Below are 288,358 nucleotides of genomic sequence, written 5' to 3' on the forward strand. Positions count from 1 at the left end.
TGCAAAGGCGTTCTTTTTCCCTTGTCACTGTCTGCAAGCATACTTTTACCCTATGGAAGTAAAAATTGCATTTGGCAACTTCCTTGATTTCCTTCCAACTCAACCAACATCTTGTTTTGGCCGCAGATGCCTCCCAGTATGGCCCTGGGGCCATTCTTGCACACAAGTACATGGACAATTCCACACACTTGACTGCATATGCTTCCAAAACTCTTAATCAGATGCAACAGTGCTACTCACAGATAGCAAAAGAAGCCCTTACAATGGTGTATGCATTCAAAAAAGTTCTCGTTTTCCTTTATGGTTTTAAATTTCATTTTATTACAAATCATAAAAATTTGGTTTCTCTTTTTCACTATTTTGCATCTTTACTGGACAAATTAGGTCCACCTACTGCAATGCTGAGCTCAATTTTTGTCATGCTATGAGATTCATTTCTGACTCGAGCACAACACACTGTTGCAGATGCTCTTTTGCAATTGCCAATTGGCCCCAATATGGCACTTGATCAGGATGAAATGTTGTGTTTCCATTTAGATGTTGAAGCCCAAAACACTGAGGATGGTTTTCCTGTTACCAATTCTTGGATTTCAGCAGCTGTCATGGATAATCCTGTTTTGCATTAGGTTGATCACTTTGTCCAATGCAGCTGGTCAGATGAACTACTGGGCATCAGATCTCTTATGTAATTTTGTGCTCTTTGCCATGACTTCTCTGCTCTTGCTGATATATTACTGTTGGCTACTGAAGAGTCGACCCCAGGGTTGTGTACATGTCTGCATTGTGATGAGACATCAAGTGCCTTCTCCACCTGGATCATTGGAATGTTTCTCATACAAAAGTGGCCAGCCCCCCATGGTGTGTTTTGGCTGGGTATTGACAATGAGATCACACACATTGTGTCGGCCTGCCCACAGTATGGCACCCATCAAGCAGCACCATGGGCCTCCATTTCAACATGGCCCACCCTTAGTGCCTCTAGGAGCATATTTGTGCTGATTTTGTGGATCCCTTCTTTAGCTCCTTTCAGGTTGTGGCAGCGACGCTTTCTCAAAATTTTCTTATGTGATTTGTTGCCAATCCACATCGACAGGAGCTATGGTCAAGGCCCTCTCCAAAATCTTTTCCTTGGAAGGATTACTGTATACACTAAGGACGGACAATAGTTCACAATTTTTCTATTACGATTTTAAAAATTTTTGTACGGCCCCTCTGTTTCATCCACAGTCAAATGGTGAAGTGGAGCAGCTGATCTGTACTTTGAAAACATGGATAAAAAAATACATCACACAGTCTTCTCCATAGGAAGCCCTCGATAGGTTCTTGACCTCAGGTAGGTTCACTCCCGTTGGTGACCAAAGCCTGGCAAAGCAGCTTCACAGCCGCCAGCCCTGTACACTGCATCACCTGCTCTGGCTGACACCCCACCTGGTTCTGCTGTTTGGGTCCATGGGCTAGGCCAGCGCCCTAAGTGGATACCTGTTGTTATCCATCACTTTTGAGGCCACAATCTCTGTGTTATGCACACCTCCAATGGCCTGGTGCCACAACAGTACAAACAGCTCCACCCTTGCATGACCAACCTTGCACCAGAGACTCTGCTGCCCCTGGTGTTGCCCCTGCCATCTGCACCAGCCCCTGCAGTGCAGTCTATGGCCCTTTTGACTTCTGCACTCTCTTCATTCTGGATGCTGCCACCTCCAGGTGGGGTGGTTAGTGCCAGGCGACCTCCATCTCTAGCCCTTGTTACTGCCACCATTGCTGCTGCCACCACCATCCCCTTTGTTGTCTCATCTGACTCTGTCGTTGAGTGCCTGACCGCAATGTACACTCATGCTCATAAATTAAGGATAATGCTGATACATGGTGAAAAAATGCTCTGGTGGGCAGTCTGCGGGTTTAAATCACCTTGGCGTATGACCATGTGGTGCATTTGACATTCGGTCGTCGCATGGTGGCGCTGGCAGTGGTCCACATACTCAGAGATGTGTTGGTGCATGTCAGAGTATGGTGCAGCGAGTAAGTGTGCAGATGTTTTCAGACGTGCTAATGGTGACTGTTCATTGAACATGACTAAAAGAACACATATTGATGATGTAGTGGGGGGTAGAATACTAGGATGACTAGAGGCTGGTCAAACATAGCAGGTCGTAGCACGGGCCCTCCGTGTGCCACGAAGTGTGATCTCAAGATTATGGTAACGATTCCAGCAGACAGGAAATGTGTCCAGGCTCTACAGTACAGGACGTCCACAGTGTACAACACCACAAGATGACCGATATCTCACCATCAGTGCCCGCAGAGGGCCACAGAGTACTGCAGGTACCCTTGCTTGGGACCTTAATGCAGCCACTGGAACAGTTTTCTCCAGACACACAGTCCACAGACAACTGAACAAACATGGTTTATTAGCTCAGAGACCTGCAAGATGCATTACACTCACCCCTGGTCACACAAGAGAACCCATAAAACCTGGTGTCAAGAACACAGTACATGGTCATTGGAACAGTGGTCCCAGGTTATGTTCACAGATGAGTTCAGGTATAGTCTGAACAGTGATTCTTACCAGGTTTTCATCTGGCATGAACCAGGAACCAGATACCAACTCCTTAATGTCCTTGAAAGGGACCTGTATGGAGGTTGTGGTTTGATGGTGTGGGGTAGGATTATGATTGGTGCACATACACCACTGCATGTCTTTGACAGAGGAACTGTAACAGGCCACGTGTATCGGGATGTCATTTTGCACCAGTATGTCTGCCTTTTCAGGGGTGCAGTAGGTCCCACCTTCCTACTGATGGATGATAATGCACGACCCCACCAAGCTGCCATTGTGGAGGAGCACCTTGAAACAGAAGATATCAAGCAAATGGAGTGGCCTGCCTGTTCTCCAGACCTAAGCCCGATCAAGCACATCTGGCAATGCTCTTGGCCAACATATCACTGCACGTCTTCAAACCCCTACAACATTTCAGGAGCTCTGACAGGCACTGGTGCAAGAATGGGAGGCTATACCCCAGCAGCTGCTCAACCACCTGATCCAGAGTATGCCAACCCATTGTGCAGCCTGTGTACATGTGCATGGTGATCAAATCCCATATTGATGTCAGTTTACATGCTCAGGAAATAGTGGAATTTTGTATCACATGTGTTTCGGGACGGTTATCTCAACTTATCACCAATACTGTGGACTTACAGATCTGTGTCATGTGTGTTCCCTACGTGCCTATGCTATTAGCACCAGTCTTGTGTAGTGCCAGTTTGTGTGGCACCACATTCTGCAATTATACTTAATTTATGAGAATGAGTGTTCGTGGACATGATACTTGGTTATGATCTCTCATGAGGGAGTGGGTGCCACATCTATACATGCTTGCACCATTTCAGATTGTATTTTCTGGTAAAGGCACACCTGATCCAGCAGTTGTCCCCTTCTGATGATTAAACAGACATCTCTGCGGTGAACAATTTTCCCCAAGGGGGAAGGAGTGTAGTAAGCCTACACAGTGAGTGCACACAATTTCTGGCTTATCATTTTCCCTAAGGTCAAATGTCATGGTGAACCACCAGCTAAATGTAAGATACAAACAATATACTCCACCTTTGACAAAAAGAAAAAAGGAACCATGCACCCTGGTCAATGCTGCCAGTATGCAACAAAAGGTAAAGTTAAGATATAATTTGTATTTTACAAGTGGCTAAGTGGTTAAGTGTCTTACTATCAAGCTAAAGCTCTGGAGTTCAATTCCCAGTTGATTCAAATATTTTTTGTTATTTTTCTTTCACATTTGGTAATGTGAAAAATACCAAATGCATCATGCTGCATAGTTCACACTAAACTGTAGGTCCCCCTACAACTAGCATAGTAAGTTACTTCAAAGTTGGTGAGAAGGCAAGGGTGGAACAGCTCCAATAGGACTATACCTAGTGAAGTAATGTGGTGTTCAAACCAACCTTGAATTCAAGGAAAGCTTTACCTCACTTTCCCACATCCTTCACATCTATATTGCATAACACTGAGAGTAAAACAATATTTTGATTGAAAGGCGAATTATTTTATTTTAATGAACTTAGTTACTGACAAATTAATGTCAATTTGTAGTCCTTACACTTTTCTCTGTGTTAGTTCATTATACACACATTCATTATACATACAACACAATACATAAATTGTTTGTCTTATATTTGTGCCTTTAACTTCAATTTCTCAACTGTGTAACTACTGCAACCAGAAATATACAGGAGTTTTAACATTATTTACTTGTGCAGTTGCCTTTATTACTTTGAAAAACAAAAGTTTTGTTCAGAAAAGTAATATATAGTCCCTGTTAATGACAACATTATTTTCAGTCAGAAAATGGAAAGCATTGACTTGTTCAGCAATAAACTACATGTAACCTAAGTATTGTTTAATTTTTATATCACTGTGTCTCAATAAAAATACATCCCCAACATATTAAAGAGCAGCTTTACAATTTAGATCTGCTTAAATCTTGCTAATATCATCTAATATTTAAATATTATCAGAGTATACAAAACATGTCTAGCAGTTGTTTGAAAAATCCAAAGTTCTATCTTTGCAACAATAAGTAAGCAAAAATCAGCAAAATTATAATTTTGAACATTTGCGACAAGTTAAAACTTTTCCTTGAAAAGGAAAAGTACCCATAGATGCTAACATACACCATAACATGTGTCCCCGAGTGGGATTTGAACCTAGATCCACACCCTTCATGGGCTGTAAGTGACTGACTGTGCTACTTGAGCACTCCTTTTGGACTGGCTAAAAGTTTCAACTTGCCACTAGTTTCTGTCCTCCATAATTTTCATTCACAAAGTGGAATGTTGCACTTTCAGATTGCATACCATTACTTTTGGATGTAGGGCGAGGGGGCTGGGAGAAACACCGTGTGTGCTGTGGGGTACTAACAGCAGAGTATAGATAACTATATAAAATCATGCCAAATTGTGCTCTCTTTCAGGATAAACAACTGGCCATAAAATATATGCACAGAACATAGAAGAGATAGTTTAATCATGGTCCAAATTCTGCAAAGTGCTTGCACCAATATATAGGTAGCCTCTAAGTAGTACATGAGGTTAAATAACCATAATTTCTAATAAAAGTGCATTTTATGACAGAACATGTAGCAGAAGTGTCATATTGCAGTACTCTGAAAAACTGTTTTCTCAAAAGCTACAGATTGATATCCTGACTATCCTGCATGTTACAAGGAAAACTTTCCAGAAAATGCTCTTTCACTAGACTTTATGATGATGAATGCCCCCCCCCCCCCCCCAACTCCCTCTGTATTATATCTACTATCAAGTACACAGATGATCTTACTCCTGCAGAGAAAAAATACATACTGCTGCTTAATTTTGTCTCTGTGTGCCAGATATTTTATTTTTAGCTAGTGAGTCACTACATTAGTACCATAATAATACATTCATTTTACAATGTGTATTCATGCCAAATGGAAGAAAAATGAAGGATTTTCTTTGGTTAGGGTAGCCTGCATCTGGTATTGCGATTTATTTATGTATAAGAGACTGCCATCCTGCCGGCAGACCACTATACAAGTGCAGTAAGAATACTATGCAAGTACTAATAGTTGTAGAAGAACTGTTTTTAAATATCAAATCTTCGGTATATATAATGCAGTTGGCATTCATAAACTTACTCCGTTTGTGTTAAACATATCAATGCATCACATAAAGTAGAAAAATGTTCTTTATTTTATTTACTTTCAAACATTAATGGCTTTGAACAGTGCAGTCCATTATGGATATAACAAAACCGAGGTTAATGTATCCACAGTGGATCAAACAGTGCACCAGCTGAAAACATGTCACTAGACATAACATGTTTTATACTTGTTTTTCATATTTAATGGATCATTCATAAAGAGGAAATTCATTTATTAATAATTGTAAGTTAACATATCATTGTAAGAAACAGCTTTTATTTCATAAAAAACAGCAATTATGACTACCAATGCGATATTCAAGCAATCAATATGTAGTTTTATTGTAACATCATATAAAACTGTTTTGCTAAAATGCTTCAGTTGGGAAGCATGTAAATAAATGAATCAATTACAATTTATCCATCAATTAACTGGTTCTAATACTCTTTTAATGACTGATGTATTTCAGCTAGGAAAAAAAAAAAAACAAATATGCAGGTTCATAGGACAGTCTAAACACATGCCACATATAGGAATTCTCTAACATCACTTTTGCTAATTACTACAAATAAACACTGGCATAAAAATATGAAATAAAGGATAGTACAAAATGACTCTTTAATGTGTGCTACTTCAAGGGAAATTTCTGCATTATGAACTATCTATCAATAATCCAAAGGCAGCACATTTTTAAATTTAAATCAGTTACCTACAGCTTGGGAACAATGCACAGATTGCAGTATTTTTAATTACTACAATAATATTCCAAACATACATAAAACAAGTAAGTTCATGAATTATATGTAGGATGAATTGTGGAATCTATGTTTCATGGTATTTTCTTTTTTCATAAGTTTTCCTCAGTTTTGTTACAAACACACATTCCAGCAATACTGCACACACAGCTGCATGTGCAGGTGTGAAGACTTGCTTGCTCATTACTTCTCATATCTTACTGGCGGTTGCGTCGGCCTCCTGTGGAGAAACACATTTTAGTGAAACAGTTTCACCTAATTTATTCGTCATGTGAAATTTGTCAACTGGTGCATTAAATAAAAGTAATAACAAAGACAAATACTTCATGCGAAAAACTCTTCTAATTTGCCTAAGGTACCATATGTTTTGACACTCCACCAACAGATATCTATTGGAAGTGCTTTTTCTCCCAATATTTTATAGTGGAAATGATGTCTTTAACATTAGTAGATATTGTTCATATCTTTATTCTGTCTCTTGCATATTTACATGTTAACAGAATGACTACTCATCCCTGTTTTAATAATAGTCCACAAGTATGTTACCTGACTCCTCATATTTATGATAGCTTCCACTGGTCTTTTTAACTACAATTTCAGCTGCTTTTACAGTTCTCCTTTTGCAACTAATTCTGAATGATTGCCTATATCTTTCACTTAGCCACTTATTCCATTAAATGTGTTCCTGTCAGCCTGCCCCTCTACAAGACCTTGCAGGTACCTAATACTGATTCACCTCTCTCCACAAAAAATCTTATTCTTCATTTTACAGACAAAATTCGTTACAAACTGTACCAAAGCTGAAATCAAATTTCATTGTTATATGTAACAGAGTGTATGTGTTTTTGATGTGAAAAATAACACCATATACATTTTGCTGTTACACATGCATGTAAAATGTAATGTTTTAATCAAAGCCAATGAAAATATAATCATAAGATATTATTAATGGATATATTATATACTAGCCTTTTAAACTATGGCTTTGCCTGCTGATGGAAACGGGACATATAGTCCATAACTCTCCTCCTCCTTCTCTCTCTTTCTCTCTGTCCATCTCCTTCTCCCTTTCTCTCTGCCCATCTCCCCCTACTCTCAATATCCATCTACTACCCCTCTCTCTGTCTATCCCTGACTTCCCCCCCTCTGTCTGTAGATCGGCTTCTCCCCTCACTCCATTCCATATTCCTTGTTCATATCTTCCTTTCCCTCTCTCTGTCCATCTCCTTCCCCCACTTATCTCTATCTGCCCATCTCCTTTTCCCATCTCTCTGTATTCATCCCCTTCTCTCCCACTTCTCTCTGACCATCTCATCCTCCCTCTTGCTCTGTCCATCTCCTCCTCTCCCTCTTCCTTCTCCCCCTCTATGTCCTCATTCTCCTCACTGTCTGTTCACTTCCTCCTCCCCTCTCACTCTATCCATCTCCTACACCCACATCTACCTGTCCATCTCATCCTTCTCTCTTTCTCTGTCCTCCTCATTCTCATAACAAACTTGTCATGCAGGGCAGCCTAGATGTCATGGGGTTACCAGACCTATTCACACCCACTCACATCTCAGTGGGAGGTAGATGGTTCTTATCAGGGCAGTACTTCTTCCCATGCAGTAATTACAGGATGTTCCTCTCAAAAGAGGCCCCACAAACATGTTTAGCAATTCTGCTGGAACTGCACCATGTTATTTGTGATGTCTGATGTGACAACACTGCACTCTTGGAACATCATTCGATGCAACAGTGTGTTTCTGTGCATAGCTGTAGCTGGAGCTCAGTGCTTAGTGTTTAGTGGCAATTGCAATTGCTATTGTGTCGAAGAGCGCATGTTTCTCATAAAACAATATTGAATTATTGGTTCCATTAAGACATGTCAGTAATGTCTGTTGAATTGTTTGGTGATTAGCATATACTGTGTAAATGCTCTATGCAGAAGTTATTGAACAAGATGGAGAGCACTAGAACGGTGCTGGATCTTCACGGATGGGGGACAGCTGCCATTATCAGACGGAAAAGTGACTGACGTGAAATGATTACTGGTGTCTCATGCATAGTCCGATCAATGTTTATCTTAGGAATGTGTAATGTGATGGAGCACATGTCACAGAGCTGTGAAGAAAGCTGGCATGTATCCATACAGGTTTACAGTTGTTCAGAAACTGAATATCAATGGCAAAGAAAGAGACACATTACATTTTGCCATTGATTTCAGCAATTTATTGCTCATAGGCCAAGAATATTGCAGTACACATGGTTGAGTGATGAGATGTGGTTTCACCTCTCTGGCTATGTAAACTCTCAAATACACATTTGTAATTTAATGAAAATCCACATGCACTGGTCCACCAATCTCTGCATTCACAAAAGATTGACATGTTCTGTTTAGTATCACAATGTGGCATCACCTTACCTGTTCTTTTTCTTTTTTTTTTTTAGTCTACAAATGCAGTTTACATCAGAATGTTTTGGGAATTTATGAACCAGTTGGATAATGAAGAACTTAGCCTCGGCTGGTAACAACAGGATGGTGACACATGCCACACGTCTCAGGTGACCATGGCTGAGATTTTTCCCCAGCAGAGTGTTTTTGAAAGGACTGTAGCCCCCCAAGCTCACCTTAATTAACACCACCTGACTTTTTCCTCTGGCAATGTATACAGGAACAACCCACACAACTTAGAAGATTACAAGAGATCCTCATCTGTGAAATCCAGGCAGTAGCTCAAAGGGCCTGGCAGTGACATTCGAGAAACTACAGCGTTGTGTTCAACAGTGCTTACAAGTTGACGGTGGTCGCTTCCAGAACCTTTTGTGATTCATTTCTATTTCCCCATGAACACAGTACAATGTGTTAATTTCATTTCGTTTCCTTGTTTTTTATGCAAAACCTTTAAGTGTAATTTAACGAAATTTTGTTTGTGGGGCTTCTTTTGAGTGCGACACCCTGTAGTATGAGTAACACGTTTAACAGAAATTGATGCAGTGGTTTAGGAGGAGACATGGAACACACATAGCATTGGTGATTAGCATATACTGTGTAAATGCTCTATGCAGAAGTTATTGAACAAGATGGAGAGCACTAGAACGGTGCTGGATCTTCACGGATTGACAGGTTTGTCAATATAAATAAATGTGCAGTTAACTGTATCTTCCAGCATGCATTACAGTGTTCCACTTTATGAATCACAGGCTGTAAATACACAATTGTAGCCAATTATATTGTAACAGATAACATTTCCTACAGCTGACTGATACTCTGGGTAACACGTCAGTATGAACAACTTTTCTGGGAGAACCTTCAACTAGCTAAACCTTCAGCAATTGCAGTTATGGAGGCATTACAGCCAAACTAGTTGAAATTGTACACAGAGAGCAATTCTGGTCTGTAGAAAATCCAACCATCTATTAGAATTTTAGAGATATGATAAGACTGCCAGGATAAACTGACATTTAGTCATATAATTTATCATTTTTCAAATTAAAACATTATTCTAATGAATAATTGCCATATTAATGAGTAATGGTTCTTAATATGTGTCTAACTACTATAATAATTCCATCTTTCGACATTTCACAAAAGTGAGAAGAAGAGAAGCTGTGAGGGGGGGCACTGCCAGCATAAGATCAAGTTATGGGTTTGAGCTCCAGTGGGACACATAATTTTAAACTACCCGATAGTTTTTAAGTCATTCTGTTACTGGCATAGTGTTTTTATACTTAGTATATAATTTCTGCTTTGTCCACAGTATCTCATTCGGAATCAACAGATTTCACTATCATTCACTTCCACATGCGAATGTAGTGTTCCTATGTCATATCATTAGAGCTATTCACTTACTATATTTTACTAGTGAATAGATCTGAATGTCTTCACTGAATTCATTCATTACTTACTCATGATTCTGACAAAGGTTTTTGAATTATGAATCTGAGTCATAAATGAACATCTGAACTGAAACTTATTGCCCTACTTAGGAGCATCCACAAGCTACTACTTGAGCAACAACAATTGTTTAAAATTTTCAGGCAGATTGAAGCAACCACACAGTTTTAATTTATCAAGAAGTTTCACCACAGTGCACACACTGCTGCAGAGTGAAATATTCACTCTGCAAATAATGTGTTAGGCTGTGGTTAAGCCAGTTCTCTGCAATATCCTTTAGTCTGGGAGTTCACACTCCATGAGATAACTACTGTGAAGTTTGTAAAGTAGGGGAGAGGTACTGCCAGGAGAAAAGCTCTGAAGGTGGGTCATAGTCATGCCTAAATAGCTCAGCTAGTAAGAACACTGCCCACATAAGGCAGGTTGCAGGTTTAAGTCCCGGTCTGGCACACAGTTTCAATCTGGATGAAAATTTCATAAAAGCGAATGCCCCACTGCAGAATGAAAGATTCATTCTGGAAACAGTTATTTACTTTCAGATGAGCATTACTCTGAGATAAAACAACTTTGTTTTTAAAAACATCACAATTGTTTCCTTACAACATGCACTGGCATCAAGAAAATCAAAGCATTCCAGGGTATGCTATTAAGATAAAAGGAAACATTTCAATTTTTATTCAAGCTATGTGCACATGCATTCCATGCAAAACATATGTAAGTACTAAGTCTAAAATAACTAAATTATCTTTATTTTAATATTTTGAAGAGCATTAAATTGGGAAGCAATTCCTTCAGTCTTCAACAATTCTCTCTCTCTCTCTCTCTCTCTCTCTCTCTCTCTCTCTCTCTCTCTCTCTCACACACACACACACACACACACACACACACACACAAGAGAGAGAGAGAGAGAGAGAGAGAGAGAGAGAGAGAGAGAGAGAGAGAGAGAGAGAGGGAGAGAGAGAGCTAGCTGGAGTGCATTAGTAATTATAAAATACTATCATGCTACTTATCCCTATTTCCTATTTGTGTTTGTATGGGTACCTATTTATTCAACTATCACAATCACTGTTATTGGAGTTATTCCTAGTTGTAGCAAACTGCTTTTTTCCATTACTTTGCCTCCAAGACTTCTAAAATCTGTGTTTTGTTGTTGCACATATTGTTGAGTAAAGATGTAGTGATTACTTGCACAGACTGTTCTTAAGATTAACTGTATTAACCTACGTTGATATTACTGCTGTTTACATACAATATTCCTGTTGTAAGAGTATGGCTCCATTAATGAAACAGTGCTGTAGGTTATCTTAAATAAAACTTTTAAAGATAGAAGCTTAATCTTCTCATACCATTCAATTTACCTCTGAAAATACTATCAATGAATGAAGACAAATGAAATCCCATTTGACAAGCTTGTACAGAGATCAGAAAACAGTCTGAAAGTTTAAAATGTATGGCTATTCACTGGTATCAAATGGATGTAAACATAAATGTTTGCACCATAATGGATTGATTGCTCTGCAAGATACATTGCAAACTTGTATATTATGATACCATCAGTTGAAATAATATTTCTCAGTGTTAATTTAGTAAGCCTCTAAGTTAACAGACCAATTGCTCACTGTATATAAGCTACACTTTGTATAAAAATCTGCAACTATGTTACTAATTTTTTCTTGCACTGATTTTCATGAATTAATGTGGCAAGAACATTGTATGCTGTCTTGTCTTTTAGAAATATTTAATTACTTCTCTTATCTGACACAGACACCTTATATTAGATACAGATTATTTTCCTTATCTGTATGTTAGATCTGCAAGATACTTTGTGTGATTTACCTTTTCCAGCCTTAGCACCTTTGCTTTTACACTTCTTAGTTATTTGTCGGCTCTGTTCACATGAGGGGTCACTGTTGGCCTTAAGAGTGTCACTCCGTGACATTTGGTTTTGGGGGGAACACTCGCTCCATGTACCTTTCTCATAACGGCAGGCTGCAGCAAGAATGGGCAACCATTAATATTGCCTTTTACTACAATTCTGTTATTGCACTCAACTACACAACATAACATAACAACAAAACAATAAATCAAAACCACAGCAGTTTTTGAGGCTGCTAAATTAAGAAGACACTGATTTACACCCATTTCACCAATAGTGAATCACTATATGAATACAACTTTTTATTAATGTAATACTGCAGTCACATTTCAAACCCTATTATGAGCTTCCCCGTATTGAAATATGCAATGATACAACTGAACAAATAAACATGTACTGTGTCTCATACTTCAATATATTTAAACATATAAGTTCAAAAACAATGTTCCAGTCATGTATGTTTTGGTATGGAGGAGTATAGACTTTCATATGGTCCAACACATATGCAAACAGTGACAAATGAAGTGACAAGCCAACCAATAGGAATGGTGGGACATGATTAAATCTTTCCCATTCTCCTCCCGAGTTTTTTGCTAAGGACATTTTTCCATCTGCTATTTATATTGGGCGGAGAACAATGTTAACTGATATTTGAAAAACTCAGAGACTAGAGAAAACATCATTGCAAAATGGAGTTCACATTACCCAATCATTATTAAAATAATCACCTAATTCTTCCTTCAAATTCAGAGTAATCTTCAGTATTACACCAAGAAATGTCTTCGTTTATTCTGATGAATTATTTTTTTCCATGAATGCCACAATGAATTTTTTGTTAGTGGAGCCATCTTTTGTATTTTTCTGTTGCCAACATATTTGTTATGGTTACAATTTCACAAATAAAGCAATCCATAAAATAGAGCTGGGAAGATTCAAGTTCAGTTGTTTGGCCGCCTTTAGGAATCATGAACTCCTGTTGTTGGAGTGACAATGGAAACTTTATATGACCAACATCAGGAAAAACCTGTCATTAAAATCTGGTAGACTGCACATTATTGTGTCTTTCTTCTTCATTTCTAATTTCACATTACCAGGGATTTATAACTGCATTGACAAAAAGATAGTTCTTGCTCACTCTCACACGTAAACTCTTCTACATCCTCAGTACCTTCTGAAACCAACTCTGTAATATCATTGCCACTTATACCCATTATGCCTGCCATCTCCATACAAGCAAAAACTGTACAAAAATGACTGAATTACTTGCATGTGTCTAAGAACTTGACCTAAGCACTTGGCTTAAGGGGCCTTAGAGTGAGAATAAACTGTGACTGTGTCCTGATGATGCTGCTGTATATGGGGAAGTGTCATCATTGGAAAACTGTAGGAGCATACAGGATGACTTTGATAGAATTTCTATTTTGTGTGATGAATGGTAGCTTGTTCTAAATGTTGAAACATACAAGTTAATGCAGATGAGCAGGAAAAATAATCTTGTAATGTTCAAATACAGCTTTTGTGGTGCATAGCTGGACATAGTCATGCTGAATGAAAAGTGTTGAAAGCCCATAATAAACCTGAGTTTCGTGAAATGAATATCACCTTCATAAAATCTAGTACTGGATCTCAAGGCTTAATAATGTAACCTGTACTTTTGTGCAATATTTCAATCTCAGATCATTACAGCTGCCAAATTATAGTTTTTAGCTAGGTTGTCTTCTTGTGTGCTGAGCAATTGTGTTCAGTGAACAAATGCATGTACAAGGTTTTTCACAATTCATGTTACACACGTCTAGAGGCTGTAGAGGGGACTTAGTAGATCAAGTTTTACACAGGAACCCATGTCTGGAAAGGTCATCCAATGACGCTACAGAGTGTCAGAGTTATAGAACCGGCACCTGTAAATATATGAATATACAAGGTGAGTCCGTAATGATGTTACAAACTTTTTGGGATGATGAAGGAGCATAGCTGTATCGATTTGAGATAAGGATATTGGTACTGCTGACAAATAAGTTGAAAGTTATAAGTGAAAACCATTCTCGTACCTCTGACAAAGGAACACTGTTGTTGCTGGGATTGTAGGATAGGCAGCTTTCAGAGTTGGTAGTATGGATCAAAACATGGAAAAAAATGTCCAGGAAATAAGGGCTCTAAAATGAATAACTGAGGAGCTAGGAGCACGTGTATATCTTTGCTGCTGTGAAACACATTTTCTTTACTTAACAAGTGCTCATAGTTCTTATGGTGTGAATTTTAGAGTCCATGTTTACCAAACATTTTTTCTTTTTTTGATGCATGCTAACACCTCTGAAAGGTTTCTACCCTACAATCTTAGCAACAACAGTTCAAGTAATGAATTCCACTGTCAGAGGTATAAGAACAGTTTTCTTTTATAGTTTTCAACCCGTTTGTTTCTTGTACAGTGACCCTTGCCTCAAATTGATATATTTATCTTTCTCCATCATCCTAGAAAGTTTATAACATTGTTACAGACTCACCTTGTTTATACATGCATTTACAGGTACCAGCACCTATAACTTTGTTGCTCTGTAGTATCACTGGATGACATTTCCAGACATGGGTTCCTGTGTAAAACATTATCTACCAAGTCCCTTCTACAACCTCTACAAGTGTGTGATGTGAATTATGAGACGCCCTGAACATAGCTTGCACTTTTGGGTTTTGTGGGATAGCTTTCAGCGCCCTTTTAATGACACCAAAGGCAATTCTTCTTATTATTATTCATATTTTGTGCTCATCATAGTTTTACCTGTGTCTGTTTCCACTGCTTATGGTGCTAATTTGACTACTTGCTTAGTCTGCTTGTTGTTTTTTAGTTGCTTTCTGACTGCACTTGTTAATAGATTTATCCTTTTTGCAAATGGATGGAAAGTGTGCTTGTTGTCTGTGGATACATGGTGAGTTGGTTGCTGTCTACAAACAGTAGGAGCTGAATTTGCCACAGCTGACAGACTTCAGGATGCTGTCTTGCACTTCAGTGACATTAAAGCACCTATGGCTGCTGGAATTCTCTGGAAAACACGATGACAATGTCTCTTCTGATGTGCAGCATCTTATCAGTTTATCCTAACTGATAGGTGAGTGGTGGACAGAGTTGGATTCACATACCTTTGGAAAGAACACAAAAATGGGATCTGGCCATATGGATATCCCCCCCCCCCCCCCCCCACGTCTTAACAACAGGTTTGAAGAGTTGCCCAGTGTTGATTACACATCAAAGCCAGCATGGTGTGCATTGTCTGTTGATCCAATAGTCAGTTTTCCTGTCACATGTCAACAAGCACAGAGGTTCATGTGCTGCTCATTGGAAGCCCCAACATCATGTGGTTAATGGAACCTACCAGCAAAATAGCATGCAGCTCATGAAAAAGGGCCAGTATACACTGGATGTGCTTGCGAGGAGGTCACATCTGAGATGTGAAAGAGGCTCTGCTGTCAGCTATTGACTGCACTAGGAGCAACTAGCATTTCATGGCTCACTGTTTGCAGCAACATACCCAGAACAAATCAGGGTCCTCTGGTTTGACATGAACTGGAAGCTTTAAATCAGAGACTCTGATGGTTTTGCAGTGATCTCAGGAACAAAGTTCTTCAGCTTCACTAATAATTTGAGAATTGTAGGGCCCCCATCAATAGATCAGGTATGAGTCCTACTCAGGTAGAATAGTATATGTTACATCCACATGTAATTTCCCCTCCCCCCCACTCCACTCCCCCCCCCCCCCCCCCACATTAAATGAAACCCACTCCCCCCTCCTTCCCCACGGGGGTTAATGATGCGTTATGTGCAATATTTGGAAAAATGTGAGCCATGTTACTGTCAGAGAATAACTTTTTTCTCTGTTGATCAGTATGAGAAGATGTTAATTTGTTAACAGCAAATTGCAGGTGCACCCATAGAACATCATCACAGAATTTGTTTCACTTGTTAAAGGTAAATGGTGCCAACACAATATTAGGAATAGAAAACTACTTGAAACTGGAAGTGAACAGCAGCATAATCCTAAATTAAGATTGAGATACATATCACATGGATAGATTATTATGCACCACGGTATCTAACTCTACAGTATCTAATGAAGTTCTTACAGATTTCAAGTGTTAAATAAGCTGAGAGAATGAACGTAAGCATCACTGTCAGATCACATATGATAACTGGATGGTTTTGCAGTGATCTCAGGAACAAAGTTCTTCAGCTTCACTAATAATTTGAGAATTGTAGGGCCCCCATCAATAGATCAGGTATGAGTCCTATTCAGGTAGAATAGTATATGTTACATCCACAAGTAATTTCCCCTCCCCCTCACTCCACCCCCCCCCCCCCCCCCACATTAAATGAAACCCACTCCCCCCTCCTTCCCCATGGGGGTTAATGATGCGTTATGTGCAATATTTGGAAAAATGTGAGCCATGTTACTGTCAGAGAATAACTTTTTTCTCTGTTGATCAGTATGAGAAGATGTTAATTTGTTAACAGCAAATTGCAGGTGCACCCATAGAACATCATCACAGAATTTGTTTCACTTTTTAAAGGTAAATGGTGCCAACACAATATTAGGAATAGAAAACTACTTGAAACTGGAAGTGAACAGCAGCATAATCCTAAATTAAGATTGAGATACATATCACATGGATAGATTATTATGCACCACGGTATCTAACTCTACAGTATCTAATGAAGTTCTTACAGATTTCAAGTGTTAAATAAGCTGAGAGAATGAATGTAAGCATCACTGACAGATCACATATGATAACTGGATGAAACTCCCTGACAGATTAAAACTGTATGCCAGACCAAGACTCAAACTCAGGATCTTTGCATTTTGCAGGCAAGTGCTCTACCAACTGAACTACCTAAATATGCAAAGTGATTTAGAAAAGATTGCTGTATGGTGTGGCAGGTGGTAGTTGACGCTAAATAATGAAAAGTGTAAGGTGATCCACATGAGTTCCAAAAGAAATCTGTTGGAATTCAATTACTTGATAAATAGTACAATTCTCAAGGCTGTCAATTCAACTAAGTACCTGGGTGTAAAAATTACGAACAACTTCAGTTGGAAAGACCACATAGATAATATTGCGAGGAAGGCGAGCCTAAGGTTGTGTTTCATTGGCAGGACACTTTGCAGATGCAACAAGTCCACTAAAGAGACAGCTTACACTACACTCATTCGTCCTCTGTTAGAATATTGCTGCGCGGTGTGGGATCCTTACCAGGTGGGATTGACGGAGGACATCAAAAGGGTGCAAAAAAGGGCAGATCGTTTTGTATTATCACATAATAGGGGAGAGAGTGTGGCAGATATGATACGCAAATTGGGATGGAAGCCATTAAAGCAAAGACGTTTTTCGTCGCGGCGAGATCTATTTATGAAATTTCAGTCACCAACTTTATCTTCCGAATGCGAAAATATTTTGTTGAGCCCAACCTACATAGGTAGGAATGATCATCAAAATAAAATAAGATAAATCAGAGCTCGAACAGAAAGGTTTACGTGTTCGTTTTTCCTGCGCGCTGTTCGGGAGTGGAATGGTAGAGAGATATATGATTGTGGTTCGATGAACCCTCTGCCAAGCACTTAAATGTGAATTGCAGGGTAGTCATGTAGATGTAGATGTAGATATGTGTCCAAACTTCACAGAAGCTCTCCTGTAAAACTTACAGGACTAGCACATCTGGAAGAAAGGTTATTGGGGAAACATGGCTTAGGTGCAGTCTGGGGGATGTTTGCAGACTGAATTTTCCACTCTGCAGTGGAGTGTGCACTGATATGAAACTCCCTGGCAGATTTAAACTGTATTTTGGACCGAGATTAAAATTTGGGATTCCTGTTCAAGTCTCAGTCTGGCACACACTTTTAATCTCCCAGGAAGTTTCATATCAGTGTACATTCTGCTGCAGAGGAAAAAATTCCTTATGGTCGTTGGATGTTTTTATAGACCATCAGGTATCAGAAACTGTAGTGTCAGAGCATTTCAGAGTAAATCTGGAGATCACTATTGCTTTTCTATTCATGCTATTATAATAGAAGAGACTTCAATTTGCCAGCTACAGAATGGAAGAGTAATGCGGATAAAACTGATGCCAGAGATGGGCTTGTGAGAGATTGTTCTAAATATTTTCTTTTTCTTCTCCTGAAAGAATAACCCAACTCATGAGAGTATGCTAGTAATTAACATATTTAAAATTTTAAATAAATTAACATGTAGGTGAAATCACTAATTACATGTGTTACAGGGAATTTTAATAAAGGTAGGGAAATATTTGTACTTAGCAAAAGTGGGAACAAACAAATTGAAAGGTAAATGAGCAGTCAACATGAGGTATTCAGCTCCAGGAAATTAGATGTGAAGCACTAACAGATAAAATCCAGGAGCATTGTACAATACACCTTTGGCCAGTAGATCTGAGCAAGACTGTAAGGGATTGGAAAGACCTGCAGTGGTCCAGTAACCTAGTTATAAAGTTGCTAAGAAAGCAAAGAGTGCTTCACCACAGATTTCTATGCAGTAATGCCCTTGTTGACAAACGAAATCTGAACAAGTTCAAAAAGGATGTAAGGTGACTAGTTCAAGACTTTTCAAATAATTTGAAACTGCAATTTTGCTAGTCAATCTGACTAAAAATCCTGACAGTTTAGTCTGTATCAAATCATTAAGCACACTGAAATCATCTATTCAGATGTTCAGTGACCATACGGGCATTGAAATTGGAGAGGAAGAGGGAAGGATGAAATAGTATATTTGGTTTAAGATCATAATATGGTTCCTCCCTTTAGTCACTTCACAGACACCTAAATAGCATATATTGTTATAGATGATCATGGAATAGAAAATCAACTAATATTGTACAACTGTGGAAAGGCACTTTGACTGGACAAGATACCTGTGAGATTCTATGCAGATAATGCAAAAGAACTTGTCCCCTTGTATCAGCAGTTTATCAAAGGTTGCTAGAATCACAAAGGGTACCAAGCAATTAGAAAAAAGCACAATCAGACCCTTTCACCAGAAGGATCATCTCGTGGATGTGCATAATTATAGACCAGTACCATTGACATCAATTTATTGTAGAATTATGCAATATGTTATATTCACACAGTATTACCTTTTTGGAGAGTGCAAAATCTGGTGTGTAAAAACCAACATGGATTCTGCAAACAGAGATCTTGTGAAACTCTGCTCATCCTGTCCATGCAAGAGATTAAAAATGCCATAGACTCTCTGATGCTCTTGTTGATGCCATGTTGCTTGACTTACAAAAGGCATTTGATACAGTTTTGTGCTGTCATTTAGAGAACGTAATATGAGCTTACAACATAGGCGACATGATCTGTAACTGGATTGAGGACTTCCTAGCCGATATAACTCAACAGGTCATTGTTAATAGGATGAAAATATCAGGTGTAAAAGTAAGGTGGGAAGAACCCCAAGGGAATGTTATAGTTCTCCTACTGCTTACAACATACCTAAATGATCTAGTGGATAAAATAACAAGCTTTGTGAGGTTGTTCTCAGAAAATGCTGTTGTCTATAGGAAGCTTGCCTGCAGCAGATCGACGATTGGTGCAAGGTTCATAGTTCACTGAATATAAATAAATGTATTGTATTGCATGTAAACAAATGAAGAGCTACATTACTGTTTGAGTACAACACTGGCAGATGCCAGGCTGAGATACATTGAAAAAATCTTAAGTATATGTAATTCGTCACAAATGAAGTATCTTACAAAACACTCATTCAGGCAATTCCTGAGTATAGTTCATGAGTCTGGGACCTTTAAAGGATTGGATTAACAGAAAATATGGAGAAGATTCAACAAAGAGTAGTGTGTTTCACATGGAATCATTAGGTAAATACAAGAAATTTAGGGATATGCTCACCAAACTCCAGTGGCAGATGCTACAAAAGAGTTAATGTTCATAATGGAGAGGTTTGCTCTGAGAGAATGTGTTAGCTGGGAAACATATCACTTCCTCCCACTTACGTTCCATGAAATGACTATGACAGGAAAATCAAATTTGTTAGGGCTCATACAGAGAATCACCAGAAGTTGTTCTTCCCATGCAGCACTCATGAACAGAACAGGGAAGGGAGGAAATGACAGTGGTACTGGACTTATCCTCTGCCACATAGCATAAAGTGGCTAGCAGGGTACAGATATAGGTGTAGGTGTAAGGATGGGCAGAGACAACCCCAGTAAGATATATTCCAGCCTGTGGCAATTTTGTTTATTTATTACCTCTATGATCATGATCATAGCTACACTTTGTAATTTGAACATATGGTTCAAAATTAAATGTTATTTGCTCTTGAATCTTTTCATTACTAAAAAGGTTGCAAATTGACCCCTTCTGATATTTCTGTCTTTTATTTAAACTGTAATCAGGAAAGTTTGTTAATCATTCACTTAGAATGTAATGTTATTAGAGTGTGACATATGCTGCTGCATGTCAATCACTTCTGGTGTTTTAAGAACTAATCCTCTAACAACCATTACCTATAATCAAGGAAAGCATGAACTGAAATGCATGATTTCAGCATATTTGCTTTCTTAATGATGTATGATTCCAGGGACACAGACTTTGGCTTTGGCATGGGAATCAGAGAGTATAGAGATGTTGGCTTCGGCCTATGACATAATGCTATTGTGGCATGTGACATAATATGCATGCAGACATCTAGAACAGAAGATTGACAACATTTATTTAATTTATGTATTCTTTTTCAGAATGGAGGTAGTAGTGCCAGACTAATCTGTAATATATCCTTACGTCTTGGTTTGATTGGAAGGTGACAGTTTGTTTGAGATTTGGAAAAACCAATGAATGTGATTATGAAATCTGGCTCTTCAGTGTAGCCCAAAGTCTATACTAGTTTGAAAGGTGACAATCAGTGAAGCCATTGAATGTGATGTCATGAGAATAACTATAATACTCCTGTAATGGTGCATATTTTATCCTCGCTAAATTTCAAAGAGTAGTTTATGCCTCACATCCTAATTCTTTATAAATTACCGGTAGCTTCAAAGCAAATCATTAAACAAAACTAGAAAAGGCACAATAACTCATCAGCAGACAATATTTAGCCATTCTGTATAATTCCTCAATGGTACCTCCTTATGACAATGTAGACAGATGTTATAAGGGGGTGCATTCACAATAAGACATACAAAAAGCAGTGAGATTGCTAAGCTGCTGGCATTCATTGATGATATCCCTAGTACAAATACAAATACTCTCTTAAAGATACTGTAGACCAAAGGATGATGGGCAAAATGTCTTGTCTTGTATGATTGTCAAGCAGTCTGTTGCCAATGTGGTCAAATGACTCTGCCATGTGCACCACTCTTACCTTTCTCCTTAAATCAGTGAAATAGAGCAAAACAGCTGAAAATTTACTGATGTTGGCACAGAGACAAATGAAGATAAAATGAAATTGCTCTCAGATTACCTTTGTGCATCTTCATTTTGACAAGTGGAGTATGTTCTCTTAGTGACAGTATTTATAACAGCTCTCACAACAGTTTATCTATTTTATTTGGGACATATGTAAATGGAATCAATATTCACCAACTCTGAAGCAGTATGGTATTTAATTTAATTATCTAATCATAATGATTTCTTACTATGACTCAGCTTTTATTTCAAATGCTTATACCAACCATATATTACACAGGAGCAATGATGCTCTTGTTCCAGGCATGCAGTGCTTGGTGGTCCACTTAAGAGGGATCCAAGGACATATGAAATTCAAGGAATAGCTGCTAGAACATAGACACTATTTTCTGTTACTGTTGATCCACTTATTTGGCAAGTAACAAACCTAGAGGATGAACTTCAATATTGTGAATGCAGTGATGAAATTGCTTGGTTTAAAGTCATAAGCTTGGCCATAACAGTTAAAAAATGCAGCATTCAAGAGAAGCCCGTGCTAGGTATCGTTTAATGGAAAGGAAGATTCAGCAACAGTACTCATTCAGACCACATAACAAGCTCTAATCCAGTACAGCACTATTTCAACAGAAAATTTCATGCACACTTATACAGCTTTGGGCATGTCTAATTTCATTACTTTTTGGGCTCTTTAGGTACACTGTAAAACATAAATTAGTCTGTATTAAAATAACTTTTGCATTAGGATATACCCAGTAAAAATAATGAAGCAATGCAATGTATAAAAATTACATTTTGTAATGGTATTTGTTGCTTTTCCCGAAGACAGAGTACAAAACAACAGAGATGGATAAACTGTAGTAACACGGGGACAAACTGTGCTCCTTAACACAACCCACCTTTTTTGCATTTTTTCTGAATTGTCTTTGTCTGCTCACATGCTGCTTGGTCACCTTTCTTCAGTGTTAGAGTACGAGTTCTCATGTTAGTTTTTGGGTCACATTCTGACCATGCTCCCTTCAGGTAACGACAGGGATCTGAAAGAATTAGGAGATGTCATTAGTTCTAATACAGGCAATAAAATTTAAATAAAGATTATTACATTCTCAAATGTATGACAAATTAACAGCTTCTACAGTTATTGCAAGTAGCAAACAAATCATTTATTTTGCTCAGTCACTTTTCATTACAATATGAAATCATGTTGTCATGAAATGTGATTTGTATGCTTTTGGAGAACACTGATTAACATGATGAAAATACAGGGTGTCCCAGGGGGAATGGTCAATATTCAGGGTTATGACCGGAAGTATCACCTGAAGCAAAAAAGCCTAGTAGACATTGGCTCTAAAATGTATAAATTATTAGTTATGAGCACTTGTTCAGTAGAAGGATGTATTTTACAACAGCAAAAATCATCAAGAGCTTACAGCTCTTGACGTATACACTTTAAAGCCCATGTTAACTGAACAGTTTTTTTCTTGTTTTGATTCATGCTATCCTCTCAAAATACGGAGAGCTAAGAGCATGAGATTTGTTGCTCGTAGCTCTTAAGGTATGCATTGTTGAGTCCATGTTTACTAGACTTTTTTATTTTGAATAATCATTCCTGTATATGCCTCATTATTGACCACTGCTTCCGGGAAACCCCGCATGCATGATGTTTCTATCAATTTTCTGGGGATTTATGCCTCCTAAAAGCAAGTCATGGTTGGACTACCTCTCACTTTGTGACTTTAACATGTTTCTGAATGTAAGTTTCACATATTTGCATGAATAGCAAAAAGATAACTGGGAAAACTGTTTGAGTAAACTCTTCAGTTTCAAGCCACATAATTTAAAATAAAATTCTTGAGCTTTCAACAAGTGTCTCCACCACCATCTTCAGGAGTAAACATGGCTAATTTCTGGCCTAGGTGCTGCATTGTGTTTACATAAAAGAGCCAAATTGAAGCATGTGTGGGAAAGTGAGTTATGCAGTTTTCAGCAGGTCTATACCCTGGGAGACTGAAAGATGTTGGGTGGGAGAAGGGGAAATACTGCATTTGAAACTTCTGCTCCTGCCTCCCTGTAAGTGTCAGCTATCTTTGTTTTCATTTGGTGTCCAAAGTCTGTCACCATGCCTTAAAAAGTTTCTGAGCCAAGGTCTCCATCTTTTCAAATTGTATGCCAGTGTCCTAGATTGTGTAGAGCTAGGCTGATTTCTCCAGCTCCCTTTGTTTTATGTCACAAATGTTCTATGCAAAATGCTTAGATCAGTGGGAATTATTTGGCCTGTATATGATTTGTGATCAAAAAGTAATGGGAATTTTTGTTTTTCTTAAAGTATTTTTATTGATCCATAGATAAACATCAACTTTGTCCCCTTCAAAGTAATGTCCTTAAGATATAATACACTTATCATCATCCTCCTCCTCCTCCTCATCATCATTATCATTGTCTTCTTCCTTTCAAGGATTAGGCTGTTGCCTGTTCTGAACTCACAAACAAAATCATTCCCACATTTTTCTAGGTCTTGTAGTTCAGGATCTTCTGAGGAATTCTGTGTCCTGGCATTCTCATGAGGTGTTGTTTCACAATACACTCCTGGAAATGGAAAAAAGAACACATTGAAACTGGTGTGTCAGACCCACCATACTTGCTCCGGACACTGCGAGAGGGCTGTACAAGCAATGATCACACACATGGCACAGCGGACACACCAGGAACCGCGGTGTTGGCCGTCGAATGGCGCTAGCTGCGCAGCATTTGTGCACCACCACCATCAGTGTCAGCCAGTTTGCCATGGCATATGGAGCTCCATCGCCGTCTTTAACACTGGTAGCATGCCGCGACAGCGTGGACGTGAACCGTATGTGCAATTGACGGACTTTGAGCGAGGGCGTATAGTGGGCATGTGGGAGGCCGGGTGGACGTACCGCCGAATTGCTCAACATGTGGGGCGTGAGGTCTCCACAGTACATCGATGTTGTCACCAGTGGTCGGCGGAAGGTGCACGTGACCGTCGACCTGGGACCGGACCGCAGCGACGCACGGATGCACGCCAAGACCGTAGGATCCTACGCAGTGCCGTGGGGGACCGCACCGCCACTTCCCAGCAAATTAGGGACACCGTTGCTCCTGGGGTATCGGCGAGGGCCATTCGCAACCGTCTCCATGAAGCTGGGTTACGGTCCCGCACACCGTTAGGCCGTCTTCCGCTCACGCCCCAACATCGTGCAGCTTGCCTCCAGTGGTGTCGCGACAGGCGTGAATGGATGGACGAATGGAGACGTGTCGTCTTCAGCGATGAGAGTCGCTTCTGCCTTGGTGCCAATGATAGTCGTATGCGTGTTTGGTGCCGTGCAGGTGAGCGCCACAATCAGGACTGCATACGACCGAGGCACACAGGGCAAACACCCGGCATCATGGTGTGGGGAGCGATCTCCTACACTGGCCGTACACCTCTGGTGATCGTCGAGGGGACACTGAATAGTGCACGGTACATCCAAACCGTCATTGAACCCATCGTTCGACCATTCCTAGACCGGCAAGGGAACTTACTGTTCCAACAGGACAATGCACGTCCGCATGTATCCCGTGCCACCCAACGTGCTCTAGAAGGTGTAAGTCAACTAGCCTGACCAGCAAGATCTCCGGAGCTGTCCCCCATTGAGCATGTTTGGGACTGGATGAAGCGTCGTCTCACGCGGTCTGCACGTCCAGCACGAACGCTGGTCCAACTAAGGCGCCAGGTGGAATTGGCATGGCAAGCCGTTCCACAGGACTACATCCAGCATCTCTATGATCGTCTCCATGGGAGAATAGCAGCCTGCATTGCTGCGAAAGGTGGATATACACTGTACTAGTGCCAACATTGTGCATGCTCTGTTGCCTGTGTCTATGTGCCTGTGGTTCTGTCAGTGTGATCATGTGATGTATCTGACCCCAGGAATGTGTCAATGAAGTTTCCCCTTCCTGGGACAATGAATTCACGGTGTTCTTATTTCAATTACCAGGAGTGTATTTTTGAATTTTTTTTCATTCATGCTGGAAACATTTGATTCTGTTCAAATATATTCATTTCTGATCGTATCTCTTCTTATGCAGCTCTTCATCTTTCTTAGAAACTTCATCTCTGCTGTTTGATTTGTTGTTGTTGTTGTTGTGGTAACCCAGATTTTGCTTCCACAGGACAACAATGGAACCACCACTGCTTTATAGAATTTCATGATGGTTTCTTTTTGTACTTTATGGTCCAATGTTCTGCTAATGGTAGCACAGACAAGTTGGAATTTATGTAGTTTATTTTCAATATCAGGTTCCAAATCAAAACTTATAGCACAGCTTAAGTAGGAGATTTGAGACACCTGTTCTAAAACTGAATTATCCAATTAATTTTTGGTCTGACTGGATATTTTCTTCAGAATACCATTAGTTTTGTTTTGTTACTAAAAATTTTAAAATTGTACTTCTTGAAATTTGTTTAGCTGGTATACTGATTTTGGGAGATCATCTTCATTCTTTTAAATAATAACAATGTCATCAGCAAACAGCAGTACATTCAGGTATTCCTCATTCATTACCTTAATTCCTTTGTTTACTTTGCATTTCCATTTGTGAAGAATGAAGTCAGCGTAGATATTATTTCTTCAGATTGATTTCTAACTGTGTTTATTACAGTGTGTGTAGCTTTGTAAAGCCTTTTCATTACCTCAATTAGATGATAGGGATATCTACATTCAGACATAACCTTCCATAGGCTATCACAGCTCACACAGTCAAAGGCATTCTCAAGGTCAATAAAGGCCATATGGGTTTATAGATTTAATTCTCTGTGTTTCTGTGATGTTTTTAATTACAAAAACATTGTCTGTGCACAAATGACCTGATCTAAATCAATTTTGTTCTTCAGAAATAATAGCTTCATAATATTCTTCATGTCATTATTGATGATCTTTGAATATAGTTTGTAGCCAGTGTTTAGGAGACTTAAGACATGACAGGTTTTACAGTCATTAGGTTTCCCTTTTTTTGAAAAGAGAGATTACTTCTGCTGTATACCAAGGATGTGGGATCTTGCATTTAGACCAACATTCATTTATTAATTGTAATACACATGTGCCACCACATTTCCCAGTCTTAAAAGCACTACTGGAACTAATTTTCCATTATGGTTTTCAACTCTTTCAGCTATTTTGTATGTCTCACCAATGGTGGCAAAATGACATCTGTCCATGGTTCTCTTCAGCCTCAGGAATAGCAAGAAGTTGCAGGGGGCCATGTCTGGTGAATAAGGTGACTAGGGCTAAATAACTGTTTGGGTTTTTGCCAAAAAATCAGGAACAAGAATTGAGATTTAAGTGAGAACATCATAGTGATGCAATTTCCATGACTGATTTTGCCACAATTTTGGTCATTTTCATTGGATTGCTTCATGAAAAGGGTGCATAACTTCCAGGTAGTTTTCCTTATTGACCATACAACCAAAATGTCGGAACTCATGAAATACTATCCCATTGTAATAAAAAAAACAGTGAGATGAACCTTCATATGTGATCAAAATAGTTCAGATTTTTTTTTTTTTTTTTTTAGTTTTGGCTTTTCAGGCAGTTTCCATAGGGATGATTCAGCCTTGGTTTCAATGTCATGCCCATGTACCTATGTTTCACCACTTGTTATAACCTTTAGAAGTTCTGGATAATTGTCAGTTTCATTCAGCAATTCGTGAGTGGTGTCTATGCAATGTTTTTTGTCCAAATTCAACTATTTCGGAACAAACTTTGCTTCTACACATTTCATGACCAGAACATCTGACAAAATTGCTTGGCTTGAGTCAAAGAATATGCCAACAGCATCATCAAGTTCTCTGATAGTGATTGAGCAACTTTCCAGAACCATTTTCTTTACTTCTTCCACATTGTCATCAGTAATAGGGAGTCCACGGCAGTCATCATCTTCAGTGTCTTCTCAACCCTCTGTGAAACATTTATACTACTTGTAAACTCCTGTCTTACTTATAGTAGTTTTGCCAAAAGCCACAGTCAACATTTCAAATGTGGAGCTGCACTTTATTCCATTTTTCAAGCAAAATTTAATATAAAAATTCTTTGCTCAATTTTCCCAAAAGTAAAAATTCTCCAATTCTTGAAAAAACAACAACCCTTTCAGCTGTCAATTATAAGCTAAATATTCAAAACAGCTGAAATGCTAAAATATATCAGGAACATAATCACCAACAAGATAAAAAAAGCTTTGAAAATTTATATGTACAAGGTCAGCAAAATTAAAAAATTTCCTATGCTTTTTGATCACACGTTATAGATATTGCTACATCAAAAGGGGCACTGTACATGTAGGGATACAAAGTGGAATGACCAGATAGGCTCAATCACAGTTAAAGCAGCTGGCATGCTTCAGATCACAGGCAGGATACTGGTAAAATACAGTTGGTCTTTGCAGTCTGTTTACAAATCGCTTGTGTACCCCATCTAAGAATAATGCTCATGTATGTGGGACCCATATGAAATAAGCTTAACAGTGAAATTGAAATTGTACGAAAGGACAATATGAATGGTCACAAATTTGTTTGATTCATGGGAAAGTAAAAGAAACTTGAATTCGCAAATTCCACACAAAAGCCTACTTACAAAATTACAAGAACCAATATCTAGAGGTATTCCTGTCGGGACTGTGAAAATTATATGAGACTAATTAATTTATGCACAGAGGCATTTAAGCCATTGTTCTTTCCATGTTCCTTCCATGATTAGAACAGGAAGAAACCATAATATTTGATACCATGCTACGTATCCTCTGCTGTGCACTTCACAATAGCTTGCAGAGTTTGTATGTAAAAAAGGCAACCAATATGAGATTGTATCTAACAGTTTTAACTGAGGTCAGTGATACATGTTTAGTCAGGCAGGGTAATGAGCTTTGGACACTGAATGAAAATGGTGAGGGATGCTTGGGGCTTATAGGGATGCAGCAGTAGCAGTTTCAAATGTGCTTCTGGTCCCCTGTGACATGAAATACCATTTGATCTTGTGACAGAAGCTGCTCAACTTGCCCTCCCATGCATGCATCACTTGGTCAACATCCAGAAAGTTATAGGTGCTGCTGCCTTTCATGCATAATCAAAACACAGTGCCTACCCAGTAGTCTGTACTTTTACTCCTGAAGGCAATGTCGACAACAGCCATCAAAAGCTCAATGATTTTATCTGAAATGATGTGACTTGAATACTGGGAAATGTGTTGCCACTGCAAAAGACTCTGAGGATATAGAAACTTGTTAAAATCACAAAGACACAAATAGTGTGACCATTACTTATTTTCAGGAATCAAAACTCCTAGGACCATCAAAAGGAACACAAATAAATACAATGCAGCAGTCCTAGCTTTCAGAACGATTTGTTCTTTCACCACATAGCAAAGGTCTTCTACTTCACCTTTGCCTCTCCCAAAGAAAAACTCTGTGAATAAGAACATCCCTCTGTTTGAAACAAATTATGTAATGCATACCATTAGTGGTGACATTTATCTAACAAGTCAGGAACAGAGCAATGCCATGGTAGTTCGAGACACGCAGACAGCATACTTTATGAAACTGACCTACTTAGTAAAAAATAGTAACTCATTTAGAAACACTGTCACCAGTACACTGCTCCAACATTGTTATTGTTTGGTCGATGACTGTATAGAGACCAATAAATGTCAAATTTATGTGCCAATATAAAATTTCCTGATGTGTTAGCTGATGATAGTCTTCTTGGATTTGCAGCCAGATCATACAATCATCTTGGCACAATATTTCAGTGAACCATCTGGTTAGATGATTTATGATCTGGCTGCAAACATGACAAGAATTTGATGTCAAACTTCACTTAAATTTTGCTTATTGGGATAGTTAACTTCACATTAATTCTAATGTTGTTTTTATACGGTTGCAGAAATTATGGGGGTTAAATTTTATAATATGTACCTTTAATTTTGCATGTTGTTGATGTTGTCTTCAGTCCTGAGATTGGTTTGATGCAGCTCTCCATGCTACTCTATCCTGTGCAAGCTTCTTCATCTCCCAGTACCTACTGCAACCTACATCCTTCTGAATCTGTTTAGTGTACTCATCTCTCAGTTTCCCTCTACGATTTTTACCCTCCACGCTGCCCTCCAATGCTAAATTTGTGATCCCTTGATGCCTCACAACATGTCCTACCAACCGATCCCTTCTTCTAGTCAAGTTGTGCCACAAACTTCTCTTCTCCCCAATCCTATTCAATACCTCCTCATTAGTTACGTGATCTATCCACCTTATCTTCAGTATTCTTCTGTAGCAGCACATTTCGAAAGCTTCTATTCTCTTCTTGTTCAAACTAGTTATCGTCCATGTTTCACTTCCATACATGGCTACACTCCAAACAAATACTTTCAGAAATGACTTACTGATACATAAATCTATATTCGATGTTAACAAATTTCTCTTCTTCAGAAACGCTTTCCTTGCCATTGCCAGTCTACATTTTATATCCTCTCTACTTCGACCATCATCAGTTATTTTACTTCCTAAATAGCAAAACTCCTTTACTACTTTAAGTGTCTCATTTCCTAATCTAATTCCCACAGCATCACGCGACTTAATTCGACTACATTCCATTATCCTCGTTTTGCTTTTGTTGATGTTCATCTTATACCCTCCTTTCAAGATACTGTCCATTCCGTTCAACTGCTCTTCCAAGTCCTTTGCCGTCTCTGACAGAATTACAATGCCATCGTTGAACCTCAAAGTTTTTACTTCTTCTCCATGAATTTTAATACCTACTCCAAATTTTTCTTTTGTTTCCTTTAGTGCTTGCTCAATATACAGATTGAATAACATCGGGGAGAGGCTACAACCCTGTCTCACTCCTTTCCCAACCACTGCTTCCCTTTCATGCCCCTCGACTGCCATCTGGTTTCTGTACAAATTGTAAATAGCCTTTCACTCCCTGTATTTTACCCCTGCCACCTTCAGAATTTGAAAGAAAGTATTCCAGTCAACATTGTCAAAAGCTTTCTCTAAGTCTACAAATGCTAGAAATGTAGGTTTGCCTTTTCTTAATCTTTCTTCTAAGATAAGTCGTAAGGTCAGTATTGCCTCACGTGTTCCAACATTTCTACGGAATCCAAACTGATCCTCCCCGAGGTCTGCATCTACCAGTTTTTCCATTCGTCTGTAAAGAATTCGCGTTAGTATTTTGCAGCTGTGACTTATTAAACTGATAGTTCGGTAATTTTCACATCTGTCAGCACCTGCTTTCTTTGGGATTGGAATTATTATATTCTTCTTGAAGTCTGAGGGTATTTCGCCTGTCTCACACATCTTGCTCACCAGCTGGTAGAGTTTTGTCATGACTGGCTCTCCCAAGGCCGTCAGTAGTTCTAATGGAATGTTGTCTACTCCGGGGGCCTTGTTTCGACTCAGGTCTTTCAGTGCTCTGTCAAACTCTTCACGCAGTATCGTATCTCCCATTTCGTCTTCATCTACATCCTCTTCCATTTCCATAATATTGTCCTCAAGTACATCACCCTTGTATAAACCTTCTATATACTCCTTCCACCTTTCTGCCTTCCCTTCTTTGCTTAGAACTGGGTTCCTATCTGAGCTCTTGATATTCATCCAAGTGGTTCTCTTCTCTCCAAAGGTCTCTTTAATTTTCCTGTAGGCAATATCTATCTTACCCCTAGTGAGATAAGCTTCTACATCCTTACATTTGTCCTCTAGCCATCCCTGCTTAGCCATTTTGCACTTCCTGTCGATCTCATTTTTGAAACCTTTGTATTCCTTTTTGCCTGCTTCTTTTACTGCATTTTTATATTTTCTCCTTTCATCAATTAAATTCAATATTTCTTCTGTTACCCAAGGATTTCTAGCAGCCCTCGTCTTTTTACCTACTTTATCCTCTGTTGCCTTCACTACTTCTGTTACCCAAGGATTTCTAGCAGCCCTCGTCTTTTTACCTACTTTATCCTCTGTTGCCTTCACTACTTCATCCCTCAGAGCTACCCATTCTTCTTCTACTGTCTTTCTTTCCCCTATTCCTGTCAATTGTTCCCTTATGCTCTCCCTGAAACTCTGTACAACCTCTGGTTCTTTCAGTTTATCCAGATCCCATCTCCTTAATTTCCCACATTTTTGCAGTTTCTTCAGTTTTAATCTACAGGTCATAACCAATAGGTTGTGGTCAGAGTCCGCATCTGCCCCTGGAAATGTCTTACAACTTAAAACCCAGTTCCTAAATCTCTGTCTTACCATTATATAATCTATCTGATACCTTTTAGTATCTCCAGGGTTCTTCCATGTATACAACCTTCTTTCATTAAACCAAGTGTTAGCTATGATTAAGTTGTGCTCTGTGCAAAATTCTACTAGGTGGCTTCCTCTTTCATTTCTTAGCCCCAATCCATATTCACCTACTATGTTTCCTTCTCTCCCTTTTCCTACACTCGAATTCGTCACCCTTTACTATTAAATTTTTGTCTCCCGTCACTATCTGATTTCTTCAATTTCTTCATCATCTGCAGAGCTAGTTGGCATATAAACTGTTACTTCTGTAGTAGGTGTGGGCTTCGTATCTATCTTGGCCACAATAATGCGTTCACTATGCTGTTTGTAGTAGCTTTTCCGCATTCCTATTTTCCTATTCATTATTAAACCTACTCCTGCATTACCCCTATTTGATTTTGTGTTTATAACCCTGTAGTCACCTGACCAGAAGTCTTGTTCCTCCTGCCACCGAACTTCACTAATTCGCACAATATCTAAATTTAACCTATCCAGTTCCCTTTTTAAATTTTCTAACCTACCTGACCGATTAAGGGATCTGACATTCCATGCTCCAATCCGTAGAACGCCAGTTTTCTTTCTCCTGATAACGTACACCCTCTTGAGTAGTCCCCACCTGGAGATATGAATGGGGGACTATTTTACCTCCAGAATATTTTACCCAAGAGGACGCCATCATCATTTAATCATACAGTAAAGCTGCATGTCCTCGGGAAAAATTACGGCTGTAGTTTCCCCTTGCTTTCAGCCGTTCGCAGTACCAGCACAGCAAGGCCGTTTTGGTTAATGTTGCAAGGCCAGATCAGTCAATCATCCAGACTGTTGCCCCTGCAACTACTGAAAAGGCTGCTGCCCCTCTTCTGGAACCACACGTTTGTCTGGCCTTTCAACAGATACCCCTCCGTTGTGGTTGCACCTACGGTACGGCCATCTGTATCGCTGAGGCACGCAAGTCTGCCCTCCAACGGCAAGGTCCATGGTTCATGGAGGGGTAATTTTGCTTATAATGCTATAATCATAAATCTAATAGTAGTCAACCTATAATTAAATCTTACAGTGGTATGGTTAGCCTCATGTGCCCATTTCAGATCACATCTAAGTAAAACCAATTGCTATCAAGAGAGATATACTTTATCAAAATTTGCATTAATGTGTAGAACATAAAATGAATATAATTTTTTGGACGAACAAATAACAAAGGAATAAAAGTTAATTTGGGACTTGGGAATAATTTCTGTAGCCTTTTTCTTTGGTTCTTTTTTCTGTGGACATAAATAATATTACTTAAAGTGGAAACAATCTTGAGAACACCGACATAATGACAAAATACTGTGATACGCAAGTACATAATATAATATAAAAATGACTTCTTGTAACTAGAGGAAAGATTATGCAACTTTATAGTATTGCTTACCCTAAACAGTGCCAGTATAGCAACTGGACCATTATTTTTAAATAACTGCCCAATCCTATTGTAACTTTGGTGGTATATTAATTGTGCTAATGTTTTACACAATACTCTAGCATAGTAACTTCTCTATTGTTTTCAGTGTAGATATGAACAATAATGTTCATGATTTTTGTTGACTGAGTTTAGAACTACTTAAAGTTACTACATTACCATAACTCTATGCATATGTAATACATACCCCTATTCTTTGCACCCCTCTCGCTGCGGATGAGTACCTCGTGGTCATCTTCCTCCCATATTTCTCCCTCAGCCACAGCTACACTTACCAGAAGGAGGGCAGCAACAAGGATGGACACCCACTTCATCTTAAAATTGTGCTGTTGACATGAAAATGATTTCCTTACAGTCTCAGTTCAAAGAAACGAATGGTAATAATTATATAGATAGTTTAATAATTGGTGTCACATTGAGGGTACTATGGCAATGTGGTACCAACCACTAAAATGCCTCAGTACCATACATAATGAAAACACACATAAAAACTGAACTTTAAATTTATTGCTTTGGTTCATAGCCCTCAAAAATAAAAATTGCATGTGTTTTATATCTCTCAATAAAATTATTATTTCTTGCTAAAGGTTTGTGTATGTATCATTCTGGATGCTTCACCATTTCCTATCAATGTTCTAAGAATTCTCAGGAAATACTTAACATACTACCAGCATTAGCAATGCCAAGAAGTGCTCCAAATTCCAAATAAAAATTCTATGATCGCACTCATCATTATTGCATCAGTATCACAATGGAAATTTCTCAGTTGGTGACCACTCATTCCATATCACTGATGATAAGCTATATGAGAAAATATAACAGGTAAGACTCATGTAGTGTGTTACATGACACGTTGGACTAAGATTCAGTTCAATTCTGTTACATTAATATGTGTATTGTTGTATTTTTGTCTTTTCAATCTACATAAGTAATTATTAATTACATTTGATGCTAGTATTTTACATCAATTTTTCCCAATCTTTGTAAAATGACATGTACAGATGCCACATTGTAATGTTCAGTACATACCAGAATGAATTATTTTTTATAAAACAATGTAAACTGCCATAAGAAATTACTACAATTGGAGACAAGTGAAATTTATAATGCAGTTCTGTTTAAAATTGGCATTTTGTGATATTAATTGTTAAAAATGCTAATGACACAATTTTTTGGAATAGAAATCATTTATACTTGATAAAACTGACAATAAAACTATATTTATGTTCTATGCTTTGCAAAATTACATACTTAAATAATTACATATATATCTTTAATAACTGTAGGACAATTAAAATATTATGTCCGAATATGCCTAAAACACCCACACAGGACTAGTAGCAGTGACATTATGCGCATAGCTGTTATTATACCAAGGTGAATTATGTACTGAGTTTTCATGAGATAGTTAGTGAGTTTAATATTTTGAAAGGGAATGTAGGTTTTGTTAAAACACATATGATAACTGGAGAGAGGCTTTGGAAAAATTCCATCTTCATGAAAATACACTTATGAATAAAGAAGATGTTCTGAAACTAAATTCTATCATTAACCCAAGTGTGGCCTCCCAATTGAATGAACAGTTAGATAGTGATGTGAGGAAAGGCCGTTTAGTTCTTGAGACAAGTTTACTACCACGCAATTTCTATGCCGACAAGAACTAGCAATTAGACAGCACAAAGATGTAAACTCAAATTTTTTTTCAATTGTTGGAACTCCTAAGTAATGACACACACGAGTTTAAAGACTGGTTAGGGCATTTCGGGTATAAGTGGATGTCCCACGATATTCAAAACGAGGTCATTGATCTACTTGGAAAGTCTGTGTTGAGAAAGGTATTGTCTTCAATCAAGAAGACTGAACATTTTTCTATTATGGTTGACAAAACAAGTGATTCTTCGATTCACAAACAAGTGTCATTCTGTACTCGTATTGTCAATGATTCCTTAATCATCAACGATGACTTTACTGTCTGAAACGGGACGCCCAACACTGAATACAATTTTAAAGTCTTCATCACTATTCTATCTTGGTAAGTTCAGATTGTCTGAATAACAAACACATTTTCTTCACAGCCGTGCCCAGTATATTTCCATTGTACAGAATTGCATTGTAATGGAACCCACTTCCTTCAGGATGGTCCTTTCTGTGGCATATCAGTTGCCACAAGGTGAAGGGCAGCGTGTCTGTTAAACTCCTTTCTCTTAATTTAATTATCAATTTTTGGTGCTAAGGACGAACAAAATAAAAACACAATGCAGAGTTTCAAATAATAGTATATTTCAAAGTGATCATGTATTTAGCTTGTATTTGAAGAATGAAAAAAATCTTGTTGACACTTCGTTCATGTGTTATTTAGTAATGCAGACACAATCAGTGAGGCCACTGAGAGTGAGGAAACAAGCTAATACGACTGCATGGATGAATGCACATTATTTACGTTATGTACTTCATACACTATGTGATCAAAAGTATCAGGACACCTGGCTGAAAGGGACTTACAAGTTCGTGGCGCCCTCCATTGGAGGTTTGAGTCCTCCCTCGGGCATGGGTGTGTGTGTGTGTATGTGTGTGTGTGTGTGTGTGTGTGTGTGTGTGTGTGTGTGTCGTCTTGCGTGAGTTAGTTTAAGTTATATTAAGTAGTGCGTAAGGTTAGGGACCAATGACCTCAGTAGTTCGGGTCCCATAAGACCTTACCACAAATTCCATCTCCCCCCCCCCCCCCCCCCATCGGTAATGCTGGAATTCCCACTCTCGCAGGCATATGTTCAGTCAGGTGCTGGAGGGTTTATTGGGGAATGGCAGCCCATTCTTCACGGAGTGCTGCACTATGGAGAGGTATCGACGTCGGTCGGTGAGGCCTGGCACGAAGTCGGCGTTCCAAAACACCCCAAAGGTGTCATATAGGATTCAGGTCAGGTCTCTGTGCAGGCCAGTCCATTACAGGGATATTACTGTCGTGTAACCACCCCGCCACAGGCCCTTCATTATGAACAGGTGCTCGATCTTGTTGAAAGATGCGATCGCTATCCCCGAATTGCTCTTCAACAGTGGGAAGCAAGAAGTTGCTTAAAACATGAATGTAGGCCTATGCTGTGACAGTGCTACGCAAAACAACAAGGTGTGCAAGCACCCTTCATGAAAAACACGATCCCACAACAACAACACCGCCTCCGAATTTTAATGTTGGCACCACACATGCTGGCAAATGACGTTCACCAGGCATTCGCCATACCCACACCCTGCCATCAGATCGCCACATTGCGTACCGTGATTCGTAACTCCACACAACGTTTTTCTACTGTTCAATCGTCCAATGTTTACCCTCCTTACATCAAGCGAGTCATCGTTTGGCATTTACCGGCGTAATGTGTGGCTTATGAGCAGCCGCTAGACTATGAAATCCAAGTTTTCCCACCTCCCGCCTAACTGTCATAGAACTTGCAGTGGATCCTGATGCAGTTTGGAATTCCTGTGTGATTCCTATTATACATTACGACCCTCTTCAACTGTCGGCGGTATCTGTCAGTCAACAGACGAGGTCGACCTGTACGCTTTTGTGCTATACGCTTCCCTTCACGTTTCCACTTCACTATCTCATCGGAAACAGTGGACCTAGGGAAGTTTAGGAGTGTGGAAATCTCGCATACAGACGTATGACACGAGTGACACCAATCACCTGGACCACGTTCGAAGTCCGTGAGTTCCGCGGAGCTCTCCTCCTGCTCTCTCACGATGTCTAATGACAACTGAGATCGCCAATATGGAGTACCTGGCAGTAGGTGGCAGCACAATGCACCTAATATGAAAAACGTATGTTTGTGGGGGTGTCCGGATATTTTTGATCACATAGTGTACAAACTACACAACCCAATATACAATGCATGACGGAGGGTACTTTGTACCAACTGCAATGTAACATTACCCTCTGACGATACATCTTTCAGTTTAGTTCCGCGGTTTAGACATTCGCGCTTTTGGTTGTTCCTTACAGATATCTTTTTACACAGTCAGAGAATTCACTTGAGACGATAATTCCGCTGTTAGCGTTAACCTTCGGATGTCACCGGAACACGAAGACAAGGGTAAGGTGAGAGGAAATTTACTCGTTTTGAAGGAACAGATGTCACCTATGGGCGTTTGACTGACTCCATGAAGTGTCCTCCAAAGCGGCTATATCAGTCATTATGTTTATTATTGTTATAAGAGGATCTTCGGCAATATATTTCTGTGATGTTAGTATTCAATATAAGCATCAATTTCATCTGATCCCTTGACTCACTGCAGCACCAGCGAAAGTAACATTACCGCCTTAATACTGATAAAAAAATACAGTATAGAAAAAAATGAGAGTAATGACGTACGTATTTGGCGACGTCATATGAACCATTCCACAGCTCTGAAAAATTAATAAGTATAATAATTTATGGGATAAGTTCTGTGGATTATTTGATTAAATTTTTATGTTCTCCTAGCAACTTTTGATACATATTCAACTTATGTATCAGAAGTTGTGGACTGGAAAAGATTGGGGACGTCAAAGCCAGAAGTGGAACGAGTTGCGAAAAATAACGAAGTACGTAGACAGCACCGCAACCGGCGCTGGACAGTAGACACCGGTTTGTCGTAAAATGTTTCAAGCCTTATTTTCAAAGTTTTTGCTGCTTCAAAACTAAAGCATAAACTTTTTCTTTTATTTCCAAGGCTTGGTTGGGCGTGCCTTCATGGTTAATATTAGCAGCACTTAACTCTTTGTTTCTCCCCACTGCAGCGAAATTGCGCGCGAAGCTTGAGTTGTGTGATTTATCATACTATGTGTTTGTTCTCATATAAGGAATGTCAAATTAATACTTTGGGATTTTTGGATTGATATCACAAAAATGACAGAGCAAATTACCGAAATTCCTGTCTCAACAGAGCCAGAGGCATAACGTTAGTCAAGTTAACCATGCTGTGACGGGTATAATTGAATCGCAGAAAAAAACTGTCCACGACAGTTTGAACACTGTCGGCAACGATCGGGAAAATATCTGCTAACCGAGATGCAAAATTGGAAGCAAAGTCAGACACAGTCGACAAAATGTCCACCAGCTATTTTAAGCGAACACGAGGAGACACTTTCAGTTTATCCCAAAACCAGGTAAAAATTTTGAAAAAATTAAAAAAGAACCAATTGAAACCATTAGCAACTATCTCGAAAAATGGTTAAGAAAAGCAACAAATCTGTTGAATTGTGTGATAGCAAATAAGACAATTATAAGAGTAAACAACAAAACCAAAAGTTGTTGAATGTTACGAAACACAAGCGAAGGAACGTGAAAGACAATCCCGATAACGTATATGAGTCGCACACGGGATTCGACGAAGTTGTGACCGAAAAGCTAAATGAAAACTGTCTCGAATGAACAGGGAGATTCGCGAAAATTAGAGTATAGGTGAAAGCAATCAGGACGTGACACGAAAAATTTACAAGCGCGCTCAAGTCTCGTACAGTCTAGAAAATATACTAAAGGCAGTGAGGTAATATAAAACCTAAACACCATAAGAGACGTGTCTTTAGTGCGAAACTTGGAATCAGAATTAAAGCAATTGGGTACTGAGATCAGCTTCGGATGTGCGATATTGCGAACAGGGGCAAAAACTTAATAGTGGCCCCCCTCTCCGCCCCCCTTCGAGCTTTTGAGACAGGACGTCAAATATTTGAAAAAAAAAAAAGATGTTTCAAAAATACGTTCATGTTGTAGTGCACTGCTTTCAGAGGAGTTTGATGTATAAAACATATACGTTGGAAGAAGGTAAGACATGTTATTTGTTCTTAAGTGTGCAAAATTCCAGTGCCACGCTCCTTCACACAGCATTATTCTATCGCACGCCATTGCATTTCGCTCTGTGGAATCAAACGTGATTATTTTGTAATGGAAGTCAATTAAAATGTCTTGTGTCTCTCGTGCGCCCCAGCCGGCTGGTTTGACATCCTACTCCCTTGGAGAAAAAAAAAAAAAAAAAAAAAAAAAAAAAAAAAAAAAAAAAAGAGAGAAAGAAAGAACTCACAGTTAATAGTGGGTGGGATTATTTGTAACCAGGAGAATAAGAGCTCTTCAGAAACCTTTCATTTTTTATTGCCTCTTTCTCTTTTGTGTGACGTAACATTAAATACAGGAAACATAAAACCGGTAAAGATAAGAGACAAGCAAGACAGTACATATTTCTTCAGTCCTTAGCTCTTAGCATTTTTTCTCTCTAATCTTGTTATAGCTTTGCACGGGGTGCTTTTCTTTCTGCGAAAGAATCTATTACCTCATCAAAGTTCGTCAGACGTTTTGCTACTTGAAAAATCAAAATGTTGTTGTCTGATACTAAAAATGGCACTGAGCACTGTGGGACTTAACTGCTAAGGTCATCAGTCCCCTAGAACTTAGAACTACTTAAACCTAGCTAACCTAAGGACATCACACACATCCATGCCCGAGGCAGGATTCAAACCTGCGACCGCAGCGGTCGCGCGGTTCCAGATTGTAGCACCTAGAACCGCTCGGCCACTACGGCCGGCTGTCTGATACTGAAAAAGCTATTAATACGAATAGTACCCAAGACTAGCGTGGTTTCTCAATTTGATTACGTCTATTTTGTCACTGTCTGCTAGACAGAACGAAATTGGCCTTTCTAATATTGGAACAATTGTAACACACGCCAAAGAAGCGAGACTGTTTTGGCACAAATGGTCATCTTTATCCACATAAATAACGCGACAGAACATAAATCACGAAGTAGCAACAGCAAATGCCTATAAGGCCTACTACAAGCACAAAGTTTTATATTAGGAAATAGTTTCACATTTCATTGACACCCTCCAGTTTCTCACGCTTGAGATCGAAAAAAAGTAGTACGAAATTTTCATATAAATTTGGGACCGTCATATTGTTTCATATAATTCGTGTGATGTCTCCGTGTCTTCTCCTTCTCATTCTAACAAACAATCTTGTCATCACTAATTCAGTAACTGTCCCTGCATTCTCAAACCTTATTCTCCAGTTAACTTCAGTAACGCTGCCAGAATCATCAGTGCACTTATCCCGCGTTTATTCTCCGGTTAGGCGTTATTACGTGTTCGTACAATGCGTTTTCTGCGCTGTTCCGAGAATAGAACTAAGGCGACTGCTAACCGGGAATGTACAACTGGCCCTTCCTTAGTGGTGTAGCGATCTGGCAAAACATTTCTGTCAAACTTTCATTTTCTTGGAGAAAATAATATGTAATCTTCCTTATACGTTACCTCTGTTCGTCTTTTATTTCCTCTCTGATAGTCTGAATCTATGAATTTCGTTGATAATTATAACAACGCTGATCGTTCGTACACTCAGTCAACCACATAAATATACAGCGATTGGAATTCACCCGCTCGGGTTTATTCGTCTTAGCTCATATAGTCCTTTTGCCTTTTTTTTATTTCTAGGTGCGACAGGGATCCCCCTGGCAGAGACATTACATACCCTATGCACTTATTCAAAAATCAACTTACGATTCGATCAGAAATCAACTTAGAATGTGTTCAAAAATGTTTAAAAACCAACAGGGATGAATTTCAAAAAATGTTCAGATGTGTGTGAATTCTGCTTAGGTAATCGGTCCCTAGGCTTACACACTAATTAAACCAACTTATGCTAAGAACAACACACACACACATACACACACACACACACACACACACATATGCCCGAGGGAAGACTCGAACTTCCAGCGGGAGGGACCGCGGATGGGTTTCAAAATCAAATGAATAATCGATAGACCACCGTGCTCTGGATGCTAGGCGCTTTGTGAAACAAGCTTTTTTCATCAAGAATATGAATCTGGCGCCCACTGAAATTGCCGCCCGGGCCAGATACCTGGGTTGGCCCCCCCCTCCCCCCCCCCCCTTTTTCCACTCCAAGATCCGGGCCTGACTGAGATACGTGGCACGTCCAACACGGTAAATGTGTACCGGTATGATGTTATAAGGACTGAACCAAGTTTTTCCTTGTACATAAAAGAGAAAAAAATGTTGGACAAACATTCAGTAGTTTTATCTAGCAAACGCCACTTTTTTGTGAGGTCTTTTCACGGCGAGGTGCCACTTGAATAGAGTAGTGGCATGCAAAAGATAAAATAAGGGGAAATTTACACTACATTAGAGATTTTCTTCGCTTTTCCATTCACGATATTAAGCGAGGGGAAAAAGACCGTCTACATGCCTCCGTACCTATGTACAACAAATGTAAAATTGCAAACGTCATATTGATATGAGGTACTTTCGTTGAAAAATATCGAGATACGCTATTATAAACTTTTGTAATGTAGAGATAATTTCTGTGATTTTATGGCCACGTGTTTTATGAGACAAGTGCTACATGAATTTGCAGTTTTGTTTAAATTAGCTGCCTGTCAAGAGGCCTATTCACATATTGGTGCTATGTTCATAGGCAGATAAAATTTATACATGACAGTTACCGACAAGTTGTGCATGTTCTCAAACCCTTTCTGCATGAGGCAGCTTCCTATACAGGATCGTTGCAATGAAGTTAATCACAATAGATTCGACAGTATGAATCATTGCAACGGAAAACTAAAAAAAAAGTTGCTGGCCGGCAGTCTTTTGTTGCTCCAAAATTCGAGAAACGATCTTCTATGTTGTTTTTTTTTTACATCTTGTATGGTTTTTACTTTTATGATGAGATGGTGAAAAAAGCTATTTTACTTGACTATAAAAAGCATAATGGTAAATAAAGAAAAATTGAAAATAATAATGGACAAAAGCAGGTGGTGCAAATCGCTTGCGTTATTTTTTCGAGTGTCATTGTAACGTAATCAATTAAAACAGATTTGACTATATAAATTAGCACAATAAAAAACGGAAAAAATATTGTTGGCAACCACTTCTTATCCCGTTAAAGTAAATAAAGTGGAATCTAAGTTAAAATACTGTGGCGAAATAGCACAATAACATTGCTCTTCGCCTTTACACATCTTTAAGCCAACTTCTGTTCGTGGTATCAGATTGTTAAGATATCCGTAAAACGCTTATACAAAGGTTAACTGTACGTCTGAAGGTGATCTATTTGTAACAGTGAAGTAATAACACTCAAAACCCGCTAAGCACCTTTTTGTGGTGCCATCAGTCACCTGACTGGTCTGATGCAGCCCGCCACGAATTTCTCTCCTGTGCCAATCTCTTCAGTTCAGAGTAGCACTTGCAACCTACGTTCTCAGTTATTTGCTGGATGTATACCAGTCTCTGCCTTCCTCTACAGTTTTTGCCCTCTGCAGCTCCTTCTAGAAGACCACGAAGTCATTTCCAGATGTCAGAACAAATGTCTTATCATCCTGTCCCCCTTCTTCTTGTCGGTGTTTTCCACTTATTCCTTTCCTCTCCGATTCTGCGCAGAACCTCCTGCTTCCTTACCTTATCAGTCCACCTAATTGTCAACATTCGTCTGTAGCACCACATCTCAAATGTTTCGATTCTCCTCTGTTCCGATTTTCCCACAGTCCATGTTGCACCTCCATACAATGCTGTGCTCCAAACATACATTCTCAGAAATTTGTTCCTCAAATTAAGGCCTATGTTTGATACTAGTAGACTTCTCTTGGCCAGGAATGCCCTATTTGCCAGTGCTAGTCTGCTTTTGATGCTGTCCTTGGTCCGTCCGTCATTGGTTATTTTGCTGCCTAGGTAGCAGCTGTTGTTGTTGTGGTCTTCAGTCCTGAGACTGGTTTGATGCAGCTCTCCATGCTAATCTATCCTGTGCAAGCTCCTTCATCTCCCAGTACCTACTACAACCTACATCCTTCTGAATTTGCTTAGTGTATTCATCCCTTGGTCTCCCTCTACGATTTTTACCCTCCACACTGCCCTACAATGCTAAATTTGTGATCCCTTGATGCCTCACAACATGTCCTACCAACCGATCCCTTCTTCTAGTCAAGTAGTGCCACAAACTTCTCTTCTCCCCAATCCTATTCAATACCTTCTCATTAGTTACGTGATATACCCACCTAATCTTCAACATTCTTCTGTAGCACCACATTTCGAAAGCTTCTATTCTCTTCCTGTCCAAAATATTTATTGTCCATGTTTCACTTCCATAAATGGCTACACTCCATACAAATACTTTCAGAAACGACTTCCTGACACTTAAATCTATACTCGATGTTAACAAATTTCTCTTCTTCGGAAACGCTTTCCTTGTCATTGCCAGTCTACATTTTATATTCTCTCTACTTCGACCATCATCAGTTACTTTTGCTTCCCAAATAGCAAAACTCCTTTACTACTTTAAGTGTCTCATTTCCTAATCTAATTCCCCGACTTAATTCGAAGGTAGCAGCTATACAGGCTAAAATGCGCCGTCCCAGAATCACGTGACTCGAGCAGCAGCAGATGTTGCGCACAGAGTTCTCGTTCTGCGCAGTCGAATGTTCAACGCACAAATATTTATACTCTATGGCCCTCTACAGTTAGTGCGCAATAATGTCTTAGAAGACTGTATAATTATTTTTCAAACATTATAGTAGGACTGATACACGAATATCAGGAAAAATGAATAATTCATTCTAGTCAGCAAACAGCGGCTCGATGTATTCATTCAGCTGCTCTAAGCACCCCAAACACGTCACGTCGAAGCGCCTGCTGCCACCCGCCATGTTAGGGTGGCGCGCGAGATGAGTATTGATCAGGTCAGCAGGCGGACCGCGTCTTGGCTTCGATGTTACCGTGCGAGCTGGCTCGCTGCTGCGGGAGAATACGGCAGGTGCGTCGTGGGAACACCTCTACAGGTGTGGTGAGATGCGTGGAAAATGTCCGGAACTACTGTCGTGGCTGAAGAACTAATTCAAGTACGTGTTGCATTGGGGAATCTATTTATATATGATGTTAATCACCATATATTTTCTGAAACATGTTTTCTTATCTTATTAATTGCACATAGCTGAAAATGACAGTTTTAAAATAAATATACCCTATGATTACAAAATAAGCAAAATCTACTCTTTCTCTTTACAGGGCTTACAACTATCTTTCTGCATGTTGTTGTTGTTGTTGTAGCCGTTGTCATTAGTCCGAAGACTGGTTTGATGCAGCTCTCCATGCTACTCTCTATGCTGTGGAAGACTCTTCATCCCTGAATAGCTACTGAAACCTACATCCTTCTCGATCTGCTTACTGTATTTATCTCTTGGCCTCCCTCTACGATTTTTACCCCCACCCCCCTCCCCCCACTCTTCCCTCTTGTGCTAAATTGGTCATCCCTTGATGTCTCAGATTGTGATCTGCCAACCGATCCCTTGTTCCAGTCGGGTTGTGCCACAAATTTCTTTGCTCCCCAATCCTGTTCAGTACCTCCTCACTAGTTACGTGATCTACCCATTTAATATTCAGCAATCTTTTGCACACCCACATTTCCAAAGCTTCTATTTTCTTCTTGTCTGAACTGTTTGTCGTCCATGATTCACTTCCATACATGGCTGCACTCCAGACAAATACTTTCAGAAAAGACAGTTAAATCTATACTTCGCGTTATCAAATTTCATTTCTTCAGAAACGTATTTCTTGCCGTTGCCTGTCGTCATTCTACATCTTCTCTACTTTCTCTAAATCTGCAAATGCTGTAGACGTAGGTTTTCCTTTCCTTACTCTAACTTCGAAGATAAATCATAGGGTCAGTATTGCCTCGCTTGTTCCCACAATTCTCCGGAATCCAGACTGGTCTTCCCCGAGGTTGGCTTCTACCAGTATTTCGTTCTACTACAAGGAATTCCTACCCATTGTTATTGTACGATTTTGAACTGATCTGAGCGAAATATATTAATGATTTTGAGTTGGTGCATGCGTGTAACTGATATAGTTTGTAATATTTTCTGCGTGTCGGACAAGCCATGCGAACGTTGTATGTATTTTTAGTTATTCTGTCTCACTGTACCGAACGTATCTGTTCATATTCTTTCTAAGATCGTCGTATTTGTGTTTTATTTGTTCCTGCCCAGCGTTTTCGATCATGGGTCTGGCCACCCTCTATGATAAAAAATTGCGTAAAGTTTTCATCGAAAGTATCTGAGGGATATCTTGCGGCACAGGATTAAGAAGAAAAAAGACGAAGAAACGCATATAAAGGGCAATGAAAAAAAGTGTAACCTGTAGCACACAATAGCTTCCTAGCATCTGTTTAATATTTTCAGCACATTCGAACAGGATTAAACAAATACTGTACAGAAAATTCGAAATGGGCGGAAGTTTCCATTTCCCAGTATAAACGAAGATTACGGCAGGAAAGGGGAATGGAGCATGGAGCGGGAGAATAGCTGTGTTGGCAATGTTCCTAGTAACTACACAACACACACACACACATATTCACATTGCGCCAATGTCTATGTAACATTACAGCCAAGTGTGTACCGATCGAGGGCAGGATTGTGCAGAGACCAATCCCCACCTCCTTAACAGGGAAAAAAAAAAATTCGTAAACCGAATCGCTTTTTACCTCACCAATCAAAAGCATTCGGGCACCTATTAGTGGGCTTTAACATGGAACGTTTCGCTCTTCGCCTATGTGACTGCTTGAACTCTACTGGGTATGTTTTCAGTGAGCCGTCTTTCTCGTACCCGTATCTCCTCTCCTACGTCACTGTTCGGACTACGCAAGATGGCAGGTTACGTTCTCCAGACATTCACCAAATCCAAAGCCTCAGGCTATAGCGTGATTTATCACTCAGAATCACTCGTTTCCAGCCATTCACTGTTCAGCGACGTCACTCTTTACACCATCTCAAGCGCTGCTTAACACTCACTACTATGAGAAGCTGCTCGACCATTGTACCCAATTCTTTTTAACTCTCTACAAAGTCATTGTGCTAGCTGGACTGCTGGCTGTGGCTGCTCTTTGGAACTCAGGAGTATTTCCGCTGATTTCATGTGACTTTTTACACCCACCCTACGCAATGCTCGACTCTCCCTTTCTTTCATTATTGTGACATTGAATTAATTCTGGCTGTTGACGAAGAGAGGCAGTAGTTGTTCTAGGGTAGAACAGCCGGCAGAGAAAGAGACTTACTTAACAATAACAGTAGAAACATTAGGGTTTTAGATTTGTGTGTGAATTTCACGTGGAGTGATGCGAACATGCCCATTTAGTGCCATGAACATGCTGAGTTTTGTATCTACGAAACAGCATTTGCAGGAAGTGTTACTTCTCTGCTTTCATCTTACGAAATCTGCGGAAAGTAATCGTTTCCTAGAGGAAGAGTGTACATTGTCGGAAACAACGAGCAAAGATTGTAAACAATTTTTGATGTTGCTAAGCAACAGTGAATAATTTTATTAATTTATGGCCAGTTTTGAGCTTGATGTCCTGCAGTATACGATAATGACATAAACTCAATCACTTGAAAGTGGCATAAAAGGCCGAAACCTGGGTCGTAAATAAATAGATAACAATGACGGTGGGTTCATTTTTTTTTTTTTAAAAAAAAGAACAGAGACTTGTTTCGACGGTTCAACGACAGCGGTTTTGAGTGCATGGCGACCTGGTCGGTGTGGTGTGGCGTGAGCTGATCCAACTGATCAATGGGTGAGTGCTGAACGCAACGAAGCACTATTACTCGTTTTGAATCGTGCACTTAGATACAAACGCTCGAAAATGTCCACTGACATCTCAAATTCGTTCTGACTCATGACAATGTCGAACCACATGTTACGAAGACGCGTGATGGTAACCTTGAATTGACTTCAATGGGATGTCTTCTCCCGTCCCCCCGCCTCTTCCATATTCACCAGTTATAGTCCCATCCAACTGGCATTTCTTTCTGTCCATGCAGCGTGGCCTTTCTGAACCACACATCTTCAAACGATATCGAGAACTGCTTCGGTCATCTCAAAAGAACCTGAATTTTTTGTTGCGGAATATATTTGTTACGTACTCCAAAAGTAGGAAGAGGACGCTACTTTCAGTATATTATAATCTATTTTAGTTAACGTAATTATGCCTGTGAGACAAAAAAATGTTGTTTTCTTATGTAAACAGTCAACGTCATTTTTTGTATCTTGTGTACAAATAACATCCGTGTACGTCGCACATCATTTTATCTGTGTTTGCTACATTCAGTTATTACCTGCGGATGGCTTAAGAAAACGAAAGCCTCTTCGTGACTAAATAAATGTAATTTAGCAGAACATCAGGAAGTGTTTCCTATTTAATGTTATTTTCATTTTCTGCGGAAAATTCAATTGCTCTTATACCATTACACCATAATAAACTTACGCTTTCTGTCCACAAAGAGATTTAATTCAAGTATCCAATACATTAGGTCTACCTAAGTTTTGGATTAGCTGTGGTTGTTCCTTTGCTTTTTCACTTCACACTCACATCACTAACAGTCGACTCGGGCAGTTTTACAAAGGTTGAAATATCCCTGATGCATTTCTTACACAGGTGACATCCAATGAACAGTTCACGTTGAAAGTCGCTGAGTTCTCCTGATTGACCGATTCTGCTGTTATGCTTCTCTATTGACAATAAGGTCTGTTGATAAAATATCGATATACGAGGGTAGTCCACAGCGTAAGTTCCGTTTCTATTTATATCCGCGGCGGCGCTATGATCACAGTTCCGAGCATGCACTCCAGTTACTCTAAAAACATGTACGCCAATTTTAGATCGCTGCAAAAAAAAAAAAAAAAAAAAAAAGTTCAAATGTGTGTGAAATCTTATGGGACTTAACTGCTAAGGTCATCAGTCCCTAGGCTTACACGCTACTTAACCTAAATTATCCTAAGGACAAACACATACACCCATGCCCGAGGGAGGACTCGAACCTCCGCCGGGATCAGCCGCACAGTCCATGACTGCAGCGCCTGAGACCGCTCGGCTAATCTCTCGCGGTTCGCTGCTACTGACGTGTGCTTTGTAATGCTTCTTCATAATGTCAGACGTAATTGAAAATGCCGCCGCGTGTGAAATCAGATCTGTGGTTCGTTTTCTAAATGCAAAGAAAGTTAAACAAAAGGAAATTCAACGGCAAATCTGCGAGGTTTACGGACAAAATGCTATGAGTGATTGAATGGTTAGAAAATGAGTCAGACTGTTCAATGAAGGACGTGATCAAGTGCACTATGAAGAACGAAATGGACGCCCGTCTGTGGTTACTGATGGACTGGTTCCGCAATTGAAGAGAAGATTAAGCCCAACCATAGTTTACACATACGTTAGTGCCCTTGCCTTGGAAGTTTCTCACGATCACTAATTCATGAAATTGTTACTGAAATATTGAAATTTCGAAAATTTTGCTTACGTTGGTTGAATACACAGGCGGCAAACTTCTGTGAAGAAGGCATACAAAAACTTGTGCTACGCTATGAGAAGTGCCTACAAAATTACGCGAGTTATGTAGAAAAGTAGTTAAATAGTTGTAGATTTTTGTACAATAAATATTTTTTCTGTATCTGTACACGTTTGTTTTATATAACCAAACGGAACTTACTTTGTGGGCATATCTCGTATATCGGCAATATCTCTTACCTCGATATATCAATATTGAAATGGCAATATCGAGTGCCGAATTTTTATTTTATATTTTTTCTCAATTTTGGTAAATATATGAAATTGCTTTATTGAAATTGTAGAACGTAATTTTATTTTCGCTGTGTAAGGAGTCTTACTACTTTTTGAGCTCCCATCACGTCCAGTCTTTTTCTCTGACTGTGTGAAGCAAGTATAGGTGACACAAAGACGTTCAATTGCACTAGAGGGTGGCGGTGTGAATGATATGCCAAGATATCCGATATGGAGAAACAGCCTTCCATCGGACGATTTTTAACGCAACTAGTGTATTATTTCTCAAAAACAGATGCTGAAAATGGTGAACAAAAATCTAAATGACAAGATTGGTGTTTATGGTGGGCGGAAACATGTGAGGGGATATGCTGACGTACTCAGCACTCGGCGCTACTAACAAAAAACTGCAACCTTTAACTTCACCACCCAATTTTGACATTACGCCTGCTATGTCGCTGGCGTTTGCAGAAATGAAAAAAAAAAAGTTAGGCCGGCCTGAAGTGTTCCAGATAAACCTATATGTGACGAAACCAAGCGGAGGAGCCATTGGACACCTTTTATTGTGCCCCTTACATGCATTGTTAGCAAAGTGGTTATAGCCAAGCGTTAACGTGCATAGTTTTTCCTTCAATTCTTGCTCGAAAGGGGATAAGCAACCAGTTAGCTTGTTGATATACGGAATATCTAATAATAAATCAATGCTTAAATATACAGATCTAAAACCGGCCATATGCTGTATATTTACAAAGTGCAGCCAGTATATTTTTATACCGCACATCGATAGTTTTTTCGTTGATATATCGATACTTTTTTAAATATATCGATGACCGACCAAGATATTTTTTAAATATCAATATATCGGATACCAAATATTTTTTAAAAATATCTGCAATCCTTCTGACAATGCAATACTCCCGCCTCCTTTTGTACTGCGGGACTACTTCTCCTGAACTGTAGTGGTCAGCTTCACATTATGTAAGAGTGTCCGGATACTTTCGTTCAGATGATATAACACACACAACTTGCTGAGTTCTGTTTGATAGGAAGTCATCGATCCTGGATCCGATGCCGCGCAGAAGTTAAAATAAAGAGAGGAGAAAAAAGCAGTAGCCATTACCTTCCGATGTGAAGCGTAGAACCGACCGTCGGAAAGGGGGTCTGGGGTGCTGCAGAGAGCAGTGTGGCGGGTGGCGGTTTTTTTTTTTTTGTGCCGCCTGTGGAGGGTTGGCTGTGACGTGCGCTGATGGATGACCCCCACCCCTCGCCCCTCCAAAACCCGTGTATCATCAGGCCCATCTGCTACACGGCCGCCGAAATACTGCAGGCAGCGACCATTACTCCCCTGTCCCATCCCTCTCCGCCCCTCCCTCACAGCTCACTAGTCTTTTGCTGCTCAGGTGCCTTTATAATATCGATGGGACAGTAGTGAAGAGTAAAACAGGGACTGTTCTAATGTAATGAAGGCACGAAACTAAATTTGGTTGAATTCGTGCTCTACCTCGAGATTACGACAGACGTCTGCGCAGTTGCCCCAATTCTCTTCCCTGACCTCGATATGTAGTTCGCAGCTCGTGGTCGTGCGGTAGCGTTCTCGCTTCCCACGCCCGGGTTACCGGGTTCGATTCCCGGCGGGGTCAGGGATTTTCTCTGCCTCGTGATGACTGGGCGTTGTGTGCTGTCCCTAGGTTAGTTAGGCTTAAGTAGTTCTAAGTTCTAGGGGGCTGATGACCATAGCTGTTAAGTCCCATAGTGCTCAGAGCCAGAGCCACCTCGATATGACTGGGTGTTTGTGTTATCCTCATCATTATTCATGCACGTGGCAAGACTGGACTGAGAAAAGGTTGGGAATTTGTACTGGCGCTGATAACCGCGAAGTTGGGCGGCCCACAATCCAATCATCATCATCATCTCTTTCCTGAAGAGTGTTTTTAATTAAACATGTAGAACAAATTACGATGTTGACTTTGGCGATCAAAACACGATAAAATATCCAACGACGGAACTCTTTCGAGTGTGATCTGAAACTTTCTCGTGCTAAATGTTTTGTATTGACAGTTTTTCCTGAAGATGAAGTCATTATCTCGATACATATTGCATTGCTGAAATAATTTAATCTAGATGACAAGTAATTGTGGGTGGTAGGGCTCTCTGTGGCGCCTGTTTGAGGATCGTAACTGACAATCACGGTTGAGTGCCAGCCGATGTGGCAGAAAATTGTTTCATGCCAGTATGGAAGCACGTTATTGACAGAAATTCACACTTCAGCCGGGTTCAAACACGCAGTGGGAGCAGTGTCTCCACAGACAGTGGCATACTGCAGTTGCAGTACAGATGCATGTGTGAACTCACAGTTTTCAGTGGCGCAACTTAGATAGACGCAACTTCTGCCATGCCTCAAAAAGTTCAGATCGGTTGTATTTTGTCATGTCCTTTTTTTTCCACCACTGCTCCCTGGTGGCTGTATTTCGAAACACGAGCGTCCTGTCGCACTGATCGTTGAGTAATAGCGAGTAATAGATGCTGTACGCCATTCGATTGCTACATGTTTTCGTTATATTACTGAAAAAACTCAAAACAGTGGTCGGTAGTTACACTTCTGCAGAGTCTAGAACAATAAGAACAACTTACTTTTAATTTTCTGTATCAATGCGTGTGTGTGTGTGTGTGTGTGTGCGTAATATTTGCAGTCGAAAGTTTACGCCTATCCCACAGTCTTGAAAGATTTTTAGATGAATGTATAAATTAAAAAAAAACTTGATTTGCAACAAAAAATACAAGTCACTTGATTTCAGTAGAGCCGTGTTGAAAGCTGTACAACTACACATAAATTGTGACGTCCCGTGTGAAATGTGGCGCACAGTGCCACTACAGAAAACCATAAGCTGTGAACCCGCTTTTACAGGCACTCGTACTGGCAGTTTTGTAGAGTGCTGCGTTTTAGAAAGCAATAGCACTTCGCGGAACCTGCTACAATTATGGATGCACAAGGGAAGCGGCAGAATAACTGTGAAGCATTTGTGTTGCAACTGGGGGGGGGGGGGGGGGCATTGTTCAGCGCAGAAAAGAGTTTACAACGGGGATTCCTCGGAGGATTATGTTGAACACAGAAGCTGCGTTATCGAGAGGCGAGTTAGGCCCCAGTGGCTTCAGACGCAAGGCCGCGCTCTAGGTTGTGAGGCGGACGACTTGTTTTATTTTTATTTTTCCCTACCTCTTTGGTTGCTGTCTGAGGAGGGCGGAGCTGAGCCCCATTCTTCTTCCCGGAGGCTCGGGCCTGAGGGTGCGGACAAAGGCGACGCAAAAACTGGCAGCAGATAGTGCCGGAAGCACAAAGCGAGCTGGGCTTAACGAACGGCACGAGACGGTGGGGCAGGCGCTTTTCATAGCCAGGGCCTACCTACCCCCAGCGGCGCTGCCTGAAGCTAGTGCCTGCCGACTACTGATCACATTGTTTAGGCTTATCTCGTCAGAGGCCACCGGATATAATTTCAATATTGTTGGATGTGAGGTCCGCCAGTTATGCAAAACACCGTTTTTCTCAGTATCCAAACATGTTTCGGCACCATTGTGCCATCGTCAGTAGGTTTTCATTTTTATTTATTCTACAATGTGAACCTCTTTTGTTAAATGATTATAAAATTATGTCCATTTTTTTTAGTTCAAACAACAGATCGTTTCTTTTTGTAAATACCTTTACATATGTTGTGCATGAATTTTCTGAATCACTTGTGTGTTAATTACTACAAGTAGCTTGTCATCTGCAACCAAAAGATGTTGATAAGTGTTTTTTTTATGGGAGTTAACCTATCTTCTAGAATGTAATTCAGTTTTTCGCGATGTTTTCCAGCCTATATTCGTTTTTACTTACGTTTTCGTGTGGCAAGCACCTCCATTCCCCTCATAATGATGAGGTTTTGTGATGCACACGTAACTATAACAAGTATTTTTCACAAATAATGTAGTAAAACACTTTTCACTTCACTAACATGTTGTCAATTAGTTCTGTCACGTGCAGACGGACCACAAACCATCCCCCCGCCCCCCCAAAAAAACAATCCACAACGGTAGCTATAAGCATATTATACGCCACCCTTCAGACCGTAAATATCACCGAACAATATCCCCATTGTGATATTTTTCATCTTCAGAACGCCTCAAACTCGCTCTTTCTCAGACTAAACTTAAAGTCACAAAGTCTGTATTCGCGTGTGAGAACGTCGGTTGGCTTGACCAAAGAAAACGAACCGATTTTTATTTCACCAACTATCGTCCTAAGTCTGTGCGTTCGGACGATGAGATCCGCTACGGTGTGACCGCTTTAGTGCCGTATTGATCTGAAAAGATCGGCTGTCTTCGACCGATGTCAAAGCGTCGGTGGAATCCACCAACATCGGTGCCACTGTGACCGCTGCCTTATCCGACTTCACGCACTTCCTTATTTGGGTACGAAACCACGAATCTGCGAGTGAGACAGCAATCAGTTTTATGTTCAAAACAGATAGAGCCTAAGTTCGAAATATCGTAATTTATTTGAAATTACTAAGCGGATTTTGAAGACTGAACTTTTAGAACTACCGTACCAGCAGCAGAAATTACTATATAATATGTTAAACCGAAGTTGACACCGATATCTTTTTGATTAATATAGCGATGAGAAGAGATTATACGACATTTAGTGAGAGTTTTCTAATAATTCATCTGGGCGAAAATAGAATTACGATGCATCAAAAGATTACGAAAATAATGAAGTGGTCAGCTTAGCTATGGTACAATGGGAAGTATTCCCTGCCATGCATTTCAAAGTGATTGCAGATTATGGATTTTTAAGTACTATGTAAGACGACACGTTAAAGTATATGCTATCTTACTGATCTGATGCAATTAAATTTGCCTGACGACATATGTGTCTCAACGAGAGTGGTCTGTGCAGGTGTGATAGTCACAATGCCACGGCGATGAAGTGGTTAGCACATATGTCTAGTAAGAGCTAGGGCCTTCAAGTTGTGGCCTTGGTACAAATTTTAATTCATTACTTCAGCTTCTACCCCTGTCGAAAAAAATTCTATCTCATTGTTTTAATAAAACAACCTATAATGTCCAAAATGGTTCAAATGACTATGGGACTTGACATCTGAAGTCATCAGTCCCCTAGAACTTAGAACTACTTAAACCTAACTAACCTAAGGACATCACACACATCCATGTCCGAGGGAGGATTCGAACCTGCGACCGTAGCGGTCGCTCGGTTCCAGACTGTAGTGTCTAGAACCGCTCGGCTACTCCAGCTGGCTATAATGTCCAGTTTTATGCTGTAAGTACGTGTTTATACAGGGAGTTACAAATAGGTACTGCCAAACTTTCAGGAAACATTCCTCACACACAAAGAAAGAAAATATGTTATGTGGACATGTGTCCGGAAACGCTTACTTTCATGTTAGAGCTCATTTTATTGCTTCTCTTCAAACCACATTAATCATGGAATGGAAACACACAGCAACATAACGTACCAACGTGACTTCAAACACTTTGTTACAGGAAATGTTCAAAATGTCCTTCGTTAGCGAGGATACATGCAAACATTCTCCGTCACATGGAATCCATGATGCGCTGATGCAGTCCTGGAGAATGGCGTATTGTATTACAGCTGTCCACAATACGAGCACGAAGAGTCTCTGCATTTGGTACCGGGGTTGCGTAGACAAGAGCTTTCAAATGGCCCCATAAGTGAAAGTCAAGAGGGTTGAGGTCAGGACAGCGTGGAGGCCAGGGAATTGGTCCGCCTCTACCAATCCATCGGTCACCGAGTCTGTTGTTGAGAAGCGTACGAACACTTCGACTGAAATGTGCAGCAGCTCCATCGCGCATGAACCACATGTTGTGTCGTAAAAAGGCACATGTTATAGCAGCACAGTTAGAGTATCCCGTATGAAATCATGATAACGTACTCCATTGAGCATAGGTGGAAGAACATGGGGCCCAATCAAGACATCACCAACAATGCCTGCCCAAACGTTCACAGAAAATCTGTGTTGATGACGTGATTGCACAATTGCGTGCGGATTCTTGTCAGCCCACACATGTTGATTGTGTAAATGAATGAAGCCTCATCCGTAAAGAGAACATTTGCACTGAAATGAGGATTGACACATTGTTGGATGAACCATTCGCAGAAGTGTACCCGTGGAGACCAATCAGACATGGTACGAAAACAACTGGTTCTCCCGTAGCACTCTCCATAAAGTGATTTGGTCAAGGTTACCTTGTACAGCAGCAACTTCACTGACGCTGACATTAGGGTTATCGTCAACTGCACGAGGAATTGCCTCGTCCATTGCAGGTGTCCTCGTCGTTCTAGGTCTTCCCCAGTCGCGAGTCATAGGCGGGAATGTTCCGTGCTCTCTAAGACGCCGATCAATTGCTTCGAACGTCTTCCTGTCGGGACACCTTCGTTCTGGAAATCTGTCTCGATACAAACGTACCGCGCCACGGGTATTGCCCAGTGCTAATCCATACATCAAATGGGCATCTGCCAACTCCGCATTTGTAAACATTTCACTGACTACAAAACCACGTTCGTCTACCAACTCCGCATTTGTAAACATTGCACTGACTGCAAAACCACGTTCGTGATGAACACTAACCTGTCGATGCTACGTGCTGATGTGCTTGATGCTAGTACTGTAGAGCAATGAGTCGCATCTCACCCCCATCACCGAAGTCAACATTACCTTCCTTCAATTAGGCCAACTGGCGGTGAATCGAGGGAGTACAGCCGGCCAGAGTGGCCGTGCGGTTCTAGGCGCTACAGTCTGGAGCCGAGCGACCGCTACGGTCGCAGGTTCGAATCCTGCCTCGGGCATGGATGTGTGTGATGTCCTTAGGTTAGTTAGGTTTAATTAGTTCTAAGTTCTAGGCGACTTATGACCTCAGAAGTTAAGTCGCATAGTGCTCAGAGCCATTTGAAACATTTTTTTGAGGAAGTACAGTACATACTGACCAAACTAAAATGAGCTCTAACATGGAAATTAAGCATTTCCGGACACATGTCCACATAACATCTTTCCTTTGTTTGCGTGTGAGGAATGTTTCCTGAAAGTTTGGCCGTACCTTTTTGTAACGCCCTGTATAAAGTTCTGCAAGTCTCATCTCTCAAGATAAGCCTGAAATGACTCGTAAATTTCGTGAAAATGAAGTAGTAAAGTGGAGTGAGTGGTCGCAGCTACCTACAGTTATGTTTCACGGAAGATACGACAATGGCGCCGGACAACTCACCAGTCATTAGTACTGCAGAGTACCCCGGCATGAGCAGAGCGGCGTGTTGTTGTTGGTAGCGGAGGTGGAGCGACAGCGGCTATACCTGCGCGCTGTCCATTATACCTGCGCGGCTGTCGCCGGCTGTACCACAGGCCAGTACCAGAACCGGTTGCGCTCGCTCGCTTTGTCCGAGCCGGGACGCCACTGTGCAGTCGGAAGGAAACGCAGGGTAAGCCGGACGAGGGCCCGTCGGCTAGAATTAATGACACGACGCTCGACGGCCCGCCGGCAGCCCCACCGCGTCTACAAATGGTCGCGGCCGCGAGTAAATCTCCGAGCTGTCTGATAAACAGAAACACATTACGAGACCGCAACAGCCCTGGTCGGAATTCTGTTCACAAAAAGTGTAGTAGAACTGAAGCACAGAATTACGGACGAACGTCTGTTGCAGCATCGTAAAGCAATTTCTGAGCTGAAACGTTATGACGTCCTTGGAGGGAAAGAAACACCGTGGATCCAGGAAAAACGACACGTGTGAAACACAGCTTGACTTTATTCATACACAATATCTTGCTAACTATAGATGAATAGGTGGATTCGGTCTTCTTCGATTCCGGAAAAAGTAGGTATTTGACCTTGTACCACATTCTTGACTAATAACTAAAATTCAGCTGAACGGAGTATTTTTAGACGTATACGATTGTCTCTATGAAATTTTACTAATATAATGAATAATCCCGCACATCACACTGGATGATGGATGTTCGACACAGACGAAAGTAACATCGGTATGCTTCAAGGAAGCGTTATGGGACCTCTCATCTTCTCAAAACACAAACGGTCTGACAAAAAAAAAAATAAATAAATAAATAAATAAAAAATAAAAATAAAATAAAATAAAATAAAAGGCTCTGAGCACTATGGGACTTAACATTTATGGTCATCAGTCCCCTAGAACTACTTAAACCTAACTAACATAAGGACATCACACAACACCCAGCCATCACGAGGCAGAGAAAATCCCTGACCCCGCCGGGAATCGAACCCGGGCGTGGGAAACGAGAACGCCGCCGCCCGACCACGAGATGCGGGCACGGTTTGCCTGATTGGGTCACCATCACTATGTGATCATTCGCTAACGGTGATGTAACTAACAGAAAAAATATCGTCGGTGTACGGTCGTAAGGAAATACAGAAAAACTGGGAAATATTTTCCAATTGGTGTGGGGAAAGGCAGCAGCTCTCTGTAAATGTGGCTACACAGGAAATGATGCCAAAAAAGAAAAAGAGCCCGACTGTATCCGATTTCATCATCAAGAGTTAATATCAGGAACACTTCCCATAGTACAAATATTTCGAGGAAATACTAACAGCAGGCCGCGGTGACCGAGCGGTTCTAGGCGCTTCAGTCCGGAACCGCGCGACTGCTACGGTCGCAGGTTCGGATCCTGCCTTGGGCATGGATGTGTGTGATGTCCTTACGTTAGTTAGGTTTAAGTAGTTCTAAGTTCTAGGGGACTGATGACCTCAGATGTTAAGTCCCATAGTGCCCAGAGCCATTTTTAATACTAACAAAGGAAAAATGTCCATCGCACCCCCCTCAGATTTAGTGATTAGGTGGCCCAGTGGACAGCCCGTTATAACTGAGCCAGATCTAGCTTGAAAAAAGGAAGGTGTACTGAACTGTGAAAAAAAGCAAAATAGAGACAATGAACTGTCCAAGAACATGAAGTGTAATAAAGGCAGGCTTAAACAGCAACAACATAGTGGTTAACTGGTCATGGTGTTGGACTGCGAAATGGGCGAGCCGTGTTCGGAATTCCAGCGTGCCAGTTACTTATTTACTTATTTTCTTTTTCACAACGTGATGAAATGTTTGTTCTCTTTCTGTAGTCTTGTCAGTTCTCATGCTATACATTGATTATAGAGTATGGGTCATGTGGTAAGGCCGCAAGTAAATGTAATGAATAGTGAGAGCAGGCGAGATACCACATAAACGTCTCACGGAAATGAAAACAACAAATAAACTGGTGTGAACTATGTTACAACAGAGGAATTCAAGAGTCAAAACGTTCAAAACAGAATGAAAGTTAAAGACGTTAAAAACAGTCGTTTTGATATAGCACAGGAAAAGCTGTATGATTGTGAAACAGTTGCATTCATTTGTTGCAGCTTATGTGACAAACTATTATGTTTTTATCATTTCCTTGGGAGTGATCACATTCACATTCATACGAACACCTGTATCGGGCAAGGAGGCATATGTCACTCACTAACCAGTCGTAGAAATTACGTGCGTGGATAAGAGATTCCTATCATAAGACACATGTTCTGTCTCTAATGGCGTGTACGACACACCAGACGTGTTTTATGGTGGAGGATTCGGTTGACTTGTCGCCTTGTCATCAAACGTTTGCGGTTCCCGTTCGAAAGCCGCTTCCTTTCGGCTGCTAATAGAGTTGTTGTGCAGATCAGCTATCATTATAGGTCCGGACCGTACACTTCGCTGTCAAAAACGGAAGGAAAACTGGTACGAGAGAGGTATCAACAGCTGTGTTCAAACCACCCTCATGCCAATTATTTTATTTTTTCGCTGTTCGTTTTATTCAAATTGGCAGTCCAACACCTTAACCTCTTAACTACGACGCCATTTATCTTCATAGCTGCTCTATATTGCACTTCCTGTGCTTGGGCCGTTCGCTGTTTCTATTTTGCTTTTTTTTTTCACAGTCCAGTACACCTTCTTCCTGTTTTCATGCTTGAGCTGTGTTCACTTTTTGTCGGGCTGTCCATCGGGCCCTCTTATCACCAAATGTGAAGAGGTGCGGTGGGGAGTTTCCCTTGTAAGAAGCAATATGATGTCAAGCATACAGAGTGTAACAAAAAGATGTGGTCAAACTTCGATGAAATATTGCTTACTCGTAGAGTAAGAGAATCAATACAAATATTATAAATGCGAAAGTCACTGTCTGCTACGCTTTCACGACTAAACCGCTGAAACGATTTTGATAAAATCTGCTATGGAGGCAGCATGAACGCTGAGAAGAACATAGGCTACTACAAAAAGTATGTAGTACAACATACTTACTGATTTGAATAATGTAACACGAAATACCGAACAATAATTACTTTTGAAAAAAGGCATATACTCTGTGAAGGTTGAACTTCATCATATTTGTGGAAATGCTTTTATTGTTTGATATTTCTACATATTACGATTCTACGTAATGAATACAACGCTCATACAGTCCTCCAAGTGTGTAATCCATACTTCCGCACTATTATCAATCACAAGCCCGTCATATTTAGCCTATGAGTGCTTTGCATCACTTATAAACTTCTTTGGTTCTTCCTAATTTGTGCGAATAGCTTGTGGTCAGGCGGCTAGCGTTCCAGTTTTTTTGATTGTGAATTCGAGTTCAATTCCCGATTGCGCTTTTTTTCTGCTCACGTCTGGATGTGTGCGTTGTCCACATCATCATTTTATCCTCATCGACGTGCAAGTCACCGACGTGGAGTCAAATAAAAAGATTTGCACCAAGTTCCCGAACATCCGTACTGGGGTCTCCCAGCCAATAAAGCCATATGCACATTTCATTTTATTTTACGCGAGCGCAGCCTTGAGTAACAGCCATAATACAGTGCTTATACAATCCTCGACGTGTTTAATCCATCCCAATCCATACTGCCACACTGATAGTGTAAATCCGAAAGCGTTAAGTTATAACGATTAAACCGCTGAACCGATATCCATAAGATTTGACGTGGGATTGCTTGCCCCACAAACCAGATATCATATACACTACTGGCCATTAAAATTTATACGCCAAGAAGAAATGCAGATGATAAACGGGTATTCATTGGACAAATATATTATACTACAACTCACATGTGATTGCATTTTCACGCAATTTGGGTGCATAGATCCTGAGAAATCAGTACCCAGAACAACCACCTCTGGCCGTAATAACGGCCTTGATACGCCTGGGCATTGAGTCAAACACAGCTTGAATGGCGTGTACAGGCACAGCTACCCATGCAGCTTCACCGCGATACCACAGTTCATGAAGAGTAGTGACTAGCGTATTATGACGAGCCAGTTTCTCAGTCACCATTGACCAGACGTTTTCAGTTGGTCAGAGATCTGGAGAATGTGCTGACCATGGCAGCAGTCGAACATTTTCTGTATCCAGAAAGGCCCGTACAGGATCTGCAACGTGCGGTTGTGCATTATCCTACTGAAATGTAGCGTTTCGCAGGGATCGAATGAAGGGTAGTCACGGGTCGTAACACATCTGAAATGCAACGTCCACTGTTTAGAGTGCCGTCAATGCGAACAAGAGGTGACCGAGACGTGTAACCAATAGCACCCCATACCATCACGCCGGGTGATACGCCAGTATGGCGATGACGAATACACGCTTCTAATGTGCGTTCACCGCGATGTCGCCAAACACGGATGCGACCATCATGATGCTGTAAACAGAGCCTGGATTCATCCGAAAAAATGACGTTTTGCCATTCGTGCACCCAGGTTCGTCGTTGAGTACACCATCGCAGGCGCTCCTGTCTGTGATGCAGCTTCAAGGGTACCTGCAGCCATGGTCTGCGACTTGATAGCCCTCACTGCTGCAAACATCGTCAAACTGTTCGTGCAGATGGTTGTTGTCTTGCAAACGTCCCCATCTGTTGACTCAGGGCTGCACGATCCGTTACAGCCATGCGGATAAGAAGCCTGTCATCTCGACTGCTAGTGATACGAGGCCGTTGGTATCCAGCACGGCGTTGCGTATTACCCACCGATCCCATATTCTGCTAACAGTCTTTGGATCTCGACCAATGCGAGCAGCAATGTCGCGATACGATAAACCGCAATCGCAATAGGCTACAATCCGACCTTTATCAAAGGCAGAAACGTGATGGTACGCATTTCTCTTCCTTACACGAGGCATCACAACAACGTTTCACCAAGCAACGCCGGTCAACTGCTGTTTGTGTACTAGAAATCTGTTGGAAACTTTCCTCATGGCAGCACGTAGGTGTCGCCACCGGCGCCAACCTTGTGTGAATGCTCTGAAAAGCTAATCATTTGCATGTTACAGCATCATCTTCCTGTCGGTTAAACTTCGTGTCTGTAGCATGTCATCCTCGTGGTGTAGCAATTTTAATGGCCAGTAGTGTATATATCTTGTACTTCTTTTTTAATAAATGATTATTATTTGTTATTGTGTTGCCTGTCGTATATGTCACGGTAGTATTCTCTCAGTAACGACAGTTCAGTTGCAATCTTGCAAGCACGCCACCAGAACAGATCCGGCTGGGGTGGCCGAGCGGTTCTAGGCGCTACAGTCTGGAACTGCGCGACCGCTACGGTCGTAGGTTCGTATCCTGCCTCGGGCATGGATGTGTGTGGTGTCCTTAGGTTAGTTAGGTTTAAGTAGTTCTAAGTGCTAGGGGACTGATGACCTTAGAAGTTAAGTACCATAGTGCTCAGAGCCATTTGAACTAGAACAGAGCAGCTGGTTTTATGTGACCTCCTGCTAGCTTTAATATTCTGCGCCAGAACTGTCTAGTATATACGACAATTATAATGATGGTGACGATCTGTGCTGGTTTGGTGATCATGTATGCCTTTGAAGTTTGGGCGACTGTGACCTTCAGTTGTACACTCTGTTTCAATGGGAGCTACATTCACCGAGCGTCTGTCTGTAGTCGTGGTAACAAGTGCTGTCGCGACCTCGCACTGGAACGCTAACGCGAGGCCTGCCGAGGTGTGAAATGCAGCCCGCACGACACGCCTTTGTGCCGCTCAACACCAACCAGCCGAGTCTGATTCGAGCCGTGGGTTAGTGATATGCACATATGCAGATGGCCTTAGTATCGTGCACACGAGGTATAATTGGAAAGTGCATCGGCGGAGCTGTCATTTTTAGTGGGGTGATTCATTTGAAAAGGTTTCCGATGTCATTATGGCCGTACGACGGGAATTAACAGCCTTTGAACGTGGAATGATTGTTGACGATCTATGGATGGACATCATTACGGAATTCAATATTCCAAGATTCACAGGGTCAAGAGTGCGCCGAGAATAAAAAATTTCAGCCATTACCTCTCACCACAGGCAATGCTGTGGCCAACGGCCTTCACTGAACGACCGGGAGCAGCCTTATTTGCGTACAGTTGTCAGTGCTAACAGACAAGCAACACTGCATGAAATAACCATAGAAGTCATGGGGGGGCGTGCGACGAACGTATTCGACGGACAGTGCGGCGAATTTTTTCCGTTAATGGGCTATGGTAGCAGATGTCTGAGCGAATGCATTTGCTAAAAGCACGACATCATCTGCTGCACCTCTCTTGGACTCGTGGGCACATTGGCTGGACCTAGAGGACTGAAAAACCGTGCTCTGGTCAGATGAGTCCAGATTTCAGTTGGTAACAGCTGAGGTAGAGCTTGAGTGTGGCACAGACCTCACGAAACAATGGACCCAGGTTGTCAACATAGCACTGTGCAAGCTGGAAGTGGCTCCATAATGGTATCGGCTGTGTTTACATGGAATGGACTGGGTCCTTTGGTCCAGCGCCAGTGATCACTGACTGGAAATGGGTGTTTTCGGATACTTGGAGACCATTTTCAGCCATTCATCGAGTTTATGTTCCCAAAAAACGATACATTTTTATGAATGACAATGGTCTTGCTGCACTACGCCAGGCGAAAGTTGGTCCGACACAATAGATGATAAAACCTTCTTGGGTGGAGGGCGGCGGGAGGGGGGGGGGGGGGTGTTCCCAGCGGTCTGCAGGATGCACTGGTAACTCATTTGCTATCTTGAATATTCGTGCGACATTACACCATATCTACAACCACATCTAAAGCCTCCATTCAACATTATGGAGTTTGGTGAAGAGCACTTCTGGTCGCACAGCCATCTTTCCCTTCCTTGTTCTATATTGTTTGACTCTTCCGGGAACGTATGCTCCCGGAATTTTAACAGTAAACCACATCGTAATGCAGAACACCTCTTTTTCAGCATCTGCCACTGGACGTGGCTGACCGTCTTCTGATGCTTTCGCTCTTACTAAATAGACCTGTAACGATACGCGCTGCTGTTATTTGGATTTTCCCTGTCTCCTCTATCAGTTCCATTTGGCATGGATCCTTGACTGACGAGCAATATTCACGTATTTGGTGAACGAGTGTCTTATAAGCCGAACTAGTGTCTTGTAAACTACTTGGTTTGTGGGTGAACTTCACTTCCTGAGGAATGAATCTCAGTTTGGTCTCTACCGTACCTGTGATTAATTGTAAATGGTTGTTCCCCTCAAACCACTCAGCTTACAGTTCTAGATATTTCATGAATTTGACTTCTTCTAGTGAATGTTCCACAGTTGTGCAATCGGACGCTAATGGTTCTTTCTGCCTATTTATGTAAATGTACACTACTGGCCATTAAAATTGCTACACCACGAAGGCGACGTGCTACAGACGCGAAATTTAACCGACAGGAAGAAGATGCTGTGACATGCAAATGGTTAGCTCTTCAGAGCATTCACTTTAGGTTGGCACCGGTGGCGACACCTAAAACGTGCTGACATGAGGAAAGTTTACAATCGATTTCTCAAACACAAACAGCACTTGACCAGCGTTGCCTGATCAAACGTTGTTGTGATGCGGTTCATCGTATCGCGACTTTGCTGTTCGCGTTGGTCGACACCCAATGACTGTTAGCAGAATATGCAATCGGTGGGTAATAAGGAACGTCGTGCTGGATCCCAACGGCCTCGTATCACTAGCAGTCGAGATGACAGGCTTCTTATCCGCATGGCTGTAACGGATCGTGCAGCCCAGAGTCAACAGATGGGGACGTTTGCCACACAACAACCATCTGCACGAACAGTTCGACGACGCTTGCAGCAGCATGGACAATCAGCTCGGAGACCATGGCTGCGGTTACCCTTGACGCTGCATCACAGACAGCAGCGCCTGCGATGGTGTGCTTAATGACGAACCTGGGTGCACGTATGGCAAAACGTCATTTTTTCTGATGAATCCAGGTTCTGTTTACAGCATCATAATGGTCGCATCCGTGTTTGGCGACATCGCGGTGAACGCACATTGCAAGCATGTATTCGTCATCGCCATACTGGCGTATCACCCGACGTGATGGTATGGGGTGCCATTGGTTACACGTCTCGGTCACCTCTTGTTCCCCCTGACAGCACTTTGAACAGTGGACGTTACATTTTAGATGTGTTACGACCCGTGTCTCTACCCTTCATTCGATCCCTGCGAAAACCTAAATTTCAGCAGGATAATGCACGGCCGCATGTTGCCGGTCCTGTACGGGCCTTTCTGGATACAGAAAATGTTCGACTGTTGCCATGGCCAGCACATTCTCCAGATCTCTGACCAACTGAAAACGTCTGGTCAATGGTGACCGAGCAACTGGCTCGTCACAATACGCCAGTACTACTCTTGATGAACTGTGGTATCGTGTTGAAGCTGCATGGGCAGCTGTACCTGCACACGCCATCCAAGCTGTGTTTGACTCAATGCCCAGGCGTATCAAGGCCGTTATTACGGCCAGAGGTGTTTGTTCTAGGTACTGATTTATGCACCCAAACTGCGTGAAATTGTAATCACATGTCAGTTGTAGTATAATACATTTGTCCAATGAATACCCGTTTATCATCTGCATTTCTTCTTGGTGTAGGAATTTTAATGGCCAGTAGTGTATTATATCTGTTTATGTTGAGGGCCAGGTGCCAATCACTACACCACGGTCGATCCTCTGCAGGTCATCCTGCATTTCGCTGCAGTTTTCTAGCGTCATTATTTCTCTGTAAACAACTGTATCAAGTAGGTGATTTATACAGGGTGGTGAGAAACAGACTGGAGTGCTTGTAAAGGTGTTGCGGGTTAGGCTGTGCTCAGAAATGATTGTAAAGAGTTCAAAGATAATTAGCACTGAAGTTAGCCAATCAGGCCGTCGTGAGCGCAAATGTAAGCGGCCTGCCAGATACAATTAGTGTCAGTTGTTCCCATTACGTAGATGTAGCGCACGGGACTGCTCAGCCTTTGAATCAGATTCGGTTCTTATTATCGTCCCATGTCCAATTTGTGTATTGCTCTCTTGGTCGGTTTTGGGAAACCAAATGAAGATTTTCGGTTGCAGGTCCTGTACTGGTCTTTATGGATACAGAAAATGTTCGACTGCTGCCTTGGCCAGCACATTCCCCAGATATCTCACCAATTGAAAACGTCTGGTCAATGATGGCCGAGCAACTCGCTCGTCACAATACGCCAGTCACTACTCTTGATGAACTGTGGTATCGTGTTGAAGCTGCATGGGCAGCTGTACGGGTCTTTCTGGGTACTGGAGGACCGCTTGAATGTGCGCTAGCAACAGCCTGAAATGTTTCCTGAGTGCCTAGTAAACGTGTCTACGAATGATTTCGCCACCACGGCTTACTAAAACAGATTGTGCTGAGTAGCTGGACCTAGAGATATTGGACCTAGAAAAAGTAAATCTCTTTCCTCAATTTTTAAGTTGAGTGAGCTGTTTCACGACGTCCTGACTGCATATGAAAAAACGCATTAGAACTGGAGTTTTGAAGATACTTTGTAGTATCATATGATTAGCGAAATGTAAACAGTATTTCTTCCGATATTTTAAAACATCGAATAGTAAAATGTCTATATCCGTATTTTTTAATACCTTCTCGTAACTGCGTTATAAAGATGGCAAATCCTTACCATTACGGGCACACTGCAGTAGTTGGCAGCCATGTTGTAGTACGGGAAGAAGACCGATACAACTACGGTCCAAGGATCAGGTGAGGTTATTTTAATCTGATAGTAGAGAAGGCGGTAACAGGCAGAACACAATGCTTTCACAATCTCTGCATAGTTAAGTCTACAAAGTTTCAACGTATTCCTTCCCACGAAGCTTCTCCCGTATTTTCCCAGGAATGCGAGAGATGTGTTTTTTTTTTTAATTTTAGTTCTCTTTTCAGTCAAACACGGTGCCACGTGCACTGCTGCGGGACAGCTTCTGGCGGGTCCCGAGGTTCTGACGTCGCGGAGCGTCGGAAGAAATGGCGCTCGCGACTGGTAATGGATTCAATTTCGTGAGGCAATTTTGTCATTGGCCCGTATCAGCGCCGGGTTCCAGGAGGTGGTGGGAGGGGGAGGACAGAGATGGATGGGAGAGGTAACAGGGAAGGGGGTTGGGAGGGGAGGGAGGCAGCATCACAGATTGGGGCGGCGCGTGGCGTAATAGAACGCATAGCAGCTCCTCTGGCGGCAGCGATCGGCGACAGCTGTTGGCGTGTCGAGGCGCGAGGTGCGGAGGGAAACTGGAATGCCAAAGGCAACAGCCAGGGCGAGACAGTGGCTCCGGCAGTAATGGCAGAGCTGTCAGAGGAGGCTCACGGGCGACGCGGTCGCCTACGACAAGATGGCAACGTCACGAGATATTGCGAAGTGAAACTTTCACTTACTTGTTTGGAGTTACTTCGCCCTCACATTCAAAACGAAGACACAAGTACGCCAAAATATATTCTCTTCTATTTACGTCTCTAATGACACGTTTACAAGTATCACGACGAGGAAACATATAGGCCACATCGTCCGTGTAAAAACTGGAGAACTTCGATCTCTTTTTATTTCATTGCAGTGACACCTCTACCATTTTGGTAATTGCCAGTGCTGTTTCGTATTTATCCTTGTTCGTAGTTTCCACAACTGTTGAAACTCACTATACAATGAGATCAAATTGCAAGAAAACTATTTTTCACTATACGTATCAGGCGAAACATCGACACAAACAATGTCCACCATCTTGTTAGACTTTCCATCAATCAAAATTTCTCGTAAATACTTCAAACTCGACCTGTGTTTGACAAACACGTCAAATAGAACCGTGTACGGTCAAATGTGTGACAAGCACAGTAAAGTTTGACAAAACGTTAGATCGTGATCGGGAACCTTTAGTTCTTTCGTCAGGGTGGAAAGACGGTTGTATTCTGTACCGCCTCATTCCATGATCAGTTAACTTTGAGACTTACGAGACATCACAGAAGCACAAACAAAATCGAAATAAAATAATTATATCCGTGAGACTTTTTAAAAATATAAACTCTTCTGTTTTGGCATTTCGTACAGCGTTATTAAGCTAAATACGCCGGTCATTCTTACGGACAAGATTAGTACGCTCAAATTAAAAAAAAAGCTCTCGATAACTAATCACACTTTAATGCATTTGTTAATTATCGGAAGCGATACAGATTGAAATGGGTTTGAAATGAATTTTTTCCAGTAGAATGTTATCACTTTACGAGTGTAATGCCATAATGTTAATGCACAGCGTAATAAGTTCTGATTACACACTTAGTGCTCCAGCGTACCAATCATAATTTAACACCTAATTTACAGCGCCAGAAAACGCTTTTATGCTCTCGCTACAGAAGCATTAGGTAAACAGCTCAGTGAAATTTTGTTGGTTCCGTATGACACACAAAAAACAAAACACTGAACTATAAACGATTTTGATCCCAAAGGCATGACGTACAGCTCTGTATTAAAAAAGGGAAAGCAAAGACTGAGACAGGGAATTCTGGCTTGAAAAACTATGTTTCTTAATTTATAATTGACGGTATCCGTCCCTAACCGCGAAACGCCCCTAATAATATCAGCATCTCCTCCTCTCCCTGCCTCTGTTCATCTCCTCTTCCCCTTTCCGTCTCCTTCTCCCCTTCTCGCTGTCCATTTCCTACTCTCTCTCTGTCGATCTCCTCCTCTTTCCTTCTTCTGTCCATCACCTCCTCCTCCTCCTCTTCTCCTTCTGTCCATCTCTTACTCCCCCTCTATCTTCTTCTCCACCATCTTTGTACCTCTCCTCCTCTCCTATCACACTTTCTGCCCATTTTCCATTCCTCCTCTCCCTGTCCATCACCTCCTCTTCCTCCTCATCTCGTCATTCTCTCTCTTTGTCTGTCTCCTTCTGCCCTCTTCTCTCCCCGTGATATCAATCACCCCAATAGAAGATTACCCACTCTTACCCTAACAATAGGTATTTCCAGATAGAAAGTAATATGTGTAACCAGTGCTTCAGCAGGTATGTAACATACATACTGTACTTACATCCACTTTTACACGGTCCAGTCACATTGTGACCGTCGCTAATGTTCGACGTCAACATGCAATAACAGTCACAGGCGACATGTGGCAGCGTGTCGGGGGGATGAGGAAAACAGTGCAGTCGTCGTCGAAATGCGGGAACAAGCGATTTATCTGACTGATATCAGCATTATCGTTGGTTGTCAAGGGCCAGTTGTTGAAGCATTTCCGAAACAAATAAGTTTGTAAACTGTTTGTGTGCCGCCATGTTTGTAGTATACCGAGCATGGCAAAATGGCGTTGTCCAAACCGCGGCCGAGGCAAATGTGGTGACCAAGGGGCCGTATATGACAGGGATGAGCGACGGCTGCGGAGATGGGTACGGGCGAATAGACGTGGGACTGTTCAGCTACTGACCACCCAGATGAACCAAGGGGTTGCCAACACTGTGTCGTTAGCGACCGTTCAGCGAGCGTTGATGCGTATGGGCTTCCGCAGCAGGCGCCTCTTTCAAGCACCCATGCCGACTGTTGTTCGTCGGCGTTGAAGGCTGGAATTTGCACGCCAATACTGCAACTGCACGTCCACTGAGTATGCACCATCTGACACATAGCCGTTGGCGTTTACTGTGTGAAAACTCGAAAAGAAAACACGCTGCAAAAACGTTATTGTCCGGGGAATGTTTTCGTGGCGTTCCCTGTGTGATCTCGTCATTCTGGAAGGCGCAATGGATCACCACAAGGATGCATCTATCCTCGGGGACCGTGTCCACACTTACATGCAGTTTGTTTTTCCTCGGTAATATGGCATCTACTAGGACAATGCAACGTGTCACACAGCTCACACTGTACGCCCGTGGTTCGAAGAGCCCCGGGGTGAGTTTACCGTGCTTCCCTGGACAGCAGACTCCCCGGATTTAATCGGGAAACTGTGAGACCACCTCGATCGTGCTGTTCACGCCATGGATCCTCACCGACATACTTAGCGCTGCTGGACTCGCATCCCTGTCGGTACCTCCCCAGAGTAGCAACTGTCGGCGCTGTCGGGCATCTGACAGGTGACTGGTGTATAATTATGTATGGATAATGAGACGAGCGACTCCTACGAAGAGGTAGATTACGTTGGTAGCTCCACTTGTGGTGTCGTTGTTACAAAATTTGCTTTCAGGTACTGAGTTTACATGCTTAGCTGCGTCTTGTTTCTGCCTTTTAGGACATCGTCTTACGCACGATTTCTGTACGACATTTCGTCTCCAGTTGTGAGAGATCGTCAGAGTCTAACTTGAAACATGTCTAACTTACCTGGTTCGAAAATCGAGTAGTGGAAAATTTTACAAATTACCATAGAAAGTACAATTATGATCTCATCTACATGTATTTCGGTTGGTCTAGCAACCACTACCTCTAAAGTAGTTCGATGTTTTCTGTTTTCGCAGCAGTTTAGATATTCCCTCGGATTTTTCCGCAACAGCATCCGTGTATAAAATTTTCTCAGTGAATCAACATGGATTCCGGAAACAGCGATCGTGTGAGACCCAACTCGCTTTATTTGTTCATGAGACCCAGAAAATAATTAGATGCAGGCTACTAGGTAGATGCTATTTTCCTTGACTTCCGGAAGGCGTTCGATACAGTTCCGCACTGTCGCCTGATAAACAAAGTAAGAGCCTACGGAATATCAGACCAGGTGTGTGGCTGGATTGAAGAGTTTTTAGCAAACAGAACACAGCATGTTGTTATCAATGGAGATACGTCTACAGACGTTAAAGTAATCTCTGGCGTGCCACAGGGGAGTGTTATGGACCATTGCTTTTTACAATATATATAAATGACCTAGTAGATAGTGTCGGAAGTTCCATGCGGCTTTTCGCGGATGATGCTGTAGTATACAGAGAAGATGCAGCATTAGAAAATTGTAGCGAAATGCAGGAAGTTCTGCAGCGGATAGGCACCTGGTGCAGGGAGTGGCAACTGACCCTTAAGATAGACAAATGTAATGTATTGTGAATACATAGAAAGAAGGATCCTTTATTGTATGATTATATGATAGCAGTTACTTCTGTAAAATATTGGGGAGTATGCGTGCGGAACGATTTGAAGTGGAATGATCGTATAAAATTAATTGTTGGTAAGGCGGGTACCAGGTTGAGATTCATTGGGAGTGTCCTTAGAAAATGTAGTCTATCAACAAAGGAGGTGGCTTACAAAACACTCGCTCGACCTATACTTGAGTATTGCTCATCAATGTGGGATCCATACCAGGACAGTGGCACGTAAAGTGCCCTCCGCCACACGCCGTTGGGTGGCTTGCGGAGTATAAATGTAGATGTAGATGTAGACGTCGTATCGGCCAAGACTCACGCTTTGGAAGACGAGACACGCATCGTCATCATTAGGATCTAACTGACTGCAGGTCTTTTGTGGTACACTCCGATTAAAATAGCATTTTGATTGACGGAGCAGAAAGTTGAGTGGCACGAGATAGCTGCCAATCAATAGTAGACCTTTGTCGAGCACCACGTGCTTCCTATGTTGCCTGTTCTGTAGATCTTTTCAGGCTGGTTACAAGAGTCGGAGGCAGGATAGCGAAACATAGAGTGAAACTGTTAGCTAGATCAGGACCTTCTCTTTTGGCTGAAACGATCCTCCAGCCTGAGACTCTGGAAGGCACAATGGGTCATTATAAGTATGCATTTTATAATACTAGTTCCATGAGTTTCAGTCCTGCAAGGTATGCCGGAGAACGTCAGGTAACTTCGGAAGGTAGGAGATGAGGTACTGGTGGAAGCGCTGTGAGAGCTTCAAAAATGGTTCAAATGGCTCTGAGCAATATGGGACTTAACATCTGAGGTCATCAGTCCCCTAGATTTAGAACTACTTAAACCTAACTAACCTAAGGACATCATACACATCCATGCCTGAGGCAGGATTCGATCCTGCGACGTAGCAGCAGCGCGGTTCCGGACTGAAGCTCCTAGAACTGCTCGGTCACAGCGGCCGGTGCTGTGAGAGCGGGTGATTATTTGTGCCTGTATAGCTGAGTCAGCAGAGGACAAGGCCATGAACAGGGAAGGGTCTCAGCATCTAGTTCCGATCTGACATAGAGTTTAAATCTGGCAGAAGCTTTGAAATCGGTGCACATTCCACTCCAGAGTGAAAATTCATTCTGGAAAAAACATGAGTGCTTTACGATGGTAGTTTGAAAAGTACGGTAAAAAAGCAAGAAAAAATGCTTTTCTCTTAAATATCTCACCTTACTTCTCGGTATAATCTTCTTCGAGGGAGTATCGTGCAGTTTCTTCTTCTTCTTTTTTTTTTTTGAAAAAACATGAGTGCTTTACGATGGTGGTTTGAAAAGTACGGTAAAAAAGCAAGAAAAAATGCTTGTCTCTTAAATATCTCACCTTACTTCTCGGTATAATCTTCTTTGAGGGAGTATCGTGCAGTTTCTTCTTCTTTTTTTTTTAAGTTTATGACAAACTGCAAAACACTCGTTGGCTGCAACTATCACTTCCTAATTTGATGAAAATTTATTTCCAGCGAGCCAAAGTTTCAAGTTAGGGAACAGGATGAAGTCACTTCGGTACTAAGTCTAGTGAACACGGTGGCTGAGGAACCAACTCAAAGACCAGTTGATGCACTTTCGCGATTGTTATGGCTGATGTATGGATGGTACATCATTCTGGTGAAAGAGCACTTTCTGCCAAACTTGGTCTTTTTTCAGACAACAATGAAGCATAATAGGATCCAGTTATAGATCCGCCTTTTTCCAAGTAATTGTTTGGGAGTCCCAAAACATACCGGCCATTACCTTACCAGTTGACAAAATGGTCTTTGCCTTCTTCAGTGCACTTTGAAAAGCCTTTGTCCATTGTTTTGCCTGCTATTTTGACTCTGGTGTGTACTGATGGCTCAATATTTCATCAATAGTGGCAAATCGAAGCAAAAAGTCTTACTGATTGCGATTAAACACCGCCAGAAATTTTGTTGAAATGTTGTACCGTATGCGCTTTTGGTGGACTGTGAGCAATCCGGCACCTACCACTCATAATCACTCTTTATAATCAAATCTCCTTGCAGGGTATTATGCACTCGCTCAGTTGAGATGCCAACAGTGCCAGAAATCTCACGAATTTTTATTTAGCGGTCTGATTATCAAATCATGGATTTTGTCAGTTTTTTCCTTTGTGGTGACCTCATTTGGACGGCCAGAACATACTTCGTCTTCGGCGCTTGTCCGACCACTTTAAATTCATTAATCCAAAAGCAAATGGTCTTCAACTATGTGCAGAGTCCGAATGAACTTCATCCAATTCTGTTTTGATTTGGACGTAGCCAACCCTTCAAATGCAAATGTTTAATAACAGCACGAAACTCAGTTTTCTCCACTTTCAAAAGCATCCAACACACTTCTCAATTAAGATCACTCTCGGCAATGAAACATGCACACCGTTGAAATTCTGTATACCACCCCTGGAATAATCAAGTTAACCACCACGAAGAACCAACAAAAATGTTGCATTTTTCATGGAAATTTACCAGACATATCAAACCACCCTCGTATATCAGTCACATGAGCATGTGACATGGCGGAAATTTGTAGAGTTATCTGGTACACACTGACATCACCTGAGGCGAGAAGTGACTTCGCCGGTGCACTGGCATCAACTAACATGCCTCGATGCAGTGCTTCAGCTGGGGACGTAAGTGGGCCAAAAGATTAATGACTCTCAGGAGTCATCAAGCTAATAGCAAGCAGCATTGCCTCTAGCGTTGAGAATGATCTAAATTCGGCGAGAGGAAGTCCACAAGTTGCTACAGGAATGCCTTAATCAGATGAATCTGCTCAGTGATAATTTGACGCCGTAGAGTTGCCAAATTGCGGGGATGTTTATTGTTACGTTTCGCGGGTTAGTCGAGATGCGATAGGATACCTAAATGTTCGTCTAACCAGGAACCGTATGTGAATGTGGCTGTTGCCATTTTGGTAAGCTTGGAGAGTCCACAGCTTGAGGATGTAGAAGATAGGGGAGCATTCATCGATAATGTTGAAATGAAGAACCTAAGTTCATGTCTATCGTAACATGAATAAGTGGGCACACTTCATGGTGCAAACAACCCTCCCAAAACATCGAAGAACCACCACTGGCCTGAACTACTTTACTCCAAACATTATGGGTAAAACACTTTTGAGCCTTCGTTCACCCGTCGCTTTTCATAACTTGAAGACAGGCAAACTTACAACTCACCGGATCACGTTAGACGCTTCAAGTCATCTGCTGGCCATTTTCTTTGGTGTTTGGCCCTTTGAATTTGTGCAGCTATGGTCTTTTGTGAAGTATCCAACTCAAAATGCCACGCAGTTGCCTTCAAAATGTTAACACAGAAACTGAATGAGATGGGATGGCGATCTGCGATCACCTCCAGGAGGAATTCCTGTCGGTTTTTGAAACCGACACTCGTCTCTGATCCCTGAATATTTTTACGACCTCTGCTCTTGTGATGTGTAACTTAGATACAAGTGGTGTCCCATTTCTTCTGGACGCTTTGGTTAGTCCATGCGGTACACCAACAAATCGGTCTAGCAGCCTCTCAGCTGGCATTGCAAGCGTGGGTGGACCCATTCCAGTGCTTCCTTCAAGGAAAAAGTGCCCGGCACGTCCGGGAATCGAACCCATGGCCTCCATGGACATCAGCTACGGAGGCGGACAGATTTGCATGAATGCAAGCCTCTATTTAATCAAAAGTGGGTACGTGATGACGAAGAATACTGTATTTGCTATTAATACTTCAGTAAATACTGGTCTGGGTTAAGTTAATATTTTTCTCTCACAGGCAGCAGTATGTTGTACACCCTCAACGAAAATGTCAGAATGAGCAGTATACGTGGCACTTCGTAGCCTTTTATTGGAAGACAACGCAAACATCGCTCCCACTACGACTTATTCCAGAATAGGAAGTAGAACTCCTACATTGCTCCCAGCACTCTTGAGTACGACACTGACTTTGACAACAGCGAAATTCAGGATACGAAGAAATGGGAGAGGATGAAATGTACACTACTGGCCATTAAAATTGCTACACCAAGAAGAAATGCAGATGATAAACGGGTATTCATTGGACAAATATATTATACTAGAACTGACATGTGACTACATTTTCACGCAATTTGGGTGCATAGATACTGAGAAATCAGTACCCAGAAAAACCACCTCTGGCCGTAATAATGGCCTTGATACGCCTGGGAATTGAGTCAAACAGAGCCTGGATGGCGTGTACAGGTACAGCTGCCCATGCAGCTTCAACACGATACCACAGTTCATCAAGAGTGGGGACTGGCGTATTGTGACGAGCCAGTTGCTCGGCCACCATTGAGCAGATGTTTTCAGTTGGTGAGAGATCTGGAGAATGTGCTCACCAGGGTAGCAGTCGAACATTTTCTGTATCCAGAAAGGCCCGTACAGGACCTGCAACATGCGATCGTGCATTATCTTGCTGAAATGTAGCGTTTCGCACGGATCGAATGAAGGGTAGAGCCACGGGTCGTAACACATCTGAAATGTAACGTCCACTGTTCAGTGTACCGTCAGTGTTAACAAGAGGTGACCGAGACGCGTAACCAATGGCATCCTATACCATCACGCCGGGTGATACTCCAGTAAGGCGATGCCGAATACACGCTTCCAATGTGCGTTCACCGCGATGTCGCCAAACAGGGATGCGACCATCATGATGCTGTAAACAGAACCTGGATTCATCCGAAAAAATGACGTTTTGCGATTCGTACACCCAGGTTCGTCGTTGAGTACACCATCGCAGGCGCTCCTGTCTGTGATGCAGCGTCAAGGGTAACCGCAGCCATGGTCTCCGAGATGCTAGTCAATGATGCCTGTCATCTCGGCTGTAAGTGATACGAGGCCGTTGGGATCCAGCATTGCGTTCCGTATTACCCTCCTGAACCCACGGATTTCATATTCTGCTAACAGTCATTGGATCTCGACCAACGCGAGTAGCAATGTTGCGATACGATAAACCGCAATCGCGATAGGCTACAATCAAAGTCGGAAACGTAATGCTACGCATTTCTCCTTCTTACACGTGGCATCACAAGAACGTTTCACCAGGCAACGCCGGTCGACTACTGTTTGTGTATGAATAATCGGTTGGAAACTTTTCTCATGTCGGCACGTTGTAGGTGTCGCCACCGGCACCAACCTTGTGTGAATGCCCTGAAAAGCTAATCATTTGCATATCACAGCATCTTCTTCCTGTCGGTTAAGTTTCGCGTCTGTAGCACGTTATCTTCGTGGTGTAGCAATTTTAATGGCCAGTAGTGTAAAAAATATGCCATGGGGAATCACATGCGATGTAATGGGGAAACTGCGACCCCTCCTTATAGTAAATGTCACCTATGAAATCCAAGTGTCGCAAGTAACGCTGTAGGCACGAGCGCGATCTCAGGACGCCTGAAGGTGCCCGTGGGGGATGAGGTCTTTCCGCGCCGACGCTGACGCCCGCGGGCGGCTCCGTGATTGGATCAGCTCGCTCGCCAATGACTTCTAAATTAGTTTATCCTGAGAAGGTTAGGGGTCGCTCGAGGTCCTCCGATAGCCGGCCAAGGCTGTCCTCTGTGCCGGAGGTCAGATGAAGCGACCTCCCCCCCTGCGGGGAATCTTCCAACACTAGCAAACAGTTTTTCACTTGCGGAAAGCCTCCGGGTAGGCGAGGCATTGTTAGCTGCCTCTTCCCCAGCTGGTTCGACACAAACATTATGACCTAACTGGAACAATCTTCTGCATGGAGAACAGCACGGGTTCAAGAAACAGTGATCAAGCAAAACTGAAGAGGCACTCTTCGAACATCCGTGGTGCCGTGAACAAACAAAGTTGATCCTGTGTTTCTAGGCTTTCAAACACCTTTTGTTCAGCACCACACTGACACTTTCTAAAGAAATAAGTTAGTTTGGGACAACTAACCAGGCTTGCGCCTGTATCTAGTCTACATTTTTCTGACGGTCAGAATGTATCATGGTATCCTGGACCGAGAGTTATCTACAGAAACCGAAGCAATGTATCGTGTGTCCCACAGCAGAGTAATTAGACCGCTGGTGTTCATGTTGTATTGGGTACTAAAACTTATTCTCGCTTTTTGTTGGTGACAAAGACAAATGTTTGAAATGGCTGTGAGCACTATGGGACTTAACATCTGAGGTCAACAGTCCCCTAGAACTTAGAGCTACTTAAACCTAACTAACCTAAGGACATCACACACATCCATGCAGGACTCGAATCTGCGACCGTAGCGGTCGTGCGGTTCCAGACTGAAGCACCTAGAACCGCTCGGCCATACCGGCCGGCCGGTGGCAAGACACATTTTTATTGTAATAGGCTGGTAATAAATTGTTTACTGAAAGAATTGTCCTTCGTTAGCTACAAACTTATCCCACTTTTTGGATAACAAATAATCCCGCGATAAAAAAATTTAGGTTCGTATGAGGTAATCCACTTAAGAAGACAATCATCGAGACTGTTGAACGAATTTGAGGTGTTGTTCATAAAAAGCCATGCTGCATGGACCGAAACAAACGGTAATCGGAAATGGCGATGTCTGATGAATGTGGCATATGGTGCGGTGGGGGGAGGGGGTTGGGGGGGGGGCAGAGTGACTTCTTTTGGCGGGGAGGGGGGGGGGAGGCAGGCATCGCATCAAAGTGCGTTCAAGGTTCAAGGTTTCCTTTTCTCTGTTTGCATGCGGTTTGGCACTGTCATGAAACAGTACGACTTCATCGTGTCTCTGAGCCTATTTCGGGCATTTGTCTTTTAGTGTACGATTCAAATTGGGTAACTGTGCAATATAAAATTTACGCTGTGCAACGGACTGTGTGCTGATATGAAACCTCCTGGCAGATTAAGACTGTGTGCCAGACCGAGACTCGACCTCGGGACCTTTATCTTTGGCGGGCAAGTGCTCTACGAACTGAGCTACCCAAAGAAGACCAACGAGCCGTCCTCACAGCTTTACTTCCGCCAGTACCTAGCGTCCTACCTTCCAGACTTCAGAGAATTTGGCCTGCGAAACTCGCGGGGCTAGTACACCTGGAATAAAATCATTGTCGCACAATCGTGGAAATCAATCACGTTGTTTCCGACAGAGCGTGTTCTCCACAAGCTGCCACTAGCAAACAACGATTTCCCCCTCCCCCCAGATTTGTTGAGATGAAAGAAAAATAGTAACAACTTACCTCAAATGTTTTGTAGGTAGAAAACCCGACATATTCAAGGCTCTAAATAGGTACGTTCTTTCCAACCAACTCGAAAGTCATACACACAGCTGAAAGGCCAAAGTTTTTACTGTTAAATGGGTGTCGCACTACTGCCCTCTCTTCGTCAACGTGGAGAACTAATTCAAGCTCCTAATGCAGTAATGACTCAGTCGAGAGTATTAGTCGCAATGCCAAACTTTTCACAAATGACGTAGTGTCCATGAGAAAACTTTGCGCCAACATATTGTTGCGCTATCCACTTACTTCTACACAAAATATCAGCCTCACGCAATAACTGGTATAGAGAAATGCAAAGTTGCGCATTTAACGAAAAGCAAAACCGTTGTATCCGGTGACTGCAGGCTTCATGATTCACAATTAGTCATGTCATAAAAGTATTTGGAAGTTGCAATATGTAGAGATAAGAAAAGGAACGATCTCACAGGCTCAATTATAGGTAATGGAAACGGCAGGCTACGATTCACTGATAGGGTAAACCTGCATTTTTCAAAAATTAATCTATAATGGCTGTGCCTGTGGGACCCAAATCAAGTCAGACTTCTCTAACGGTAGGTTACAGGTGTGAATGGTCCATATCTATGGTCAATCGAGGTGGTTTTAGAAGTCTACGGAAATCAATTGAATGTAGTGGTCCCCATAACAAAAAAAGCACTCCGTCTTCAGGCCACGAGTGGCCTACCGGGACCATCCGACCGCCGTGTCATCCTCGGTGGAGGATGCGAATAGGAGGGGCGTGGGGTCAGCACACCGCTCTCCCGGTCGCAAGATAGTATTCTTGACCGAAGCCGCTAGTATTCGGTCGAGTAGCTCCTCAATTGGCATCACGAGGCTGAGTGCACCCCGAAAATTGGCAACAGCGCATGGCGGCCAGGATGGTCACCCATCCAAGTGCCGACCACGCCCGACGGCGCTTAACTTCGGTGATCTCACTTGAACCGGTGTAGCCACTGCAGCAAGGCCGTTGCCGGTCCCCATAATAGCAAAAACTAATAGATGATTTACCTGGTTTCTTGTATAGGGGTCTTAAGATGGTGCCAATGAGGCACCGAAACTGGTTCAAAAATGGTTCAAATGGCTCTGAGCAGTATGGGACTTAACTGCTGAGGTCATCAGTCCCCTAGAACTTAGAACTACTTAAACCTAACGAACCTAAGGACATCACACACATCCATGCCCGAGGCAGGTTTCGAACCTGCGACCGTAGTGGTCGGTCGGTTCCAGACTGTAGCGCCAGAACCGCTCGGCCACTCCGGCCGGCACCGAAACTGGTAGTTAAATAAAGTGTTTAAATAAAATCACTGCTGAAGGTTTCTATCTTTTTCAAGAAATGTATTCGCAGTTGCGAATATGAACAACCATCAGTTGTTTAATGGAATGACTACAATGAAAATTTGTGTATAATTCGTAAAAAAACAGGTACTGCTATGTCGTATTTTCTTCAAGTCTTCAACCAGCCGCAGTTACACTCCATTTGCACAGGACGAAGTTAACACAGAATTCTGTATATCCAAGTGGAGATCGGAACCACCGTCTTCCCAAATGCGAGCCCGGTGTCTACATTATCACCTACACTCCGCAGGCCACCTTGCGGTTTGTATCTTACAGCTGCGCAAACTAGCTTGGTTAACACTTGACTTAAGGAAGAGAAGTGTGGAACGAAGACGGCCGCGCTAACATTTGGCGCCCGGTGCGTCCGCGTTTGCTACACAGCCGTCCGTCCCTGCTCTCGTGTGGCCACTATGGGGACAGATCTATAAGCGGTGACTCACACGCAGCAGAGCAGAGCCAGCCTCCAGGGCTGTCCAGTGGCAGGCACACACGCGCCAGCCGTCTTGCCGCGCTCTACCTGCTGATACAGTTCTGCTGAGGGAGAACTGTGCGAGACAGTGGGATGACCACACGTCGCGTAAATGTAAACACACTGCGCATGCCAGCCTTGGTTACAAAACGGATAATACAATGGATACAAGAAAATTAGAGAGCAGCAGCGCTAACGTCCGTCTGCTGCTGGTGGAAGCCAAGCTCCTCGCCATCTGCACGGCTTCACGAAAAACAACTTGGTACATCCATAGTTGAAATGGAGGACAGCGGGACGTCAGCTGGTATAAATTTACATTAAAAATTAAGAAATTCCTCCAGCTTTATTTAAGGTATCGATTTTATATTGGCAACTAGTTTCAACGTTGTAACAACATCTCCAGGCCCATGCACTTGTGGACGTCAACTGCGTGCGGCTGATACTGGTTAGTAACCACCTTCCACACGGAGCACGTCCGTATCTCACCGCTGACTTCTAGTATCAGCCGCACGCAGTTGACGTCAACAAGTGTATGGCCCTGAAGATGACGTTGTCACAACGTTGAAACTAATTGCCAAAATAAAATCGACACCTTAAATACAGCTGGAGGAATTTCTTCATTTTTAATATAAATTTATATCACCTGACGTCCCACTGTCCACCATTTCAACTATGGATGTACCAAGTGGTTACTAACCACCTTCCACACGGAGCACGTCCGTAGTATCAGCCGCACGCAGTTGACGTCAACATGTGTATGGGCCTGAAGATGACGTCACGGCGTTGAAACTAATTGCCAAAATAAAATCGACCCCTTAAATACAGCTGGAGGAATTTCTTAATTTTTAATATAAAAACAACTTGTGTCAAATGCAGCAGCCTCTGTTAATACACGACGTTTTGCAAATAACAGATGCAGGTGATCACGTAGGTTCAGTCTTCTTACATTCCTGGAAGACGTTCGACTCTATTACTTTCTCAACTCTGCATCTACACCATTGCTCCACACCCCGTCTCACGGTGTGCGATGGAGGGTACTTTATCTTAAAATCTGAGGTCATCATCAGTCGCCTAGAACTTAAAACTACTTAAACCTAACTAACCTAAGGACATCACACACATCCATGCCCGAGGCTGGATTCGAACCTGCGACCGTAGCGGTAGCGCCGTTCCAGACAGCAGCGCGTAGAAAAGCTCGGCAACTGCGGCCAGCAAAGAACAGTTCTTACAATTTTCTAAGCAGTGTCTCGTGAGATGTACGGCGTCTGTCGTCGACTGTGGAGTAATTAGGATTTTCCAGTGTTTCTATTAAAGTCTCTCGCCTGGCCTAGCACTTGTTTGTATACGCTCGATCTCCCTTGTCAGTGTGACGTGATATGAGTTCGATACACTTTAACGGCATTGAAGTATGGGCCCTATAGGCTGCAATTTCCCAGTACCATATCCCTACTTTTAATAGTTCCCTTTCGGGATCCATTGTTTGTAAAAACTGAACTAGATTCCCACATTTTCCTCCGTCTTTTACGCTTCATATGCTTAATCAGTTTATGCTACTAACATTTTCGATTCTTATTTTACGTCACTTGACACTTCTCTGAAATCTGCATTTCTTGATTCTTGTTTACCAAAAATGGTTCAAATGGCTCTGAGCACTATGAGACTTAACATCTGAGGTCATCAGTCCCCTAGAACTTAAAACTACTTAAGCCTAACTAACCTAAGGACTTCAAACACATCCATGCCCGAGGCAGGATTCGAACCTGCTACCGTAGCGGTCTCGCAGTTCCAGACTGAAGCACCTAGAACCGCTCGGCCACCTCGGCCGGCGATTCTTGTTTACCGTTCATTATTCACTTCCGTATAATAGTATTAGCAGAGCAACAATCAAGTAAGACTTTTAATCGCGTATATTTTTATTTTGTTTTTCGCAAATTTCCTCATGTTCAACAGATATTACTAATCTTCTTCACTTTATTCCTTACTGTTAGCATTTTAAGCTACTTTTCAACACAGGTACCGTTTATGGCAGTGCAGTACATTTCTTATCATACAAGGTTGTAATTTCGCTACTTGAGAGGGTCCCCTGAAATACGAGTGGTAGTAGGTCGTTGTAACTTTCTGGAATCATTTGTAAGGGCTAGCAGAAGAGAAATAACGAATAAACCATCGAAAGAAACACATTTTAATTTCCACATGAGATGGTAACATTTGTTAATTTGCGTACCAGGTTTATGTTTCGTGTTGTAAATGTTGCTGACTGTGATGGCCGTCGGCATCCAAGACAGCCTGCAACCGCACTACAGATACCATTTCACAATTGTTCGTAGTACTTTTCGAACAGTGGACCATGGAATGTTCAGCTGTCATGACGCAGCTCGTGCACTGCTTGAAGATCGCAAATTCCGTCAAGCATTCACAGCATTCTACAACAACTTGTGGCGCAACTGGTCGCCGGCCACTCCCAAGAACAATTCCCGAATGACTAGTGAATTCGAACTTCCGAATTATGTTCTTCAACCCCAGTGCGTAAAGAGAGGATCTTTCCGTATTGCTTTAATGCGTCTACACTTGCGAAGAACAGCTGCATTATGCTGTCGTTTTGATAAAACAGCTTTATAAGGAAAGCCATGCTCACCAGTGTTGACTGATACCTGCGATTCAACCATACGTCGCCGTTACAGTACGGGCGTCAAACAGCAAGTCATGACAGCAACATTACTAACAACGCAAATCCTGCAGCACACAGTCAGAACATCATTCCTATGAAGTTGGTTACCCATACGATAAATAGTTTTCGTCTACACTGGCTCAAGTGGCGAAGATTTAATATTATAACCATCCTGTGCATACCTTTAGAATGCATTAAGAACTTCCTGGGAAACGTTTCCAGCATTAAAATTCCCATTCCACACTTCCTAGCTCATCACCGTCCATTCTGGCACTCAAAGAATATACCAAAGCAGTGGAAATAATAGGTGCATTGCAGGAAGTTTGGCAAGTCGCAAAAGGTAACAAAATCCAGTCTGCACCACTCAGTCTGCAGGGCGGACGTTATGGCCGGACGCGCCCTTTTATCACGTGTCAATAACGGGAAAGTGCTCATAAAACAGGACTGCTCTGATAAGGGCGCAGGTAACGGAAGGGCGGCCATAAAACGGCACAGAGGGGGGACGTAGATGGCACAGACAGTGGCGACACACGCGGGCTTGTGCCGAACTAACCTGTCTGTCGCATTCCGGCAGGTGGCCGCCACAGTATTGTCATCGGTAACAAGTCGAAGGTAATCAGTTTTGGAAATACAGTCTTTATATAATTTTATTGGCATCTGATCTGCATTTTTTGCAGGCAGCTTTGAATTTAAACAACAGTACATCTTATGAGTACCATAAAAAATGTGAATTCATATGGCATTCCTTCGAGTCCTCATAGTGGGCTGTTAGCATCTGTTTGCATATTCTTGTTCTTAACCCACTCGTACTAGGGTAAGGACACCTACAGTTTAACGTAAACTCCGTAACACATGTCAACCCTGGCATCACATCATTAACAGGTGACGGTTAGCGCAAAAGCAGACTGAAAATTCCGGTGTCTGACCGGTATTTGATACTGCGACCTTAAGGTCTACACGCTAGCACTTTACCACTAGGCCACCAATCCTGGCCATGATTACAGTAGATTTATGTTCGTAGATACACTGTCCCGTCACATTAATGTGACCATCTGTCGAAAGCCTGAATAACCATCTTCTGCAGCGCGAACCACTACGAGACGTGCAGGAAGACAGTCAGTGGCGGTTTGGAAAATACCGACCACGTTGTGGATCCATGTTGACTGGTAAGCTGCGATAGGTTTCTCGGTTGAGCATCCGTGGTGTTAACAGCCCGATCTAGGTGGTCCCACAGATGGCTTTAAATCTGGGGAGTCTGGAGGACATGGGAGTACGGTAAACTCATCCTAGTGCTCTTCGTAACCACGCACGCAGACTGTGAGCTGTGTGTGTTGTCCTGCTGGTAGATGCTATCGTATCAGGGAAAAACAAACTGCTTGTATGAGCGGACATGGTCCCGAAAGATAGATGCATACTTGCGTTGATCCAGTGTGCCTTCCAGTATGACGAGATCACTCAGGGAAGGCCACGAAATCATTACCCCTCCTCCGGCCTCGACGATTGTTGCAGGTTGTTTGGTTTCAGACGTTTCACGACGTACGCGCTAAAGGCCATCTGTCCGATGGAGCAGGAAACGTGATTCGTCTGAAAAGGCCAAGTGTCACCCCGCAGCTGACGTGAAGTTGCGGTATTGGCGTGCAAAGTACACCCTTCGTCGGTAAACATGGGTGCATAAACCAGGCGTCTGCTGCGGAATCCCACACATAGAAACGTTCGCTGAACGCTCGTCAACGATACATTCTTGGTAGCACCTTGGTTCATCTGGGTGGTTAGTTGCCCAACAACCACACTGCTACAACCCATACAGCCCCGCAGCCATCCTTCACACCTGTCATCTATGGCTCGAGGGGCACCACGGTTGCCTCTGCATCAACTTTGGATAGCGCCACTTTGACATGCCTGGCACAGATTAACCACATCAGCACGCGAACAGTTTACAAACGTAGCCGTTTCGGAAATCCTGCCACTCTTGACTCGAAAACTAACGATCATATCATTTTTGGACGACAGATAAATCGCTCCGCTGTCGGCTATCTTTGGTAGTGTTCTTGAGCCGTCTGCTTGAGGGCGCTGACACAGAGCGAGTTACACTGAAGAGCCAAAGAAACTGGTACACTTGCTTAGCATCTTGTAATGCCTCCGCGAGCACACAGAAGCGCCGCAATACGACATGACATGGACTGGATTAATGTCTGAAGTAGTGCTGGAGAGAATTGATACCATGAGTTCTGCAGGGATGTCCATAAATCCGTAAGAGTACGAGGGGGTGGAGATCTCTTCTGAACAGCAAGGAATCCCAGCTATGCTCAATAATGTTCATGTCTGGGGAGTTTGGTGACCAGTGGAAGTGTTTAAACTCAGAAGAGTGTTCCTGGAGCCAACCTGCAGCAGTTCAGGACGTGTGGGGTGTCGCATTGTCCTGCTGGAATTGGCCAAGTCCGTCGCAACGCACAATGGACACGAATGGCTGCAGCTGATCAGACAGGATGCTTACGTACGTGTCGACTGTCAGAGTCGTATTTAGACGTACCAAGTGTCCCATATCACTCCAACTACACACGCCCCACATTACAGAGCCTCCACCAGCTTGAACAATACACTGCTGACATACGGGTTCCATGGATTCATGAGCTTGGTCTCCATACCCGCCCGCTCCATACAATTTGAAACGAGACTCGTTCGACCAGGCAACATATTTCCAGTCATCAAAAGTCCATTGTCGATGTTGGCGGGCCCAGGTGAGGTGTAAATCTTTATGTCGTGCAGTCATCAAGGGTACACGAGGTGGCCTTCGGCTCCGAAAGCCAATATCGACGATGTTTCGTTGAATGGTTCGCAAGCTGACAGTTCTTGATGGCCCAGCATTGAAATCGGCAGCAGTTTGCGGATGGGTTGTACTTCTGTCACGTTGAACGACTCTCTTCACTCGTCGTTGGTTCTGTTCTTGCGGGATCTTCTTCCAGCAGCAGAGATGTCGGAGATTTGATGTCTTACCGGATTCCTGATATTCATGGTACACTCGTAAAATGCTCGTACGGGAATATCCCGGCTTCGTCGCTACCTCGGAGATGCTGTGTCCCGTCGCTTTTGCGCCAACTATAACACCATGTTCAAACTCTCTTAAACTTTGATAACCTGCCACTGTAGCAGCAGTAATCGGTCTAACAACTGCGCCAGACACTTGTTGTCTTATAAAGGCGTTGCCGACCACAGTACTGTATTCTTCCTGTTTACAATACGCATACCTATACCAGATTCTTTGGCGCTTCATTGTATTGTTAGTCGAGGTATGATGGGAAGCAGGCGTGTAACTGAATGATCAAGGAATTTTTTTCTGAAATTGAGCTGCTAAATACTGAATATAGATTCGCTGGAAATGATTGAACAAGATGACGATGAGAATATTTATGGATTTTGAAAAGAGTTTTCTGAAGAATTGTGATTCAAGGTAAATCCGCAGTTTTGCATACTTGCGCGTGGTTAATACTGAGTTGTAAAAGTAATTGTCGTACCGAAATTTGGTTGAAACATATCTAATGGATTGCTCACAGCTAGAGAAGTTAATTCCCTCCCCCCCTCCTCCGCCCCCCCTACCATATACGTTTTATGAAAGAATAGAGGTTGTTCTGGGTAGGTTAATCTTTGTGGGAAGTAAAATTTTTGAATAACCAATCTGTTAAAAGAACCAGTCATTTTTGTATATAAAGTCAGTATTGTTCACAATCTTGAATTAAAGCAATTAAATAGTTCTTTCTTACAAAATTGTTCCAGAAAAATCATTTGTAAAACTTTAGCATCCAAAATTATTCCCATGCAAGAAATAATTTGTTTCTTATGTCCGCCTTGCACTTGGTGGTATATAAGCTTTTGAATGTCATTTGCAGCATACCATTTTAACTTAGCTTTACTGCGGCGCTGCTTGCTGTGCTCCATTCTTCTGAAAACTTTTACCGTCCCGTGTGAACTGCGAGAATATTTCAGGGCCATAGTCACACTATTACATTATATATACAGAACAATATCAGTACACAATTAATCCGTGTTTAGACTATACGGCTTACATTACGTTTGGAAGTTGTTTTCTTGTTATACAAAGTACATTCCGGTGAACAGTGTGTCAGATGTGTGTGTGAAATTTACGTATTCTTAGTTTTGTTTCACAACTTAGTACGTAAATCTGCACTAATTAGGATAATTTATTCAGACAAACGTCAGTAGCTCATTTAATGTGTAATTTTTGTTAGTTTTTTGTTAGTTTTTTGAGATGTTTAAAACTGTCCACTGTGACGTCTGGTAACACGCCACTGTTCATTCGACAGGCCTTAAGTGATCACATTTTCGAGCGGTTCTGGGCGCTACAGTCCGGAACCGCGAGACCACTACGGTCGCAGGTTCGAATCCTGCCTCGGGCATGGATGTGTGTGGTGTCCTTAGGTTAGTTAGGTTTAAGTAGTTCTGAGTTCTAGATGACTGATGACCTTAGAAGTTAAGTCCCATAGTGCTCAGAGCCATTTGAACCATTTGATCACATTTTCAGTACATTTCCTGTACTTCACTCTATACCACACACACACACACACACACACACACACACACACACAAACAAACACAGATGGAGAGATGGAGAGAGAGAGAGAGAGAGAGAGAGAGAGAGAGAGAGAGAGAGAGAGAGAGAGTTTGGGGGCTGGGGGGTGAAGAAGAATTTACAGAATGTATCACTGTTGTCCTTTGCTGTATCTGCTGACATCCATCTCCGGGCCTAAGAAACCACTGAAAACTACCAAAAATAGTCCGACATATTCACGCCAGTCTCGTTCACCTTGCAGCGGCTATTCTCGGATGGCTTTTCATTATCAGTTATGATAGTGAGTTGGCAGCACGGCGAACACTGAAACTTGAACAGTCCTACCTCCTGTTTCCGAGCGATACTACTGCATTGTCTATAGAGGCTCGCGGGGAGGCAGTGCTGGTTTGCCTCCTTATTCGGCCGTGTTGTCTGAAACCTTGAGGAGTCGCCCGTCCTTTTTATTCCGGCGTCTCCTGGTCGAAGGACGTTGATACCTCGGATGAAACGGGGCAGTGGCTGCACCTCTAGAATTACTGTGAAAGCAGACACAGTTCCTCGTCTTTAGACTTTCAAAAAGATTCTGATTCAGTTCCACATCGAAGCCTTTTGAAGAAAATATACTGCTATGGTATGTCTTACCAAGTTTGCCTATGGATTATCTTAGCAGATTTGGGGCTAAAACAAAAATTCCGCGACAGTCAGGACGCAACACGTTGTGAAAGATCGAGAGAATGTTTTATTTACATGACACAGTCGCGGACCAAGGGCAGTGTAGGTTATTTTGCGTCTTTTGCTAATGATAAGAACTGTTGATTTAGAAAAGGCAGTTTAGAAGTTAAAAGCGATAAATTTCTGACAGTGAATTGTACTTACAGGGATGGCAGAGTTGTAAACGGTCTGAATACTGTTGCTTGATGTACGAGGGCTATCCACAAAATACATTACGTTTTCGTTTGTGTCCCTTAGGGACGGGGCTAGCGCGCCCATCTTGGTGTCATGGCATTCCGCCGCTCAGTCGGCATCCTGCCGTCCTAGTGAGAGGTTCTTGCTGTAGTCTGTTGAGTTACTGTGACAGTTTGAAATGTCAGCGTTAATTGAAAATGTCGCGAAGTGTGAAGTGCGTGCTGTAATAAGGTTACCACTGCAAAAAAACTGTACACCGATATAAATCTAACGGCAGCTTTGTGAAGTGTATGGGGACAACATAATCACTGGAGGTGAAGTGCGTCAATGGTTCATAAAATTTAAAAATGGCCGAACTAACGTTCACGACGAAGAGCGAACTGGAAGACTCAGCATAGTGACTGCCGAACTTGTCGAAAAAGTCGATGCAGCGGTCCGTGAAAACCGTAATTTCACAATAACGGAACTTTCTATGAGTTTTCCACAAATTTCACGAAGTTTGTTGCACGAAATCATTACCGAAAAGCTTGGTTACCACAAGTGTTGTGCAAGATGGATACCAAAAATCTTGACAGAGATTCACAAAAATCAGCGAATGGCTGCAGCGTTAACGTTTTTGGACGCTTACGAGAAAGATGGCGACTCATTACTCGATCGCATCGTTACTGGTGACGAAACATGGGTTAAGCATGTGAACTGCGAGACAAAATTTGCAGTCAATGCAGTGGGGACACACAAATTCCCCCCCAAAACCCAAGAAATGTATGCAGAAAATGTCGGCAAGGAAGGTGATGGCGACTGTCTTTTGGAAGAGAAAAGGTGTGATTTTTGTGGATTTCCTGGAAAGAGGCACTACAATAAACTCTCAAAGGTATTGCCAAACTCTGCACAACCTGGGAAGAGCAATACAAAACAAGCGCAGGGGAAAGTTGGGCTCAAAGATCTTGCCGATTCACGACAACGCCCGGGCCCACACGGCAAATGCCACTCGTGAAGTTCTCGAATCTTTTAAGTGGGAGTTGTTTCCTCATCCGCCGTACAGTCCCGACCTGGCACCGAGCAACTTCCACTTATTCCCAGCAAAGAAGAAGTGGCTGGCTATGCATTGTTTTGATGACGACACACGCTTCAAGAAGAGGTAACCACGTGGTTGAAGGCGCAGGCGGCCGAATTTTACGACGAAGGAATTGCGAAGCTCGTCCATCGCTACGATAAGTGCCTTAATTTAAATGGCACCTATGTAGAAAAGTAGTATTTAAGTGTGGCTTTCATCTGTATATAATAAAAAAATTCCAGTACTTTATTTATTTTTACTTTCAAAATGTAATGTACTTTGTGGATAGCACTTGTATATCCTCTCCACTGCACATTACATTTATACTGTCGTTTCAAAGAAGCTGTCCATGATATAGATAGTTATTTTTTTTCACATTACATACAGAGATACAGTATTAAGTGGTTTCTGCAAAAATGTTTTTCTCTTTTAAATGATTATAAATATGTTTCAACTTCACAAGCGATTTGACTACAGATGATTAACCGGTACGTGAGGTGTACTAGTTTTATGTGGGACACCCTGTACCAAAACAGACAAAAAATATTTATAAACAGCGTGCAATAAATTGTCGATGCACTTTGGGTTCGATTTATGTATTTCGTCCCCGTATTTGGAGTACCGGAGTAGTTTCAAGGGGCATTGGTGCCTTCTACTCGCAGCCGCTCGCTGAAGTGAAGGGGAGCTGGAGTTACATTTACTGCCTAATCGTCGTGCTGTGCGGAGTGACGGTGGCGTCCATTATGCAGGCAACAAGCCCGGTGGTCGACTGGTTTACGCGTGGCTTGAATACTGGAGGATGCGGTCGTGTGGCTCCCGTCCTCGTGATCCCTCTAATTGATGAACAGTGTTACGTCTTCCCACTGGACACGCCGCGCCACTCTTGACAGTCAGAGTCGTGAGTAATGTGGCGGATATTTAGCGACCAGCACTCATAGACGCAGCCGCTCACTAACGCCCGGCGGCAGGGCTTTTGTCGGCCTCCTAAATATCTGTTAGACGGTATAAATTGCAACCGCTCATTCCAGCGAAACGCATGCTGATGTTTCACGCACATTTGTTAACCAGCCACCCCACCCCCGCCCCCCTCTCCCACACCTCTCTACACGGGACGATCTCGTTGGCCTTGGTGCAGTTCTCGTTCCGGAACAATCACGAACATGGAACACAGAATAATTCTGCGCAACGTGCTGCAAGCCAGAACCACAGTGACGAAAGTAATGGGATAGCGATTTGCGTATATACAGGATCGCGTACACAACGTGTAAAAGTGCAGAGCATTAGCGGGACTGTCGTTTGTACTCAGGCGATGCGTGTGAAATGGTTTCCAGCGTGATTATGGACGCACGTCAGGAATTAACAGGCTTTGAACGCTGAGCGGTAGTTGGAGCTAGACGCTTGGGACATCCTGTTTCGGAAATCTTTTGGGAAGTCAATATTCCCAGATCCTCTCACCAAGGACAACACAGTGGCCGACGACCGACACGTAACGATCGAGAGCGGCGGCGTTTGCGTAGAATTGTCAGTGCTAACAGACAAGCAACACTGTTTGAAATAACTGCAGAAATCAATGTGGGATGTATGACAAACGTATCCGCTGACGTTAATGGGCTACGGCAGCAGGCTAGTGCCTTTGCTGACAGCACGACATCGCCTGCAGCGTCTCTCCTGGGCTCGTGACCAAATCGGTTGGACCATAGACGACTGGAAAACTGTGGCCTGGTCAGGTGAGTCCGATTTCAGTTGGTAAGAGCTGATGGTAGGGCTCCATTGTGGTGCAGACGCCACGAAGCCATGGACCCCATGTCAACAAGGCACTGTGCAAGCTGGTGGTTTCACCCTAGTGGTGTCACTGTGTTTACATGGAATGGTCTGGGTTCTCTGGTTCGTCTGAACCAATCATTGGCTGGAGGTGGTTATGTTAGGCTACTCTGAGACTACTTGCAGCCTTTCATGAACATTGTGTTCCCTAACAACGATAGAATGCCACGGGCCACAGCTGTTCGCGATTGGTCTGAAGAACATTCTGGCCAATTCCTCCGAATGATTTGGCCACGCATCGAACATTTATGGGGCGTAATAGAGAGGCCAGTTCGTGATCAACATACTGTACCGGCTACACTTTCGCAATGGAAATGGAAATGCCGTGTGGCTATGGCCTCCCGTCGGGTAGACCGGTCATCTGGCGTAAGTCTTTCGAGTTGACGCCACTTCGGCGACTTGCGTGTCGATGGGGATGAAATGATGATTAGGAGGACAACACAACACCCAGTCCATGAGCAGAGAAAATCTCCGACCCAGCCGGGAATCGAACATGGGCCGTGAGGTATGACATTCCGTCGCGCTGACCACTAGGCTACCAGGGGCGGAGACTTTCGCAATTGTGGACGGCTATAGAGGTAGCATTGCTGAATATTTCTGCAGGGGACTTCTTCAACGAGTTGTTGAATCCATGCCAAGTCGAAATGCTGCACCAAGCCGGACAAAAGGAACACGATAATAGGAGGTGTCCCATGACTTTTGTCACCTCAGTAGACTGTGATATGTGATCGTTGTAATCAAGCTTGGTTTACACCGTTTCGAACACAACCTAACGAAAATTCTCTTTCGTGTAAACTGTAGGCTAGCGCGAACTGCATTCGATCGTGTTCGGTTCGCGTTCGATGGCACTCGCTCGTATTCCACTGGCTGTCGGTCCTTCGGCGAACCATCAAAGGAAGTTCGCGTCCCCTTCGGCATTAGCAGTACAGAGAGAATTCATCTGCTGTTTTTCGTGCTAATTGTTTTCATTGTTGACACGAGTTGCGTGAGTGATGGAGTGCTCGGAAGAGAATGTATTGTTGGTGATAGAGCAACGTAGATATCATAAATGCCCTTGGGATTCAAGAGATTAACAGCAAAAATGCTAAAGAAAAAGCTATATGAGGGATAGAAAACTGCCAAATCACCCCAAAGCTCCAATGCAGACAAGATAAAAACGCTAAATTAATCAGATACTTCCATCAGGCGGGAACGGAGTGAATAATAACCAGCGTTTTATTTCTTTTTACAGGGTGTCCCACATAGAAACGTCACGTCTCACGTACTGGTTAATCATCTCTAGTCGAATTGCTTGTGAATTGGCAACACTGTCTCGAAATTGGCTACGCTGTATTTTATCGGAATGGTGAGTGCAGCTGCGTCTTCGTGCCTCAGTTGTGAGAAGCTCTTATTGTTGAGATGTTACAGAAATGAGGCAGGTTGGTGTTTCTCGTACATCGTGTACTAAAATATATGAAATTAAAAGCCTAACGTCTGAGTGTGGTACAAGACTTGAAATTGGAGGATTAGGAAAAAAAGTATTCATTATTGTAACTGGCTGGTAGAATCAACTGCTAATGGTTTCTTGGACCTCTTGCTTTGTTTCACGCCTGATGAAGCCTGGTGTCATTAGTCAAATTATGTAAACACCCAGAATTACAAATACTGGTAGCAGAATAACTCACGTATTCTGGATGAAGAACCTCTCCACACAGAGAAAGTAGGTGTTTGGGGTGGTTGTCTGGTATGCGCATTATTGGCCCCACACTTTTTAACTACACCTTAAGCAGTGTCAGTTATCTAGAGACCTTTGACTCTTTCTATGCACAGTTAATAGATGCAGAGAAGGTGTATGCGTATTCCAATAAGGCGAAACAACCGCTCACACATCGAACCAAAGCATGGCCCACATCACCAAAGTCAGACTTGTCAGTAGAGGTCTTCTGACCCACAAGGTCCCCGAACTTAACATCGTGTGATTTTTACTTATGGAATTCGCTGAAGAGCTAAGTGTACGCTGACGACAATCCTCGCGCGATAGACGATTTTATATGGAAATTACTAGAGAAATTAACAACATGAAGCCTGCAGAATTACTATGTGTTGCTGGTAACGTCATCACATGAAGTCAGCGATGCCTGGATGCCGATGGTCACCATTTCCAGTATCTTCTATAAACAGGTAACTACATGTTTTTAACGTTACTAATATCTATTCTTCTTCAGTTAGTTCATTGTTACTTGAATGTCAGCCTTGAGGCGTACCGATTTTATGTAGGACACCCTGTATTAAAAAGAACAGCACAATAAACTTAGTTCAATGTAAACTCTTACAAATACATACGTTGCTTACGTTTATGGAAGCTACAATTACTTGGGTGATGTGCCACTGTTATTTTAGGGGTTTTTGTGTAACAACCACCGTATCAACTGTACAGCAGATTTTATGAAGGTACACCGTGTGACAGGCTGTGTATGTTTTTCACATTTCATTAATCATACTTTACTGTTATTATCGTTATTATATCTTTGAATACAACACTACACAACACTACTGTGTACATTAGTCATTGAAGCAAAGTGAACTGAAGACATCAGGAACTACATGTAGTGCAGCAGGTATGGAAATTCAAAACTGTTGCCAACGTAAGTGTCTCTAGTTTTTAATCACGAAGTGAAAATGCTCGCCTGGCTTCTGACTATGTTCTCCATTCTAACAGGCCTCAGAAGGTTCAACACTACCGACCGATCGCCGTGTCATCCTCAGCTGATGCGCGTCGCTGGATGGGGATATGCAGGGACATGTGATCAGCACGTCGCTCTCCCGCCCGTTGTAGCTCTTGTGATCGGAGCTGCCACTTCTCAATCAAGTAGCTCCTCATTTGGCCCTCTGTGAGGGCTGAGGGCACCGCACTTCCCATCAGCGCTAGACAAACCCGTATAGTCATCCATCCAAGTGCTACAAGAACAACAGCGCTTAACTGTTACCAATGCGGCAAGGACGTTGCCTTTTGGTTATATTGCTCGTCGGTAATTAGTGTTCTGCGTTTAAATTTCCTCTCGTTGTAATGAAAAACCAGCGAAAACCGACGACTTATATTATGTGCAAAATGTTTCGCCGGAGCTGCAATTCAGTGTTAGATGCATTACTTCCACGCGTTTCACGCTTACCTGACATACATATCCAAATAAATTCTTCTTTTCATACCCTATTTTGCTTGCTTTTTCAAAAACAGTGCTCTCCACATGCAAAACTGCCCTATCTGAACATCTAAGACTTGCATTCTGCCTATAAATATCATTGTACTGAATAAAACCATGTGACAACTAATAATGCAGATTGGTAGGTTGGCACGCTCTACTCGTTCCCTCCAATGCATACACTCCTTCACGGGTAAATGGTAGTGGAAATTGACAAATTGTCTGCGAGTGATTAGTCACTTGCGTCCACTTCCATAAGCTCCATTGTAAATGAGGCTTTGCAGGAATTCGTACTCGACTAGAACTTTCTAGAGCGAGAGACAATAAGGTATCCGGTGACGTTTCATCGTCGAGGGGACTTCAGACCTTAATCTTCCTCATTTTTACCGATTTTAACTGTGCCTCTGCAGACACAGAAATTAAAACATAGTAAAGGCATTTTTTAAAATCGCGCCCGTGGCCATACCTTGTTCGATGCTGCGATCTGCACTCTGGGTCAACAATTTGAATCAAAATATCTTGTGCAACGCCAACGACAATATTACTGCACAGTCCTCTCAAGAACGTCGACACTTTTACTCGAAATACGTTGACACCCATTTCATTTCCGTTCCGTCCCGATCTGTTCCATAGTCGGTATATGTAATTGTTGCCATGTGAAACGAATGTAAAATGTTTTGATGTACCGTTGAGTATGAGGAAGGACGGTGACGTCCTCTGCTAACTTCGCGTGCTTACATATTCTCGCCCTCCCACTCGTGTTACATAAGTAGATTTAATGTTTTCTTAATCTCCTTGCTTTTAAAGGTGCATGACGATTTTTCGTATGAGTGTTCTTACACAAAAGAACCCGTATACCTGAAAACGAAAAGAAAATAATACTTCAAAATACTTGTGCGAAAGAAGTACCTGCCCTCTGTATTAACAAGTATATAGGTTAAACATATATCACTAAATATGTCTTTTGTAACAGTGAAGAAGACAGGTCTATTGAGAGAGAAAAAATACTGTCGTTTTTGTGTTATTTGGTACTTAGAAACAAAAAAAGCACAGTGGACAAATAAAAGATTTTGTATATTACCTTCTAATTATAGTTTTATGTGTTTATGTTATATATAAATATATATCATGTTTCTAAATGTCTGGATGTCAGTTTTTCTGTTGTTTCTCTTCTCATGTTTAATAAGGCTAGATCATCCATTATGAATTTCCTTTGGAAATTAACAAACTTGATCACTGCTGGTATAGTATCTTGCCAGTAACTCCCACCTCAATGTATAAAATGTTGATATATTTGGCGTTAAAAATGTAACTGTCAGCAAAGTCGACATCCAATTCAGCCTTGCGGCTCCTCTAACGCCTGAAGGTAGGCAAGCTCCATTGAAGGGTGTGGAAGGAGTTGTCTAACCTCCAGGTGCTAGATTAACCGCAAGGTGGAATTGGTGTCTGACAGTTGCACTTTTAACGTGCTCAGCAAAGGTGCATCGGTGGCAACAAGGGTGTTGCCGAACTAAGTGGTCTCAGACAGACACCTTGCCGTTTTTTTCACACAAGTGTCGATGTTGAATTATTTCGTATCACGCTTTAGGAAGGAGCGAAAATGGCGGTATAAAAAAGTACAAAAACACCATTCTGCTTCAGATCAATTTCAATCTTGAACAGACACCATATCCATATAAGTATATAGTTCTGGCAACACCGACCATGACCTTCTTCTGTGCGGATGCGCACATATTCCCCGAACTCTTACGGGACTTGGTAAGAATGTCTTCCACGAGCAATGAACGTGTTGGGGTGGGACACTACGAATGTAGTCTGTGGACATACAAGGTAAGAATGTAGGTCTTGCGGGAGGCGTGCGTGAAATAGTCCCTGCAGTCATGCGCTGGCCGATGTGGCCGAGCGGTTCTAGGCGCTTCAGTCTGGAACCGCGCGACCACTACGGTCGCAGGTTCGAATCCTGCCTTGGGCATGGATGTTTGTGATGTCCTTAGGTTAGTTATGTGTAAGTAGTTCTAAATTCTAGGGGACTTATGACCTCAGATGTTAAGTCCCATAGTGCTCAGAGCCATTTGAACCATTTGAACCTGCAGTCGCGCTATCTTCTGTGCCCTCGGTGGCTCAGATAGTTCAGCCGGCACGGTACCTCAGCGTGTTCGGTCAGGGAGCTGGTTGGCCTCTGTAATAAAAAAGCTGAGTGGAAGAACCAACAAACGAACTTTAACGGATGTCATGTGACGTTCGCAACGACCAAACCCAACGATCAACAACGGACAAAAATACAACAACAAAAAAAGATGGATAGAGCGTCTGCCACGTAAGCAGCAGAGTCCGGGTCGGGGCACATATTTTCACTGTCACTGTCCCCGTTGATATATATCAACACCCGTTAGCAGCTTAAGGTATTAATATTAATACAATTCTAATTAAGTTCAAACTTCGTCGAACTGTTTTGAGTGATCCCTAGTGGTTCTGCCTCATGTGGCATAGCAAACATCGCTGTCATGCTACAGTCCAAAAGGCTGCGATCACATTCAATGGGGTTGCAGGCCCTCAATGTCCATAGAGTAGGCTTTGGGGAGGGGGATTGTAGCAGTGGTCAGACTTGTCAGAACGGAGACCTGTTGCTTATTGGAACCCTAAGGCGAGGGGTGGCTTCACTGACACCCTTCATGGCACCCCCAGCGGGCCTTTTCGTATCGATTCTGAGCGGTGGTATGTCTGAAATGCTTTTCTCGGCCACCCATAACAAAACCTCGAGATTTCAGCGGTGTGTGTCGCGGTTCTGACCAGCATCGCAGGGGCGTCAAAAGAAGGGGTGAAAAATGGGTAAGGGGGTGAGTATGGCAACAGGAAACGTGATGCCACACGTCTACTGTGGCACTGAGCAGAATTGCAGTTAAATCTGGTGCCAATGTAACATCATTTACCCACCTTACAGCTCACATGAACTTCTGAGCTGTGGCCTTTCCTTCGTGTTCGAGGCGTAGCGGAACCGGAGGTTGAAGACGCTAAGCGTCTCTCTTTTGTACCATTACAGAGAGAGGTTATTGGCACGCTCGAGCCAAATTTCATAGTTACGCGTCCCAGTGCGGGACAATTACGGTGTTTCGAAAAACGACACTTTCACCATTCTATACTGGGCTAAGTGAATAGCCGTTCTACATCTACATATATACTCCGCTAGCCACCAAGCGGTGTGTGTCGGAGGGCACAATTCGCGCCAAAGTCATATTTCCTCCCTTCTGTTCCACTCACGGATCGCGCGAGAGAAAAACTACTGTTTGAACGCCTCAGTACGAGCTCTTATTTCCCTTATCTTTGAAAGATGATCATTACGCGATTTGAAAGTTGGTGGTAATAATATATGCTCTACGTCCTCGGCGAATATTGGACTTCGACATTTACTGAGCAGCCCCTTCTGTTTAGCGCGTCGTCTATCTGCAAGTGTGTCCCACTTCAAACTTTCTATGAGATTTGTAACGCTCTCGCGATGGCTAAATGTACCAGTCACGAAGCTTGCCGCTCTTCTTTGGACCTTCTCAATCTCTTGAATCAGACCCAACTGGTAAGAGTCCCATACAGACGAACAATATAAGACTGGACGAACTAACGTATTGTAAGCTATTTCCTTTGTTGAAGGACTGAATCGCTTCAGGATTCTACCAATAAACCGCAATCTAGAGTTCGCCTTACCCTTTTCTTGTGTAATCTGATCACTCCATTTGAGATCATTTCGAATAGTCACACCCAGATACTTGACTGATGTTACCGCTTCCATAGCTTGATAATTTATTTTGTACTCATACATTAATGGGGATTTTCGCCTTGTTATACGCAGTAGGTTACACTTACTAATATTGAGAGATGACTGCCAGTCATTACACCACGCATTTATTTTCTGCAAATCCTCATTGATTTGTTCACAACTTTCGTGCGTTACTATTTTCCTGTAGACTACAGCATCATCGGCAAACAGTCTAAGGCCGCTGTCAATACCATCAACCAGATCGTTTGTGTAAATCGCAAAAAGCAAAGGACCTATTACGCTGCCCTGGGGCACACATGAAGTTACTCTTGTTTGTGTTGAAGTTACCCCGTTCAGGGCGACATACTGCTCCCTGTCTGTTACAAAACTTTCTATCCAACAGCATATGTCATCGGATAGACCGTAAGCGCGCACTTTTTGTAGCAAGCGACAGTGCGGAACGGATTCGAAATCCTTTATAAAGTCGAGAAACATTGCGTCAACCTAGGAGCCGGTATCTAGAGCCTGTTGTATATCATGCACAAAAAGGGCCAGTTGTGTCTCGCATGACCGATGTTTCCTAAAACTGTGCTGGTTTCTGCAGATGAGCTTCTCAGAGTCTAGAAAGGTCATTATGTCTGAACACAAAATATGTTCCATGATTCTAAACCAAATGGATGTCAGTAAAATTCGCCGGTAATTATGTGCATCCGATTTTCTACCCTTTTTGTAGATTGCTATGACCTGGGCCTCCTTCCAGTCCCATGGAACTTTCCGCCGTTCCAATGATCTCTGATAGATGATGGATAAGAATGGTGCTATATATGTAGCATGTTGTTGTTGTGGTCTTCAGTCCTGAGACTGGTGTGATGCATTTTTTCCATGCTAATCTATACTGTGCAAGCTTCTTCGTCTCCCAGTACCTACTGCAGCCTACATCCTTCAGAATCTGCTTAGTGTATTCATCTCTTGGTCTCCCTCTACGATTTTTACCATCCACGCTGCCCTCCAATACTAAATTGGTGATCCCTCAATGTCTCAGAACATGTCCTACCAACCGATCCCTTCTTCTAGTCAAGTTGTGCCATAAACTCCTCTTCTCCCCAATTCTATTCAATACTTCCTCATTAGTTATGTAATCTACCCACCTAATCTTCAGCATTCTTCTGTAGCACCGCATTTCGAAAGCTTCTATTCTCTTCTTGTCTAAACTATTTATCGTCCACGTTTTACTTCCATACAAGGCTACACTACATACAAATACTTCCAGAAACGACTTCCTGACATTTAAATCTATTCTCGATGTTAGCGAATTTCTCTTCTTCAGAAACGCTTTCCTTGCCATTGCCAGGCTACATTTTATATCCTCTCTATTTCGACCATCATCAGTTATTTTACTTCCTAAATAGCAAAACTCCTTTACTACTTTAAGTGTCTCATATCCTAATCTAATTCCCTCAGCATCAGCTGACTTAATTCGACTACATTCCATTATCCCCGTTTTGCTTTTGTTGATGTTCATCTTGTACCCTCCTTTCGAGACACTGTCCATTCCGTTCAACTGCTCTTCCAAGTCCTTGCTGTCTCTGACAGAATTACAATGTCATCGGCGAACCTCAAAGTTTTTACTTCTTCTCCATCGATTTTAATACCTACTCCGAACTTTTCTTTTGTTTCCTTTATTGCTTGCTCAATATACAGATTGAATAACATTGGTGATAGGCTACAACCCTGTCTCACTCCCTTCCCAACCACTGCTTTCCTTTCATACTCCTCGACTCGTGTGACTGCCATTTGGTTTGTGTACAAATTGTAAATAGCCTTTCACTCCCTATATTTTACCCCTGCCACCTTCTGAATTTGAATGAGAGTATTCCAATCAACATTGTCAAAAGCTTTCTCTAAGCCTACAAATGCTAGACACGTAGGTTTGCCTTTCCTTAATCTTTCTTCTAAGATAAGTCGTAGGGTCAGTATTGCGTCACATGTTCCAATATTTCTACAGAATCCAAACTGATCTTCCCCGAGGTCCGCTTCTATCAGTTTTTCCATTCGCCTGTAAAGAATTCGCGAAAGTATTTTGTATCTGTGGCTTATTAAACTGATAGTTCGGAAATTTTCACATCTGTCAACACCTACTTTTCCTGGGATTGGAATTATTACATTCTTCTTGAAGTCTGAGGATATTTCGCCTGTCTCATACAACTTTCTCACCAGATGGTAGAGTTTTGTCATAGTCAACATCTTACGGGGATACCGTCTGGGCCAGATGGCTTTCTGGAGCCTGAGGATCAGTCTAGTGTAAACACAGCACTATTTGATGTCGCCTATCTCGGGAGCAGAGTGGGTGGTGCTGTGGCCGCCTCTGGAGCCGGCACGTGCGACCTTAGCCCCTGACCGGCACACAAGTCGGACGGCGGTCACCGGAGCCGCCTCTTCCTTCGCCCCCACCGCCCCCAGGCCGTAATCTCGTGGCCGCGGCTCTCATTTCCTGCTCTCAGGGGGGCGGCAACCAGACGCCGGGGTTCCGCCGACGTCATCAGCGGCCCTACCGCCCTCCCCCCAGCAGGACACAAATATGCGATAACGACGCAATCCACAAAGGGACGCAACTTTTCACACCTTCATTCCACTCCGTGCTCTCGACGAAGAAAAAACGCTCGTGCTTTCTTTTTTTTCACACACATCTTTCAAGTTGTAGATCCATTTAACAGGTAGTATCGTCTCACGTAGGAACAACATGACAGTCGGATTTTCGTATTTTTTTTTTTTTTTTTTTTTTTTTTTTTTTTACATTTGTGGTACGTGAAGTTCAGAACTCAAATGTCGGTCCACAAAGGCAGCTCGATGCAACTGTGGCAAATCCTCGAGAAAATCGAGTTTAAAATTTTCTGATCGTCTCTAATACGCTAAATCGTGGCCAATTTTTCTCGACTTATCGTGTGCCTGTGTGGTAGAATGCTCGCCTACCACATGTGTGCCACGGCTTCTGTTCCCAGCCCTACCAGAATTTTAAACAAAGAGGCATGTTCCGTGAATATTGCTTTGTTGCTTTGAAGCGTAAAATACATCACAACGAAAAAGGATTTAATTTGTTATCTGTTTTATTCTAAACAATCTTATGTAAAATATCAGTAATTAAGGATTTATACGAAGTGTAACGGGAATTTTGGTTTCTCTCAAATAATCTTGATTTATTCATCAATGTCGACTTCATCCCTTTCTAACTAATCGCCCTTACATATAATACAATCGTGCCAGCTCTTTTTGAAATCTTGGAAACGTTTCTGGACCTCACTTTCGATATGGCACTCAGATCCTTCAGCTGTTCTGTTTTTATCTCACCACTGGTGGCAAAACGACGTCTTTCCACCGTTCTCTTCAGCGTGGAGAATAGAAAGAAGTCGCTGGGGGTCAAGTCTGGCGAATACGGTGTCTGAGGCAACATAACGGTTCCAAAAAATCACGAATAACCATTGAGGCATGATCGGGAACATTATCATAATGCAATTTCCGCGAATAGTTTTGCCACGTTTCCGGTCGTTTTCTTCGGATGGCTTAACGCAAACGGTACATAACTTCCAGGTAGCATTCCTTATTGACCTACGACCGTATGTCAGGAACTAATGATGCACTGTCCCATTATAATCGAAGGAACCTATGAGAAGAACCTTCACATGTGATCGAACTTACCGAATTTTTTTTCGGTCTTGGCCCTTCAGGTTGTTTCCATTGGGACTATGAGGCTTTCGTTTCGACGTCGTACCGTATACCCATGTTTCGTCAGTTGTTATAATCTTCTTTATAAGTTCTGGATCGTTGTCAACTGCATCCAGCAATTCCAGAGTGATGTCTACGCGTCGTCGTTTTTGGACGAAATTCTGCAATTTTGGAACAAACTTTGCTGTTACACGTTTCGCACCCGCCGACATCATCAGCAACTTCTCTGATTGTGATTCGGCGATTTTCCAGAACGGTTTTTTTTCCCCTTCTTTCACATTGTCGTTAGTAATTGATGTGCTATACATTCCTCGCGTATATCCTTGATATGCCAAAGACTTCATGAAAATGCGGTATGCAGATGACCTAGCACTGACCGGCCAGGTTAGCCGAGAGCTCTAATGCGCTGCTTTCTGGACTGGGGTAGGCGCGCCGGAACGACGAGGGCCCGTGTGCCGGCCAGCCTGGATGTGGTTTTTAGGGGGTTTTGCACATCCCTCTGGGTGAATACCGGGCTGGTCCCCACATCCAGCCTGAGTTACACTACTCACAGACATCTGAAACACATCCAAACTCTTCCATGATTTACACTGGACGCAGACAGTTGGGGTACTCTGATTCGGCCCCGGGGGGTACGGGGTGGCGGTAGGAAGGGCAATCGGCCACCCCTTCACATTAACGTGCCGAATCCGATTTAACCACGCCGACCCCGCGCACAATGCGGGACACAGGCACAAGCGACAGAGCGATAGATGACCTAGAATCGGTATTCCAGAGTAAAGGCTTGGTGCACTGTGAGAGTGTGCTGACATGTGATCTGACGAAACTGAATGATTACTAACCTAAATGAAACTGAGGTTACAGCAGACCACCTAAATAATAAAAAAGCCCAAAGGAGGCCACTAATGACTTTCAGTGGGATTGAAGTACGACATAACTACAATCCAGTAATCTAGAAAACACTCTGGATCGGTCCTTGACATTCAAACAACACATAAGAACTCTCCCTTCTATGATGCCCTACAAGATCCACTAACAACTCATCTGAAATCAAACAAACTACCCTGGGCTGATTTAGAAAGTATCGGTTCTTCTGACATGACCCCCAAATGGCTACAACGTGGAACGAACATCCACCTGACAACGCTGACCTGTTTCAAGATCCAGCAAAGAAGATCCAGGGATTCCAAGTATCACGCCAAATCTGGTTGAGGCTGAGCCGCATTATGACTGGCGAAAGAAGATGTAGTTACACCTATAGTTTCCGTCCATCTGCTGACTGCGACTGTGGAGTGGAGGTGCGTTAAGAAGTACCCACTTCGAGCATTTGACGATGATCTGAGGACTTTACATTGAGTGCCTCAAAGTGCTCTTGATTTCACTGTAGATACTTTCGTGTACTTGAAACACCATACGATAAATAAATAGATAAGTAAATAAACCGGACAGAAAAAAACCATTTTTAGAGACCGACAGGAAAGCGACCAAAACAGACTTCCGCTGAAGAGTCCCGTACGGAACTTTTTGTTGACTGTTTCATTAGTCTGGTGGGTCGACCCTCCACGAACAGCGTGATGTCTCCCATTATCAATCGCGGACTCCCGGTCCTTAATGAGCCCGCCGTCGACGGGCCGTTAACCCCGCGACGCGCCTGCGTGTATGACGCACGCCGGCCCGCTATCGCGGCCAGACAGCCAATTTGCCGGCACCAACCGAGCGTCGCAGGAGCGGCGCCATGTCTCCTCCTCGTTATCTGTAATTGGCGCAGTCGGCGCGCGGCGGCCCCTCCGCGCGTGCGCCTTGCCGGCTCCCGCGTCGCGCACTCCAGCTAGCGTCAGGACAACACGGCAGTTGAAGGACGCGAGCACGCGCTCGCGAAATTGTGACAGAAACGAGTAACAGCCTGTCCCTGTGCCACATACATTGTACAGGGTGATTCAGGTGCCCCTACCGCTAGGTTTTATGCAACCCGCAATGCCTTTAAATACCGCGCGCAAGATTTTCATATTCTATCGCTCGCTACGTTCAAACTCTTAGTCCCACAGAAAAAAGAAACAGGACATGTTTGAAGAAAAATTAACATAGTTAAATTTTTGTACTGGGATGCGTTTTCAAATTATTTAAGCAAAACATATAAAATTGATTGTCAAATGCGGTGTTCTTGAATAACTCAAAAATCATGGACTTCAGCGTAATATAACTACATAAAAATTTCCTAAAAAAAAGGCCCTGTTCATTTTTTCTGGAGGAATAATACACTGCTGGCCATTAAAATTCCTACACCAAGAAGAAATGCAGATGATAAACGGGAATTCATTGGACAACTATATTATACTGGAACTGACATGTAATTACATTCTCACGCAATTTGGGTGCATAGATCCTGAGAAATCAGTACCCAGAACAACCATCTCTGGCCGTAATAACGGCCTTGATACGCCTGGGCATTGAGTCAAACAGAGCTTGGATGGCGTGTACAGGTACAGCTGCTACAGTTCACCAAGAGTAGTGATTGGCGTATTGTAACGACCCAGTTGCTCTGCCACCATTGACCAGACGTTTTCAATTGGTGACAGATCTGGAGAGTGTGCTGGCCAGGGCAGCAGTCGTACATTTTCTGTATCCAGAAAGGCCCGTACAGGACCTGCAACATGCGGTCGTGCATTATCCTGCTGAAATGTACGGTTTCGCAGGGATCTGAAATGTAATGTCCACTGTTCAAAGTGCCGTCAGTGCGAACAAGAGGTGAACGAGACGTGTAACCGATGGCACCCCATACCATCACGCCGGGTGATACGCCAGTATGGCGATGACGAATACACGCTTCCAATGTGCGTTCACCGCGATGTCGCCAAACATGAATGCCACCATCATGATGCTGTAAACAGAACCTTGATTCATTAGAAAAAGTGACGTTTTGCCATTCGTGCACCCAGGTTCGTCGTTGAGTACACCATCGCAGGCGCTCCTGTCGGTGATGCAGTGTCGAGCGTAACCGCAGCCATGGTCTGCGAACTGATAGGCCATGCTGCTGTTAACGTCATCGAACTGTTCGTTCAGATGGTTGTTGTCTTGCGAACGTCATCTGTTGACTCAGGGATCGAGACGTGGCTGCCATGCGGATAAGAAGCCTGTCATCTCGACTGCTAGTGATACGATGCCGTTGGGATCGAGCATGGCGTTCCGTATTACCCTCCTGAATCCACCGATTTCATATTCTACTAACAGTCATTGGATCTCGACCAATGAGAGCAGCAATGTCGCGATACGATAAACCGCAATGGTTATAGGCTACAATCCGACCTTTATCAAAGTCGGAAACGTGATGGTACGCATTTCTCCTCCTTACACGAGGCATCACAACATCGTTTCACCAGGCAACGCAAGTCAACTGCTGTTTGTGTATGAGAAATCGGTTGGAAACTTTCCTCATGTCAGCACGTTGTAGGTGTTGCCACCGTTGCCAACCGTGTGTGAATGCTCTGAAAAGCAAATCAGTTGCATGTCACAGCATCATCTTCCTGTCGGTTAAATTTCGGGTCTGTAGCACGCCATCTTCGTGGTGTAGCAATTTTAATGGCCAGTAGTGTAGTTTGCACTTCACGAGCGAGGTATTTGATAGCATTACGGGATGCATAACACCCAGTGGTAGGGGCAGCTGAATCACTGTGTATACACGTAGTAACCGACTGCTCATTGTTGCCCAGTTATATGTCTAACCTTTATCCAGGTCATTTGGACCATCGACGTAAATGTTCGTGTTTGGTTTTATGTGTACAAGATGTACGAGTAGGATGATTTCTCAGAACACCGAGGTGTTGGATATCGGACTCGTGCAGTTTTGATGTCTTCTAGAAAGTTCCACAGACTTATATTCGTTCTGTTCGACTTAAGCATCAAAGTGACTGTCTTCATTCAGCCTATTGACACCAAAGACAATGTCCTCAACATTAACATCGGTCATCTCTGATTATTCCTTCATGGCACATTCCTGATACCCCTATACCAATACCCTGAGGTGCATAGGTTGCCGTATCTACACAGTACTTTTGTCTACATAGTATGCTATATGTGTACTACATACTGACGCAACTTTAGGAGATTTAGAAACAGTAATAAGAAAACAGAAACTCCTACTTCATCTATTATGTAGTACTTCTAGTACTTGGCTAACGTTGGAAACATAAACAAACAAACTAACAGTAGAGTTACATTTTCAGATTTTAGTTTTCCCACCGTTTACGTTATTTTCTCTTCGTTCCATCCTAAACCCTATTCTCCTAATTAACTGTTTTCCTGACATTAAAAATTTCGTTTCTCGTGTGGATAACATTTCTCAATGTTGGTGCTTTCGAACCACAACCACAACTTTAAGAACGATCGTCAAATCGACTTATGTGGGAACTGCAGTACATCACGATTCCTGTCACGCACAACCAGTAGGGTAATACCAAATATAAAACAACACATTCGGTTTCAAAACCCAAATCGTTTTGAGTACTACATGAAATGTTGGTGGCATTTTTAGGGTCACTTTCAAAATGTTTTCACCACCTGACTGCGCTCTAAATTGCAACAAATCATCAAAAACAGAATCTGAATTTGATTTTCCATTTAAAAGCAAGTCATGTATTGCACAAAAACAATATGCAAGAAACAACTGATTTCAATTTAGCGCAGTTAATTTGTACTATTCCGCGAAGTTATTATTGACGAGTTGTTCTACTCTCCTGGTTCTGTTTGTTATAACAACCACAAAATTGCTTGACTTTTCAAGTGGATCTCTACGCCATTCAAAATTCACGAGTATTTCTGGAGATTCGTAAAACTTTATGAAATTGGTGAAGGACGGCTTATGGAAACACCATGATGAGTATCATGTATTATATGTGGTGAAAAATGCTTTGTCGATCAATGCCAAACCGAAAAATAATTGCATAAAGGCCAGAGGCGGACCAACGCGTTATTGACTTGTTCAATTTGTTAATCTCTTTCTCCTGAATAATAGTCCAATTTTTCTGAAACTGTAATCATCTGTTTGTCTGTAAATGTACGTCACATCTGACATCTGCCGATTGCCCCCCACCCCCTTTCGGATAATTCCTTCGTGGAGCGGCATTTTTTTGTCTTAGAATGTACTTCTCCAATATTAGCTTGTGTCCAGTATCTAATGACATCAAATCTTTTTTTGCGCAGGTAAACAGTCACATAGTTAATACCGGCTCATACAGTCCAGTAGCTGATTAAAATTCTTCTGGTTATTATGCCGCGTCATTGCTAAAAACTAACAACAATAATAAACTAAAACCGACGTTTCGACCGAATTGCAATGGTCTTCCTCAGGGGGATAGGTACTTCTATTTATTTCAGACTATCGATGTCTGACGTCACTATTGTAAAATAGACATCGACAGTCTGTAATAAATAGAAGTACCTATCCCCCTGAGGAAGGCCGTTGCAATTCGGTCGAAACGTCGGTTTTAGTTTATTATTGTTGTTAGTTTTTAGCAATGACGCGGCATAATACCCAGAAGAATTTGAATCACTATGACACCGACCGCGGAAGCCTACGTCCTTATAGTCCAGTAGCTGTTGTAAACTCGAAGCTCTGCCTAGCGGTGGGATGACCAATAAAGGCTGTTTCCTCTTTACGGGAATTCCTGAGTACGCACGCTTACCAGCAGCTACGGTGATTTCTTGTGCCTAGACACAAACGAATTACATGTAGCTGCTAATGGGTACCGATTTACGTCAGTTACAAATAGAGATCAGTTTAAAAGGAGCCTGAAAGACTTACTAGTCCATTGACGAATTTTTTAATAGAAGAAAATGATGTGTTGTACATATTTATACTATTAGTATTGTTATTTCAGCTTAAAAAAATAAAAATAAAAAATAAAGAAAAGGTGACATGTTCCACATCCACGAGGATCTCCTCAAAACGGAACTATGGAACGAAAAAACTAATCTAATCTAGTGGAGAAAGTTGAATATTTGTGCCGCTCTGTGATTCAAAGCGGCTCTCCTGCTTACTTGTCAGATGCTCTGACCACTGAGCCACCCGCATACAGTGATCATTCGAACTGTAGGGACTACCCCAGCACGCCTCTCGTCAGACACAAATTCTCAGCTTATCCGCACACTACTGACGTATTACCCCTGCCCGTTATCCACATTACTTGCGGCGTGTCGCCGATACAGTTCGAGCATGGTGTGCATCTGCACTGAAGGGATAATTGGCCAGAGACGCCGTAACTGTATATGTGGTGTCTGTTCCATTTGGATATGTCCGAAACAACAGACACTAATGATTTCTTCTGTGCCTACGTTATCAAGGAGGTGCAGCAGGATAATAGACGGCAGTTTCAGTTACAGGCAGCTATTAATCAAAATGAAAGGGCCACACAGTTACAGTACGGGCCGCTGTTCCAGCTCGCACCCGATGTATCTAGTTCCCATTCCAAACGCCGGCGACCCGGCACGACATTATCGCGGAAATATCTGACCCGCGGGCGGGTATCAGCACGCACCAGTGGTCGAGCTACAAGCAATTACTCCATCACTGCGACGGACGTCTCATTAGTTAGTGGCGTTTCGTCACGAGGAGGCATTATCAGGCGCTCTCGTGGCCTCGTGCTTATCATCGTTCACGCTGCGACATTGAGATACACAGTTTAATGAAATGTTGTGTTCCCAAAATACTTTAAGCAAAACCAGTCATTTTTTTCTGCGAACACTCTGCAAGTACCTATAAATATCATATCTGCGGCATTCCAGTTTTCCGCCAAAAGAAACTCAACGGCAGCTCTCTGCTTGGAACACAACTTTGTTACTGACGCCATTTTGAAGGTTACGCATAGCGCCGCCACCAACCGGTACTTCGTGAGACTACAGGAGCTGAAGGGGTAATACCCCACGACGTCCCACAACAAATACCGCATTTTTTCAACCGAAATTGACTTATTGAACGACCCCAACAAACAATTAGTACGAAACTAACATACGCCGTAACACACAAACGATACTGCTGCGGCAGCTGAACACTGAAGCCCGAACACGTCTCTGTTGATAGGACCGCTGAACCTACGGGTTCCTGATAAAATCGATATTATGCCGTTAACTCGAGGTTTGACACAGATTAATTTTTCTAGAGAACGATGCTCAGTGCCAACGTTTCTGCGATGTACATAGTAATTGAATCAAAGCAAGGGAAATTTGCCCAGTTTTCTGAAAAGTAACACAATATAGGGTCAGATGATTAGTTAAAAAAAAGAATGACGAATTCTGAGACATTTCAATGTCCACAGAGAGTGCCAATTTGCTTGCGTTTCGGAAAAATAGGGTCGGATGAGGACCCTATCGACAAGCTTTCAGTTGTCACATCTGACTACGAACTAATATCGTGCTGTTTGAAGTCTTCTCAGCGAATTATTTGCATGAATGGTTTCGGGTGTAGATTTAAATACTGTCGTGGAAACTGAGCAATATTTCAGCGAGGTAGCGCCTCGCCATTCTCTGGTTGCATATGAAGATTACGAGCAGCTGCGTTGTTGAAATATTGCGCAATTTCCACGACAACATGCCACGGTATGCCCGAGAACCAATCAAACGGTCACCAAAATTTTTTCATGACTTTATGCGAAAGGCGACACAATGAAAAATTATGTCACGATTTGGGGCTTTGTGTGTGTATAAACTTAAATAACGTTTGAAACATCATTTCTCTCTTTCTCTGGATACGACAATTAATCAAATATAATCAGCAGCACTATCATGGACTTTTCGAACCATACTTACAGTATGGAGTGACTGTGTGGGGAAACTCAAACAAACAAGAAACAAAACGACTGTTCACATTACAATAAAAGCAATTAGGACCATTTTAAGAAGAAAGATCTCTGAAACGTGCAGAAACTGTTTCAAGAAATTAGGTATCTTTTTCATCGTTCTATGTATACAAAACAATAATGTACATCACAAAAGGTACTGAGGACTGGATTACAAATGATAGTGTACACACCCACAATACAAGAAGGAAGAATGAAGTATGGAGCATACCACACCGACTGGCAATGATAGAAAAAGGACCCCAGTACTCTGGTACAAGACTGCTAAGAAGTCTGCCTAAAAACCTGCAGATGGTTCAAATGGCTCTGAGCACTATGGGACTTGAGGTCATCAGTCCCCTAGAACGTAGAACTACTTAAACCTAACTAACCGAAGGATATCACACACATCCATGCCTGAGGCAGGATTCGAACCTGCGACCCTACGTAGCGGTCGCGCGGTTCCAGACTGAAGCGCCTAGAACTGCTCCGCCACAACGGTCGGCAAGTCCAATCTCAAAGATAACTAATTCTCGCGACAGTTACAGGGTTCATTTAAAGCAAACTTGAATTGCACCCTCATAGTGGCCCTACTTGCATCACTCTTAGTCAACAACTCTTAGTCAACTGGCGCGAAATTTCAAGACAACATCTTTCAGATGTAGAAACGTGCCTACCAACTTCGGTTTATTTCGCACAGGTCTTTCTCGGCGATGCCATTTTTTTTTCGTCAATGTATTTGCAATTTCGTTTTTGCAATGTGTAAGTGGAGTCAGCCCAAACAAATATTGCTCATCACGTAGCGTCAGTTTGTTTCTCAGTTTTAAAAAAAGCGATTATTCAAGCGGAATTTTACGTGCCGGTTCAATAGAGCGGTCCCAAATTAGTCTAGTGCGATATTTTTTTGTCGATATGTATTCATCGAAATAATCAGCAACGAGTTTCGAAAAAAGAAATTTTAATTCCTCAGCTGGTTTCAGGGACTTAGTGCCATTCTTCAGGTGGATATAATTGTCGCATCATTTGCCAGTGTCGACAATAAGACGCATGTAGCATACTACTGTGATCGAATGGTTCACAGTGTATGACGACATCAATACGCTGCATGCATTTTATTTTTGACGCTCGCAAATAATGCCGTAGTTATGTCCTTCTGACGAAGGGCGCTAAGAGCCTGAAACCGGTTAAGGAAATAAAATTTCTTTTGTGTGCTATTCGCTGATTATTTCGACATAAATTACAGTTTTCTGAAGATTGATAAATACCAAATTATCGATATGTGTTAACAGGGACAGTAAAAGTCGAAGATAACCAATTCTCCAGCAACGAATGAACAGCGCTGTGCTTGGTGGTAGCTCACAGCATGGGCCACATGGGCCACGGCCTCGGATGAAAGACGTGAAGGGCAGTGTTTGTTTGGCCTGACTCGAACTACACATTGCAAAAACGAAATTGCAAATATCTGCCGAAACATCAGAGAATATGCGCATGAAGACTCTTGGGAGAGACACCGTGTACGTCCTTGTGAATATGCTACGAGCGAGATTAGGACATGCACTGAGGCGTACATACAACATTTATTTTTCGCTTAATACGTGAACGGAATAGGGCACAAAATCGCTAATACTGGTATCATATGACCTCCACCACGCACTCTACAGTGGATTGCGGAGTTAATAAGCAGGTTTACGTGTAGATTAATGATTTCATATTACTTAAACAGGCCGAACCACTGGACTAAAAATGGGCTTATAAACTTCTTCTCATCAAAAAAGTAAATAAAAATATCTCGAAACATATGGCCGAGCGGTTCTAGGGGCTTCAGTCCGGAACCGCGCGACTGCTATGGTCGCAGGTTCGAATACTGTTCGGGCATGGATGTATATGATGTCCTTAGATTAATTAGGTTTTAGTATTTCTCAGTTCTGGGGACTGATGACCTCCGATGTTAAGTCCCATAGTGCTCAGAGCCATATGAACTATTTTGAAACATATGAAGACAAACTCTGAAAATAATCAAGTGACATAATTAATGCTATCCATCGATACGGTTAATACTTCAGCGTGACTGGGGCGGAATAGGATACTAAGTTCAATAGTGAAAGGCGTAGTGGAGGAAAGGAACCTCTAGGGATTTACACCGAGATGACAAAATTCATAGTATAACTTTTACTATCGTATCAGATCGCTTTTTGCCTGGCGTAGTGAAGCAACCCGACGAGACATGGGCTCGACATGTCGTTGGAAGTCCCCTGCACAAATACTGAGCCATGCTGCCTCTATAGCCGTCCATAATTGCGAAAGTGTTGCCGGTGCAGGATTTTATGCAAGAACTCACCTCTATTCTTGAGTTTCTGCCGGCGTATTTGATAATCAAAATATCCGCGGGTGTACTGCTGGGTAGTACACCCGTGGATATTTTGATTAACTCACCTCTTGATGATGGTCGAAGTAGAGAGGATATAAAATGTAGACTGGCAATGGCAAGGAAAGCGTTTCTGAAGAAGAGAAATTTGTTAACATCGAATATAGATTTATGCATCAGGAAGTCGTTTCTGAAAGTATTTGTTTGGAGTGTAGCCATGTATGGAAGTGAAACATGGACGATAACTAGTTTGGACAAGAAGAGAATAGAAGCTTTCGAAATGTGGTGCTACAGAAGAATGTTGAAGATTAGATGGGTAGACCACATAACTAATGAGGAGGTGTTGAATAGGATTGGGGAGAAGTTTGTGGCAGAACTTGACTAGAAGAAGGGATCGGTTGGTAGGACATGTTTTGAGGCATCAAGGGATCACAAATTTAGCATTGGAGGGCAGCGTGGAGGGTAAAAATCGAAGAGGGAGACCGAGAGATGAGTACACTAAGCAGATTCAGAAGGATGTAGGTTGCAGTAGGTACTGGGAGATGAAGCAGCTTGCACAGGATAGAGTAGCATGGAGAGCTGCATCAAACCAGTCTCAGGACTGAAGACAACAACAACAACATAGATTATGTCCCATAAATGTTCGTTGGAATTCATATCGGGTGATGTGTGTAGCCAAACCATTCGCTCCAACTGTTCAGAGTGATCTCCAAAGCAGTCGCTAGCAGTTGTGGCCCGATGTGGCATGGCGCATTGTCATCCATAAAATGCCATAACTTTTTGGTAACACGAAGTCCATGAATGGCTGCAAATGGTTTCCAAATTGAAGATCATAACCATGTCCAGTCAATCACCGGTTCATTTGGACCAGAGGACCCAGTCCATTCCATGTAAACACAGCCCACTCCATTATGGAGCAACCGCCAGGTTGCACAGTGCGTTATTGACAACTTAGGTTCAAGGCTTCGTGCGGTCTGCGCCACACTCGAACCCATCAGTTTTTACCACCTCAAGTCGGGGCTCAACTGACCGCGCCAAGGTTTTATAGTCGCCTAGGTCCAACCGACATGGTCACGAACGCAGGAGAGGTGCTGCAGGCTATGTCGTGCTGTTAGCAAAGACACTCGCTTCGGTCGTCCGCCGCCATAGTCGATTAACGCCAAGTTTCGCCCCATTGTCAAAAAATGGCTCTGAGCACTGTTGTTGTTGTTGTTGTCTTCAGTCCTGAGACTGGTTTGATGCAGCTCTCCATGCTACTCTATCCTGTGCAAGCTGCTTCATCTCCCAGTACCTACTGCAACCTACATCCTTCTGAATCTGCTTAGTGTACTCATCTCTCGGTCTCCCTCTTCGATTTTTACCCTCCACGCTGCCCTCCAATGCTAAATTTGTGATCCCTTGATGCCTCAAAACATGTCCTACCAACCGATCCCTTCTTCTAGTCAAGTTCTGCCACAAACTTCTCCCCAATCCTATTCAACACCTCCTCATTAGTTATGTGGTCTACCCATCTAATCTTCAACATTCTTCTGTAGCACCACATTTCGAAAGCTTCTATTCTCTTCTTGTCCAAACTAGTTATCGTCCATGTTTCACTTCCATACATGGCTACACTCCAAACAAATACTTTCAGAAACGACTTCCTGATGCATAAATCTATATTCGATGTTAACAAATTTCTCTTCTTCAGAAACGCTTTCCTTGCCATTGCCAGTCTACATTTTATATCCTCTCTACTTCGACCATCATCAGTTATTTTACTTCCTAAATAGCAAAACTCCTTTACTACTTTAATTGTCTCATTTCCTAATCTAATTCCCTCAGCATCACCCGATTTAATTTGACTACATTCCATTATCCTCGTTTTCCTTTTGTTAATGTTCATCTTATATCCTCCTTTCAAGACACTGTCCATTCCGTTCAACTGCTCTTCCAAGTCCTTTGCCGTCTCTGACAGAATTACGTCATCGGCGAACCTCAAAGTTTTTATTTCGTCTCCATGGATTTTAATACCTACTCCAAATTTTCCTTTTGTTAGCTTTACTGCTTGCTCAATATACAGATTGAATAACATCGGGGAGAGGCTACAACCCTGTCTCACTCCCTTCCCAACCACTGCTTCCCTTTCATGCCCCTCGACCCTTATGACTGCCATCTGACCACTATGGGACATAAATCTGAGGTCATCAGCTCCCTAGAACTTGAAACTACTTAAACATAACGAACCTAAGGACATCACCCACATCCATGCCCGAGGCAGGATTCGAACCTGCGACCGGAGCGGTCGCACGGTTCCAGACTGAAGCGCCTAGAACCACACCGGCCGACCACCCCATTGTCCTAACGTATACTGTCGTCTACGTCCCACATAAATTTCTGCGATCATTTCACGCAGTGTTGCTTGTCTGTTAGCATTGACAACTCCGTGCAAACGCTGCTGCTCTCGGTTGATCAATGAAGGCCGTTGACCACTGCGTTGACCGTGGTGAGAATTGATGCATGAAATTTGGTACTCTCGGCACAGTCTTACTATCGTAATATTGAAATCCCTAACGATCTACAAAGTGCAATGCCACATGCGTCTAGCTCCAACTACCATTCCGTGTTCAGATTCTATTAATTCCCGTCGAGCGGCCATAATCATGTCGAAAACTTTTTCACGTGAATCACCTGAGTACAAATGACACTTCCCACCAGCGCACGGCCCTTTTGTACCTTGTGTACACTATACTACCGCTATCTGTACATGGGCGTATCGCTATCACATCAATTTTATCATATGAGACGCAGTACTAGGCTTCAGAATCCAAAAGCGTCCAGGACAAACATTCTCATATTAGAATGAGAATTTCAACGTTGTTCGATTTATGCCGCTCAAGACTTAGGCGCCCAATGTATAGCTGAAACCGGCTAAAACTAAAAACGTGCTCTGTGGTTGTGTATGGAAGAAACCAAAAGAAGTTTTTAGGCTGCAGTTTCCCAGTATCTTACCGCTGCATAGTAGGCAACCATTTGTTTCATCTACAAATACACTTGTGTCGTCGTTCCAGTTATTATCTCCACACGGTTTTACTCACAGTTATTTGTATGGCACGGTAGACTGGTTGTGGCTCATTAATCCTGTACCCAAAGGATACCACGCTCTTACGTGCGGTGAAGTAATGATCTTTGCATTTCTGTACGTTATGAGCTACTTGCCAATCTTTGCACCAGGCTGATATTTCGTTGACATATAGCTGTATATTTCTGTAATTTTTCACTGGATAGAATTTCCCCACAGAGAACTGCATTACTGCGAAAAACATGAGATTTAGCTGACTCTCCATACAGGATAACGTGCTGCAACCTGCTGGTCATGAAATTTTCGATCTAGCAGCAAACCTGGTTAGATGTGCCATAGAAACGCAGTCCCTTTATAACGAAACGTTGTGGTACTCAATCAACAGCATTTCAGTCTTGTTCCCTATATTCTTGCCACTGAAGATATCGAAGTGGGCGAGTTGAATTTCGCGTGATCGATGTTTTCATAATGCGTGCTGATTTCGGGGAGAACGTTAGTTTATTCCAGATAGTTTATTTTGTTGTAACTCGAATGTTTGAGGATTCTAGTACAAGCAGATCTGAGTGATTCTGGACGGTAGTTCTGTGGGTCCGTTGTATTTCCTTTTGTACGGACGTGTGTGATCTGTTCTGTTTTTGAATGACGGGGAACACGTTCTCTGCCCAAGGAATCTGTCAAGAGTGGAGCTCATTCACTCACAGATAATGTATATAACTTCACAGGAACTCTATTAATCTCTGGACTCTTTTCAGGTGTGAGAGATTAAAGCCACTCTTCACCCTACTACTAATGATTACTATATCCCTGGCTACTGGGTGATGTCAGCATACGTTTATTTCCCTCTGCTGAATGAACGTTTTAAATCAGTTTTTTTTTTACTCTTGGTTTGGTATTTTATATTTCGACTCCCATCTCACGCATTCCCCTTCTGTCAACGAAGCATGTTTCACCTAGGATCTGTCTGTCTGGTAATGTGCGCTTTCTTTCGCACGTCTTGCGCAACAGGGGGAGTTTCTTCAGATGCTTCCCAGCATTGGCTTTACACCGACGAGGAGAACATGGGAATTGCCATAATCCGATTTCCCAGAAACTTCACTCAGTGGAAGAGGAGTCAACGTAAGCGAACACGTATCTCGACTCATCTGTAGATACTCTATCGTTTCTGAAAAAACGACGAGCAAAGTTTTTGACGTGCTTTAGATACCCTTTAGCTCGCGATAATCTCAGCCGAAATGGTGGCACAGTAGCTAGCGTCTCAGTCTCTTACTTTTACGCCCCGTGTTCGATACCCAACTATTGTTTTTATTTATTGTATTTTATTTTTATTTATCTTCCTTCTTCCATGAAGGTTACTAGACGAATGTTTCTCTCAAGCTAGGCGATAGAAGGGTGTTATATTAATTGCAGAATTTCAGTTCAAATGGCTCTGAGCACTATGGGACTCAGCTGCTGTGGTCATTAGTCCCCTAGAACTTAGAACTACTTAAACCTAACTAACCTAAGGACATCACACACATCCATGCCCGAGGCAGGATTCGAACCTGCGACCGTAGCAGTCCCACGGTTCCGGACTGCGCGCCTAGAACCGCGAGACCAACGCGGCCGGCGAATTTCAGTTGGATTTCGCAATAAATGTCATACATTTGTCATATAATATAAGTGTATGGTATTTTCATGGGTTACAATCTTCTTAAATTGGCATACTCTGTATTTCATTCTTATATCAATTGCTTAGGAAGATTTGGTGCAGTCCCTTATTTGATACCGATCGCAGAAACATTCGTAAATGGTAATTCTAAATACCACAAGCATTGCGCGAAGGCAGGTCTGCCAGAGTGACATTTCTTCGTACGAATATAAATCGGGAAAGAAACTTCGTAAAAAATGCTGAAGATTTCACGTGTTGATATTAATTACTCTGCAGATCACGCATAACGAACAATTTACCGAATACTGGGGCTTGCAATTTATGAGTCAAGATACACTACAGGAATTTCACCGAAGCCAATTTCAAATAAATTTGTCATTCATTTATTGCTTTATTTTGTTAAATTCATTCACCACACATACAATTAACCGACGAATAACGACAACTTCATTTCAGTATACCTTGTAGAACATTCGTGTAGTAATCTTCTACGGACATGGGTAGCTAAATGAAAAACAAAACTAAAAATAATAATCTGGCTTCGAACACGGAGTGCAAAAGTGTGCCACCGCTCTCCGGTTGAACTGCTTACTCGCTAAGAGGCATATAAAGTACGTCAAAACTTTGCCCGTCGTTTTTTCAGAAACGGTCAAGTGTCTACGGATGAGCCGCGGCAAGTGTCCGGTCATTTTGACTCCTCTTCCACTGAGCGAAGTTTCTGGGAAACAGGGTTCCGTGTTCTCCTCGTAAGTGCTGGACTGCAGTCTTTACTTCTTTTGATAGGTGTTTATTTTGCTAGATGTTGTCAAGTATCCACCTGAACTTAAAGACAATTCCTCCACTTGTCCACGGGGCGAATCACGCAATTCTAGCTCTTGCCTGAGAGATGAACGAACTTCCTCCTTACTCATTGTATTGAACATGTGGAATTTTGAACTTGCTTGGTAGTTAGTCTATGGCCTGCTAGTGCAACAACCGGGCCATTGCGCGACCGGGCAGACAGTTGGCTTGGTTTTTGAGCAGTACTGCCTGGCTTCCAGCCGTGGCCGCACGCACCCTGCCTGTATTTTTGAGACTTCCTGTTTACATCCTGCCCGCGTGTCATCGCCCCTCCCCTCCCCTCCCACACCCCCTGTCAACAAGATATTATAAATAGCACTCCGTGTTGAATCTCTCGGTTTATAGAATGATATCCTTGTTTGAATAACGGATGCTCGGGACATAATACGTGCCACGGGAATGGGCCGTGAAGAGAGTGGGCTAAAACTAGACTCCACTCCGGAACCAAGTTCGCTTCCATCTCCATCCCCCCATCTGTACCCCAGCCCCCAATCTGTGTCCACCCAACATCACTACACCTCCCTCCTACAGATAATTTCACATATTTGAATGCCGATTTCAGAGAGTGCTCTGGAAAGAATGTCCCGTATCTTATTAACAGCTTGGGCAGTCGAGTCTTGAACATAGAGTGTTGTTTGAAACACACTGTAACAGGGAGTTGACATGCCTGTTGACATTCATAAATATGAAATTATTCAATGTACGTTGTACTAGCGTATGATGACGACACTACAATGCAATCCTTACTTATTGCCCATATATTACAAAGCACAGTTATTACGCTGTAATAACAAATTCATAGTTAAAACTTCGTTAAAATACATGATAAGAGAAAATGCATTATATTGCAGTTAAATAGCATATTGCAAAGTTGGTCTAAATTGTCAGGATTGGTGCGTTTGTTCCCGTACAACCTACTGAAGGGGCGTTTAAAGGGCAAGTCGCTGAACATTATGGTGGTTTTAACTATTTTCTTCTTTTATTTGCATGTTCTTGAAACACTGTTTACCGTCACATATTTGACACTTTCTAATATATATTGTGCAATTTGCTTGGGCCATACAAAGCACGTAATCGATCAGGCAGCACCATGCTCCAAATTCAGTACATGTTGAGCTTACTCTGACGCGCTTGACGCCAACAATTTGTATATATATATTACGAACCTAGATTCCAGTGCCGTCTAAAACAGGATATGGTCCAAAAAACTATTAACATAAATGTCTTAACTGAAATTGTTTTTCAGGTTTTATTTATATATTGTTTTCTGAAAATCGTTATTTACGTGAAGATTTATAGGTCTAATGGTTAACAACAAAGATTGCAAATTTTGACAATATGAAAAGCAGAAGCTTTATTATCGATAGTAAAATTAGAAAAATTATAAATGAAGACAAAAATTATGTTTACATGAAAACTGAAGCATAAAAATATTAGATTGAGATCATTTAAGCTGACAACTGAGATTACTAATTGTCATAGAACAAGATCGATATTACAAAATGGATCGAAATGAATAATAAAAATGTATTAACAGAAAAATAGTTTTATGGCAATCAAATATGTTCGGAAAAATCTACAGATCAGAAATATAATTTAAGTAAGAATATAAACCAAAATCTGGCCAAACTATATACGGAATCCAACATTTTGCTTACCAAGTAGAGGTTCCGAGGAGGCTGGGTTCATTACTCGTCTAAGTAGTAAACAGTATAGGCGATGGTAGAAATTTGTGGAAGATGCTTGTCAGAAGAAGAGAAAAGTTCGCGGGATATGTACTAAGGCTGATCAGAACTGCAGACGCTGTTTCGAGGAGGTTTAAGATGCATGGAGAATTCCACCTGTGCGTACCACAGTTCAACATGACAACGCTCGAACTGTATGGCGAGGTATGTGCGAGCCTTTTTCGAAGAACTGCTACACTTCATAGTCATACGACATGGCGCTTATCGAACATGTCCGAGATACGTTTTGTCGGTGGCATGTTCTCGAGAAAAGTTAATGAACGTAAAATTAGTCAGATTGAATGCTTTTTGTGGGCGAGTCCGGTCAAATATACACTCGTGGAAATTGAAATAAGAACACCGTGAATTCATTGTGCCAGGAAGGTGAAACTTTATTGACACATTCCTGGGGTCAGATACATCACATGATCACACTGACAGAACCACAGGCACATAGACACAGGCAACAGAGCATGCACTGTGTCGGCACTAGTACAGTGTATATCCACCTTTCGCAGCAATGCAGGCTGCTATTCTCCCATGGAGACAATCGTAGAGATGCTGGACGTAGTCCTGTGGAACGGCTTGCCATGTCATTTCCACCTGGCGCATCAGTTGGTCCAGCGTTCGTGCTGAACGTGCAGACCGTGTGAGACGACGCTTCATCCAGTCCCAAACATGCTCAATGGGGGACAGATCCGGAGATCTTGCTGGCCAGGGTAGTTGACTTACACCTTCTAGAGCACGTTGGGTGGCACGGGATACATGCGGACGTGCATTGTCCTGTTGGAACAGCAAGTTCCCTTGCCGGTCTAGGAATGGTAGAACGATGGGTTCGATGACGGTTTGGATGTACCGTGCACTATTCAGTGTCCCCTCGACGATCACCAGAGGTGTACGGCCAGTGTAGGAGATCGCTCCCCACACCATGATGCCGGGTGTTGGCCCTGTGTGCCTCGGTTTTATGCAGTCCTGATTGTGGCGCTCACCTGCACGGCGCCCAACACGCATACTACCATCATTGGCACCAAGGCAGAAGCGACTCTCATCGCTGAAGACGACACGTCTCCATTCGTCCCTCCATTCATGCCTGTCGCGACACCACTGGAGGCGGACTGCACGATGTTGGGGCGTGAGCGGAAGACGGCCTAAAGGTGTTCGAGACCGTAGCCCAGCTTCATGGAGACGGTTGCGAATGGTCCTCGACGATACCCCAGGAGCAACAGTGTCCCTAATTTGCTGGGAAGTGGCGGTGCGGTTCCCTACGGCACTGCGTAGGATCCTACGGTCTTGGCGTGCATCCGTGCGTCGCTGCGGTCCGGTCCCAGGTCGTCAGGCTCGTGCACCTTCTGCCGACCACTGGCGACAACATCGATGTACTGTGGAGACCTCACGCCCCACGTGTTGAGCAATTCGGCGGTACGTCCACCCGGCCTTCCGCATGCCCACTATACGCCCTCGCTCAAAGTCCGTCAACTGCAGATACGGTTCACGTCCACGCTGTCGCGGCATGCTACCAGTGTTAAAGACTGCGATGGAGCTCCGTATGCCACGGCAAACTGGCTGACACTGACGGCGGCGGTGCACAAATGCTGCGCAGCTAGCGCCATTCGACGGCCAACACCGCGGTTCCTGGTGTGTCCGCTGTGCCGTGGGTGTGATCATTGCTTGTACAGCCCTCTCGCAGTGTCCGGAGCAAGTATGGTGGGTCTGACACACCGGTGTCAATGTGTTCTTTTTTCCATTTCCAGGAGTGTACATAGCTCAGGCCTGTTGGGCTTTTGTTAGTCTTTTTAGCGTTAACGTACAGAACGCACAACTAAGGTTGGTTCCAAACTAACAAAGTAAGCGTGACGAAGAAGTATAAGGATAACAAGGAGGTAAATCATCAGGATATACAGATACATCAATTATTAAAATTGGCAGGATATTACTTTGCTGTTTCAGCCCATTAGGCTACCGTCGAATGGGGCATAATCACAAAGGTGATTTAGTATTTATCCATCTGCAACAACTGAAGTCGTATTTACCAAAATGATCAGCAACCAACTGTACAATAGGAATTTAATTATTTTAACTGGTTTCCTACACTTAGTGCCCTGAGGTCATGTGGTTCGTCATGACTGTATAAAAATGGTATAAAGGTGCCAACGATTTTTATACAGGCTCTGTGAAACACATGACCACAGCAATACGCTGCATGCGTCTTACTGTTGAGACTCCAAATAATGCGATAGTTACAGTCTTCTTTACAATCTTCTGAAGAAGGGCACTAAGTGCTAGAAACCGGTTAAAATAATAAAATTTCTTTTGTGCAGTTGGTTGCTGATTGTTTGGATAAATACGACTCACGCCCGGTACCCACAGCTTTACTTCTGCCAGTATCCGTCTCCTACCTTCCAAACTTTACAGAAGCTCTCCTGCGAACCTTGCAGAACCAGCACTGCTGAAAGAAAAGATACTGCGGAGACATGGCTTAGCCACAGCCGGGGGGGATGTTTCCAGAATGAGATTTTCACTCTGCAACGGTGTGTGCGCTGATATGAAACTTCCTGGCAGATTAAAACTGTGTGCCCGACAGAGACTCGAACGCGGGACCTCTGCCTTTCGCGGGCAAGTGCTCTACCATCTGAGCTACCGAAGCACAAGTCACGCCCTGTACCCACAGCTTTACTTCTGCCAGTATCCGTCTCCTACCTTCCAAACTTTACAGAAGCTCTCCTGCGAACCTCAATTTTCTTCTGAAAGTGAAATCATTTACTTTTCTGCACCTGTACATCACATTTACCGATTTTCGTCCCATTCAGATAATTCCTCGGTGTTGGGTCGTTTCTTTTGTCTTAGGGTGCAGATGCAGATGTATGTCGATTAATGTCTTTGGCTATACTGAGGCAGAATGGTGTGTTTGCCACTTACCTTGTGAAATAAGCGGACATCAAATTACTTTTTAAGTTGTTCACACTGCACAGAGCCTCCAATATTCTTTTCATGGCCTCAGAACCTTAAAACGAACCATATCGCTGATGTTGGAGACAGTTGTTGGTGTCCGACAACAGCATAACAGCCAGAGAGCTAACTACAGAGATAAAAAGGTCACGCCAAAATGTCCAGTGAACGGCTACAGGAAGACTAACCTCTTTACAGATACTGCTCGGCTTAAATAAAACAGATACATCTAAGGAAGTACTTGTTTGCGGGTGTTTCCTTATAGGCTAAGTTTCGACGAGTACTACCACTACCTGCAAGAATGTGGGGCACTTTTCTCTTTAAACACCCTACACATCTGACCAAGAAGTACGCGAGTGGGTATGCCTTGATTACATTGTCTTTATTTGTTTGCTGCCCATGGCACAAACTCCTCAATCTCCTTTAATGTGGTTACTGTTTTCCCACTGATGACGTACAGAACTTCCGTGCAGTACGAGAGCTCATGGCTACAATGCGTTGGTCTTCAGTTCCAAGACTTGGTGAATGACGGAGATTTTGAGGCGTCAAGTTTTTAATTTTACATCAATAAAACGTCCTTAATAATCATTCCACCCTATATTGTGCTTCTTGTCTCAATATTATTTCAGAATCTTCCTTCCTTTCTGGTACGTTTGCCCAGCATCGACGCAGAGGTGTTTATTTTTGGACTTAGCGTGGTTAATTTAAGCAGTGGCGGATGCCCTTCCTGTTACCACCCTGTCTCTCCCCAGCTGTCTGCCTCGAGTGTTATTCACGTGGCAGTGTACTGAGTTTTCTACACGTTTGCAAATCGTGTAACTGAGCTGAGACTTGTAAACCAGCCCGCTATTCTCCTGCTGGGACTTGGGAAACCTCCTAAAAACCACATCCATACTGGCAGGAACACAGACCTTGGTCGTTAATTCGTCGCCCGGATTCGATCCTGGGCCAGAACACCTCCTTGTCCCGGACGCGGTGCTGCAATACTCACGGCTGTCCAGACGGGTTAAGTATTGTTTCAGAATCTATGCTACATTTAGCAAAAATCGTAAAACACCCCCTCCTATTTTGCTCAAATATCGAACATGACGGATGTTGCTCAAATATCGAACTTGACGGATGTAATTTCTGATTATGATGTTGTTGTTGTTGTTGTGGTCTTCAGTCCTGAGACTGGTTTCATGCAGCTCTCCATGCTACTCTGTCCTGTGCAAGATTCTTCATCTCCCAGAACCTACTGCAACCTACATCCTTCTGAATCTGCTTAGTGTATTCATCTCTTGGTCTCCCTCTACGATTTTTACCCTCCACGCTGCCCTCCAATACTAAATTGGTGATCCCTTGATGCCTCAGAACATGTCCTACCAACCGATCCCTTCTTCTAGTCAAGTTGTGCCACAAACTTCTCTTCTCCCCAATTCTATTCAATACCTCATCATTAGATATGTGATCTACCCATCTAATCTTTAGCATTCTTCTGTAGCACCACATTTCGAAAGCTTCTATTCTCTTCTTATCCAAACTACTTACCGTCCATGTTTCACTTCCATACATGGCTACAGTCCATACAAATACTTTCAGAAACGACCTCCTGACACTTAAATTATTACTCAGTGTTAACAAATATCTCTTCTTCAGAAACGCTTTCCTTGCCATTGCCAGTCTACATTTTATATCCTCTCTACTTCGACCATCATCAGTTATTTTGCTCCCCAAATAGCAAAACTCCTTTACTACTTTATGTGTCTCATTTCCTAATCTAATTCGCTGAGCATCACCGGACTTAATTCGACTACATTCCACTATCCTCGTTTTGCTTTTGTTGATGTTCATCTTATACCCCCCTTTCATGACACTGTCCATTCCATTCAACTGCTCTTCCAAGTCCTTTGCTGTCTCTGACAGAATTACAATGTCATCGGCGAACCTCAAAGTTTTTATTTCTTCTCCATGGATTTTAATATCTACTCCAAATTTTTCTTTTGTTTCCTTTACTGCTTGCTCAATATATGGATTGAATAACATCGGGGAGGGGCTAAAACCATGTCTCACTCCCTTCTCAACCACTGCTTCCCTTTCATACCCCTCGACTCGTGTGACTGCCATCTGGTTTCTGTACAAATTGTAAATAGCTTTCCGCTCGCTGTATTTTACACCTGCCACCTTCTGAATTTGAAAGAAAGTATTCCAGTCAACATTGTCAAAAGCTTTCTCTAAGTCTACAAATGCTAGAAACGTAGGTTTGCCCTTTCTTAATCTAGCTTCCAAGATAAGCCGTAGGGTCAGTATTGCCTCACGTGTTCCAATATTTCTACGGTATCCAAACTGATATGAAACACATTTTCATACTTTTTTTCGAGGAATCGTCTGAAACCGGAAGTATTGCTACTCAACTGATACCATCTCGCCCAGTTCTGCGTAAATGGTGAGCCAGAAGATCCAAATCATAGCAACAAAAACGTAAATTCACCGAAGAAAAGATAATTCTGATGTTTCTGAAAAGCATACACGGACAGGACTATGAATACACTGTTCTGCAGTCCGCAGCTTGTGGTCTAGTGGCCCCGAGAAAGCTGTGCTCTGTGGTTCTGTTCTTCATGGCCCGGAGACATTTGGATGACTTCACACAGGGAAGAATCATAAAGAAGCTGGAAGAAAGACAAAGTGTGACGAGTATAGCCTAGGAGCTTGGTATTACTCACAGCATTGTTTCACGTGTTTGGGGAGTGGTCCGAACCACAGACTCCTTTGCCCAAAGGAGAGGAAGCGGTCAACACCAGCAGATGACCGCTACATTGTGTGACAGGCGTGAAGGTACCCATGTCAAACAGTAGGTTCAACTGCAAAACTTTTAACAGGTTTTCAAGACACACAATCTCGTGCTTTACAGTGGCGTCGGAGTGGTCTATTTGCCCTACGCCTGGTGAGTTGTGTTCCGTTTGCACCCGCGCATTGGCGCATCGTTAGCAATGTTGCCCACAGCATAATTTGCTGTCAAATGTACAGTTTGGTTTTAGAAATGGTTTAACAACTGAAAATGCCATATTCTCTTTTCTCTGTGAGGTTTTGGACGGATTAAATAAAAGGTTGTGAAACGCTAGGTGTTTTCTTTGATTTAACGAAGGTTTTTGACTGTGTTGGCCACAAAATATTACTGCAGAAGTTGGACCATTATGGAGTAACGGGAGTAGCTTACAATTGGTTCGCCTCTTACTTTAAGAACAGAAAGCAGAAGGTAATTCTCCGCAATATTGGCAGTGGTAGTGATGTTCAGTCCCAATGGGGCACTGTTAAGTGTGGTGTTCCCCAAGGGTCGGTGCTGGGGCACTGTTGTTTCTTGTTTATATAAATGGTATGCCTTCTAGTATTACAGGTGATTCAAAAATATTTCTGTTTGCTGATGATACCAGCTTGGTAGTGAAGGATCTTGTGTGTAATACTGAAACAGTATCAAATAATGTAGTTCATGAAATAAGTTCTTGGCTTGTGGAAAATAAGTTAATGCTAAATCACAGTAAGACTCAGTTTTTACAGTTTCTAACTCACAATTCAACAATTAATCAGATAGAATGGGCATATTATAAGCAAGACGGAACAGTTCAAGTTCCTAGGCGTTCGGATAGATAGTAAGCTGTTGTGGAAAGCCCATGTTCAGGATCTTATTCAGAAACTAAATGCCGCTTTATTTACCATTAGAACACTATATGAAATAAGTGACATTTCAACACGAAACGTAGGCTACTTCACATATCTTCATACACTTATGTCATATGGTATTATTTTTTGGGGTAATTCTTCTGATTCAAAAAGAGTATTTTTGGCTCAAAAACGAGCTGTTCCAGTTATGTGTGGTGTAGGTTCGAAAGCCTCTTGTCGACCCCTATTCAATAGTCTGGGAATTTTGACATTGCCCTCACAGTATATATTTTCTTTAATGTCGTTTGTTGTTAGCAATATTAGCTTCTTCCCAAGAGTTAGCAGCATTCACTCAATTAATACTAGAGTGAAATCAAATCTGCATGTGGAATGCCTTCCTTGACTCTTGTGCAGAAAGGAGTGCAGTATTCTACTGCATCCATTTTCAATAAGCTACCACAAGAGCTCAAAACTCTTAGCAGTAGCCCAAACACTTTTAAGTCTAAACTGAAGAGTTTCCTCAAGGCTCACTGCTTCTATTCTTTCGAGGAGCTCCTGGAAGAGCTGAAAAATTAAGCAAATTCCAGTTTTGCATTGTTGATTTTCTTTATTTAAACTTACGACTTGTCGCTTGAATATGTTTCTTATATTTCATTTTGTCTGTTTCTACTATCGTGTTATAATTTCATGTATTGACGAGTTCCATGACCATGGAGATTTCTCCTTAATTTGGTTCCACATAATAATAAATAAATAGGGATTGGACCAATAAGGACTAGGGTCGCTTTCTCTTCTCGGACGAGAGCAGGTTCAGTTTGAATAGTGATTCTGGGTGTAGCTTCATATGGCGAGAGGTGGGAACACGTAATGCAGCCAGGGAAACTGTCGAAGGAGCTCATTTTAGCGGTCCAGGTGTTACGGTATGGGAAAGAGTACTGTTGCATGGGCCTACTTTCAACATGGCAAAGTCACTGGTCAGCGTTGTTATACTCCGTACCCACGTTCGTCTTTTCAGGGGTGCTGTCGGGCCGGACTTCATTTTTATGGATGATAATGCGCGACAGCATTGAACAGCACAGTTGGGGGAGCACTTGGAACTAGAGGATATTCGGCGAATGGACTTGCCCGCCTGTTCCCCCGACTTAAATCCCACCGAGCACGTGTGGGATCGTTGGGGAGAGACGTCTTGCACCAGTTGTCACCCGCGTAGGTGGGGGAACGGAACATCCAGCCACAAGAACTCGACACCAACCTTGTGAGCTGAATAGCAGCACGCTGCAGTAATTATTGTCATTCAGTAAAAGTCTACTCCTCTTCGTTTCATTGCGTATTTATTTCAGTTAGCTTCTATATTGTACTCTAGCAGCTCTTTCTATGTGTGGTCCAAATTTCATCTTAAGTTTTGTAAACGATGTTTTTATCTTTGTTGTGTTGTTTTTATCTGTTCGGTCCGCCCCCGGTTGCTGAGTGGTGCCAGCACGGTAGCTCAGCGTGTTCGATCGGAGGGTTACGTACCCTCTGTAATAAAAAGAAAAATGAGTTAATCGATCATCAACGAACTTACTTGGATGTCTTACGACGTCCGCCCCGAGCAGATATAACGAACAAAAGCGAACAAAATGAGATTACAAAGAGAAAAAAAAGGATAGCGCGACAGGCTGTCAATCCTAAGGGCCCGGGTTCGATTCCCGTCTGGGTCGGAGATTTTCTCCGTCCAGGGACTGGGTGTTGTGTTGTCCTAATAATCATCATTTCATCCCCATAGACGCGCAAGTCGCCGAAGTGGCGTCAAATCGAAAGACTTGCACCAGGCGAGCGGTCTACCCGACGGGAGGCCCTCGTCACACGCCGTTATTGTTATTATTATTTATCTGTTCGAATATAAAACCAAGAGCCGTTGCATTAATGCTCGAAATTTCGCGAAATTAATTGCGTTGCTACATGTGTAGTACTAGTACAATAGGTTTCAGTTCTTAACACCCATGCTTGATTTCATCTGTAAATGAAAACTACGTGTTTCTGTCAGCTCCACGTATACACAACGCGTATTCATAGTCGGACTGCCCTATTCCACCCGTCACGACATATCGATGTTGGTTTCGGAGACCAGCACAGCAGAATTGGGGACAATCGCAGTCTATTTATATATACATTGAGTGGAGGTGGGTGACGGGAACTAAGGGATCGAAGGGACTTGTAAGTCTTCGGTTCAGTTTCTCTCCCTGCGTTATGTCGGTTCTCTAACTTTGTTCTTGTTTAACTTGGAGCTAACCTGCGGCCAAGTTTTGCCGAACTCAGGACGGAAAAAATATTGCTCGCATCGGTTAACTTCTTCTGTTTCTTTTTCGTTCAGTGGTAGTCCAGTTCTATCGAAAATGTGGACGATTCAGAAAAATAGGCGACTTTACAGCCTTACTCGAACAAAGTATTCTCACGATTTGAGTAGCGTGGATCTTTGTTCTTCCTTTCCTATTCTCGCGACACGCCGGGCGGCGTTCAGCAGCCTTACATCTTAAGCGTGTAAACGTAAATTTGTCACCATCGTCATCTTTCGTATATTATGCATGGTTGCCCCTTATGTCTCCTTCGTCTGCCGCGAGACGAACTAACTGAGCTCGCTATTCAGTTTGAAATTTTTTATGGTAGCTTGAAAATTTCCTTTTATCCACTGAATTCAATTTTGACCGCATCCTTGAAGGTACATTATTATCGGCGTGAAGACGATGTATTCTCGGGAAGGAAGTTTCGACGATGATGTTGGTGGAGTGATCGTTTTTTGTCAGCGGGAGTAAACCTATTATCGTCGCTCTGACCACTATGCGACTCAACTTCTGAGGTCATCAGTCGCCTAGACTCAGAACTAATTAAACCGAACTAACCTAAGGACGAAACTTCCTGGCAGATTAAAACTGTGTGCCCGACCGAAACTCGAACTCGGGACCTTTGCCTTTCGCGGGCAAGTGCTCTACCATCTGAGCTACCAAAGCACGACTCACGCCCGGTACTCACAGCTTTACTTCTGCCAGTATCCGTCTCCTACCTTCCAAAGTTTACAGCTCTTCTGAGAACCTTGCAGAACTAGCACTCCTGAAAGAAAGGATATTGCGGAGACATGGCTTAGCCACAGCCGGGGGGGGATGTTTCCAGAATGAGATTTTCACTCTGCAGCGGGCACACAGTTTTAATCTGCCAGGAAGTTTCATATCAGCGCACATTCCGCTGCAGAGTGAAAATCTCATTCTGGTAACCTAAGGACATCACACACATCCATGGCCGAGGCAGGATTCGAACCTGCGACCGTAGCGGTCACGCGGTTCCAGGCTGTAGCAACCAGAACCGCACGGCCACTCCGGCCGGCTAAGAGAAGAAGAGTATCAATCAAAATTTTTTTCAACAGTGAGAACGTCAGGAGCGCTGGAGGTGCAAAATACAGATTTTTTTGATATTATTTTACAGTTAGACGCTAACGAGGAGAATACGGCAAGTGCCATCCCGATTTCCCATAAACTTCGATCAGTGGAAGAGCGGCCAAAATAAGCGAACACGCATCTCGGCTTATTCGTAGGTTCTCGACCGTTTGTGAAGGAACAACGATCAGTTTCTTAGAGAATTTTCCAGATACTGCATGTGCCTTTGACCGCGCGATGTGTTGAGACGAGGTGGTGGTGGAATAATGATTAGCGTCGCAGGTTCTGAATATTGCGCCCCGTGTTCGAAACTGGGTTTGTACTTTTATTTTGTTTTCATTTATCTATCCATGTCCGTAGAAGATTACTACACTAACGTTTTCAAGTGTATATTGCTATAACGGTGTCCTTGTTCGTCTACAAATAGTGTGTCAGATGAATTAATTAGAAAAAAAATGAGAAAATTATTTGAAATTGTTTTCGATGAAATTCCTGTAGTATATCTTGATTCATAGTAAATTGCAAGCGCCAGTTTTCGAAAAAGTGATCGAAAATTATTGCCAACGCGCGAAATCTTCACCAACGCGTCTTTATCGAGTGATAGTCATACGAAGAAATGTCACGTCGAAAACCACTTTCGCTCAGTGCTCGTGGTATTCGGTATATTTGTGTATCGAATGTTTCTAAAATCGGTTTCATCCGAGGGAAAGCAGCAAATCATCCTGAAGAATAAACATATGAACAAAATGTAAGATTTGACATGAGAATGAAATATCGTAATACTAGATGGTTCAAATGGCTCTGAGCACTATGGGACTTAACATCTATGGTCATCAGTCCCCTAGAACTTAGAACTACTTAAACCTAACTAACCTAAGGACATCACACACATCCATACCCGAGGCAGGATTCGATCCTGCGACCGTTGCGGTCGCGCGGTTCCTGACTGTAGCGCCTAGAAACTCTCGGCCACCTCGGCCGGCTGTTCCTCTACCAGGAATTCGCTGTTCAAGCCGCCGATGAGTCAGGAATCTTCTTCGCGATTTTATTCACTCTTCTTTCGCAATCGCGGTTTTACGCGTATCCACTTTCGTAAAGAGACTGTGTGGTCTGACAGCTAAATAAAGCCGACAACGGCTCTGAATAGAGCGCAGATTACTTTACCCAGCTCGTCCCGTGTGCCGACGGTGCTCCGCCGCATGTCCTGTCCATGTCAACGCTAGATACCTCCTCCCATGTGAGAACGGCTTAAGCGACGTGTTATCTTGATGAACGATCCGTTTCCTGCGATCACACTTGCATCTGACAGTGTTCTTCCGCTGACGTCCAGCACAGCAGCGTGAGGGGAGGAGGGGGGGGGGAGAAGGGAGGGTAGTTTTTTTACGGCGCCATTGTCTCAGACAGGTCCTCCCCCCACCCCTTGTGGCGTTCACTTCACTTCTTTTGCTTTCCGCCGCCGCCACCTTCCTCTTGCTCTCGTGTGCCTGAGTCACTCATTAGCGGCAGAGCCTGTGCACTCGGCTATCGCTGGCACTAACTAACCAGCCTCTGTCCTCACCACCCTCTGCCACGGTCCACTGTCTCCCACTTCCCCCTCCTCACGCCCATCGTCAGTCCTTCTTCACACACAGGCTGCACTAGGGTGATGCATCGACTCGTAGAAGCGTCGATACCTTTCAGCACGAATCTGTATCGTAGTGTATACACTGTTGTGAAAGAACTCGAATTCGTTCCACCATGCAGCCTGCAACTGTTAATTTCAGCATATTTTCGTATCATTGCACAATTTTTGCCTTAGCTCGCTTTCAAGTGCCATTCATTACCTGTTGGTCATCAACAATCTCGCTGTCCGAACAGGCCTCGGAGGGCCCAACGGTTCATTAGATGCGAGTATGGATGAGCAATGTGGTCAGCACATCGCTCTCCCGCCAGCTGTCAGCTTTCGTGACTAGAGCCGCTGCGTCTCAATAAAGTAGCCCCTCAGTCGGTCTCACAAGGGCTGAGTGCACCCCACTTGCGAAAAGCGCTCGGCACGCTCACTCATCCATGTGCTAGCCAACCCAACAGCGCTTAACCTCGGTGATCTGGCGGAAGCTGATGTTATTACTTCATCAACAATCTGCATTGTTAAATATTACAATACTGGTATTGTGTACGTTTGGTATATGAAGTGTGCCCTCAACCTAGTACTTACTAATGTCATACATTATGTTATCAAAAGTATCCGGACACCTGGCTGAAAATGACTTACAAAGTTCGTGGCGCGCTCCATCGGTAATGCTGGAATTCAATATGGTGTTAGCTCACCCTCAGCCTTGATGACAGCTTCCTCTCTCGCAGGCATCAATAAGGTGCTGGAAGGTTTCTTGGGGAATGGCAGCCCATTCTTCACGGAGTGATGCACTGGGGAGATGTATCGATGTCGGTCGATGAGGCCTGGCACGAAGCCAGCATTCCAAAACATCCCAAAGGTGTGCTATAGGATTCAGGTCAGGACACTGTGCAGGCCAGTCCATTGCAGGGATGTCGTGTAACCATTCCGCCGCAGGTCGTGCATTATGAATAGGTGCTCGATCGTGTTGAAAGATGCAATCGCCATCCCCTAATTGCTCTTCAACAGTGGGAAGCAAGAGGGTGCTTAAAACACCAATGAAGGGCTGTGCTGTGATAGTGCCACGCAAAACAACGAGGGGTGCAAGCCCCCTCCATGAAAAACACGACCACACCATAACACCACCACCTCCGAATTTTACTGTTGGCACTACACACGCTGGCAGGTGACGTTCACTGGGCATTCGCCATACCCACACCTTGACATCGGATCACCACATGTGTACCGTGATTCGTCATTCCACACAACGTTTTTCCACAGTTCAGTCGTCCAATGTTTACGCTCCTTACACTAAACGAGGCGTCGATTGGCATTTACTGGTGTGAGGTGTGGCTTATGAGCAGCCGCTCGACCATGAAATCCACGTTTTCTCACCTTCCGCCTAACTGTCATAGTACTTGCAGTGGATCCTGATGCAATTTGGAATTCCTGTGTGATGGCCTAGATAGATGTCTGACTATTACACATTACGACCCTATTCAACTGTCGGCGGTCTCTGTCAGTCAACAGATGAGGTCGGCCTGTACGCTTTTGTGCTATACGCTTCCCTTCACGTTTCCACTTCACTATCTCATCGGAAACAGTGGACCTAGGGAAGTTTAGGAGTGTGGAAATCTCGCGTACAGACGTATGACACTAGTGACACCCAATCGCGTGACGACGTTCGAAGTCCGTGAGTTCCGTGGAGGGCCCCATTCTGCTCTCTCACGGTGTTAATGACTACTCAGGTCGCCGGTATCGAGTACCTTGCAGTAGATGGCAGTACAATGCACCTAATATGAAAAACGTATGTTTTTTGTGGTGCCTGGTTACTTTTGATCACGTAGTGTGTATCACGTTCGTCACTCCAAATTGAGTGCGCATTATTTGAGGAGCCTGGTACCAAAGACGACGTGTCCAATTTCTTTCGATTTTCTGTTATCGATAAGTGTTTTCCGCTTTGAATCGGATAGTATCCTCACAGTCAAAAAACGACAAAAATGCTTGAAAAAGCCGCTTAGAACAGTGGCTTTGCTTCAAAAACGGACAAGTCCTAGCAGGCGTTGCTTCACAAGTGTCCAACTCCAACAGTAGGTATTCGTAAGACAGGAAACCGTGCAGGGCATCTATCTTGTTCTATTTACCTGCGTGCTGTGTGGGTATTAGCACTGTTTATTAATGCGCTTTTGTTAACTCTCGAATTGGCTGTTTCTTGTGAAAATGGAAGTGATCATGTCAGAAATTCCTCCTAACGATGTGAGCAAAAGAAAAATTAATGTTTGATTGCTCAGTTAATAAATGTTTCGATTTGCTCGTTCACTAATTTTCTTTTGTTCAAATCCTTCCATTCTCTCTATAGTGTATGTTTAGTCTATATTAAGTACCATTAGCGTCATTCGTAAAACAAAAGTGCATCAGGCATGGACTGTTAACTATTTTTTAAAAACTTATAGCAATTACTGATCTAAGAAATACGTGGATACTGTGTACTTTGGTTTAGTTTAAAAAGCGGAAAAATCAAGTAGTTAGGATCGAAGCTGACCAAGTTCAGCTTTTAACCCATTTTTACGCCTTAACTATTGATTTTTGCCGCATTCTCGTTGATGAATGTCATTTCCTTGACATAAAAGAGAGCAGACAAAAAATTTCACAGACGTAGGTATTCTGCTAATGTGGCTTTCAGTTTTCTGTCTTTCCTGAAAAAAAAAAGGAAAAGTAGACTGACCATCTGAATTTATGTTCCTTATTTTCTTAAACATAAAGTTCATTTTCCATACTTTTGGTATCTTTACAGTATGTTGATACCTTATTAAGAGACAAAATTCCCTATCTGCACATCATATCCGTCCCTTCCAACTGCCTCTCGCCACTGGGAAACTATTCCAGCACGGTAGAAGGCAGGACCAGAACGCCTGAGCCACGGTCTAGCAGCCTTCAGACGGGAGTCCTCATCTTCAACCCTCGTTCCGCAAAGGGGCTACTTTAGTTTACCGAAGACATGGTAACGGCCGGCCGGAGTGGCCGTGCGGCTCTGGGCGATTCAGTCTGGAACCGAGTGACCGCTACGGTCGCAGGTTCGAATCTTGCCTCGGGCTTGGATGTGTGTGATGTCCTTAGGTTAGTTATGTTTAATTAGTTCTAAGTTCTAGGCGACTGATGACCTCAGAAGTTAAGTCCTATGGTAACGACACGCTGCCTCATCGTGGATCTGTAGTTTATGTTTCAGTATTGTTCCACAAGCTTTGTGATCTCGGAACCCACATGAAGCAAACATTTTTCAGCTTCAGCTGTTTCAGTATTCTGTGAATACTGCCTTCTTTTACTTTACCTCTGACTGACAGCTGGTTCACTGTTACGTGTTTGTCAGCCAAAACCAGATTATGAACACCATGAACATGGCCAGTAGTCTGTGCGGTGTTCGATCTGCCGTGGCGCTTGAAGGAAGCAAGAGAGACTAGTGGCAACGACATCATTAGAGACAGAGCAGAAGCTCGGATTAAGGAAGGTGGGGAAGGAAATAGATCGTATCCTTTCAAACGAATCAACCCAACATTTGCCTTAAGCGATTTAGGCAAATCATAGAAAACCTAAACAGGAATTTGAACCGTCGTCCTCCTGAATGAGAGTCCAATGTGCTAACCACTGTAATAACATAACCTGCTTGCCGAATGACTGACTGTACTGCGATCAACAGCGTCCTCCCCATACACCTTCTTGAATCTGTTGTGAATTTTTGTCACTGGTGTGCTTCAGACGAACATCAAGTGCCGCGACCATCTTGATGGAGAGTTATAGAAGAGCGACGTGTTTTACTGCTATGTGTAACGTGACGTGCTACTATTTCAATAGAGCTACTTGTAAGTCATTTAAGAGGCCTTTGGCAACTGTGGAGATGGCTTCAAAGAAAACCACACACCTTTGTCTTTCGTGGGGAATTGTGTTACACACTGAGCTACCCATGCACGGCTCAAAACCCGCCATAACAGCTCCAGGACCGCTCCCCTTTTCAATCCCCTGAACCTCTTGTACGTACCTTTACGATGATATTACGAAGATATTGCTTAGCCATTAGCTGTTTAGGGAGTTGTTCCCGGATTGACCTTTCGCTCTGCAGCAGAGAACTGGATTTCTGGAAACTTATTGACAGATTAAAACTGTGTGTAGGTCGGGACTCGAACCCATAACCTTGACTTGCTGGCACGAATTCATGCAATCCATTCTCGGTGCTTCAAAATGCCGTAGGTAATGTGCTGGAGTTAAAAAAATAAATTGAAAAAGTTTTAAAATTTGTGCATGGCTGGAGTAGCAACCGTAGAATGAAATCATCTTGTAGAGATAGTAAACAGCCAATCAGTTGCAAATGGAAAGGTTTCTTAAAACCCCGTTACCATGATTGTTGGATGGGAGGTCCGCCAGTTAGCAAAACACCGTTGTTTCTCAGTACCCAAACATGTTTCGGCACCACTGTGCCATCATCAGTGGGTTTTCGTTTTTATTTATTCTGCAATGTGAACATTTTTGTTAAATGATTATAAAATTATGTGCATCTTTAGTTCAAACAACAGATCGTTTCTCTTTGTAAATACTTTTACATTTGATGTGCATGAATTTTTTGGATCACTTGTGTGTTAATTACTACAAGCAGTTTGTCATCTGCAACCAAACGATGTTGATGAAAAAATCTTTTTGCTGGGAGTTAACCTCTCTTCTAGGATGTAATTTAGTTTTTCGCGGCTATATTCGTTTTTACTTACGTTTTCGTGTGGCAAGCACTTCCATTCTCCGCAATATGCTGAGGTGTTGTGATGCACACGCAACTATAACAAGTATTTTCCACAAATAACCTTAGTAAAACACTTTTCACTCCACCAAACGTTACCATTATTTTAAAGTTTATAAAAATGTCTTATTCAGAAGGAAATATAGACAACAGGATTACATGTTGAGGCAGAGGTACGTTAAAATATAGCCGAGAGGCGTCAGTCAAACCTAAAATTATTATGGACGTGAAATTTTATATTTCACTGACGCCTTTTGGCTATATTTGTACCTACATCTGTCATAACATGTAATCCAGTTGTTCTATATTTCCTTCTGACGATGATGTTTTTATAAACTTCGAAACCATGGTAAAGAGGTTTTAATAAACCTTACAATTTGCAACAGACTGGGTGTTTGCTATTTCTACAACAAACTGAAGAAGGTTCTGCCAGCCAATTCATTACGTTGTATCAGTGATCTCTATACTAATTGGGTGTGGAGTGATTAATGCATCACGCTATACTGTTATGGCAATCCGGTGGAAGGGTTTGGTTTGACAGATGCCTGGAGAATGTTTCCTGTATTATGTGTGGAGCCAACCGAGTAGGTGGTGTTATGGTATGGAAGTGTTTTTTGCGATTAGGGTGTGGTCCGCTTGTTGCACTTAAGAAAACACGAAACGCTACGACAACATTTTACAGCATAGTATACTGCATACGGCAGAGGGACAGTTCGGAGACGATAATAATTCACCCTGTCATGAAGCAGCGCCGGTGAGGCAATGGTTTGTGGATAATAACGTTCTTGGAATGGATTGGTATGCCCAGAGACCCGACCTCAACTTAGTGGCACACGTTTGGGATGAGACAGAAAGACGATTTCGCTGTAAACCACAGCGTCAAACATCACTGCGTTCTCCGATTTTGGCTTTTGAGGAAGAACGAACTGTCATTCCTTCACAGACATTCAGAAACTTCACTGAAAATGTCCCCAACAGAGCTCTAGGCCGATAAAGGCGAGTCGTGGACACGCCCCTGTGTTGATGTTCACTACTGAGTTTTCTACTGAGTTTCCAGATACTTTTAATTATACAGGGTGTTACAAAAAGGTACGGCCAAACTTTCAGGAAACATTCCTCACACACAAAGAAAGAAAATATGTTATGTGGACATGTGTCCGGAAACGCATACTTTCCATGTTAGAGCTCATTTTATTACTTCTCTTCAAATCACATTAATCATGGAATGGAAACACACAGCAACAGAACGTACCAGCGTGACTTCAAACACTTTGTTACAGGAAATGTTCAAAATGTCCTCCGTTAGCGAGGATACATGCATCCACCCTCCGACGCATGGAATCCCTGATGCGCTGATGCAGCCCTGGAGAATTGCGTATTGTATTACAGCCGTCCACAATACGAGCACGAAGAGTCTCTGCATTTGGTACCGGGGTTGCGTAGACAAGAGCTTTCAAATGCCCCCATAAGTGAAAGGCACTTCACTGAAAATGTTCCCAACAGAGCTCTAGGCCGATAAAGGCGAGTCGTGGACACGCCCCTGTATTGATGTTCACTACTGAGTTTCTTACTGAGTTGAGGTCAGGAGAGCGTGGAGGCCATGGAATTGGTCCGCCTCTACCAATACATCGGTCACCGAATCTGTTGTTGAGAAGCGTACGAACACTTCGACTGAAATGTGCAGGAGCTCCATCGTGCATGAACCACATGTTGTGTCGTAGTTGTGGTCCACATAACATATTTTCTTTATTTGTGGGTGAGAAATGTTTCCTGAAAGTTTGGCCGTACCTTTTTGTAACACCCTGTATAATGTAGATATATTATGTTTGTCACTGTTTCGTGTGATTCAACACTAGTAGTGTAATGGAAAAGTAATGTTTCTTTCCACATATTTGATCTCTGCACCTTATATTTAATTACGTTTAGAATTAATTGCCAACTCATGAACCTAACGTCGATCGCAATTTCGGCAGGAAACACGGACCTCGGAATTCGCCGGAAGCAATTTAACGAACCGAGAGATATCTAGATCAGAATGACCGAATGGTGATCTGAATCGGCGTCCTCCTAAGTGCCAATCTTCTGTCTCACCACAACTCTAACACGAAAATATGTCTGAAATATTCCAAATTCCCGTTTTTCCACTCCAGTTTCTAGCGTCTATAGCTCCTCTTATCATCCCTAAATGACAAGATGACAATATGTTAACTCAAGCCGGCCGAAGTGGCCGAGCGGTTCTAGGCGCTACAGTTCAGAACCGCGAGACCGCTACAGTAGCAGGTTCGAATCCTGCCTCGGGAATGGATGTGTGTGATGTCCTTAGGTTAGTTAGGTTTAAGTAGTTCTAAGTGCTAGGGGACTAGTGACCTCAGAAGTTAAGTCCCATAGTGGTCAGAGCCATTTTTTTGTTAACTCAAATAGTAATTGTGAACTACAACTGACAATCGATATATCGATAAATAAACCCAAACCGCAATACCAACACTAAAAACAAACACGATACTAGCTTATTCACTAACTGAATACTAAGAACTGGAGTACAGTAGCTGAAAGGGGATCCGATAACGCAAGTAAGAAAAAGTAAGGATTACTATAGCGATCGATTGCAAGGTTGATGGTGGAGATCTGAAGCATTCCACTTGTTTTAAATATGGAGGGTTGATACCAACAAGCGATTTGAAATTATTAACTCGGTAGCAGGAACGGCGAAGGAAGGCTTAGATTTATTGGAAATGTCATAAGAAAGTGTGCCACATCATCAGTAAAGGAAATCACATACATAACGCTACTGTGATAAAATCGAGGGTACAGCTCCGCCATTTGGCGATCTTGTCAAGCAGACATGACAGCAGACACGCGACGAGTTCTGCGACACGCTCCTAGGACCGTAACAGCTCTGTAGAACCCATCCCACGCGAAAGGACGACAGAGATGGTCGAGGAATTTAAGTGGTAGAATGACGACGTTTTTCTGGCGAAACCCTATTGAGCAAATTTAGAGAACTGGTATTCCAGGAAGAGTGTACTGCAGCGCAGCTGCCAGTATCCTAAATTCTGCGTAGGGGTAATAACGTATGAGAGTTTAGAGCGCCTACAGAGGCGCATAGTGAATGCACTATGCAGGTAAGGGACATAATAGTTTTTAGACAATATTGATGCGAAGTATCCTTCGCCATGCACTGTATGTGCGGTCGCGTGTGTGGACTAAAAAGCAGAATGCAAACGCAACTGGTCACAACTTCTCGTCCCCGTTAAAACATAGCTCGAAGAAGGTCTACATTGGTTTCTACATAACCCATTGCTGTGTAATTATAAAAGAAGAATGCGCACACTATGTACCCTGCCCCACACACCGTCAGGTTGCGAACGGGGTATAATTATAGAGGTATAAGGGTGGCTTGATTGGTAAATTTCCGTGAAAGAATGGAACATTTTGTTGCGCTTTCATGGTTGGTAAGCTCGATTGTTTCAACGATCGTATAACCGATTTCAACAATGTACAGTGATCAGTTAGTTGTTGACAGCCGTCTGAATTGGACAGTGTGTCAACTGCGACTGAAAGTGGAGAAAAATTAGTTTTGTGCTGTTATTAAACATTTTCACCTGAAGTGTTTGACTGCCACACAAATCAAAACAGAACTGGATGAAGTTCTCGCGGACTCTGCACCCTCATTGAAGAGCATTTACTTCTGGATTAATGAATTTAAATGTGTTCACACAAGCACCCAAGACGAAGAGCTTTCCGGCCGTCCAACTGAGGTCACCACAAAAGAAAAATGACAAAATCCATGATATGGTTATGCAAAACCGTCGAACAAAAATTCATGAGATTGCTGAGACTGTAGGGATCTCAAATGAGCGAGTGCATAATATGTTTCACAGTGAACTGGATATAAAGAAGCTGTTTGCGATGTGGATACCGGCCGGCCCGCGTGGCCGAGCGGTTCTAGGCGCTTCAGTCTGATCCGCGCGACCACTACGGTCGCAGGTTCGAATCCTGCCTCAGGCATAAATGTGTGTGATGTCCTTAGGTTAGTTAGGTTTAAGAAGGTCTAAGTTATAGGGGGCTGATGACTTCAGATGTTAAGTCCCATAGTGCTCAGAGCCAGTTTTTTTGTGGATACCGCGGTTGCTCACAGTCGGCCGAAAACGTATCCGGTACAGCACTTCAGCACAATGTCTGGCGATGCTTAATCACAATCCACAAGACTTTTTGTTCCAATTTGTAACCTGGATTTATCATTACACACCAGAGTCAGAACGGCAATCAAAACAGTGGACAAAGGCTGGTGAAGGTGTACCGAAGAAGACATAGACCATTTTGTCAGTGTGTAAGGCGATGGCCACTATTTTTTGAGTTACCCAAGGCATAATTCTCGTACATTACTTGGGAAAAGGCAGAACCGTAATCGGACCCTATTATGCTTCATTGCCGGATCGTTTGAAACCTAAGCTGAGTGAAAGAAAGACCTAGGTTGGCACGCAAAGAAATGCCCTTTCACCAGGATAATGCACCATGCCACACATCAGTGATAATGATAAAAGTGCATCAAATGGGCTTCGAATTGGTTCCTCATTCATCCTATTCTCCCGACTTAGCCCCAAATTACTTCTTTTTGTTCCCTAACTTGGAATTTTGGCTTGCTGAGAAGAAATTTTCATCAAGTGAGGACCTGATAGTTGCAGTCAAGGAGTATTTTGCAGATTGTGACAGACCAAATTTCTTCAATGGAATGAAAAAACTGGAGGATCACTGGGCCAATCGTGCATCCCTCAAAGCAGACTATGTCAAGAAGTAAGGTGAATTGTTTACGAAACAACCATTTCCTTGCTTTCTTACCAGGCTTGTCAAACCACCTTTGTAAAACCAGGTGATGAAAAGAGGTGCAGCAGTCCCAAAAACCACTGAGCTAGTTTCGGTGTCCAAACTCTATCTTCGTTTGGAATTACACACACCAACACACAAAGGCGCACACACACACACACACACACACACACACACACACACACACACACACACACACAGTGTAATTTTTATTCTTCTGGAAGAGGAGCACCTTACGTGAAATGTGCATCGCTGAAAAACCAGTGAAAAATGACTGACTGTTCGCATTTTATTTTTGCTTCAGCATCGAGAATTAATTTCACTTACGTTTACTTCCGGATGTCCTTCTACGTGCTCCTGAAAACACGCTAAAGTTTAACTTAAAGAAGGGTGCGTATCAGCGATTACAACTTTGAGGCTGACCAAGACTCGAACCTGGACGCTTGCCTTCGAGTCCTTGTCAGGTACTCGGTTTCAATCAGCCAGAATGTTTCAAAACAGCGCACATTCCGCTGCAGAGTAAAAGGTTCAGTCTAGTACAAGTCGCAACTGATTACTGTTTAATAACCAGTTTCGGTAATATACCCATCCTCAGACCAATTTCATACCAACGGCGACATGGCACCTGTTATCAACCCAAAGATTGGTTTGAACACCACAGTGCTCTTCTACGTATAGTTGTTTCTTCCTCCAGCCTTTGAGTTGATTTACGCAGCCAGTGCAACTCGACGTTTCTCACATTACGAAATAACTACCAAAGATAAAAAAAAAAGAGGTGTAGTTGACAGTACCGACTGTGGATAAAACTTGGTACATTGACATCTGTAGTCTGGCAGTTACAAACTAATTTGACTCTGTGTTGTATTTGCTAGACGGATTTACTTCCTCGATGTTGCCGCCTCACCGTTTAAATTGAAATGGACTGCAGAAGATTGTACAACAGAAAACTGTTAATGAGATACAGTAAACTGCGATTCTGATAGTCAACAGCTGCTGTTCCTTAGATGCTAGGTATAAAAAATTTTGAGGACATGGTTGCTAGATCGTCTTCGGTGGGACAATCTCATATTTTGTTACAGGTGTACGCTGGTGGTTAAAAGACGCCTGCTCTGTTTGCGGAGCGCGTTTTTCTTCCGTTCCCAGCTGCAGTGGACGCGTCTGCATATTGATGAAGCACTCGGCGATTGTCGAATCGTTTATCAGTGCATCAGAAATGAAAAACCGAAGTTGAAAACTTGGATACCGTCTTACCAGATTTCCGAAAGGCGTTCCACACTGTATCACATCGCCAACTACCTCGTAAGATAGGATCGTGCCGAGATGCGTGAATGGCGATATGTGAATGGCTGATTCTTTTTTTTTTTCACGAATAGGACCCAGTAAGTTGTACTCAACTACGAATGTTCTACAGGAACGAAAGTGATAGCGGGTGTGGCCCATGGAAAGCAGTAGGACATCTTTTGTTCTGAATGTACTGCACATCAGCGATTTATCAGAAGTGTCAGCAGCATCAATAATTTGTTCGCTGACGTTGCTGTTGCGGTAGGCATATCCAGAGGGGCTACAGTTTAACCTCCCCCAGAACCACACCTGTTCCTTCGTAATTTAAAGAGAGAGAGATATACATTCTTTGTAACACAGCTTTCACACTTAACAATCTCTAAAATATTCTCGCTATATTGTAGTTGGTATTATAATAGATTACAGAAATACCTTCGTTTGCTGCGATGTGGTGCATCTGGAAAAGAAATCTCATACATGACGGTAGTACGTCCAGTCTTAGAGCATTTCTCATGTATTTACAGTGCTTACCAGGTAGGCGTGCAAGCCAGTTGTCCTACGAAAGTCTACTTACAAAGTATAAAGAGCCAATAAGTGAAGAATATAGAGTCCCCTCAGTATCGCTCCCGTAGGAACCGTGACAAGGTTAAACTTATTACAAAGGCATTCCTGCTCTCCATTCGCGATTGTAACGGGAAGGAACCCTAACATGTGGGTATCACTCTAAGTACCCTCGACTATGAACTTCTTAGTGCTTTGCAGCATATGTATTCAGGGCGTGCTGGAGGAATCGTCAGTATTCAGGGACACTATATGAACGACCATTTCAAGCAAAAATGTCGAGTGAACATGGGTTCCAAAATGCATACCTTAAGTACTACGAGCATTTATTCGTCTTCTAAACTGTGAAACAAATCTCTTCTATATCCAAGTTCTTTGCCTTCCACACTTTGAGAGATTGTTCTATGGACAAAAACAAGAAAAAAAATCGGGTAAACATTTGCTGTAAAACGCATACCTTAAGAGCTGTTGTGAGCATTTGTTCATCATCGCTACTGTGAAAAACATCTCTTCTACTGAACAAGTGCTCATGGCTCTTAAGTTAAGCATCTTAGAGCCCATGTTTACCAGGCTTTTCTGTTTTGAATGATCGTTCCTATCATACTGACCATTCTTCCCGCGACGCTACGTGTATATGTACAGCAGAAATCGAAAGAATTCGGATTTTGATGCTAGGACCATTGCAGATCGGTGTGGCCCATAGGGAAGTGTAGGAGAGATGCTACAAGAACTTGGACGGGAATGTTTCAAAGAAATGCGACGGTGCTCTCGATAAATGCTACCCAGTTTATTTAGAATCCGGTATTCTATGAAGTCTGAGGCAGCTCTGATGCCTCGGTAATATGTCTCGCTTATGGAACATAGGAATAAGGTAAGATAGAGATTACAGCGCATACAGAGACATAAAGTCATTTTTCCCTCGCTCAGTGTGCAAATGCAATGGGAATGAATTACCTCTAATATTGGTACGATTTATCTTCGACCACGAAAAGTACAGTGGATCTAGCTGTACATGTAATGCGGGTAGCTGCACGGCGTGTGGCAGGAGCTGTAACGCGGGCTTACCTGAGTAAGGCGAGATGTGTAGGTAGCTATGAGCTGCTGTGTGTGTCGTGTGGCTCGACCGCTGCTGCTGCTGTCTCGCCGCTTCGCTGCTCAGAGTCCGTCTCCAGTGGGCTAGGCGGGTGCAGCCGGCACAGTGGAGAGCGTCGTATTGATCGGCGCAGCCGCCAGACTGCGCACGAGGCGCCGCCCCAGCGCCCTACCTACTTGGGGGTGGTGTGGGGAGGGGTGGGGTGGGGGCCCGGCAGCGGCGGCCGCTGGACCGCAGCATCAGCTGTAGCTGCTGCCATCTGCCGCCGGCGCCGCCAACTCTTCCAGGTCACGTACACAAAGCCAGAGCGAGCGGCACACAATACAACACTGCGCAACACAACACTCCAGCGCCCGTGGCAGCGCCGGCAGCTGGAGCTGGAACACACGGGCGTGCCTGTCTGTGCATTGACTGGAAACGAGCGCCGAGTTAGCCGCCAGCGGCACCATCATTATGCCGCCGCAATGATTTTATTGTTCTCTCTGTTGGCTGTTATACGTAATGAGTGAACATTTTCACATTTTCAACGGCCTCTGTCACTATGTTAGTCTAGATTTTTTTTTTTTCCTGATCTGCATTCTACAAGTTTCGAGGGCGCTTCATCTCACCAAGATATTTTTACACGAACTCCATTGTATGCGAACAATTTTCCAAAAGTAATAGCTAAACAGCCCTACAGTTGGTTCATAGCAAAGAGTTGCAGTCTTAAACTCACAAAGGCTTACATGTTACAATTCCATTCAAACAAAAAATACCTGCTGGAACCAAAAGTCGACGTTAGTCAGTCTACACTACACGAAGCATTGAGTAAAATTCCTTGCGTTCCATCCGGATAACAAGCTGAAATATTACGTTGGTGCATAAATTCGTAGCGTTTTCCCGTAAGTTTAATAAACACGACAGATAACACATCACAGAGACTTTAGTCATCAATAATACATCCTCCTTCACTATTTACAGCAGTCTACCAACTTTTTGAACTCGATGATAGTAGAAATCACGTGGTTTTGAGGCGAAGAAATCGTCGAGCCAAGTTCGGAAAGCGTTTTTATCTGGAAAGTGAAGGTTCTTCGATGTTGTTGTTGTTGAGCAACTCTCCATGCTACTCTATCCTGTGCAATCTTCATCATCTCCCAGTATCTACTGCAGCCTACATCCTTCTGCATCTGCTAAGTGTATTCATCTCTTGGTCTCCCTCTACGATTTTTACCCTCGAGGCTGCCCTCCAGTACTAAATTGGTGATCCCTTGATGTCTCAGAACATGACATACCAACCGATCTCTGCTTCTAGTCAAGTTGTGCCACAAACTCCTCTTCTCCCCAATTCTGTTCAATACCTCCTCATTAGTTATGTGACCTACCCATCTAATCTTCAGCATTTTTCTTGTAGCACCACATTTCGAAAGCTTCTATTCTCATCTTGTCTAAACTATTTATCGTCCATGTTTCACTTCCATACATGGCTACACTCCTTACAAATACTTTTAGAAAGGACTTCCCTACACTTAAATCAATACTCGATGTTAACAAATTTCTCTTCTTCAGCAACAATTTCCTTGCCATTCCCAGTCTATATTTTATATCCTCTCTACTTCGACCATCATCAGTTATTTTGCTCACCAAATAGCAAAACTCCTTTACTACTTTAAGTGTCTCATTTCCTAATCTAATTCCCTCAGCATCACCCGACTTAATTCGACTACATTCCATTATCCTCGTTTTGCTTTTGTTGATGTTCATCTTATACTCTCCTTTCAAGACACTGTCCATTACGTTCAACTGCTCTTCCAAGTTCTTTGCTGTCTCTGACAGAATTTCAGTGTCATCAGTGAACCTCAAAATTTTTACTTCTTCTCCATGGATTTTAATACCTACTCTGAACGTTTCTTTTGTTTCCTTTACTGCTTGCACAATATACAGATTGAATAGCATTGGGGAGAGGCTAAAACCCTGTCTCACTCCCTTCTCAACCACTGCTTTCTTTTCATGTCCCTCGACTCTTATAACTGCCATGTGGTTTCTGTACAAATTGTAAATAGCCATTCGCTCCCTGTATTTTACCCCTGCCACCTTCAGAATTTGAAAGAGAGTATTCCAGTCAACATTGTCAAAAGCTTTCTCTAAGTATACAAATGCTAGAAACGTAAGTTTGCCTTTCCTTAATCTTTCTTCTAAGGTAAGTCGTTGGGTCGGTACTGCCTCACGTGTTCCAACATTTCTACGGAATCCAAACTGATCTTCCCCGAGGTAGGCTGCTACCAGAAAGAATTCGCGTTAGTATTATGCAGCTGTGACTTATTAAAATGATAGTTCGGTAATTTTCACATTTGTCAACACCTACTTTCTTTGGGATTGGAATTATTATATTCTTCTTGAAGTCTGAGGGTATTTCGCCTGTCTCACACATCTTGCTGACCAGATGGTAGAGTTTTGTCAGGACTGTCTATCCCAAGGCTGTCAGTAGTTCTAATGGAATTTTTTCTACTCCCGGGGCCTTGTTTCGACACAGGTTTCTCAGTGCTCTGTCAAACTCTTCACGCAGTATCATATCTCCCATTTCATCTTCATCTACCTCCTCTTCCATTTCCATAATATTGTCCTCAAGAAAATCGTCCCTGTATAGACCCTCTATATACTCCTTCCACCTTTCTGCTTTCCCTTCTTTGCTTAGAACTGGGTTTCCATCTGAGCTCTTGATATTCTTCGATAGAAAGCGGAAATGTTGAGAATCCGAGGGCGCAAGATCAGATGAATTAGAAGGATGCGGAGTGACTTCCCAACCCAATTCCTGTATGGTGTCTTTCGTTCAGCAGAATGCGGCCGTGGACTATCGTTGAGTAGCATCTTTTCAGGCAGTCCTCCTGGTCGTTGTTCTTGGATTGCCTCTGCAAGTCGTCTCAGCCATTGACAGTAAATGTCAGCAGTGATGGTTACACCACGGCCAAGCAATTCGTAGTGCACCACATCGTCGCTGTTCCACCAGATGTGTAACATTATCCTTATCATTGTCTTTGCACTGGCTGTTGCTGCTTTGTTTGGGCTCATCCATTCCTTTCTTTTTCTTATCTTAGGATAAAGACACCATTTATCGTCACCAGTAATGATAAAGGATGGGAATAGTCGGTATTGTTCACAAGTCATTTGATGACGAGCAAGCAGAGATGCACATATGGCCATCCGCTAATTTCCGTGATTTTGGCTTAGTGCGTGTGGTACCCATACACCCAACATTTTAGCCTTTCCTTTTGCGTGCAAATGTTGCACAATGGTGGGATGATCACAGTTCAGCCGGCCGCTGTGGCCGAGCGATTCTAGGCGTTTCAGTCCGGAACCGCGCGACTGCTACGGTCGCAGGTTCGAATCCTGCCTCGGGCATGGATGTGTGTGATGTCCTTAGGTTAGTTAGGTTTAAGTAGTTTTAAGTCTAGGGGATTGATGACCTCAGACGTTAAGTCCCATAGTGCTCAGAGCCATTTAAACCATTTGAACCATCACAGTTCATCGCATTTGCTAGTTCTCGCATAGAATGACGTGCTTCATTGTGGATTAAGGCTCGTATCTAGTGAGGCGGGGTAGGGGTAGGGGGAGGCAAACTGAGGCATCTTCCCCGGGCGGCAATTTTAGGGGCGCCAAATTCATATTCTTGAAGGAAAAAAAAAACCCTTCTATCGCAAAGCACCTATCATCCAGCGCACATTGGTCTATCGATTATTCATTTGATACTGTATGACACTGAAACGCATCCCACTTGGTTTTAGATATTTTTGAGCACATTTCAAATTGATTTCTGAAGGAATCATAAGCTGATTTTTGAATGTGTGCATAGTGTAATTGATGCTCCTGCCAGGGGACTCCCCATCGCATCTGTCCTGAGTATAGGTTTGATGAATTCCATTACAAAATATAGACATTTCAATTCCACAAAGCGAAATACAATAAAGTGCGATTGAAGAATGCTGTGCGAAGAGGCATGGCTCTACACGTAGGCACACTTACATTTCCTCTAACATATATGTTTTATATATCAAACTCTTCAAAAAGATGTGCGCTACAAAATAAACGTACCTTTTAAAAATCATTTTTTAAAATATTTGACGTCTTCTTTCAAACGCCGGGAGGGGGGGGGGGAGGGGGAAAGGGGCGCCTCCTTCAAGTTTTTCCCTGGTTCGGAAATATCGTAGATCCCGGGCTGGATTAATGCGTTTAAACGATCTTCATCAAACCCCGTAGGTCTTCCTGAACGTGGAGAGTCACTAATGTCAAGACGATCGTCCTTAAAAGAGAAAACCATTTTCTTTCCATGCTCTGTCCAAGAGCATTATCCCCATAAACGGCGCAAAAGTTTTTTTGGACTCCTCCGCTTCTGTCACTCCTTTATTCAACTCAAACTGAAGAATATGTCTCGGAAATGTTCCGAATTCTCTACTTAGCACTCCATTTTTCAGCGTCCATAACTCTACTCCTTGCCTCCAAATGACAAAATGACAACATGTAAACTAAAATAGCAACAGTGAACAACAAATAAAAAACTACAATCGATAATTAAACCCATAGTAACCAAAATACCAACACTCAAAACAGAAACGCTACAAACTCATGCAACAGCTTAATAGATGCAAATAAACTAAACTAGAAGATTAGTTAAAACTGTTTTGCTCTTTAAACAATCTTTCATTGTGTCGACCTGGAGACATGGGTGTTTGTTTGTTGCAGCCTCCAGTCCGAAGAGTGGCTTAACGCAGCTCTCCACGCTATTCCATCCTATGCAAGCCTCTTCTTTGCATGATTACTGCATCCTACATCCATTCGAACCTCGTTACTGTACTTGTGCCATAGTTTTCAGCTAAAAATATAGCCATCTACATATAAACACATTACCGAATTGGTGATTCATTGATTCCTCGCGCGCGACTGCTACGGTCGCAGGTTCGAATCCTGCCTCGGGCATAGATGTGTGTGATGTCCTGATGTTAGTTAGGTTTGAGTAGTTCTAAGTTCTGGGGGAATGATTACCTCAGATGTTAAGTCCCATAGTGCTCAGAGCCATTTGAACCATCCAAACAGACAAAAATTCGGCACTACAACACAGTCATAAAAACAACAGCCCTATATGTAAGCGAAACGCTGTACTAACAGGAAACACGAACTTTAAGAAATCAAAAAAGGAGAGAGAAAGTTCATTAGGAAACTTTTGGGAGCAAGACATACCTAAGACGGTTATAGGCTATAATCATTCAAGACAACAGGAAGTTTTCAACATCGAAATTGACATTAAGAAAAGGCGAAAGAAATTGTTTGGATATCTCAACAGAGTACCAGAAAAGTGACTGACAGAAAGGATAACAAACCATGTAACATAACTTGAGAACTCAACACCTTGGTTGAATGAAGTCGGAAAGGACCTCAACAGTGCAAACATAAAAGACCAACTGACATTTTAGAAAGAGACACCTTCAGACGCAAAGTAGACCAATCGGAAGTTACATCAGAACAACCAAAACAAAAAACAGTGCAGACCAAAGTGGTTAGAAGAGCATAAACAAACCTTTTCGGAAAGAATGAAAGCCTACTGGAACAACAAGAACCTAACGAAAAGTCGATCGAGTTATTTGCTTACTATCTTCAATTTATTGGGAGAACTCGATAATTTGTTGTTGTTGTGGTCTTCAGTCCTGAGACTGGTTTGATGCAGCTCTCCATGCTACTCTATCTTGTGCAAGCTTCTTCATCTCCCAGTACTTGCTGCAACCTACATCCTTCTGAAGCTGCTTAGTGTATTCATCTCTTGGTCTCCCTCTACTATTTTTACCCTCCACGCTGTCCTCCAATACCAAATTGGTGATCCCTTGATGCCTCAGAACATGTCCTACCAACCGATCCCTTCTTCTAGTCAAGTTGTGCCACAAACTTCTCTTCTCCCCAATCCTGTTCAATACTTCCTCATTAGTTATGTGATCTACCCATTTAATCTTCAGCATTCTTCTGTAGCACCACATTTCGAAAGCTTCTATTCTCTTCTTGTCCAAACTATTTATCGTCCATGTTTCACTTCCATACATGGCCACACTCCATACAAATACTTTCAGAAATGACTTCCTGACACTTAAATCTATACTCGATGTTAACAAATTTCTCTTCTTTAGAAACGCTTTCCTTGCCATTGCCAGTCTACATTTTATATCCTCGCTATTTCGACCATCATCAGTTATTTTGCTCCCCAAATAGCAAAACTCCCTTACTACTTTAAGTGTCTCATTTCCTAATCTAATTCGCTCAGCATCACCCAACTTAATTCGACTACATTCCATTATCCTCGTTTTGCTTTTGTTGATGTTCATCTTATATCCTCCTTTCAAGACACTATCCATTCCGTTCAACTGCTCTTCCAGGTCCTTTGCTGTCTCTGACGGAATTTCAGTGTCATCGGCGAACCTCAACATTTTGATTTCTTCTCCGTGGATTTTAATACCTACTCCGAATTTTTCTTTTGTTTCCTTCACTGCTTGCTCAATATACAGATTGAATAACATCGGGGAGAGACTACAACCCTGTCTCACTCCCTTCCCAACCACTGCTTCCCTTTCATGTCCCTTGACTCTTATAACTGCCATCTGGTTTCTGTACAAATTGTAAATAGCCTTTCGCTCCCTGTATTTTACCCCTGCCACCTTCAGAATTTGAAAGAGAGTATTCCAATCAACATTGTCAAAAGCTTTCTCTAAGTCTACAAATGCTAGAAACGTAGGTTTGCCCTTCCTTAATCTAGCTTCTAAGATAAGTCGTAGGGTCAGTATTGCCTCACGTGTTCCAACATTTCTACGAAATCCAAACTGATCTTCCCCGAGGTCGGCTTCTACTAGTTTTTCCATTCGTCTGTAAAGAATTCGCGTTAGTATTTTGCAGCTGTGACTTATTAAACTGATAGTTCGGTAATTTTCACATCTGTCAACACCTGCTTTCTTTGGGATTGGAATTATTATACTCTTCTTGAAGTCTGAGGGTATTTCGCCTGTCTCATACTCGATAATAATAATAATAATAATAATAATAATAATAATAATAATAATAATAAATTATTTCATTATAGTAACAAGCTACCACAAATGAAAATAAAAGAACTTAAAATGGAACTGAAAATTCTAAAAAATGTTTGCTCTGACGTCGACCAGTGGAGTGGTACGATGTGGGCATACAGTCGCTTCCGTAGGATATCGTAAGGTCATCGAATTGAACGAAGATTATATTGAAAAATAGAGCTATAGGCAAAAAACTGAAAACATGAATAAAACGAACGTGCTTTCAGAAAAAAACGGCTTTGGATTGGTTATTGAACACCTCTCGTACTTTACTGGCCCAATCAGCAATCGTTTTTCCCTTTGATTACCTACTGGAAAATACTTTACTGCCGTAGAAACCTTTGGTATGCTTACATGCATAGTTCTCTAACAAAATATTTCTTGTAGGCTTCCGCGGCTGTTGTCACAGTCAATAAAATTCTTCTGGGTTTGGGACCGCATTGTCAACTACAAAATATCGACGTTTCGTAGACTATTGCAAGACGCCTTCCTCAGGGTGTATTGCTAACTGCTGACGGTGTATTGCTAACTCTGATAGTCAGTTTCGACGTGAAGTCTTTATTCACGAATGTACCCGAGACGGCCACCAGGGCGTCTTTGAGAAACGGGTGGCACGTGATATCTGCGATTTAGTGCGCCACTGTTTGACGACTACCTATGTCAGGTGGAAAGGGGATTTGTATGAGCAGACGGACGGTGTAGCTACGGGTTCCCCTCTATCGTCTGTCGCAGCAGACATTTTTATGCAAACGTACAAAGTAACAGCACTCCAGTCCGCACCACTACGCTCAGAATGCTGGCTACGATACGTGGACGACGCCTTTGTCATCTGGCCACACGGAGAAGAAGGACTTCAGAACTTCCAGCAACATCTCGTCAGCAGCACAGCAAAATTCACTTCACCATGGAGATAGAAAAGAACGGGGTATTGCCTTTTCTCGACGTGGAAGTTTACCGAAACCTGATGGGAAGCTTGGACACAGAGTTCATAGAAAGCCCACCAACATGCAACCTGCATGCTTACACCCACCACCATCCTACGCAAAAGAAATCGTCCCTGCAAACTTTAACTAAGAGAGCCTACAGGATCAGCGATGAACACAATCTCAAAGCTGAACTACAGAACCTTAGGTCCATTTTTTGGAGCCAATGGCTACGACATGAGGATGATACATAAAACTATGGCGCCAAAGGAGGAGGGCAGTAGCGAAATGCAGAACGAAGCACGGAACACCATTCTTCTACCATACGTGCAAGGGGTCACTGAACGTCTGGGCAAAATTATCCGTCGGGTAGGTATTAAGCCGATTTTTGGTAGCAACAACAAAATTAAAGGCTCGACGAAAGATACAATTGTCAAGTTTGATGCCGCCGGAGTTTATGAACTCTGGTCCGAATGTGGACTAGTGAATGTAGGCGAGACTGGGCGTCCAATAATCACAAGGTTATCTGAACAAGAGAGATATATCCGCCTCAAACAATACAACAAATCAGCGGTGGCAGATCATCAGGAACAGTGCAGGATGAAGATTGAATTTCGAGAGGCCTTCGTACTGGAGAAAGAGCCGTTTGGCTTGAGGAGGAAGATCAGAGAGGCTATAGAAGTAGCTAAACGACCCGACAACTTGTGTAGAGAAGACGGGTAGCGACACACAGCGTCTTGGCTGCAAGCAGTGGCAGCTTTCCGGAAGGACAGCTCTCGCAAAGCAACAGGCGCGCGGCAGGCCACAGCGGCGGAGCGTACACAGAGTGCTGACGGCCCCTAGTCGATACTAGGCAGATAGTAAACAACGCTACGCTGCAGTCGCAGCACAATTTCCTATTCCTCGATTTCCACCAATGGCAAGCAATAGAGCTAACTCCAGTGGAAAAAATTTCCGCCAATGACAACTCGAAATTCAAAGTCCAATAAAAGAACATGTAAATCCCTCCTCCTCACCCTCATATCCGATGAGAGCCCTCATCCACAGTATATAAGTAAACAAATCAGCACCCATTCAGTAAAAAAATGGTTCAAATGGCTCTGAGCACTATGGGACTCAACTGCTGTGGTCATTAGTCCCCTAGAACTTAGAACTACTTAAACCTAACTAACCTAAAGACATCACACACATCCATGCCCGAGGCAGGATTCGAACCTGCGACCGTAGCAGTCGCACGGTTCCGGACTGCGCGCCTAGAACCGCGAGACCACCGCGGCCGGCACCCATTCAGTAGTTAGCAAAACATCCTAGGAAGGAATCTTGCAAAACTCGCCGAAACGTCGCAATTTTGTAGTCGACAATGCGGTCCCAAATGCAAAAGAATTTAACTGACTGAAAATATTTCTTATCTCTTCCCATTTAGAAGATAATTCATGCACGAGCATTTAATCTGGGCAGAACTCTGAAAACCGGCTTTACAAATTTTTATAGTATGGGTTGATCCGCTTCATGAAATAGTTCAAAAACGGTCCACCTTATTTATACGAGGGTCACTCCAAAAGAAATGCACACTATTTTTGTAAAAATACAGTTTTCATTCTGCATGTATGGAAGTTTTACAGTGTGTAGATACATCGTTCCCGCTTGTTTTTAAACTTAGTTCAACCTTTTCCCGTGAGTGGCGCCGTCACAGCATGTCTTCAAGATGGCTGCTACACTTGACGTTCGTCAGAAGCAACGTGCTGTCGTAGAATTCCTGTGCTGTGAAAACGAGATAGTGGGAAACATCCACAAGAGGTTGAAAAAGGTGTATGGAGATGCTGCTGTCGATCCCAGCATAGTTAGTCAGCGGGCAAGCAGCTTACGTGATGAAAAGCGGGCACGGCAATATTGAGGATTGTTCTTGCAGTGGCAGGCCTCGTACTGCACACACTCCAAACAATATGCAGAGAATTAACGAATTGGTGACGAATTGTCACGCTACGTTGGGATAGGGGAAGGAAGTTTTTGCAGAATACTGAAAGTGTTGGCGTTAAAAAAGGATTGTGCCAGGTGGGTTCCCAGGATGTTGACGGTGGTTCACAAAGAAACAAGAAAAACGGTATGCAGAGAACTTTTGGAACAGTACAAGAATGGTGGAGATGAATTTCTCGGAAGAATTGTGACAGATGATGAAACATGGCTCCACCATTTTTCACCAGAGACGAAGAGGCAATCAATGGAGTGGCATCATGCAAATTCACCAAAGAAAAAAAAATTCAAAACCACACCTTCTGCTGGAAGGACTCTTGCTTGTGGATATCATGCCAAGTGGAACCACCATAAATTCTGATGCATATGTGACGACACTGAAGGAACTTCAAGCTTGACTGAGTCGTGTTCGATCACATCAGCAAAAGCAGGATGTTTTGCTGTTGCACGACAATGCACGGCCACATGTCAGTCAAAAAACCATGGAAGCGATCACAAAACGCGGATGGACGATGCTTAAACACCCGCCTTACAGTCCTGACCTGGCTCCATGTGACTAACATCTCTTTGGGAAACTGAAAGACTCTCTTCCTGGAACAAGGTTTGAAGATGATGACTCCCTTGTGCACGCTGCCAAACAGTCGTTTCCTGCCCAACTCAGTACAGTCCAGAAAAAGCGCATTCAGCGACGGTGCTATCTCAGTTTATCTCTGAATAACTTGTCAGTAAACAAAGTAAGTCATGAAACTTTCTGGCAGATTAAAACTGTGTGCCCGACCGAGACTCGAACTCGGGACCTTTGCCTCTCGCGGGCAAGTGCTCTACCATCTGAGCTACCGAAGCACGACTCACGTCTGGTACTCACAGCTTTACTTCTGCCAGTATCCGTCTCCTACCTTCCAAACTTTACAGAAGCTCTCCTCTGCTGCAGAGTGAAAATCTCATTCTGGAAACATCCCCCAGGCTGTGGCTAAGCCATGTCTCCTCATATCCTTTCTTTCAGGAGTGCTAGTCCTGCAAAGTTCGCAGGAGAGCTTCTGTAAAGTTTGGAAGGTAGGAGACGGATACTGGCAGAAGTAAAGCTGTGAGTACCGAGCCTGAGTCGTGCTTCGGTAGCTCAGATGGTAGAGCACTTGCCCGCGAAAGGCAAAGGTCCCGAGTTCGAGTCTCGGTCGGGCACACAGTTTTAATCTGCCAGAAAGTTTCATGACTTACTTTGTTTACTGGCAAGTTATTCAGAGATAAGCTGAGATAGCACCGTCGCTGAATGCGCTCTGCTGGACTGTACTGAGTTGGGCAGGGCACGACTGTTTGACGCATACCGTGTCACGTTTCTTTCAGCTATGTGTGTTGGACCGGTGCCCACTGCTTGCTGCCTATCTGGCCGCTGTTAAAGCCTTGGCCTCTGGACCGCGCTGATGCCGCTGGTTGTTGTCCTGGTGGTCCTCTCAGGACCACCATCTCTGCTCCCTTCGGCCTTTACTGCGATCTCCTGCATTATCGAAGACAGGCTAAACTGGCCACGTCTTCTGTCGTCCGATGCCAATCTCCGGAAGTCTACTTGTTTCTTCTTCTCTTATCACTCCATATGTTCTCACTGAAGTGTAAGTGCTGCTTCTTATAAGCGTCTCAAAGCTGCAAGCCAAGTCAGGACAAGCGCCCGATAGGTGCAAAGTGCCTGTTTGTCTGAAATATAATTTAGGAACCCTATACCTAGCACCAGAAATTATTTACCTATGCCGAGTCCTAGCATATGTAAAGGGAAAAAGGGGGTTACGGGTCAGTGTGCATTCCCGAGCGCTTAGGAGCAAATGCAGAAAGACAGACTTATAGTAATAGCAGGTTGATTGCTTCGATCAGCGCCAAATACTGTCGAAGGGCACCTACGAGAAGTGTGGATTTTCGGACGCTATAGGATGCTTGCAGGAGACTCAGGAAATTCAGGGGTCTTGAATAAACTTATTTACTTACTTCATTCTAACTAATACATTGGGGGCTAATTCTAAGCACTACAAAAGCAAAGGTCAGAAAATGTGTGAAATTCTTGTAGGGATGTTACAGGGCAGGTTGTACTGAGACATTAATGTTAATAAAGGAATTCGATACGTTGCTCCGTTTCCGAGTTATTTAGCACAGAATTTAGGCAATCGGGGCGTCGCGCGCTCGCATTCAAGCGGCCTGCCAGGGTTGGTGTTCCCAACGAGTGCTTTGTCTCCTTAGCTGAAACTTCAATTTACGCGCGCGACTGTCTGATTGGCTAACTTCAATGCTAAATAACTCGGAAACGGCGCAACGTATCGAATTTCTTTCTTAACATTTATGTCTCAGTACAACCTGCGCTGCAACATTCCTACAAGCAAGTCACACATTTTCTGACCGCCCTGTCTATGTATATATAGACGGAAAGGAACTGAATGTGGTTGGACAGAGGCACCAGGGAAGTGCATCGCTCGTCGCTACTCCCGGGTAAGCTCAGACAAGTCTATTTTTCTCACTTGCAAATGTTGTCTCAGTGTTTCTACTTTACATTGCTACTAGTGACTGCTACTTCAGACACTGACTTCTGTTGTGCAGCCAGTTGAATCCTTTGCTTTTGCAGTGCTTAGAATTAGCCTCCAATGTATTAGTTAGACTGAAGGAATTAAATAAGTTTATTCAGACCCTTGAATCTCCTGAGTCTCCTGCAAGCATCCTATTGCGTCCGAAAATCCACACTTCTAGTGGGTGCCCTGCGACAGTATTTGGCGCTGATCGAAGCAATCAACCTGCTATATAAACAAAGAGATTAATAGAAATCAAATATTTTCAGTTAATGCTCAAGTTTTGGATTTTTATAGTTTGTCTTCTTTGAGTCCGTTTTAACTTACTTCCAAGTAGTAGGGATCTAGACACTTCTGTTAGGTGCTTCCTCGTCTGACACCGCAAAACGTATTATTCTTGACCGTGTAGGTAATGTAATTTTCATTTATCGGACTTATTCCATGTATATTCAGGTTGCACTCGTGACATGACATTTACGTATTGCGTGGAAGATAACTGAATAGCTTCTTCGTTTTGCTCCAATAATAATAATTGTTGTTATTGTTGTTGTCTTCAGTCCTGAGACTGGTTTGATGCACCTCTCCATGCTACTCTGTCCTGTGCAAGCTTCTTCATCTCCCAGTACCTACTGCAACCTACATCCTTCTGAATCTGCTTGGTGTATTCATCTCTTGGTCTCCCTCTACGATTTTTACCCTCCACGCTGCCCTCCAATGCTAAATTTGTGATCCCTTGATGCCTCAGGGCATGTCCTACCAACCGATCCCTTCTTCTAGTCAAGTTGTGCCACAAACTTCTCTTTTCCCCAATCCTATTCAATACCTCCTCATTAGTTACGTGATTTTTCCACCTTATCTTCAGCATTCTTCTGTAGCACCACATTTACAAAGCTTCTATTCTCTTCTTGTCCAAACTAGTTATCGTCCATGTTTCACTTCCATACATGGCTACACTACATACAAATACTTTCAGAAACGACTTCCTGATACATAAATCTATATTCGATGTTAACAAATTTCTCTTCTTAAGAAACGCTTTCCTTGCCATTGCCAGTCTACATTTTATATCCTCTCTACTTCGACCATCATCAGTTATTTTGCTCCTCAAATAGCAAAACTCCTTTACTACTTTAAGTGTCTCATTTCCTAATCTAATACCCTCAGCATCACCCGATTTAATTTGACTACATTCCATTATCCTCGTTTTGCTTTTGTTGATGTTCATCTTATATCCTCCTTTCAAGACACTGTACATTCCGTTCAACTGCTCTTCCAGGTCCTTTGCTGTCTCTGACAGAATTACAATGTTATCGGCGAACCTCAAAGTTTTTACTTCTTCTCCATGAATTTTAATACCTACTCCGAATTTTTCCTTTTGTTTCCTTTACTGCTTGCTCAATATACAGATTGAATAACATCGGGGAGAGGCTACAACCCTGTCTCACTCCTTTCCCAACCACTGCTTCCCTTTCATGCCTCTCGACTCTTATGACTGCCATCTGGTTTCTGTACAAATTGTAAATAGCCTTTCGCTCCCTGTATTTTACCCCTGCCACCTTCAAAATTTGAAAGAGAGTATTCCAGTCAACATTGTCAAAAGCTTTCTCCAAGTCTACAAATGCTAGAAACGTAGGTTTGCCTTTTCTTAAACTTTTTTCTAAGATAAGTCGTAAGGTCAGTATTGCCTCACGTGTTCCAACATTTCTACGGAATCCAAACTGATCCTCCCCGAAGTCCGCATCTACCACCAGTTTTTCCATTCGTCTGTACAGAATTCGCGTTAGTATTTTGCAGCTGTGACTTATTAAACTGATAGTTCGGTAATTTTCACATCTGTCAGCACCTGCTTTCTTTGGGATTGGAATTATTATATTCTTCTTGAAGTCTGAGGGTATTTCGCCTGTCTCATACATCTTGCTCACCAGGTGGTAGAGTTTTGTCAGGACTGGCTCTCCCAAGGCTGTCAGTAGTTCTAATGGAATGTTGTCTACTCCCGGGGCCTTGTTTCGAATCAGGTCTTTCAGTGCTCTGTCAAACTCTTCACGCAGTATCTTATCTCCCATTTCGTCTTCATCTACATCCTCTTCCATTTCCATAATATTGTCCTCAAGTACATCGCGCTTGTATAAACCCTCTATATGCTCCTTCCACCTTTCTGCCTTCCCTTCTTTGCTTAGAACTGGGTTGCCATCTGAGCTCTTGATATTCATACAAGTGGTTCTCTTCTCTCCAAAGGTCTCTTTAATTTTCCTGTAGGCAGTATCTATCTTACCTCTAGTGAGATAAGCTTCTAAATTCTTACATTTGTCCTCTAGCCATCCCTGCGTAGCAATTTTGCACTTCCTGTCGATCTCATGACTACTACACACATCTTATAAAAAATATGGCTTTTCCACTCAAGAACTAAAGACAGTATCTCTCTAATGATTGACAAAAAAATTGAAAGCAGTTTTTTATCTTTTGTTATTCGCCCTCCGGCGTAGCAAAATATATCTTTATTGACGCTTACAGCGGCCGCGCTAATAATTATTATAATTGTTTAAAATTTTTGTCTTAGCTTGTTGGCGATTTTCCTTATGTACCTATATACCTCCTCCTACTACGTAGGTAGGGATGCTCCTTGATTTTACACCAACGAACTGCAAGTTTCTTAGCAACAGCATTTAGCTGAAAGCTAAACGTCACTGCCCATCCTATTATGGCTAGCAACAACACTCTTCTACATCATTTTACCCCACTGTGAGGACTTTCGTGAGTGGGGACCGCTATCCCAGCATTTCTACCCATTTCACTCTAATCTGTCCTCAGAAGCAAGTATCAGAATTGCTGCCTATGCTAAGATGCGTCTGTTTGATACCATCTTTTTATGCGACACCTTACAACAGTTTCTGGCCGGCGTATGAAGTTACCAGTTATTTCTCTGAAGTGAAGCGCCTACACTGGAACAGCTGGAGTTGACAGGCTTGCACCGCTACTGTTTACCTCTGGTAACCTAAACGCTAACACTTTTTTGAAAAATATGTAAAAATTTGCCAACCGGTTGCATAGGTTTTGTATAAACCTTGACCAGGTTTCGTAACCTGTAAGGGTGGCTTCATCAGAAGGTAAGGTAATTGCATGAAGAACATATTGTCAAAGATGTGCAGTGATTTAAGAGCTGAGTTGCTCAAGTCATACATTAAAATATAAGGCATTAAAGACATAAAGACATTAAAATATAAGGCATTAAAGACATAAAGACATTACAATATAAGGCATAATGTTCATCAAAAAGTCAAACATTAAAACATTAGTAACACCGGTCTGATGTGAGGAGCAACTCAGCTCTTAAACCACTGTACATCTTTGACGATATGTTCTTCATGTAATTACCTTACCTTCTGATGAAGTCACCCTTAGAGGTGACGAAACCTGGTCAAAGTATATAGAAAACCTATGCAACCGGTTGGCAGATTTTAACATATTTTTCAAATTCGTGTATACGGTTGCTGCAAACGTCAGCCATGTTCAAAGTTACTAACATTTTTGCTTTCTCTCTGCATTGTATCTCTGATTTCCTATCTTGGAATGCCTCTTTGGCTTCCAATAGCCTTAACCTTAACAATGTACAAGTCAGTAAGTAGTTAATACGTGACACTGTGAAGCAGCCGCATCAATATAAATGATCTATTCAATAGTGCAGGAAGATCTATGAGGCTGGTATACTCCATTCGAAAAAATGCAACAGGAAAGCTCGGGAAAAAGACGACTTAATACGCCCGAAACGCTATTGAGTAAATTTGAAGAAACTGCTATTTAAGTCAATAACACTGTGTACAAAGATCTGAAGAGGGTCGCCAATGGGCGCAGGGACTGGACGTGAATATATAAAACATACTGCACATACGTACGAGAAGAAATCCTGTACTGTACAATTACGCTGTCGGTGGGAACAGCAACAGTAACATGAAGGAAATGTAACAAAAGAAGCGGTTTTCAGAAGACTTTATACGACCGATTTTTCGAATATTGCTCATCAGTTTGACACACTTTTCAGGTTGGACTAATCTAAGATCCAATGTACAGCAGTTGTTTAGTCAGTGCAAACTCCTGTGGTAGATGCTACAAAGGGGGCGGTTTATTTTTTCCCCTTTGTGATACTGATGCACAGGTGCTGGGGTTCGAGATAGCTTTCTATCTAACGGAATGGTAATGCTGCAGTGTGATCAGGTTCCGAGAGAATATTGCGCTAGATGAAATCCTTAAAATGCATAGAACGTCATTTATAATGCATAGATGGGAAACCAGCCGAAGAGTTTCATATGCTGATGTTTGACCTGTGTTTGTACCAGGTTAATCCCATCTATATATCATCTAGAAGTTCTGAAGTACAATTCGATTCCGTCTGCAGGAAGAAGTGTTTTGTTTCTAAAATAACTATCCCCATGCACATGCTTGCTGCCCATGTGGCAGAAGATATGCTACTCTAACCTAAATCTGATACTAAAGTCATTTCACTGTGGAAAAATTAAGAATGCGTGTATTAAACCCCTAAGCATTGTATGTTACCATATCGCGGGTAGATACTCATGTACGAAATAATGTTGATCGTCGATGTTATAGAAAGCAATGTACAATTAAAGATGCAAAAACAAGGCTCATTACATCACTGATTTTGAGAACTATTAGTCTGCCTTTCCCTACGTTCTCGCCATTAAGGTTATTGTCTTCAAGACATACAACAAGAGCTGATTTCGTCTTCTCAGTTTTGAAATGTTCGTTGTTCGTCAGGACTTTTCTTTCTGCGACGTTAGATCACAGTTTGGTGACTGTCCAATTCTGCATCCATTCTGTACATGGTGGTAGGCCCTCTACAGATATTAGGGGCTTTTCTGCCGTTTCTTCCATGGCAGGGCTTCCCAACCTGTTCAGCTTGTGGACCCCTTCTTCAGCCGAAAATCCATGGCGGATCCCTAGTCAGTCAAGAGCACAGTAACTTTAAATTTCAGAGCGAAACCCACGGGAACTGAAAACTTCTTACTGCAAGTTCCATGTTCCCGATTACCCCCCCCCCCCCCTCCCGCCACCCGTAGTATCAATAGTCTATAGTCTTTCGTTTAGAGATGAATGAAAACAACTTGAAGGCCAAAAGCGACTTATGAAATTGGTAGTGCACTGACAAAGCAAGTTTAACATTTAATGATGCCTAGGGCCGCATACGTGCCAGCGAGCGCTGTGATTGTTCGACAAAGCTCGCTCCGTGCATGGGTAAAAGGTTTCAGCGTATCTAGCGCCGTGAGCCGGCTCACAAACGACCCCCGTATTGTTGCGAAACAGTCGATCAGAGAAGCCGCATTCTTCGGCACTAAACTGTGTATGCGTTCTCACTTAGGAACCGCAAAGGCTTCTTGGGAATACGACCTGAAGTAAAAGTACACATGTTTTTCACACGAAAAAGAAATTGTGATGAATTTGATTTTCACATTTTTATTCAATAATTTTACTCATTATTTTACACGATTTGGTTAAGGGTGGCCGCGGACCCCCTAGAAAGAGCCGGCGGACCCCTAAGGGGTCAGCAGACCACACGTTGGGAAGACCTGTTCCATGGAATACTGTTGACTATAGAGGCGAGAAACTAGTAATGTTATTATGCACATGCAATTCCAATGCTTGAATTTTTGTTTACTAAAATCAATCAGAGAATAGCAAAAACTACACTCATGGAAATTGAAATAAGAACACCGTGAATTCATTGTCCCAGGAAGGGGAAACTTTATTGACACTTTCCTGGGGTCAGATACATCACATGATCACACTGACAGAACCACAGGCACATAGACACAGGCAACAGAGCATGCACAATGTCGGCACTAGTACAGTGTATATCCACCTTTCGCAGCAATGCAGCAATCGTAGAGATGCTGGATGTAGTCCTGTGGAACGACTTGCCATGCCATTTCCACCTGGCGCCTCAGTTGGACCAGCGTTCGTGCTGGACGTGCAGAACGCGTGAGACGACGCTTCATCCAGTCCCAAACATGCTCAATGGGGGACAGATCCGGAGATCTTGCTGGCCAGGGTAGTTGACTTACACCTTCTAGAGCACGTTGGGTGGCACGGGATACATGCGGACGTGCATTGTCCTGTTGGAACAGCAAGTTCCCTTGCCAGTCTAGGAATGGTAGAACGATGGGTTCGATGACGGTTTGGATGTACCGTGCACAATTCAGTGTCCCCTCGACGATCACCAGAGGTGTACGGCCAGTGTAGGAGATCGCTCCCCACACCATGATGCCGGGTGTTGGCCCTGTGTGCCTCGGTCGTATGCAGTCCTGATTGTGGCGCTTACCCGCACGGCGCCAAACACGCATACGACCATCATTGGCACCAAGGCAGAAGCGACTCTCATCGCTGAAGACGACACGTCTCCATTCATCCCTCCATTCACGCCTGTCGCGACACCACTGGAGGCGGGCTGCACGATGTTGGGGCGTGAGCGGAAGACGGCCTAACGGTGTGCGGGACCGTAGCCCAGCTTCATGGAGACGGTTGCGAATGGTCCTCGCCGATACCCCAGGAGCAACAGTGTCCCTAATTTGCTGGGAAGTGGCGGTGCGGTCCCCTATGGCACTGCGTAAGATCCTACGGTCTTGGCTTGCATCCGTGCGTCGCTGCGGTCCGGTCCCAGGTCGACGGGCACGTGCACCTTCCGCCGACCACTGGCGACAACATCGATGTACTGTGGAGACCTCACGCCCCACGTGTTGAGCAATTCGGCGGTACGTCCACCCGGCCTCCCGCATGCCCACTATACGCCCTCGCTCAAAGTCCGTCAACTGCACATACGGTTCACGTCCACGCTGTCGCGGCATGCTACCAGTGTTAAAGACTGCGATGGAGCTCCGTATGCCACGGCAAACTGGCTGACACTGACGGCGGCGGTGCACAAATGCTGCGCAGCTAGCGCCATTCGACGGCCAACACCGCGGTTCCTGGTGTGTCCGCTGTGCCGTGCGTGTGATCATTGCTTGTAGAGCTCTCTCGTAGTGTCCGGAGCAATTATGGTGGGTCTGACACACCGGTGTCAATGTGTTCTTTTTTCCATTTCCAGGAGTGTACGTTGAAAGATAAAGTGATCTGCTAACTCATTCATCATATTTTGTTGCCCGGCCGGCACCCAATCAGTGGCGGTGCTGGCAGGGAGTATATTTTCCCTCTGCTACGAGGCAGCCTGTCAGAAGACTGAACGTGCTAGGGAAACTAGAAAATCTAAAAAGAGAAATGCGAAGACTCAAGCTAGATAAAGCAGTAATCAATGAAGTGGAAAGAAGACAAGGATTTCTGGTCAGACGAGTATGGGGTAATATCAACAGTAGCAGAAAATGCTATAGCGGGAGTAGGATTCGTTATGAATAGGAAGGTAGGGCAGAGAGTGTGTTACTGTGAGCTGTTCAGTTAGAAGTCACCCTCATTTTGCCAACGGCCTTGTCAAAGAGGGCACTCTCTTGTCCCAGTGGTGAGAAACTGCCCCTAAAGGCGGAAGAATCAGCAATGATCAACGGCATGAGGAAGCAGAAGGCAATGGAAACCACTGCATAGTTGGTATCCACAGAACATGTGGCATGTAACTGAAGAAGTGTCAAGATGATCTCTGCATTGGCAAACGTTTCCGGAATAGTCCCCCATTCGGATCTCCGGGAGGGGAATGCCAAGGGGGAGGTTACCATGAGAAAAAGATTGAATAATCAACGGAAGGCTAACGTTCTACGAGTGGGGCGTGGAATGTCAGAAGCTTGAACGTGGTAGGGAAACTAGAAAACCTGAAAAGGGAAATGAAAAGGCTCAATTTAGATATAGTAGGGGTCAGTGGAGTGAAGTGGAAAGAAGACAAGGATTTCTGGTCAGATGAGTATCGGGTAATATCAACAGCAGCAGAAAATGGTATAACAGGTGTAGGATTCGTTATGAATAGGAAGGTAGGCCAGAGGGTGTGTTACTGTGAACAGTTCAGTGACCGGGTTGTTCTAATCAGAATCCACAGCAGACCAACACCGACAGCGATAGTTCAGGTATACATGCCGACGTCGCAAGCTGAAGATGAAGAGATAGAGAAGGTATATGAGGATATCGAAAGGGTAATACAGTACGTACAGGGAGATGAAAATCTAATAGTCATGGGGGACTGGAATGCGGTTGTAGGGGAAGGAGTAGAAGAAATGGTTACGGGAAAATATGGGCTAGGGACAAGGAAGGAGAGAGGAGAAAGACTAATTGAGTTCAGTAATAAATTTCAGCCAGTAATAGGGAGAACTCTGTTCAAGAATCACAAGAGGGAAGATATACTTAGAAAAGGCCGGTTGATATGGGAGAATTTCACTTAGATTAAATCATGGTCAGACAGAGATTCAGAAATCAGATACTGGAGCAGATACAGACTCAGATCACAATGTAGTAGTGATGAAGAGTAGGCTGAAATTTAAGAGATTAGTGGGAAAGAGTCAATACGCAAAGAAGTGAGATACGGAAGAACTAAGAAATTTAGAGAAACGCTTGATGTTCTCTAAGGCTATATTTATTGCAATCAGGAATAGCTCAGTAGGCAGTACAGTTGAAGAGGAATGGACGTCTCCAGAAAGAGCAATCACAGAAGTTGGAAAGAAAAACATAGGTTCAAATAAGGTAACTGATAAGAAACTATGGGTAACAGAAGAAATACTTAAATTGATTGATGAAAGATGGACGTATAAAAAAGTTCAGGGAAATTCAGGAATACATAAATACAAGTCGCTGAGGAAATAAAGAAATAAATAGGAAGTGCACGGTAAAATAAGACGAAATGGCTGCATGAAAATGCGAAGATATTGAATAAGAAATGATTGTCGGAAGCACTGACACAGCATATAGGAAAGTCAAAACATCTTTCGGTGAAATTAAAAGCAAGGCTGGTAACATTAAGAACGGGAACTACAATGTCAGATGCAGAGGAGAGAGTGGATAGGTAGAAAGAGTACATTGAAAGCCTCTATGAGGGGGAAGTTTTGTCTGATGTGATAGCAGAAGAAACAGGAGTCGATTTAGAAGAGATAGGGGATCAGAATTTAAACGAACTCTGGAATACTTAATATCAAATAAGGTAAAAGGGACAGATAACATTCCATCAGTATTTCTAAAATCATTGATAGAAGTGGCAACAAAAGGACTATTCACGTTTGTGTGTAGAATGCACGAGTCTGGCGATATAGCAATTGACTTTCTGAAAAATATCTTCCACACAATTCCTATGACTGCATGGACTGACAACTGAGAGAATTATCGCACAACCAGCTTAACGGCTCATGCATCCAAGTTGCTGACAAGGATAATATACTGAAGAATGGATAAGAAAATTGGTGATGTGTTAGGCAACGATCAGTTTGGCTTTAGGAAAGATAAAAGCCACCAGAGAGGCAATTCTGACGTTGCAGTTGATAATGGAAGCAAGAATAAAGAAATATCAAGACTCGTTCATAGAATTTGATGAGCTGGAAAAAGCATTCGATAAGTGGCGCAAGATGTTCGAAATTCTGAGGAAAAAGGGGTAAGCTGCAGGGAGAGACGTTTAATACTCGTATACAAGATGTACAACAGCCATACATCCCCCACACAGTGAGATGATCTACGGCCCATTTCCCGCTACTGTATAACGATCTTGATTGTTCCAGGAATGTAGCAGCTGCAGCAACTGGGACACATCGCCATCGCTTGTCACGGTAATGATGCGTGATACCTATACCAACAAATCCAACCTTGCATGAACTATCGCAGATAGTAAGTCACTACTGCTCTTACTACCCATCCCACTGTCGCAGAGGCTTTTTTTTCCCCCGGCACGAGCCATGGCACTTTTTTCCCTCTGCTCTTCAAATCGCTACCCTCACTCGAGTTTCGTCCGCTATCTATCACCTGATGGACCGTGTTAATGCGTAGTCTTACCCAGACGCAAGGATAACATCACAGCTCAGCATCCTGTGATCCACTTACTAGATAACTAACATGTTTACGGAGGTGACAGTAGAACTTTTGGTTTGGTCATCACGTTAGTGCGGGCGTTGAGGGCCCCATCTCTTTAAAAAGCCAAGGCGGAATACCAAGAGTGGAAGACCAAGAACGAAGTACTCGGATTGAAAAGGATATAAGACAAGGATATAGTATTTGGCCCCTCTGTTCAGTGTATACGTCGAAGACGCATTGATCGAAATAAAAGATTCAGAAGTGGAATCAAATTTCAAGGTGAAAGGATATCAGTGATACGATTCGTTGATGACATTGCTACCCTGAGTGAAAGTGAAGAAGAATTACATGATCTCCATGAATGGAATTCAGAATCTAATGAGTACAGAATATGGACTGGGAGTAAATCGAAGAAAGACGAAAGTAATGAGAAGTAGCGCAAATGAGAACAGCGAGAAACTTAATATCAGGATTGATGGTCACGAAGTAGATGAAGTTAAGGAATTCTGCCACCTAGGCAGCACAATAACCAATGACGGACGGAGCAAAGGGAACATAAAAAGCAGAATAGCACTGGCAAAAAGGGCATTCCTGACCAAGAGGAATCTACTAATATCGAACGTAGGCCTTAATTTGAGGAAGAAATTTCAGAGAATGTACGTTTGGAACACTGCTTTGTATGACAGTGAAACACGGATTGTGGGAAAACGAGAACAGAAGAGAATCGAAGCATTTGAGATGCGGTGCTATACACGAATGTTGAAAATTAGGTGAACTGATAAGGTAAGGATTGAGGAGGTTCGGCGCAGAATCGGAGAGGAAAGGAATATGCAGAAAACACTGACAAGAAGTGAAAGCATGGTAGGACATCCGTTAATACGTCACGGAATTATACTGAAATACATCCAGCAAACAGGTAGGCTACAAGGGCTGGTCTGAGATGAAGGAGTTGGCACAGGAGAGGAATTCGTGGCGGACCACATCAAACTAGTCAGAAGACTGGTGAAAAATAAATCCAATAGCGGTGGTAATTCATCAGATTAAAATCAGTGGGGCGTAGCACTTGTTAATCTGTTTAGTAAAGTGTATTGGCGCTACGAGTCTCACCGACATCTGCCGCTCATAATTTGAAGTGATCCTGATGCCACACATCCATCATTGCTCGACTATTTATATCATGCCACGGCATGCGCAATGAGCCACTACAGTACGATGGCCTACACCACCAAATATTATACCTAACTTGTCACAAGTTAAATGGCTCATATCTCAACAGGTTTTGGAAAACTGGAAATTTGTGGTAAGGTCTTATGGAACTAAACTACTGAGGTCATCGGTGCGTAAGCTTACACACTACTTAATCTAACTTACGCTAAGGACAAAACAAACATCCATGCCCGTGGGAGGACTCGAACCTCCGACGGGGGGAGACAGGTTTTGGTTTTCAGACAAACTGTTAAGTGAACTTTCCTGCTAGTTTTGACATATACTACCTCTTGTAACAATAAATGAAACTTTTTTAAACACCCTTATATATGTACTTATCATCTGATGGTGAGGACCACAGCAATCCTTAGAGCTTCTCGCCGTCTGATGTTGCGATTTTACATCTAGGTCAGTTCCTGTTTTTTCATCTGCTTTCATGTGCTCTCCTCTGTTTCTACATATGCCTTACAATCTAATTTTACTGTCTAACGTATACTTATGTTCGTGATACTCCAGTGACTATAAATTTAGTTCTTTTTCTATGTTGGTCCGTCTTCGCCTGCGTTACTCCCGCCTGATCTGCTACCTCTATTAGTCTGAAACCGCGCGACCGCTACGGTAGCAGGTTCGAATCCTGCCTCGGACATGGATGTGTGTGATGTCCTTAAGTTAGTTAGGTTCTAAGTTCTAGGGGACAGATGACTTCAGATATTAAGTCCCATAGTACTCAGAGCCATTTGAACTTTTTTTTTTTTTGGTAACTCTATTACTGTGCTCCTTGCCACCTGCGCTGTCAGCGCTGTATGTATTCTTTATGTAGCGCTCAAGATATTCTACCGATACAGTCTTTGGGATCTGTCCATAGTGTCTGTGTTATATCGCTGAGCGAGTGTTTAAGTCGTCCTTCCGGTGACCAACAGTAACAGTACAGAACCAAGTGTTCTGGTGCCCCTCACTTCTATGGGTGCACTCAGCCTTTTGAGCGAGGTTTACATACAGCAAATGCTTGCGATAGGCCCACAGTCAGGTAATAAATGAATCATGTCCCAACTGGGATTGACATGTTTTATTATCAAGCGCTCCCTGATGCTGGGGAAGAATGCGTATACCCTACAATTCTTTTTGCAGTTGTCTCACTGCCTTTGCCAAGAGATCGCTTTCCAATTTTTGAGCTATCTCACAGGGACAGTGCATTGGCGGAGACGTCATTTGTACTCATGAGACCCATGTGAAGTGGACGTTATTATGGCCGCGCAACGGAAATTAACAGACTTTGAACGCATGGGACATTCCATTTCGTAAGTCGTTAGGGAATTCAGTATTCTGAGGTCCAAGATGTCAAGAGTGTGCCGAGAATACCATGTTTCAGGTATTACCTCTCATCACGAACAACGCAGTGGCCGGCGGCCTTCACTTAACGACGGAGAGCAGCAGTTTTTGCGTAGAGTGGTCAGTGCGAACAAACAAGGAACACCGCGTGAAATAACACCGAAATCAATGTTGGACGTACGAAAAGTGTATCCGTTGGGGCAGTGCGTCGAAATTTGGTGACTAAACCCAATGCCTTTGCTAGTGCCTTTGGTAACAGCATAACATCACCTGCAGCGCTTCTCCTGCATTCGTGCCCATGTCGGTTGGGCCCTAGACAACTGGAAAACCGTGATCCGGTCAGATGAGTCCCGATTTCCATTGATAAGAGGTGATGGTAGGGTTCGACTGTGGCGCAGAGCCACACGAAGCCGTGGACCCGTTGTCAAAAAGGCACTGTGCAAGATGAAGGTGGCTCCATAATTGTGTAGGCTGTGTTTACGTGGAATGGACTGTGCCCTCTGGCCCAACTGAATGAATCATTGACTGGAAATGGTTCTGTTCGGCTACTTGGAGACCATTTGCAGTCATGTCACCAGGCCACAGTTGTTCGCGATTGGTTTGACAAAGCGAGCGAATGATTTGGCCATACAGTTTTCCTGACATGAGCAGCATCGAACATTTATGGGAGACAACAGAGGGTTAGTTCCTGCACAAAATCCTGCACCGACAACACTTTCGTAGTTATGGACATCTATAGAGGCAGTGTGGCTCACTGTTTCTGCAGGGGTCTTCCAACGAGTTGTTGAGTCCTTGTCACGTCGAGCTGTTGCACTAGGCGGGAAAAAGGAGGTCCGACACGATATTTGGAGATATCCTGTGTCACCTCGGTGTATAAGGGGTAAGAGAGTATTGTGTAGTCAGTACAGAAGAAGTAACAGCGGAAAGGATCGTTCAGGAGAGATCAGTGAGTTCGGACGTGGGTAGTCATTGGATGTCACCTGAGTAACAAATCGATCGGGAACAATTCAACCCTTCTAAAGTTCCTCGGGTCGTCTTTTGGTGCTGCGGTTGTGAAGTGGAAACGTCAAGTAACAACCACCACTATTTCAAGACCAAGCTGACCTCATTTAGGGGCGGACAGCGACCGTCATGCACTGCCGTGGGTGGTTGCTAAAAGTCACCTGTAGTCAGTGGGAGGAATCTCTCCTGAGTTACAGAGTGCTAACGTAAGTCCAGCTATCACACTGACTGTGCGTAGGGAGTTAAAAAGAATATTGTATCAGGGTCATACAGCTCTTCATAAGCCACGCTTTTCTGCAGTCAGTGCTTAGTGGAACTTGAGGTGCTGTAAATAAAGAGCGGCAATCCGATGGAAGGTTCCGTGTTTGGTGTATGCCTGGAGAGCGTTACCTGCCATCATGTTTAGCGACAACAGTGAACTACAGATGAGGTGGTGTTACGGGATTGCAGAAAAATACTACAATTCCGTACGTATCGCTCCCGCAGACATCGTGAGAACAACATTAGATTAATTTCAGCGCACACAGAGGCATTTAGACATTCTTCCAGTGCTCCATGCATGAATGGAACGGAAAGAAGGCATAGTAACACTCACAGTGGCAAGCACTTTCTGTCATGTACTTCATAGTGATTTGCTGCGTGTAGACGTCGATTTAGAGATATGGTGATCTTTTTCGAGGTAACCGTGTGTTCTCCTTATTTCTCTTAAGGAAACACTAAATTCGGAAGAATATGATCGCATTTTACAGTATTGTGTTCTGCGTACAATAAAAGAATAGTTCCGAGATAATGACTGTTTATATCAGAAAGACAGTGCTCCCTGTGACAAAGCGGCATCTATGGGACAGTGGTTTGTGGACAATGACATCCCTGAAACGGTCTGGCCAGCTGGGTTAGAATGTTGACATCGCTCCAGACCCCACCGTCGAACATCACTACCTTCTCTATCTTCAGCTCTTGAGGAAGAATGGTCTGCTATTCGTCCACAAAGCCGTCATAAAGGCAGACTGTAGTCACACACTGTATTAATGTCGAGTAATATCTGATAATTTTCATCATATAGTGTACATAGGAGGAAGCAATATATTTGATGACTCTTCTAGGAATGACCACTCGAGGTATTGTAATCGTAAAACATGCCCTCTTTTGTAGCGGCTGCCACGAGAGTAGCATGAACTTACCCACCTCGCTTCTGTGCTTGCTAAATAAACCCCTGATGAAATGTGCTTCTCTTCTCTGGATCTCCTTTAATTCCTCTGTAAGTCCTATCTATTTCGTATCCCAGACAGATGAGAACTGTTTAGCTATTGGTAGAACGAAGGTTTTGTAAGCTATCTCTACAATATATAGACATCAGAGATACAAGTATAGGTCTATAGATTTGTGCGTGTGTTCGACGACCCTTCTTGGAAACGGTAATGTTCTGCTCACTTTTCTAGTCACTGCGAACAATTAATTCTTTCAGCGACCTACGCTATACTGCTACCAGAAGAGCAGCAAGTTCTTTCGCCCATTCTACGTAGAATTTACCCCAGGCAAATTAGTAAAAAAAAAAAAACTTCGGACTTCGTGAAAATACAAACAAGGTGTGTAGTAGTAATAAACAGAAAAGCCCGCTTCCTCACCCCCTCCCCTGTAGAGAGGGCGCTTTCCTCCACCAAAAAGAAGAGAATTGTAATTACAAAAAAAGTATTCCTCGAACAATTATACACAAAAACGTCTTGTACACATTTTAAGTCAAACGTAAGTGTTGGAATAGTATTCTGGCAACGCACAATTTTTGCGGCTATTACTGCTTTGTCAGCTATGTAGATGAAAAGGGTATTAAGTATATGGAAATATTTCGTATATTTTCAACTTGATGAAATTTCTTGATTAGATTAGATTAGATTAGATTAATACTTGTTCCATAGATCATGAATACGACACTTCGTAATGATGTGGAACGTGTCAGGTTAATAAAAGATGTCTGTGCAAGAAATTACATTACACAAAATATTGCATGACACTAATGATTAAGTTTTTTTTTTACTTAGTTTATATCTAAAAATTCAGCCAATGAGTAGAAGGAGTTGTCCTCTAGAAATTCTTTTAATTTATTTTTAAATGTTAGTTGGCTATCTGTCAGGCTTTTGATGCTGTTTGGTAGGTGCCCAAAGACTTTTGTGGCAGCATAATTTACCCCTTTCTGTGCCAAAGTCAGATTTAACCCTGCATAGTGAAGATCATCCTTTCTCCTGGTGTTATAGGTATGCACACTGCTATTACTTTTGAATTGGGTTGGATTATTATCAACAAATTTCATAAGGGAATATATCTACTGTGAGGTTACTGTGAGGATCCCTAGATCCTTAAATAGATGTCTGCAGGATGACCGTGGGTGGGCTCCAGCAATTATTCTGATTACACGTTTTTGTGCCATGAATACTTTTCTACTCAACGATGAATTACCCCAGAATATGATGCCATACGAAAGCAGTGAATGAAAGTAGGCATAGTAAGCTAATTTACTGAGATTCTTATCACCAAAATTTGCAATAACCCTAATAGCATACGTAGCTGAACTCAGACGTTTCAACAGACCATCAATGTGTTGCTTCCAGTTTAACCTCTCATCAATGGACACACCTAAAAATTTTGAAAATTCTACCTTAGCTACAGACTTCTGTTCAAATTCTATATTTACTACTGGAGTTGTGCCATTTACTGTACGGAACTGTATATACTGTGTTTTATCAAAATTTAAAGAGAGTCCGTTTGCTGAGAACCACTTAATAATTTTGTGAAAAACATCATTTACAATTACATCACTTAGTTCTTGGTTTTTGGATGTTATTACTATACTTGTATCATCAGCAAAAAGAACTAACTTTGCATCTTCATCAATGTGGAATGGTAAGTCATTAATGTATATCAAGAACAGTAAAGGACCTAAGACCGAACCCTGTGGGACCCCGTGCTTGATAGCACCCCAGTTTGAGGAATCAGCTGTTGTTTTAACATTACACGAACCACTTATTCCAACTTTCTGCATTCTTCCAGTTAAGTATGAATTAAACCAGTGTTCAGAATTGCTGAAATGAACATTAGGTGCCTGACTATGAATACCATAAGTTCCCCTACCCATTCACTCACCGTTCCTCTACCACTGTTGCTGCCGTTTTTCCTACACGTGTACGGTTTATGTGAGTTTATGTCGTGAAATGATTAAAGCCGCGCGTAAAAATTTATTTTATTGTGTTCTCTAGTGTTTCTTCTTACTCTCTTTCCTTTTCCGTGGACTGAGAGAAGAGCAATGCTGGACCCTACTACCTACTTTATCTATTTCGGAAGGAGAGACATCACACATGACGGAGCAGTCGTAAAAATTGATAAGTGTCCGCAAGGAACGAAATTACCGCTCTCAGGCTCTTTCTTCTTTCAGGGAGAGCATAAGGGAACAATTGACAGGAATTGGGGAAAGAAATACAGTAGAAGACGAATGGGTAGCTCTGAGGAATGAAGTAGTGAAGGCAGCAAAGGATCAAGTAGGTAAAAAGACGAGGGCTAGTAGAAATCCTTGGGTAACAGAAGAAATATTGAATTTAATTGATGAAAGGAAAAAATATAAAAATGCAGTAAATGAAGCAGGCAAAAAGGAATACAAACGTCTCAAAAATGAGATCGACAGGAAGTGCAAAATGGCTAAGCAGGCATGGCTAGTGGCTAGAGTACAAATGTAAGGATGTAGAGGCTTATCTCACTAGGGGTAAGATAGATACTGCCTACAGGAAAATTAAAGAGACCTTTGGAGAAAAGAGAGCCACTTGTATGAATATCAAGAGCTCAGATGAAAATCCAGTTCTAAGCAAAAAGGGGAAAGCAGAAAGGTGGAAGGAGTATATAGAGGGTCTATACAAGGGCGATGTACTTGAGGACAATGTTATGGAAATGGAAGGGGATGTAGATGAAGATGAAATGGGAGATACGATACTGCGTGAAGAGTTTGACAGAGCACTGAAAGACCTGAGTCGAAACAAGGCCCCGGGAGTAGGCAAAATTCCATTAGAACTACTGATGGCCTTGGGAGAGCCAGTCCTGACAAAACTCTACCACCTGGTGAGCAAGATGTACGAGACAGGCGAAATACCCTCAGACTTCAAGAACAATATAATAATTCCAATCACAAAGAAAGCAGGTGTTGACAAATGCGAAAATTACCAAACTATGAGTTTAATAAGTCACAGATGCAAAATACTGACGCGCATTTTTTACAGACTAATGGAAAAACTGGTAGAAGCCGTCCTCCGGGAAGATCAGTTTGGATTCCGTAGAAATGTTGGAACACGTGAGGCAATACTGACCTTACGACTTATCTTAGAAGAAAGATTAAGGAAAAGCAAACCTACGTTTCTAGCATTTGTAGACTTAGAGAGAGCTTTTGACAATGTTGACTGGAATACTCTCTTTCAAATTCTAAAGGTGGCAGGGGTAAAATACAGGGAGCGAAAGGCTATGTACAATATGTTCAGAAACCAGATGGTAGTTATAACAGTTGAGGGCCATGAAAGGGAAACAGTGGTTGGGAAGGGAGTGAGACAGGGTTGTAGCCTATCCCCGATGTTATTAAATCTGTATATTGAGCAAGCTGTAAAGGAACAAAAGAAAAATTTGGAGTAGATATTAAAATCCATGGAGAAGAAATAAAAACTTTGAGGTTCGCCGATAACATTGTAATTCTGTCAGAGACAGCAAAGGACTCGGAAGAGCAGTTGAGTGGAATGGACTGTGTCATGAAAGGAGGGTATAAACTGAGCATCAACAAAAGCAAAACAAGGATAATTGAATGTAGACGGATTAAGTCGGGTGATGCTGAGGGAATTAGATTAGGAAATGAGACACTTAAAGTAATAAAGGAGTTTTGCTATTTGGGGAGCAAAATAACTGATGATGGTCGAAGTAGAGAGATATAAAATGTAGACTGGCAATGGCAAGGAAAGCGTTTCTGAAGAGGAGAAAATTGTTAACATCGTGTATAGATTTAAGTGTCAGGAAGTCGTTTCTCAAAGTATTTGTATGGAGTGTGGCCATGTATGGAAGTGAAACATGGACAATAAATAGTTTGGACAAGAAGAGAATATAAGTTTTGTAAATGTGGTGCTACAGGAGAATGTTGAAGATTAGATGTGTAGATCACATAACTAATGAGGAGGTATTGAATAGGAGTGGGGAGAAGAGAAGTTTGTGGCACTACTTGACTAGAAGAAGGGATCGGTTGGTAGGACATATCCTGAGGCATCAATGGATCACCAATTTAGCATTCAAGGGCAGCGTGGAGGGTAAAAATCGGAGAGGGGGACCAAGAGATGAATACACTAAGCAGCTTCAGAAGGATGTAGGCTGCAGTAGGTACTGGGAGACGAAGAAGCTTGCACAGGATAGAGTAGCATGGAGAGCTGCATCAAACCAGTTTCAGGACTGAAGACCACAACAACATGCTCTTCTAGAAAAGATTAAGAACGGCTTCGCCTTATCCACTTTCGGAAAAGACTGTTTAGTATGTGCTAAAAAATGTGACGTATAGGTTGAAAGAAAAAAAGAACTCCGAAAACGTTGTGGAAAGTTTGAAGTTCGTTATTTAACTCTGAAACATACACTGCGTGAAAAGCCAAAAAAACGCTATGATGATTTCGGCAGAAAATTTGGCGAATGCATCAGCAGTGATTTGTTTTTAGGAGTTTCAGAAAGCCATTAGCAGATCACGATTGCTATGCTAAATTAGTGTCGACCCAATCATCTGTTCGAATAAGAGGTCACCTACATGATACCAACTTTGAGTCTGATTTCCGAGAAATACGCAATTTTGTAGATTCTCCACAGCAATGTCAGTTTTCAGTGCACGAGTTATTGCAGAAAGTCAATAAATGTCTCCCAGAAGGACACGCAGCGAACATAAAAACTCTGAAAAGCAAATTGACTGACACGGCGATGATGGAATATTGTTTGCCACAATACCAGAAATCCGTCCTGTAGTATGATTTTATGGCAGTGGGCTCAAACTGTTAAACTATTTTTACTATGAACTAGCTGTCAGTGAAGACGATGAGCGAATGAGAGTAGTGGAAGGAGCCGCAGGCATCATCGTGCGTGAAAATAGAGGAATGACTCCTTACTGATTATCTAGGTATCACTGATGTTGCTGAGAATGCTGAAGTTTTGGTTTCTGAAACTTTACAAGGATTTGTAAAGGGCGTAGTTGTGAGAAGAAAATTAGTGTACAATCCCATTTAAGAAAATGACTGCAATATCCCATGTGACTGTGTCACCTATGGGGTCTTGTCATTCATATTATAACGGATCTTTTACGTTGCGATAAATTTATTTTATTTTTTGTTAGATGTTTTCGTTAAATAGCTGAATAAATTGTAATTAGGAATAATTTAATTAAGCAGAGTAGAAAAGATAAAGTCAAAGAGATGTTCATTGGGCGGACATTGTCGTAATGTAACGTCATTGCGTTGTTCGGTTGTTAAAAGAAGTCGTTTGTGTTCCGTTCAGCTGTTCGGTCGTGCGCGTATCTGAAAGGAATTAATCCGGGGACTAGAATAAACTTTCACATAATAGTTAAGATTCGATGTTCCGACAAAAGGGGTTAACGTCAGTGTTAATTTGAATTGTGGGCGACTGGATTAGTTTTGACAGATACGTAAAAAACGGACGTAACGAAAGTTGTTCTCGTATCATCCTTGAACGTGACTTTTTATTTAATTAACGATTGTGGGCTCATTAAAAGCTGTTATCTCATGATTTGGATCAATCCCTCTTTCCTCCTGGATAGTGATCATTCATTAACATTTACGTCATAAGAAAAAGGATTATTAATAATAGTGATGTTAAATGATAATTGCGCGTTATTCCGTTAGTGTGGAACCGACGTAATATCTCTGAAATAACATTGATATATAATTTGTGTTTAATACTAAACTGAGATAGGAAGTAAATTTAAATTAGTGAACATTTGATACTAAGACTGTAGAAGCAGAAGAGCTTAAGGTTTCTCTTCTCTAAAATGGCAAAATAGGTAACAACTTTAACTCAATAGTCGACATCATGTATTGCAAAGACATTAGCATTTCATACTTATTTTGACGGCGCGCTGTTAAATAAAGGAACGTTGAGTCTCTGTACGAGTAATAAAATTAAATCTAACAACATAATTAATAACGGCGAACTCCGCTTTAACAAACTGTATTGCGTGTCGTCATCGGGCAATAACTGCTCAACCCTGGAGGCTTGTGTGGTGAAATTAGAAGTCGGGCATATAAAACAAACTTAAAAATCCATTCAAGGTACAGTGGAGTAGGCACAACACGACGTTGGCAGTTATAATATCCCCATTGAAAATTGATCTTGCACAGTACTTGCCTCCCACAGTGGGATCAAAAATCATTGTTGAAACTATTAATTGTGTATACTGAATGTATTATTAAGGGTCGCGGAATTAATATGAAATTTATTCTTGTTGGAGATGTAACTTTGAATAAAAGAATTCAGTTTGCGTACATCGCTAACGTGTAGAAGTAAGAGGTGTAAATAAAGCTACACATTGATCTTGTTGAAAGCTGAGAAGCGATTTCTTCTTTACTTTTGTTGCCTTGGCCCTCAACTCATTATGTTGTTCTTTGGGTTCTGTATACATTACGTAATCAATGAATTGTGCTGTTGCGGCTTGTTGACCTTGGCCACTGACAAGAACTTGGCCCTGGACGCGCGAGTTGTGCCACTAGAACACCTTCTGGCAAGGCGACGCTAAATTCACGGACTTGGAAAGTTTTTCGCCATCCTATTTGCATATTGCTATACAACTAATGTACCTGTTAAGACGGCAGTCAGACGTCGAAATGCAGCGCCGACGGATACATCGTGCATGCAAAAGGCGTCCTACAGCTACAAGACTGTGTTACATGTTGAGACGGAGTATAATACACTACTGGCCATTAAAATTGCTGCACCAACACGAAATGCAGATGACAAACTGATATTCATTGGACAAATATATTATACTAGAACTGACATGTGATTACATTTTCTCGCAATTTGGGTGCATAGATCCTGAGAAATCAGTACCCAGAACAACGACCTCTGGCAGTAATGACGGCTTTGATACGCCTGGGCATTGAGTCAAACATACCTTGGATGGCGTGTACAGGTGCAGCTGCCCATGCAGCTTCAACACGATACCACAGTTCATCAAGAGTAGTGACTGGCGTATTGTGACGAGCCAGTTGCTCGGCCACCATTGACCAGACGTTTTCAATTGGTGAGAGATCTGGAGAATGTGCTGGCCAGGGCAGCAGTTGAACATTTTCTGTATCCAGAAAGGCCCGTGCATTGTCCTTCTGCAGTGTAGGGTTTCACAGGGATCGAATGAAGGGTAGAGCTACGGGTCGTAACACATCTGAAATGTAACGTCCACTGTTCAAAGTGCCGTCAATGCGAACAAGAGGTGACCGAGCCGTGTTACCAATGGCACCCCATACCATCACGAGGGTGGATACGCTAGGATGGCGATGACGAATACACGCTTCCAATGTGCGTTCACAGCGATGTCGCCAAACACGGATGCGACCATCCTGATGCTGTAAACAGAACCTGGATTCATCCGAAAAAAAAAATACGTTTCGCCATTCGTGCACCCAGGTTCGTCGTTGAGTACACCATCGCAGGTGCTCCTGTCTGTGATGCAGCGTCAAGGGTAACTGGAGCCACGATCTCCGAGCTGATAGTCCATGCTGCTGCAAAACGTCGTCGAACTGTTCGTGAATATGGTTCTTGTTTTGCAAACGTCCCCATCTGTCGACTCAGGGAACGAGACGTAGGTGCACGATCCGTTACAGCCATGCGAATAAGATGCCTGTCATCTCGACTGCTAGTGATACGAGGCCGTTGGGGTCCAGCACGGCGTTCCGTATTCCCCTCCTGAACCCAGCGATTCCATATTCTTCTAACAGTCATTTGATATCGACCAACGCGAGCAGCATTGTCGCGATACGATAAACCGCAATCGCGATAGGCTGCAATCCGACCTTTATCAAAGTCGGAAACGTGATGGTACTCATTTCTCCTCCTTACACTAGGCATCACAACAACGTTTCACCAGGCAACGCCGGTCAACTGCTGTTTGTGTATGAGAAATCGGTAGGAAACTTTCCTCACGTCAGCACGTTGTAGGTGTCGCCACCGGTGTCAACTTTGTGTGAATGCTCTGAAAAGTTAATCATTTCTTCCTGTCGGTTAAATTTCACGTCTGTAGCACGTCATCTTCGTGATGTAGCAATTTTAATGGCCAGTAGTGTATGAATGTTGATGCTGGTAAACTGATTGATGGTTTGCATGGTCAGACAGATTTTTGTGGTGGACTTTTGACTTTGCTTTGACAGGTGTTGAGGTGCGTCGTGGAGAAGCGTGGTCAACTTTAGGTATTGTTCGTCTTGATTCAGCTCTACAACCTACTGATACTGGATTGTAGAGTTTATCACCGCGTGATATATTAGTATATAGGACATTTATGATTTCCAAATATGATGTTATGACTCATAGTCTTATGACGATTGTAAATGTATTATGAAGACAGATGTTGTTGATTAATTCTATGATAATTCTTAATTTTCATGACAGATGATTTTGATTTCGATATAAATATTAAGGTATATTAAAATTGAACAGAAAAATGTATAGCAGAATTGTTCTGAATCAAGAAATGTCACTTTTAAAACAAATTTCACCCTCTTTTTTTATTTACCGTCAGGTTTTAGTACTTAGATTTCTGTGCTACACGTCTGTTTCCAATATATTTATAAAGGCAAGCAGTTGTGCAGAAAGAGAAGAAAGAATTACCGGAATTAAGATAGAAGTTGAAAATTATGCCAAACTCAAAGGGTAATGGATTTGAAATCTTCCAGATAGAGTGTCAAAAATCTGGTTATCTTGACTGAAGCGTGCATATGGCCTTCGAGCTGAATTTCGCTAAAAATATTTTTGTTGTATTATATGTCTTCTGAAAATGAACCGTTTTTCATAAAAATCGGAAAAAACGTAAAAAACTGAATTAACGATTCCTTACTACTACATCCCTTATAAGTGTTTTCCCGAAGTTTCAAAATTTTCTCCCATTTTTCCTAATTTGCCTATGTAAATATTATAGGTATGCCATCAGGATTAGTCGCATTTCCTCTGTTGAGCGATTTCAGTTAATTTTCCATCCCGCGGTCAATTAGCTCGATATCTGTCATTATGATAGTGCGACGATTAAGTCTCTGGAATGGTTTTATTCTTGAAAAGAACGTGTCACACCTGGTAATTCGGTAATTAGCACCGTATTCTGCTCACACACACACACACACACACACACACAGTATCTAGAGTAGGGGAATTTACTGGCACACACACACACACACACACACACACACACACACGCAGTATCTAGAGACTGGTTTTAGCGGAATCTATTGGCGCGCGTGGCCTATGTTCCACAGTGAAGTCTACAGCGCAGGGTTCAAGCCGAGCGTTAAATGAACCGCCGTATATTGCCCGTGCGCAAGGCAAGCAAGGGCATTTTGATTCATGAGTGGTGTGTTTGTTCACTGACTGATCGCTCACCTCACCACACTCTTTAGCGTCTCCGAGCTTGCCACGACTCCGGCGCTATAAGGAAGCACTGAACAGAAACTCGACATCTAAACTTAAACACTGCGCTACAAAATTAGAGATCACTTTTTCGAAACCCCATAACTGTTTCCCAATGCGAGACAAAAGTTAGAAATTTGGCCCAAAAGTGCCTACTAGCTTCCTCTGTAATGATCGAAGGCTTCACACCCTGACTGTTACCCTTGGGCTCGACGAAGCTAAAAGCAAGGTGTCGGCACAAGTGAAAAACAGGTCACAGCTCAGAAATTCGTGTGACGTGTAAAGTGGGTTAATGATGTCACGTTGGCACCAAATTTCACCAAAATTCTGCAAAATGCCACCGTGGACGTGTCATATGGTAGGAAGGTCGTCAAAGTCCCTCTTACCCACATTTTGCCCTTTCTTTTGGTGGATTAACGATGGATTAACGACGCCCGGCGTTGAAATCTGGCCAGTAAAAACATTTCAGACATACCGTTGCTCAGAATGGACAGCAAAACGCCCCAGGGAGTAGCATAAAATCTTCAATGAAAACATCCCTTTCCATAGGCTGTTTGTTCCTACACATTGCCGGCCCGAGTGGCCGGGCGGTTCTAGGCGCTACAGTCTGCAACCGGGCGACCGCTACGGTCGCAGGTTCGAATCCTGCCTCGGGCAGGGATGTGTGTGATGTCCTTAGGTTAGTTAGGTTTAGGTAGTTCTAAGTTCTAGGGGACTGATGACCTCAAAAGCTAAGACCCATAGTGCTCAGAGCCATTTGAACCGTCCTACGCATTTTGCGGTCGGAAACGATCGTTTACAGCGCGATGAGCAAATAGGAAGATGTTCTTGATAATCTTTGATACTGCTGACATCTCCCTGAAACTTCGGCTAATCTTTAAGAACATCATGGTCCAGCAACCCCATTGAACGTGATCTCACCCATAACTTTTACTTGTAAGAAGATACGATTGGTTGACTCCCATTCGAATAACTTCCGCTTCCTTTCAAAACGTAACCCTTAAGGGGACGAATTATAGTCCGGAGAGCTCAACGCCTGCTGCTTCACTCGTGTAGACTGCACAGAGTTTTTTTTATTTATATTTAAGGATTTTGTACGTCGTTCACAAATTGCAACATCTTCTAAGCTTGTCACGCTAATGAAGGCCGTAGTATCATGGTCCTATCCGAATGTGGTTCTGACCGAAAGCGGTTCTGGTATCTGGAGTCAGATATCTTTGTTAATTGTGCCTTTTGAGTTCTCGCTGTGGTATTCCGTAGAAACTATTATTCTCTAACACATATTTCCGTAGAAGTCAAAATCAATTTTCATAGGTTTTGCTTTTGAAGTGTTTTAATATGCCAGCAACGAAATATTTCATAAAATTTTTTTAGTTTCTAGCCGAGAAGCTAAATGCAAATTTCAGGGATTCAGTTTTAGGAATGGTTTCATAATTATATACTTGCATAAAAGCTTCCACCTCCTTTTTATATCCCGTTAGGGCTGAATTTCCAAACACAATGAAACACATTTTTTTCTGTTTCTAAATGAAAAGCTAAATACGAATTTTCTTAGATTTAGTTTGAAAAATGCTTTCATAATGAAATATCTTCATAAAAATTTTCATCCCCTGTTTCACCCACCTTAGGCTTTGAATAAACAAAAAGTATGAAACATTTTTTCTTGTTTTTAAGTGAGAAATCAAATATAAATTTTCATAGATGTGGCTTTGGAATGATATATTTTAATTAATTAATCATTAATAATGGTTTATTTTTAAAAAACTTTCACCCACTATTTTACCCCTTTGTGGTCTAATTTCAGAAAATGCTGAAGCACGCATTTTTTTATTTCTGACCGAGAAACCATATGCCAACGTTCGCACATCTAGCTTAAAAATTGCCTAATAGCGACATATTTTTAAATGGTTTAAATATTTATTCGTTTTGGGGGGAAATCAGAGTGACATATTTTCAAAAAACCTTTCATTCCCTACTCCACCCAGTTGGTGGACGAATTTCGAACAATCCCTTGCTAAACGATGCTTACAGTATAAGATTAATACGTTCTCCAAGTTTCAGTTTCCTGTCGTTAGCGGTTTGGCCTGGGTGGCTATGAGTCAGTCAGGTCACTGTCTTTTATAAACACAGTTTAGTTTCCATTGGCATATACTGTCACGGTCGGACTTAAAATCCCAAAGGGATAGTATTATCAGGTGGATATGCTGTTGAAGTTACTCCTTAGAGTGTTTACAAAAATGTCGAGTCTTACCCACTCGTTTCGTATAGGGTGCCTGACGGACACTGCGTTCTCGGAAGGCTACACAACAATTTAAGCAAATAACATTAATAATTTTTATTACAAATAAGAAGATTGACAATACTTAACTTTCAATAACAACGGTGTCGCAAGCGACGGGCGACATGCAGCATAAATCAGAGTCCTTTGCTACATAAAATGTTCACGCAAGTTTGACACACAGTTTGTGGATCACTAATAACTGCTATCGCAGCTTTCTCTGTTAGGCTTGCTCGTATGCTGTCCCGATACTGAGCGGCCGAGGTTGGAAGGAGCGGCGCTCATATCCTCAACACGTAGAGGCCGCTCCTGTCGGGGTCAGAGCACCACTGGCCGACGTCATTTCACGGCCTTGCTTCTCTTGCGTTCTTCATCTTCGTTCCGGCACTTATGGTTACGCCAGAACACAAACAACCAATAAATATGGCTACCAGTGACACTCGAAGGAATAGGCTGCGCCCTAGGATTGCACCCTACAGAACAACTGGAAAACTGACAGTCGCGTATTTCGACCCACAAATGTTTAGAGGTAGATATGGTCCAAGAAGCCCAACCAGTACTTCGCCACATCGAATTGCGTAGCAATTACTCCAGCTGGCTTTGAACTAAAACGCTTGGTAAACCCTTAACCGGATCCGATGGGTGTGATGAAGTGTTTTTCGAGTGGCACATAGAACCTTCCCAACTGTGTGACTATGATCCGAAAAAGAGACAGTCCGTCACTGCAACCTGAGGGTTTATGGGGAAGATCAAAATAATTTTCTGACGGTGACGCCAAGTGCAGCTGATTACATTAGTAGCTTACATATGCAGTTTTGAATTTTTTGATATTTCATTATTATAATCAATTGTGATATGTGTTATTATTATGATTTACGAACCTGTTTTAAGGTCCTGAATCTTCGAATTATTTTGTTGTTCGCATAATTGCCATATTTTGTAATGTGTGACATAAAATTTTAGAAAGACTCGGCTACGGTCACAAAAATAGACGGAAATTCCGCCAGTTTGTACTTTGCTCACTTGGTGACAGAGCGACTCTGTCGCAGCTGTAGGCAACAAATCTGAAACGTAGCCTTTATAACAACGAACGTTTATGCCGGACTTCCGGTCAAAATAAAGTTCTGGAGTTCTATAAGAATCTGTACTTAATCGTGCCTACATGCAAGATGGTTTGTGCAAGACTCAGTTCCAATGGTCGACACAAACTTATAACTGGGTACTTCTATCGACCACCATACTCACCCCAAGATGTAACCCAAAACTTCAGAGTAAACCTCAGTTGGCTGGTACTTATATTTCCCAATCATACTGATACTGTAATTATCGAAGGAGGCTTAAGACATCCAGCCATCAACTGGGATAATTACTGCTTTGTTAGTGGTGCGCCTGACAAGAAGTCCTGCAAAATATTACAAAAAGCCTTCTCTGAAAACTACGTAGAACAGATGGTTCAGAATCCCACTCACAACAGAAATACATTGGATTAAATAGCAACACGTTGGAGCAGGTATCAGTGACCCCGGGACACTTGTAGCAACAATGATTACCAAAGCACAAAGTACAATTAAAAGAAGTAGAAATATTTATATGTTCAGCGCCCTCGATGAAGAGGCAGCACTTTCATATGTTAATCAGGAATGTGAAATATATAGCTATGAAAACAAGCGTGTAGTGAACTGTGACTCAAGGTTAAAGGAGTAGTTGAGCAAACACTGGATACTTATGTACCTCATAAACTATTTAGTGATGGGAGGGACCGTCCCCGAAGAACTTGTAACGGAACATCCTCCTCTAGCATTACTTTTCCTCAGCATTAGTTGTCGATTTCAGTATTATTTTTTTCGAATTTTGGACAGGTCAATATTATCTTAGTAGATTTTCTGAGAACTTCCATGTTCTTATACATAGTATGTTATATTTCAAACTAAAATTTATGAAAAGGAATTACTTTATAAAATATTTAGTACTATTATGAAAATACAATTAAAATAATTTTCTTAGAAACATTTGGAATTACGAATTATATGCACACTTAAAATTTCTATTATTAATTACGCAATCCTGTACTGTTTACTATGTTTATTCGTAGATTCGTTTATGAAATAATAATCGAAATTACTAATGTAACGAAAATTAGTAGAAATTAATTTGTTAAGAAAAATTGTAAACCGTCTGGAACATTGTTATTTCCGCAGAGTGTAGGAGTCGTAAGTTTGTCTCTGATATGGTCGGCTGTATTTTTGTATAATAGCTGGGAACAATGTAGTTTCGGCTTTGTAAATGTGAAAATTCAAAATGCTGTATGATATACTATAATGAGAGAAAATCAGAGCACAATTTATTTACGTAAAAAAAATTCTGTAACAATGATCTTCCAATTTATTTCGTTCAAACCAACCGTGCGGACCTGATGTTAGATTTTCAGCTTCAACAATCAGACCTTTGGACAAGAAGAACTGGAGCCATCTCAGCATCACAAGCTAAGTTAACTTGAATGTTTATCATAATTTTGGCTCCTCTCAAATCTTCATAAAAGACTTTGTTTATTAATTACTTGGACTGGGAATTGTTTTATGTGGACAATAAATGGCAGAAGGAAGGAGGGAGCAGATTACAAACTCTGTTTTCAAATATTCCTTTAGAAAGGAACATACAGAAATATTGACCCAGTTTAACTCTCGAACAATTGCAAAGCTAAGGTGTAGGTATTATGAGGGGACTTCAGAAAGTAGGTTAACATGTCCTCCCACACTAAGACAATTGCACAAGAGTGGAACGTTGTAAGAAGAGAGTACATGTTCCGCATATTCCAGTTTTCCTGTAGACACAGTTCTGCTGCGATACAGGTAACAGGTGCATCACAATGTGGGAGTGAAATGACGCAGAAACTGGAAACGTGCTCCAAAGTTGAAGAGCGTGGAACAGTACGATTCTTGTAGGCAAAAAGTCTACAATGCACACAAAGTCATCGTGCTGTTCTGGCGGTATATGGGCCAAATGAAATGTCGCGTTTAGCCATAGTGCAGTAGTGCGAGCCATTTGACCAACGCCACACAGGTGATCGGGAAGAAAAGCCATCGACATCGACTACAGACGACAATGTCCACGCAATCGAGGAACCGATTCACAGCAATCACAGATTTTCCGACGGTGAGGAGGTTCCCACAATGGTTCTCGAACTGCTCGGTGGCCAAGGAGTAAATTACTACTCTCGAGGAATCTGACAACTCGTAGAACGTTCCCGCTGCCGGTTGCAGAGACTTGGTGACTGCTGTGGAAAATAATGTCATGTTCAGAGTCACTTTGAAGTATAGTGCAGTACTCATCAAAAGTCACTTGGCCTGCCATAACAATGTGTATCTCAATTTGTGAAGTCCCCTCGTAGTTTCAGTGACATTGTGAAGCAGTTGATAATTAAGGAAGGAGGAAGAAAGGATGGATCACATCCGTTTACAATAAAGGTAGCACAGGTGATCCGCCGTCCTATATCCTCGACATTCGTCTATTGTACAATCTTAGAGCATGTTCTGAAATCAGATGCACTGAGGTAACAGAATGACCTCTCCCATGCTAACCGATATGAATTCCGAAAATATCTTCACGGGAAATCCATTTCGCTCTTTTATAACACGATATCGTGAAAGCTATGAATCGAGGCCATCAGGTAACGCGGTTTTTCTTGACTTCCCAAAAGCATTTGACTCACTAACCCCACCTACACTTATTATCGAAATTACTATCGTATGGGGTATCAAGCGGAATGTATGAATGGACTGAGGATTTCTTGGCGTTCGCAGCAGCAGCAAAAGGCAGATGTGGAAGTAACTCCAGGCATGCCTCAGAGAAGTGTCTTAGGAACCATGCTGTTCACTTGATCATGAACCTTCACAATACCAACAAACTTTCCATAACCAAGGGGAGCGATACTAGAAAAAAAATTTGTCAATTGTATGTTGAATTATATTAACAAAATACTCTTTAAAGAGATAGTGATATGTAAGTAACGGTCCAGAACCTGAAAATATCTCTTAGTAGTCACTTAGTACTGAGAAAGTATATTGCGGGGAAGGCGAAACAAAGACTGCGCTTTGTTGGCAGAACACTTAGAAGATGCGACAAACGCACTAAAGAGACAGCCTACATTACACTAGTCCGTCCTCTGCTGGAATATTGCTGAGCGGTATGGGATCCTTACCAGGTAGGACTGACGGAGGACATCGGAAAGTGAAAAGAAGGGCAGCTCGTTTCGTGTCATCGCGCAAGAGGGGTGAGAGTGTCACTGATATGATACGCGAGTTGGGGTGGCAGTCACTGAAACAAAGGCGGTTTTCTTTGCGGCGATATCTATTCACGAAATTTAAATCACCGACTTTCTCTTCCGAATACGAAAATATTTTGTTGACACCCACCTACGTAGGGAGAAATGACCATCATAATAAAATAAGAGAAATCAGAGCTCGAGCGGAAAGATTTAGTTATTCCTTTTTCCCACGCGCCATTCGAGAGTGGAATGGTAGAGAAGTAGTACGAAAATGGATCAATGAACCCTCTGCCAGAAGTGTACTACCGTGGCAGGAGGGGAGGAGGGGGGAGGGGTACTGTATGACCAGCACAAAAAAATTAAAAAAAAATACCAATTTATTTAATGGTTGTTGACTTTTATTTACAACATACATTTTAAAGAGATACTCGTGTGTAAGTATTGCCCTAAAGATTAAAAGAGACTAGTCACCGCAAACCAGAAGCGTTGAGTCGTCGATAGGAACAGACAAAATAAAGAAAACTTGTTAGCTTTCGGGATTACCGTTTGACGAGCTAGAGTATTGAAACACAAAACGCACGCTCGCACACACACACACACACACACACACACACACACACACACACACACACACACACACTCATACACATGCCTATGCCCCTACATGGTGCTGGCTGGTCTAGCTTCCACCAATTAGGGGCTAGGCGTGTGTTTGTTTTTGTGTACTCTAGCTCGTCAAAAAGACCGAAACCTAGAAAGTTTTCCATGTTTTGTGTATTCCTGTCGACGACTCAACATTTGTCCTTTTCGGTGAGTGGTCTCCTTAAATCCTAAAGTATCTGCAGAATAGGGCGTTCATTGTGAAAAGTCTGGAATCTGGTAGAAGGCTACCTGACGAAATTACAATGCCAAATGTTTTTATTGCAGTCTTTGATCACAATATAAAGTCCTTCGACGATGACCGGTTTCAGTTTGTAATGACCATCTTCAGATCTGTTCCGCACCATGTCCTAACGTGATAAATAAAAAAACCTAACTGACAATGGTAATGTCGGGCGTCTAACAGATGACTGATATCGTTAATGATTTACTGATAAAAGTTCATCAAATATCCAATCAGATACTACAAAGTACGAATTGCTTCCGTAAGTATCACGAACATTATATTAATCACAGAGGGCACAGAGGAGTTTCAGCATTCATTCTTGCTGCGCTCCATGCATCGATTGCAACGAGAAGAAGCTAATAGGTGGTACAATGGGAATTATTCTCTGCTATGCAGTTCACAGTGGTTTGCAGATGCTGAGAACCGTATTTACTGCAGCAGCAGCAGAATGCCGTTGTCCGGGAAGACTGCCAGAAACACAAGTTAGGCTCCCTGTCGCTAGCTAATGACGACCGAGGAGGCCGCCTTAATAGCCACTGGCTACCTGCGGGGGAGTACTGTATGCGTGTTGTCGCTATACAGCAAGCAGGGAACAAAGGGCGACCTGAAAAGGAAAACAGGCACACTAATGGCAGGCTGGAAGCCTTGTAACGACGCCAACGCCTTTGTCCAAGTGTGCCGATCTTTTGCAAAGATTGTGATGGAATGCGTTTTCGTTGTGAGACGCTCGTCTACGCAGAGGCCTTGGCGTCATACAAAGTTGGAACCCGAACATTCCTAGCGGTGTGCGGCGCGCGAGACTAACTACGCAACGTGTTGCTCCACCACTTATAAAAGGAAACGTTTATCGGCGAATCCGGTTCAGTTCTCTTCATTGATACACTTTTTAAGCTGTCTTAATAAGGGTCGCCAGAACCACTTTGAAGAGTTTAAACTGGACAACAAACCGTATACACAGTACAGCGATATAAATACGCAGTCTTTCGCAGCTGGTGTCAGACCCATGAACATCGTTTTGGGTGTACTGCCACGTCACCACTTAAAATAAATAAAATGCTAAAATTACATATTCGGCGAACATTACAACAGGTGTTGTTAAATAGTTTTATTTTCCCACCTTCCCGAACCTAGACGCGCAAACGTTCCCAAACATTATCCACGTGCAGCACCAACTAAAGGGCTCTAAAATAAATCCTCTGATAATGCGCAGTTATTAATGTTTATTGTGGTACGCATAATAACTGTAGAGGGTTTCACGTTAAAAGACGATAACTGTTCACAATTAATAAAACTTCAACAGACACTGTGATCTAAACATTCATGGTGGTGTCTGCTTGTACTATATCGTGTCTCCCTACCACTTTCGCGCAACGACGCTCTGAGCGTGGTTTTTAAGGAATTAACTAGTTTGAACCTGGGACCTGTTGCTGGTAAGGAGACACCAGACCACACATGACATGTAGAATTCAGAAGAGTTCAGTGAAACTAGCGATGATATAACCAAATACTTAGTGATCTCAGCGTCAGCTCCACTGCACTCCCTGTAAAAGAATCTTAATACTAACTAAATTTAGTGGAAGGGGTTCAAGGCTTTCCTATTTTTAGTTAGCTGGCAAAATAACGTCGAAAAAGCAGTTAAGTTTACCATTGGAAATTTTATTCTACTCACAAAACATCGTTTATAAATTGCACTATTAATAAAAGGAGATGTTTTAATACAGGATGGTAAAAACCAACTGCGTTCAACAAAAATGTGAACGAATATTCCCTGAATGGGTTTCCAAGTTCTACAATCGATCGAAGGATGACCTATGCCATATCACATCTATAATCTAGTTTTAAAAGTTTCACAGAAGAGAAAACTATCAAAATGGTCTACAGTGACCCTCAATTATCTTTAATTACTTATCTAACTTGTCGTAAATTACAGTGGCTGATGTGGCTTCTCAATAACTATATAACAGAAAAATCATCGCGTTTCAGATCTGTTCTTCAAGTGGAAAATGTGAACACCATGAGTTTTAATTAACGATCGACACTAGTATTACGCAAAAAAGTGGGTGTAACAGATGAGACTTCTGCAGGTCTGAGTGAAGCCTTATGCGCTCAAAAATGCGGCATCGCGTGCGTTCATTACCTTGTCGGCGTTTAGGCAGCGTCAGGGTAGCGGCGGGCACCACAGCTCCGCTCACCTCGCCATCTCGGAAGCAACTCTCCATCTCCTTACTACAATTTACCGAAGTTGGTTTAAAAAAACTATCTGGCTTTTTTTTCATCTGACCAATCAGGGTCTCAATGTTAACCTTAAGCTCCGCCTTCAAAAATTCTGTCTATCCAATGAGAAATGTTATACTTTTCGTGGGGGGGCAATGTTTTTAAAGTTTGCAACCTAACAGGAGGGCTCTATCTTTTAACATGGGCTGGGGGGTGGTCCTAATGTAACAGACACGCGAAAAAGTATCACGCTGAAACTTGCGGGTAGTAGTGGCCCTTTTTGTGTTATCGTAAGATCTATACTGTTTTTCTGGAGGGCTCTAGCTTTTAACATGGGCTGGGGGGGTGGTCCTTCACGTAACAGAGACGCGAAACAGTCTCACGCTAAAACGTGCGGGTGGTAGTCTTACAGGTAGGCTGGCGGCGTGGGTGTCCAGTCCGTCCCTTATGGCAGGGCCTTCTAGCTTAACACGGTTCTGCTCTCGGCTTCTGTTCTCGTTTCTCCCCTCGGAACTGCGTCGGTCTCACGGTGGGAAGGAACGACATGCATTTAGGCATTCTTGTGTTAGTCTGTGGTATTCCATTTGCTCACTCGTTACTCGTATTACTTTGGTTAATTTAATGTCACGATTTATTCGGAGCTATGTGACATACTACTGGGTTTGCTTATCATGTCAGGGTTTTCATGGAAGGTTTTGGATTTGCCTGACACCTTACAGTGATTATAAGAGTTTCCACGGAGTAATCATCATCATGAAAACAGGAAACCATTTTTCAGGTCAAGTGCATGGTCCGATTCCACCCGACTGCTGTGACCATTGACATTCTATAAAACGTAATGAGTTTGCGATTCGAAAGCTGTAAGTGGGCTGTTGTTAAATGTTATCTGTGATTCTCTTAATAACTGGTATACACTGTTGTTATGGCCTTCAGTCCAGTGACTGGTTGATGCAGATCTCCATGTTGCCCTATCTTGTGCAAGTCTTTTCCTCTCCGAATAACTACTGCAAGAGACTTCCTCATGAATCTACGTACTGTATGCATTTCTTCGCCTCCCTTTACTATTTTCATCCCCTATGCCTCTCTCCAGAACTAAACTGGTGATACCATACTGTCTCAGAATGTGTTCTTCTAGTCTGGTTGTGCCACAAACTTTTTGTTCACCAATTCCATTCAATACTTCCTCATTAGTTCCGTGATCTACCCAATTAATCTTCAGCATTCTTGTGTAGCACCACATTTCAAAATCTAAACTGATTATCGTCCATATTTCACTATCATGCATGCCTACATCCCATACAAATGATATCAGGAAAGTCTTCCTGGCACTTAAGTCTATATTCGATGTTAACAAATTTCTCTTCTTCAGAAAGGCGATGCACAGACTGAATAATAACAGCGAAAGCCTACAACCCCGTCTCACTCTATTCTCAACTACTGCTTCCCTTCCATGCCCCTCGACTCTGGTTTCTGTACAGGTTGTAAATAGTCTTTCTTTCCCTGTATTTTACCCCTGCTGCCTTTAGAATTTCGAATAGAGTATTTCAGTCAACATTGTCAAAAGCTGTACGTCTCCAAATACCACAAACGTAGGTTTGCGTTTCCTTAGCCTATCTTCTAAGAAAAGTCGAAGCCTCAGTATTGCCTCACGCGTTCCTATATTTCTCTGGAATCCAAACCCATCTTGTCCGAGTTCGGCTTCTATCAGATTTTTCATTCTTTTGTATAGAATTCGCGTCAGTATTTTGCAACCATTACTAATTAAATTGAGCCGGCCGAGGTGGCCGAGCGGTTCTAGGCGCTTCAGTTCGGAACCGCGCGACTGCTACGGTCGCAGGTTCGAATCCTACCTCGGGCATGGATGTGTGTGATGTCCTTAGGTTAGTTAGGTTTAAGTAGTTCTAAGTTCTAGGGGACTGATGACCTCAGATGTTAAGTCCCACAGTGCTCAGAGCCATTTGAACAATTTTTTGATTAAATTGATAGTTCGGTAATATTCACACCTGCTTTCTTTGGAACTGAAAGTATTATATTCTTCTTGAAGTGTGAGGCTATTTCGCTTGTCTCATACGTCTTGCTCAGCTGGTGGAAGAGTTTTGTCACGGCTGGCTCTCTCGAAGTTATCGTTAGGTCTGTCGGAATGTCGTCTACTACTGAAGCCTTGTTCCGACTTAGGTCTTTGAGTGCTCTGTCAAAATCTTCTCGCAGTATCTTATCCCTCATCTCATCTTCATCTACGTCCTTTTTCATTTCTATAATACTGTCTTCAAGTTCATCTCTCTTGTATAGACCTCTGTATACCCTTTTAGCTTTCAGCTTTCTCTTCTTTTATTAGGAATGGTTTTTCATCTGAGCTCTTGATATTCATATAGCTGCTTCTATTATCTTTTCTGAACTATGCTACCTCTTCTAAACTCTGCTGTTTCTTCTAAACTATGCTGTTTATTGAAAGTATGTTGTAATTTACGAGGAAGTGGTAAGGTAGCTCGATTTCCGTCGGTAAGATTAGGCGGAAACCTAAGAGCACAGCTCGAATTGTTGCAAGTGAAACGCGTAGTGATCTTCGTTACAATCTTTGTTTTTTACAAATGATTGGCAGATTTTTCGAATGTGACGTCGTGGAGCCGTGGCGTATTGAAGTGGATTCTTTTTGTAGGGGGCGTGTTCCCAAATTAAATTTGCGATACTATTTTTAGGTTTTCGTGAGAGAGCTGTGGAACCTCTGTCTTTCTTTAAGTTATATATGTGAAGAAATATTCGATTCCAGTTTGGTATTCTTTGAATTTTTGTGTTAGATTTATTTTGGAGCAATTCTTGTGTATTATTTTTCGATTATGTGGTTTTCTTGGAATGAGTCAGCCTCATTGCCGTATTTGTAGTTTGTCTCCACCCAAAACCTCCTATTTCCCGCTGTTGTCGCGTTAGTTTCATTTCATTATCTGACTTAAATTTTGGTATTTTTACGTTCTTTTCGTCTCTAATTGTCTATCTTGAGGTCGCCATCTTGAAGGATTAAAGGTAAATGTTATTTGTGACTGCCTTAGTAACTGATGTAAACTATGCTATGTATTTCATATCTGACGTCATTTTACTTGAATTAAAGTATTTTAATATAAATTATCTTCACTTCCAAACTCACGTTGCAATAAGATCACATCAAATATATTCTTGCTATAAGAAGAACCAAATCAAGTAGCTTATACTGTTCGTTGTTCCACACAAATACACTCAAAGGGACGAAAAGTGATGAGAAAGCAATTTGCACATGTACAGATGGCGGTAGTATCGCGTACAGAAGGTATGGAATGGTAGTGCATTGACGGAGCTATCATTTGACTCAGGTCATTCGTCTGAAAAGATTTCCAGCGTTATTGTGGGCGCTTGATGGGAATTAAGGTTTTAAACACAGAATGATTGTTCGAACTAGATGCATCTGACATTCAATTTCGGAAATCGTTAGGGAATCAATATTCCGAGATCCACAATGTTAAGTACCGAGAATACCAAATTTCAGGCGTTACTGTTCACCACAGACAACGCAGTGGCCGACGGCTTTCACTTAACGACCGAGAGCAGCGGCCTTACGTAGAGTTGTCAGTGCTAACAGACAAGCTATAATGCGTGAAATAACCGTAGAAATCAATATGGGGCGTACGACGAACTTATCCGTTACGACAGTGCGGCGACATTTGGCGTTAACGGACCATGGCAGCAGGTGACAGACGCGAGTGCCTTTGCTAACAGCACAACGTTGCCTGCAGCCGCTCCTCCTAGACGACCAAAAACCGTGCCCTGGGCACATAAGTCCCGATTCCAGTTGGTAAGAGATGGCGGTACGGTTCGAGTATGGCGCATACACCACGAAGAAGTGCGCCCAAGTTGTCAACAAGGCAGTGTGCAAGCTGGTGGTTGCTCCATAGTGGTGTGAGCTGTGTGTACATTGGCTCCATAGTGGTGTGTATTGTGTTTACATGGAACTTAGTTGACCATGTTGTCCAAGTGAACCCTTCATTGACTGGAAATGGTTGTGCTCGGCTACTTGGAGACTGATTATAGCCATTCGTGGACTTTATCAAAACTAGGCATGATTGTCTCAATTCGAATTCCGCGATCGTTCAATAAATAAAATATGGCGTTTCAGTCTTCGATCGCTATTCTTTATTTTCAAATACCGGTTTCGGGCTAGCTGCCCATCTTCAGATCATGTATTGTAGTTACAGAGTAACTTGCCCGTACTTGTCATAACTCCAGCGAACCGAGTGTTCTGTACGGACAAGTTACTCTGTAAAACTTACAGAACATAAAACACTTAAGTGACTGAAAATCGATTTTGTTGATAATAAAACAAAAAAATACGATTGTAAGTAGGCTGTTTAGGTTTTCTTGTTGGTAACGCCACATAGCGCTCGGTATGAAAAAATCACTGGCTGTGCCGTGTGCAGTCTGTGTTTAGTCTGCATTGTTGTCTGTCATTGTAGTGTTGGGCAGTTGGCTGTTAGCGGCGCGTAGCGTTGCGCAGTTGGAGGTGAGCCGCCAGCAGTGGTGGATGTGGGAAGAGAGATGGCGGAGTTTTGTATTTTGTAAGACTGGATGTCATGAACTATCATATATATTTTGACTATTAAGGTAAATACACTGTTTGTTCTCTATTAAAATCTTTCATTTGCTAACTATACCTATCAGTAGTTAGTGCCTTCCGTAGTTAGAATCTTTTATTTAGCTGGCAGTAGTGGTGCTCGCTGTATTGCAGTAGTTCGAGTAACGAAGATTTTTTGTGAGGTAAGTGATTTGTGAAACGTATAGGTTAATGTTAGTCAGGGCCATTCTTTCGTAGGGATTTTTGGAAGTCAGATTGCGTTGTGCTAAAAAATATTGTGTGTCAGTTAAAGCACAGTCGTGTATAATTTTTCTAAGGTGACGTTTCATATGTCGACCCTTAGCCGAGGATACCTCACTGGAATCTTCTGATTTTTTTCTTGTAGTTTGTGTAATTAGTGTAGCTTTTGTTTATTGCTAGCGGGTAATCATAGAATTTCCTTTGTATCTGCAGTCTTTCATTGTTGTACAGTAAAACAGTTGTGGCATGCATGTAGTTTTGCACAAAGTATTTCGCAGCTGCGCTTGCAATTAATAGATATTATTTTCAGTGATATGTTAATGTGTTCTCTTATTTTTGCTTTTCAAATTGTGCTTTTTTTGTGTTGTCATGTGAAATATTGTGACAATAATGGCGTGTGAAAAACGTAATACTAGGCTCCAAAGTAAACTGAGAAATGACAGTGAAGACGAAAGCAGTGTGTTAGCGCCACCATGTAATGAATTAACTAATGTTCAAAGTAGTAATTTGGTAATTGTGCATAGGGAAATGGAGCGGGTTGCAAATAATGGTGTAGGCAGTGAAACAATTAGTGAACAGGAAAGCGTTATCGATCGATCGGTCGGCAACAGTTCGCCTCAGGATTCCGAAATGACAGGACACAATATTGCAAATACTGTACATTCAGGTTTTACGTCCTCACCGTTTTCTCAAATAAGTCAAGACACATTTTCTGTTTTTCAAACTGCGAATATTGCCGGTGCAAATGCATTGCCGAATAGGACTAAGGAGCATGTTTCAGACACCAGTGCATTGTTATTACAATTAATGCAACTAATGGGACAAAAGCTTCAAAAGTTAGACACAATGGAACAAAATCTTCAAAAGTTAGACACAGTGGAACAAAATCAGAGACAAACACAGCAAAAGTTGGACACAATGGAACAAAATCAGAGACAAACACAGCAAAAACTTCAAAAGTTAGACACAGTGGAACATATGCTTGAACAAACACGTGAAGATTTAACTACTGAATTACATAAAATCGAATCGAAATGTCAAAAAGTCTGTAATGACGTAAAAACACAAATTTGTGAGCATTTCCAACCTATTTTTTCGCGGCATGAAAATGCATTACAGAATCACGAAGCAGCCATAAAAGAACTGCAAACAATTGTTCATGAAAATCATGAGACCTTGCAAGCTAAAATTGACTCAGTTGCATCCACCGATTCGGTTACGCAACTTGCAAGAACTCAGGAAAACTTAAAGGTCACAGTAGATTCGATTTAAACACAAATGGACACTCTGAAACTTGGTTCAGAAAAACACGCTGAGGAAATGTGTTCACTATCGGAGAAAGTAGCCGAACTTTCATATCAGTTCACTAACTTATCTACGAAGGTAGATGATGATCTGAATGACACAAAACCTGTAGCCTTCACTGACACTGAAGAGTATGAACAAATTAGGAAATTCAAACAGAATCAAAATCAAATCAACACACAGTACAAAAGAGAAATGCGGGAAGTGCAAGATCAGTTGGCTCAAGTAATACAAGAATTACATATTTCAGAGGACACTCGCGCCCCAGTACGGGAAGAGGGACATAGCAATACAGAACAACCACAAAATAATAACACAGGGCATTTCGGAAATCATGAAAGTAATTGGCAAAGTACACCGAATTTTGAGATGGAACCGCCGAAACGACGTAACAATGACCGATATGCGACCCGCCGACACGATGATTTTGACTATAAGCTGTTCATTACTACACGTAAATTCAAAACATTTAAGAATTCTGGCAACGACATTCATCCACAAGCGTGGCTCCATCAATTCTCTCATTGTTTTCCTCCCAACTGGTCACTAGAGCACAGATTAGAATTTATGTGTGGCTACTTGGAGAATGAACCAGCTGTAAGAATGCGATCGGTCATTCACGATTGTCATAGTGAAGGAGAATTTTATCATGCCTTCCTCTCAGCATATTGGTCTCAAGCTACACAAGACCGAGTAAAACATAGCATCATAATGATGAAACATTTCGAACAATCTGAATTTTCCAGTCTTGTCAAATATTTTGAAGACATGTTACATAAGAATCAGTATCTTTCAAACCCATACGGCCCCTCAGAACTCATCCGCATTTGCTCAATCAAATTACCTGAACATTTACGACAGATTATTTTAGCAGGACGATGTAAAGACGACATTGAAGCTTTTCAGGGACTCTTACAAGAATTAGAAATTGACACAGACAGTCGCAGAATGCGAAAACAGGAAAACAATCACTACAGTTCACATCCGTCACAACTCTGTGACGACAGAAACAATAACTGGACACGACAGGTCTATTCTTACAACGCAAATCGTGACCAAAACAGACACCACCCATATGACAACCACTGGCGGAGTAATAATAATTACAGAGAAAGATCGCGTTTCCGTAGTAATGAATATGACAGAGACAATCATAGAAACAGACAATATGGCAACCAGAACTATTATCATCACGGGAGACGGAATAACTTCAGACGCAACGGTCCAGCGCGCAGTTACGATTCAGGGAGAAATTCTCCACTACGTGACCGACAAGAAATTAATTACAGAAATTACCGACATGACGACAGACGATATGATCGTAACGACAGACCTGAATTGCATCAGAACTGGCGGGATTCAAACAGGGTAGGGCCCTCTCGGCAAGGTGAATTTGTAGAAGTTAGGTCTCCTAATCCCAATAACGACGCGCGCCAACAAAGAAACAGACAATGACTCGCACGGCAGGCAGCCGCGTGCTCCGGCTGGCTCAGAGAAAAATAACATAGACGCTAACCTTGAGCAAAATTCCAGTGTTCCTTACCGACGTAACCACATGATAATTGCGTTGAAACTGAAACCCTGCGTACTAGGAACAGTAAAATATTGCACCAAATTTCACATGTAAAACCGTTTATTGAAAGATAATCTACTTTTTAACTTTGTCTTTGCCATAAAACATTTGAATTCACATTTCTAGTATGCTTTGTCACACTGAGAAACTGTTAACACGCAACAATGTTTTGAAGTTCACTATCCAGTCTAGAACCTGGGGAACATTTTTAAACAGAAATTACGAATGCATTGTTATAGTGAACAGACGTCACAGTGTTATTGTGCGTGTACATTCTTGCTTGTTAGTTGCACGATTACGTAACGACTATAAGGCTGACATACTTAGAACAGTTACCAGTACTGCGAATGAGATTTTAATGCAACATTTTGGTTTACTTGAAAATAAATTCTGGATTTAAAGTTCTTTCTGTGAGATTAAAGATGACTTAGCATTTGGTTTCTTTGATAGCTACACGATTATATCACGACGCTGCTAATATGTGACATGATTTACATTGTTGCTTTTGCGGTGTATCTGTTTTATATCTGCACAGTTTTTCTGAATTTTTCTGGAAAGTAAAACATGTTTTAGTAGTAACGTTTGTGGTATAGCTACAATGAGACAGCCTTTTCTGTAGCACAACAATACGTTACAGTACAGTACTTACTTCATCACAGCAATAAGCGTAGTAATACGATATCTATACGCAAAGCATTTCACTTTTATTTATCATGAGGTAAGTACATTGACTTCTGCAGAACGTAGCTTTTGGAGGACAATAACTACGACACTTCCACAGAGATTGTCTTACAGCAAGACGCACATTTAGCGCTACAGGACACGCATTAAACTATTTATTTTTCAACATATTTGAATTACAAAGAAAGTTTTCCGTGATACATTTCATTCCATTGCTGTAATCTGTAACACCTGAGGATATAATTACATTATTCCTCAGGGGGGTACACACTTACTTTGTGTACCATGTATGTGGCAAGCACAAGGAGCCCTAGCTAATATGGTATTTGCTTATACAACTTTACTCATCGGTACCATATTTCTCTAACACAGAATTACACAGCTATCTGATCATTTAACTGAGAGAGACAAACATTTACTTTACTACATCAGTGACAGATGTTTACGTAATTACACCATTGGATAACTTCACACTTACGAAGTTGTATTTTGTGAACTGTTCATATTTTTTCGGAACCATTGTGATACTATGAGAGCTTTGAATGACATATTTGGTATGGGATCACGATTTTTAAAGTACGTTTGAGGCAGATGACACTTTTGACATGAGCAGAGAATTTTTTTTAGGTTTTGAAATTATTGGAGGAAGCTACGGAGATTTTGAGAATTTGACTGTGGTGTTATGATGTTATTATTACGTCGACGATGTGAATTATGGTGCTGAAGTATGCTTAAGCTGATGCTATATGAGTTATTTGGTTATGCTACGTATCTGTTATGATGACATATTGAAGAAGTGTCGACGAATATACATATGTGTAATAAGGTAAGGAATAATGAGTAGTGGTTAGGGACTCTGGTTTGTGAAAAAGGATGTTGGAAACCAAGAATCGTACTTTAAGAGTTATGAAATGTGTGTATACGCGTGAATGTATCACAAGGCCGCCAAAAATTTTTGGACACTGTTATATTAATAGAATTTTGTTTCTACAGATGTGTAACGCAAATTCTTGACCTGTGAAATTTTTTACATGTGTCTGGCATTGTAGCGGAAACTGGTGTCGTAAATATTTCGTTAAGACAGTTAAGTGACCACCTGCACGTAATGCGTCGTGGGCACCCAGCTGCGCGACAACCACCTGACAAAAGAAAGCCATTAGTGTGTGCCTTTCAGAGGCACAGGTAAAAAAAAGGGCCATTATCCTCTCTATTGACATTCCTTTGTAGAAAGCACCGCAAATACGACACGCTCATTTCTGAGAAAGATACTTACATCTGACACCTGATTATAACAAACGTCTTTCTATGAGAGTTGAGAGAATTCTACTAACTTATGAAATGTCACATGACTATTGAATGATATTTTTATGCTTTGTCCATAGTTGATTATTTATTTGATATCTGTTTTCCAGCTGTGTTGCATCATTGATTTTATAAATTAAAAGTAAATGCATTTGCTAATGTGAAAACTTTCTGTCAACAGATCTGTTAAATAATAATTTTATGATCCACATTCTTAAAAAAAAGGAGCACTTGGAAAGGAAAGAGCAATAAGAAGGGACTAGTAATAGGAACTGCATACATAATTTTCTTTTCAAGTACTTGGTAATTTATTTAATAGAATAAGTTGTGGTGCACCACTTTAATTACATAGTCATTAAGATGTGATTATAACTTTCCCTTATCTGCATTGTTGTTTTTAGTGTACTATTTTTTCTGCTTGTGGGTTTGTCATGTTTAGGTATAAGTTATTACATTTATTGCTGCTTGCTTTGGTTAGTTGCATTTTTTTGTCATTGTTGTTTGTGTTAATTGTTTTGTGCTGCTGCATTGCGTCGTCCCTTAGTTAAGAATCTGAGCTCAGTAGATTTAAGTTAGCTTAAGAGGGGGTAGCCTATATAAGAGAATGATTTGCGATGGATTGGAAGAAATGCATTGAGAAGTTATACGAAAAAAGTACAGAAATCAGGTATAGATAGGACTTTTTGGAAATAATGAAGAACGAAGGGAGATCTCCAAGAAGTAAAGAAAGTTTTGTTTGCAAGATACTGCAGTAAAACAAACCCTGTCCTTTCCCTTTCTATTATTCCGCTATGTGTTTGTGTACTCTTGTATATTTGTGTTCTTCCTGTCTTTATGTGTTTAGCTAATAATATTTACATTGTAGAATTTTTCTGATGTTTAGACATTATTTATTCTCTTTTATTTTAATGCTAATGTGTGAAGTTGATGTTTCAATAATTATTCTGATCTTTTATGTATGTACTTATGTCATAATTTTTGCAACACCTATGAATTTGTTATTTCGATTCTTTTGTAAAGCCTGTACTACTGCAAATGTTCTCTGTATTGTTATGTTATTTAAAGATGTATTTTGTACCTTTGTTATTGTATTTTCATGTTATAAAATTGTAATTGACACTAGTTCATCAAATTAAGTAACTTGTAAATTACATTCCACTGCACACGTTTCTGTTGGTCATAGTATATGGACAATATGTGAGAAGTAGGGACTGATAGTGTTTGCACATGTGTTAATAATTCAGAAAGGGACTGGTTAACAGCATTGCTGGTTCTAAGGACAATTCCAAAAACTTTGTGAGTGGACAAGTGGTGGGTTATGGACTTGCTATGTTATCCGCAAGACTCTTTAATGGTGATTGTGCGCCTGCACAGTCAAACAGATGGCTGCTGGCCATCTCTACAAGGACTACAGTGGGTCTACACCTTTGACGACCCACCGGTACCATTATTTCTACAAGGACTGCAATGGGTCTGCACCTCTGGTGGCCCACCAATACCGTAATCTCTACCAGGACTACAAGGGGTCTACTCTGTGATGACCTACCTACCAATATTCTTCAAAACTTCGACTGACTCTGCTGTGGGTTTGCTCTGTTGTGGCCCATTACCTGTCTGCATGTCAAGAGTCAGCACTGTCTTTCCGTTGGAAGGACAACACTACTTCTTCAAGACTGCTTAGAAATCCACTACTTCCAAGTGCAATTTCTTTTATTGCTCAGACTTTGAAAAAAAACACTGCAATTTTACTGTGATGAACGATCAGGACTGTCTTTATGGACTGTGAGAAAATTTTAGCTTCTGACCAACATTGTATCAATAAGTGTGTGTATTTGATATCTTTGTTATAGTAATTATGAAAAATTTTATTAAATCATTATTGGCCACTGCCCAAAACAATTTTTAAAAATTTTTTGTGGGGAGCATGGGGGCTATGTAAGTAGGCTGTTTAGGTTTTCTTGTTGGTAACGCCACATAGCGCTCGGTATGAAAAAATCACTGGCTGTGCCGTGTGCAGTCTGTGTTTAGTCTGCATTGTTGTCTGCCATTGTAGTGTTGGGCAGTTGGCTGTTAGCGGCGCGTAGCGTTGCGCAGTTGGAGGTGAGCCGCCAGCAGTGGTGGATGTGGGGAGAGAGATGGCGGAGTTTTGTAATTTGTAAGACTGGATGTCATGAACTGTCATATATATTTTGACTATTAAGGTAAATACACTGTTTGTTCTCTATTAAAATCTTTCATTTGCTAACTATACCTATCAGTAGTTAGTGCAGCTAAGATGGGCAGCTAGCCCGAAACCGATAACTGAAAATAAAGAATAGCGATTGAAGACTGAAACGCCATATTTTATTCGTGGACTTCTTGTTCTCAAAGAACGATAGAAGCTTTACGGATGAAAATGCGCCATGTCGCCGAGCTACAGGTGTTCACGATTGGTTTGAAGAACGTTCTGTACAATTCAAGCGAATGATTTGGCAGCCCGATCGCTGTCATGAACACCCTCGAATATTTATGGGACATTGTTTAGAGGTCAGTTCGTGCACAAAACCCTGCATTGATAACACTTCCGCAATTATGAATGGCTATATAGGCAGCATGGCTTAATCTTTCTGCAGGGGACTTTCAACGACATGTTGAGTCCTTGCCATGTCGAATTGCTGCTCTACGTGGCAGAAAAGGAGGTACGACAGGTTGTTAGGAGGTATCCCATGACTTCTGCCACTTCGGTGTAATGTCGATCATGAGTCATTGTCTATCTTTAGTTCAGTATTTAATGTTATATTCAATTCAATACAGATTCAAACATACTCCCTTGGCGCATTAATCTCTTCTGTATGCAGGTCACACAAGAACAACAGTACTATACATTTTGTTGACTGGCGACTCCATGGAGTGTTCTGTGCACCACGACCAGGTAATGGATATACTTGGAAGGAGAAACAGCATTGATCGTATTTTTTTGTTTTATTATCAACAAAATCGATTTTCAGTCACTTAGTGTTTTATGTTCTGTAAGGTTTACAGAGTAACTTGTCCGTACAGAACACTCGGTTCGCTGGAGTTATGACAAGTACGGGCAAGTTACTCTGTAACTACAATACATGATCTGAAGATGGGCAGCTAGCCCGAAACCGGTATTTGAAAATAAAGAATAGCGATCGAAGACTGAAACGCCATATTTTATTTATTGAACGATCGCGGAATTCGAATTGAGACAATCATGCCTAGTTTTGATAAAGTCCACGAATGGCTATAATCAGTCTCCAAGTAGCCGAGCACAACCATTTCCAGTCAATGAAGGGTTCACTTGGACAACATGGTCAACTAAGTTCCATGTAAACACAATACACACCACTATGGAGCCAATGTACACACAGCTCACACCACTATGGAGCAACCACCAGCTTGCACACTGCCTTGTTGACAACTTGGGCGCACTTCTTCGTGGTGTATGCGCCATACTCGAACCGTACCGCCATCTCTTACCAACTGGAATCGGGACTTATGTGCCCAGGGCACGGTTTTTGGTCGTCTAGGAGGAGCGGCTGCAGGCAACGTTGTGCTGTTAGCAAAGGCACTCGCGTCTGTCACCTGCTGCCATGGTCCGTTAACGCCAAATGTCGCCGCACTGTCGTAACGGATAAGTTCGTCGTACGCCCCATATTGATTTCTACGGTTATTTCACGCATTATAGCTTGTCTGTTAGCACTGACAACTCTACGTAAGGCCGCTGCTCTCGGTCGTTAAGTGAAAGCCGTCGGCCACTGCGTTGTCTGTGGTGAACAGTAACGCCTGAAATTTGGTATTCTCGGTACTTAACATTGTGGATCTCGGAATATTGATTCCCTAACGATTTCCGAAATGGAATGTCAGATGCATCTAGTTCGAACAATCATTCTGTGTTTAAAACCTTAATTCCCATCAAGCGCCCACAATAACGCTGGAAATCTTTTCAGACGAATGACCTGAGTCAAATGATAGCTCCGTCAATGCACTACCATTCCATACCTTCTGTACACGATACTACCGCCATCTGTACATGTGCAAATTGCTTTCTCATCACTTTTCGTCCCTTTGAGTGTATTTGTGTGGAACAACGAACAGTATAAGCTACTTGATTTGGTTCTTCTTATAGCAAGAATATATTTGATGTGATCTTATTGCAACGTGAGTTTGGAAGTGAAGATAATTTATATTAAAATACTTTAATTCAAGTAAAATGACGTCAGATATGAAATACATAGCATAGTTTACATCAGTTACTAAGGCAGTCACAAATAACATTTACCTTTAATCCTTCAAGATGGCGACCTCAAGATAGACAATTAGAGACGAAAAGAACGTAAAAATACCAAAATTTAAGTCAGATAATGAAATGAAACTAACGCGACAACAGCGGGAAATAGGAGGTTTTGGGTGGAGACAAACTACAAATACGGCAATGAGGCTGACTCATTCCAAGAAAACCACATAATCGAAAAATAATACACAAGAATTGCTCCAAAATAAATCTAACACAAAAATTCAAAGAATACCAAACTGGAATCGAATATTTCTTCACATATATAACTTAAAGAAAGACAGAGGTTCCACAGCTCTCTCACGAAAACCTAAAAATAGTATCGCAAATTTAATTTGGGAACACGCCCCCTACAAAAAGAATCCACTTCAATACGCCACGGCTCCACGACGTCACATTCGAAAAATCTGCCAATCATTTGTAAAAAACAAAGATTGTAACGAAGATCACTACGCGTTTCACTTGCAACAATTCGAGCTGTGCTCTTAGGTTTCCGCCTAATCTTACCGACGGAAATCGAGCTACCTTACCACTTCCTCGTAAATTACAACATACTTTCAATAAACAGCATAGTTTAGAAGAAACAGCAGAGTTTAGAAGAGGTAGCATAGTTCAGAAAAGATAATAGAAGCAGCTATATGAATATCAAGAGCTCAGATGAAAAACCATTCCTAATAAAAGAAGAGAAAGCTGAAAGCTAAAAGGGTATACAGAGGTCTATACAAGAGAGATGAACTTGAAGACAGTATTATAGAAATGAAAAAGGACGTAGATGAAGATGAGATGAGGGATAAGATACTGCGAGAAGATTTTGACAGAGCACTCAAAGACCTAAGTCGGAACAAGGCTTCAGTAGTAGACGACATTCCGACAGACCTAACGATAACTTCGAGAGAGCCAGCCGTGACAAAACTCTTCCACCAGCTGAGCAAGACGTATGAGACAAGCGAAATAGCCTCACACTTCAAGAAGAATATAATACTTTCAGTTCCAAAGAAAGCAGGTGTGAATATTACCGAACTATCAATTTAATCAAAAAATTGTTCAAATGGCTCTGAGCACTGTGGGACTTAACATCTGAGGTCATCAGTCTCCTAGAACTTAGAACTACTTAAACCTAACTAACCTAAGGACATCACACACATCCATGCCCGAGGTAGGATTCGAACCTGCGACCGTAGCAGTCGCGCGGTTCCGAACTGAAGCGCCTAGAACCGCTCGGCCACCTCGGCCGGCTCAATTTAATTAGTAATGGTTGCAAAATACTGACGCGAATTCTATACAAAAGAATGAAAAATCTGATAGAAGCCGAACTCGGACAAGATGGGTTTGGATTCCAGAGAAATATAGGAACGCGTGAGGCAATACTGAGGCTTCGACTTTTCTTAGAAGATAGGCTAAGGAAACGCAAACCTACGTTTGTGGTATTTGGAGACGTACAGCTTTTGACAATGTTGACTGAAATACTCTATTCGAAATTCTAAAGGCAGCAGGGGTAAAATACAGGGAAAGAAAGACTATTTACAACCTGTACAGAAACCAGAGTCGAGGGGCATGGAAGGGAAGCAGTAGTTGAGAATAGAGTGAGACGGGGTTGTAGGCTTTCGCTGTTATTATTCAGTCTGTGCATCGCCTTTCTGAAGAAGAGAAATTTGTTAACGTCGAATATAGACTTAAGTGCCAGGAAGACTTTCCTGATATCATTTGTATGGGATGTAGGCATGCATGATAGTGAAATATGGACGATAATCAGTTTAGATTTTGAAATGTGGTGCTACACAAGAATGCTGAAGATTAATTGGGTAGATCACGGAACTAATGAGGGAGTATTGAATGGAATTGGTGAACAAAAAGTTTGTGGCACAACCAGACTAGAAGAACACATTCTGAGACAGTATGGTATCACCAGTTTAGTTCTGGAGAGAGGCATAGGGGATGAAAATAGTAAAGGGAGGCGAAGAGATGCATACAGTACGTAGATTCATGAGGAAGTCTCTTGCAGTAGTTATTCGGAGAGGAAAAGACTTGCACAAGATAGGGCAACATGGAGATCTGCATCAACCAGTCACTGGACTGAAGGCCATAACAACAGTGTATACCAGTTATTAAGAGAATCACAGATAACATTTAACAACAGCCCACTTACAGCTTTCGAATCGCAAACTCATTACGTTTTATAGAATGTCAATGGTCACAGCAGTCGGGTGGAATTGGACCATGCACTTGACCTGAAAAATGGTTTCCTGTTTTCATGATGATGATTACTCCGTGGAAACACTTATAATCACTGTAAGGTGTCAGGCAAATCCAACACCTTCCATGAAAACCCTGACATGATAAGCAAACCCAGTAGTATGTCACATAGCTCCGAATAAGTCGTGACGTTAAATTAACCAAAGTGAAACGAGTAACGAGTGAGCAAATGGAATACCACAGACTAACACGAGAATGCCTAAATGCATGTCGTTCCTTCCCACCGTGAGACCGACGCAGTTCCGAGTGGGAGAAACGAGAACAGAAGCCGAGAGCAGAATCGTGTTAAGCTAGAAGGCCCTGCCATAAGGGACGGACTGGACACCGTCCAGTCTATCTATCTAATCCATCTAATTGTTCTATCTATCTAATAATCTATCTAATCTATCTAATCTATCTAATATCTATCTAATCTATCTAATCTATCTAATCTTTCTATCTATCTAATCTATCTATCTATCTATCTATCTATCTATCTATCTATCTATCTATCTATCTATCTATCTATCTATCTAATCTAATCCGGGGACTACTCAGGAGGACGTCGTTATCAGGAGAAAGAAAACTGGCGTTCTATGGATCGGAGCGTGGAATGTCAGATCCCTTAAACGGGCAGGTACGTTAGAAAATTTAAAAAGGGAAATGGATAGGTTAAAGTTAGATATAGTGGGAATTAGTGAAGTTCGGTGGCAGGAGGAACAAGACTTTTGGTCAAGTGAATACAGGGTTATAAATACAAAATCAAATAGGGGTAATGCAGGAGTAGGTTTAATAATGAATAGGAAAATAGGAATATGGTTAAGCTACTACAAACAGCATAGTGAAAGCATTATTGTGGCCAAGATAGACACAAAGCCCATGTCTACAACAGTAGTACAGGTTTATATGCCAACTAGCTGTGCAGATGATGAAGAAATTGATGAAATGTATGATGAGATAAAAGAAATTATTCAGGTAGTGAAGGGAGACGAAAATTTAATTGTCATGGATGACTGGAATTTGTCAGTAGGACAAGGGAGAGAAGGAAACGTATTAGGTGAATATGGACTGGGGCAAAGAAATGAAAGAGGAAGCCGCCTGGTAGAATTTTGCACAGAGCATAACTTAATCATAGCTAACACTTGGTTCAAGAATCATAAAAGAAGGTTGTATACATGGAAGAATCCTGGAGATACTAAAAGGTATCAGATAGATTATATAATGGTAAGACAGAGATTTAGGAACCAGGTTTTAAATTGTAGGACATTTCCAGGGGCAGATGTAGACTCTGACCACAATCTATTGGTTATGACCTGTAGGTTAAAACTGAAGAAGCTGCAAAAAGGTGGCAATTTATGGACATGGGATCTGGATAAGCTGAAAGAACCAGAGGTTGTACAGAGTTTCAAGGAGAGCATAAGGGAACAATTGGCAGCAATGGGGGAAAGAAACACAGTTGAAGAAGAATGGGTAGCTCTGAGGGATGAAGTAGTGAAGGCAGCAGAGGATAAAGTAGGTAAAAAGACGAGGGTTTGCTAGAAATCCTTGGGTAACAGAAGAAATATTGAATTTAATTGATGAAAGGAGAAAATATAAAAATGCAGTAAATGAAGCAGGCAAAAAGGAATACAAACATCTCAAAAATGAGATCGACAGGAAGTGCAAAATGGGTAAGCAGGGATGTCTAGAGGACAAATGTAAGGATGTAGAAGCTTATCTCACTAGGGGTAAGGTAGATACTGCCTACAGGAAAATTAAAGAGACCTTTGGAGAGAAGAGAACCACGTGTATGAATATCAAGAGCTCAGATGGCAATCCAGTTCTAAGCAGAGAAGGGAAGGCAGAAAGGTGGAAGGAGTATATAGAAGGTTTATACAAGGGCGATGTACTTGAGGACAATATTATGGAAATGGAAGAGGATGTAGATGAAGACGAAATGGGAGGTAAGATACTGCGTGAAGAGTTTGACAGAGCACTGAAAGACCTGAGTCGAAACAAGGCCCCCGGAGTAGACAAAATTCCATTAGAACTACTGACGGCCTTGGGGGAGCCAGTCATGACAAAACTCTACCACCTGGTCAGCAAGATGTATGAGACAGGTGAAATACCCTCAGACTTCAAGAAGAATATAATAATTCCAATCCCAAAGAAAGCAGGTGCTGACAGATGTGAAAATTACCGAACTATCAGTTTAATAAGTCACAGCTGCAAAATACTAACGCGAATTCTTCACAGACGAATGGAAAAACTGGTAGATGCGGACCTCGGGGAGGATCAGTTTGGATTCCGTCGAAATGTTGGAACACGTGAGGCAATACTGACCTTACGACTTATCTTAGAAGAAAGATTAAAACAAGGCAAACCTACGTTTCTAGCATTTTTAGACTTAGAGAAAGCTTTTGACAATGTTGACTGGAATACTCTCTTTCAAATTCTGAAGGTGGCATGGGTAAAATACAGGGAGCGAAAGGCTATTTACAATTTGTACAGAAACCAGATGGCAGTCATAAGAGTCGAGGAGCATGAAAGGGAAGCAGTGGTTGGGAAAGGAGTGAGACAGGGTTGTAGCCTCTCCCCGATGTTATTCAATCTGTATATTGAGCAAGCAGTAAAGGAAACAAAAGAAAAATTTGGAGTAGGTATTAAAATTCATGGAGAAGGAATAAAAACTTTGAGGTTCGCCGATGACATTGTAATTCTGTCAGAGACGGCAAAGGACTTGGAAGAGCAGTTGAACGGAATGGACAGTGTCTTGAAAAGAGGATATAAGATGAACATCAACAAAAGTAAAACGAGGATAATGGAATGTAGTCAAATTAAATCGGGTGATGCTGGGGGAATTAGATTAGGAAATGAGACACTTAAAGTAGTAAAGGAGTTTTGCTATTTAGGAAGTAAAATAACTGATGATGGTCGAAGTAGAGAGGATATAAAATGTAGACTGGCAATGGCAAGGAAAGCGTTTCTCAAGAAGAGAAATTTGTTAACATCGAATATAGATTTATGTATCAGGAAGTCGTTTCTGAAAGTATTTGTTTGGAGTGTAGCCATGTATGGAAGTGAAACATGGACAATAACTAGTTTGGACAAGAAGAGAATAGAAGCTTTCGAAATGTGGTGCTACAGAAGAATGGTGAAGATTAGATGGGTAGATCACGTAACTAATGAGGAGGTATTGAATAGGATTGGGGAGAAGAGAAGTTTGTGGCACAACTTGACTAGAAGAAGGGATCGGTTGGTAGGACATGTTTTGAGGCATCAAGGGATCACAAATTTAGCATTGGAGGGCAGCGTGGAGGGTTAAAATCGTAGAGGGAGACCAAGAGATGAATACACTAAGCAGATTCAGAAGGATGTAGGTTGCAGTAGGTACTGGGAGATGAAGCAGCTTGCACAGGATAGAGTAGCATGGAGAGCTGCATCAAACCAGTCCCAGGACTGAAGACAACAACAACAACAAGGTTTTTTTAAATTTTTTTTAAACAATACGCCAATGTATTTTAGATGTTTCCTTCCCTCTTCGTCTGCTATGTGTTTTACGTACATTTTAAATTTGAATTACTTCATGATTCACAAATGCACAAGAGTTATTTTGTGTTAATATCTCACAAAAACAGTAATATTAAGTCTTCACGTGAAACATGTCAAATAGAGGGCGTTCCAAGCCCTGTCACACCGAGGTCTGCTGACCAAGTGCATGTAAACAGCGCCCTCAGTTTGTGATCGCTCTAAGCTTGTGGATACCAGTGCCTACCAATTTAAATTGTATATTACAGGTATGTTCCCACCAATTGCTATGTTCATTCACAGGTGTAGATGTGATTTTCTGTTTTATACTCTCTGGTCGTTATGTGAAAATTTTTAACTTCTAGCTCTGAGGATGGTCACTAAGGGAGCGAAAATCGATTTTGCGGATAATAAAACAAAAAAACGACCAATGCTATTTCTCCTTCCAAGTATATACATTTTGTGTTAATTCTTCAGCCAAGGCTGGTGGGCTCTCTTTGGCCGCTGATACAGGACCGGTATATTTGAAACGGCAATACAAACTAAACGAGCAGTGATAGAAATACACCGTTTGTTGCAATATGCTTGGGACAACAGTACATTTTCAGGCAGACAAACTTTCGAAATTACAGTAGTTACAATTGTCAACAACAGATGGCGCTGCGGCCTGGGAAACTCTATAGTACGATATTTTCCACATATCCACCATGCTTAGCAATAATATGGCGTAGTCTCTGAATGAAATTACCCGAAACCTTTGACAACGTGTCTGGCGGAATGGCTTCACATGCAGATGAGATGCACTGCTTCAGCTGTTCAATTGTTTCTGGATTCTGGCGGTACACCTGGTCTTTCAAGTGTCCCCACAGAAAGAAGTCACAGGGATTCATGTCTGGCGAATAGGGAGGCCAATCCACGCCGCCTCCTGTATGTTTCGGATAGCCCAAAGCAATCACACGATCATCGAAATATTCATTCAGGAAATTAAAGACGTCGGCCGTGCGATGTGGCCGGGCACCACTTTGCATAAACCGCGAGGTGTTCGCAGTGTCATCTAAGGCAGTTTGTACCGCCACAAATTCACGAAGAATGTCCAGATAGCATGATGCAGTAATCGTTTCGGTTTTGAAAAATGGGCCAATGATTCCCTTGGAAGAAATGGCGACCCAGACCAGTACTTTTTGAGGATGCAGGGACGATGGGACTGCAACATGGGGCTTTTCGGTTCCCCATATGCGCCAGTTCTGTTTATTGACGAAGCCGTCCAGGTAAAAATAAGCTTCGTCAGTAAACCAAATGCTGCCCACATGCATATCGCCGTCATCAATCCTGTGCACTATATCGTTAGCGAATGTCTCTCGTGCAGCAATGGTAGCGGCTTAGAGGGGTTGCCGCGTTTGAATTTTGTATGGATAGAGGTGTAAACTCTGGCGCATGAGACGATACATGGACGTTGGCGTCATTTGTACCGCAGCTGCAAGACGGCGAACGGAAACCCGAGGCCGCTGTTGGATCACCTGCTGCACTAGCTGCGCGTTGCCCTCTGTGGTTGCCGTACGCGGTCGCCCTACCTTTCCAGCACGTTCATCCGTCACGTTCCCAGTCCGTTGAAATTTTTCAAACAGACCCTTTATTGTATCGCTTTTTGGTCCTTTGGTTACATTAAACCTCTGTTGAAAACTTCGTATTGTTGCAACAACACTGCGTTCTACGCGATGGAATTCCAACACCAGAAAAATCCTCTGTTCTAAGGAATAAACCATGTTGTCCACAGCACACTTGCACGTTGTGAACAGCACACGCTTACAGCAGAAAGACGACGTACAGAATGGCGCACCCACAGACTGCGTTGTCTTCTATATCTTTCACATCACTTGCAGCGCCATCTGTTGTTGAAAATTGTAACTACTGTAATTTCGAAAGTTTGTCCGCCTGAAAATGTACTGTTGTCCCAAGCATATTGCAACAAATGGTGTATTTCTATAGCTGCTCGTTTAGTTTTTATTGCTGTTTCAAATATACCGGTCATTTTTGAAACACCCTGTAGGTTGTAGCCTTACTGTGGTGGCTCAAGCTGTCAGCTGCCAGCTACCCTTCACTGCACCAGCACCACCGAAAACTGCGTCGATCGCACAAATAGAGAACTTCTGCAACACTGATATTCCAACCACTAGTAGACTGCAGATACATTTCCTCACTTGTAGCACGCTCTCATGCCCAGCAATGATTACGTACAACACTCTTCCTAGGCATACTTTCGGTATACACCGAGGGGAAAAAACTGCAGCACCTAGAAGGAGTTATGCGATATAAACGGCAGTTGGCATGTGTGTTTCTACATCTGAAAGATGATGTCTATTCATTCGCGCCAGTTTGTAATATTAGTAATCTTCGCCTAACAGACATTAACAGACGCTCAATAGTAAACGCCTGATGGCCTAAAGTTATCGAACAATTGTAAAGTAAAAGAAATGAACCATCGCATAGCAGCGACAGAATCTATTATTCTTTATCTTTGCCGTTCTTGCAAGGTGCTTGTAAATCTCTATGTACGTGTATCGATTAATGACTTAAAAAAAGAATTCTGTTGTTTCAAGACAAATGAGGCATTTGGCGCCTCACCTTTTACTGTTTGCATTCCATGAAAGGCGAACGCGGACTCGCTGCGTTCCGCAATGGTATTTTATATTTCATGTAAAAATATTGAGTGAATATGATAATTGTTATTTTTCCAATCAGCAAACATTTAGTTTCTTGTAACTGATTACGAACAGACAGCATCAAGAGGACATTTTGACTGTTATGTATAAAGTATTTAACCACAATGGTCATCTATTGTAATTTAATATGAAAAAGTACGTAGCATTAAAAAAGGTGTGTTAAAGATAAGTATGCTTATTTTAGTAAATTAATCTTGATGATTTCCATCTCCTCATTTACTTAATTGATAAAAAAAAATGGTTCAAATTGCTCTGAGCACTATGGGACTCAACTGCTGTGGTCATTAGTCCGCTAGAACTTAGAACTACTTAAACCTAACTAACCTAGGAACATCACACACATCTATGCCCGAGGCAGGATTCGAACCTGCGACCGTAGCAGTCGCACGGTTCCGGACTGCGCGCCTAGAACCGCGAGACCACCGCGGCCGGCACTTAATTGATAATTATATTGTGTTAGTTCCTGACCAGAAATTACGATCACGCTGATGGGCCGAACGCAGCATGTGGCAGAAGGAACATTATCGTTTTCCTATTACTTCTGAACGATTTTTTTTTAATTGTGTAGTGCTGCATTTCTTTTAAGGTCTATAAATCTTCTGGTCCCTTGGTGTTGTTCCGGGTATGACTACATAGCGAATATAAAAATGCACAGAAATGATAATGTTTCTCTTATTCAGGTATTTAATGCTCAACGAATGTTTTTATAATAGTGTAATCAATCCCTGATTCTGTTGCCAAGTGGCTCACCAAAATATTCACTTTTGCGACATAAAAAAAATTCTTTTTCTTTTTGCCCCCAAGAGCAACTCTACAAGTTGCATTAGAGTAGTGCTACTAGCTGTATATACGAGTACACGCTGTAATGACTATGAACATTAGCTGCCTTTGAGATTTGACGTGGTGTGTTGATGTTAGTCAAGAATGCCTTTAGGCCTCAAAGTTGCCGTTATCGACACCTCACTAATTTTGAATGGAGTCGTGTAATATCGCTACGATAAGCAGAATGTTTGTTCTGCGATATTGCAGAAAGACTTGGGAAGCCAGTGAAAATGATTGCTTGCGACGGTGGTCACGGGAACGTACGCTCGCAAGAAGACCCGGCTGTGGAAGGCCAAGTGGCACCACCGAGAGGGAAGACCATCGTGTTCGGCGAATGGCTCTGGCTGGTCGTACTACTTCTGCAGCAGTAGTTTTAGCACCAGTTGGCACCACAGTAACGCAACGAACTCTGTACAAATCCATTACTTCAAGGACAGGTCCGAGTCAGGTGCCCTTTAGCGTGCTTTCCACAGACCCCAAACCACCGCCATTTACGACTTCAGTGATGTCAAGCGAGAGCTCATTGGACAACAGGATGGAGATCTGATGTGTTTTCTGCCCCGGAGCCAATGGTGGCCGTGTGTTGGTTAGGAGGTGGCCAGTTGAGGGCCTGCAACCAACGTGTCTGTGTGCCAGACACACTGGACCTACCCCTGGAGTTATGGTCTGGGGTGCGATTTCTTATGACAGCAGGAGCACTCTCGTCGTCATCCCACACCCTGACTGCAAATTTGTACGTCAGTCTGGTGGTTTGATGTGTTGTACTGCCATTAATGGACAGCATTCCAAGGGGTGTTTTCCAACAGGATAACGCTCGCCCACATACCGCCGTTGTTGTACAATATGCTCAACAAAGTGTTGCCTTGGCCTCTTCGTCCACCAGTTCTGTTCGCATACGAGCAAATATGGAACATCATTAGACAACTCCAGCGTCATCGACAAACTTCATTAACCGTCCCTGTATTGGCCAACCAAGTGCAACAGACATGGAACTTCATCTCGCAAACTAATATCCGGCACTTGTACAACACAATGCATGCACGTTTCCACGCTTGCTTTCAACATTCTGTCGGCTACACTGGTTACTAATGCACCAGCATTTCATTTTTCCAATGGCTTATCTCGTGCTTGCATTAACCTGTGATCTTGCAATGTTGATCACTTAAATTTGTTGCCTAGACAAATGTATTCCCGAAATTTCATTATTTTACGTTTTATTTATTGGTGATGTGATTTTTTCCGTTAGTTTATTTTGAGGATTACAAACAAATGTTTAGTCGAACTAGGCGATTCGTCAGAGTCTACGCCCTGAAGGAAGCCGCTTCTACACAGACGCATGTCAATTATTTCATTATTTTAGCTTTTTAAGTACTGTGTACGGTGACGTGGCAGTGCACCCAGAAAACTTTTAATGAGTCATTACGCTGTCTCCAGTTAATTCTGTACAAGTTCTGTATAGATCTCGACAAGAGTGGAACTATTCAAAGCTACGCCAGAAACAAAACACTTCAAGCTACCCTGGAAACAAATGCAGCTGACATCGTCTTGTAAAGGCACAGCTGTCTATCGAACTAGATTCCAAAAGGAAATACAATCACTGTCGAATGAAGCCGCGCGGGATTAGCCGAGCGGTCTTGGCGCTGCAGTCATGGACTGCGCGGCTGGTCCCTGCGGAGGTTCGAGTCCTGCCTCGGGCATGGGTGTATGTGTTTGTCCTTAGGATAATTTAGGTTAAGCAGTGTGTAAGTTTAGGGACTGATGACCTTAGCAGTTAAGTCCCATAAGATTTCACACACATTTCACACACACACATTTCGAATCAAAACGTGAAACACATCACTACAGCTAGAAATCCTCGTCTCCATGATCTCGGAAATGGTGTGATATTAATTTACACAAAATGGTGGTGGTTAAGCTCCATGGTTTTGGACTGCATGACTTACAGAAAAATAGCTGAAAGTCACTTTTTATGCAACTTTCTTTATGGAATGACACGGATCGTGTTTTCACCCATCTTCAGTTGGCGTAATACGTTTATGTCTTCATCATTATTACGTTTATGTTGACTGCATTTTACACAGCAGTTGCCTTTTACTGGGTAACTTTTAACTCCTTGTTTCGTATTTTTAAGCGTAGCACATACAATTCTAGATCCACTGATGCAGCGGAGCATTCGCCAAATGACTGACTCAGCCACGGAACACACGTAGTATCACTGAAGGTGTGAATGTCTTACACCAATCGAAGATGGGCCAAATCCCCCGAAACGCGTCTTGCATAAATAAAATTTTACGAAATGTGGCTGGATGGCGTATTTCTTCAAATAATGATGTATTAGAGCTCTTGGAAGAGAATATTCCATAAAAAAGTGTGGAGTGGGAGGTCAGAGTACACTAAACGTGACGGCTGGTTTTAACAAATATTTCTACCGGCGGGGCTAGAAACAAAATGGGGACAAATGAATGCAAGAAACGTCCAGTTTGAAGCTTACGAAAGATGTAGACTAAGACAAGAGAATGATATTGCATCTACATATACATGATAACTCTGAAATTAACAATTAACTGCCTGGCAGAGGATTCATCGAATCACCTTTTAGTTACTTCTCTACCGTTCCACTATCGAACAAAGCGCGCGAAAAACGAACATTTCAGTCTTTCCGTGTGAGCTCTGATTTCTCTTGTTTTATTATGATGATCATTTCCATTTATGTACGTGGACACCAACAAAATATTTTCACATTCTGAGGAGGAAGTTGATGGTCGAAATTTCGTGAGAAGGTCCTGCCGTAGCGAAAACACCTTGGTTATTATGACTGCCACCCCAATTCGTGTATCATATCCGTGGCACTCTCTCACCCTTATTTCACGGTATTTCTTTGGACTGTTTCGGTGTCCACCGTTAATCCTGTCTGAAGCGGATACCACACCAGACAGCAGTACTCCAGAAGAGGGCGGACAAGCGTAGTGTGAGCCGTCTCTTTAGTAGAACTGTTACATTTTCTAAGTGTTCTGCCAATAAAACACAGTCTTTGGTTTGCTTTCCCACAGCATTATCTATGTGATTTTTCCAATTTTATATGTATTCCTAAGTGTTTAGTTGAGTTTACAGCCTTTAGATTTGTGTGATTTATCGTGCCACTGAAATTTAGCGGGTGCCTTTTAGTACTCATGTGGATGAGCTCGTACTTTTCATGATTTACAGTCGATTGCCACTTTTTACACCATACAGATATCTTATCTAAGTCATTCTGCAATTCATTTTGATCATTTGATGACTTTACAAGGCAGTAAATGACAGCATCATCTGCAAACAATCTAATAGGGCTGCTCAGATTGCGTCCTAAGTCGTTTATGTAGTTCAAGAACAGCAAAGGGCTTACAGCACTATATAACTTTTCTACAATTATTTAGTTTTCCTGAAGGCTTCTACTGTCAGAAGCCTTCAGGAAAACTAAAAATATGGAATCAGTTTGACGTTGTGTTTCACAAGGACGATATTTTCTGAATCCGTGTTGGCTATTTTTCAGTAAATCGTTTTCTTCAAAGTGATTCGTGATGTTTGATCCCAGTATACGTTACAAAATCTTACTGTAATAAATTGACGCGTCTGTAACTCAGCATATTACTTCTACGTCCTTTTTTGGATATTCGCGTGACTTGTGCAACTTTCCAGTCTTGGGGTACGGCTCTTTCTACAAGCGAGCGGTTGTATGTGATTGCTAAGTATGGAGCTATTTCATCAGCATATTCTCAAAGGATCCTGACTGGTATACAATCTGGACAGGAAGCCTTGCCTTTCTGAAGTGTTTTAAGCTACTTCCCTGCACCGAGGATGTCAACTCATGTTGGCAGTTGTTCTTGATTCGATTTTTGGAATATCTACTTTGTCTTGTTTTGTGAAGGAATTTCGGAAAACTGCGTTTAGTAACTCTGTTTTAGTGACACTGTGATCACAATTTTTATCCCGCAGTGAAGGTACAGATTGCGTCTTGCCACTGGTGTACTTCACATAGGACCGGAATCCCTTTGTGTTTTCTAGCAGATTTCGAGACAGAGCTTCGTTGTGGAAACTGTTAAAGGTATTTCGCACTGAAGTTCACGCTAAATTTCGAGCCTCTGTACAACTTCGGCAATCTTGGGGATTTTTTGTTCTTTTAAGTTCGGCATGGCTTCTGTCCTTTACTACTGCAACATTGTTCTGACCTGTTTTGTGTACCATGAGGGATCAGTACCATCTCTTATTAAAATCTCTTATTGTGGGTTAGTTGCCGTATTCAAGAGAAAGATAAATGAAATGGGCTATAAAGACAGCCTAAAAGTTCAGCACCAGGAGTTTTGATTCAAACATGGCACGGTCTGAATAGCGAAAACATTCGTTTCATTTGCTCGGGAACGCTCAACGTACTCCAGAGGCAGACGCTACAGGAGAAACGTCGTGCATTACAGACAGGTTTATCGACAAAATTTCGATAGTACACATTCCAAGAAGAGTCGGGTAGCATATTTTCTCCTCCTGCGCACATATCACGAGATCACCTCTGTGGAAAAGATTAGAGAAATTTGAATTCATAGGGAAGTTTACCGAGAGTTGTCATTTGTCTGCACCATTTGCGTTGGAACAGGAATCGATCGTAAATGACAGCGGAACGAAAAGCACCCTCCGCCAGACTTCGTGAGATGGTTCGCCACGTAGAGATGTAGACCAGGGGCATCGCCAGAAGAACAGTGGGCTTATTATCATGGGTGGACTCGGGCAGGCCAGATTCACAGGCAGTGCTTATGCACAGAGGGCGCGCCTAGAAGCAAGTCTGAACACCACTCGCACATCCAACAGCTCATTATGAGCAGAGGGTAAGTGCTGAGTGTGGGGATACACTAAACAATGAACATATTTAGCAATCTTTCATCTGCTGACGTCGTACAGGCTAATGTTATGGGAAAACTTACACTTTGACAAAAGTGTTTGTCGTGTCTCTCCAGAAGTGGTGGACATTTTAATGCAATCGTGTAGTCAAGATTCAAAGCAGCTTCATTAAACTGAAGTGTGATGTTTTGGATATCGAGTAAGTTGTTGGTAACTACTGAAAATTTATATGAAGAATTCTGTGGTTTTCCGAGGCCTGAGAGGCAGAGACAGAAAATCGACCAGATTTTTCAGGAGCACAACTATTTTGGAATCATTTTAATTGTATAATTATCTTCAGTTTTGAATTACCAACTGTGGTCAACATGGTGCTGGCCACCGTATAGGTTTCCACTATATTATAAAGGACGCCAAAAGCGCAAAGGTGCCTCGGCTGGAAGGTACGGTTGAGAGTAGCCCGGTAACGAAAACCTATCACATACGTAGAATTCCCTCAGAATTCGCTCATGAATGTGTCCTAGTTTTTTTCTGGGGGAAAGTGTGGGAATTGGCTGGTTCAAATGGTTCTGAGCACTATGGGACTTAACTTCTGAGGTCATCAATCCCTAGAACTTAGAACTACTGAAACCTAACTAACCTAAGGAGATCACACACATCCATGCCCGAGGCAGGATTCAAACCTGCGACCGTAGCGGTCGCGCGGCTCCAAACTGTAGCGCCGGCGTGGAAATGGGGCATCAATTTAGTGTGGCAGTAGAAAGTAATGTAAACTACAAAAGTAAGGTGTTTCCATGGCGAGGCAAGAGTCTTTAAATCAGATGGAACAGTTTACAGTTAACTTCCTGTGGGTAGTAAGTGTCCATCACAACAAACCTCGTGGTAAGCGCCTTGCTGGCGAAAGTCTTGTACTGAGAGCTCAAGCAACTCAGAGAACCTAGTCAGCCTCTGGTGTAGTTCGTCACGATTACCGTTAAGTGTAAACTACCTTCTTTATTTCTGCGATCGAGAGACAAGCTGGGGTCCCGCAGTCTCAAACCCACGTGGAGACGCTGCCGCGTTCACTAGGGACTGTCTGATACACCGTCATGTCCCGCTGTCGCTTCTCCGTTGTCGCGGTTTTTCTCTGTCTTGTACCTGATATCTTGATGTCTGGTGCTAACAGGCGCTAAACGGCGAGGTTATCAGCGATTTGATAACTTCACAGTAACCTATTTAGACTCCTATCTACACAGGAACATTTTAATCAGATTCCTATGCACTGGATTTCTGTTAACATACACATACACATACACATACAAACCAACCAACCAAACACTTGCGGTTTCCACGTATTCAATAGAACTGCAATATTCAGCCTCTGGTCTGCGTCTTCGAACCCAAGTGAGTGCCTACGGAGTATCGCCTCAGTTGTGCGACTGGATTCGTGATTTCCTACCAGAAAGGTCACAGTTCGTAGTAATAGGCGGAAAGTCATCGAGTAAAACAGAAGTAACATCCGGCGTTCCCCAAGGAAGTGTTATAGGCCCTCTATTGTTCCTGATCGATATTAACGGCATAGGAGACAATCTGAGTAGCCGTCTGAGATTGTTTGCAGATGACGCTGTCATTTACGGTCTTGTAAAGTCATCAGATGATCAAAACGACTTGCAAAATGATTTAGATAAGATATCTGTATGGTGCGAAAAGTGGCAATTGACCCTGAATAAAGAAAAGTGTGAAGTTATTCACATGAGTACTGAAATAAATCAGCTAAATTTCCATTAGGCGATAAGTCACACAAATCTGAAGGCTGTAGATTCAGTTAAATACTTAGGTATTACAACTACAAATAACCTAAATTGGAACGATCACACATATAATATTGTGGGTGGAGCAAACCAAAGACTGCGATTCATTGACAGAACACTTAGAAGGTGCAACAGGTCTACTAAAGAGACTGCTTACACCATGCTTGTCCACCCTATTCTGGAGTATTGCTGTGTGGTGTGGGATCCGCATCAGGTGGAGCTGACGGATGACATCGAAAAAGTACAAAGAAGGGCAGCTCGTTTTGTATTATCGCGAAATAGAGGAGATAGTGTCACAGACATGATACGTGAATTGGAATGGCAATCATTAAAACAAAGACGTTTTTCGTTGCGACGGGATCTTTTCATGCAATTTCAATCACCTGTTTTCTCCTCCGATTGCGAAAACATTCTGTTGGCACTCACCTGCATAGGGAGAAATGATCATCAGGACAAAAGAAGAGAAATCAGGGCTCGCACAGAAAAATTTAAGTGCTCGTTTTTCACGTTCGAAAGTGGAACGGTAGAGAGACAGCTTGAAGGTGGTTCATTGAACCTTCTGCCAGGCACTTTATTGTGAATATCAGAGTAATCATGTAGATGTAGATGTAGGTAGCCACACATATCGTCCCACGCTAAGACGATTGCGTAACAAGAATGGCACTTTACCAGAAGAATGTACATGTTCCAGATGTCCTGTAGATACAGTTCCGCTGACTTACGGGTGACAGGTACATCACAATGCGCGAGTGAAATTGCGCCACAACTGGAAACGTACTCCAAAGTTAAATTACCCTGGACAGCAGGATACTTGTAAGCAAAAGGTCTAAATTCCACACTGTTTTATCGTGGAATTCTGGCCGTTCGTACTAAATATGATTTCGCATCCAGCTGTAGTGAAACTAAATGCAGTTTCACACCCAGTTGTAGCGAACTGGGAGCAACAATTTGACCAAGGCCTTACATTTTTGGCCGTAGCCGATCGGGAAGGAACGTGATCAACATAGACAGCACACGCCAGTATCCAGGCAATCTTTTTAAAAGAACACCTTGGGGAGGAGGAAGAAGAGATCTTCCAACGATAAAGACATTCAGAGCTTCTGGAATGGCTCTGTGACCAAGGAGTAGATTTCTATCGTCGAAGAAGTGAACGATTAGTGGAATGTTCCGACCGTTGTCTGCAGAGACTTGGTGACTGTTGAAAAATAGTTTCATACGGTTACGACTGTGCAGAAAACATCAGATAGTAAATTATATGACGTGTTTGGGAAAGACAGTGAGATACAAAGAAAAAGCAACTAACACATTGAAGTGGGTTCATATCAAGGTACCAGTGATCACAATATCTGCCATTATGCCCCTAACATCCTGTATGTGAAATTAGTCAACGGCCTTGCCGCACTGGATATACCAGTTACCGTCAGATCACTTAACATAAGCAACACTGGGCGTGGCCAATACTTGGGTGGGTGACCAACCGTTCTCGCCATACGTTGCTGGCATCTTCGCCTGTTCCTTTCTGGCAAAGGGGAAGAGGCAATGGTGGCGTTAAGCTCCTGATTATCTGTCTTACCGCCAACGTGCTGGATTACATTCTGAGCCTCTCCGCAACGCCTCATGCATTTAGGGCATGTGACACTGTTTAAGGTGATCCATTTGTCGAATGTAGACATTAAGCTCGGCTCTTCCTTTGTTGTTTTTCGAGAGGCGCAGATATGTGCTTGCACTGGGTTTTATCGTTTTTATCCTCTCCCTTCCCTTCATCCATTACGACACAAAGAACACTACACTGTACAACCACTCATCACAGTTATCCAGACATCACAGCTAGGCAATTGATACTGCACAACAGGTCGAAGAAAGGCAATGGTAAACTGCATCGAATAGCGACTTGCCATGATCCACGATGCAGGATTCCTGCACCAGTTCGCCCAAGCTCTTTCTCTGAGTACGGGACTAATATGACTACTTCAATATGTGAAACAGACATAAGCGTGGAACATATGTGACATTTGCGTATGCAGGTGAAGCCACCTGCAAGAATACAGTTAGATATTAGAAACATCCCCCCCATGAACCCTGGACCTTGCCGTTCGTGGGGAGGCTTGCGTGCCTCAGCGATACAGATGGCCGTACCGTAGATGCAACCACAACGGTGGGGTATCTGTTGAGAGGCCAGGCAAACGTGTGGTTCCTAAAGAGGGGCAGCAGCCTTTTCAGTAGTTGCAGGGGCAACAGTCTGGATGATTGACTGATCTGGCCTTGTAACAATAACCAAAACGGCCTTGCTGTTGTGGTACTGCGAACGGCTGAAAGCAAGGGGAAACTACAGCCGTAATTTTTCCCAAGAGCATGCAGCTTTACTGTATGATTAAATGATGATGGCGTCCTCTTGTGTAAAATATTCCGGAGGTAAAATAGTCCCCAATTCGGATCTCCGGGCGGGGACTACTCAAAAGGATGTCGTTATCAGGAGAAAGAAAACTGGCGTCCTACGAATCGGAGCGTGGAATGTCAGATCCCTTAATCGGGCAGGTAGGTTAGAAAATTTAAAAAACGAAACGGATAGCTTAAAGTTAGATATAGTGGGAATTAGTGAAGTTCGGTGGCAGAAGGTACAAGACTTCTGGTCAGGTTAATACAGGGTTATAAATACAAAGTCAAATAGGGGTAATGCAGGAGTAGGTTTAATAATGAATAGGAAAATAGGAATGCGGGTAAGCTAGTACAAACAGCATAGTGAACGCATTATTGTCGCCAAGATAGATACGAAGCCCACGCTTACTACAGTAGTACAAGTTTATATGCCAACTAGCTCTGCAGATGACGAAGAGATTGATCAAATGTATTATGAGATAAAAGAACTTATTCAGATAGTGAAGGGAGACGAAAATTTAATAGTCATGAATGACTGGAACTCGATAGTAGGAAAAGGAAGAGAAGGAAGCGTAGTAGGTGAATATAGATTGGACCTAAGAAATGAAAGACGAAGCCGCTTGGTAGAACTTTGCACATAGCATAATTTAATCATAGCTAGCACTTGGTTCAATTCTTATAAAAGAAGCTTGTATACATGGAAGAAGCCTGGAGATACTAAAAGGTATCAGATAGATTATATAATGGTAAGACAGAGATTTGGGAACCAGGTTTTAAATTGTAAGACATTTCCAGGGGCGGATGTGGACTCTGACCACAGTCTATTGGTTATGAACTGTAGACTAAAACTGAAGAAACTGCAAAACGGTAGGAATTTAAAAAGATGGGATCTGGATAAACTAACTAAACCAGAGGTTGTACAGAGTTTCATGGAGAGCATAAGGGAACAATTGACAGGAATGGAGGAAACAAATACAGTAGAGGAAGAATGGGTAGCTTTGAGTAATGAAGTAGTGAAGGCAGCACAGGATCAAGTAGGTAAAAAGACGAGGGCTAGTAGAAGTCCTTGGGTAACAGAAGAAATATTGAATTTATTAGATGAAAGGAGAAAATAAAACATGAGAAAATAAATAGCCCCTCTTTCGTGGGAGATACGTACTTTTCAATGAATGGAGCAAATTTAATCAAACATTCTACGTTTATGAATTAGTACCAGGAGATAATTAGCGTGAGGGCAAGAGACCCTAGCGCTTATTTTAATGGATGCAGGTGGGAGGGTGGTGCCATTTAAGCATAAACCTCGAATGCGTGGACAATGCCAACCAACTTTAGTATGTACATGACTCACTACCTAGAAAAACACACTGTTGAGGTGAGAAACAGCGAGCAGCATTAGGAATGGGTGAGGGATGGTGGGGGCCAGGGCTTGGAGACGGTGGCATCTAAAAATAATTGAAAACGAACGACATTACTGTCAGGTGCATGGAGTTCCGAAGATCCTAGATTGGATGACACTCGTGTGCAATTAACCTGAAACGGATTGTTTGATTCGACAGAAAAGATAGATTTCATTCCTTTTCGTATAGAATACAAGATTAAGGAAAATACTCATTCAGGCAACAACAGGTAATAAGCTACTTAAATATTGTATCATTTGCAGTAATTCTTAATAGACCGTTCACAATTGGATCACCTAGTGGAGCCTCCAATAATCCTGATGCAGCACGATTCACGAGAGAAAGGGAAACTCGGTAATACACTTTTACGGAGTAAAACGGGTCGTGAAAACAGAGCGAACGTGAGGCAGGGAAAACATTGCGCCCGTGCGTTTAATGGCGTATTCCGTACCATTCGCAGCCGCCTTCCAATATTGCGCCTTATTGAAAGCGGAGGATCGGTGAAAATGGCTACGATGCCGCCACCGGGCGCCGAAAATAACTGGAAACGGGATTCGGCGAGTTGGAACGAAGGTTTCAGGCACTGCCACGCACAGCCGAGCACTTACAGTACGAAAACGGGAGCCAAGCGGGTAAAAGTACGGACCGTGCAGAACGCGACCACAAACGTGACGCCGGGTGGCATTGGGTTTTGCTTTCGCCATGTCGAAAATTAATGCAAGGGTTGGAAGGTTTCTCACCGGCCTTCGGAAGTCCCAGAATCAGCTTCACAATAACGAGCGGGAGTTAACAGGAATCACATGGAACCAGAGAATCGAGTTTAAATCGGCCAGCTAATCGCATGTTATAGCTTAAAACTACGACGTAAATACACTGACAGAATAAATCACAGCACAAAGAAGGAATTGTGTGACATTACCGAAAGTTGATAGGCGTTTTTACACCTGAAATATGATGTCTATTCAAATTTCGCGCCAATCGCATGAGATGCAAATCAGAGTTGGTTTAAATACACGTTATAACGGTCGTGAACATTAGGTACCCTTGAGTTTGGACATTATGAGTTAACGTTAGTGAAGAATGTCTTTAAGACAACGACGACGCCATTATCAACACCTCACTGAGTTTTAAGAGGTTGTGTAATAGGGTTACGAGAAGAGGGACGTTGGTAGTGGTAAGCTCCTAAGGGACCAAACTCTTGAGGTCATCGGTCGCTGCCGGCCGGAGTGGCCGAGCGGTTCTAGGCGCTACAGTCTGGAACCGCGCGACCGCTACGGTCGCAGGTTCGAATCCTGCCTCTGGCATGGATGTGTGTGATGTCCTTAGGTTAGTTAGGTTTAAGTAGTTCTAAGTTCTAGAGGACTGATGACCTCAGAAGTTAAGTCCCACAGTGCTCAGAGCCATTTGAACCATTTTTTCATCGGTCGTTGAATGTTCCTTCTGCGATACTGCATAAAGATTTGGCAGGAATGCAGCCACTATACATGATTGCTGGAAGTGGTGGTCATGGGAAGGTAAGGTAGCGAGAAGACCGGGTTGCAGACGGCCACCAGGCTTTACCGAGAGGCAAGACCGTCGTGTTCGGCGTATGACTGAGGCGCATCGAACTGCGTCTGCAGCAGGCAATCTGAGCAGCAGTTGGCATCAAGGTGCGTCCACACTACTCGTGTAACTCGTGTACTTGTGAGACTCGCGAGCCTTACGAGTAACGTGGACGGAGGTAGGCTCCAAGAGCTCACCGCGAAACAGGCTTGCGAGTCGGCCGACCTCGTGGCTTGTCTGGCTCCGGCTATTGTCGGTACAACAAAGGGATGCGCGGTGAGCTGTGCGAGTGGTGTGGAAGGCAACAAAGCACTGACCAGTTGGCTCGCTGCACTCGTACAGTTTGGTCTTGGTATTATTCTTTTTCTGTGCTGTGGACATCGGCTTTTCTTTTGAAATGGAGAGGACCGACGATTTTGTCACTAAATTCATAAATACTTATGAACAATACCCTGTGCTGTGGGATGCAACAAACTCCCGATATCAAATAAAATAAAAAAGAAAGTGAAGCGTGGCATTCCATCGCGACGGAACTCGGCGTGGATGTGGACGAATTTAAAAAAAGTTGCCAACTTATTAGCCACTTACAGGAAAGTCCGTCAGAAGAAGACTGTGCCTGGGAAGTCTGGTGCTGTGGTTGAGGAAGTGAACGCTCCAAACTGGTTCGCTTTCAAAGCATTTGAATTTCTGCACTGCAAATATTAGCCGCGGAAGACAATCAACACAGATGTAAGTAAAATATATTTATTTTTGGAAGTGTATACACAATCTATTAACAAACTTAATGGGGGTTCAGTCCCTTTTTGGTTCTGTCTCCTCGGCTACCTAACTTTTTATCTTTCTCAGTTTACATTTCGGTCCCTGCTCATTTGTTAATTTTAATTTTTTTGGTGCTATTCCCTTATATAACATTAATCGCACAATTTCTTAAGATATTTTTTCATATTTATTTTAGCTTACTACCATTTCTATTAGGAATATACCTAGTAGTTGCTTAGAGTTTTCAAATTTAAAAATTAAAAAAAAGTTATTGTTGTGATAAAATTATAAGGTTTATGGCAAAATGAGTTCCGACGTCACAGAGGGGAAAGGAGGAAATGGAGTAACAGAATTGGAATACATACTGGGTAACTCTGGGTACTCAGCTAGTAATAAATAAATAATAATGAATAAACTTTATTTTTCTAACACAGTATATTGAAACACATTTATATTTATATGTATTTTATTTGTATATAATGTTGTTTGAGAAAATAAAAATAAGAAAATAGGAATTAATAAAGGTAAAACTTTACATATATAGGTAATTGAAATGTATGCAGTCAGGCAGTCACTAGTACATACGTAGCTAGTAGCTGAAAATTCTTTAATAAGTTATTGATAATCGACTTGCCGTGGCAATCTTCCATTCTTCGGAAATGAAATAAGCAGTGAATTCATCTCTAATGTCTTGGGCAGACTGCTTTGAACGTCGTGAAATCTTCGCTAATCGTGGCAGGAGTGATCTCATTTCTCCAAGTTCCTGGATTTAAATGCCCGTTCTCCTCATGATCCACTGCTCCTAGAGAGGTATAAATTTGTCTGGAAGCAAAACTTTTTCACAGGAAATTATGGAGGTATATACAAGTCATAATAACACTTTGGGCTTTCTCAGGCTGTAGTAATACAGGCCTTCTTAGTATCCGGAATACGGAAGGAAGTATTCCGAACGCATTTTCCACAATCCGCCGTGTTCTTGAAAGTCTGCAGTTGGAAATTCTTTTCATTGACCTCCGTGGTTGTTGTCCACTATACGGCTTCATGATATCGTCGTCTGCGGCAATAACATAGGTACTCTTTTTCTGTCTACCTTGGAGGGTACCATCGTCCAGAAAAACGATGGTACCATTACTCATATTCTTTAAAAAGATGTGTTTCGAAAAACACCACCGCCTGAAATTCGACCTTGGTAGCCGACATCAGCATACAAAAACCAATAGTCAGCATCCACTGGACCAAAAAAGAACAATATTGAAAAAGTCTTATAAATGAAAAAAATCGCTTCCAGAATTAACTAGGCTTTGGATTCCGCAATGTTTGCCATCCATCGCACCGAGGCAATGAGGAAAGTTCCATTTTCTCTCATGCTCCTTTGCTACAAGTAACCACTCTTGTTGTGTCTGTGGCATCTGTAAAAAAGTAAATAGAAACTAATAACTCCTGTTGTTGTTGTTGTTGTCTTCAGTCCTGAGACTGGTTTGATGCAGCTCTCCATGCTACTCTATCCTGTGCAAGCTGCTTCATCTCCCAGTACCTACTGCAACCTACATCCTTCTGAATCTGCTTAGTGTAGTCATCTCTCGGTCTCCCTCTACGATTTTTACCCTCCACGCTGCCCTCCAATGCTAAATTGGTGATCCCTTGATGCCTCAAAACATGTCCTACCAACCGATCCCTTCTTCTAGTCAAGTTGTGCCACAAACTTCTCTTCTCCCCAATCCTATTCAATACCTCCTCATTAGTTACGTGATCTATCCACCTTATCTTCAGTATTCTTCTGTAGCACCACATTTCGAAAGCTTCTATTCTCTTCTTGTCCAGACTAGTTATCGTCCATGTTTCACTTCCATACATGGCTACACTCCAATCAAATACTTTCAGAAACGACTTTCTGATACATAAATCTATATTCGGTGTTAACTAATTTCTCTTCTTCAGAAACGCTTTCCTTGCCATTGCCAGTCTACATTTTATATCCTCTCTACTTCGACCATCATCAGTTATTTTGCTCCCCAAATAGCAAAACTCCTTTACTACTTTAAGCGTCTCATTTCGTAATCTAATTCCCTCAGCATCACCCGATTTAATTTGACTACATTCCATTATCCTCGTTTTACTTTTGTTGATGTTCATCTTATATCCTCCTTTCAAGACACTGTCCATTCCGTTCAACTGCTCTTCCAAGTCCTTTGCCCTCTCTGAAAGAATTACAATGTCATCGGCAAACCTCAAAGTTTTTACTTCTTCTCCATGAATTTTATTACCTACTCCAAATTTTTCTTTTGTTTCCTTTACAGCTTGCTCAATATACAGATTGAATAACATCGGGGAGAGGCTACAACCCTGTCTCACTCCTTTCCCAACCTTTGCATCCCTTTCATGCCCCTCGACTCTTATGACTGCCATCTGGTTTCTGTATAAATTGTAAATAGTCTTTCGCTCCCTGTATTTTACCCCTGCCACCTTTAGAATTTGAAAGAGAGTATTCCAGTCAACATTGTCAAAAGCTTTCTCTAAGTCTACAAATGCTAGAAACGTAGGTTTGCCTTTTCTTAATCTTTCTTCTAAGATAAGTCGTAAGGTCAGTATTGCCTCACGTGTTCCTACATTTCTACGAAATCCAAACTGATCCTCCCCAAGGGCCGTATCTACCAGTTTTTCCATTCGTCTGTAAATAATTCGCATTAGTATTTTGCAGCTGTGACTTATTAAACTGATAGTTCGGTAATTTTCACATCTGTCAACACCTGCTTTCTTTGGGATGGGAATTATTATATTCTTCTTGAAGTCTGAGGGTATTTCGCCTGTCTCATACATCTTGCTCACCAGCTGGTAGAGTTTTGTCATGACTGGCTCTCCCAAGGCCGTCAGTAGTTCTAATGCGATGTTGTCTACACCGGGGGGTAATATAAATAATTATTAAATGCATAGACAATAATGGACATTCTAATAATTATGAACATTAACAATAATTAAAATCAGTAATTTTGCGTAATAATAGGTAGTAATCATTATAACAAATATTCTGCATTTCACTTATCAAGTTGACATTGTTACCAATTTTTTACGATTATTATCGTGTATCTCCCTATTCCTACATCCATTCTTTTATTTTTTTAATTTACTTGCTTTGCTATTGTTTATATCAATCTTTTGTCGTTACTTTGTTTTAGGAGGAATTCAAGGAGGATTTGGAAGAACATAGGTTTGCGGGCATGGATACAAACGAAGAAATTAGTAGTCAAGATGTCGATCATCAAACAACGCAGGGCAACAAACTACCACCCACACCAAACAAACGCACGAAGGTATTTGTTTCACATTAAAAAATCAGAGAAAAAGGACCGACGATCTTCGTATAGGAGAGGCGTATAATGCACTACAAACTGCTTTATCTAAAACTGGAGACGAGTGTGGCGCCTATGGAGAGTACATAGCGAACGTTCTACGGTCCATGGACAACAGATCACCTGCTTTTGTTAAAAAAAAGAATGCAAAGATGCAAAGCAACTTCCAACAGACGTCTACTTCTACTTCTGACAACACCGAACAAGGCTCTCCACATTTTCTGGATCTGCTTGATTTCTAATAATTAACAGTAATAATCTTTGCGTTTAATTGTTTCTCATTCTTTAAATCTAAATGTTTTTATTTCTTTTGCTTATTATCTGATGAATAAAAGTGCATTAATAACAAAATTTGCATAATTTATTAACTTACCTTTACAAACTCCTTCAAGCTGACAAGAGCTGCACTTACTACAGGAACAATGTTTTATATCACTTGCTTGGAGACTTTAAATAAAAAACTGAAGCTGGTGTAGGAATCGCCAGTTGCTAGGTATCTGAGCGAAAGTGCCAACTGCTCAGCAAGTGGTATAGTTTTCCGAAATTTGCTGTCAGCCTTTGATATTTTCGGTCCTACCAAATTTATCAGGTATTCAAAAATCTGATGCGGAGATCCGGCAAAATGTCTTGAAATGTATGTTTTCAACATCCAAGTCATCCATCGAAACACTCCCACTATATCTTTTTCTGCTTCTGAAAACCTGCGTTTTCTTGGGACTTTGTAGCGCCTCCTTCTATCCTCTTCCTTAGCTAAAAGGCGCATCACAAGGAAGCTGGCACTTGCTATAACCACTTGGTTCATTTTTAAATTAGGAAACTGGCACTGGTCACGACTGCGAGTACGGTACGGATCCTTACGAGCCAAAGCCTGGCAAGCAACTGGAGTAGTGTGGACCAAGAAGAACCAGCACGAGCGCAAGTCAGACAAGTTTGACAAGTCTCCCGACAGACAAGTATGACGAGCACAAGTGTGGCGAGCACGAGTAGTGTGGACCCACCTTGTCACAGTGACCACAATAAACTGTTACAAATCGGTTACTTCAAGGACAGCTCCGAGCCAGACACCCTGTAGTGTGCGTTCCACTGACCCCTAACCACCACAGTTTGCAGCTGTAGTGGTGTCCAGCTAGAGCTTACTGGAGAGTGGAGTGGAGGTCTGTTGTGTTCTCTGATGAAAGCCGATTCTGCCTCGCTGCCGTTGATGCCCGTGTATTGGTTAGGAGGAGGCCAATTGATGGCCTGCAGCCAACATCCTTTTCTGTGTGTGAATTGTCATATATGCTTCAGAATAAGCTCTCTCTCGTGGCAAGAGATAGCCATTGCTGGCTGCTCTCCTGTGAAAGCGCTTTATAACTGTAAACGAATGTTCATCTACATCTACATCTACATCTACATCCATACTCCGCAAGCCACCTGACGGTGTGTGGCGGAGGGTACCCTGAGTCCCTCTATCAGTTCTCCCTTCTATTCCAGTCCCGTATTGTTCGTGGAAAGAAGGATTGTCGGTTTGCTTCTGTGTGGGCTCTAATCTCTCTGATTTTATCCTCATGGTCTCTTCGTGTGATATACGTAGGAGGGAGCAATATACTGCTTGACTCTTCGGTGAAGGTATGTTCTCGAAACTTTAACAAAAGCCCGTACCTAGCTACTGAGCATCTCTCCTGCAGAGTCTTCCACTGAAGTTTATCTATCATCTCCGTAATGATTTTGCAATTACTAAATGATCCGGTAATGAAGCGTGCTGCTCCCCATTGGATCTTCTCTATCTCTTGTATCAACCCTATCTGGTACGGATCCCACACTGCTGAGCAGTATTCAAGCAGTGGGCGAACAAGCGTACTGTAACCTACTTCCTTTGTTTTTGGATTGCATTTTCGTAGTATTCTTCCAATGAACCTCAGTCTGGCATCCGCCCCATCGACGATCAACTTTATATGATCATTCCATTTTAAATCACTCCTAATGCGTACTCCCAGATAATTTATGGAATTAACTGCTTCCAGTTGCTGACCTGCTATTTTGTAGCTAAATGATAAGGGATCTATCTTTCTATGTATTGGCAGCACATTTCACTTTTCTACATTGAGATTCAATTGCCATTCCCTGCACCATGGGTCAATTCGCTGCAGATCCTCTTGCATTTCAGTACAATTTTCCATTGTTACAAACTCTCGATACACCACAGCATCATGTTCTCGGTATTGTGTGATTTACTCCTTGTAGGAAGTGGAAATCAAGGCTAAAGGTAAATACAAATCAAATTAGCAAGGGGGAGGAGCGATGGAAGGTACAGAATTTATTTCCTCATCAGAAGCAATGTCACCATTGATTAACTAACAGCATATTAAAAAAAATGATGAAAAATTGAATCATGTGAAATCCTACCACGCCACATCCAAAGAACGTCAGGACTTTAACGTAGACCTTGAACGTGTTTTCTAGAGCAATAGGCAAATCTGGCCTTTATTCATTCATTCACTCACTCACACATGATATTTTGTAAACCTCATCAGGAAGAAGACTTTGCAGGCAGAAGCAGTCACTGCAGCATATTTCTTTGAAGTATAATAATAAATTATGATGAATACTAATCCAATCTGGTAACTATGGAAATTACCCTATGTTAATGCACGTTAAGGACAAAGCTAAGTTGAAAAAAAAAAATCACTGCTGCTCCTCTTAGACTAGTTAGCAACTGCTTTTACCTACTATTCTCTGCCAATGTCAAGGACGTCTGGTAGATTTATCCCATTTCATTGCAGCATACAGTAAATAATATTTCCTGCAGACCTCATCCACTATATTAATAATTCTATTGTCAATACAAGTAAGACAGTTTTTTAACTTTTCTCCAGATCCACAGCACATAAAACTGGGCATGTGCAAATCAACTGATTACTTATGGAGAATACCCACACTACCTCTCATATACTTCCTAGCATTCATGTTATGTTACTGAACTGAGGATTACGCAACCTGCTCTACATCAAATCACACGCATTCACCCAGATGTTGTGCACTGAAGGAGAGCTGAGCCATTTATCTACAGTCTTGTTCGCTCGACATCTTATACACTGAGATGACGAAAATTACGGTATATCCCGTATTATCGTCTCAAACATCCTTTTGCCCGGGTTAGTGCAACAACTTGACGTGGCATGGAATCATCAAGCCTTTGGCAGTCCCCTTAAGAAATATTGAGCTTTGGTGCCTCTGCAGCTGTCTATAATCGCGAAAGTCTTGCTAGTAGTGCAGTATATTGTGCAAAGACTAACCTCACACGATTATGTCCCATAAATGTTCGATGGGATTCATGTCGGTCGATCTGTCTGGACAAAGCAAACACAAACAATTGTGGCCCGCTGACATAACATAGTTGATTGCGAAAATGGAGTTTACAAATGCCTGAAAATGGTCTCCAGGTAGCCAAACATAACCGTCCAGTCAATGATTGACTCACTTGGACCAGAGCATCCAGTCCATTTTGTAGACAATCTGGTGTATCAAACCAGGGTTAGAGATGTAAAGTACTTGTAGGCACGCGTTGACAATACATTTGAAGATGTCACGGTGGAGATCTTCAATCGTACATGGAGACAAATGAACTCCGACTAGACATTATCCATACCACTAAGAGTGCACGCATTGATATGTTTGAGTGACGAAACAATACTTTATGAGCTACCTTACAACATGTTGAAAACCATTTGTTAATATCTAGTATAGTTTTAAAGGTATTAAAGTCTTAAGTTGTAAAGTTAACATATGAACACCCTTTATTAGTCGATCACAATATTATTGGACCTAGAGGGAGGGCGCTTTGGTATGCCGGTGTGTTCTCCTGTGCGCTTAAAGTCGTTCGGAATGTGCTCTACTGTTCTAATGACCAGCCAACTTGCTCACGAATCAATTCGTAGATCCACAGTGTGTACGACAGTCGACAAAACTGGTGTGGCTTTTGTTTACTGTAATGTCACTGCACATTTCCGCTGACGGCCATGAGAGGCCAACTGCAACAATATCATGGTTGGATAACAACTAATATACATAATAAGGGCCTATTTTCTGTGGCTTATCACTTGATGGATGTGTTCTGTGGCAGATGGCCAATCGCTGAGCTTACGTTTCTTCACACTACGGCTGTACTGAGTATGAAGAATATATAGTATTAACGCTGGCCAATAATTTGTCCCCTACATGCCAAACCGCGATTCGTAATTAGGAAAACCGCAGATAGTTTATAAACTGGAGTGTCTACAATATTTTTTTGCGTTCAGTGAGTTTTTCCATCACTGGCGACGCGATCGGTAAACGTGCACAGAATACGGTCTTCGTAGTTTCTGTGTGCGCCCATAGACTCATAGTGCTTTCCGCCTGCCCGGCAGGCGCCCATTGTCGTTTCATTTCCCTGGATTGGTTTTGTGAAAACAATGAAATGCAAAATAGACTGTCGATACGGTTCGTGTCGTTCCTGTAACGCGTAAACCGCGACAGTAAAACGGAAAGTGAAATGAAAGCGACTACGGGACTGTAATGGGAGAAGCGTCGAAACGACGACGTGGGGGATGAGATGGTCGCACCTGCACTGCAGCTGCCGTGCCACCTAAGCGGTAGAGTCTGATATTTAAACATGATACGCTGGGCCTAAGCGATCCGTTTAGCACCAGCTGTAGAACTGATACATAAGGGGTGATCAAAAAGCTTCCGTTCGAAGGCCACACAGTCCAGAATCGGTATGTAAAGCAGGGAAAATCTCTGGGCACATTGAGGCAATCATCCCACCGACGAACCAGGTTGAAGATACCTGTTGGTAAAACATTGTGTCCTGCTGCGTGAAGAAGTCTGTTACTGCCTGCTGCAGAACCTCGTCCAGCAGTAACCGTCGACCCTTCAAGGTCTTTTTTAAGCGATCGAAGATGTAGTATTCGCATCAGGAATGGATGAGCTGGCCTTTCAGACCGACCAGTGCCTTGTGTCGAACCGAGACCAGAGCAGAACTTGACGCGGTGTTTGCCCTTCAGCAGCAAAGAAAAGAATAACAGCACGTTGGTCCTGTTTGGACGCATTTGGTAATAACGTCGGGATAGATCACGTTTCCTCACTTACCCCATGCACGTTGGAAAGACACAAGTGCTACTCGAACCCTTGGCTACATGTTGGTCCTCATATACTGGCATCAGTGCCACGCTATGTTGCATAAACGCTGCAGGAATGCCCTTAAAAGGAAACTTTTTGATAATACCTTATATATTCATATGGTTGTACCGAAAGTGAAATACTTATTTCTGTATCTTAATCTTCAGATACTTGAAATCAAATTTACACAGGAAATCGAAGTAAATAAGCTTTAATAAGTTAACTAGCATCACTCATATCATACTCATGAATAATGTATTTAGGATGGTTACACATTGTTGTAGGCAATGTATCATGTATGGGATGTCACATTTCTGTGAAGACAAAATTATATGTGGGTAAAAACAAATATTACTACATTTAGTGTACTATCTAATACAAACTTTTTCAGGGTACAAACTGCACAAGATTGTTGAATGTTGTCTCTTTATTATTGTTTATTTAGATTAAAAATGTTAAACCTCACTCTAAATTCTAAAATAAGGAAAAAAATAATTACAATAAATAGTTGTTTACTATATAAGCAAGTATTATAAAAAAAGTTACCAGTTGCAGTTTCTGTATATATATTGAGTAAACAGTCATGTGTTATTAAACATCTGCAATGCATAAGCTTATTCTTTAATGAAGATTACATACTTGTCTGATTCTCTTCTGGTATTTCCTTTCAACAAAATCTGATAAATATTTCACATTGCAGATACCAATTTTGAGCAGTCAGTGAGCATCACACTGGCAACAGATTTTTGATCTGTTCACCATTTGATGATGAACATTGGCTTTCTCGAAATCAGTTACAGCTTTGTGAAATGCGTTTGGGATTGAGTAGTATATCTATGATGGCTCTAAACAACTTTGATCTTTGCTCATCAGGTTGCCTAAACGTATGATCAGAGGCTTGCCTATGTGTGGCAGCAATGACATCATAATCAAAGCTGGCAGCAGCTTCGCTCTCCTTGTCTATAGTGTGTCAAACCACACACTCCTCACCTATCATGTGACAAGTCAAGACCTCCCCACCCACTCCACCTCTCAGCCCTTTTCTCCAGTCTCATACCAGTACTTTATAGTCCATTAAAATGAATAGTATGGATTTGTTTACATTATACTCAGAATGATTTATCCATAAAATTACATAAAAGAATGTAACATCCAGTGTTTCCATATCTACAATACATCAGCAAAACACACACACACACACACACACACACACACACACACACACACACACACACACACACACACACACACACACACATGAGCTTACAGACCAGCAGCACTAGTGAATGTTCATAGTCCGATTTATTTATCATGTTTGGCATAAGGCAGAACAGAGCCTCAAATTCATTATTTTCCCCATCAGATGCTATTTTCCATACACACACACACACACACATACACATCATACTTCTGTATACAATGTTATTGTGAACTCTAAAGTAAATATCCTAGTACTGTCTACGTGCTTAAGTAGCTGCAAACAACATGCTAAATGAACAAATTGAAATTTCAAGTTAAAACCAACCTGATCAAGCTTTAACTGCATAAAATACATGTTGGCTAAAATACCATATAAGAAGCCAAAAACACAAACAGATAGGCAGTGTGAATTACTATGAGCTACTGGAAGCATGTAATTAATTCCATTATTTAGGCCTACATTTGATGTAAGACAAAGTTCACACTAAAATTACATATTTCACCATCTCAATTGTTCTATGATGATTGTAAAGTGTTACAGTGCTGTCAGCACACATAAAGTAAGCTAAGGGTATTGATATTTTTGTGTGATGTTGTGTATTCTTGTTCCATAGAACTATTATCTTCACCTAACCTTTTTACAAGTTTTTAAGTAAGCACCAGATTAGGGGGAAGAACATAGTGAATCAAAGTCTATACTAGAGAAATATAACCTATTATACTGACTGGTAATGATTATCGCTTTTTATTACATGTAATTTGGCCTTGTCAAGTTTCTGTAGAATAAACATTTTTGATGAAAGCTGCAATATTTACCAGTCAGAAATATAACGCCAAACCTATCTAAAACTCCTCCAACATGTAATAAAAATACATGAAGTGAATACACCGTTTTCACATACAGCACAGCTGAAGGGCAAATGGACTGGTGAAACGTTCTTTCCTTCATAAAATCATAAGATGTTTAATAAGATTCATTTTGTTGCAGTGTATCTCTTAAACGCCACGTTTTATTAACACTCTAAGAGATCTTTTGTTATGTTTACAGACATCAAGACACAACCAAAGATGATGCTGGAATACAAAGCTGAAACATCTCCACAGACGATGGTGCAATAAGGCAGAGTCGATTTCTCAAAAATAATGTCTTTGCCACTCAAGTAATACTACTGATTATTTATGATGTAAAAAACATATGCAGATTGTTTATCATATTATGCAAGTGTAGTTACAGTTTCGTGATAACAAACGAAAATCGAACTTTGCTGCCAACGAAAATTGTGTGTTATTTCTCAAAATATGGAAGATTTCGTACACTCAAAACACAGTACACTAATAATGTAATTTCATTCACGTATAGGATTTAAAATGAAATCAAATGGCTTGCATATCGGCACATTTCATAAAACTTTTAGTTAAGTAGCAGTTGTTAATGCTCAAAGTTTGAGTGCTGTGCCAAACTTTGCAAACACAATGGGCCTGTAAATTAAATAATTCCACATCTAAATTTTCTGTATAACTTATTGACTACTGAAATAAATTTTACTTTAGTTGATGACCAAAGTTCAGTTTTACTACCACATATCAGATTCATCTAAACACATGAAAATTGGTTCTATGACATTTCTAAATACATATGAAAACTAATGCTGATCTAACTTATAGCTTAAAGGGAACCTGTCGACGAGAATTACCGAATCTGAATGTTCGATATTTGTACCACACTTTGCAAGTCTAATAACAATATATAGAGGTACTATCCAGCACACAGTTAAAATTTCTGCTGCTACTTGATGCCAAAGGTGTAACACTGTAATTGATGGTGGTGATAGGAAATTAAAAATCTAAGATGGTTGATGGTGGAGATTTCCAGCAATGCAAGACGTTATATCGTGGAGAATTTAAAAAATGGAAGATGGTTGTGGGGAGAAATTAAAAAAACGCAAGATGGCAGGAAATTTAAAAATCCACATTGGTGTGATTAATCCAGCCAGTTTTGTAAACCTCACACAATGTAGCACCATAACCACCATCTTGGCTGTCTATAAAAAGCTACGAATTTTGCACCATTCTCAAAAGTACTCAAACGACTTGAATTATTTGTCATAAAATTACATTTACAGTTTTTCCACATCTAAATATGCCAGAATATCACACACACACACACACACACACACACACACACACACACACACACACACACACACACACACACACACAACATGCATGCTTTAAGAAAATGTAACCTTTGTGTAAATTGTTTAAAATGGTAACATGTCAAAAAAAAAGTTGCCAACAAAATTTTTATTCTTCACTTGAAATAATTGTTTATATACTGCCTCACCATTCATCTGTAAATTTAACTGCAAACTGTATAGCATTTGCTATGGACAGTGAGAATGAGTATAATACATATTCCCCATAAATAATTAAAAACTGACGTTTGTTTATGCAGTATAATTAACTAATTGGAAATATGTAGCTGCTGAAGATATGTTTTATTTTAACTACTACGCCATAAATCTGCAGAATGTAAAATAAAGTCAAATGCAGCTTTAAGTTCCTGTTACTTGACATCACCAACAGGTGGCAGTGTTCGTACTCCTATCTGTGTACCACTCCTGGTGTCATTGATGCAAAAGTGTGTAATGTTTTTACATCAAGCATCACATTGTTATTTTCCACACACACACACACACACACACACACACACGCACACACACACACACACACACACACACACATACAAAAGTCAAATTGGTGCCTAAAAAGTGATTCTTAACCAAAATTTGGCTAAAGGCTGCAACGTTTACCAAACGAAACTACAGTGCCAAGATCTCCAAAACTGCATTTCCCATAGTCATCTACTAAATAACACCAATGTCTAGTAAAAATGTTTGATGTGAAAAAAAATTAACCGTGCAACGACTACGGTCGAAGGTTCCGAATCCTGACTTGGGAATGCATGTGTGTGATGTCCTTAGGTTAGTTAGGTTTAAGTAGTTCTAAGTTCTAGGGAACTGATTTTTATTATATGCAAGCTTTCGAGAGCAGAAAATACTTTGCAAGTACAATGGGCCCTCCAGTTCAATATTTTCGCATTTAAATTGGATATATAACGTATTAAAGCACATGTAGATCGTTTACTGACACCACTGAAATAGGTTATAGAGTAAATCAACATTTTTTACGAGATGCATCCAGAAAGTAAGTTTCCTGACGTTGTTTCCTTTAAACTAGACGTATTTATCCGGAAAAACTGCGCATGTGCAATAGATCTAAGATAATCAAATGTCGGCGGGACAGGTCCCATCGAGTAGCAGTGGTGCAGCAGCAGTGCCCCGAAATGGCTTCTCTTACTCGTTCTCCCACCGTATGCAAGGTTCGGTCACTGATAAGATTCCTTAATGTATAAAACATAGCGCCCATCGAGATTCATCGTCAGGTCTACGGGCAGAAGATCATGAGCATGCAATTGATGCGTCGCTGGTGTAGGCTTTTTTCCGACGGTCGTCAAAGTGTCCACGATGAGAAGAACGCATTGGACGACCCTCCCTCATCAATGATCACCTGGTTGAGTTGGTGCGGCAGCGCGTCCTGGAGAACCGTCGCTTCACGATTACGAAGCTCAGCAGCCATTTTCCGCAGATATCGCGATCCTTGTCGCATGAAAGTGTCGCTAAGCACCTGTTGTTCAAGAAGTTGTGTGCCAAATGGGTGCCGAACAGCTTTTGAACAGCACTGGCATTTCTGAAATGGTGTTACAATGATGGCAACGAGTTCCTCGATAGGATCGTCACAGGTGATGAGACGTGGAGTGCTCACTTGACCCCAGAAACCAAGCAGCAACCAACGCATTGGCGTCACAATGGATCTCCGGTCAAGACGAAATTCAAACAGACTGTGTCGATGTTCTGGGACAGCAAGAGCATTGAGCTCGTTCACTTCCTTCCCAGAGGTGAAAAAATGAACGCTGACCGTTACTGTGAAACAATGCGGAAACTGCGATGTGCCATACAGAACAAGAGACGTGGGATGCTTGCTGCAGGTGTTGTGCTGCTCCATGACAATGCTTATCGCCATACGGCTCGGTTTACAGCAACTGTTCTGCAGAAGTTCGGCTGGGAGCTGTTTGATCATCCAGCATACAGTCCTGATCTTGCTCCCAGCGATTTCCAACTTTTCTTGCACCTCAAGAAACTCCTATCCTCTGGTCAGCATTTTGACAACGACGAAGAGATGAAGACGACTGTCACACACTGGTTCCATTCACAGGCGGCTGACTTCATGACACAGGATTATAAAAGTTGAAACTACGATAGTCTCAATTCTTTTGGTGACATTGCTGTACCTGTTGCCAATAAAGATTTTCATGTAACTACGTTGTATTTGTTTAAAAGAATAGGGAAACTTATTTTCTGGATGTGCCTCGTACTATGAATTACATTCATCCAACAACATGAAAACTGACTGCAAGACGCAATGAGTACTACTACTGATCTAATTACCAGTCGAAAGTACACTTGTTGTTGAGGGTAGTGAAGTAAACATTGTCATTCCTATAAAAAAAGTCTGATACCAAAGTCAGTCAAAAATTTTAGTGACATCATCCTAGGCTATTAATTTCATCTTGCGTATTGGAACATTGTCATCTTTGCTGTTACACAGTGGAAACTTAAGGGAAAACTGTATTAATTTCTAAGTGCCACAGTCCGGAACCACGCGACCGCTACGGTCGCAGGTTCGAATCCTGCCTCGGGCATGGATGTGTGTGATGTCCTTAGGTTAGTTCGGCTTAAGTAGTTCTAAGTTCTAGGGGGCTGATGACCTCAGAAGTTAAGTCCCATAGTGCTCAGAGCCATTGTATTCATTTCATTCCCCCTGTAATAAACTACTGTGTGGTTGCCTCACTGAACCTACCATTACAGTCTTTGAGTCCGCTGTAATATATTATAATGTTGTTATTTGGAAATTTACTGTGGTGTATAAACCACAGAGTTGATTCAACTGCTGCTGAGAACTGTATTCCTTTCATTCCCTGAGTCATACATTCTACAGTTTTTGCCTTAATAAAGTAAGGATTACAGAAAGAGAGAGAAGAGAGATAGAGAGATAGAGAGATAGATAGATAGATAGAGAGAGAGAGGGAGAGAGATAGGAAATATTCTGCGCCTTTAAATCAGAGAGATGATGTTAGCTGCTGGGGTAGTCAGACTCTCAAAAGGAACCCCTTCAGTGCGAGGTCTCAAAAGGCCGATGATGTTTACAGCCACTGCTCAAATTCTGAATAAAAATAATCAGTAACGGCGGCCGAAGACTTCCGGCATAAGGAGACACCCTCATTCTGCAAACAGTCTTGTCAAAGAGGGCAGAGGAGCGGACAGATATTCAGGGCATTCTCTTGCCCTTGAGGTGGGAAAGTGCCCCTAAAGCGGAAGAATCAGTAATGATCAACAGCATTGGGATGCAGAAGGCAAAGAAAATCACTGCATTAAAGATTAATAACGTGTATCCACAGGATATGTGGCCTTTAATTGAAAAGTGTCATGATGATCAATCCATTTGTAAAAGATTCGGAAATAGTCCCTCATTCCGATCCCTAGGAGTCTGCCAAGACGCAGATGACCGTGAGAAAAAGACTGAATGACCAACGAAAGGATAACTTTCCACGAGTCGTGGCGTGGAATGTCACAAGTTTGAACGTGTTAGGAAAGCTATAAAATCTGAAAAGGGAAATGCTAAGGCTCAATCTAGATATTATGTATGTCAGTGAAGTGAAATGGAAAGAAGACAAGGATTTCTGGTCAGATGGATATAGTATGATATCAACAGCAGCAAAAAATGGCATAATGGGAGTTGGATTCGTTATGAATAGGAATGTAGGACAGAAAGTGACTTGCTGTGAATACTTCAGTGATAGGGGTATTCTCATCAGAGTCGGCAGAAAACCAACACCGACAACGATAGTTCAGGTATACATGCCGACGTCGCGAGTGGATGATGAAGAGGTAGGGAAAGTGTATGAGGTTACTGAAAGGGCAGTTCATCACGTAAATAGAGATGAAAATCGAATAGACGTGGGAGACTGAAAGGCAATTGTAGGAGAAGCAGTAGAAGAAAGCGTTACGGGAGAAAATAGGCTTTGTACTAGAAATGAGAGAGGGGAAAGACCAGATGAGCTAATAATAGCGAATACTCTGCTCAAGAATCACAATAGGAGGAAGTATACTTGAAAACGGCCGGAAAATACAGGAAGATTTCAATTAGATTACATCATCGTCAAGCAGAGATTCTGAAATCAGGTACTAGACTGTAGCCGGCCGCGGTGGCCGAGCGGTTCTAGGCGTTTCAGTCCGGAATCGCGCGACTGCTACGGTCGCAGGTTCGAATCCTGCCTCGGGCATGGATGTGTGTGATGTCCTTAGGCTAGTTAGGTTTGAGTAGTTCTAAGTTCTACGGGACTGATGACCTCAGAAGTTAAGTCCCATAGTGTTCAGAGCCATTTTTTTTAGTTCTAAGTTCTAGGGGACTGATGAACTCAGATGTTAAGTCCCTTAGTGTTCAGAGCCATTTGAACTAGGCTATAAGGTGTAGCCAGGAGCAGACTACAATTTATTAGTGATAGGCTGAACTTTAAGGGGCTAATCTGGAAAAATCGATACGTAAAGAATTGGGATACGGAAGTAGTAAAGAAAGAAGAGATACGCTTGAAGTTTTCCAAGGCTGTAGATACTGTGATAAGGAACTGTGGTGTCACCGCCAGACACCACACTTGCTAGGTGGTAGCCTTTAAATCGGCCGCGGTCCGGTAGTATAAGTCGGACCCGCGTGTCGCCACTATCAATGATTGCAGACCGAGCGCCGCCACACGGCAGGTCTAGAGAGACTTCCTAGCACTCGCCCAGTTGTACAGCCGACTTTGCTAGCGATGGTTCACTGCCTACTTACGTTCGCATTTGCCGAGAAGATAGTTTAGCATAGCCTTCAGCTGCGTCATTTGCTACGACCTAGCAAGGCGCCATTATCAGTTACTATTGATATTGTGAACTATGTACCGTCAAGAGCGACGTTCATCATTAATGGATTAAAGTCAAATATTCCACCAGCTACGTCCGTTGTTTCTAAATTCTAATTTCCTTGTCCTGTTCCAGACCTCGCGCCAACCTGCGTGAGCTAAATCGCGTGCCTTTCGGCCTCCTCTAGTAACACGGTGTTGGCTCTCCTGCCAACCACAAAAGGAACAGCTCAGTAGGCAGTTCAGTTGGAGAGTAGTAGTCACTTAAAAAAGGGCAGACACAGAATTTGGAAAGAAAAACATAGGTACAAAGAAGGTAACTGCGAAGAAAACAAGGGTAATAGAAGAACTCTCTGGATGATCAATGAAAGAAGAAAGTACAAAAATGTTCAGGGGCATTCACTAATAAACAAATGAAAGTCACTCAGGAGTGAAAAAAACATGAATGTGCGAGGAAGGTAAAGCGAAATGGCTGAATGGAAAATGTGAAAAAATTGAAAATGAAATGATTGTCGGAAGGACTGACTCAGTATATAGAAAAGTTAAAACAAAACCTTCGATGAAATTAAAAGCAAGGGTGGTAAGTAACATTAGGAGTGCAATGGGAATTACTCTGTCAAATTCAAAAGAGAAAGTGCATGGGGGCTTAATTAAATAAATTGCAAATATTTTTTAGTTTTAGTCGCTGTTTGTCCGGCTACGCAGTCTCGTAACCGGTTGGCCCTGAATAATATTAGTATGCAATCTGACTGCATAGAATAACAACAAAGAATGAAACGAAATTTCCGTTAACACAATTAATTAATTAAGTCCCCAGCAACTATAAAAGCTACGAAACAACAAAGTACAAATGTAACTGTTCTGTGTGTGGAAGTGTGATTCAACGTACACATCTGGCACGGTTCTACCTCAATAAGACAAGATATTTTAAACACGATTTACACTGAAGTAATTAAAAAAAACTAGAAATACTATAATTGCATGTAGAAACCAAAATTACAGTTTAACACAAGAACACGAGCCAGATGCTTTGTTGACTGAACCTGTGACCAAGAGGCATAAGACATTTGAAATAAAAAATTTTCTTTACCTTCATATATATTGACGAAAAATACACTTTGATCATTACAACATCCCCAATCGAATAACATATGGTGTCTTGCCCAACAGAACAACTGCACACGACATGGTCATAATTAGTACTATAATTACGGCTACTGCCCTCAGCAACTTCTCAGCTGCAATTGCCAGTGGGGGCGGCTGAATAATACTCTTTGGCGCAATCTCTGGCGCTGTGACTCAGTGTAGCCACCTTTGAAAAGCAAACGGGTGGAAAGAGTACTGTGAATGCATCTATGAGGGAAGATTATCTGTTGACGTGATAGAAGAAGAAACAAGGGACGATTTGGAGGAGATAGCAGATCCAGTATTACAATCAGATTTCAAAAGAGCTCTCGAAGACTTAACATCAAATAAGGTAGTTGGGATAGATAAAATTCCATCACAATTTCTAAAATCGTTCATGACAGTGACTACAAAACGACTATTCATGTTGATATGTAGAATATATGAATCTGGCGATATACCACAAGATTACAAGAACTGACAAATGCGAGCATTATCGCACAATTAGCTCAACAGCTCACGCATCCAAGTCGTTGACAAGAATAACATACAGAAGAATAGGAAAAATGAGAAAGAAAATTGAGGATATGTTAGATGACATTTAGTTTGGCTTTACGAAAGGTAAAGCCACCAGAGAGAGAGAGAATACTGTCGTTGTGGTTGATACTGGAAACAAGACTAAAGAAACATAAAGTCACGTTCATGGGATTTGTCAACCTGGAAAAGGCGTCACATGGTCCAATATGTTCGAAATTGTGAGAGCAATAGGGGTAAGCTGCAGCGAAATACGGGTAATATACAATATGTACAAGAGCCAAAAGGAATACTAAGAGTGGAAGACCAAGAACGAAGTGCTCGGGTGAAGAAGGCTATACGAGACGGATGTAGTCTTGCGCAATTGCTGTTCAATCTATACATCGAAGAAGTAATGACGGAAATAAAAGAAAGGTTCAAGAGTAGAATTAAAATTCAAGGTGGAAGGATATCAATGACAAGATCTGCTGATGACATTGCTATCCTGAATGAAAGTGAAAAAGAGTTACAGGATCTGTTGAATGTTATGGACAATCTGTTGTTGTTGTTGTGGTCTTCAGTCCTGAGACTGGTTTGATGCAGCTCTCCATGCTACTCTATCCTGTGCAAGCTTCTTCATCTCCCAGTACCTACTGCAGCCTACATCCTTCTGAATCTGCTTAGTGTATTCATCTCTTGGTCTCCCTCTACGATTTTTACCCTCCACGCTGCCCTCCAATACTAAATTGGTGATCCCTCGATGTATCAGAACATGTCCTACCAACCAGTCCCTTCTTCTAGTCAAGTTGTGCCACAAGCTCCTCTTCGGCCCAGTTCTATCCAATACCTTCTCATTAGCTATGTGATCTACACATCTAATCTTCTGCATTCCTCTGTAGCACCACATTTCGAAAGCTTCTCTTCTCTTCTTGTCTAAACTGTTTATCGTCCACGTTTCACATCCATACATGGCTACACTCCATGCAAATACTTTCAGAAACGACTTCCTGACATTTAAATCTATAATCGATGTCAACAAATTTTTCTTCTTCAGAAACGCTTTCCTTGCCATTGCCAGTCTACGTTTTATATCCTCTTTACTTCTACCATCATCAGTTATTTTGCTCCCCAAATAGCAAAACTCCTTTACTACTTTAAGTGTCTCATTTCCTAATCTAATTCCCTCAGCATCACCCGAGTTAATTCGACTAGATTTAATTATCCTCGTTTTGCTTTTGTTGATGTTCATCTTATACCCTCCTTTCAAGACACTGTCCATTCCGTTCAACTGCTCTTCCAAGTCCTTTGCTGTCTCTGACATAATTACAATGTCATCGGCGAACCTCAAAGTTTTTATTTCTTCTCCATGGATTTTAATACCTACTCCGAACTTTTCTTTTGTTTTCTTTATTTGCTTGCTCAATATACAGATTGAATAATATCGGGGAGAGGCTACAATCCTGTCTCACTCCCTTCCCAACCACTGCTTCCCTTTCATGTCCCTCGACTCTTATAACTGCCATCTGGTTTCTGTACAGTTTGTAAATAGCCTTTCGCTCCCTGTATTTTACCCCTGCCACCTTCAGTATTTGAAAGAGAGTATTCCAGTCAACATTGTCAAAAGCTTTCTCAAAGTCTACAAATGCTAGAAATGTAGGTTTGCCCTTCCTTAATCTAGATTCTAAGATAAGTCGTAGGGTCAGTATTGCCTCACGTGTTCCAATATTTCTACGGAATCCAAACTGATCTTCCCCGAAGTCGGATTCTGCTGGTTTTTCCATTCGTCTGTAAAGAATTCGCGTTAGTATTTTGCAGCTGTGACTTATTAAACTGATAGTTCGGTAATTTTCACATCTGTCAACACCTGCTTTCTTTGGAATTGGAATTATTATATTCTTCTTGAAGTCTGAGGGTATTTCACCTGTCTCATACATCTTGCTCACCAGATGGTAGAGTTTTGTCAGGACTGGCTCTCCCAAGGCTGTCAGTAGCTCTAATGGAATGTTGTCTACTCCGGGGGCCTTGTTTCGACTCAGGTCTTTCAGTGCTCTGTCAAACTTTTCACGCAATATTATATCTCCCATTTCATCTTCATCTACATCCTCTTCCATTTCCATAATATTGCCTCAAATACATCACCCTTGTATAGACCCTCTATAAACTCCTTCCACCTTTCTGCTTTCCCTTCTTTGCTTAGAACTGGGTTTCCATCCAAGCTCTTGATATTCATACAAGTGGTTCTCCTTTCTCAAAAGTTCTCTTTAATTTTCCTGTAGGCAGTATCTATCTTACGCCTAGTGAGATAAGCCTCTACATCCTTACATTTGTCCTCTAACCATCCCTGTTTAGCCATTTTGCACTTCCTGTCGATCTCATTTTTTAGGCGTTTGTATTCCTTTTTGTCTGCTTCATTTACTGCATTTTTATATATTCTTCTTTCATCAATTAAATTCAATATTTCTTCTGTTGCTCAAGGGTTTCTACTATCCCTCGTCTTTTACCTATTTGATCCTATGCTGCCTTCACTATTTCACCCCTGAAAGCTACCCATTCTTCTTCTACCGTATTTCTTTCCCCCATTCCTGTCAATTGTTCCCTTATGCTCTCCCTGAAACTCTGTACAACTTCTGGTTCTTTCAATTTATCCAGGTCCTATCTCCTTAAATTCCCACCTTTTTGCAGTTTCTTCAGTTTTAATCTACAGGTCATAACCAATAGATTGTGGTCAGAGTCCACATCTGCCCCTGGAAATGTCTTACAATTTAAAACCTGGTTCCTAAATCTCTGTCTTACCATTATATAATCTATCTGATACCTTTTAGTATTTCCAGGGTTCTTCCACGTATACAACCTTCTTTCATGATTCTTAAACCAACCGTTAGCTATGATTAAGTTATGCTCTGCGCAAAATTCTACCAGGCGGCTTCCTCTTTCATTTCTTAGACCCAATCCTTATTTGCCTACTATGTTTCCTTCTCTCCCTTTTCCTACACTCGAATTCCAGTCACCCATTACTATTAAATTTTCGTCTCCCATCACTATCTGAATAATTTCTTTTATTTCATTGTACATTTCTTCAATTTCTTCGTCATCTGCAGAGCTAGTTGGCATATAAACTTTTACTACTGCAGTAGGTGTGGGCTTCGTATCTATCTTGGCCACAATAATGCGTTCACTATGCTGTTTGTAGTAGCTTACCCGCATTCCTATTTTCCTATTCATTATTAAACCTACTCCTGCATTACCCCTATTTGATTTTGTGTTTATAACCCTGTAGTCACCTGACCAGAAGTCTTGTTCCTCCTGCCACCGAACTTCACTAATTCGCACAATATCTAAATTTAACCTATCCATTTCCCTTTTTAAATTTTCTAACCTACCTTCCCGATTAAGGGATCTGACATTCCACGCTCCGATTCGTAGAACGCCAGTTTTCTTTCTCATGATAACGACATCCTCTTGAGTAGTCCCCGCCCGGAGATCCGAATGGGGGACCATTTTACCTTCGGAATATTTTACCCAAGAGGACGCCATCATCATTTAACCATACAGTAAAGCTGCATGCCCTCGGGAAAAATTACGGCCGTAGTTTCCCCTTGCTTTCAGCCGTTCGCAGTACCAGAACAGCAAGGCCATTTTGGTTAGTGTTACAAGGCCAGATCAGTCAATCATCCAGACTGTTGGCCATGCAACTACTGAAAAGGCTGCTGCCCCTCTTCAGGAACCACACACTTGGCTGGCCTCTCAACAGATACCCCTCCGTTGTGGTTGCAACTACGATACGGCTATCTGTATAGTTGAGGCACGCAAGCTTCCCCACCAACGGCAAGGCCCATGGTTCATGGGGGGGGGGGGGGGGGCGAGAGGGGGGGGAGGGGGGGGGCAAGGATAATCTAAAGAGTACAACATATGGATGGAGAGTAATCGAAGAAAGATGGAAGTATGAGAGCAGCAGAAATGAGGACAGAGGGAACTTAACATCAAGTTGGGATCGATGGAGCATGGAGGACGTCGAAATCAGACTAACACTGGCAAAAAGGATATCCCTAGCCAAGAGATGTCTGCTGGTACTGAAAATAGGCCTTAATCTGAGGAACAAATTTCTGAAAATGTAAGTTTGGAGCACAGAGTTATATGGTAGTGAAACGTGGACTGTGGGAAAACTAGAACACAAGAGAATCGAAGCATTTCAGCTGTGGTGCTACAGAAGAACGTCGAAAATTTGATGGACTGATAAGGTGAGGAAGTTCTTCGTAGAATCGGCGAGGAAAGTAATATGTGGAAAACTCTGACAAGAAGAAGGGACAGGGTGGTTGGACATCTGTTAAGACATCAGGGAATGAGTTTCATGGTACTAAAGGGTGCTGTAGAGTGTATAAACTGTAGTGGAAGACAGAGATTGGAATACATCCAGAAAATAAGTGAGGACGTAGGTTCCAAATGCTGGTCTAAGATAAAGAGGTTGGCAGAGGAGAGGAATTCGGGGAAGGCTGCATTAAGCCAGTCAGAAGATTGATGAATCTTCCCACCCTACACCCCCCCCCCCCCCCCCCCTCAAAAAAATGGTTGGTATGACCAAGTATATATTCTTTCAGTGCACGTGCACAACAAGCCCGATCTCTTGCGGGAATTCGAAATGGTGAATAAGGGGTTCAAGTTATGGATAGGTGATGCTACGCTAGTAGTGTGTAACAGTTTGGGAATTTTGGTCGGATGGGATGCGTGCTCAGATGACGTAGGCGATTAAGGCGTCAGCTCGCGTTAAGCCCGAGCTCTGAGTTAGAGCCCCGGTGCAGCACAAATTTTCACCAGTTACGATTTATTCAATTCAATGCCCTTATGCGGCTAATGTCAATGAAAACCTGTAAATAAGCCTAAGAGAGGCAGGGTGCAAGGAGGCAACCAAGGAGTATTTTTGCATGAAGTTGCCGTTAGCCAGTCAAGGAAGTAGGCGAATTTACTACCCATCTGTGTCTGGATGCCTCTTGCAATGCTGCCCAATAACGAGAGAAGTTCAAAAACCCATTCAGTGTCCTGCGTGACAAGGCGAAACAGTGGCGGACCAAGCCCGCATAAATGCTGCCCATTTCAGCCACGTATTTTCTGTCAGAGCGTGGAGCCAGCTGCGAGAGTTTACTATGCCACCTGAATCAGGTCATCCAGTCTGCTACAGCAGACATTGCCTTCGCCGTTGCTGAAATAAGAGCTGCATCTATGTCCAGCTGTTACTGGGAGCTGAACTGGTGCCTTCCAGCTGGGTGGCCACATGCTGGCTGACTTGTGTCGACTGCAGGATGCCTACTCGGAGATCCGTGATAGCTGCCTCGGCCACACTATGTGCGAAACCATGGCGCACCTTATGCAGGAACTTTCGGATGCCGCTGGCTTGAGTTGTTCGGACACACTCTACTACTGAAACCATTGCTACTGCTGCCTACAGTGGGGTCCTTCTTTCTTCATTGCGCATTCGCGAGTTTTCTGCACTCACAAGGAGAACACGGAAAGTGCCATAATCTAATTTCCCAGAAACTTCGCTCAGTGGAAGAAGACACAAAGTAAGTGAACACCTGTCTCAGCTTGTCCGTAAAAACTCAGCCGTTTCTGAGAAAACGACTGTCAACATGTTAGACGTAATTTTGATGTCTTTTAGCCCGTAATGAGCTCAGCCCACCTGATGGCATAACGATCAGCGTCGAGGCCTCACTTTTGAGTCCCTTTTTGCGATACCAGATTTTATTTATTTTTTCAGCTCACACCATAACCATCAAGCGTAGCGAGATACCCAATTTTTCTGGCCATCCTGACACCCTACTGCATGCAATTTTTAACGTAATTGTTTCGTATTGTTACACTGCATGTAAGATTACTTATGGATTTTACTAACAAATTTTGTAATATTATATCGTTCCTCTAATAATAACGCATAAAATGAGCATAATAACTGTGGGATTATTCTAACACTGGCTGTTACCTGCGGCTGCCCTTACATACCAGTAGTTTTGTTATGACGAGCGGTGGCGAGTAGGTAAGCTAGTAATACGGGGTGTTCAAAGTCTCTCCGCGTTGCCGTATTATTGTTAGGCGCACGTGACATATGCCACAGTACAGTGAATATACCGAAATGAAACTCAATTAAATACAAGTTATTAATGCATTCAATATTCATTTTTACTTACAAATTTTCAAATTAAATGTTGAATGTTTTCCCCCTGTTGTTGAATACACAATTCAATTCGTCTAATCATGTTTCGAAATACAAGCTGTAACATTTCTTCTGTGACACAAGTAGTGTATGTGGATATTGAAGTTTTCAATTCATCGATGGATTTTGGGCGGTTTTTATAGACAGTTTCTTTCGCTGCACCCCAGAAGAAAAAGTCAGGTGGTGTTAGGTCTGGCGATCGTGGACGCCAAAGTACCTGTGAAATTATGCGATCACTAAAAACATCAGCAAGCACTGACTTTGAAACGCGAGCTGTATGCGCGGTTGCACTATCTTGTTGAAAAAAACCGTTCAGTATTTCACTTAACTCAAGTTCTCCTATGAATGGGTACAGAATATCACTGCAGTATCGTTGTGCGTTTATTGTTTCGCTAAAAAAATGGGACCTAACTGCGATCCAAACTCCTATCTCCACAGAATGGAGTGGTTTCTCATGAACACACAGTGGATTTGCAGTACTCCACATACGAAGATTTTGCGAATTCATGTACCCGGATAAATGAAACCGCGCCTTATCAGTGAAAAACGTTTCTTAAGAATATCCCTTCCAATTTGTTGAATGAAATTTTTGAACCATTGACAATAATGCAGTCTCTTGCCATGATCAGTATTTTTCAGTTCTTACACGACTGTCACTTTGTATGGGAAAAGTTCAATTTTTTTACTTACAGCCGCATGGGCCGTTCCGACACTAACATCGATTTCCTGGGCGAGTTTTCTTACTGACTTGTTCGGACTCATGGACATTTTATCGGAAATATCGAGTAGTTTATCCTCAGACAAAACGCTAGGACAACAACTTCTCGGTGCCTGTCACTGAATCCGTACTTCGAAATTTGTTAATCAAATCTCGCACAGTATCGCGATATGCTAGTGTTATCTCTGTGAAAACTGAATTAAATGTTTGACTAACTGAAACTGTGTATTTACCGCCAGCTTTGAAAACTTGTTCGACTAAAAACACACGTACTTCAATGGTTAGCATTTTAACAGTGACAAACACGAAACAAACGAACAAAGGAACTAAACTTAAACGTTCACGTCAACACGTAACGACACACACACCAACGATACTACTGACGCTGGCTGAGATAAACGAAACAGTGGAATGTTGGGAGAGTCCAATTGAAGGGAAATAACCCAGGCAAGCGAATAATCATACGGCACTCGCAGCTAACAATCATACGGCACTGCGGAGAGACTTTCTGAACACCCCGTATTTTCAAATACCAGTGTATATAGTGGAATAGAGACGTATGTATAAAATCTATGCAGTGGCAATATATAGGTACATAATAGATTTGTTTATATTACTTCGACGTATTTGAATCCACATGCACGTCTTATATTTTCTAATCGTTGTTGTTGTGGTCTTCAGTCCTGAGACTGGTTTGATGCGGCTCTCCATGCTACTCTATCCTGTGCAAGCCTCTTCATCTCCCAATACACACTGCAACCTAAATCCTTCTGAATCTGCGTAGTGGAGTCATCTCTTGGTCTCCCTCTACGATTTTTACCCTCCACGCTGCCCTCCAATACTAAATTGGTGATCCCTTGATGCCTACCAACCGATCCCTTCTTCTGGTCAAGTTGTGCCACAAACTTCTCTTCTCCCCAATCCTATTCAACACTTCCTCATTAGTTATGTGATCTACCCATCTAATCTTCAGCATTCTTCTGCAGCACCAGATTTCGAAATCTTCTATTCTCTTCTTGTCCAAACTATTTATCGTCAATGTTTCACTTCCATACATGGCTACACTCCATACAAATACTTTCAGAAATGTCTCCCTGACACTTAAATCTATACTCGATGTTAACAAATTTCTCTTCTTCAGAAACGCTTTCCTTGCCATTGCCAGTCTACATTTTATATCCTCTCTACTTCGACCATCATCAGTTATTTTGCTCCCCAAATAGCAAAACTCCTTTACTACTTTAAGTGTCTCATTTCCTAATCTAATACCCTCAACATCACCCAACTTAATTCGACTACACTCCATTATCCTCGTTTTGCTTTTGTTGATGTTCATCTTATATCCTCCTTTCAAGACACTATCCATTCCGTTCAACTGCTGTTCCAAGTCCTTTGCTGTCTCTGACAGAATTACAATGTCATCGGCGAACCTCATAGTTTTTATTTCTTCTCCATGGATTTTAATACCTACTCCGAACTTTTCTTTTGTTTTCTTCACTGCTTGCTCAATATACAGATTGAATAACATCGGGGAGAGGCTACAACCCTGTCTCACTCCCTTCCCAACCACTGCTTCCCTTTCATACCCCTCGACTCTTATAACTGTCATCTGCTTTCTGTACAAATTGTAGATAGCCTTTCGCTCTCTGTATTTTACCCTTCAGAATTTGAAAGAGAGTATTCCAATCAACATTATTAAAAGCTTTCTCTAAGTCTACAAATGCTAGAAACGTAGGTTTGCCCTTCCTTAATCTTTCTTCTAAGATAAGTCGTAGGGTCAGTATTGCCTCACGTGTTCCAATATTTCTACGGAATCCAAACTGATATTCCCCGAAGTCGGATTCTACTAGTTTTTCCATTCGTCTCTAAAGAATTCGCGTTAGTATTTTGCAGCTGTGACTTATTAAACTGATAGTTCGGTAATTTTCACATCTGTCAACACCTGTTTCCCTTGGGATTGGAATTATTATATTCTTCTTGAACTCTGAGGGTATTTCACCTGTCTCATACATCTTGCTCACCAGATGGTAGATTTTTGTCAGGACTGGCTCTCCCAAGGCCGTCAGTAGTTCCAATGGAATGTTGTCTACTCCGCGGGCCTTGTTTCGACTGAGGTCTTTCAGTGCTCTGTCAATCTCTTCACGTAGTATCGTATCTCCCATTTCATCTTCATCTACATCCTCTTCCATTTCCATAATATTGCCTCAAGTACATCGCCCTTGTATAGACCCTCTATATACTCCTTCCATCTTTCTGCTTTCCCTTCTTTGCTAAGAACTGGGTTTCCATCAAAGCTCTTGATGTTCATACAGGTGGTTCTCTTATATCCAAAGGTCTCTTTAATTTTCGTGTAGGAAACCTAGTGAGATAAGCCTCTACATCCTTACATTTGTCCTTTTCTAATCATATTTTTGAAAACTATCTCGATCCATTACATTCGTACAGAGTTAGAGTTTTTAGGGATCCCTCTGGCTCACCTTGTACTAGATGTGAGATGTGTCACCAGAGAAACCCTTCCACCGTTTCTACCTTCGACTTCAACGCATTGTAGTGCCTCCATTTTTTATTCATCTCTTAAAATGACTAATTTATGATTAAGGTAGCCAGTTAATGGATCACAACCGAATGCAGCCTCACCAAAAGCCTCCCACGTGCCACAAGTAATGGCATGACGTCTGTTTGTCGCACAGCCTTTAAATGATGTCGACGTTGGGAGTCCTCAGTCGATTGGAAGCGGTGAGAGACGCGTGATGCTCAGCGGTATCTGGAGCGTAGCCATGTACGAACGTGAAACGCGGACGATTAGCAGGGTGAGAAAAGAAAAGGATAGAAGCTTTTGAATTGTGGTGCTACAGAAGAGTGATGAAATTTGGAGTAGTGGATCCAATTACTAATGAGGAGATATCGAATCGAATCGAAGAAAAAAATAATTTGTGGCAGAAAGTCACTAAAAAAAATCAGATGATACGAGATTTTCTGAGACATATTGCATCTGGAGCTGCAAATCAGAGAAGCGACTCGTGAAGGCAACATATTGGATCTCTTCGCAACCAACATGTCACCCAGCGTTGAACAGGTAGTCAGTGATCGTCAGGTCATTACAGCGTAACTGAATACGACTAAAAATAGAAGAGTGAAAAAGAAGGAAGATATGTCTTCTTAGCAAGAGTGTAAAAAGGACGAAACATTTAATACTACTTGAGCGGTCCATACGAAAATTTCATCTTCCAAGATCGATAATGTTTAGCGTATATGTACAAAATGCCTTAGAGAGTGAGTCTACTGGGGAACACTTACATGTGGCACGTGAATATGATATATTAATGTAAACTACAATGAAACTCGTATATGACTAACGGTGTATGTCTCTCATACAGTGTAAGCTTTCACGGCCGGTATTGTCTTCACTTAAAACTTCCGGGCTGATAGGCCGTGGTCGAAGTATAAAACTCTCTCCTGACGTTTCGTCTCCGACTGCGAGAGACATCATCGGAGGTAAAGCGCCGAACTGCGAAGAGAACTCGAGGAAGCGCTGATTATATAGGCAGTACAGAGGACGCCACTGTTGATCACGTGGCGTCGGCTATGAGATTATCTCTGGTAACGCCAACATTCTCGATTGGAAGTAATCGATCGTCACTCTTGCGGTGTAACGCTGACATCCAAATTTTATCCCTGATAGGCTTGATAATGCAGATCGCTGGCTGTGCACGGCCGCAGAGTCAAAGATACTACTTCTGGTTTGATACTGTAGTGTTGGAGTAAGAAAGCGCTGGGCGCTCAGTAGTAGGACCTAGCTGTCTGTGAGCGAAAAGACGGAGTAGGCAGTTTTTGTGGTGTGCTTTGTGAAGCCACCAAGTCTTAGATTAATGTAGGGATTACGAGAACGTGAAAGCAGAAGCCTTCATGAAAGCAAGGTGAAGATGTTAAATAATTATGATTTTCGTTTTGCCAGTGCGCTAGTATAGATGAGTTGGTTGATAAGTTGTGATTGTTGAGTAACCCCAGAATGTGTGTAAATTAATTTGATAAAAAGGCTAGTTAGATATTTCTTTTTTGTAATGTTTCTAAGATTTGTTAACTGAGCTGTATGTAATTTGATGATCTGCGTTTATGCTGGTTTAGTGAGATTAGATAATACTTGGTGTATAAATCTCAATGTCGTGAATCAATTAGTAAATATGATGTACTTTTCTGACCAATTTCAACTGTCAAATGTTTCTGAAAAGCCAATCTTAACTTGCAATATAATTTCACAAAAAAGTCATTGTTAGTAATTCACCACAATCAGTATCGACTCCCTGTCCAGGTCATATGTTTCTCAACGAAGTTTGATTTGTCTTAAATGTTTTCATTTGTCAGCCAAAAAATTTCATGTGCATTTCAAAGTATTATGGCCAATATTACACACTGCTGAGGTTGTAGCTAGTTTATTTATATTTTTTATGAGACACCAGAATATATCGCGTTCCACCTTGCTGCTTTAGAGGTAAGACAATTTAGTTCATTTGTTATGTGCACTATTCTGGCGTAATGAAAGCGCCGGCACGAAGATGAAGAACGAAAGGGAAGAGAAGGCTGTGAGACGACGTCAGCCAATATTTCGGTGAGTGGGACCACACCACGACAGGAGCAGCCTCTAGCCGAAGAGAATATATGCGCTGCTCCTGCCAGCTACAGTAGTAGACCGGCAATAGCAGACTCGGACAGGAGAAGACGGACGCTAGCAGAGGCACTAGCAGAGGGGACTAAAACAGCAGTGATATTAACGATAGCAGTGACTTACGAACGAGAGGCAATAACTTGTATGTATATTGTACACTCCTGGAAATGGAAAAAAGAATACATTGACACCGGTGTGTCAGACCCACTCCGGACACTGCGAGAGGGCTGTACAAGCAATGATCACACGCACGGCACAGCGGATACACCAGGAACCGCGGTGTTGGCCGTCGGATGGCGCTAGCTGCGCAACATTTGTGCACCGCCGCCGTCAGTGTCAGCCAGTTTGCCGTGGCATACGGAGCTCCATCGCAGTCTTTAACACTGGTAGCATGCCGCGACAGCGTGGACGTGAACTGTATGTGCAGTTGACGGACTTTGAGCGAGGGCGTATAGTGGGCATGCGGGAGGCCGGGTGGACGTACCGCCGAATTGCTCAACACGTGGGGCGTGAGGTCTCCACAGTACATCGATGTTGTCGCCAGTGGTCGGCGGAAGGTGCACGTGCCCGTCGACCTAGGACCGGACCGCAGCGACGCACGGATGCACGCCAAGACCGTAGGATCCTACGCAGTGCCGTAGGGGACCGCACCGCCACTTCCCAGCAAATTAGGGACACTGTTGCTCCTGGGGTATCGGCGAGGACCATTCGCAACCGTCTCCATGAAGCTGGGCTACGGTCCCGCACACCGTTAGGCCGTCTTCCGCTCACGCCCCAACATCGTGCAGCCCGCCTCCAGTGGTGTCGCGACGGGCGTGAATGGAGGGACGAATGGAGACGTGTCGTCTTCAGCGATGAGAGTCGCTTCTGCCTTGTTGCCAATGATGGTCGTATGCGTGTTTGGCGCCGTGCAGGTGAGCGCCACAATCAGAACTGCATACGACCGAGGCACACAGGGCCAACACCCGGCATCATGGTGTGGGGAGCGATCTCCTACACTGGCCGTACACCTCTGGTGATCGTCGAGGGGACACTGAATAGTGCACGGTACATCCAAACCGTCATTGAACCCATCGTTCTACCATTCCTAGACCGGCAAGGGACCTTGCTGTTCCAACAGGACAATGCACGTCCGCATGTATCCCGTGTCACCCAACGTGCTCTAGAAGGTGTAAGTCGATTACCCTGGCCAGCAAGATCTCTGGATCTGTCCCCCATTGAGCATGTTTGGGACTGGATGAAGTGTCGTCTCACGCGGTCTGCACGTCCAGCACGAACGCTGGTCCAACTGAGGCGCCAGGTGGAAACGGCATGGCAAGCCGTTCCACAGGACTACATCCAGCATCTCTACGATCGTCTCCATGGGAGAATAGCAGCCTGCATTGCTGCGAAAGGTGGATGTGCACTGTACTAGTGTCGACATTGTGCATGATCTGTTGCCTGTGTCTATGTGCCTGTGGTTCTGTCAGTGTGATCATGTGATGTATCTGACCCCAGGAATGTGTCAATAAAGTTTCCCCTTCCTGGGACAATGAATTCACGGTGTTCTTATTTCAATTTCCAGGAGTGTATATAGCGAAGGACACTGATTATTTGCATGTCGCCCATCATTGGCGACAAATCATTGTAATCAAAGTAAAGTAATGTCAGTCTACTTTATTGTAATAAAAGCCATTAATGTGATTTGCTTGAACTGTTGTATAGCTATCCGAGAAAGCAGTATCCTGTAGGGACCCTGTAAGAGACGAGTGGACAGGACCCCACATTCACAGCGACCAAAGTTGTAATTTTTGAACAGGGCCAGAGGATTCAGTGTCTAAGGCGCTCATTGTTTCTTGCAGTGACTGCATTTCTTTATTGGTACTGGGAGTTGCATTCCCCAACCAAGTCGTATAAAGTTTTTGCCGACAGTAATACAGAGTAAGCACATCACTTGCAGTTACAACACACTACGAGATAATTCCAGTTACGTATCCATTCTTCATTTCAGGCATTCATTCAACGTAATCAAAGAAAATATTTTTTAAAAAGAATGCTTAGTGAAATCTTTGACATTAAAATAGTCAGACATATATATTCTGTTCTCTAAACATTTCTGCAGCAAAAACAGGTTTTTTTTTTTTTTTTTTTTTTTTTTTTTTTTTTTTTTTTTTTTTGCGCAACGCAATTTACTAATTTGTACAGAATTCTTTCCACAGTTCATCGGCATTCTTATATTCTTATGCTCTGCTTTGTTGTCCATTTATTTGATTGATATTTCTTATCTTTGGAGTTGTACTTCGTATTCGATTTGCGATGCCGCGCTGTGTTATTACAAATCAGACGCGCCATTTGACTGTTGACAATACTGCCATGAATAATTTATCGGTTAACGATAACAATATTGAATGTAACATTGGCAATGATAGTGATAATTCTGCGATGCCTAATTTGCAGTGCACCACAGACAACGTACATACTGATTCTCAAAATAATGAACAAACTCCCGACACTGTAATTTCACCCACTAATTTGACTAGTAATCAGACGGTAGAGTCCGGTATTGCGGAAGCCGCTGATCTGTGCATGGCTCACATGCACAATTCAAAGCTTGATTGTTTACCGAATGAGGTCAGTGATTTACCTCCTTCTCACGCAATTTATCAGACTGCCAACAGTATGTCACAGGACACAGCAGCGCAATGTACTCAATCTGCGTCTGAAAACCCGTTAGAGTCTATTAGCAGTAATTATGTAGATAATACAACAAACGAGAAGGCTATGGTTGTTGATGGTACTTCAGAACACAAAGCACTACACAGGTTACACCTGATGCACCAGTTCAGAGTAATATTGAAGCGATGCTTCAAACTCTCAAGCAAATGATGGTTAAACAGATTAACAAAACTGATGCCATCATTGCTCAGTTCACTGAACGATCCAATAAAAATTATGAAAAATTTTCCAGCTTATGAGATAAACAAGATGACACCACCACTCAGTTCAATGAACAACTTTCCAGCGTACTTGACGAGCTTAAAGAGTACACAGAAACGACTGATAACCGTTTCGAACACGTAGATACAGATATTAAGGCCATTGAAAATAATTCTGTACAGCCTGTTGCAGAAGTTGCCACATCGCAAAACTCACACTCTATTAAAAAACCCATCGAAAATGCAGAGCAAAATTTTAAGGAGGTATTAACCATGACAGCTATTAAGCAACATGAAATTGTCAGTTTTTCCTCAGACACTACCATCAGCATCAGCAGTTTGATAACCCAGGAAAACACTGATGAACCAATGTGCCTACTAAATCTGATATCAAAGCTAAGTTTCCCACGTCAAAGATCACCGACTGACAGAGTGATATCTGCAAAAGGTTAAGTGCAATGCCGTCCTTGAAACCAGCAGTGGCACGGTCAAGAATACTGTCGGGTCGCATGTCACTCTACAGCATACTTCAAAGTAATGAAGTTCTAAGCCGACCAAAACAAAACTCGGCTCCGCGTATATCAGGCCCACTGATGTCAAAGCCACTTCCTTTTACTCGCGAAGCCAATGTGATTTAACAGCAGTGGACAGATTCTATGAGATTAATCGCCAAATCATCAACAGCAAATCAGTCAACAATGAAATAGCCAGAGTTCAATATCACCAGCAACAAACTGTCAAGCATATTTACTTGAAAACATCGATTTCCAAAACTAATCACGTTTACATTCATCTCCAAAATATTATGCCAAGCCAAACACAGAGCTGGATCACTTATATTGCACTATGTAAATATAACACAACAGATTCTGTCATCAATAAATAACTTTTTGTATGATTTTGCCTTCCCGAACTGCGACGTTACACACGATTTAGGCACTGATACACTGAATTTGTCCATTTTTAATATCTTTTGTAGCTATGCAACACCTGAATATGCTCTAAATTTACATTTCCATCGTACAGCAATAATGAGAATTACTGAAATAACAAGAAGGTAAGTTTTAGCGCCAAGCATACAGCTGCGATTGTAAACGAAATTATAAGCACTCTTATTTCAATGGCAAAATTTGAAAAGAAAATTTTACGTCACTTAATCCACAAAATGTATGTAACCAGCTACTTTCTTTGCACTACTAATATGCGCCAATATTGACGACCTAAATTTTTTCTTGCGTTCTGAAGACATTACAATTTTGCTATTTATGTATTTTCGTAACACTTTGCAGCTTTGTATAATCTTTTTTCTACTTTTCAGGAAATATGATATTTAGTATTTGCCTTGCAGAAGTCGTTACTTGCATTACCAGGAAATCTCAACTTATGCTTATTTTGGTTCTACATGTGAGTCCACATACCTGTAAAACACACCAGTCCTTTTACATGAACCATTTCAAGCTTATAGAAATTGTATTGGAAACTTGTTTTCACGCTTCCTTGATTATTCAGCATTTTATTATCTTGGCACATGCTCGGTAGGGAGAATCTTGCAGGTTGGTTCTCTTACTGTAAGTTTAAGCCTTGCATATTTTTCTGTTTTCATATGAATGTGCATCAAAACCATAACGGAAAGAGACACCATTTATTTTGGCATGTGTTCATCGGATCACATCCCTTGGGTGGTCTGATCACTGCAAACTGTAACTTAAAACATTTTTTTTCATAATAAGATTTTGTATTCTTTTGGTATATAGCCTCTATATATCTTATGTTCATTTATTTATTATGCTATTTTGTCTTCGCTGAAATCGTGTAAGGTGCTATTTTTTATGATGCTATACTGGCATTTATGTTATTGTCTGATGATTTACTTTAAATGTTTTGTTAGTTTAGTCACTCCTTCTATTTCATAATGTTGCCATGTTTCATTTATGCCCTGTCTTGTGATCTATTTTGCTATATATCTCTAGTAGTTGATGATATCACTAGTTTACTTGTTTTCATCTATGCAGATTTAATAAGTTAATGTATCCTGTAATTTATGTCCATTGCATATATTTATTCATTTTGGATATTTCGCAGAACCAATGAACCAAAGTTCATTATGATCATAAACAGCAATTATGATCATAAACAGAAGCAGATGAAGGTATGAAATGTGCCACCCATAGAGATGTACAGGAAATGCATCACATAGAAAGTATGACATAAGCAACTTATATGAAATACTAAACACCATTGACACTTCTCACACAGTTTCCTGGCAGGTCTTTATAAACATTTTCCTGTTAGTTTACAAGGTAAATTAGGCAGATTACGTATAAAGATTTAGGATTAAGGATATTTTTTCTCTGCATTTTGTGTTAGGTGTAAGAGTGTTGGTGTAATATTTAATGAGCGTTCATGCCCTGAGCTTCACCAATTTTATGGAATAATGATGAAATGTTGATGTTTAATGAGTGTTCATACCATGAGCTGTACTCCAATAATGAGGATTATATTAATATATTGATGATTTTTCTATAATGATATTGTATGATATTAATAAGTATTTTGTGAATGTTGTGTCCTTTCTAGGAAAATCTGTCTTACCTTCTGACACATGCCTGGAGGTGTTTGTGGAAGACTGTCACAGAAGCTTCAAACCTAATAACATTTTTTCAACTTCCCTTATGAGATTGCATATGATGCTGCCTTCTTATGTTATGACTGCCTTTTTTTCAGGTTAATCATACAATGTCATACTTTGACTTTATGATGCTGTTTGTCTAATATGTAAGCACACAAATCTGTCTTACCTTCTGACACATGATTGGAGGTGTTTGTGGAAGACTATCACAGAAGGTTCTAAACTAATAACATTTTTTCACCTTTCATTATGAGATTGCCTATGATACTGCCTTCTTATGTTATGACTGCCTTTTTTTTTCAGGTTAGCCATACAATGTAATACACTGATTTTATGATGCTGTTCGTCTAATATGTAATCACACAGGCCATACATAGCCATACTTTTATATAATACTTTTATTTTAGCACTTTGTTCTTGTAAAAGCCATGTTGAGATAAATGTTCTCATTATGAATTAAGCACAGGCTTCTGAGCGCCATATAAAGTTATAAGTAAATGATATTGTATGATACTTTGATGTTTATTTCATGTAAGACTAGGACACTTTGAGCCACAAATATAATTTCTGTGACTTTCTACCTATTAAGGTCAGCATTTATTTCATGTAAAACCAGGCCACTTTTGAGTCACAAAGATGATTTTTGTCACATTTTAGCTGTTAAGGTCAGCATTTATTTCATGTACTAGGCCACTTAGTGTCTCAATCATTTTATAGCTATTAATATCAGCATTGAGGTATGTAGAGAGCCCACTTACAACGTCTGATTTATATTTTCTGTATAATTGTTTTATTTATTAAGATCTGTATAAATTCCAAGTACAAGGCCACCTGGAGCCATTCAATTCTTGATTTTAGTGTTAGGTTTTTTAAAGTATTATGTCTAAGTATTGCATATTCAAGGCCACTGAGAGTCATAATATAATGTTGTGAACCAGTGATGTTCTCTGTCATGTTGGGTTATTCTATGTCTAATTGGCAACTTAATGCCACACTTATTGATGCTGTCTTTATCAGAACTTACTTTCAGTTTTGCCTATTCACTCTGATGTAAAGCATTGTTGCATCATCGAGTTTGTAGTTTCATTAGGGTACTGAACTTTTTCTGATCAAATAGATTACTCAGTGTTGACATAGGAAGAAATGGTCATGTTCCTCAATCTTGCCTTAGCTACTTTTAATGCCTTCCATTATCTGGCATCCTACCTCTCTTCGTGGTACTTGAGCAATTTGTTACTGGTATTCATACTTCAATATAAGTGACTATATATCTCTTTGGATCCCAGAAGAATCTCTGCTTTGAAGAGTGGTGATGATACTGGTTATCAAAATACTGACATTATGATAATCGCCAACTATGGTTGTTGGTAATGTGTTGCTGAGTACATATTGTATCTCTGCACATGACTGAGGAACATGGTTCTACACTGCTCAAGATTTCTACTTATCAGTAATGAGATAAATTTACAGCACATTTGTTGTACAAGGTACTTCCAGATATGTGCCAACTTTGTTAAACCCTGTTGGACGGTTGTGAAAGGGGTCTAATGGGGCATACTTGTATGTACCATCCGAATATGATAGTAATATTAATGTAAACTACAATGAAACTAGTATGTGATAAATGATGTATGCCTCTGATACACTTTATAATGCGGATCACTGACTGTGCACGACTGCAGAGCCAAAGATACTGCTCCTTGTCTGAGATTGGTGCTAAAGTAAGAGAGAACTGGGCACACTGTAGTAGGTAGCTGCCTGTGAGTGAAAAATGATGGAGTAGGCAGATTTTGTGGTGTGCTTTGTGAATCCACCAAATCTTACATTAATGTAGGAATTATGAGAACATGGAAGCACAAGTCTTCATGGAAGCAAGGTAAATATGTTAAATAATTATGATTTTCGTTTTTCCAGCACGCTACTATAGATGAGTTGGCTGATAGTTTTTAATTGTTGAGTAACCCCAGAATGTATATAAACTGATAAAAGGCTAGTTAGATATTTCACTTCTGTAATGTTAAGATATCTTAACAGAGCTATATGTAATTTGATGGTGTGCATTTATGCTGGTTTAGTGAGATTAGATAATACTTGCTGTATAAATCTCATTGTTGTGAATCAATTAGTAAATAAGATGTATTTTTCTGACCATCTTCAATTGTCAAATGTTTCTGAGAAGCCAGAATTAACTTGCAATATAATTTCACAAAGAAATTTGTGTTAGTAATTCACCACAATCAGTACCACGTCCCTGCCCACGGTATATGTTTTTCAAAGAAGTTGGATTGTTATTAAACGTCTTCATTTATCAGCCAAAAGAATTTCATGTGCATTTCAAAGTATTATGACCAACACTGCACACTGCTGAGGCTGTAGGTAGCTTAGTTATACTTTTTTATCGCTGCTTTAGAGGTAAGACAATTTAATTTATTCGTTATGTGCATAGAGACCATAGTTATCATTTTTGAACAGGGTCAGAGGTTTCAGTGCCTAAGGGGCTCAATATTTTTTGCAATGACAGTGTTTCTTTATTGGTATTGTCCACCCTTGGTAGCTGAATGGTCAGCACGACGGGATGTCATACCTAACGGCCTGGGTTCAATTCCCGGTGGGTCAGAAATTTTCTCTGCTCGGGGACTGGGTGTTGTCCTAATCCTCATTTAATCCCTATCGACACGCAAGTCGCCGAAGTGGCGAAGTGGCGTCAGCTCGAAAGTATTACACCAGGCGACCGGTCTACCCGACGGGAGGCCCTAGCGACACGGAATTTACATTTTTATTGGTATTGGGAGTTACATTTCCCAACCAAGTTGTATAAAGATTTTGCTAATAATAACATAGAGTAAACCCACTACTTGCAGTTACAACACACTACACGACAATTTCAGTTACGTATCCATTCTTCATTTCAGGCACTGATTCAACGTAATTAAAGAAATTGTTTTTTTAAAGAAAGTTACAAGAGGTATCTGGCGAACAAAGCTGTAATGGATGCGAAAGACCCACCATGGTTTGACAGCCATGTAGAAAGTCGATAAGAGACAAAGTATACTTCACTGCAAATTTAAATGTAGCCAAAACTTCACAGACAAACAAAAACTGCATCTAACCAAAGTTAATCTAAATAGAACCACGTGTGAAACGTAAACGAATTATAAAGTAAAATTCTATCTACCGCTCTGACAGTAAATCGTAAAAGTTGGAGTGTTATGTTAAAACAGTAAGCGAACGAAGTCATTTGTCAGACACTCTTTGGCCGACCGCGGTGGTCTAGCGGTTCTAGGCGCTCAGTCCGGAGCCGCGCGGCTGCTACGGTCGCAGGTTCGAATCCTGCCTCGGGCATGGATGTGTGTGAAGCCCTTAGGTTAGTTAGGTTTAAGTAGTCCTAAGTTCTAGGGGACTGATGACCATAAATGTTAAGTCCCATAGTGCTCAGAGCCATCAGACACTCTTTGATCACAATTGCATCGAAACGGAGGATGACATAGAAAAGCCCAAGTATTAAATGCCTTTTTTCAAATCTTATGCAAAATAATGTACAACGTGCCTCTCTGGTGTACTGCCATGTGGATACCTCTAATGAACCTCTGTCTCTCACTAACTCTGTGACAAAGAATCATCACTTCAGTTACACTGTCCAATGGCACCACCAACTGTGTGTGTAAGTGTGCTGGATATCAATGTTCGTGTTCGCACATTTGTAGTGCCACCTAAAAAGTGAATTAAATTAGCCCTACCACTGACAACCTGCAATCTGGAATAACGTGTGGTTTCGTTCCCAAGTTCTGACAATATTCTACTGTAACGTAAGTAGGATCGGTACTTGGAGTGTAATCCTAGTAAAAGTTGAACAACTGGATATTGATAAGATGTTTATTGTAAAAACAACTCCCAAAGAAAGATAAGCAAGTTGAACAAGTATAGACATAGAACGTTAACTAATAGTTATTAATCTACATTTGAAATTGCCAAAATCTCTATGAGTTGACTCGAACTCGCGCCCTCGTTTATATGACAGATACACTGAGTGGTTGGTATTGACTAACAATAAGGTTAAGAAAGCCTCCACCCTGACTGGCACTGACAGCAAAGAACTCTGCGATAAAACAAATGGAACTTAACGCATTTCTTGTTAAAAATTTCCTATCTCCCAAGCCGTGGTGCGTATATCAGCACATTCAGTGGTACAAAGAGAAATTCTACAGCGCCTACCAGCGGTCGTGCTGACGAAGTGGGTTGCGTAGCTAAAAAATTGGACTACACAGACGCCGTGAAACAGCGTCCGCAAACTCCAAGGGTCAAAGCTATTTCCGTACAATGGACGGACACGAATTAAGAATTCTGCTTATTCATGAGATAGAAGCAGAAATTTGACTCAAGTGTGTGGTCGTACAGAAGCAGTTCATAATGCCTCAATCTCCATAAAGAAGCACAGATTCGTTCCTCTTTGAGGAGAGAAACGAACGTGAGCTTCTTTGTGGAGAGAACGAATGATGCCTTTCCTAGTGGCGATATCAGCACCTTTCCAGCATTGTCTCAAAACGCTATCCGGCGAAGTATGTCCAATAGAGACATGTCCGAGAGTTCTCTCGCTACGCAGTGCCCACTTTAAGGCAAACCTCGCCTCATGAACGTTAACTCTCCTTGGAACCAATCAAACGGAATACCTCCCACTCTACGAGTCGTGAATCTGTCGGCCAATCGCTTTCAACTCATATTTGGTCGAATCCAATAGTTCAGCTAACTAGATACGTTTCTGTGCCTCTAAGCAGCAGGCAATCCTTGTACAATCCTCCATGCAAAAAGGGCTCGTTGCGGCGCTTGTAAGATGCTATCTCTACCATCTTAGACTTTCAGCATCGTCTCGTCCCCACCTCCTTAGAAACCGTAGTGCCGGCGCGAGAAGCCCTTTTCCACCTGCTTCTTGACGGGTGGTGGAGCCCTAAACTACCCAGCCTGCAGCCCTTGTTCCTTGTTGCTTTCATAGACCGCGAAAGCCCACGTCCCCCTTGCTGTCAGAACCATCGCGAAATTACGCTCAAAGGATGCATCTCTACAGACACGTCAGTATGAGGCTACCCACTATCAGCCAATAAATGATTAACAGTTCGATAACAATACCTAAAATGTGGTCCCATACGAAGTAAATGAAATAGAAATTGTCAGAATTATTCATCTAAGTCTTGCCACCCTGCAACTGCTATGGAAATTAAATGGAACAAATATTAATGCAAATGGCTATAAATTTTGGCCCTGTGTAATGAAACTGAAAATGCCACAAGGTATTTCTCACTCCAAGGCTAATCCTATTATCTTCCATGTAAGCAAGTAAAACAGTCGAAGTGTCTTGTGAACTTAAATGATAGATAAAATTAAATATTATGACATATTTGTTCATAAAGACATGAGTGAAATGGAATATGTGTCAATATAATACATTGATCATACTCCATCTCCCGTTTGTGAACTAACGTGATCTTATTGGGAGTTGACAACGCTGGTCCAAGGCAGATGACGTGACTTTATTTATGATTTTCAATGGGTAACGCGATTTGCCTGTGATTAGTATGAATGACAGTGATTGTGATTTGAACCCTGGAACAAGTTACTACAATGCGTTTGAATCCAACAGCACCTGCAGTTCTCATGGGGGTACAGTCAATTCATTTTAAAGACTCCTAATACCAGTGCTGTGAAATGCTCGACATACACGTGCAGAAAATTCGAGATTGAGTGACTGGTGTGCATGGGTGTCAAGTCAGTGGGTAGACATATGTCACCTCCTCTCGTTGGGATGCACATTCGTGCCCAAATTGCAAGTCCAAAAAACCACATCTCCTCCATAGGCCGCGACCGCACCTTGTCCACACTCTTCTGCGGTTTGTCACTGAAATCCCTGCTCCTCACGCTACCTGCAAGACTGTAGAAAAGCTCCTTGTGGAGTTTTAGCCAACAAACTATAACCGAGTTCTCCTGCTCCTGACTCATCGCTCCCATGGCCAGCCCACATGGCTCAGGCTGTGTCCTCTGCAGCGGCTGGTGCTGTGCAAAAGTGCCATCACAGCTGCCTTTTCAAAACTAGCACCATTAAGCCTCACATCTCACAGTTGTGGCAGCCCAACCAAACACAAGCGCTTGTGTCCTCCACCTCAGGTAACTGCATGCATCTAGCCTTGATTCAATTCAGCGTTACAACCACTGTCAGCCCTCTCTAATATCCCATTGACGACAGAGGATGTGGTTATCAGTTAGATTGAGAACATAAAGTGGAAGAAAGGCACATCAAAAAAGACCTGCCATCTTTCAGACTTGCCCCTCCTGCAGCAGCAGTGTGCCATAGGCTGCTAAAGGAGAGGAGCGTTTCTAGTGAATGGAAAAAGGAGCAGGTCATTAGCGTTTTCAAGAAGGACCACTAACCAAAGACATAAAACTAAAAGCCTATGTCTCTGATACCAGTCTGATGTAATATTTTGGGACCAGTTTTATACTCATGTCCTATGTCATTTCTAGAGAATCAAGATGGGACCCAAAACAAAGATCTTATAAAGTCCAACCCACTCTGCTCGTCCACCATACCTGGAAAGCAGCAGGTACCAGCACTCAGGTTCCTAGACATTCCTTGACTTTGATGCAGTTCAGCAATGCCATCTAATAAACAAAACGTGAGCATATAGAATAGCAGACCAGCTGTGTGACTGGATTGAAGGGCTAGTAGCAAATGGAACACAACTTGGCATGTGTGACTGGTTATGGGGACTCTGGTGCAAGTACATAAAATGGAGGCCCATCCTTCTCCTACATTCTGCCTCTCCCCACTCACAAATTAACCCTGGGGCAAGCACATAAAGTGGGTCCTAGGCCCGTCCTACACTCAGCACCTCTTCATTTCCATCTCAAGCACAAGGAAAAGAAGATAATGTACCCAATCCCCATTGTACACTCCATCCTTTCTCCATTTCCAACTTAACCCTGGAGCAAGTACATATAGTGGGTCTATGTCCCCCTCCTACAATCCCCCCTCCCATTTTCGATTCCAGCCCCAGGGAAAGTATGCAATGTGAGGTTCATCCCTCTCTTAAGATCTGCCCCCTACTCATTTCCAACTGAATACCCAGGACAAATAAATAAAGTGAGGCCCAATCCCCTTCTTACACTCTTATCCCTCCTTGCTTCCAACTCAACCCATGGGACGAGTGTAGAATGTAGAGGCTCATCCGCCCACACTCTGCCACTATCAATTTTCCATCTCAGCGTCTGGGGCAAGTAAATGAAGTAAGGCCCGTCATTCACTTGCACTCTGTCTAATCCCCATTTCCAGTGCAGCTCCTGGGGCACATACATGAAATGGGGCCCTTGTTCCCCTATTACACTCTCCAGTTCCCCATTTCCAAATCAACCCCTGGGCAAGTAGGCAAGTACATAAAGTGAGATCCCATTCCTCTTCCACACTGTGCCACTTACCCTTTCCCAACTCATTCTCTGGAGCAAGTATATAATGTGAGACCCCCATCCCTCTCCTACATTATACCTAATACCCATTTCTAACAGAATCCCTGGGGCAAGTAAATTAAGTGAGGCTCCATCCTCCCCTTACACTCTGACCCTCCCCCATTTCCAATTCAGCACCTGCAATAAGTACATACAGTCGGACCCTGTCCACCTCTTACACTCTGCTTCCTGCCCATTCCCAAATCAAACCCTGAAGGAAGAGTATAAAATGGGACCCAATTCCCCTCCTACAGTCTGTCCCTTCCCCTTTCCTACTCAGTCCTAAAGTGAGATCCCATCAGTCTCCTACACTCTGCACCTCGCCGTTTCCAACTCAACACCTGGGGCAAGCACATAAACTAGGGTCCCATCCCATCTTACACTCTGCTACCTCCTCTTTTCCAACTCAAAATCCTTCCACTTTACGTAAAATGGGACCCCATTCTCCTACTACACTCTGCCCTTTCTCACTTTCGAATTCAGCCTCTGGAGCAAGAACATAAAATGAGGTCCCATCCCTCTCCTACACTCTGCCTTCTCCCTATTTCCAACCCAACCGCTGGGGCTTCATTTCTCTCTTGTACTCTGCTCCCATTCCAACTCACTCCATGGAAGAAGTACATAAAATGGGGCCTCATTTACCTCTTGCACTCTGCCCCTTCCCCATTCCAACTCACTCCATGGAAGAAGTACATAAAATGGGGCCTCATTCATCTCCTTCACTCTGCCCCTTCCCTAACTCAGCTGAGGGGCAAGTGCATAAAGTGCCACTCCATCTGTATCCTACACTCTGCCTCATCCCCATTTCCAGCTAAATCCTTGGGTCCAGTATGTAAAGTGGCACCTCAGCCTCTCATAAAGTCAGCCCCCTCCCCATTTCCAACTCATCCCTGGGGCAATTACATAAAGTGGGGCTACGTCTCCCTTCTATCCTCTGCCTTCTCCCCATTTCCAGCTCAGCCACTGGGGCACATACATAATGTGGGCCCCCATCCCTCTCTTACAGTATGAACCCTCCCTATTTCCAACACAGCCCCTTACACAAGTACATAAACTAGGGTCCAACACCCTCTTATGCTCTGCCTCTGTCCTATTTCCAACTCAGCCATTGAGACAAATACATAATGTGGAGTCCCCATTTGTAACTCAGCTCTGGGACAAGTACATAGAGCAGGCCCCATCCCCCTCGTAATTCTGCTTTGTCACCTTTTCCACCACAACCCTTTGTACACTCTGTCCCTTCCCCAGTCCAAACTCAACCCCTGGGGAAAGTATTTAAAATGGAACCCCATCTCCCTGTTACACACTGCCCCATCCTTATTTCCAACTCAAAAAAACCTTTCCACTTTGGGTAAAGTAGAGAAGTTCGTAAAATGGGTCCCCATCGCTGTGATGCAATGAGCCCCCTTCACATATCGAACTCAACCTTGGGGGACCAACATAAAGCGGGGATCCATTATCCTCCTACATTCTGCAAACCCTGGAGCAGGCACATAAAATGGAGGCCCATTCCCTTTTTATACTCTGCCCATTCCCCATTCCCAACTCATTCACTGGAGCAAGCAAGTACAGAAAGTGAGGCACTGTCCCTCCCCTACACTCTGCCGGCTCCCTATTCCCAACTCAACCCCTAGAGCAAGTACATAAAATGTGGGCTGTCCCCCTCTTACACTTTGCCCCCTCTTCAATTCCAACTCGCTCCCACATTCACTCTAGTTTACTCCCTGAACGCTCTCTTCCAACGTGAGTAAAAAGGTATTGAAAGTAATAAAAACTTAAATACAACTGCCTCTTTTATTTTTAATACTTTCGTATAGCGAAAGTCTCAACCAGCTTCGAGATCACACAGACGCTTAGCAACAATTGTTCTTGCTGCAAAGTATTCGTGACTGGAACTGGAAATGGAGGAAGCGACTGTGGTACACATAGTACTTTCCACCACAAGCTGTAAGGTGACTTGCAAAGCAGGGATGTTGATATAGATCAAGGTATCGTGAAAGTGGAAGTAGAGAGCTAAAGTTGTAGAGGCGGACCAAGTCTTAAACGCAGTAACCATGGTCGTAAAATGGATATAGGAGGCAGCTGTTAAGCAGATCTGAAGAAGCGTGGACGGGATAGACTAACGTGGAGAACTACATCATACCAGTCTTTGGACTTTGGACTTTGTCTATCACAATAGTATTGATTTCACATGAGCGTTCCATTTCAGATTTCTTCTTCTTAGTATTACCCCTAAATACTTATGTGACATGATGTGCTCGAATGATACCTCTACTGTTCTGACAGGATGTTACCAGGTTCTTAGTCTTTCTTATTTTCACTATCATTCACATTTATAGTGAGCGGCAATTCATTACACCAAGAGGATATTTTGTCTAAGACTTCCTGCATTTACTTACGATCATCGAAAGACGGTAGTGTCCTATCTAAAATAGCATCTTTAGCGAACGATCTTGTTGTGCTGCCAATCTTTTTTGATAAATCGTTTGTGTATATTGTCACGCCGTAATCACAATCAAATCCAAATCCGAAAACAGGGCCGACATTGAAGTACAGTACAAGCTGAGCGCAAGGTTGTGAGTAAAGACAAAATACAGCTTCCTCCTGGGTGGAGAGTGCTGCTGTTCATACAGTCATCGAATATCCCAAAATATGCAAACATTTCAAACTTAAGAAATTTAGAGAACCTTCTAGAAATGATAAATTATGAATCCATACATATTATAAAGGTCGATGTATCGGTACGCATATGACAGCAAGCATTACCAAAAAGCTGCCCAATAAAACCGAGATTTTTCTGGCGCTCATACCTCGGGTTCTGTTGATGATAGAAAGGTAAGGCAAAATGTTTCGGATAACCGTTGAGCTAGGGTTCATTTGTATACCCAATAGAAGAATCGTCTTACTGTAACGATCCTACATTACAGGGTCAAACTTTTAATATTACACACTTCCTCCATGTTACATAAATCGAACAAATCGGTTCGTAGAATGAGATTTTCACTCTACAGCGGAGTGTGAGCTGATGTTTAACTTCCTGGCAGATTAAAACTGTGTGCCAGACCGAGACTCGAACTCGGGACCTTTGCCTTTCGCAGCAAGTGGTCTACCATCTTCTTTATTTTATTTATTTTTCTTATTTATTTATTTTAATTTTTTTAAATTTTGCAGTTCAGGTGAGTTTCGAACACTTGACCCTTTTTTTTACTTAACTGACAAAATGATTTTGTGCCGAATGTCTAGTTTGCTTTATTTTATTCTTTTATTTTTTTTACACTACTTAAAAGAACAAAATGCGTACGTAACACAAATAGGCATTTTTTTAATAGCCAGCTATCCTAGCCACTATTTTTTTAACAAAAATGAAAAAAAGGAAAAAGGATTTTGGAAGGTTTGTTTTTCTGCCTTTTTATTTTTATTTTATTTTATTTTTATACAAATGGATAAAAGGAAGGTCGTTCCTCTTCGGCTACATAAACAGAATAGTAGGAAGTCGTCCCGTTACGACAAAGGATGCTCCATACTATAGCCCGCTGCGAATTTTTCGATGACTGTCTGCTCGTTGCTGTGTTGTTTCCGTTGTTTTTTCAATCTCATAAAGAAAGGAACTGGGAAGAGGTGCTATGGTTATCTTCTCATGTCATCGATAATCCAGCTGCGAGGCGGATTATGGAATGCGCTCCAAAGGAAATTAGAAAAATATTGCCTATATTTAGGGTTCTTGACGATCGCGCAATGTCGTTCGTTGAGGTAATACCACAAATCGGGTACTGTATTTTCGCCATTCCCGAAGAGGTAGTGAACAACGTGGCCGCTGATCTACGTCACAGAGTTCGTTTTTGCTCTTGGGAAATAAATCTTATCGGGGAAAAGAAGTGATCGGGTAGTTATCCTGTCGGGAGTCGTGCGTGTGAGAAAAGCCAATATATGACGCACCAAATACCAAACGTCCTTTGTTGACCCGCATTCGAAACGATGTTCATCCGTGTCAATCACTTGGCATGTGGCACACAAGGGTAAATAAGCGAGGTGGATGTGATGTAGGCGGGACTGGCACAACTGTTTCCCATTAACAGTTACGTACCATGCAGATCGCACGTCAGTATCAAGGGTGGTGGCATTCACTGCCTGCCACACAGCGCGCCACTTTGTATTGGGGTGTTTGCTTTCAGTCACATTCGGCGTCATGTTCATTTGCATGGCAGCATATATCGCCCTCGTCATCATCAAGCGTGTGGGTAGTAGTGCAGTGCGGATGTAGCTTAATTCAAGGAAGAATTGGCTAATGTCGAAGAAAGGTGCAGGAATGTCCGATGTCATCACAGGGGGTGCGAGTGAGATTGGTCGTAAGGCTTCCAGCAAGAGACTTGTGAGGCACGTCGGACTTCGTCGCCACCGTTGCAGGTGACAGCTGACAAACAGGGCCTTCACTCTGTTCTGAACATGATAAAGGCCTAAACCCCCTCTGCTCCTCGGGAGGGTTAGGGACTTGTAACGAATCTTAAATAACATGCCCGTATTAACAAAGGATCCCAAAACCGCCAACATGCGGTGAGCCAGGGTAGGTGGTATGGGGAGTATCTGTGCAAAATGGGGGATACGTCACTCCAAATAGACGTTAGCATATCGTGTCCGTTGCAGGAGGTCTAGATATCTCAGACGGTGGTCACTTATTCCTGCTCTCATCTGATTCAATAAACGCCTGTAGTTAAGGGCTGTTGAATTCTTCATGTCAGATGTGAAATCAATGCCAAGACAGCGGATTGTGTCACTGATTCGTAGCGGTGCGACGCTCTCGTCGGGTAGGCCTCTGCCTATAGACAGAGCGTGTGATTTGTGGAGATTGAGATGGCTGCCCGATGCCGCGCCGTAGGTCGCCACCCACGCCAGTGCTGCACGAACATCGTCATTATTGCAAAGAAGGAGTACCAGATCATTCTCATAGGCAGTGCAGCAAAAAGTGTGTCCACTAAGGGACATCCCCGTCAGGCGTTGTCGAAGGCCGCAGAGGAGTGGTTCCAAGACGAGGGCGTACAATATCGCCGAAAGAGGGCAGCCGTGTCGCACCGATCGCTGGATCTGTATCTGCGCCGTAAGACGGCCATTATGTAACACCTTCGACGTCGCGCCGCGTGGGAGGCGCATCAGTACATTAACTATGACTTCCGGATACCCCATGTGTCGCAGTACGTCCATCAAAAATGTGTGGTCAACTCTGTCAAAGGCCTGGCTAAAGTCGAGTGAGGCCAAAACTCCTGGAAGTTGGCGAGCTTTGGCTAGCGCGATCATATCTCTATATCGGCACAAAGCAGTGCGAATATTATGGTCATCACCTAACGATGCCTGGTCCTGCGACACAACACATGGTACTGATCGCTTTAGGCGTGCCGCCAGAAGCCGGGTGAAAATCTTCAAGTCACTGTTGAGTAAGGTCAAGGGCCGATACTCACTGAACCTGGATCCGCCTCGTGGTTTGTGTATGGGCACAATCAGTCCTTCTAGGAAGGACCCAGGTATCTGCGTCGTGGGAGACATAAGATCGTGGCAAATATCAGTCCATGCTGGTGCCAGCAATTGTTGATACGTCCGGTAAAATTCCAGAGGAAAGCCATCAGGTCCCGGGGACTTATGAGCAGCCCCAGCCTGTATTGCTTCAATGATTTCCTCTTCCGTTACATCTGCAGTCAAATCCGCCGCCGCTATCGGAGAGATCGAGCCATAAGTGAGTTGAGAGACTTCGGCGATCACCTCTGGGGGATGTCGATGTTCCGAGTACAGCATAGTGTAGTGAGCATGAAGGGCGTTTCCTATGTCGCGCTGGGTATCAAGGCGTCATCCGTCTTCCGTCGTGATAGCTTGGATCAGTGTCCTGCGTCGGCGCCGTCATTCTGCAATGACGTGGTACATGGACGGTTCCTCCTGGGCCACTCTGTCTTGAGTGCGCGGTCCGACGATCCCACCCTCAAGGTGGCAACGTGTTAATCTGATGATCTGTGCCTTGGCACGGTTCATCGTCACCTGCCGTGCAGGTGAGTACGGCAGTGTTGCACATTCCCTTAAGATGCTGTAGCAAAAGTCCATGGTATGTCTCTTCCATGCTGCAACATCTCGGCCGTAGCCTATCAAGGTCTTACGGAGGGCTGGTTTGGCGCAGAGTAACCACCACGACAGTGTAGACCGGTAGGTGCCACGCCGGCGGCTACAAGAGTCCCACGTGTTCTCTGTAAGGCGGCAGCATTCCTGAGAAGCTAGGTGGGCGACGTTCAACTTCCAAGGACCACGGCTGTGCCATACCTTCTGGCGGCCGAGGGTAATAGTGCAGATGTAGTCCTCGTGATCAGAAAAAGCTGTGGGCCAAACTTCGTCAGCTCTTGTCCCCACAGCTATGGAGCGCGAGATGTAAATCCGGTCGATGCCGCTGGAGGAATGGCTGGTGTAGTGAATAAATCAGGGCCGATCGCTACAAACATGTTCCCACGAGTTCACCAATTGAAGATTATTTATAATTGTCGTACGTTCTGCGCAGGGAGAATGATGTGGTAATTGATCCTTAGGTGCTTGGCTACAGTTGAAGTCCCCTCCCATTATCAAGGCGTCCTGACGACCCATAAAGAGGAGTGTGATTGTATGAGAGAAAAAGGTGGATCGTTCGCGACGCCGACCAGATCCTGACGGAACATAGATGTTAATAAGTTTGACTCCTTGGATAGTAAGAGCCATGCCTCTGGCGTCAGGGAGATACTGGACGTTTTCTGCGGATATACCTTCGCGGAGGAGGATTGCCACACCACTGCCATTGGCAGATGTATGTGAGACCCAAGTCCCTTGAAGTCTGCGACATACACCTCTTGAGGGAGCGCAATGTCGATGTCTGCTGCGTTGAGTAGATCCTGTAGCATCGCTAGTTTATGTCGGGCACGTATGTTGTTGATGTTAATCGTCGCTAGACGGTATGTTTGGTCAGCCAGGTCGGCAACTGGGTTGTGTAGGAGGCCAGGTGTGGGCGGCAGGGGCGGCCCCACAGAGGCTGACGATACAGCCGTAGTCACTGTTGTTGGCTGGTGCTGGGTATAGCCGAGGGAGCATCTCTGCCTTCGGCATCCTCCTGGTACTGTGGCTCATCCTCGACATCATCCGCCCAAGAATCAGATGCAGCAATTGGCAACTGTTGACTAGTGCTGTCAGCAGAGCGCTTGCGAGTATGTTCAGTAGCAGAAGTGATGTTGTCAGACCGAGGCTCAGAAATTGTATCCGCCGTAGCATCGTGATGGGAAGGTTGAGTTGTGATGGTAGAGTCCTGAGTGTCGTCCGACGCCGGATATTCGTCTGGGTCACACATCCGAAGCAGGCAATCATCGGATGGCGTATGGCGCCGTTTCTTGCGTTTTCGAGGGGACCGTTGTTTCCGCACATGTTGTTCTGTGTCAGAGTGCGGGCGTCAATCATCTGATGCGGTCTCCATTGTTAGGAAGGCAGAGGTCGGGACAATTTCAGTTTCTACTTCCATCTTCTCTTTAGGCTCGTCTTGGTGGCACAATTGATCACCGTCTTGAGGCAAGTCTGCCGAAGGCGTCGTAGAGGGGGATATGCTGTCCGCCACACTGTCATCGACCACTGACTGCAATATGGTGTTACGATCCTGGGCAGGAACAGCTGTTGCGGTTGCAGCCGCTGCATACGTGATGAGGAGTGAAGTAGGCGTCGCTGGTGATGGAACTTCACCAACCTGTGTTTGAGTCAGTCGGCGTTGAATGCAGGCCGATCGGACATGTCCTTCCTGGCCACAGCCGGCGCAAGTATGCGGTTGTCCGTCGTACATGACAATGGCACTGCAGCCGCCAATTGCTAGATAGGATGGCACATGCTTCGTCAGTTCAATCTTAATTTGTCGCACTCCATTTAAGACGGGGCACGTCTCAAACGTTTGCCATTTTGCAGCCAAGTGGCTTAGCACGTTGCCGTACGGTTTGAAAGCTGTCATCACAACATCTGGAGGGACTTCGAATGGCAGCTCGAAGACTCTCAGAGTGCGAAGGCCTAATCCAGCGTGGTCGATCGTGACAGTTCCTATGTGACCATCAGAATGCTTAAATTTAAGTCCATGAGCGTGTCGGCACACATAATCAGTGCACGCCTTTTCATTGATCATTTTTATGTAGACGACACTTTGTGTTATAGAAAAGTGGATCCTAATGATGTCTTGAGGTGCAATATGAAGTTCTTCCCGGATGAAATGTTCAATGTCAAGTGCTAAAGGTCTTGCGTAGTCCGCTTGAAATGTGATCTTAATTGTGGACTTGCGATACGAGTGCGCCATGGCACTACCGAGGCACGGACGTGTGACACTCGCCGCAGCGGAAGGTAAACAGTAAACAGGCGCGCGCGCCGTGCGCTAACAGGTGGACACGGGCACGACGACCTTGCCCCACCGCTGCTAACAGCAGACTGACCATTTGAGCTACCCAAGCACGACTCATGCCCCGTCCTCACAGCTTTACTTCCACCAGTACCTCGTCTCCTACTGTCCAAACTTCACAGAAACTCCCCTGCGAACCTTGCAGAACTAGCACTCCTGGATAAAAGGATCTTGAGGAGACATGGCTTAGCCACAGCCTGGGAGATGATTCCAGAATGAGATTTTCACTCTGCAGCGGAGTGTGCGCTGATATGAAACTTCCTGCCAGATTAAAACAGGGGAGTATGAGACAAGGTACTGGTGGAAGTAAAGCTGTGAGGACGGGGCGGTGAGTCGTGCTCCGGTAGCTCAGATGGTAGAGCACTTGCCCACGAAAGGTAAAGGTCCCGAGTTCGAGCCTCGGTGTGGCACACAGTTTTAATCTTCCAGGAAGTTTCGAATCGGTTGGTTCTTTTTGTATTATGTGTGTTCTACGGTGCACTTTACGGAGCATATGGGGCACCATTTGATTCTTTGTCGGAACCTGAGAAAATCGGAAAAATGCGTTTTTCAACATTTTTCGCCGTCAGCAGCGAATATGTAAATATCTAGCTGCAGCAGATCGCACAAATCTTGATATATTCTCTAGGCGGTTTTCTAGAAGTACCATCTTCCAGTTTTCAAGAATCTTTATCCGTTATCGAGAAACACCCCAAAAACCCGAGGCTCGCGGATTCCAAGACAGCTATGCACAGCACATTCTTGCAATTTTTACGATGGACGTGGTGGCTCAAACCTTTTGGGTCAAATTGAAGCAGGTGATAGTGGGTCCACAACTGATGCTACTGAGATAGAGGATCATAGGTTAGAAATCCATATTTATTGTGTTACGGTGATACATAGTGTAAATTGTATAACAAAAACGTAGCACATAGTAAAAATGGTTCTGAGCACTATGGGACTTAACATCTATAATCATAAGTCCCCTAGAACTTTGAACTACTTAAACCTAACTAACCTAAGGACATCACACAACACCCAGCTATCACGAGGCAGAGAAAATCCCTGACCCCACCGGGAATCGAACCCGGAAACACGGGCGTGGGAAGCGAGAACGCTACCGCACGACCACGAGCTGCGGACCAGATCATAGGAATTGCTCAAAGCAACGAGAGCCAGTCTCAGTGTATGTTTTGCAACGTCGCATGCGATTTTTGCTGCCCTCCGCAAAGATCCTGGGTGTAGATTCAACAGCACAGTGCACCAGCCCACTTTGAAGTTAATGTCCACCAGTAGCTGAACAACACGTATTCTCGTTGTGCGATTGGAAGGAGAAGTCCTGTCCCATGGCGATCACTATCGCCAGATCTCAAGCCTCTGGACTTTTTCCTCTGTCGTTACGTCGAGCTATAGGTGTATGAAACGCCTGTATAAACAAATAAAGACCTGCTTGCTGGGGGCCAAGCTGCCTGTCACCTGGTACCAGAGAGAGTTTACGGATCTTTGAAATCATGTGGCAGACATTCATGAGCCTTTGCCGTGCATGCATTGAGACTGGCGGTCACTACTTTGAACAAACACTATGAACTACCATGTTTTTATGTGGTGTAACACAATAAATATGCATTGGTTCCTATCTATAAATAGTCGGTTGTGAACCCACTATGACCTGTTTCGATTTGACCCAAAAAGTCTGAGGTACCTTGTATTTCTAAGATCTTGATCGCAAAAAACCTTGTAATTTTCTCGATGTATTTATCCGCTCCCGTTATACAAAGGTTCAAAGTTATTCTACTTGTGCAAGTAAAATCTGACGTGAGGTGAAAACGTAGTTGATAAATTGACATAAAGCACTCCGTCTTCTGGCCACGAGTGGCCTACCGGGACCATCCGACCGCCGTGTCACCCTCAGAGGAGGATGCGGATAGCAGTGGTGTGGGGTCAGCACACCGCTCTCCCGGTCTTTATGATGGTATTCTTGACCAAAGCCGCTACTTTTCGGTCGAGTAGCTACTCAATTGGCATCACGAGGCTCAGTGCACCCAGAAAAATGACAACAGCACTTGGCGGCTGGAATTTCACCCATCCAAGAGCCGGCCACGCCCAACAGCGTGATAAATTGACATAGCATGGAGAAATACGCCGCAAAGTGTATCCGTTATCATCAGAAGGGTTGTGGAGTCCACTGTTGTAGTACTGAAGCACATGCAAAATTGTTGTGCTTGTGAAATCCGGTCTGAGGTGTAAAATTAGTTTTGGTTTATTTCAATTTCACATAAATAAACTATCAAACAAAGTTTCACTGTCTCATGAGTTCTTCTCATATGAGTGACATGCCTTGCCGTAGCAAGAAAAAGAAGGGAGCCACTGGAATATGCTCCTACCACAAAAAAGGCGAACATGCTCCTGCCTGAAAAGTGGGGTACCAACTGCCTCAATTAATCTTCCTAGGAAACATTAAAATTTTCTCCAAAAAATTTAGCAAACGAGACACATTGGGAAAGAGATGGAAAAGTAATAAACACTGCAAGATAGTAGATAGTGTCTGTGGTATAGAAAGAGTGAAGGAGTCAATGGCAATGCGAGAGAAAGAGAGGGACACAGTGGCTGTGGCACATAGTCGACAGTGACCGAGCAGTGCAAGAAAAAGAGTGAAGGAAGCAGTGCTAGTGAGAGAGGAATGAAGAGAAGCAGAAAATGGCAGTCAGTGAGAGCCAGCGAAAATGAGAGGCAGAGTCTGTGACAAAGACAACGTGGAACAGAGAGATAGTACAGTCAAAAGAGACAGCAGCAGTGGGAAGAAATGAATGAGATAGTAGCAGCAAGGGAGAGCTAGGGAGAGACAGAAGTAGTAGGACAGAACGAAGAAGACTGGCTGTGAGACAGCAGACAGTGACAGAGACACAAAGAGATCATGATAATGAGTTTGGCTGAATGAGTGAGTGAGAACTGGCAAGTGGGAATGTATGGGTACAAGTGACTTACAGCAATGGACTAGTGGTTGTGAACGAGTTACAGTTCGCGATGTTTGTGGGAGGGAGAGGTGAGCTGCATGTTAGAAAGGTGCGAATTGAGAACTGGCAAGTGGGAATGTATGGGTACAAGCGACTTACAGCAATAGACTAGTGGTTGTGAACGAGTTACAGTTCGCGATGTTTGTGGGAGGGAGAGGTGAGCTGCATGTTAGAAAGGTGCGAGTGTGTTCACATGCCAAAATTATGTGAGTATTCTTAAATATGCTGAGGAAGGTAGAATGAGGCAGCTGGTACACAACTTTTCAGTCAATGTATTAAACACGAGCATTTTCACCTTTTTTGTGCTCTAGTAGGATCATTTTTCTGCTGATATGTGCATGTTTCACATGTCTTCCTAAACCACTGGATCGATTTCAGTCACAGTTGGTACATACATCTGGAAAGAACAATCGTCTGGATATGAACCACTTACCTTCCCATTGGACGGGGGCGGGGGCACGAAAAAGAATTGTAGCTCATGATGTGCAAATAGCCAAACTATATTTATAATGTATGCGGGAGTCAGAACACTTAGTGATCTACAACCAGCTTTGCACGTAATTTCAAACCTTTACTAGACAACCCTCTAGAAAATGATGAAAGGAAAACTGTTTAACGCTTTCTACATTTTCGCTGTTCATGCAGCAAAAACGGCTTTTAATTTGTTGCTTCTTTAGTACTAACTCTGTTTGCAACGAAATTTGCAGACAATATTCGCATAAACCATTGAATGTAATAGCAAAAATGTATCATTGCACACCTCATAGTTCAGTAGAATAATATCATAAACATTGAGATGTCTGAAAACGAAATTGCAGGGCGAAATTCGCCAGGTACACTGGTGAAATACATGTAGAGAAATGCTTCAAATATATTCAATATATATGAAATATTATGTGTGACCTGTGCGTATGTGGGCAAAGTAATGGGTAAAAAGACTTTCGTAAATCCATGAATCTATTTCAACCAAACTTGGTACACATATTACTTAATATCTGGAAAGAAATACTGTGGAGGTAAGAACCCGAAGAGGCGTATTGGAGGGGGGGGGGAGCTAACATGAATTGACAAGGGGAGGGGGAGAAGATGGAAAGACAGACAGAGAGAGGAAGGAGATGGACGCAGCTAGGGGGGAAGAGGAGATTGTTGGAGAGGAAGATATGGACAGAAAGGAGGGAGAGAGAACCAGAGAGAGGGGGGAGATTGAGATGGACAGAGAAAGGAAAAAGGAGGAAATGGACAGGGAAAGGAAGGATTAGTAGATGGACAAAGAGAGCAGTTAGGAGGACACAGGCAGTGAGATGAGGTGGAGGAGACGGACAGAGAGAGGGGAGGAAGAGAGGGAGAGAGGCAGGGGGAAGAGAGTATAGACAGAGAAAGGGAGGAGGAGCAAATGGACTTACAGGAGGGTGAGAAGAGGATATACGGGGATGAGGATGTGGACAGAGAGTAGGAAGGCGTAAACCATTCAGGTACTAACAAATATTTGCTGGTAGTTAGAGTTGAACTAGAAAGCTGTAACATGACAGGATATAGGGTGTTTCAAAAATGACCGGTATATTTGAAACGGCAATAAAAACTAAACGAGCGGCGATAGAAATACACCGTTTGTTGCAATATGCTTGGGACAACAGTACATTTTCAGGCATACAAACTTTCGAAATTACAGTAGTTACAATTTTCAACAACAGATGGCGCTGCAAGTGATGTGAAAGATATAGAAGACAACGCAGTCTGTGGGTGCGCCATTCTGTACGTCGTCTTTCTGCTGTAAGCGTGTGCTGTTCACAACGTGCAAGTGTGCTGTGGACAACATGGTTTATTCCTTACAACAGAGGATTTTTCTGGTGTTGGAATTCCACCGCCTAGAACACAGTGCTGTTGCAACAAGACGAAGTTTTCAACGGAGGTTTAATGTAACCAAAGGACAGAAAAGCGATACAATAAAGGATCTGTTTGAAAAATTTCAACGGACTGGGAACGTGACAGATGAACGTGCTGGAAAGGTAGGCCGACCGTGTACGGCAACCACAGAGGGCAACGTGCAGCTAGTGCAGCAGGTTATCCAACAGGGGCCTCGGGTTTCTGTTCGCCGTGTTGCAGCTGCGGTCCAAATGACGCCAACGTCCACGTATCGTCTCATGCACCAGAGTTTACACCTCTATCCATACAAAATTCAAATGCTGCAACCCCTCAGCGCTGCTACCATTGTTGCACGAGAGACATTCGCTAATGATATAGTGCACAGGATTGATGACGGCGATATTCATGTGGGCAGCATTTGGTTTACTGACGAAGCTTATTTTTACCTGTATGTCTTCGTCAATAAACAGAACTGGCGCATATGGGGAACCGAAAAGCCCCATGTTGCAGTCCCATCGTCCCTGCATCCTCAAAAAGTACTGGTCTGGGTCGCTATTTCTTCCAAAGGAATCATTGGCCCATTTTTCAGATCCGAAACGATTACTGCATCACGCTATTTGGACATTTTTCGTGAATTTGTGGCGGTACAAACTGCCTTAGACGACACTGCGAACACCTCGTGGTTTATGCAAGATGGTGCCCGGCCACATCGCACGGCCGACGTCTTTAATTTCCTGAATGAATATTTCGATTATCGTGTGATTGCTTTGGGCTATCCGAAATATACAGGAGGCGGCGTGGATTGGCTTCCCTATTCGCCAGACATGAACCCCTGTGACTTCTTTCTGTGGGGACACTTGAAAGACCAGGTGTACCGCCAGACTCCAGAAACAATTGAACAGCTGAAGCAGTACATCTCATCTGCATGTGAAGCCATTCCGCCAGACACGTTGTCAAAGGTTTCAGGTAATTTCATTCAGAGACTACGCCATATTATTGCTACGCATTGTGGATATGTGGAAAATATCGTACTATAGAGTTTCCCAGACCGCGGCGCCATCTGTTGTTGACAATTGTAACTATTGTAATTTCGAAAGTTTGTCTGCCTGAAAATGTACTGTTGTCCCAAGCATATTGCAACAAACGGTGTATTTCTATCGCTGCTCGTTTAGTTTGTATTGCCGTTTCAAATATACGAGTCATTTTTGAAACACCCTATATATATATATATATATATATATATATATATATATATATATATATATATATGTGTGTGTGTGTGTGTGTGTGTGTGTGTGTGTGTGTGTGTGTGTGTGCATTTATGCCGATGTATAATTGTATAATTGGTTTGTGTTGTAAATATTATTTGTATTTTTACGCTGGGTCTTGCCTAGGGAAAACTATGCTATCGAACGATTACGTCGATAGGTCGTGTGGAGAACCAAAGTGATTAGGATCTTTGGTAGTGTTAACTCTGCCGCGACGAGCGCAGGCAGAGGGGAGTCTGGCTGGAGTAGGGCGGTGGAGCAGGTGTGTTGAGTGGCGCTCCCGCGAGTTACTGTGCTTTCGGGGTTTGGCAGCATGTAATTGCGCTCGATTTCCTATGATAGTTTCTGACGCGGTATCGCGGACGGGAAGCATTAGCTGGTGCACATCAAGAGCCCGTTTCGCCTGGTGACAGTTTCGAGAAGAAGGCGAGCCAACATCCAGCTTCTGCAACATCGACTACTGACAATGAGTGACTGTCGCCACCTCCTCGACCGACGACTTCAAACCTTCAATCAACCAACAAGGAAGACTGGAAGCACGCAAAGTTTTAGAACTGTATCGCAGACCTCAGCTTTTAAAATTGTCCCATTTGCCTCACAAAATTACAGCAACTTAGGATGAATCTTTGTTGCTCATTGTCCCAATTGCATTACCAAGCAGGGTCCCTTCCTTTTATGGAATGAACCCGAGTGTCGTTGAAATTCAAACGCCAGCATTAAAGTGATATCATTCCATTTCACTGCTTTAATTTCAAAGTTCAGTCAAAGTATTCATAGCTGGCTACAATATTTAGATTACACAAGCACAAATTAAGAGTGCGAGTTTTGTTACCATATTTTAGCTTACTTGTGACTGCAGCTCAGCATGGTACGTACTAAATTTTACTATTGTTAATTGTTCAGAATCATTTAATTCAAGTTCAAAGTTAAATCTCTTATTTCTAAATTGCGTAGATTCAAGTAGCTTTTGAAATGATTGTTGAGGTAGCCCAAGACTAACCTTATTTTATTGAATTTCGTAGTGCTGCCGAAACAAAGTTCACTATTAACTTCAGTCACTAAATTAACTTTCAATTTCTCGGTTTTATTAATTCTTTTGCTAAATTAAGTCAGAGTGTAGCGAAATTTATTACTTCTGGCAAACATTGAGTTTTCACACAACATGTGTAAACCTTCAGTTGCCACGATTCTAGTGCTAATTATATGTCTAATAACCCTTCTTTTTCAGTTACTATAGTAATTGTCCATAGGACTGGCGACCGTAATTTCCCCCAAATCTCAAATATCTAATTAACGCCGGTTAATTGTTAACGTAACGACCGCACATTTACTTTCTTTATTAACTTTACCCCTTTTCAAAATTAATTTCCACCAGTTTCATTTGCATTTTTCCTTTCAGTTTAGATGTAACCCTTTCTCCCTCTTTACCGACAGATTAACTTTTTAACAGATTGCTTTTCCCAAATTTCCATTAGGTATACGCGGTTTAATTTTTTACGGTTATTAAGGTCGATAAGTGAGGGGGAGGTTACACAGTGAGCCAATATTTGCGTGTGGTCTTATCTTGGTCATCAGTCGAGGATGTGGCACAGTGAAAGACGTCGTGTACGAATAAAACAAGTGTATTTCGCATTCATGCGGTCGCATAGATAGCCAAATACGTTATCATGCCAGTTCCGGGATTCGTGGTGGCAGCTGAGCCCCGATATAATCCGCACGGTAGATTGAAGATGAGGGTCGGTGTGTCGGCCCGTCTGCATATGGTTTGTAAGCGGTTTGCCACATCCAGCAAGGTGAAAACTCGGCTGATACCCACGTCACGCCCCAGTTACACGCTTCATGTACACTTCGAACGCCTTCTAGCACATTCATATGCATAACATAGACAAAGACAGGTGGAGTTCCCACAATATGTGTCCTGGGAGCTGTTCGAGAGGGGGGAGAGGGAAAGAAGGACTGTAGGGGGTGGGGGTAAGAAAGGAGGGGGCAGCGACGTCGACTGGCGATAGGAAGGGCATGCGGCACTCTCTACCACTAACACTTCTAAATCCTGATCAATGTACCGATCACATGATAAGGCTAGGACAAAGAAGATCCATTAAGAGCGCTCATAACCAAGCAGCTCTACATCTTCCCCTACATACACTACTGGTCATTAAAATTGCTACACCACGAAGATGACGTGCTGCAGACGCGAAATTTAACCGACAGGAAGAAGATGCTATGATATGCAAATGATTAGCTTTTCAGACCATTCACACAAGGTTGGCGCTGGTGGCGACACTTACAACGTGCTGACATGAGGAAAGATTTCAACCTATTTCTCATATACAAACAGCAGTTGACCGGCGTTGTCTGGTGAAACGTTGTTGTGATTCCCCGTGTAAGAAGGAGACATGCGTACCATCACGTTTCCGACATTGATAAGGATAGGATTGCAGTCTATCGCGATTGCGGTATATCGTATCGCGACATTGTTGCTAGCGTTGGTCGAGATCCAATGACTGTTAGCAGAATATGGAATCGGTGGATTCAGGAGGATAATACGGAACGCCATGCTGCATCCCAACGGCTTCGTATTACTAGCAGTCGAGATGACGGGCATCTTATCCGCATGGCTGTAACGGATCGTGCAACCACGTCTCGATCACTGAGTCAACAGATGCGGACGTTTGCAAGACAACAGCCATCTGCAGAAACAGTTCGACGACGTTTGCAGCAGCATGGACTATCAACTCAGATACCATGGGTGCTGTTACCCTTGGCGCTGCATCACAGACACGAACTCCTGCGATGGTGTACTCAACGACGAACCTGGGTGCACGAATGGCAAAATGTCATATTTTTGGATGAATCCAGGTTCTGTTTACAGCATCGTGATGGTTGCATCCGTGTTTGGCGACATTGGACGCGTGTATTCTGGTACTGGCGTACCAGCGGGCGTATGGTATGGGGTGGCATTGGTTACACGTCTCGGTCACCTCTTGTTCGCATTGACGGCACTTTGAACAGTAGACGCTACATTTCAGATGTGTTACGACCCGTGGCTCTACCCTTCATTCGATCTCTGCGAAACCCTACATTTCAGCACGATAATGCAGGACCGCATATTGCAGGTCCTGTACGGGCCTTTCTGGATACAGCACATTCTCCAGATCTCTCACCAACTGAAAACGTCTGATCAACGGTGGCCGAACAACTGGCTCGTCACAATACGCCAATCACTACTCTTGGTGAACTGTGGTATCTTTTTCAAGCTGCATGAGCAGCTGTACCTGTACACGCCATCCAAGCTCTGACTCAATGCCCAAGCGTATCAAGGCCGTTATTACGGCTAGAGGTGGTTGTTCTGGGTTCTAATTTCTCAGGATCTATGCACCCAAATTGTGTAAAAATGTAATCACATGTCAGTTCTAGTGCAATATATTTCTCCAATGAATTCCCGATTATCATCTGCATTTCTTCTTGGTGTAGCAATTTTAATGGCCAGTGGTGTACGTACTCCGGAAGGCAACGTATGGTGCGTACCGCTGGGTATCCTGTACCACTACTAGTGATTTATATTCGTATTACACTGGAAAATAGAGAAATGGAAAAGCGACTATTTATTAGCCTCCGTACGAGCTTAATTTCTCTTGTCTTCGCAGCGCATATGAGAAATGTACGTTAGCGGCCATAAAATCGTTCTGCATTCAGCTTGAAATGCCTGTTCTCTACATTATCTCGACAGTTTTCCGCGAAAAGAGCGTCGCCTTCTCTCCTGGGATTTGCACTTGCGTTCACGAAGCATCTCTGTAATTCTTGCATGTTGATCGAACCTAATGGTAAAATGTTTTGCAGCCTACATTTGAATTGCTTTGATGTCTCCCTATAATCCGACCTGGTGGGGATCAGTGCTGAAGAATGGATGGCACTAGTGTTCTGTATGCGGTCTCTTTTACAGGTGAGTCATATTTTCCTAAAATTCTCCCTATGAATCCAAGTCAGCCATTCCTCCTCCCTCCTACCGTCCTTAGGTGCTCGTTCTATTTCGTATCGCTTTGGAACTTTGCACCTAGATATTTAATAGACGTGACTGTGTCCGGTAGCACACTACTAATGCTGAATTCGAACATTACGAGATTAATCTGCATTTTCCAACATTTAGAGCAAGCTAGCACAGTAAAATCTTATGGGCCTTAACTGCTAAGGTCCCCAGTCGGTAAGCTTACACACTACTTAACCTAAATTATCCTAAGGACAAACACACACACCCATGCCCGAGGGAGGACTCTAACCTCCGCCGGGACCAACCGCACAGTCATGACTGCAACGCCTTACACCACTCGGATAATCCCGCGCGGCAAGTAACATTGCTCACACCTACTAGAAATTTTATCTAAGTCGTATTTTACCTACGTACAGTCACTCGACGACGACACAACAGCGTCATCCTAAAACAGACGCAGACTGCTGCCCACCTTCTCCGTCAGATCATTTACGTATACACGGTATTACAAAAAGGTACGGCCAAACTTTCAGGAAACATTCGGCACACACAAAGAAAGAAAATATGTTATGTGGACATGTGTCCGGAAACGCTTACTTTCCACACAGCAACAGAACGTACCAGCGTGACTTCAAAATGTCCTCCTTTAGCGAGGATACATGCATCCACCCTCCGTCGCATTGAATCCCTGATGCGCTGATGCAGCCCTGGAGAATGGCGTATTGTATCACAGACGTCCACAATACGAGCACGAAGAGTCTCTGCATTTGGTACCGGGGTTGCGTAGACAAGAACTTTCAAATGCCCCCATAAGTGAAAGTCAAGAGGGTTGAGGTCAGGACAGCGTGGAGGCCATGGAATTGGTCCGCCTCTACCAATCCATCGGTCACCGAACCTGTTGTTGAGAAGCGTACGAACACTTCGACTGAAATGTGCAGCAGCTCCATCGCGCATGAACCACATGTTGTGTCGTACTTGTAAAGGCACATGTTCTAGCAGCACAGTTAGAGTATCCCGTATGAAATCATGATAACGTACTCCATTGAGCATAGGTGGAAGAACATGGGGCCCAATCAAGACATCACCAACAATGCCTGCCCAAACGTTCACAGAAAATCTGTGTTGATGACGTGATTGCACAATTGCGTGCGGATTCTCGTCAGCCCACACATGCTGATTGTGAAAATTTACAATTTGATCACGTTGGAATGAAGCCTCATCCGTAACGAGAACATTTGCACTGAAATGAGGATTGACACATTGTTGGATGAACCATCCGCAGAAGTGTACCCGTGGAGGCCAATCAGCTGCTTATAGGGCCTGCACACGCTGTACATGGTACGGAAACAACTGGTTCTCCCGTAGCACTCTCCATACTGTGACGTGTTCAACGTTACCTTGTACAGCAGCAACTTCTTTGACGCTGACATTAGGGTTATAGTCAACTGCACAAAGAATTGCCTCGTCCATTGCAGGTGTCCTCGTCGATCTAGGTCTTTCCCAGTCGCGAGTCATAGGCTGGAATGTTCCGTGCTCCCTAAGACGCCGATCAATTGCTTCGAACGTCTTCCTGTCGGGACACCTTCGTTCTGGAAATCTGTCTCGATACAAACGTACCGCGCCACGGTTATTGCCCCTTGCTAATCCATACATCAAATGGGCATCTGCCAATTCCGCATTTGTAAGCATTGCACTGACTGCAAAACCACGTTCGTGATGAACATTAACCTGTTGATGCTACGTACTGATGTGCTTGATGCTAGTACTGTAGAGCAATGAGTCGCATGTCAACACAAGCACCGAAATCAACATTACCTTCCTTCAATTGGGCCAATTCGAGGTGAATCGAGGAAGTACAGTACATACTGACGAAACTAAAATGAGCTCTAA

The 288,358-nt window shown here is 42.4% G+C and overlaps 1 protein-coding gene and 1 pseudogene across 1 annotated transcript; one reads left to right on the top strand and one right to left on the bottom strand.

Moving 5' to 3' along the window:
* Nucleotides 1–5,946: 5,946 nt before the first annotated feature.
* LOC126365885 (uncharacterized) lies at nt 5,947–142,849 on the bottom strand. The gene is made up of 5 exons (XM_050008585.1): nt 142,633–142,849; nt 33,572–33,710; nt 22,517–22,654; nt 12,159–12,311; nt 5,947–6,665 (listed from the first exon to the last, which is right to left on the bottom strand). Exons 2-5 carry the CDS (start codon nt 33,696–33,698, stop codon nt 6,643–6,645), a joined length of 441 nt encoding a protein of 146 aa, XP_049864542.1. The 5' UTR covers nt 33,699–33,710; nt 142,633–142,849; the 3' UTR covers nt 5,947–6,642.
* Nucleotides 142,850–224,627: 81,778 nt separating this feature from the next.
* LOC126267819 (uncharacterized) lies at nt 224,628–228,578 on the top strand (annotated as a pseudogene).
* The last annotated feature ends 59,780 nt before the right edge of the window (nt 228,579–288,358 follow it).

Source organism: Schistocerca gregaria, chromosome 4, assembly GCF_023897955.1.
Source record: "Schistocerca gregaria isolate iqSchGreg1 chromosome 4, iqSchGreg1.2, whole genome shotgun sequence".
In the NCBI taxonomy this organism is placed as follows: domain Eukaryota; kingdom Metazoa; phylum Arthropoda; class Insecta; order Orthoptera; family Acrididae; genus Schistocerca; species Schistocerca gregaria.

Coding starts and splice junctions, on each gene's coding strand:
- LOC126365885 (XM_050008585.1), bottom strand. CDS start 33,698: ATGAAGTGGGTGTCCATCCTTGTTGCTGCCCTCCTTCTGGTAAGTGTA. Junction 12,312..22,516: donor TCAGAAAAAATGCAAAAAAG/GTGGGTTGTGTT, acceptor TTCTTGCTGCAG/CCTGCCGTTATGAGAAAGGT. Junction 6,666..12,158: donor AGGTGCTAAGGCTGGAAAAG/GTAAATCACACA, acceptor GTTTCTCCACAG/GAGGCCGACGCAACCGCCAG.